Below are 288,358 nucleotides of genomic sequence, written 5' to 3'. Positions count from 1 at the left end.
TCTAGCACTTACAGCCTGTCGTGCAGTTCAGCACTTAGCTCCGCAGCGCCCCTCGTCTGCAGAGTGCTGAGTGCTCAGGCTCCCGAGTCCCCACTGATGAATACGCAGGGGTGGCATTTGGACAGGCGTGCTGGCCCGAGGCCCTGCGCCTGGCACGGCCGCTAACTCTTTTTGCGGCTTGTGCCTCGCTAAGCTCTCTCGGTCTCAGTTTTCCTCTTAGTCTGTCGAATGAGGCGACATGGGGAGATGACCCCTAAGGTCCCTTCCGGCACTCTGGATCTGTGATTGGCTCTTCCACTTCTTAACTATGTTCCTGGAGAAAACCTGTCCGGAAAGGTCATTATGTGAGTCGGTGACATGGCAGAGCTGGTGGGCACAATATCAGTAGCACCCCTTTTATGCCCCCTCCCCTCTTCTCCAGTGAGGGGTTCTCATTCCTCTGCCCCATCAGACTCTCAGCCAGCCTTGCTTGAGGACCGTTTCCCGATACGGCCTGAGCGGATGCCACTGACTGGGCCAAGGCCACGGGGCACTTGTCACCAACGCCTTCCGCTGGTGCACAGGGCTTACTGCTCGGTGTTTCTGATCACTTCGTTCCTTTGTCGCACGCTCGCTCTGTCTTCCTGTCTCCCACTCCATGACTTTCCCCGTGGATTCTGAACCGATGGCTTAATGCAACCGTTGATGCTTGCCCGACCCGTTGGGCCCAGCCCGGATCCTGCCCTTGTGCCCTGACGTCCGACTCTCAGACGCTCGCTTCTGCCCCAGCCGACACCTGTCTGCACCTGGGTCACCTACTCCTGTGCTGCTCTCTCATCCTAGGTTGTCAGTTTTTTTCTTATGTCTTAGATCGCAAATGCTTGCTCATTGTACATAATATAACACGACAGGAAAAATCGTGTAATCCTGAGGAGTCAAGCTTTAGAAACCATCTGAGATGTTACACATTATTTCAAAAGTACATGAGGTACATCTCTTTGCTGGTTTGCTCACTTCTAGTCATTTTTCCCTTAGACTCAAGGTCAAGTGTTAACAAGGTCGGAAGGGCGTGAGGTGATTGAGAGCACTCAGTGCTCTTCTTGCAAACATCACAGCATTGACTTGACCCTGGATCTCCACCTAGACTCTCTTTGCTGCATTTTACCCCCAGGCTTTTGACCAGAAACAATGATAATCTCGTTTTCTTATTTCGTAACAACTGTGATGCTCCAGATTTATATTCTGGAGTAAGAGTTACTAGGCAAGAGGCAGTATGTGAGTTATCTATTGCTGTGTAACAAATGACCTCACGTTTGGCAGTTTACGACCACACATGTGGCTTGTCTCACGCTTTCCGTGGGTCAGGAGTCCAGGCCTGGATTAGCTAGGGCCTCTGCTTCTGGAATTCTCGCAAGGTGTGTGGGCAAGGGCTTCGGACTCGTGTGAAAATTTGGGGAAGGATCCACTTCCGAACTCAGGTGGTGTCAGCAGAATTCAGTCTCTGGCGGGTCGTTGGCCTGAGGGCCTCAGCTCCTTGCTGGCGGGTGGCCAGAGGTGGTTTTCAGCTCCTCACACGACACCGTCAATCTCGGTGGCGGGATCCTGTCGCCTCTGCCATCTTACAGCGGTTAGGGCAAGCCACCGGTCCGGTCCACACTCGCGGGGCGGGCGTTCCACAGGGACGTGAACACGAGGAGGCAAGGGCCACGGGTGCCCGGCGTGGACTCTGTCCACCAGAGACGGGGAGATAACAGACTTGGGTGTCGCCGTTGTCGGGCTTCATGTTTCGGCGCCGTGCTTCTCTGCGCCTCGGTCTCTGCACTCGTGTAGCAAGGATCATGACAGTGCCTCCCCCCCAGGCAGCCGTGAGCACCGAACGCGATGCTGTATTCAAGGCGCGTGGAGCCGCTGGGCCCGCGGCACCGCCGGGTCGCTGCCAGCTGTTGTCACTGTCTCTCTCTCTCTCTCTGCCGATGCCGCTTCTGGAGCGGTGGCAGCCGCACGCAGGCGGCGTCCACCTTCTGTCTGAGAGGGCCTCACCGCCTTACGCCACGGCGCTCCGCGGCCTTTTCCACACGCGTGGCACGTGGACGTCGCGGTTTTAAGGTAATTACAAGTGAGCCGCGTCTTATGTGTTTGACAAATCGCTTTCTATTGATTTATGTCGGGTTCCTCGAGGGTAGGTGAGATGCCACAAATGATAAGCAAAGTGGCTAGAGCCAACCATTCAGATGGAAGAGTCCTCGGGGACAATTTGATACTGTACAAAGTGGTTTCATCTTTGAGAGCAGTTTAGATCGGACCATCAATTATTTATGGGCCTTTAGCCGGAGCTGCTGTCCTTCAGCCAGCTCGTGGAGTCCATTATCAGCATTCTGAATGAAAATGATTGCTCGTGCATCGGAGATGGTCTGTCAAGATGTCTGAGCTTTGTGATTGAAGGAGGAGATGGAACTGGACCTGTGGCACTCTCCAGGTGGACCCTGGAAGAACTTTGCTTGCAAAAGTCATGTGGAGTATCGTGAAGGAAAGGCTATTGAGAATAAACACCGCCCCCTCCCAATCACGTTAAAAAATGGTAAAAATAAAGATTTTAGAATTTAAAGAGCAAACTAACTTGGAGTAGTCATCATGATTCACCATTTTCCGGACTTTTGGCAATATTACTACTGTCACAGCAGTAGTAATATTACAAGCACCTGTCATTAGGATGCATGTCAGAAAGACAGAGTTGAGCTAGCTAGCCTACGCTGACTGCTCAGAGTAAGTGTCTCCATTAGAACTGCATTTAGCTGCACGTAACAAGACACCTGACAGGATGTAAATGAGTAAGGGGCTTATTTGTCTCATTTATTTGTCACATGCAACAAAAGTCTGGGGATAGATGATCCCGGACAAGCAAGGCAATCCCAGATATCATCAAGGACCTGGTTTATTTTCCTCCTCTCTGTCCTTAGCAAGCAACTTTCATTTTCATGGTCTGCGGAGAGCTGCTGCACCCCGAAGCATCACGCCTGTCTCAGGAAATGAAAGAAGCGTGGGGCGCGGCGCTGGGGGACAACGGGATAAGGAGCTGTGCTAGCTGCGCCTGTCCCTGGAAGAACTTTCCTGAACACTGCCCAGATTTTCTTTTAGCCGCTGGATAAAACTGAGCTACCGAGCCACGTTTAGCCACAAGCGCCTAGGGGATAAAACATGTCATCTTCCAGCCCCTGTAGCAGAGGAAGGCGACAGGGAAGGGGTTGTGAGTGGTTTTTGGATTTCGAATCCACAGAGCCGGCCACGGCACCGTCTGGAACTCCGTGCATCCCTTGTCACTCTTGTTCGCGTGACTCTGGCTGGGTTTTCAGATCATCTCCTTTGTTTATGAGCAAGATGCCAGCTGGAAAATGTTTTTATGGGGCTTCAGAAAATTTGGTAATCTGATGCTAATAATTAGCTGAAACGTGTAATAAAGAAAGACTTCATGTCTGTCACACCCATCTCAGGGGCTACAAAGGAACTCCTACGTCTAATCCTAAGTGCAGTCATTTGCACAATGCAGCTGTTAGTAATCTGCACCTGACTGTCTAGTGATCAAAAGGAATGAACGCAAATATTATCCGGCCCACGAGCGCCTGGCCTTGTAGAGTAGAGGCTGCGACTTGGTTTTATTCTAGAAAACACGGCAGCATCTAGCTGGCACATGGCCGTGCTCGATCAATACGTAACTGAGCAAGAGCCCGGCCTTCTCTTCTCTGACTCGCTTCTCCCCTAGCGTCACAAAGCCAAGGCTAATAACGCAGCCCACTGGCACGAGATGTGAAATCCCGCCTGCTGCATGGTTTCCATTGCGAGGTGGGATGTGCTCTTCAGTAACCGGTGCACGCACCTCACTTCGTGTTCTGGGGATGGATGTGCTTGCCCAGTTGTCCGTATCACTGGTTTTACATTTGCTAAGTCACTTTGACCATGGCTGTTCTCATTTTGCCTAATCAAGGTCAATTACAGGGATCTTCGCGGTAATATGGGAGGAGAGAGGGAAAAAAAAAAAAGCAGGGGTCAGATTTTCCTTCGGGAGGGGCACGTGGCAAAGAGTATGGGGCACCCAAGCATCTTGGAGGCCCTTGGAGGTGGTGGGAGGGGAGAGGGGCTGGGTGGGAGGGAGAACTAAGTCTGTGAAGATTAAATAGACGCCCTGGCCTGCTTCCCGCTTAGGAAGATGCCAGTTCCTGGAGGAAAATGCCTCGCTGATCATTAAGCAAGCTCGCAGACTGCAATGAGGCTGAAACGGAGTGTTCACTCAACATTCGGTCAAATCGCTTTGACACTTCATTGACAAGGAAGGCAAAACGTTTAACTGAAACTGGCACGTATAGGGGAGGAGATATTTTTTGAAAATTTTTTTCAAAAATACTATTTTCATTAAATAGGATTACTTTTCTTGTCCCACCAGCCTCTGGGAACTTTAATCCTTTGAAGGGTATTGATTTCCTTTTGTTTGATGTGGCAAGGCACGCTTTCTCACGATTCGATTAAAACAGCTTTCCGGTGGGCAGCCGTCTTGATCACACTCACATTCGCGAGGCGAGCCTGTGTCCCACTTATTCCTTAATAAAAGAGCCAGGATCCAGGGGTATTATTCAGTCGTAGAGTCCCATCACTCTGGGACAACATCACTATCGCAGTTCATTAAAAGCACTAGCCCCGGGACAGGAAGTAGCAATAATAAAAAAATTGTTGCTTTTGGGCAAAAACTAGAAAATGATTTTTTGTGTGTGACTGTCCTCCCTTGGCTGTTTAATCAAGAGTAGAAGCAGACATGCTCCAGGCAGCTGGCGAGGCTGCCGTGGTCCCACGGGAATGGCCATGAAGACTAGACAGAAATCTGACTCCAAGGAGGGAGGCAGCCTGTCACTCCTCTGTACCGACTTCGGGGACTTCCGGTCCACCCCTAGGAAGGGCCGGCCCCAGTGACACGCCAACACGCCCTCTCCTCCTCCTTTTTTGGGATGCAGGAAATGCGAAATGAGCAGTTGGCAAGCGTCGTGCCCAGTTGTCGTCTACATGTTGTTTCCTTAAGTTCTCACTGTAAACTGAAGAGGAAGGTGCTTCAACCTATTTTATAAGTCAATATCATTAAACATCTCGTTCAAGGTCATATTGCTGATAAATGGTGAACACTCGGGTCCGCATCAGATCCTTGTAAGTCGCAGAGTGATGGAGAAACACTGTCTTGGACAGTGTCGTAGTGGCAGGAGCAGAAAAAAAAAAAAAAAAAAAGCGAGGGTGGTCAGAGCGCCCTGCAAAGGCAGGCGGGGCGCAAACGGGGACCCGCGTGGGGGGCGGCACCCTGACTGCCGGTTGGCTGGGAGCTCATGTAGAGGCAGAATGGCGATCGACGTTATGGGGCAAACTTGGGCTTGTACTCCCCTCCCCGAAGGCTTGTGTTTGTCTCTTTGATTTTTACCCTGATGGACATTTTCACTGAGTCTTGCTCTCTGGAGTGGAGTCGAAATGTGAAGGACGAGCCCTACACAAAGGCTTGCTCTGTAGCCGGAGTGTGTGTGCGAGGGAAAACGTAATGATTCATTAGTCCTGTTTTCTTATATCACCTCCTTGGTTATGCCACGAGTGCCCCCTGTATCATGACCCCTTGTCGGTAATGAGTCATCGTCTTAGTAGCTCAGGCTGCTAACAAAATGCCATGGAATGGATGGCCTAACCAACATGAATCGGGAGGCTCGAAAGTGCAAGGTCAAGGTTTTGGCAGAGTTCAGTTTCCGGTGAGCGCTCTCCTCCTGAATGGCAGAATGCCGCCTTCTCACTATGTCCTCATGCGGTGGAGAGAGGGAGCCAACTCTGAGACGTCTCTTCTTATAAGGGACTAATCCCACCGTGAAGTCCCACCCACATGACCTCATCTAACCCCAATGACCTCCCAAAGTCCTCATCTCCAAACACCATCACATTGGAGGTCAGGGCTTCAACCTATGAATTTGGGGGAACCACAAACATTTGGTCCATAAAAGTCACCAATGGTGCCTTTCTCAAGCCTGATGCTTAGGGTACAACGAAATCTCTAATTCCAAGTAAGGAGCCCTGGTGAGCAGAGTGTGCCTATCAGAAGGCCAGCCTGGGCCTCCAGTTTTAGGGAGGAGGAATCCGACATGGGCATTCTCAAGGGCTAAAACTTCATCCAGCTCCTCAAGCCCAGCTTAGTCTGTTCAGGCTGCTGTAACAGAAGTACTGCAGACTGGGTGCCTTACACAGCAAACCTTCATTACTTAGCTCTGGATGCTGGAAAGTCCGAGATCAAGGTGCCAGAGGATTCAGCATCTGGTAAGGACCTGTTTCCTCCTTCATAGATGGTGGTGGTCTCGCTGCGTCCTCACACGGTGGAGAGAGAGAGCGCTCTCCGCGGGGGTCTCTTTGATAAGGGTGTCAATCCCATTCGTGAGGATTTCACCCTGGTGACCTCATCACCTCCCAAAGGCACCACCTCCTAACATCATCACATTGGGGGTTAGGTTTCAACATAGGAATTTTGCAGGGATACAGACATTCGGTTTATAACAGGCTCATCCTGTTGTAGGTCCTTCTCTGGGCGTCTGATTTCTCCGGGTTCTCCCTTCAGCCCCAAGAAGGGTCACGCAGCTATCTTTCTTGCTGAGGAAGCGGCATCCCTCTTTCTCTGTGAGCTGCTTGCAGCCTGAGCTAGACTGAGCCCATCCCTGGCAGACAGCAGACGCACTGAGCAACTGCCCGGGTCCATCCCGGCCGGTCCTTCCCGAGGAGCCCCCTCCTTGCTCTGTCTGCAGCATTCTTCCCCATGGGTCACTTTTCCCTCTTACTAGTCCTTCTCCTTGGTCCCTCTGTCATTTTTTTATTCTTTGTCTTTCTCCCAGTCTCCTAACTGATGCTTCAAACCCTCATAAATGTGCTTATATAAATAAAATTCACATGAAGACACTTTAGGTTGAGTAGACACTCAGGAAGGACATAAAAATTGCAGAGATTTTTTGTTTTTCCTGTGAATGGCTTTTTATTTAGAAGGAGACTTTTTTTTTTTCCTTAACCAAAGAACACTGAGTTACTGCATAATGAATAATTAAAAAGCCTCTTCTCGTGATCAGAGTCAGGAGTTTTTCTTATGTTCAAGCTAATCCAGCTCCTCTGGCGAAGGAAAATCCTTATAAAGGACCACACTAATGTATTATTTCTAGTTAATATGGAATCTCAATTTCTTTTTATTAAGTGGTTCAGAAATGATTATCTTTTCTCTTAACTGGGTAACTGAAAAATGCGGAGAGAGCGATAGTAATGACTTTGGGATCTTCTTGAGGCTAAATGGCTTCACAGTGGCCACCCATATCTGTGGCCATTTTGGGGTAGTCTGATACAGTCCCCCAGACATGAGGATATGAATAAAAAGGACAAAGGGAAACTTAGCCTGGAACATGGTACTTTGGCTTAATGAAAATTACTGCTTTTTTTTTTTTTTTTTTTTTTACTTCTCTGAGAGTTCAAAGACCTAGGGTGATGCCCGTAAATGGTTTTAACTAACCTGATGCTGAAAGGAAGATGAGAATTAATGGTGCCCTCACTGGAAAGTTGAAAGTCCAGTTAGCTCTCAGGCTGGCTGAGTTTTGTTAATTCGTTGATGGGATCCGGGTGAGGCAGGCAGGCCAAGCAGGCCTTGAGAGCTCATTTAGAGTGAAGAGTGAAGGGGAAACCAAGGTGATTCGTTCCACATTTTGACCTACCTGCCACATGAGCTATTACCGATGGTTACCTTGTTCACAGGCTCCACGAGAAATTTGGAATAGTGGCCCACTTATACTTGTGATTAATTTCTGTAACTTCGGATGCTGTAAGTAAATGGATTAAAGAGCCATTTGATCTTCAGAAAGAGGTTTATGGTTGCTTTGATGACTAAGTACCCAGGGGACACAATGGATTATCATGGATAATGGATTAGGAGAAGTGGGATATTAAAAATGAACTAACTCTCTTCCCCGGCCATATATAGATGGTGCTGAGAGGTTAGTTGGGGACTAGGTTAACTCTGTCATGCCCTGGAATGAACAGTAGAGATAAGCCGAGAGAGCAGACGTTCCAAGAGAACCCACTGCTCCCACCTCTGGGAGGGAAATCAGTCTCGTCAGGTGCGCCTTTGAAGAGTAATCTTCATTAAGTCAGGATAAATTCTTGGGAAGGTATTTTCACAAGCACAAGCTCAGAGCTGAAAAAGCACTCTGAGAAAAATGACGTTGGTTTACCAGAGGTTTTTACCTTTGTTCAGTGAGTCTCTGCGACAGACTATCCATGGAGAAGAGGTCCCGTACGGAAGACCGTGTGGGCCGCTTCCCCCATCTCCGCTCTAACCTTTCACCTGTTCTGAGGCCACATGACTCTGCTTTTCCCAGGTGCAAGTAACAGTGGGTGATGTTGAAGTGTTATAGAACAAGGAGATTTACTAAATATATATGTGTGTGTATGTGTGTATATGTATGTATATATATATGTATATATACTTACTATATGTGTATATATATGTATGTGTATATATATTTACTAAATACGTAAGCATATGGATGGATACATTTCCATTCTATAATAAATTTGTGTTGTTTTACGTCACAAATTGTAAATTCATGGTATTTCATTATAGTGCGATAGAAAACTGATACTCAACTCGAATGGATCTCGAGGTCATTATGCTGAGTGAAAAAAGTCCATCTCGAAAGGTCACGTACTGTATGATTCTATGTATATAACATGCTTGAAAAGACGGAAGAGCCACTGCAGAGTTTGAGGAGAAAGTAGAGGTCTCTAGGGGTGAGAGATGGCGGGGAGGAGGGAGGAGGCGCGCCATGAGGGAGGCAGGAGCGAGGTCTTTGCACTGACGGATGGTTCTGTGTCTTGATCGTGGTGGTGGCGAAACGTCACAGAACTGTGTGCACACATTATGCCAACATCGATTTCCTGGTTTTGATACTGTGCTGTAGTTATGTAAGATGTAACCAGGGGAGAAACTGGGGAGACTGGTACGTGGAACCTCTCTGTGCTCTCTTTGTAACCACCAGTGAATCTACAAATATTTCCAAATAAAATTGTTTTTAAAGCAAAAATACCAACAATGAAAAACTATGACTGACTTAAAATGTATAATGAAGGGCCTTTGCTGAAGATATCTTTGATTCTTTGTATCTGTGTGGACATGTGTACCTGCAAGTTTGCCGTTCTGAGTCATTTGGAGTTACTATGTAAATCTAGAAAACTCTAAGGCAGTAATTTAAATTTACGAATACCAAACCTCAGTAAACCTTTACTCGGCAGCATACAAGTAAGTAGTTCTTAACTGCTCAGAAAATATCTGAAAGAAAGAAAGCATTTGCGGTTCAGTTTTGGCGCATCAGAGAATCACTAAGAATCACTGGGATTTAAACAAGTCAAATAATGTTTGAAGGGTATGGTCTCCTGGATTGAATTCTGAAGGACCCCGTGTTAGCTCAGATTGCTGTAACAAAATACCGTAGACGAGGTGACTTAAACAACCTGATTTATTGTCCTACTAGTCCGGAGGCTGGAAGTCCTTGATCAGCGAGCCAGCATGGCCAGGGTCTGGTGAGGACTCTCACTGGCTTGCGGATGGCCCCTTTCTCACTGTGTCCCCACAGAGCACGAGCTCTTCGACGTCTCTTCTTTTAACGTCACTGATCCCATCATGCAGGCCCCCACCCTGATCTCATCTAAATCATCTCCCAAAGGCCTGGTCTTCAAATACCATCACACCGGCATTTAGGGCTTCAACATATAAACTTGTGGGGGATACAGCTTGGCCCATCGTAGACCCTGAAGCGAATATTCCAGTGTGAAGGGATAAGAAGGGAATTAAAGTTTAAACTTCTAAGGAGGTAGATAGGTTGGTGCTCACCACCCTAGGCAGTTTCTTGGACCTTGTTGGAAAAATAATCTACAATGGGAAAATACTTTGCTATGAGTGTAAGCTACTTTTAGTGCACCTATATATTTTTATGAGGATTTTTAATTTGGAAATATTCATATGTCAAGTGTGATATAGATTAAAAAAAAAAAAAACTTTCCTAATAAAAGTTTTTGAAATTGGGCCTGGGCTTAAATATATGTTCTGAGTATCTTGGGAATGTTACTTAACCTAGCTGATTTGCTAAAATGAACTAAACATGCTTGTTGGATTAGTACAAGTGTTTAATGAGATCATATATGAAGTGCCCAGGGCATTGTTGAACACATACTGTGTGTAATAAATGTTAGTTCCGTTCCTCTTCTCTCTATACTGTTACCTAAAAAAGCCAAGAACTGTACTGGAAAATATGTTTCACAAGTGAAGAAATGGATGAAAGATTAAAAAAGATGGGAGAATTGTGGTAGGAAGAAACTAACAGCAGTAAATCGTGAGAAAATCTGCAAGGTCCACATCTTGAGGTAAGAGAGTCCTGAAAATTAGAGGTAACATAGCAGATCCAGTACTTCGACCTGAAGCAACCCCCAAGCTGACAAGGTCAAAGAGTTTTTAAAATTACCTCTCCATGGATGATAAAACAGAATACCACGCCAGTAAATTGACCCACGCAAGTTATATAAGCCACCAGGGCTCGGAACGGAGACACTGTTTCAAGTCTCAACACATTTTTTGTTTCAATTTGAAGCAAAGAAGAAAAGTCATTTTTATTTCTTTCCTTTGTTTCTCCCAATAGAACATTGTTGCTATTTTCACACTTTTTAATGTAATTTTAGCTTCCCCAGGAAAATGAAAAGTGAACGCAGAGCAAGATGCATAGAGAAAGCAGTGGGCGACTTGAGACGGACGTTTGCTAGGTTGGCATTACGTTTTACTTTAAAAAAATTAATCCAGAGTCACCACAAATGCAAAGGTTGAGTCAACTGATGTAGAGCATGTTCATGTCTTTTCCCAACCTTATCACCTTTGCTAAGTGTGGTGGCCTTGGGCACAAATATAAATAGGACATGTCTCCTGAGAATTAGGGGCAAAAACTCCACCATGGAACAAATACAGGAAAATCTGCTTTTCACTCCAAATGTGTAAAACTGCCACCTGATGTTAATCACTTCATTACCTTCGAACGAGTTTTTGAAAATTCATACTAGATGCCAGTTAAGCTTTTGTAGAACACTATATTTTTCCTTCTCCTTTACAGTGGTGAGCATTTTCCATAATGTTCAATAAATGTTTGTACTAGTTACACACACACACACACACACACACACACACACACACACCATTTCCAACTGTCATTATTTACATATAGAATTTTAAAACACAGCTATGAAATAACACCAACATGGCAGAACCTTTATTTTTTCTGGCCACGTGGTTCCGAGGAGAGAGACCTCAGCCCTAATCCTGGTCATGTGGAAGAGTTAACCCGATGGGTGACTTTAGGGAAGACTGAGTGTGCCTGGTCCGGGCTCTCCCGGGGTTTTCTCGTCCAAATCTCCTTCACTTCCAAGAGGTCCGTCAGTGTCTTGATCGGTACAGGACGTTAGCGTGTGAGAGCTGACCATTTCGGGATTTCTCTAGAGGCTGGCAAGAGTTCCTGAACCAATGGTCATTTCTGTCCTGAAACGCCAGCTGTAAATGTGGGTTCGTCTATTTCTCCCAGCAGTCCTATCAGTTTTGCTACATATATCTTGAAACTGTTATCAAGTGCATAAATATTTAGGATTGCTATATCCTTTTGATGAATTTAGCCTTTGATTATTGTAAAAAGATCTTCCTTATCTCTAGTAATATGGTTTGCCCTGAAATCTACTTGTCTGAAAAAATAGCCCAATCCTGCTTTCTTCTGGGCAGCATTACCATGATGTATGTCTTCCCATCCTTTTCTTTTATATTCAAATGTGTTTCTTATAGGCAGCATATATATGAATCTTGTTTTCCTTTTTAAATTCGACTTGATAATTTCCATCTTTTAATTGGGATATTTAGCCCTTTTAGATTTAATGTAATTATTCTTACAATTTGTTTTCTATTTGCGCCTTGTTTTTTGTTCCTTTTTTTCTTTTTCTGCCTACTTTTGGATTAATTGAACCTTTTTTTTTGTAATTTGTAAGCTTATTAGCTATAACTCTTCTTTTTATTATTTCAGTGGTTGCTTTAGGGTTTAGAGTATACATCCTTGATTTATCACAGTCTGTCTTCAAATGGTGTTATACCACTTAGCACTGTAAAAAAAAAAAAACTAACACTACTACAATTTTATTTATCCCATCCTAATCACTGTGCTATTGTTGTCATATACTTTCCTTTGACACAGGTTTACACCCTACACTACGTTGTCATTATTTTAACAATTATCCTTTAAAGAGATTTAAATAATAAGAAAGGTATACATTCACCCACGGAGTTACCACTTCCAGTATTCTTTATTCTTGTGTGTGTAATCCATCATTATTTCGTGTGGTATCATTTTCCTTCTGCTTGAAGAAATTCCTTCAACATTTATTTTGATGTGGGTCTGCTTGTCATGAATTTTTCCAGCATTCGTGTCTTTTAATTTTGTGCTCCATGGTTCTCACAGAGTTGATGCCCTTGTGTAAAATGGAATGAGGGCCTCAGATCGAGCTGGTCTTTAGGCAGCAAGAGAATGAATGTTTTTTCCTTTGCCAGAGGACAGATATTGTACTTCCTGGCCTTGGTGTGGTCCATGCAACCAGTTGGAAACAGGTAATTGTATCACGTGTTGTATCACTTCCAGCCTGGAACAGGTAATTGCTGAGGTGCGATATCCAAAGCTCCCTTTCCTTCTGTCTGCTAAAGTTCAAGGTGGTGGCTCTTCCATCAGCCTGGGTCCTGAGTAAGAAGACATGAGCTCTCAGCTGACTTGTGGTGGACATGCAGTGTAAGCTAAGAGTAAGCCTCCAGCGATTTAAGCCTATCCTTTCTTCACCAACATACAGGCCAGAAGTCATTTTCTCCTTTGTAAAAAGTCTTAATTCATGTATTTCTAATTGATTTCTTAGCAGCGATAGAGTTTTTTTTTTTCTTTAACACTCCAGATTTTGATAATAAGGCATGTGTTTCTTTTACTAAATACTAAACAACATTTATTAAGTGGTGTTTTGATTTTTCTCTTAAGGAAAAAACTGCCTACCTCCTTTGAAATCTTTATTAGATTATGTTTTTCTGTTCAAGGAATAAACCGAATCTACTCCTTGCTCATAGCAGAGGAAGCCATTTATGATGAGACGGATGGGGAGGATCTAGATTCCTAGCGAGAAGCCAACTTTCAAAGGGTCCTGGCGCGCGCCCTTCGAGGGAAAGACAAGGTTACAAGGCTCTCTCAACAGTTTCCGCTTCTTGCAGACAGCCCTCCCTCCACCGATCAGACGGTGCTTTTAATTTAATTTAAGGAAACAAAAGTTAGGTGCTGACAGCGATCAGTTGTGAAGGCCAGAACGGGTTCAGCAAATGTGCTGTCCCTGAGGAGGAGGTCCTAGACTCAAGGAGACGAGAAGAAGGGGGAAGAGAAACTAGTTGGCGGCTTTTTTTTTTTTTTTTTTGATGATGATGATGATGATGGTTTTAAAATGTTTAGAATAATACAGACATGTCGTTTTTTTAAAAAAATGGTACCAAAAACGAATAAGGAATGCATTGGAGCATTGCTATACTCCGGTCACCCCGGGCTTCCCACGCTTAGCCTTTCTCCTGAGACAACCAGTTCCCACTCAAATGAGTAAATGATGCTCTTGATAAATGGTATGCTATAATCTATTTATTGAGATAACTTTACACATTACCTGCATTTCATTAATTAAGGATTTTGTCTCGTGTACATTTCTACTTAGTTTCCCTCTTCCTGCTTTTCAATATCATTTTTATATAAAAAAATTTAGATAAAATCCAGAGGGAGAGTTTACACGATTGTCAAACTACACAGACATTTTTACTACTAGGTGTTACATACTTATGAGTGTATTTCCTTTCTCATATAACTTTTTGTTTTTCTTTCTCTGGAGTTATCTTTTGGTATCTGCTGGGTTTTCTCTGTGCATATTGCTGTGTATTTTTTTTCCAAATGCTCCATCAGACATCACACGCCTGTTGAAAATTTTTTCAAATATTCAAGTGCAGCTTCAAAGACTGTCTCAATCCATTTATACCCACTCTTCCTACGTTCCCTAAGCCTCTTGTGAACCTCTCCATCTCTACTCCGATCCAGGCTAATTGCTCTTGAGGTTCCGCGGGGTTGTTTTCCTGGCACTTCTTTTTGCCGTTCTCCCCCGGGTCCTGTCTTCCTCTTTTTGATTTATTCCGTCATCCCGATGGAGCACATCTTCCAAGTAAGGGCGTATGAATAGTCAGTGTCTTTATTTCACCCGTGCACATGATTGGTAATTAACTGGCAGGGCTAGTTTCGTAGGTGTACGAGGTGAGTGGTCACCACAGGGCCCTCCCACTTAGAAGGGCCCCCCACTTAGAAGGGCACCCCACTTAGAAGGGCCCCACACTTAGTTTAATGTTCTGTTGTTGCCATCTTGTGATTCTTAATTTTTGAACAAGGGACCCTACATTTTTATTTTTCACTGGGCCTCACAAATTATGTAGCTGGTCATGTTGGCTAGATATAAAAACCACCCTGTTCTAGTGTCCAGGGTTACTGCTGAGAAGTCTGAAGCCATTCTGGTCCCCTTTCTACAGCATTTGGCTCAATCTTTTCCTCTGTGGAAGCTCTTGCTAGCCTCTTTATCTTAATGATCTGACATTGAATAATTGGATTGGATTTTTTTTGTTGTTGTTTCCTGGCGGGCTCTTTCAATCTCGAGCTTTCATTCTTTGATAGAATAGGAATATCCTATATTATTAGTTTTTAAAGAATTTTCTTCTTTTGTCCATGGTTTCTCTTTATGAAACTCATTGTTTTGATAGTAGACTTTTTGGATCGATCCTCTAATTTTTATTATCTGTTTTTGTTATTGTCTATGGTTTGTTTTTGTAATACTTTCTGGGATTTTTCTTCGGCTTTATCTTTCCAATGCTTCTATTAAATTTATGATTTCAGCTATCATATTTTAAATAACTGATCATCCCTTTTAGCTTCTGATTATTCCTCTTTTTTGTAGCTTTCTGTTCTTTATTATGGATGTACTATTTTCTGTTCTCTTTCTGATTATTTTAATGACAGGGTTTTTTTGTTTTGTTTTGTTTTTTTCTTTGTTTGTTTAAAAAAAAAAAAAAAGCTTTCCCTGCCCGCTTTATGTTTCTTCTGCATTTCTTTCTTCCTTTTGGTTTTTGCCTTTCCTGTCGTAGACTTTCTTCAGATTTCTGCTGATCCTTGGTTCTTAGCTCATATTGAAGAGTAGAAATAAAAAGCTAATTGGAGAGTATATGTGTGTGTTTTCATTTTTGCCATTGTTGGGTGGGCTATACATAAAATAATTTAACAGAGGCTTGGAATTATTATTATTATTATTATTTTTTGTAAAACCCCAAATGTCAGCATCCATAGGATTTTTCTCACTGGTCCCTTGATTTCTCCAGAAAGCAAATCCTCAAACTATAGGCATCGTGAGAGCAGGCAGAGAAAGAGAGGAATGGTATTTCACTAGTCATTATATAGACATTCAATGAATGTTCCTGTTTTTGAAATCATGCCTCATACTTTCTCTCCATTGTGGTATTCCCCACTTCAGAGATGACACTCTGATTCATTTTCTTCAGGGAATAAATCTGAAATCTCCTGTGTGAGGTAAGGGGATGGGCTGGAGGTACCCAAATGTAGTCTTTTCATTAACCCTTGGGTCTTCAGCGCCAAGCCACTCCTCAGGTTTCCACAATGTCCTATACATCTGCGCCCTGAGCTTCTCCTGAGTTTTGCAGAGCAAACTGTCTTGTTTCTCATCAGTGCCTTCTATCAGGGCAGGTGGATTTGTGCTCTCTGTTTGGCTAAATGAGTTTCACACCTCTATCCATTTTTAATCTCCCCAAACTTTGTGACATCTATTGTTGGCTTTCATCTCTGTTCTTGGTCTTTTTGTCCTTCAGGCTTTATATATTTTTTAATTCCTTTATTTATATATTCAGGAGGAGAGAGAAACACATTTGTTTTTTCAGTCTACCACATTTAAATAGAATTCTTAGCTAACCTTCTAGAGTCTTTCTAATACTCTAATTCTGTGTCAAAATTGATGTTGGCAACAAAGTGGTATGGAAAGTATCCAGAAGTGGGGAAAAAAATAATAAAGAGAGAAACAGAATGCTATTGTTTGACAAGGAATGTTCTTAGGTATATAAATAGATCTTTAATACCAAGGACAGATGGGGGACTTTTTTTCTTCAAAGGTTATTCAGCTTTCTCATTTTTAGAAAATCTAAGTATTCAAGCCTCAGTATGGGGGAACACCTAGCTCATTTGGGCAAGAGAAAAAGGGGAGAAAATGTAACAAGAACACCTATTCAGAATTGGGGGACCTGGGTTGATTTGAATAGAACGTCCTAACTCCAAAATTCTGTTTAAATTTATTTTAAAAATTATTCATAGAGGGAAAAACACTCAAGTGAAAATTGACAAAAACTTGATGGAGAACAACAAAAGAAGAGTTAAAAATGAGAATTATGGACTGATGCCTCTAGTTTACTTTGAAATGTATTTCAAAATAAGATTGTATCGAGGAATAGATAAATGGGTAGATAAATGATCAAGCAACTAGAGTAAAATAATACTAGTATAATCTTGGTGAGTATATGAGTGTTCAGTAAAATTCAGTTTTACCGTGTGTTTGAAAATTTTTATAGTATAATGTTAGGGAAAAAATGAGAATTGCGGAGATGAAGAAAACAGTACTCGTAGACAAAAATTGACCAGCAAAGCAAGCCCAGAGAAGACACTGTCACTCATCTTTTCTTAGAGAAATATCTCCATGTTGACTTAAAAAATTTTACCTCTAAAGACTAAAGTCAGTGCTTCATTCTCATGGACCAGGTACACCTGGTCTTGCCCCTTTCCAGCCACCTGACCTTCACACCTAACATTAGGACAAGGGCTCAATTCAGCTCAAAACTAGAGGTTCTCAAACCATGGCCTGGACTTTCAACGAGGAGGAATTGATATTGATTTTAACTGCTGCAGTAGAAAGTCAAATTCCCAAGGAAAATGTGTTTTAAATCGTCCACTTACCATCGCTTCCTGTCCGACATTGTAGTTTCAGTGGGCACGTCCTGAGGACCAGAGCATGGTGCTAAAGAAACCTGAGAGTGTTGGCCGGACGGCCTTCAGCCTCCAGTAGCGTAATTCTGACTCGATATCAGAATTATGGGTCTAGTTGTCGCACAGATCAGTTGCTTCATATAAAACCCTTACCCAGGGCCCCCCAAACAGCCCTCATCCTACGGTTATTGTTCGCAGCTGTGCCCTTCGTGACAGGGGAACTGAGACCGAGCCTATCTAAAACGTGCTTATCACCGCTTTCGGACACAACAGTTGACTTAAGGCCATAGGAGATGTTTGACAGCATCAACCTTCTAGGTATATACAAGCTCGTCTGCGTGGTAAACAATTTTCCTTTTAAGAGAGTGTTTTAATAAGATGCTTTAAAAGTCGACAGTATTATTGAAATAATTCAGAAACATTACCACGGAAAAGATTCTATACAAATAGAAATACCGAACGGGACATGTTCATGCGTTGTCCGTATCCATCTGTTCTCACGCCGAATGCTGCTGCCGCTGTCGTTGGCGATGTCGTATGTAAGGCGCCTTGGCCATCGGCGTTGCTGCGTGCTGAAATCGAGCAGGGCCGCGAGAGGCGGTGCAGGTGCCCGGCCGATGCTTTCACTGACACGAGGCTCTTCGTGAGCGAATAACCTCCCAAAGACCGCCCGAACACGCCGACATCTGCCGTCCTGCACAGACGACTCTTCGCTTCTTTCTTGACTTTGATTTGTTTTTTTTTCAGAGCCCCAAGAGCTCCAGTGAATTCAAAAGAAAAAAGCGTTGCGCGTTCCCACATGGTATATTTCGAAAGATCTTTGTGGCTGTTTTAACTGTTTATCAGAAGGAAGTGCTTACGTGTTGGAACCTAAAGGGAGCTGGACGACCTCAGAGCAGTGTCTTTAGTTTATGAATGAAGACACACAGCTCCGAGGCTGCGAGCGACTTGTTTAGGATTAAGGCACAAGCGCCGGACGCCAGCCCTCTGGTCGCTGACTGGCGCTCTTTCTCTTCACACTGTCACGAGCGCTGTTCGGGACAGAATTTCTGTCCTGGATTGGAAATTGTCTCTGCCGAGTTGTTTGTTAATCATTTGGCAGAGCTTTCTAAGCCCCAAATTAAAAACAGGTTTGTTCATACTTGTTGGAAAAATAAAAAGCTTTCAAAAAGTAACGGCTGTAATAATAAGACAAACAACCTGATTAAAAGTGGGCCAAAGATTTAAACAGACACTTCACAAGAGAAAAATAAATAAATAGTCAATAAGTTCACGAGAAGATATTCATCATCATTAGTCAGCAGGGAAATGCAAGTAAAAACCACGATGAGATACCACTACACACCCACGGAAAAGGCTTAAATTTAAAAAGACTGACATTACAAACACCAGGTTTTAGCGAGGATATGGAACAAGTAGCATTCTCCCACCTGCTGACGGGAAGGTAAATTAGTACAATTACTTGGGAAACTTCTTGGCAGTTTTATATAAAATTAGAGACACACTTGGGTAGAGCACATTCCCCCAAGAGGAATGAAAGCATATATACACATAAAGGCTTTCACACAAACGATCGTAACTGTTTTATCTGTAATAATCAAAATCTAAGAATCCAAACGTCTATCTGCCGATGAATAGATAATTAGATCGTGGTCTACCCACACAAAGCTACGTCCAAGTCCTAACCTCTGATACCCGTGAACATGACTGTGAGATAATGAGGAGGAAAATACACGCTGGTCTTCTCCGCTGAGTCCTGGCACAGAGCTTCTAAAACCTGTGTCATTTTCTAACTGGTAAGAGCACCAGCAGCATCTTTTGAGCTAATACTTGCTGTTTGATCCTGGTTCCTGCCTCTGAAACCCTAAATCCCTTGGAATTTCCTGGGTTGGTAGGAGTGTCTTCTGGTAGCTGTGATGAGGTGACTCTTGGCGGGCTCCTGGATGGTGGATCAAGCCATGACTAGCAGCTTGGGATTTTCAGCCCTGCCCGCCATTCTCCAGAGAAGGGAGAGGGGCTGGAAATGGGGTTAATGATTGGTCGTGCCTACGTGATGAAGCCTCCATAAAAATCCCCAAAATACGGGGTTCTGAGAGCTTCCGGGCTGGCGACTGTGGGGGCGTGGGAGGAGCGCCGCACCCTGGGAGAGCGTGGGCGCCCTGCCCCTCCCCCGTCCCTCGCCCTGCACGGCTCCTCTGCCTGGATGTTCATCTGCATCCTTCGTCATATCGTTTCATAAGGAACCGGCAAACAACAAGTAAACGGTGTTCCTGAGTCCTGCTCTAGCAAATGAATCGGGTCAGAGGAAGGGGATGTGGGACCCTCTGCTTTATAGCCCATCTGTCAGAAGCACCGATGACAGCCTGGGCATGTGACTGGCTTCTGCAGGTGGGGAGCAGTCTTGTGGGACTGAGCCCTTCACCTGTGGGATGTGGCGCTATCTCCGGGGAGTTAGAATTGAGTTAAATTGTAGGACACCCAGCTAGTATTGCAGAGAATCGCTTGCTGTGCATGTGTGGTGGTGGTGGTGGGGGGGGGGGAGGGGGGGTTGACCCACACATCCGGCGTGAGAAAGCTTGCGAATGTGGTAGTGCTATGAGTAAAGGAGAAACAGGAGGAGGACTCGACTTTTCCCTACCCAGTGACCTAATTTGGAAATAGGGTCTTTGCAGATGTAAGGATAGGAACTCAAGATGATATCTCGGATTTAAGGTGGATCCTACATCAAATGACAGGGGAAAAGGTCCCTGAAGACAGAGAGATCGGAAGGATGCCACAAGCCAAGAAATACCTGGAGCCATCAGAAGCTAAAAGGGGCAAGGAAAGATTCTCCCCTAGAACCTTGAAGGGAGCGAGGTCCTTGATTTCAGGCTTCTGGTCTCCATAACTGTGAGAGAATAAGTTTCTATTACGTTAAGCCATACAGCCTATGGTAGTTTGTTACTGCAGCCTTGGGAGACCAATATACTCTATGATTCCATAGATATAAAGAAAATGCAAACTAATCTCTAGTGACAGAAAACAGATCAGGGATTGCCTGAGCCTAGGGATGGAGGGTGGACTGCAAGGGGACCAAGGAATCTTTCTGGGATGATAGAAGTGTTCTGCGTTTACCTTGTGGTAGTAGTTTCACAGGTGAATGCACTCATCAAATTGTATGTTTTAAATGGGTACATTTTATTATACATAAATTATCAAAGTTCATTTTTAAAAAGCAGTGGTTATTTCCTAAACCCAGATGGTCTTTGGAAGTAGCGAGGATATCTGTGGGTACAGGTTTTCCTCAGTCAGACCCCTCTCTAGAGAAACGTAATGGTGTCGTTGCCAGTTCGAGAATCAGACTGAACTTGCCTCGTGAGCGTGTTGGCTTTGCATCCTCTACGGATGTTAAGGAAGTGGTAGTAAGGAGAGTGGTTTCACTAGACAGTTCAGCTTTACATTTTCCTTTTACTTTGCAAAGTTCAAAGTCAAGGTCGAAAACTTTTTTTAATCGAAGAAAAAGGGCTATGAAGTTGCTCGTATCTGTTCCATCTGGTTCCCCCAGACAGATCGACACTACCCAAGGCAGTTGGCTCCCCCTGAGTCTGTGTGCACACGCGTGTGAGCATTTGCAGCATTTCACTAAGGAAGAGGAGATTCCGGTGGATGCGATGGTCCTTCCTATCATTCGGTACTTAGAAGTTTCTCGGGGACCCTTCTTGCTACTATAAGAACCCTGACCCTGGGCTACTCGTGTGAGCTGTTTGTATGTCCCCCGACCGGCCAAAGGACGTGACTGAGAAGTTTCCTTGTTCCGAGGTAGCAAGTTCATGGGCTCTACCTGGAGAAACAATGCCCTTGGGAGACGTGAGTGAGCACTCCCTCTCTGTTCTTAGGTTTTAGGGATTGCACCGGGAGCTGTGTCCTGCTGCCGTTAATCCCATCTGGAGCCCCACGTGCCCTGTCGGTCTGCTGACTCGTGCCTCTCTTCAGATGGGAAGCGTCTTCCCCAGTGCTTATGGGATTATGAACTCCCCTCCTTCTGTTCCTTCCTATAGTTTCCAGACCTCCTCTCCACATGAAAGGCCTCCTGGACCTGCCTTCAAGTTTCTCCATTTTCTCCTGTGATTTCTCTCTCTTTGTATTTTATCTGTGTGGCGATGTGTTTCTTCTAGGCCTCTGAGTTGGTTCTCATGACCGTTAGCTTTTATACCTCAAATGACTAAAGTTTTTCATTTTAAATGAACATTTTTTGTTTTAAAAAGCAAATTAATTATATATTTGGTTTTGCAAAGTCTTTTTATGCCTCAATTAGATCTCTTTGAGGACTCCTGCTCCTGCTCTGTCGTTCTCAGCTGACTCTTGCATCAAAGCTCCTTCGGTTGGAGCTTCGGTCACAGCTGGTCCCCTTCGTCCTTCTCTTCTGGATGCCAAATACGCTCATCTTCCTTGGCCTGCTCCGGGCTCCTCTGTCCTCAGGGACCAGAAGCTGTTAGGGTCGCACAGGCAGTGTGAACCCTGCCCTCCCCCTTCCTGGAATTCTCTGCTTAGCAGCTCTGATGTGGATCGAGAGCACACTGGGACGATGGTGTTGAGGTGCGGAGCAGCGGGGGAAAGGATGGAAGTTTAAGGCTCTTGCTTCATTTTGGGATGCCACCTTTTGGGAATCGGACTCTTTGAAATATATACATCCCTTATTTTTCTTAATTCTTTATCCCTTCTATATACGTATGACTCAACCCAACATGTTATAGCTCTGTCCCTGACCCCTTCTTTTTCTTAATTCTGTGCGGGGCCTGAGACTTCCTCTACTTACGGGGAACCCTCTGCCCTAAAAACCCTCACGGTCGTGTCCGGGAAAAGGGAGCGTGCAGGATGAATGCTGCTTCGAGCCCTCATCTGATCCAAGCAGGAGGGCCTTCTGGCCCTTTGTGGTCCCAGCCAGCTCATCGGGTCAGGAACCCGTTGAGGATTTATGGCTGAAACCTTGGCCAGTGAGAGCGTGTGGACTGTTTGCATGTCACCTCCGCATAGGTCCTTCCAGGACTCGTGACTGCAGTGGGGCAGGATTCAAAGATCCTGAGTCATCTTCCCTTCGTGCTCGTAGCCAGGCCAAGCACGGACAGCTCATCCTTTTCAAAAGAACTCATCCTCCAAATCGCTTTTAGTCTCTTACTAACCAAGCAGTTCAAAGTACCTCTTTGAGAAGGGGTGCTCTCTAGTACCCAGCCTGTCGTCAGCATTAGAATGGATAAAGAACTGGGGGGAAACTACTTAGGGCTGTGAATTAGCTCCCCATAGGAGGGTGGAGTGAGGCTGATCAGGCCCAGGTAAGCATCGGGTTTTACTCGCGCCGTCTCATTAGACAGCTGAATGCAGTCTCCAAGAAGCTCTTAATGAATGGCTGCAGTTGCTAATTGTTGACCTGGTTTTTGCTTGAGCCACAGTTTTGTTTCCAAAATCTGACCCATCTGATCTCCGCATAAACTTGGAGGCTGAATCAGCAAGTACAGAAGGAAAGCAGCGGATCCTCTTTTGAGATACATGCAAGTTTTCATGTCACAGTGAGATTTTATTTTATTTTTTCTTTTTACACCTATAGCACCTGGTCTTCCTAGGTGGTCTCCCATCCGAGTACTAACCAGGCCCGACCCTGCTTAGCTTCTGAGATCAGACGGGATCGGGCTGGTTCAGGAGGGCACGGCCGTCAACAGTAAGGTTTGATTAAAGCAAATGTGTGCGTGGTCCTCAGTCCATCACCAGCTCGCAGGCAGGACGTCGGCCACAGGGCTTCCCCGAGCGTCGGCAGCCTCAGGAGCTGTCCCCTCCACAGCCACGCTTTCTTGGCTCAGCAGCCGCTCGGTTTACCTGGACCCCTGAGCCGCTGGGATTGGGCAGGTCCTGGAGAGATGAGTAATAGCTGTGCTGATTCCGGGGAGGCAGCTGGAGGCAAAACTCACCAACGAGAGGAAGGAAGGGCAAGAGCGTCTGCAATTAATTAAAATAGATCTTTCTCTTGTTTGCAGGGAACTTTTCAAGATGCTTACATAGAAAGGTTTCCTGTGAGCCTCGCACTAGCCCCGTGAGGTAAGTAGGAAAGTAAGTGTCTCATTTCATACGTGAGAAAGCTGAAGCTTAGGGACTTGCCTGAGCTCACGTAGCTTCTCGGAAGCAGAACTAGGAGTATAATCCAAGGCTCTTGGTTCCCAGTGTCCGCCTGCTGGGGATCCGGCAAGCTGCTTGGGTCCGCTGGTGGGTCCCTTCCGGAGTTTTTCCTCTCTCTCTTGGCTATGGAGGATTATTGATGAGTGGCGCTAGTGTGAGACACTATAAAATTTCCTTCCCTAAAGGCACTGGGAATAAAATCCCTTTTGTCTGTGACCGCAGAGGCATAATGGCTTGTGGCTCGTTCTGCTCTGGGCTTAGTCACCTTACGTTTCTAGGAGCAGAGTGATGACAGCCAAGTACCTGCCATGCTCAGCTTCTCAGAGTCCCAGCCGAGCTTATGTGGAAGGCATACGACCCCCTGAAAAACCTCCGTAGGCCATTACTGCCTGTTGCCGTAGAGATGACTCTTTTTCTGTATATTACCATCCCTGGCATCATTGTCTACAGTTCACCTTCTCTGGGTAGGCGTTGGCTAATTTTTAATTCTCAGAATTTTGTTTTTGGCTCAACTCTCGCAGTGGGTTTTGCGTAAATGAAAAAGTGGATTCAAACTCAGATTTTTCCCTTGACGTTTTATAAGTCAAACGGCGAAGTCTACGAAATGTCGTCGGGGCTTCTGAATCTCTTCGTTTCTTCAGTGGAGCTGTGACCATCAGAGGGGTGGCGGGGGGGAAGCTTTGCTTCTCCAGCTGCTGACATCAGCCAGGCGGTCACTGCAGCTTTGCCGGGCGGCCCGATTCTCCCAGAGGGGCCGGAGAGCTGAGTGAAAACCCCTGGAGGGCCTAGGCTGTGTTTTAATCTACTCTGAATCCCCCTGGCCAGAGCTTGCCCACCTTGCCTGAGCTGCCCACGGGTAAGCGGTGTGGTGAGTGGGCATCACCCAACACAAAGAAGGGACAAGGCTCTTTCCTGGAGGACAAAGAACTCGGAGCCCTGTTGAAGCCGGGGCTGCCAATTAATGGAGCCCATGCTCAAAGCCGGAACAAAACGCATAGGTCACATTTGGGGGTTCTACATGGAGAGGTTTTGTGGGGCCGACCTCAGCTGGCAGTGATGGGTGATTTCAGGTCGTGTGGAGAGCTTTTAGTCACATGTATAGTCACATGTACACTTCAGTCCTGTAAGAAATAAAGGCTTTGCTATAAGCCATATTTGTCAGAAGTTAGGACTCAATTAGTGTAGCAGGCTTGCAGTTACTCAGAGGTGACAGTCTTCCATTTTCCAGCCCAAGCCTTATAAGGGTAATGAGTGACAATTCACGGCTTTAAGACACGAGGTCTCCGCATGGACAGGAGTCTAAGGTCTACACTTATCTCCATCACTATCTTGAGCGCGTCACTTGAATGTCTTGATTTTCCCTTTTCTTTCCTATAAACTAGAAATATCCCCTGGTGCTCTAACAGTCTCCATTTCTGCTCTTCCCCAAAGGACGAAGTGTACACCGTCTTACTCCAAGGCAGGACCTGTAGCTTTCTATTCTGACAGGCAGCCCCTGGAGTGGATTGCATTAAGATAGTCAGCTGTGTAGGGCCACAAACAGCTCTAAAAAAAATTGTCCTATGAACTTTTCCTTGACTTATATTTGAAAAAATGCTAGGGCAGAAATGACACTAAAAAAAAAAATATGATCAGGAAAATTCCCTGAACTTTTCCCCTTTGCCCTGTGCGTATTTTCATGCTTTAGTGTATTTCAATGTACAACCAAGCTGTTAATGTTTTCTGTTTCGTAAACAGAACATCTGTAACCTCTGCTCCTGATGGTCTCAGCTCGGCTGTCAGCTAACAGGGAACTGGTCTGAACTGCAGAAGTCAAGGTCACTTTCACCGTTCTTTCATTGGCACTCTCCGTATAATTCGGCGTCAGCGCTCTCTCTGAAAACACCCTGCTTAAAATATGTCCTCGCTTTTCTCCCTGGGGCTCAGGAAAGTAACACAGCCCGTACCATACAGAGGGACCTGTGCTGGATTGGCACCATGATTCATATTTGGTGAGCTGTGTTCTGGGACTCGAAGAGTGACATTCATTTATACCGTCAGAGATAATCCTCCAAGCCCTGATAGATTAGTCACCAGGCACTGCCGGCTGCTGAGTGGCCTACCTTGGCTTCGTGGCTTGAGAGCTCAAGTCTTCGTGTGGCCTGAGCTTTCTTCTGAGCGTCAGTCGGGCCCGGGCTGCGCGGGGAGAGTGCTGGTTCCTTATTCCACCAGCAGAGGCGAGAGGGGGCCGCTGGGGGCCCCGCCTGTCAGTGGGGCTCCGGCTGCTCCCAGAGAGGACGTTCCAAGGTTACCCCAGTCTGGTCAGTGACGCCGGAAGAACGACGCCCGAGGACTGTGACTGCCGTAGCGGTCGCTGCCCCCTTCCCACCGCCGGCACTTCCGGTCCCCACCTTCACGCGGAAGCCGTCGTCACCTTTTTACTCACTGCATATGTTTCTTCTGAAGTGGTTGCGTTAGGGGATTTACCTTTATATTCTTCTTATACGTTAACCTGTATTCAGTTCTAATTTGTCGGTTAAATACTTCAAGGAATTAGCAATAAGGGTCGAACCCCTTTTCTAATTCTTCCTTCGTGTGATTTCCCAGACTCCTCGGATTTCCACACCGGTCTACCAGGAGCAATTTATACATACCAGTAGTCTCACTTCCTTTCCTTCCATGCAAGCAGACGCATTGTTGATTATTTTCCTTAAGTAGGAAAACATGGCAGAAAAACATTTAAAAGCTCTCTAAGGAAGAAATACGCCGGTGACTTCAACGATCCTGCATATGGATGTGACAGAGGATGTAAGCAAAACGAAGCATGCAGCTCGCCGGCTGCCGTGGGGGAGGGATGTAGGGGAAAGGGAGCAGCAGTGTGGCAAGGGGAGAAGGGAGCAGAGGCGAAGGGTCTTGGACTGAGCCCCGGACCTACATTAACTCTCCCTGACATCGGTTTCTCCCCCCACCCCCACCCCTGCTGCCAGGAAGCTTATGCAAAGTTGCAGTCAGGGGGAGCTTGTGGAGACTTTGATCCTTGATATGCAATCTAAAGATTGAAAGATTATATTTTCTCTCTAATTAAATCTCCTCTAACCTTGTATGGAGTGCCTGCAAGGTGAGCAGGCAAGATTCAACCTGCCGTGTTTAGCTTCCCAGGAAGGCTGGGAGAGACCTGTATGGCTGTGATTTGCAGCAGGAGTTATGGAAACAAGGGCTGCGTGTTCGTGTGTGTGTGTGTGTGTGTGCGTGCGTGCGTGCGTGTCTGATGCTGAGATGCTGATGCTGATGTGAGTACCCCTAAGGATGACCGCAGGCCACCAGCTTCACAGGAGCCTGCATTTACATGGACAGGCTGTGGTCAGAGCCCAGTACTTCAGCGGTACTGCAAGGTCGGCGGTCACTGGCACAAAATCACACTGCCACTGAGGTGCGAGGTAGCGCGTAGGTTCTAAGCACTCGTGTGCGCTATGTGCCCTTGGGCGGGATGGACGCAGGGCTCCCAGGGTTCTTCATGTTCTCCTCGTTGTCTTCCCTTTGGTCTTAAGGCCATCATTTGCCCAGAATCCTCTGATGTAAGTGCCCTTGAAGATGTTTTGTTCAACCAGTGCACGCCTCACAGGGTTAAATTACCCCCTGAAGGTCACACCGCTAATTAGTAGCAGAGAAACAGTCTGCTACGCTTCTGCCAGGCAGCGCTTTGCATGCCGCACGAGTAATCCTCGCTGCTTGCGCCGCTCTCCTCGTATTCCTGCTGCAGTCCATATGCCGCGAAGTGGGGGTGAGGGGGAACCGATCTCTTAGGAGAAGTATTTCTTCCCTGTGTGGAACGAGGGAGTGAGCCAGGACCAGGAGACGGAGCAGTCCCTCCCACCGCAGCGGGGTGACTCGAGAGGCACCAAAAATCACCATTTGTGTTTGTTTCTTAAAGAGCTGCTGTAACAAGTTGCTGCAAACTGGGTGGCTTAAAACAACGGAGACTTATTCTCTCACAGTTCAGGAGGCTGGAAGTCTGAAATCATAATGCCCGAAGGCCCTAGGGAAGAACCCTTCCTTGCCTCTGTCAGCTTCTGGTGGCCGCCTGCCGTCCTTGGCATTCCTTGGTACACAGCTGCTGAATCACCCCTGTCTCTGCTCCATCGTCATGTGACCTTCCCCCTGTGTCTCTCTGTGTATACGTTTCTGTCTCTTATAAGGACACCGTCACTGGAGTTAGAGCCTTGATATCATTTCAAGCTTTACCTTGATTATATATATCTGCAAAGACCCTGTTTCCAGGTGGGGTCACAGTCTGAAGTTTCGGGTGGACGTGAATGTTGGCGGGACGCCGTTCAACCCAGCACACCACTTACTCAGAAAGAACAGCTAACAATTGGGCACTAAATCTAAAGCATTATATAAAAACGAGGAGATAATGTTTTTCTGTTTTTGAAACCCATTATGGTCTATTGCAAACCTAAAATTCGGAAGTTAAAACTCCCTAGCAAAAGGCTAGACGGTAATATTAAGCACTCGATGAAGTTTTAGGAGCATGATATATTCTCAGTGTGTTATTCTGCGCCAGGCACTGCATTCAGTGATTTATGTGGACAATTTCATTGAATCCTGTCCAAATCCCCGTGAGGCTTGTGCCGTCGTTACAGGTGAGGAAACTGAGGCACGACGGGGCCGGCCTGCTGGCCGTCCATCGCCGGGCACTCAGCGTCTGTATCGCCTGCAGGACTCTCCACCTCTGAGTGTCTCCCCGCAACCCACAAAGAAGAGGACTGCGACCCCCAGATGTTGAAAATATCAGTAGTGGAGATCCCAGACCCGGTGGGAATGGCGAGATGAAGACGTCGAAGGTAAGAGCTGACCTGGGGGCAGACTGCCGGCGTTCAAACCCCCAGGCACCCACTTGCCAGCCGCTCGCATTCACTCCTTCCTGCTGCTGTTTCGAATGACCAGAAACGTAGTGGCTTAGAAGAACACAAGCGGCTGCGTTCGCAGTCCTGGAGTTCTGACACGGAGATGTCAGCAGGGCCGCATTTCTTCAGGAGGCTCTAGAGGAGACTCCGTGGCTTGCCTTTCCCGCCGGCGTCCCCCGGCTTGTGGCCCATCCCGCCCCCCCCGCCCCCATCACTCCTGGCCGCTGCTTCCGTTGACGCAATGGTCTTCCCGCCTCCCTTCCGATTCCGTCATACCCGCCCGAGTCATCCACGCCGCTCTCTCCATCTCAGGATCCTCAACTTCATCACATTGGCAAAGTCTCTTTGCCACGAAGGCGACGCAGTCGCAGGGTCTGGGGATTAGAATATGGGCATCTGTGGGGGAGCGTTCTTCTGTCCACCACACTGTGTTACCCGGGGTAAATTTCTTAACCTCCTTAGGGATCACTTTCCTCCTGTAAAAAAAAAATATATATATATATTATATATATATATAATATATATATTATATATATATAAAAGGACAAATAATAATAATAACACTTGATCTATTGAGCCATCATGTGGATCAAATGAGATGATGATGCACACGGGGCCTAGAAGAGAAAGGTAGCTGCCGTTCTCATCACTCTGGGTTAAGACACGAGCCAGGAGCTACTGTCGTGGACTAGGTGGCACAGGGTCCTTGAAGCCTGTAGGGGACGAGTGTGGGGTTGATGGTCTCCACCCAGGACCGAAGTATATGACAGGTGCCCTAGTTTTCAGGTAGGCAAAGCAACGTCAAGTGTGGTCCAACCACCTGGACCTGGAGAATCGGGACTTGAGAAAAGCAGGGCTTTACAGCTCTTCTGAGACCATTTCCTCTTGTGCCTAAAAGCTTTCTGAAGATGTTGTGAAACGTTGGATGAAGCGTCCAAGCCAAGGGACTCCTTCGTGGAGTTCCCCGCAAAGGTTCGGAATATTCGAATGCAGGCCAAAAAAGACAGTGTGGGGCCTGCCAGCCTCCGAGTACCCCCCCCCCCCCCGAGACTGTGGTTTTGCGTTTGAGGACATTGGAAACCTAATAGCCCTGGGTCTGACTTCTCTCAGAAGTTTCTGACTTCTGCGGTTGAAGCAGAAATGAGCGCTGGGCGTGTGGACTCCACCAAGCCAAACGGCCTGCAGTAGAACAGAGGCCCCTGGCTAACTTATTTCGATACAGAAATAGGCTCAGGACCAGGAAGGTCTGTTCCCCCTCGAGTCCCCTCCCACCATTTCCATCATCCCTGTGCCATTTCCTTTACCTGTAGGCGACGTGGGCAGTGTGATTTATGCAGGAGAGACTTTGGTCTCAAATTCTCGCCTGTCTCTCCATTTCCACTCCGTGGGCTTCTTTGGGGTAAAGACTTCAGGTCCCCGTGAGCCTTGCTAAAATGCAGACCCCTTTGAAAGGGCGGCACTGTTGGGCTCCATGGCAAACTTTAGAGATCATGTCTTTCAACAGAATCATTTTAAAGATGAATAAACTGAGGAATTACGGCAAACTGCAAGTTAGAAGGGACAGCCTCCTTACAAGACCACCCTGCATGTCTGACACCAACTGCAAGTTCATAGGGTTCCCAAACTGCCCTCAGTCTCCGGCCTCCAGCCTCTCTGGGTGTGACCTGATGCCCCTCCCCCCCCAAGTCACGTCATTGTTCTTTCTGGTGTGGCCAGCCCCCATTCTAAACAAAATCACTCCTACGGGGATCACCTCCTAGAAGGAACAGCAAACCCCAGACCTCTCTGTGGGCAAGGTTAAGTTCTAGACTACATTGTCTTGGGGAGTTGAATGACTCAACCAAGGTCACATGGCTCAGCCAAAATATTTAAATTATTAAAACGCAGAAATGCTTCATGGTCTTTAGTGATCAGTACAGAATATGAAGCAACATAGCATAATGGTTAAGAGTTTGGATTCTGGAGTCAGACTAAAGGATTAAGTTATACCTCTGCCATTTACTACTCTGTGACCTTGAGGAAGTTCTCACATTCCTTGTGCCTCAGTTTCCATATTTGTAAAATGGAGATAATAAAAAAATCTCACTCAGAGTCAATATTTATAAAACACTTAAAACAGTGTCTAGTACATATTAAGTCCTCAATCATCTTATTCTTTAATATCATTACACAGGAAAAATATGTAAATCAGCAAAATTTATCTATGATTCTCTCCCTTTTCTCCTCCCACCTAATTGATAGCTGATATGTGTCCAAACCTTTATTCATAAACAATCACCAGTAAATGATATTACACGTAGTCTGCAATTTCGTTTTACCTAAGATTTTCATCAGCAATTTATTGTTTGGTATTGGAACCTTTAAAATCGCGTAAACCTTGAATGAATGTGGAAAAGCTAAGCAACAAAATGCCTCCCTTTTTGGGCTGCACGGGCATTAACTATGTGAGCAGCTGAAAGCCACATGGGTTAGAGAGGCCTGAAAAGTCCTTCGGACTCATGTGCGTTTGGCCCAGACGCAATCCCGCCCCAGCTCTGCGATTCTTTCATCACGTAGGAGAATGGCATTTTGTCAGGAAACCCTGTGTTCCTCGTGGCGAGGAAGAAAAATAACCTTGTGGAAATTTCTGCTCACCTCAGTGGCAAATTTCCAGTGTTCCGATTGTGAGGCCGCAGAATATTGTTTTTAGCTGGTACGCCCAGAACTGAGAAAGAGTTGCGTAAAACAAAAACAAAAACAAAAAACAATTATGTTCAATTAAGGGAACATTCGATCAAGTCCCTACTTGTGGACCAGGCCCTGGGCTGATGAGTCTGAGGGAAATGAAGTCAAGGAAGACATCACCCTGGGCCCCTGGGGTCCCCCAGCCTAGCAGGGTGCAGAAATGCACAGGGCATGACAAATGACAGGCCAAACTGACGTTAAGCCCGGGGCCGCAGAGCTGCACCAGAAGCGGCGTGTGATTCTGACCGGGCTGTGTGGGAGCGGGGACACCGGCGCTCTGCCTCCGGTGGTTTCTGGGGGCACACGGTGGGGGAGCCACCTGCTCTGTGTGAAACGAAGGCACGGCGCCACACGGCTACCAGAGACGGGGTGTGGCAAGAGTCGCCGCCGCGTCCGGGCCGGCGGGACGTGTGGTCGCCCGCCGAGGAAGGCGACCCCGTCGCAGGGGCTTTTCTTCTCACTCCAGCGGACTGGGTGCATGTCTGTGGGGCGGGGGCGGGGCGGGGGGTGCAGGTGGAAGTGCCCTGAAACGTTACGCTCTGAGAAAAACCACTCTTTCCTCTCTCCCCACGTTGCGTAGAGAGCTCATTGCTTAAACTAATACCATCTGGCATTTATAAACGCACTCCTTACCCTTCAAGAGAGTTTTAGGGTCATCGGAATGATTTGAACTCAGAGCAACCTTATGGGAGAGGTAGGGAGGGTGACACGAAGCCCAGCGAGGACAGTGGGGACCAGGGCGGCGGTGTGAGCTAATAAGGCCAGGCGGGAGCAGAATCATGCTCTCCCTCATCTCTATCTTAGTACTTCATCTCAGCTTTCCGGGTTTCTTTCTTGATTTTTTTTTTTCTTTTTCTTATTTTAACGGGCAAGAGTCTTTAAGTTGCAAGGCACGCTGGCACCATTTACATTTTAAGAGGCTTAAACTTTTAATTTTCTTTTCCATTTCATTGGAACGGTTTGGAAAGTTGCGCGGCTTTTATTACACCGCGTTCTGAACATACCCTCCGGCTTTGATCCTCACCCCTGTGGCGCCTGGCCAGGGCTGGACTCTGAGGGACTCGGTAAAGATAATGAGCCGCCCGAGTCGAGAAGGTTCGATCAAGCAGAAGCAGGCCAGAGCCCTCACCTTGGGAGACTCCAGATGATGGCTTTGGATTACTGGATTCCAGCGGCCCAAGCGCTCCCCGTTTACCTAACGTGCCCTCTGTGGCTTGAGATACTTCCTCGCTTCTGTCCCCCAAACTTCGTCAGAGGGCAGTGTCGTTCCCGGGCCTCAGACTGCTGAACTGCATTAACCGATGTCACTGCATTGCGTGGCTGACGCCGATGACATCTAGCTGCCGCATTTCCATCCAAGTGTCTCCTTGTTAGGGTTCGGGAGGAACCGTTAGTGGCTCCATTAAAGTTTCCTAACTTATTTTGGTTTCACCCGTACGCAGCTGCGTAATTGGCTCGTTTCCCTTGAGACCAAACATTTTCCAGTGGCGGGAGCAGAGGAAATTCATAGCTTCTGGAAGATAGAACACTTGGGCCTGGGTTTTGGAAGGAAGTCTCCCTTTTCTAAGTTCCTTCTTAGAAGGGAGTCTTTGTCCTCACCTCGTTGGGGACAATGCCTACATCCTAAACGCCGCCTGAACTTACCTCTGCTGACTTCCAAGTCTACCCGTGAAAGGAGTGAAAGGCGAAGCTACAACAAACCGGCCATTGAAAGAAGTGAGATCTAGGGAGGTCAGTTAACGCTCACAAGTTCAGGCAGAAACAGGCTATCGTTCTTGAGAAAGTGCAGAAAAGACACCAATCGAAAGCAAGGAACTCTTCCTCAGGAGCAATTTCTCTGTCCTGATCATCAAATCGTCTCCTATTTTGAGTTTATAAGCATAAGGAAAGTACACAAAAGAGATTTTCACCTGTGAATTATGACGACAGTCTTCATTTAAGTGGTCGTTTATGCTCTCTATTTTAAAGAAAGTCTATGGAATTTCTGTTTAAAAAAAAAAATACTTGGTCTTCAATTTTCTTGCATCTGTTGGCAACTGGTTAAATATTGTCTCCTTTCCTAGGAAAATCATTACCTTGGTGGTGAGTGCTAGGAACTTTTCATTCCCGCCACTTCCTTTCTCCCCTTCAAGTCCACCATGCACATTAATTTATTCGGATGTTCAATGTGTGTTTATTGACACCCTTCATAAATACTCTGCGAGATTCTGGGCACATGGTGGTGACCGCATGGTCCTCCCTCCGTAGAAGTTACAGTCTTGAAGCAGAGACATTAAACATGTTTATGTGGACATGTACTCATATGTATGTTGTATAGGTGCGCATACATGCTTATATCTGCATATATACACACATGTATACACACAAACTACAAATTGTGCTAAATGGTATGAAGGAAAAGAAATGAGAGATGTATTTGAACCTGGGGTGGCTGAGAATGGCTTTCCTAAAGGAGGGACTTTGGGGCTGAGACCCGAGGGTAGGTAGGGTCTAGCTAATAGGAAAGAAGAACTCCGGGGAGCGGGAACAGGCTGCCTGAAGGTCTCCGGGAGGGAGACCAGTTTGAGAAACTGACGGAAGTCCAGAGTGACTGAGAGGAGTGAGCAGGAGCCACGTGACCTTGCAAGGACTCAGGCGATCTGTTCATTTGAAGAGTTGAGCAATGCGGTGCAGGGGAGACGAGTCGAGGTTTAAAAGGTTCATTCTAGCTGTTGGAGAATCGATGTGGGGGAACCAAGGGAGGAGAGGCGTTGGCCAGAAAAACGAAGCAATGCAGGGAGGAGGGTGAGGCATTCAAGTTCTGTCTTGATGGGAGAATCGACAGGACCTGTTGATACACTGGATGTGGGAGCCTCAGAGAGGGCGGTATAAAAAATGACTCCTTCCCCTCTGATTTATGCCCTGACCGCCTAGTGAATTTCACTCCAGGTGACCTTTCTCCTATGACTGTGCAACTTGTCTAGCTCCTAGTCAGAAATAAGCTGAGCTCGCTTTTCCACTACATGCTAGGATCTTACTGGGAGAGGCAAGTCATCTCCACGGGAGGTCTCTCTGGTTGAGGTTTCAGTACCTGGAGGGTTTTTAAGCTCCAGATCTTAATACAAACAATGAAATAATTTGGAAGTGACTAGAGCCACGCTCTTTAATAGTAATTATTTACAGGTTTTATATTATATGTGACGAACGATTAGAAATATAAAATGAGTTGTTATAAATATCAATTCCACTTCATTACGGAATTGGCTTAAACCCTTACTTAGTGTCAACGGTCCTGGACTGGAATTTGTTTCTCTTCCAGGTCTGGGATATTTTTGTCGGTTTGATTGGTCGCACCATATTGGCTTGCCCCAGGATATCTGGGTAGGAACATTTATTTCTTGGTTTTAGGCCTCTTCGGAGTGACTCCTTTCTCTTTTGCTTCTGCAAATATGTCAAGTGCACTCTGAATAATGGGTCTTTGCCAGTTGACTTCCACAGGAGGCTTTGTTTCTTTTCAAAGTTATTTTAAAACTTCTTTGTGTGTTCTATGAGTAAATCATCATAATTAATAACAAAATGATAGTTCCTGCACGTTCAGTGCCAAGAAACTATGCTTAGTGCACGTCAGACGTAGTCTCCTAAGTTGGCATCGTTGTTCTTCATCCAAAGTTATGTGGTCAGGTGAGTGGTGGAGATGGGGCCGGAACCCAGGTGAGCGGTGGAGATGGGGCCGGAACCCAGGTGAGCGGTGGAGATGGGGCCGGAATCCAGGTGAGCGGTGGAGATGGGGTTGGAACCCAGGTGAGCTGGTTTCGAAGCCAGCACTCTTGCCATCACCTTGGACGGCTGAGGGAGGCTCCCGGTAACCTGGTGACCAGTCCTCTGGGCTGAGGTTCTCTGTGGTGGCCGCTGTCTGGTGTGATCTGTGATCGCTGTGTGCTTTGGTAGGGGGAGGGACATCTTAAACCACCCGAGGAGGAAAATACGACTTCCTCCCAGGCGCCCCGATTGCCCTGAAGCACCTCAGATCTAACATCTGGGGTTTGCTACACTTCCCCCTTGATATATATATTTTCAGTTTTCCTCACTTCCATTGAAGCAGGAATCCTGTTCTCCAGCTTCGTCTTTATCGTTCCCTCTCCAAGGACAATTGAGCCATCATGATAAAAGAGTCGGTGATACACTTTTATATATAAAAAAAAGTCTGTTCTAGACTTGGTTCTGCCATATGACAATTGTTTTTGTTTTTAATAATTATGGATATTATCCTAGATGAACCATTGACAGCTCCTTCACGTCCATGCACCCTGGCTGGTACAAAGCAGATATATAATCTGTGAGTCGGTGCTGGATTCCAAACAGGGCGGGGTGAGGCGTCCGCTCACTCACCAAACACGTGCTGAGGGCCCGCGAGGTGCCTGACACCGTGCAGGGGCCGGCGTGCAAGGGCGATGCTGAGAGCAGAGCATCCCGAGTCCGCCAGCTGGGAGTGAAATCTCGCTCTGCGCCACCACGCTACCTGCGAAGCTCGGAAATCTTCTCGCCGCACAGTTAGGGCTGATCGGAGGCCTGTCTCATAGGACCGCTGGGAGGCCGGACGGGGCGTGCATACGAGGCCCTCAGCTCGGGGCCTGGCATGTTGTGAGCGCTCGGGGAGTGTGTCACGGTGTCATGGGAGGGGAGAGCAAGCGCAAGCACGTGTGTGCACGCACACGCACATTTTACGTGGGGGGCAGTGATTTTTAATATTGGGGAGAAGAAGGGTGACTCTTTGGTCTAACATTATTTTTGTAAAACTAACCAATACATCTAAATAACACAAAGTGCGGGAAGTCGAGAAGCTTGGCAGTTTTGGTGGGGACGTGCAGAAGAGAGCCGGGGGCTTCGGAGCGGAAGCAGGGAGGGGAGCCAGCAGGGAGAGACTTTCCGGAGACTAAAATTTCAGTTTGTTCCGAAAGGATGACTGGGAAACAGGTAAGTGAACTTGAGCCAAAGGCTCTGGGTCCCTCGGTGTTTCCCGTCGTACATGAATCTGTGACGAAAGGCAGGCCCGGATTCGATGTAAATTTAGACATCACGGGAAGCAGGCGTTAACCAGATGCTCAGAGTGAAGGCAGATGTGACCCAGTGACGTGTGGACCGAGGAGCAGGCGGGACGGGGCCGGGCCTGGGGCCCACGGCTGGGCGGCGATGCTGCTTGGTCGCAGCCCAGGGGCCGCCGTCAGGCTGAGGTTCGGTGTGGCGTCCAGGGCAGAGCACCCGTAGGACACGAGCGGGGGCCAGCGTCCGGGCGTCACTCAGCAGGGGGCGAGTGGGGGGCCTGCCCCTAGCCGTCAGGTCCTTCCAGCAGGCAGGCAGAGCATGACGGCAGAGGATGCGGAGGAGGAGGTGCTCAAAGTCCAGCCAGATTCGCCGCAGCGCGGATTAGGGTTCCGATCTCTAGGCTTGGGCTCCGAGAAGGGGGCTGGCTAGAGCAAGTCGGGTCTTGTTCACAGACCTCAAACTCTGTTCCCTCCGACACTCAGGTCTGTGTAGTAGGATTCATAACCTGTCACGGACACCTAGCAGAACCCCAGCACCTCAACTTAACAGCTTCCTAGACTGGAGGTGGGACTGGGCTCTTGGTAAGGGTCAGATGTCAGTTGCTCTGAGGAACAGAGAGAAGCAGAGGCTGAGAAACCCAGAGTTGCTTCCAGAATCTGCACAAACAACTGCTGCTCTCTCCTCCTCTTCCTGTTTTCTAGTGTTACATTTAATTACTACTAGTGCACTGTATTGCTTTACTTAATAAAATACACACACAAAAAAATCCAATATATGCTATTAGAACTATATCCTGCATCTCATAACCATATGAACTGAAATGCCCAGGGCAGCCCCAAACTGCAGTTGACTTTATTGTTTTCAATATACAGAAGTCCTGAAATCAAATTAATTTTTAAAAATAACTTTTATTTGTTCATTCCTATAAATGGACAAATTAAAGACAATTTTTAGCACCTCAAATTTTCCACTTTTGGGTTTGGAAAGTAGTCCCCATGTCGGGGGTTGGGGGGGGTGTCTTAGAAAAGAACATTGTTGTTGGGTTGGGAAAGTGATCACACAGGGGTCATTTTTTTCTGATGAAAAAATGCATTCTGACTTTGAAACAGCCACGTAGGAAGCTCCGTCCAGACAAGATCTGTTTGAAGGTACCACAGAGCTGCACACGGGACCTTCTGTGAAACGATGCTCGATAGATGTGAAGTGTGGCTGAGCACAGGGAAGGCTCTTAAAGCAATGCCTCCCCCACATCAAAGCCAAGGTCCTCTGTCCTCGAAATCACAGGACCAACCCAGGCCAAGGCAGGGCAACCGGCCTTGGACGTTTAGCCTTTCTTGCCTGTTCACTTTTAATCCTTTCCTGCCTTTGGACCGCTTGGCATTTTGAGTGAGGGGGAGGAGCAAATGTTACCCTCCAGGTTCTCCTGGCTGGTCTAATGATCAAAGAGACATGAGACAGATTAGCAAGAGACAATAACCAAATGTAATACGTGCTTACATACGGGAAAATACACACCTGAGAGACTCAGAGACTCCGCATGCACGGGAGCTTCAGAGATGGACAAGAGGATCTGGGGTCTATGAGATGTTCTAAGCCGGGGCTGAGGTCAGGTGCCTTGGGGGCTTCAAAGGGTCATTGTAGGATGATGAGAAGAGCCGATGCTTAGCAAATAGAAGTCTGTCCTGACCTATAGATAGGTCAAAAATGGTTATCTCTGATAATTTATTATGGGCAAAGCCCCTAATTCAAGTTCTTCTAGGTAGTTAAGAGAGAAGTTTTTCTTAAGCCTGAAGCTAAAGTTACCCTTAGCTCAAAACAAGCCACATACCAAAGAGGCGCATGTTGGGTGGTTCATTCTAAACCTCCACGAGAGGGAAGTTTCCCCGTAATATCTTCAGATATTTGCCCTGCCATACCTCCGTCAGGGGGACGCGTCACCTACTGAAATGTGTGTGACCGGGTCAGTTCGTCACCATCTCTTCCGGCCCAGTCCCCTGGAACCTCCTCTTTCCCCGTGTTCCCTGCAGAGCGGGTCAGACGTCACAGTGTCATCCTGCTGCTAGGAAGAACCCCTGCGCCCGTGGAAAGTTACACGCTGGCTAGGGGGCAGCACCGCGAGCATCCCGGGCTCACGCGGCCTGTCGTGCAGCGCTGTACGCTGCGCACACCTGAACCAGTGCGAACTAAGTCCTCGCCGCGCACGTGCAGATTCCATCCTGCCTCTTAGAGCTTCGGGTGAACTCCGTCCCCCGCGGTGGGAGAAGCTAATTGGGCCTCCGTATGTGCGTTCATTTCGATATGCCTCATCTATAAACGCGCGCGCACGCGCGTGTGTGTGTGTGTTTGCAGTTTCTCCCTCGAACCAGTTATAACATCTGCCTGGCTCCTCCTTTATGACTAAAATAAAATCTTTAACATGTGTTCATTTTATATCCTTTTGAGTCGTGATTTTACCTTTTTAAAAAACATTTTAACACCAATTTTTTTTTTTTTTTAAACACCTCGCGGCTTCTCGTCCTTCGTTTTGTTCGCGCTGCTCTCTGTAAACGTCTCTCTCGCTGGCTGCTCCCTGCGATCTCCCATTGCTGCTCTCCCAGCTGGGTCACCGTCGTTTTTCACATAGATCCCTGCGCCAGGCCGCTGGTCAGCGCCGCGTCCCCAGCCCCGCACCCCGCCGCTCCCCACGTTCCGTCCTGCAAAGCCCACGCCCCGCTTTCCTGCTTAGAACGCCTCAGAGGCTTCCTCCCACCTTAGGCCGTCGGCCGTGCGAAGAAGTCGGGCCTTTAAGACACATGGGAGCTGCGCCTTCTCACATCTCTCTCATTCTCTTTCCTCTTCGACCTGAAGGTCATCTTCAATTTCTTTTAATACCTTGTAATGCGTCCCTGACTTCAGGCTTCCTCTTGCACTTTCTCTCCTACCTACCTCTCTTCCCCATCTACTCTCACTGGGCTAGCTCCTAGGTACCTACCTATGATGTCTCAGCTTAGATGCGTAGGGGAAGAAACAAATCTTTCCCCTTCTATCCTCCTAGATTCAATGTCTAGGGTCTGCAAACCAAACTGGAGAAATAAAGAGACAGGTTAACAAGAGAAAAACAATTTTAATCGTATACTTGGCGTGGGAGTTTTATAAAGAAAATGGGGCTCAAGAAGGTGGCCAGATGATTGAAGCTTTTATACCATCTTAGGCTAAACAGAGGAAAAGGGGTTTGGGGATTCTGGGCTGGGGGTGGTGCAAGTTAGGGGAGAGAAGGAGAGGACTGTTTGGTACATAAGGATTGTCTCGTCATGCACGCAAGAGTCAGATGATGGATTGTCTGCAGAGTAGCTCTTTCCTAGTACAGAGACATCTTTACAAATGTAAATTGCCTTTATAAAAAGGGCAAATTATAGAACTTTATTTTTAGGCAGGTAGGGGAAGGTAAAGAGCTTTTCCTGCATCTGCTAGTTCTCAGTTACCCTTAGCTCAAAATAACCCATGTGCCAAAGAGGCGTATTTTGTGGTGGACTATTCTAGTACCCTTCGGAGGTCACTTTCTATGGGAAGCCTTGTCTGTTATCTGCCCCGTTCTTTCTCTCTAGTAGGGTATGTGACACTGTGGGGCCACACTATTTATTGCCCAGAAGACTGTAATCTCCTCGGTGACGTGGATTGTCTTAACTCTTGTAGCCACTAAGCCTAGTTTGGTATCCCAATAAGCATTTACTGGATGCGTATGATTTGGGGCCTGGGCTTCGAGTGTGGCCCAGGGATGTGATGGTAACTTTTTCTGCTAGGATTTTACAATAGTTATAAAATTTCAGAGCCGAACGGCGTCTGGAGATCCTCCAATCTCATTTTTTTTTTTTTAACGGAGAGCTTAATCTAAGTCCTTGGAGTACATGCAGGGTGCTGCAGCTCGGCCCTGAAGTTCTAGGGTCTCGCTACTCAAAGTGTGGCCCGTGGGACCAGCAGCAGTGATATCCTCCAGGAATCACTGTTAGAAATGCAGAATCTCAGGCCCCACTGCAGACTTCCTGGGTCAGAATCTGCATTTTAATAAGATGTCCAGGTGATTCAAATGCATGTTAAGGTTTGAGAAGTGGTGTCTAAGTATTGACTAGCTGAGTGATCTTGGACACATTACTCGACTACGCAAATACTTCTATTACTATAAAATGAAGCTCCTGCTCTATACACCTTTATAAGGCTGGTGTGGAGGTTAAAGGAGTTAGTATACACAAAGCTTAGAATAATGGCATTTAATAAGACCATGACAAATATTAGCTCTTAGTAATATGACACTACGCAGAAGAATAAGACAAGTCTTGGGTGTCAGGCACCCATCTGAAGGGCCAGCCTACAAAGAGATGCATTCTTGAGAGTCAAAGCTTGAAAACCCACTTTGGAGATTTGTTTCAAGGAGTTCGTTTTACTGATGTGTGATCTCTTACTTAGGAAAGAGTTGTCTATTTGTGTCATCTTCCAACAAAGATTTCTGACTAGAACAGGAACAGCTGAAAGACAAGGCCTTCTTGTGAATTATTCTATATGTAAATATAAAATCTTGTGCATTCCTTCGGGATGGCTCTCAGCGAACACCTCCTGATTTCACCTGACTTGCTTTGTCTCTTCTCTGTTTTCTCTCTGCTGTTTCTCTGTCCCCAGTATCGTCCCCTCCTTCCCCCCACCATCTCACCAGATAGTCCTTTACGCCACGGGGTCCGTCATCTCTGGGATTTCTCTTTTGAACCGATTGGAGGGCCTTCAGACTGATACAGGCTGGTGGCGCCTGCTGCCGTGGGGAGAAGCCCGACCAGACTTGGTGGGAGTGGCTGTCCCCTTACATGGTTGCTTTCACCAGGCTGTTCTGCGGCTTGGCTCTGAGAGTAGACTCGAGCTGAACGTGAATCATGATAAAGCCACATTAACCTCTACAGCCGAGGGGAAGGGCAGAACCCCATACTCTCTAAGGCTTTTACTGAACCTCCTCATGCTGTCGGTCACTGAGCTAGATCTAGGAACAGAGGGGAATGGCCCAGATCGACGGAAGAGCATGCTCCATTATCTGTGGGGTTATGTGATGATCTGAGAGGCCCAGAACGGCTCAAGTTATGGAAAGTTCTATACCAGAAAATAATATAGAAAACCCGGCAATCCCACTACATAATATCGTGGTATGTATCAGTCCTTTTCGTTAACTTAGACACGATAACTCTGTCAATTATGTGTCTATTTGCTGTTGTTGGGGAGAGAAAATTTTTTCTCGACTCTTCTAGGTTTTTCTGGCTGGTCTAATAATCAAATGAACATAAGACAGATTAACAGGAAAAAAAAAACACTGTGTACGTGTACAGGGACCCCAAAAACAATGAGACCCCAGGAGAAGTCCGGCTGTTGTGGTTTATGTGCTGTTTTGAGTAAGGATGGAATAGGGACTTGGGGCTTCAAAGGGGAGGAGTGTAATTCACAGGATACGTTCTGGGACATGCGTCATTCAGTGATTTTGTCATTATGCGAACATCACAGAGTGTGCATATACAAACCTAGATCATGTAGCCCACTGCACACCTGGGCTATATGGCATAGCCTCTTGTTCTCCGGCTACAAGCCTGTGCAGCATGTTACTAGACTGAATACTGTAGGCAATTGTAACACAATGGTATGTGTTTGTGCATCTAAACATAACTAAACATAGGAAAGGTACAGTAAAAATATGATATGAGAGATAAAAATGATATACCTCTATGGGGCACCTACCACGAATGGAGCTTGCAGGACCGGAAGTTGCTCTGGGGAAGTCAGTGAGTGGATGTGAAGGCCTAGGACTTCCTGTACTAGGACTTCCTGTACATGACTGTAGACTTTATAAATACTGCCCCGCAAGCCCCTCTCCTGTCCTCCTTCTGACAGGGTCAGAAATAGGACATCGAAGCTGTCAGTGCTGCTCCATGGACAAGGGTATGGGCTGGACTGATTGGAAATATCAAGGAGAAACTGGCTGGTGAGGCACAGGCCGCCGTAACAGTGACTGTCGGGAGGCAGTGAGAGGGGGCCTGAGGGGCAGGGGAATAAGAAATCAAGATGGAGAGATGAAGGAGCACAGGGGTCGTCATGGCAATGTGGTTTCGGCTGTTGCATGTTGGAGCAGTGGTCAGATTAGAGAACACTGTGGCATTTACATAAAAAGAGGGTGTTTAACATGGAGAGGGCGTAGAACCGATGACTTGATATCTTGACTTTGGGAGTTTGTTTTCGGTCCCGTTGACGTTGACGCTGTCAGGCACCGAGGGCTCCTCTGGCACTGGACTGATGGAAGAAGTACAGCTCCTCTACGTGTTAGGTCATGACAACCTGAAAGTATTTCTAAAGTGCAGGGACAGGCTGGCTCCGCACTACCACACACAGAGAGCTCTCACTAAAGTGGCGGTGGCACCTGATCCTTGTTAAGGTAGGTCCTGTGGACCCGTGTCCTTGTCCAGGGTCTCAGGTCCTCAACAAGGAATTTGCAGCAATGTGCTCTGAAGACCATCAGGTGAGATCTGGGTGGGCTGCGGCTCCCTCTGAGTGTGCGGGGCTGAGTGGGAGGGGCTGGGGTTCTCCAGTGTGCTCAGACATCAGAGGCTGACTGATGGGACTGTAATCTGTGCACTCAGGATCGAGGCGCTGTGCTTGAGGGGCTATCAATTGCCAAGCCCTACAGATACTGCTCCCATTAGAGGAAAAAAAAGTTCCTCTGAAGCCTCTATAGCCTTTCCTTTCTTACAAGAAATTCAGCTCTATTATAATCTCCCACACAGACAGGTCATTTGGGTAAAAAATTATTTCTCTCTCTGGGCCAGGCCTTCTGTCTAAATTCTTTGGGTAAAAGTTTTTCTTGAAACTGCTGGGTCTTAATTGCCTTCAGGTCAAAATAATCTGCATATCAAAGTGGCACATTTTGGGAAGGCTTGTTCTGAACCACTTCACCTACCCGTCTTAATACATCTGTCTACACAAATGGGATCGTTACGCATATGTATCACATTCTGCAGTTTGAGTCTCTCATTTAACAATATCACAGTATGTGGGGTGACACTCATTCTTCCTCAGGAGTACCTGGTGGTGGTTGAATGGGTGTAGCTTAGTTAATTTGATCACCCTCCTTGTATGGGTGTGAGTGTGTACACGGGCAAGCATTATTCTAGAGTACGTTTCTAGATGTGGACTTGCAAGGTTACTGGGTTCATGTTACAGTTTAAAAGCCATTGCAAAAATGCCTTCCAAAAAACTTCTGTACCATTTTATTTGCCTACTAATAGCACATAAAAGGCCCAGGTTTTTTCACACTCTTAAACTTTTTAAAATCAATACGAGGAAAAAAAATGTTATATTTTTATTTTTTTAGTAGGTTGACTGTGTTTCCGCATATTATTTTGCCATTTAAATTTCTCTATGAATTCTCTGTACCTACTCCCTACCTTTTTTTCTTTTTTTTCTTAGATTTGTGCAGGTCTTGAATAGCAGGCCACTGAACATGATACTGTATCTTGTACATGATGCGAGATCTTTTCCCAATCTCTCGCTTATCTTTTAATTTGATTTTGTTTGCCCCATATTTGTTGTTGCCAGGCAGAAGCTTTAAAAAAAAAATATTATATATTCTGCACATTTTCCTTTACACCTTCTAAATTTCGGATCTTGTTTGTGAAGTCCTTCTTTCCCATCCCAAGATTATCAAACCTGATACAGAACCTTGAATTTCATGTATATATAAAGAGATGGTTCAGTTTGGTTTAGTAATAATACTTTATTTAAAAAATACAACGACCAGTTGCCTTGAATTAATCGGCAATGCATGCTTGTCAAACTGTCGAATGACATCCTTGGAAAGGAGATTTGATTTACTAAAACAAATCTCCAAACTTGCAATAGCTCTTTAAGTATTCTCGTTCATGTCATTTGATCTTTTTTTTTTCCAAGAGGGAGGACTTTTAAAAAATATTTAAAAATCTTAATGTACTAACAGGGTATGGACGGAATCTTCTTGCTTTTCTTGGTGTGAAGTAGCTGTTGAGCTTCTGACACGCAGGATCCTCTGTCACCCCCCTACACCACACCTAGGGCAGATTCCCAGACACGGGGCCTGGAAATTCGAGAGCCATGTGTCTGGGGGTTCATGCAGGCCTCTCATGAGAAAGCGGTGAGAGATGGCACAGTCGAGGGATGTAAAAATGAATGATGGGTGAAACCAGCTCATTTGAGAAACCACATCCCGGACGGAATCGGACTCCTCGGCTTCTGCCTCTGCGGGCCTGGCCCTGCCCTCACGTGCGGACGCGGCCGTCTGCCCGCCGGCAGGCCTTCCCTCAGTGTCCCCTGGCTCCGGCAATGAAAGTGTTATTTCAAAGCAGACTTTTTGAATATGTCACGGCCTACCTCCTTGGATATTCCGAAGGGCTCCAAGAAACCCAATGAGAGGATAGAGTTTCAGAAGACCTAACATGGCCCGAGGCATGATTTCTTCACTGGGTCTGGCATTACTAGACCCCAGGTGCAGGGACAACCTGCAGGCTTCCTTGAAGGTGGGGACACTAGGTGGCCTGAAGCCGAGTAAACCTAATTCCAAAATGGTTGGAGGGTTGACTCGAGGCTTATTCGCTGCTCTTAAGCACAAGTGCACAACAGTCTTCAGAGATAAAGGGCTCAAGGCGATTAGGGAATCAGAGAATTCTCGGTATCTCCAAGCGGATCCTCTTCCGAACCAGGACTGCCTTCCCACTTCTGTTTGGGGGCAGCACAGAACCCCCTCCACCTAAAAATACCCCTGATGCCTCTTTCCCTCTTGCCTCTAGCTGCCTCGGTTGCTCTTCCTTTCTACGTGAAATTCTGCTGTCAAAGCAGCCCCAGGAGAGCAGGTAGAGGTGACGGATTGCAGGAGAAAGGCAAAAATGAAGGTGAATCTGGGGCAGACTAGGAACTTGCACGTTTATAGGATAAAGAAAGAGCCTCACTGAAAAATGGGCAGATGCTACAGACAGGCCATTCACAGTGTGTTAGTTTCCTAGAGATGCCATAACAAAATACCACAAACTGCTGGCTTCGCACAAGGAAGCTCATTGTCTCACAGATGCAGAGGCCAGAGGTCCCAGTTCAGCTGTCAGCAGGGCCAGGCTCTCTCTGACACTGGTCGTGGAAGGATCCTTCCTGGCCCCTCCGGCTTCTGGCGGCCCAGACGTTCCTCGGCCTGTGGCAGCACAGGCCCCATCTTCACACGGCATTCTCCCCGCGTCGGTCTGTCCCGGGAGAACGTCGGTTCCTGTGTGCAGACTTCCGCTTCTCATAAGGACACCAGTCATACTGGATCAGAGTCCACTGTAACGGCCTCATTTTCACTTGATTACCTCTGCAAAGACCCTGTTCTCTAATGAGGTCACATTCCAAGGTGTTGGAGGTTAAGACCTCAACATCTTTTCTCGGAGGAAGTGGGAGACGCACAACTCAACCCATTACACAGAGGAAGAATTTCAAGAAGCTAATAAGCTCATGAAGAGATGATCAAAATCATTAACAATCAGAGAAATGCAAATTAAAACAACGCTTTCTTCCTATTAGACTTGCAAAAAATTAAAAAGCTGGTAATGCCAAGTGTTGCCTGGGACATGAGGACAGAGAAATACTTGTGCTCTGCCCGTGGGAGGGAGAGTGGACATTCTGGAGAGCGACCTTGCCACACTTGGTTAAATTAGAAATGTCCCAGCAATTTGGCTTTTAGGAATTTCTCCGGGAAATCTGCACAGAGTCCCCTCATGAGACAGGCACAGAGGTGTCTCCTGCAGTCTTACTTATTGTGGTGGGAACTGGAGGCGATTTGGATGTAAATGTGGGGGTATTAATGTTAATTTTATATTTAACTTTTTGAGGAACTACCAAATTTCATTATATGTCCCAGCAATACAGGAAGTTTTCAGTTTCTCCACATTTTCACCAACACCTGTTATTTTTTTGTGTTTTATTTTTGTTTGTTTGTTTTTAATAACAGCCATCCTAACGCATGTGCAGTGGTAGCTCATTGTGATTTTGATTTGCATTTCTTTCATGAGGAATCATGTAGAGCATCTTTTCATGTGCTCCTCTGTACTATTTTTTAAATAACTTTTTGTGTCTGTAATTATTTCAAAATAAAAAGCTCATATATATATACACACACAAGTCACTCCATATCCATTTATCCATCCATCCAACCATCCACATACGCATACGTATCACACTATAATAGCATTTTGCTAAAACACATACAAATAAAAAGATACACATTAAATGGATTATTAGAATGGTGGCCTATGAGGGGATGTGAATGGGATTTGGAGATAAAGAGAATAAATAAACAAAGCAACAGAGAGGGCCTTCCAGAGGACAAAGATGATAATGTTCCCTGAACTGAGGAACGTAATTAACTGAATGAAACCTTTACACACAAGTCCAAGATAGTAAAAGTAAAAGGGAAGGCGGAGAAAACAGTTTCTTAAGCCACTAGCCATTTCTGGTCCTGCCGTGTCCTTCCCACTGCCCCCTCTCTTGCCCCCAACAGAGAAATTCAAGCTGGGGAGATGTGGAGGTGGCCAAGTCTGGAGACGAAAAGGAGAGTGGAGAGGAGCAAGCAGGCCCGTTGGTTTCCTCCTCCTCCCTCTCTCTGCCAGCTCCACGGGCTTGGGCGTCAGCTGCTTTCTCAGGAAAGTGTGGGAATTCCCCTTCTCCGTGGTCCCTTCCAGCTCTCACATTCTGTGCTATTGAAATTCAGCCGTAACTTGATCATCTCTCCCTGGGCCAGCAGGACACCCAGGCCCCGAGCGCTGCTGCCACGGGTCGGGTCGGGTCCCAGTGCGAGCTGCTGGGAAGAACCACCGTCATTCGCAGGCAGAAAGAGTGGACAGGTTGTTCTCTAAAAGGTGACCTCAATTGGTGTAAAACCCAGGCAGGAAACCAAGGGAGGTTCAGTTTTCTCAGGAAGCTGCCACTTAGACAGCTTCAGCCTTCTCTTTGGCATTTCAGCATTTCCAGTGCCAGCTGAGACCAGTTGGTACAGAAAGAGGGAATTTATTAAAGGGCGTTGTCAATTTTTTAAAATCCAAACAAAACTCAGAGAAGGTTGAGCCGAAGGTTGCAGGTTAGGAGGAGGCAAGTGAAAGGCCTTTTTTTTTTTTTTTTTTCCCCACTCCATTGAAATATTTGGCTCCTTTTAAATAAATACAACGAATGACACTTGCCAGAAATAAACTTTAGTAGCATATGGGTGCAGGACGCAGCCCGCAGGACTGTGTCGGAAAGGCTGACAGCTCTTCTAAGAGCGATTTCCCTCCAGGATGTGTGAGCGGAGACGGTTCTCCATTATTTACATTACAGCAAGGGCACTTACTGTTCTGTTTCACTGAGGAAATACGGAGCTGGCAGTCTCTTAATTAAACAACTTGGATTGTTTCTCGGGCGACTGACTGACTGCTGCATGGTGGACCCGGCACAGCACAGGCGTGTGACAGGGCAGCCTCTCCCCTGGGCGGGGGCGCCCAGCCGTGTGCCAGCAGGGGTTACCTCCTTGAACTTGCCACTTGGCTCCAGAGTCACCTCAGTGAAAGTCCATTTGCTCTGGAGAGAAGGAATGCAGAGAGGAGAGGCACAGCTCCTCATGGAAATTTACAGGTGACAGACGCCCCGCGGGAGGGCACCCCTTTTACTTTCCTAAATTCTGCACTCGGATACAGAATGACAAGCAAGCAACCTTAGCTTGAGGGGAAAATAAATAAATTAAGAAATTCAAACTCCGTTTCCCAATTTACTTCAGAGAGCCTGTTTTCAGTATATAAATTAGTACTTTTTTTTTTTTTTTTGCCATTTAGAAAGCTGTGGAAACAAAATGTAGGAAAAAAGTGAAAAAAGATGTAGCATTTGGGGGAAAAAAAGGACCTATTATACGTGTGCTGCTTTTAACTAATCTCAATTCAACAGTCTTCAGTGCTACTAGAAAACGTAAAATATTTATATGTAATAGCACATTTAAGCAAGAATATAAGAAAACCACTCTGCGTTTTCAGTGACCCGACGCGAATCCCACACAGGCTAGCTAGCACATGAGGCGACGCCCTCAGAACGGTGCTGGCCGGCGTGTTCGCCGATGGCTCCCCGCAGTTCTTAGGAAGTGTGAGGAGTCGTGCAGACGCAGCGGCCTCTAGCGAGGCTGAGCAGCCCTCTCCAGCCCACAGCGGCAGCCTCCGCCACCGGGGTCGAAGGGCGAGGAACCGAGGAGGGCAGCCAGCCACACGTGCAAAACACGACACGCTCTCTGCTTGGCACGGCTGCGCGGCCAGCGGATCCACCTCAGGGAAATGCCCCCGGCGTCAGAAACGATTTCTCCGGGAGAACAGTGTAGGGGAGAAAAAAATTTTTCTTTTACCCTTCTCCGTTCTTTGGCTGGTCAAATAATTAACATGGGATAGATTAACGGAGAAAGACAAGTTTAATTACACTCCTATGGGGACCCCGCGAAGACGATGAGACCCCAAAGCAAGTCAAGCGGTTGAGGCTTATATGCCATCCTGAGATAAGGAGTTCGGTATAGAGGCCCGCGGCTTCCACGGGATGCTGTTGGGGGTGGGTAATTAACAGGATGATAAGAAGAGCAAGTGTTTAGTAATTAGATGTCTGTCCTGCGGTATAGATAGGTCATTCAGGTAAAAATTATCTTATCGCTGATAATAGCTCTTTTTCTAGACCAGATTCCCTATCTAAATATTTAAGTTAAGATAAAATTTTTCTTGAGTCTACTGGTCTTGACTGCCTTCAGCCCTAAATAATCCACATGCCAAAGTGGCACATTTTGAGGGAGGCCCCGTTCTGATCCCCTTCGAGGTCCCCTTCAATGGTGCACTAAGAGGGGGCTCAAAGCCGCTTAGGTGGGATCTAGCAAAGCTGCTGAGCTCACATGCTCTTCTGAACACAGGTCTGGGGGCTGCTACAGTCACTCCCTGAGGAAAAGGGAGGAGAGTCTATGGTTTCATGGTTTGGGACCAGGTGACCTCTGTGTCCTTCTGGGAAATGCACGGTGCTCATTAGCATATCGCATATCTACCCATTGGAAGTAAGAAACAAAACTGGTTTAACTTCCGAGATGCTTTATGGGACAGTCTTCCAGGAAACAGTAGTTCGTAAAATTCCCTTGTGGGGGTCGGACACCAGAGAGTTTCCTGGGTTCGAGAAAGTAACCACTCTTTAAAAAATGGCCAGATGAACACCCAGATAGACCTTGCCCTACATCTCCTTCCTGCCTGGCTGAGGAAGCTGGCCAGGAGGAAGCAAGCGTGCAGTGTGGAGTCCTAGGAGACAGAATCCCCCCACCCCCGACTCCCCACCCCAGAGAGATGCCCTAGTCCCAGTCTTGAGTGATGTAAATTGTCCCCTTGGGACGAGAAGCGCCTGGAGGAGCTGGAACTCCCACACTTTGTTCAGCCTTGACCACGGGTCTTCCCACAAGTTTAAGTCAGGAGGTTTGTTCGAGCCACTTGCAGGGTGACCAGCTCTCCCCGATCTGTCCAGAAACCCTCCTGGTTTTAGCATAGCCGGGTCTCCTGTCTAAGGACCTTCCTCTGTCCTGGGAAAACCTGGACATTTGGTCTCCTTAACTCTCTTGGGAAAAGCAAAGCATTCGATTCAATCTAGTTTTGAAAAGAAAATAATCAGGCGTTTGCTCGGGGGCTGTAAACGATTGCCTTTATCTCTGTAATTCCCTCTCTGCTTATTTTTGTTACCTCTTATCTGTTTCCCAGTAGTAAATCTCTTATAAAGAAAATGGACTGTGGTTTGCTTGGGGCTGGGCAGGGTGTGGCAGCTGGGACGTGGGCCCACACTCTGCAGCTGGCTTAGAGTAGAAGAAGCCTCTGAGACTGCAGTGGCCGAGGGCGGCTTCAAGCAAGCAAGACGTGTGGGCTTTTCCCCAGGACCCGTGGAAAGGAAGAACAGGGAGCCGAATGAGCTGATGTGAGCGCTCAGCGGCCTGAGGGTGGCGAGCCGTCCCAGCGGGTGCTCCGCCAGCCCGCTAGGGCCGTTCACCCCTCCCTCCCTCCACATCAGACCTTCTACCCCGCTATGCACTTCGGGGATTAATCCCATGCTTTGCCTGAGGATGAGAAGGGGGCAAGGAACTGGGCCAAAACGTTAAAATTTGTCTCGAGCTCCTCTCACACTGCACTTCTATTTCTCCCCCCTCCCTCCTCGCCTCCCTTCCCTCCCTCCTCTCCTGCCTCTCTCCTGTCATCTCTCCCTCCCTTCCCTTTCCCTCCCAAGGTTTTGCTTGGCTTTTCTGTTTAGGTCTCAATTTTGAGCCCAGTCACTTAAAGCAAAAGTGCTACTACTGCCCCCTTGTGTTTCCTTGTTGGAAGGACTCCGGCCCACGCTGCCCGCGCCGCGAGGAGAGCCAGTGACCTTGGGAGGCTGCGGACGGAGCTGGAAGGCTGGCGTGCACACGCCCACGGGGGCGACATTTCGGATGGGGCGGCCTGACCGGCATCTGGAAGCCATGTCCGTCAGGCCGAGGACTCCCCCGAGAGAACACCTCGATCTCGTCCAGATGCCCTGTGCTCGCGCGGTCTCCGTCTCTGTCTCTGCCACACACACAGGGCACAGTTGCGTCTGTCTCGTTCATACCGAGTTTTTAATGCTTGGCATTAGGTGGCCCATATTTTTGGGGCTAGAGTCAGATTCCTACCACAATTACATGCATATCATAATTACACATATGCACATTTAACAACAGTTATTACCTTTTACTATATGCTAGGAACTTTATATGTATCATTTTATGTGTTGACCACAAATACCATATTAATTCCTACCCCTGTTTTACGAATGAGAAAACGAAGGCGCAGGATAGGCAAGTCGCACGAAGTAGGTGGTAGAGGGAGGGTCTGAGTCCGGGCCGGTTCCAGAGCCCTCGTCTGGACCCCGATGTCACGTGTCTCCCCTTTATTTCATCGTAGTGCGAGAGCATCTGCTGTTAGTACAGTAAAATGCACTGTTTAATCTAATCTAGAAAAACGATACATCATGGAATCATTTTTTGAGTACTCGAGGACTCAAAACTATTCCAGGATTCCTTAATATTCTGAACTACTAAATTCCCCCATCAAACCGAGTACCAGGCTTCGTCCTAGAAGGCCCCGAGCAGCCATTCGCCTTGGGGTCGGGTTGGGGGAGTAAACGGGACTGGGAGATCCGGCATGTCACAGTGTGAATGCAGGGAGAGATGAGGCAACATTGGGCCTCTGACTCAAAGGCGAATTAAGAGATTTTTCTCCAGTTCTCAATTCCTACTGCCCTCCATGCTTTGACGTGGTAAGGCCAGGCCTGGGAAACCCAGCTCAGACAGTTCTCCTGTCCATGACGGTGGACAGGACATGAGAGTAGCTTTATTATGAGGTGATCGAAGGGGGAAAGTATGATTCTTCCAGGCTCAGAGAATTGTGAAGAGGCCTATAGAGGGAGGTAGGAGCCCAAAGGTTTGTGTATGGCTAGATTCTTGCCTCATTTGGTTTTGGCTCAAGTGAGAGAAAAGCCAAGGGCAGAGGAAGGATACTGTCAAGCCAAGATGCTCATTAGGACCTTGAACATCCCTCTGGATCAATTCTCAGACCTGCTCAGACCAGGAAAGACTAGACCATAATTTACACTAGTTGCGGAACTCACCCAAGAATCCTGGTAGAGCAAGTAGTCAGAGGGCACCGTCTCCAGGGGAGAAGCTGTCAGAGAGCCGAGCATCTTTATCCAAGACTTATGGACCACGGGCTACATGATCAGATTGGATTTAGTTTTAAACCACTTTGGACATTTAGTTAAACTTTTTTAAATCACAAAAACCATGGGAAGGAGGCCAGATTATTTATAAACAAAATAAAAAGTTGCATTTGCCTTACATGCGGGTTAAATTTTGCAATCTCGATGCAATGCATACACCCAGGCAGATGCATCAAGGACTATGCTTATATCAGTTCTTCTGTTTTCACTCTAAGTTACATCTTCATTGTTGCGATTATTTGCTGGTGCCCACTGCTTCCGGAGGCAGTAGCTGTCTATAATAAAGAGAGACGCTATGGGCAGGGGACATTGGATTAACAGAAGAATAAATTGACTAATGACTGTACCCTTTGGCATAGATTATTTTGCACTAAAGACAAATGAGGACCAGCAGGAAAAGCTCTTTACTGCCCCTTTCTAACTGCCTAAAAATAAAATATAAATTTCTTCTTTCGTAAAGGAAATTTATATTTGTAAAGATGCTTAGAGGCCAGGAAGAGAGCCACCCTGAGACAAGCTTACCATCTGACAAACTCTTATCAGCATAGTGAAGCATTCTTTCCTTGCCATACATTTGCTCCCCACCCCTCCCCTCCTATAACCTGCCTCTCCCTCCCGGAAGCCCAGACTCCTGTTCTTTTGGTTAGCCTAAGATGGCATGCAAGCCTCAGTCATCGAGCTGCCTTTCTGGCTCTCATTTCTTGGTGAAACTCCTATGTACACATACATAATTATTATTATTTTTTCTCTTGTTAGTCCATCTTTTATCAGTATGGTTTGTGGGACTAGCCCATGAAAAAGCCTTTTCCTCCCGATGCCCCCTCCATCTCTCGGCCCCTGGCAATCACTAATCTACTTCCTGTCTGTACAGATTTGCCTATTCTGGTGTTTTCATCAAAACGAAATCACGTGATAAACGGCCTTTCGTGTCTGGCTTCGTTCACTTGGCAGAATGTTTTCAAGTTTCATCTGTGTCGTAGCATAAATCAGTGCTTCATTCCCTTTCCTGCCTGAATAATATTCCATCGTATGGATATACCGCACTTTATCTATCCATCCATCAATCAATGAACATTTGGGCTGTTTTCGCTTCAGGGCTATTGTGAATAATGCTGCTGCGAAGATTTGTGTACAGGCTTTTGTGTGGACGTGTTTTTAATCATTTTGAGTGTACACCTAGAAGTGGAAATTGGAGCTCACCTGGATACTCTGTTTAAGCAACCACCCGACTGTTTTCCGTGTGGCTGCCCCATTTTACATGCCCACGGGTAGTATATGCAGTTTTCTGATTTCTCCGCATCCTTGGCAATACTTGTTATTGTCCTGCTTTTTGATGATAGCCATGCTAGTGGATGTGAGCAGAACCTCGCTGTGTCAAACATCTTTTTGAAAGTTTCCGATGACGTTTTGGATAGTGCGCAGGTGTTTCTGAGAGGCTTTTATGTTCTCAGCCTGGCATCACGATCCTTTTCTTTCCTTAGTTTTGTACTTTACCACTGTTATGCCTTTCATGGCTCTAAAGTAAACACGTCTATGAGACTTTTTAAGCAAGTGACTAATCATACAAATCTATAGATGGAGTAATTTTAATTGTTTAATACGTGGAGCTATTTATCTTTACAAACCCCCAAAATAAAGTTACCACGGGTTCGTAGTAATTCTCTCTGGTAGCATGGGGTAATTTCTGTGTCCTGTCACACTCTGTGTGACAGAGATGTGTCCAAACTTTACTCTGTTAATAACTTTACTTTTTAATTGAACTTTTACCCTTCATGGGCCAAGGGGCGGGTTATATGGCCGATTCTCAGTTAATTACAACTGCCATTAGTTTTTTATTTGCAGTGCCTGAACAAGCAGTAAAACAGCAAGTTAAGTCGCATTTGCAGTGGGACCATGGCTCGATTAATGTTTTTGAGTAATAGGCAGTGGTAATTAAGGTCACGGCAATCGCAGCAGCAGCATCGTGTGGTAGCCCGGCTTCAGCAAAGGCTATTTTGCAACACGTCTCCAGGGAGGGGGTTGCAGGGAGACAGAATAAAACACGTGGAGGTTCTATCTTTCGTGTCTCTTGAAAACTGGGAATGGAAATTCTTGAGAGTATCTTAAGTATTTTTTCAACACCAGTTTATCGGCTTCCATTGCAGAAGGTCAGAATTCAACGCAGTACTTGTAGGTCTTACAAGGTGATATTTTCAGTCCAGTTAACAGTGGCTCTGAAAAGCCAGGCTTCTGAGAATAAAAACCATACAGGAGCATTAACACGTACCTGGGCTACAGGGTATGCAGTAGGGGGGAATTATAGCCCTTTCAAATTGGCTTTGCAAACCAAGCCTATAAAATTCTCCCCAGTTCAGGAGTGGATGTGCCGTTCTTAAGGACAAAAAGATTGAGGCACAGTGTGGTCATGTGACTTGGGTGTGATTCTTCCAAGAGGGCTCCCGGTGAGACATCTGGCTCTCATTTTAGATTTTAGCTCCTCATCTTTCCGGAGCTGCAGCATTTAGACTGTACGGGCCCTTTGTTCTAGCCTGGCATTTTACCGTAGTGATGGAAAAATCTCTTTAGGGAATAAAGAAAAATGTGATCCAAAGGATGAGATGTTACAAATGTTAGGCTCAAGAAGGGCTACAAGAAAGGAGGCCCAGATTAATGCCGAGCGCTTTCCAAATGGACATCAAAGCATCCTCGAAAGTGAGGATCCTGGAGGAGTAGGCTAGCTTCGGAGATGGATTGACTGTGCCTGAGGGTTATCCCCTTCTCCTACACTCCTACCTCCTCACAGTTCCCGCCTCCCAGAAGCTGGGTCCTTGCTTGACCTCCGGGCAGTACCGTGGTTGGTCAAAGCAAATGTCTCTGCGCCGTCTGTGGATTCTTCCTCTCTGGTTGGCAGTGACTCTATCTGCAGTCACGAGACCATTGACAAACCTTTGTGTCTCTTCAAAAATTCATGTGTTGAAATCCAGACCCCTGGGAGATGGAGGCCTTTGGAGGGTGTTTAAGTCATGACGGTGGAGCCTTCACGAATGAGAAGCATGCCCTGTGAAAGAGGATCCGTAGAGACCTCTAGCTCCTTCCGCCACTTGAGGACCCAGGAAGAAGGCACTGGCTATGACCCAGGAGGAAGGCCTTTATCAGAACACGACCATGCTGGCACCTCGACCTTCAACTTCCCAGCCAAGGTGGCATCTGATGCCGTATCCAACTATGTTGCCCCAGTATCTACACTTCAAATCCCACTGCCTTCCTCCTTCCTTTACCTCCGTCTTAATCCCTGGGGCACTGAGTAGTTTTAGTCCATCTGGGCTGCTATAACAAAATACCACAGCAACTGGGTGGCCTAAACAACAGAAATTTGTCTGTCTCACAGTTCCGGAGGCTAGAAGTCTAAGGTCAAGGTGCCCTTGGGGTGGTTTCTGGGGACACGTCTCTTCCTGGCTGGTAGATGGCCACCGTCTCACTGTGTGTTCACACGAGGGTAGACAGAGAGAGAGAAAGAGACACCTGGCATTTCTTCTTCTTACATGGAGTAGGGCCCAACTTTATGGCATCATTTCCCCCTAATTACCTCCCTAAAATTCTCATCTCTAAATACAGTCACATTTGGGGGTTAAGGCTTTGATGTATGGATTTTGGGGGTAACAATTCAGTTCATAACAACACGTAACTCGCTTTTAAGGGTCAAACAGCTCTGATTGTCTCAGAATCAGCCTTCGCCTGTTCTTATTTTTCTGATTGTTTCTAGTTGGTCCTAACCATTATTTTGTAGACCCTACATCATTGAAGAAGGACAGAGGTGGGCCTTACCTTGGGGTCCTGTGTCTTTCATGGGAACACAGAGTGGTGAGCGAATTCTGCCATCCCTGCTTTCACTTCGTTAAAGTTTAACATCATCACTAAAGAAAAACCCTCTGAATCCTTTCGACTGGTCAGCCTTATCATAAATGTTTGGAGCGCATACCCGTGACATACATTTATCCGTTCATTTATAAATTACATACATATACTACAGTCCTGCTATGTTATGTTATAAAATATATTTAAAAATAAATAAAATTTTAAGTTAAAAATAAGACTAACTCAAAGCAAATTTATATACTCGCTTCCTACACTTTAATCTGAAGGCCAATGTCCTAGGGTCAGGATGTAGTAGAGGGGGAAAAAAAAGCAACGAATTTTAAACCACTAATTTTAGACCCTAGTTCTCTACTTATCCATTATATCTGTTGAGCTTCAGCAAAATAAAAGACCCAGGAACCCTGAGGTAGCTCCAACAGGCTGATTTCTTGCAAAGCTCTGGGTATTTTAGTAGCGAATATATTTGATGAATATACAAAGAATATTATGCTTTCCAATGGAGGGAGGCAGGAAGGGGGTAAAAAGTAGAGCTTGGAGTTAATAATAGGAAGAGGACCAGGGTTTGATTTTTATCTTTAAAGAGCCTTAGCATTCAAAGCCAAAGTTTGCCCTTTAGTTATGAAAATTTCACAGTAGCTCCTGGTTGTCACTGACATTAAGGACCCTTAGAAAAGGAAAAGTTAAATTTTATTTACTTGCAAATGAATCCAGTCTCCATGGATTGATGATGTACACCCAGTTTGTGGTCCAGTCACTTAGACGGGAATTAAAACACCCTCCCTGGGGTGATGGGGTTTCACCTCTGAGGACCCCTGGGGGAAGAAATGAAGAAAAAGTCTGGGCCTCCAGAGAGAAGCATCTATTATCATGCTAATGCGCCCTGAGCAGGTGTGAGCGTTTAGTTCTCGGCTACGGCTTCCCTTTGGTCACATTCTGGACGCTTGTGGCTGGATCACAGGTAGGTTCTTACTCTGGACTCCTTAAGAGTAGTCCGAAGAAAAGGTAAAAGCGCAAATCTCATACAGATATGTGAATGAACACGTTAAAGATTTAACTCAAACTGGTAGGCTATGACAGCCAGTTCCATGGAAATGAAAAAAAGAGGGGAAAAAAAGGCGCCAGCCCACGGAGAACAGGAATGTTGAAGTGAATGAAGGGTCCAGGAAGCGCCCCGACTTGGCTTTTATGTTACAAGAGGGAAGTCAATGGACCCTCTAGGGACAGGGCAGAATTTGCATGTCTATAGCTAAATTACCTTGCCTCGCCATCAGTCACACACGATTTACAGGGTTGTAAAACAGCTTCCAAGCAATCGTGTGACTCCCGAAGTCGAGACAGTGCATAGTTTTCCGCGGACATAGAATTTGTCCCCGTCCCTCGGTGTGACTGGGGCCGGGCAGCGCCGGGGCCCTGGGCCCGTTTCGTGCTGCCAGTCCCCCTGTTGTCCTCTTGTCCTGTCCTCGGCGTCGATTGACGCTCCCGCACAGATCTACGCAGAAAGATGTCCCCCAAACTCCTGACGTCGTCAGATGAACTCAGAAAGGTCTGGAAGCTTTGGCTAGGAATAAATGATAAAGAACTATTCATGGGCCTTAGAGTTCGCGTAATGGAAATACAGCTGGGCAACCCCCCGGCCCCCCAGTCCGGGAGTATTCCAAAGAAGAAAGAAAAATGAAGAGTTCTGTGGACAAAAAAAAAAGGGACCACATACTAAACCTGACAAGCTCAGGGGAGGCCCTACAAACTCAGAGATGAAAAATAACCATAGGATGGTCTGAACATAAAGATTTTTAACCCAAAGCAGGTCACGGTGGATAGTCACATCCTGGGCCTGTAGCTTTCTTGACCAAGGTCAGTCTTTACCTTAAGTGAGCTTGCTTACTGTCCTGTGGCATCTGAGGGAACATACCCTAGGAATGTCAGAGTGATTCCTTTTTCCCCACACCTGTCAGGGCACAGCCCGCCTCCCCAGGGCAGGCGGCCACCGAACCCCTCGCCGTCATCTTGTCCTCGCAAACCATCTCTGTGGCTGTTACTGTTCATTATGAACTCTCCTGTGCCCACCCACGTAAAGGAAGCATGTGTCCCTCCGTTTTACTTTTTATCCAATCCCAGAGATTTCCTGCTTTGCTTTCCCCTGCCCCCTAATCCACTACCAGTGAACCTCCTTATGTTTCCTCCTCTGATCCTAATGTATAAAATAAGCTGGAAAACTGCCATTGTCAGGGATGTTTTCTCAAGCCATTGAGATTTTACTTCCCAGCAATTGTCATCAATTTGGCTCAGATAAACTCATTAAGATTCTCTACAGGTTTGTGCACTACTTACGTTGACAGTTCTTATAGTAAAAATGTACATCCTCGAGAATTATCAGTCCTGCATTTTTAGCCCCAGGAGTAGTGAGTGGTCTAGGATATGTACAGTCACATGTCAGGTGGTCTGGAACATGGGTACCAGGAAGTCGGGTCATGTCCAGTGGTCAGGGTAATGGATGTCATGTGGTCTGAGTATGTGAATCCTTCAGGGGTCATCATAGAGTTGTCTGGAGGTCTGATGTATGTGCAGATCTATATCTAGACATTAATGAAGGACCGGAAAGTTTAATAAGCATAAGTTCCCAGGCTGGTTAGAACAAGAATAGAATTGTCTCCTCAGGCCTCAACCTGCTTGACTTTAGTAATTTAACAGCCTAAAACTAAAGCGACTCCTTTTTATATCTTCACACTATTCTTCAACACGTATAATATTTTTACTTCCCTTAGTTCCCACTACCTCTGTGATAGCTGGAGAGAAACCGGAGGAGGAGGATGATGTCTGCTATGCGCCTTCTGTTTCTGGTGATGACCTCTTCCTCTCTCGGAGTTCTGTAAAGAAGCCGAGGCAAGGCAGAGGTAGTGTGGTACAGGGTTTAACTGCGCATCTGGCCGTGGTGTGCCTGCAGAATTCCACGAGGCTTCGATGGGAACCACCTCCAACTCCTGTGCCTTTTTACCCCGTCTGAAGTGGAGAGGCAGGAGAAAGAGGGTGGAGAGAGCGGAAGGAAGGGTCCAGGACTAAAATGAAGGGTTTGGGAGGAAGTGTTCCTCCCCAGAGAATGCCGAGTGTCTTTGAAGTCATGCCAGCCGAGCTACGAGGTAAACTTGGGAAAAAACAATAGGCCGCAAAATCAGTGCTCTCTGGACCCATTCATGCCCTTCTAATTTTATCCAGGTCATCTGATTTTCCCATGCAAGTTAAATTTCAAAACAAAGAGATGAACCTCTACCGTAGTGGAAGAAACATGGGTGGGAGGCGGGTCTGTCACCATCTTGGTCAAATGACCAGGTCTGGAATTGAAACAGAGCTATTGGGTCTTCTGGCCAGGATCCACAAGGGTTGCATACAGTAGACTCCATCTAATATAATTCAAGTTCAGAGCTTGGCTGGAAGAATTAACTTGTACAGTGATCAGCTCGGGAGGTATTTTAGCTTCTCTCAAGCATGAACTGTCTTCCTGTTTGTGTTTCATTCAGTTGCGTCTTCATGAACTCAACTCATACTGTGTCACTGTGGACTCGACGATGTAGTTAGCCAGCGACTGAGATTGGAGTACGGAGGAACTAACCCTCAAATACCAATAACATATGGCTCTTGCATGCGTAAGCAGCTCATCAGTAAATGAGAATTTTTTTTTTTTTTTAAATAATGTGGAGGCTCCCAGGGGTCTCTTGGAGGCCTAGACCCCAGAACTCATAGAGTATCAGCTTTATCACAAGGGCTGCCCTAATCTCTGGGAGGATTAACAATGCCACGTTGCAAAGGGGCTTGCATACTGGGCTGGGAGAAATTGGTGACCACGAAAGAATTTACCACACATACACAGATTAGCATCAGGTATATCGATAGGGCACATGAGCAGAGGGATTTCTGTTGTAATAGGATTGTTTCTCATAGTTGTTAAAATTTCAGTCATCGTCAACGTCATCATAGGTAACTAAAAGGAAACTCCGAACACATAGTTGAAGTTGCCCTTTTGTATGGGAAATTTACATTTATAAAGTAAAGCTCCATTTTGGGCATTGGGGGTGTCTCCCTCTCTGTATCAGTAGAGAAGTGGATTGCTCTAAATCACAAGAGCATCTTATCGATGAAGAAGGCATCGTTTTAAATCTAAATAACAAATCTTACCCTTATTTATGATGCTTTTTCTGATAACTCTTCCATAACCGACCACACCTTTCTGGTTTTGCCTTTAGGTGAAGATGGTAGTTAAGCTAGAGTTCTAGGCCACCTCTTTGAGTTACTCATTTTTTGGGGGGTGGGTGGGGGGATATCTCCTATGTGTACATGAGTTATACATGTTATTAGACTTCTGTTTGTTTTTCTCTTTTGGGGGCCCCAGCTAAGAATAAAGAAAAACAGAAGGGAGATTATTTTCCTCCCCTACACATCCACAACTTTGCCAGGATGTATGTAGCCTCAAAGCTCGGCCAGACTCAGGCTAGAGCATTTTCTCAGATGACAGTGCATTAGGTTGAGCAGTTGTCTGGGCTCGGCAGAACCTCAGGTTGCTGCTTGTCCCGATGCCAGCTCTCCTGATATAGACAGAACATTCTTTATCTCCCACTGCTAACTCGAATTCAAACAGTACATCTCCTTCTTAAGGTTTATTAAAATCGGTTGTCTATGGGCATTACCTATTTGGCATTTAGTCTGTGTTCAAAATTTTAGCTTAAGAAGAACTCCCCAAATTGCACAAGACACGATTCTTTCAACGGACTTATCTCACTGTTTTTGTGTTTTGCTGTGGAGCAGGCAGCTGGTTTCCCTCGTTTTCATACGGTAAAGCACAAGATTTTCCCTACTGGTCTTAAAGCAAATCAGAAGGAAAATTATAATGAGAACAAATATTTGAGAACTCATCTAAGAATTCTTTGGGGGTGGGGGGAGACCTGCTTGGAGAAAAGGGATTTCGATCAACACAAACTGATTTTTTAGGAAAAATTGTTAATATTTTCCTCCTCCTTTATTTTAGCCTTGCCGTTTTCACTGTGGCCTCGGTGCATGCCCCCTGGGGCAGGACATGCTTGATTCTGTCTCATGCAGGGCTTGTTGGGAGCAGAACATAAAATTGGGTACTAAAAGGGTATCAATATCTTGATGGATAAAAAGCGAATAAGTTCTTCTGGTACAGGTGCTATGTCTTGTTTATCCTTACTCCCACTGAAACGACAAGCCTGGTCACTCATACATTGTAGGTGATTGTCAAAGTTTTGCCGAGCTAAATTATTGCAGACAGGTGAGTCTTGGGGTTAGATGTGTGCTCTTCATCTTTTCAGACGACTGCCATGGACGACCATGAGTCTTCTGGGGGAATGTGCGTTCATTCTCATTTTTAACTACATTCCTGAAGGTTTGTACATCGTTATTTATTTAACATGGCATACAATCCAAGGATGTGGCGGTTTTATCTTCTGCTTGACTTAAATTAGGCCTTAGGATGCTTACTCAGCTTGCTCTATTATTAATAAATAACATACATATTCAGAAGAGACTTAGATAGTGAGGTGGGAGACGTCTAGTTCAAACCAGGTTAGTGTGTCCCGAGCAATGCGAACACTTTGCATTAGCAACTTATGGAGTAGGTTTGATAGCCCTATCTCGATGTAATGGAATGGTCAGATCAGTGATCGGTTGTTCCTGTCTCATATCTCGTTTTTTTCCCCCATTAAAGTTACGGCTAGTAAACAACTGTGCTTCCTACAAACCCGAGAACAACACTGACAATGGTCATGCCTGAGCGAAGGATGTAGCGACATAAAGTGGGTGGTCACTTCTCCGCTCGGGATTTATTTTCATTGTTTTCAAGCGAGAAAATAGATGTAAAGATTTCTCAGACAAATATGGTTTCTTGGAAATACAAGTAATTGCTCCCACGGGCGTAATCTGGAAGGGCGGTGAGAGTCGCCGGGATAGATCACGAGCTGACATGACGTTTCCATGCTGGAGCGCTGGCCTGTATTGGAGCCTCCGAGGAGAAGGCGGCTGAGATCGAATAAGGCTGCAAAAGAGCTGACCGCTGAGACTCTCACCTTTGCATATGAATTTTAGGTCCTTTGATAACACGAAATGGTCTGTGTACATTAAAATTCCCTCTACCCTCTTAGATTTAGTGCTGGAGGGCCTGCAAATTAATCTGACAACAGAGATGAGCAGGAGAGAAAAATAGATTTAATTACGTATGTATGCGTGGACGTTTCCAGAGAAAAGTGACTCAGGGAGGCGGTTAGAATTTGGGGCTTATGTACCCTCTTAGTAGGGAATGAGGAAAAGCAGAGCGGCACTTTTGAGAGAAAAGATGAAGGGCACTTACGGAAAAATAAATGACTTTTTGGAAAGATTAATGATCCCTTAGGAGAATATATGGGAGACGTGATGGTTTCGTGGCAGTGTCTTTCGGATCCGTGGTGCCAACTTCTCGCTGAGACTTGAAGATTAGAGTTGCTCTGGGGAGGGCATTTATGACAATTTACTTCATTTGGGAGGCTCTGCTTTTAGGCAGATAAAGGATTTCAGGAACTCAAGTGCTTTCAGCTCAGAATACTTTTTCTGCCCGTTCCGGTGGCTTGTTCTGGATCCCTTCAGGACCTGGAGTTCTGCAGGGTTCGATCCTGCTCAGAGCTCTTCATTTTTCAGTCCTCTGCACGAATCATGTGCCTGTTCCTTGTTCGCCCACATTCATGCTACGTGGAGAGAGCGAGCACACACGGTCGGGCCAGCGTCTCAGTAGGCCTGTCCTTTGAGAGCGAGAGCGACGTGAAGCCAATTAGGTCATGGGGGAGGGGAACCAGGGCAGAGGACAGACTGTCGTGACACTGAGTCTGACATTCACCCTCTAGTGTTGGGGGAAGGTCCTTCGTGGAGAGAGCTCTGTGCCACGCTGTGGGCTTCGGCCCTGGCTTCCTTGCCTGGATTCCACTGCTGTCGAAGTCCTCAGGCCTGAGTGAACCCGCCAGTGTGTCCTGCTTTACTCGTCCCTGGCCTGCGTCCTGGGTCACCCCCCCAAACCTTGGGCTTGTACACCTTGTATACACTACAGGAATTTTGGCTGCTTTGTCTCTACTGTTTAAAAGTGTATACCCTTAGTTACTCAGTTCTCATGTGTAAACCTGATAATGTCATTTAATTATCTCAGAAAAATCTTCCCACTTCCTTTGGGAATACTGGAGCAGTGAGTCACCAGACAGCCTTCCAGGAAAGAGGGGCTGGCTGGGTCCCTGGGCTCGTCATTCACTGGCACATCCATTCTCTCTCCCCTGCAGATGGGCCAGCATGTCCTTCAGACAGAAAAGAGGCTGTAGATGGGTGGCCCCCAAGAGTGCACAGACTTTAAAGCAGGAAAACGACAGGGCAGTGAGGGAGGGATCCAAGTAAGGGGACTCCTGCGGTTAGAGCCACAGGGCATCGGGCGCGGAGACGACTTCCTTCCTGCTGCTTCTGATGACTTCCACTCCAGGTCCGCCCTCTTCTCATTCCCCTGACTTCCTCATCTGCCTGTAGCCCAGTCGCCCTGCTGGTGACCCAGCACTTCCGCCAGCCAATTCTAAACTTCAGGCCGTACTTGCCGCCTCTTTTACTTTACCACTCAGGTTTCGAAAGCTGGCTCTCAGCACCACCAACATCTATTGAAGCGCCCACTCGTCAGCTCTTAACAAGCACCCTCGCTCGGTCCCGCCCTCCTTAAAAGCATTTGATGCCATCCCTTTTTCCTTCTTTGAGATTGCTGACTGTTATGGGTTGAACCGTGTCCCCTGAAAAGATGTGTAAAGTCCTAACCCCCTGAGAACGTGACCTTATTTAGAAATAGGGTCATGGCAGATGTAATCAAATTAAGGCGAGATCATTAGTTTGAGCCCTAATCCAATATGACCGGTGTCCTCATAAGCAAAGAGACAGAGTCACACAGGGAGAAGATGGCCATGTGACAGAGATTGTAGCTGCAAGTCAAGGATTGCTGGCAACCACGTGACAAGGAGGGATTCTCTCCTGTAGGTCTCAGAGGGAGCCAAGCCCTGCCAACACCCTGATTGTGGACCTCTAGCCTCCAGACTTGTAAAGCAATGCATTTCTGTTGTTTTAAGTCATCCAGTTTATGGCATTTCGCTATGGCAGCCCTAGGGAATTAACATGCCAGTCTTAAACATCTTACAATCCCGCAGGGGCCTGGTTCTGCAGCTCTCTCTCTGACGGTTTCTCTCTCTTTTGCTGGCTCCCCTTCCTCCTCCTGGTCCCTAGTGCTAAGGGTGGACCAGGAGTTTGTACATGAGTTTCGATTCTCTATTTACGCATTTGGTCCTCGCACTCATTTGTAAGCTCCAGCCCTCGCTTCGACACAAATGGAATGAATTTTCAAAAATTTACCTTCCCCTGAGCATGTCTAAGAGTTTTATTTTCTGTAGAATATATTCGCCCTGGATGCCCGACCACTGTCTTGAATTAATTATATCTAAAACTAAACTAACGTCTGCTGACTTCCACCCCAGTTCTACCCTCTTCTCATTCATCTGGCTTCCTCATCTGCCTAAAGGTCAGTCACCCTGCCGGTCTAGTTATCTGTATCTGAAATCTCCTATAGCCTTGTTTTGAGTCTTTTCTCAATTTATTCTTAACCAGTTGCCAGGTCCTGTTGCTTTGACTTCTTGCCTCACATCCCTTCTGATTTCTGTCGCCAGCCTGAGCACTCGCCTGGACCACAGCCCCTATTTCCTGCCCGGTCTTATCTCACTCACCGCTCTTTCTCGTACCTCCTTGAACTCGGTTTCAGCAGACGCTAAAACTTTGTCTAAAGGGCACCAGAAGGACAGGGGCGGTTCTGGCCTCTCGGTCAGGGAGCCGCCTGTTTCCAGAGACCAGAGACAGGACAGAGGCTGCAGCCTGCCAAGCGTCCAAGAACACGAGGGCTTAAGGGGAGGCAACGAAAGCGAAGGACGGTGAGGGGTGGGGGTTGGGGGGCGGGGGGGGGGCGGGCACGGCTGGCTCCGGTCACTGACCATTTCCAACTCGGTCCACGCTCTTGGATTTGGGCTCATCCATGGGCTCCGACCCTCATTCCCTCCTTTGCTTCCATCGTATTCCTACCACCCGCCGTCTTGACCTGCACCTCCAGTCCTGAGCATTGGGGGGCTGGGGGGGGGATCCAACCAACAAAAAGACCCCTCTGTACCAACATAGAAGATGCAGCGAGAACACTGTTTATCTTTTTAGTATGCATTATCGGATTACGCGCTGCAGGCAATCTGTGAGAGATGACTCAATCACACGGAATTTCACTTGAATGTGGATAATAAAATAGAACAAAGAACAACTGAACCTTCTCTTATCTCCTCCAGAGGCAGATGGGTAGACCTCGTGTTGGCCTCCTGTCCCCCAGAGAGACTCCTGCACTCATCCTGGAGGAATGTGTTGGCAGTTCCGAGGGGCAGAAGGCCGCGGCAGTGCGTCGTAAAGTCACAAGATCAGGCCTATTACTGGAGCTATTATGTTTTCAAGGAGACTCTCCAAGGAGAGGGCTGGGGAGAGGGCACCCCATCCTTGTCCCAGGGGTGACCTAGATGTCACAGAATTGCCATGGAGCTGGCTGTATGTTAGTCGCTTGGGGAGTTTTTAAAAGGATTCGAGTGCCCCTCCCCTGGATATTCGGATTAGTTCATCTTGCGTGGGCTGAGGACACTTTTTAAAAGCTCCCCAGAGGATCTGAGCACGCAGCCAGACTGAGACCTGGGCTCTGTCAGAAAGGAGTGACGCCAGAGCCTGAGAAATGACTCTTGGTCTCCCTGTTGAAGGAATCTCTCTCTCTTCCTTCCTTCCTTCCTTCCTTCCTTCCTTCCTTCCTTCCTTCCTTCCTTCCTTCCTTCCTTCCTTCCTTCTTTCCTTCCTTCCTTCCTTTTTTCTCTCTCTCTTTCTTTTTTTTCTTTCTTTCTTGCTAAATCAAATACTTCCTCTAGTTCAGTCCATCAGAGGCATCTGTTAAAATTTGGACTTGTGGCTTATTTGAGGTTCACCTCGTAGACCAGGGATCCCCAACCCCCGGGCTGCGAAATCGGGGGAACTGGGCTGCACAGCAGGGGGTGAACGGCGGGGGGGAGGGAGGAGGGAAGGAAGCTTCATCTGTATCGGCTGCCGCTCCCCAGCGCCAGCATCACCGCCTCAGCTCTGCCTCGGACCATCAGGCATTCGATCCTCATAGGAGCACTGGTCCCTGGTGCCAGGAAGGTTGGGGACCACTACCGTAGACTCTAAGCCGGTCATCTTTGGTCAATTCCTAAAGCTTCTTTGTGGCTTTCCCAGGCAGTTACTATCATGAACTGTTTTTGATGCCCTGAATACCTTTGTGGGGGCAGGGGGTGGGGGAGGAATTTCCTCCCTAAAGAGAGTACTAAGTCTAGGGCTGCAGAACCACACAGCTCAGAAATTAATTTTATTTCCTTCGGTTCCATAGGGGCAGGAAGAATTTATTTTTCCTTCTACCTGTTACAATAAATCTGTAGGTCCCAGGTGGAGTTGCTCCTGCCAGGGATGCTCTGTCAGTCAGCAACAGAAACTGAGATAACTTTCGTATCTGGCTAAGTGTTCTGTCAGCTGGTCCCTGGATGCCAAGTCCGTTCCTGCCATCTTTGGAATTCCTATGTCCCCGACTCGGTAGCCTAATCCAAATAAGGAGACCACTAGGCAACCCCTCAGCTGAAAACAACAAACAACTGCTGCGAAGCCTCCAGGGCCGCGTGGTTCTCTCGTCCCTCTGCCTTTCCCTCCTTCTGTCTCGCACACCAGACGGCCGCCAGGGCAGAGCAGCTGCGGTTCTCCAGTGAGGAAGTTGCTCAGCGTGAGAAGGGGCTATGAGGAGGCAGGGAGACCGCGGCCATCGTCAGGCTCCTCGCTCTCTCACCCGGACGTCCTGGGAAATGAGGGAGAAATAATAGGCAGCTCACACTTGCAGCCAAGCGGCCTGGGTGGTGCCCCTTGAAGTGAAGAACTCATCAGCCCCTCCTGGAGCCCGAGCTGGCCTGACGAGCCGGAGGATTGGGGTGGCTTGTGGTGTGACAAGCTGAAGGATTGGGGTGGCTTGTGGTGTGACAAGCTGAAGGATTGGGGTGGCTTGTTTGCTCTTTGGGGGCGACCTTGGGGAGCTGAAGAACTCAAATCAAGGCTTCAAGCCCTTTGCAGAGTTGCTTCTTCATGAAGCTGTTAATATATACTCAGGTGCTGATTTTAAAATCTGGTTATGTGACATTGAAAATGTTGTAAACTATATATTTTTTGACAGCAGCTGCAACTTGGGCTGGCATATCAGCTTGTGACAGAGTGGATAGGAAGGCTCTTGGTCCTTGTTTTTGCAATTAACATGGGTAGAGCTAAATGTACCACCTACTTATTTCTTAGGGTTTTCTAATGGATTCTTTTTTTAATGTAAACTGAATGTGCTGATATTAAGAACCACCCATTTAACTATGTTCTTTGCGAAGGCAAATCAATGCCTTATTGTCATTGCTTTTGTTTTTGTCAGAACGTTTCAGATTCAGATTTCTCACCCCGGAGGGAAGAGCGATGTGCGTATAGGTACATTTGGCAAAACTGGTTTGCAACTCTAGATGGAATGCTTCTGAGCATGGCGGAGGTTCCTGTTTTCTTTTCGTTATGGATTGAGCAGACGATGTTTTCAAGCCTGGGCATCTCCCACACTTGCCAAATGAAAACACAAACAGGCAAATAAATAAACCCGTTTTTGTTTTTTTTTAAGTTAAAAAGAATGGGAGGGCCAGAAACAATGTAATTTCAGTAATATTTCCAATAAATTAATGGCCCGTGTTTGTGGCAGCAGACACTTGGAAAAGATCGAGCTGGCAGATGGGCACAAATAAAGCCACAGGAAAACGGGGAAGGATGATAAATATTATCTGCAGGCCATTTTTATCTTCCTTGTTAATTAACCACCCTGCCCTTCCTACGACAGCGAGGCTTATTTTTCTGTTTACTCTGAAATTCCTTCATGTCGAGTTGTTTTCTTCCACACTTTCCGCGGCATTCCTCCTGTGCTTTCTTCCCATCCCAAATCGGTTTTGATGTCCAATCCCGTGTTCTCTTCCACTTTTTCTACAGTGAGGCTTTTGCAGGGGACAAAGCAAGGACACTTCCTTCACCTCTCGTCAGCTCCCTAACGATGTTTTTACTATTCGTGTCTAACAACTTTCCAGCCCCAGGGCGTACAAATTCCTTTTCTATAAATTGTTGTATCTGTTCTCACTGCCTCGTGCTAAAAATACGACAGGGCATAACTGATCTCCCTCTCCCTCGCTTTTCTGCCTCTTAGAAGAAATTTGCAGATGGATCGTTTCTGCCCGGTATCTTTTAATGGGTTATATGTTCTGATGTCCAGTTTGGCAGCCTGGCAGGGTCATTTAGTGGAAAGAACATGGGGTCTGGAAACTGCCAGTCCTTGGTTCATATTCCGGTTTTACCTTTTACTGACTAGATGCTTGGATCCATTTTTTAATCCCTCCGAGCCGGGGCCTTCGTCCACAGGGTAACTCCCACTACCCTGGTTTGCTGATGGGTCTCAGGGAAACGTGGCGCATAGGGTTCGCTCAGCACCTCCTTTCACCTCTCTCAGGGCAGAATGTCAGAAGGATGCGGCCGGTCAAGGTGGCTTTGGGTCAGTCATGACTTCACCTTCTGCAGAGATGAATGCCTTCTCTTCCTGCCACCGAGAAAGCATAGTTGCTGAATCAAATGACACCTTTTTGATTTTCAGCAAACTTCGACTGGGCCGCATTCTCCAAAAGGGCTCTTATCTAGCCAGAGGAGAATGGGTTTGTGGTCACTTGTTTCTGTGGGTGTCTGGCATATGTCCCCAGGTATTCTTGCTCTCTCCTTTTATTTACAGCCGGGGCGGGGGGCGGGGAGAGGGAAGGAGGGGGCAGCAAGGGGGGAAACAGGATGATGTTGGGATTCCCCTTCCCGTGTAGCAGCCCGGGAGTGCTGGAAGGTCAAAGCGCTGTAATGAAACTCACTGCGGATTTGTCCGATTCGAATAATTCACAGCTCAGACGTTTATCACCTCCTCAGAGAAGCCTTCCCTGACCATACGACCCCAAGTAATTCCCCCAGCCGCTGTGTTATCGTTGAAGGGGTTTGGAACGAGCCTCCCCAAATGTGCCACTTTGGCTTGTGGTCTTTTTTTATTTGAAGGCAATTGAGATCCCCGCAGACTCAAAAACAAACAAACAAACAAACAACAAACTTTTACCCCCCTCTTAATTACCTAAAGAAGTTAGATAGGGCGTCGGGCCCAGAAAGAGGGGTAACTTTTTATCTAAGTGGCCTATCTGTATGGCAAGGCAGGCCTCTAACTACTAAACATCTGCTGTTCCTATTGTCCTGTGAATTACCCTCCTCCCCTGTGAAGCCCCAGGCCCCCGACCCATCCTTAGCTCAGAATAGTGTATAAGCCTCAACTTGTCTTGGGGTCTCATTGTCTTTATGGAACCCCTGTACGTACATAATTAAATTGGCTTTCTCTTGTTAATCTGTCTTATGTTAATTTAATCATTAGACTAGCCAGAAGAACATAGAAGGGTAGAGGAATAATTTTCCCTCCCCAGCATCAGTAATCTGCTATGTCATCACAACGCTATCTGAAATTACTTGCTAATTTATATGATGAGTCACTTATGTTTTGTGTTTATTTCTACCACTGAAATATAGACCCTATGACAGCTAGAAACTTATTTTCTGTTATAGCTTCATTACTTAGAGTAGGATATGGCAAGGCTAGGCCCTCAATAAAAGCTTGTTACATAAATAAGGAGGCCACAGATCTTGCTAATGTTGGAAATTACCCTGGAATCTAGGAATAAATGAATGTAGCAGTTCTGGTTGAGGCTGGGCTCAGCTTATCCTAACTGGCTCATCTGTGGGTCTCCAGGTAAAGTGGGTGTGGCAGGGCAGGTCTCGTTATGAGATTCCGTGTCCTGGTTTAGCACATTCATATACCCAACAGTGACATGACTCGTCAGGAGGAACCAGGCAGCAGTGAAAAATAGTTTTATTTAGTTCACGAAGCAGTAATTGATACTCCCTTTTAAAACACTTTTTAAGCTTGTCTTCTAGAACAGGGGTCCCCAACCCTCCCCCCGCCCCAGTTGTGAACTGTTAGGATCCGGGCCGCACAGCAGGAGGTGAGCAGCAGGTGAGCCAGCGAAGCGTCATCTGTATCTGCAGCTGCTCCCCAGCGCCGGCATCACCGCCTCAGCTCCACCTCAGATCATCAGGCGTTAGATTCTCGTAGGAGCACCAGTCCCTGGCGCCAAAAAGGTTGGGGACCACTGCTTTAAGACATTAATTTTTTAAAAAAATTAGTTTGTGATTTAATTTGCATAGTATAAATCACATATATTTAAAGTGTATAATTCAGTGAGTTTGACTGTGTGTATACTGGTCATCTAAAACACTCGGCAATGTCAGTCTTAGTTTTCACCATTCTAACAAGTAGGTAGGGATATCTCATCGTAGTTTTAACTTCATTCTCCTGATGACTAACGATGTTGAAAATCTTTCCGTGAGGGGGCTTCGACAGTGTGGAGAGGCTAGACGAAGTGATGGTCAATGTCCTGGGCAGAACGGAGCAGGACAGTGTGCTCATGCTGAAAAACGTGCCCCTAAATCAGTAGCTTTCAAAGGGAAGTTGTCTTCAAGAGGAAGGGCAAACAGCCACGATGAAACACAGAACAGTTAGTATGTGAAATATTAAGTCTAATGCCAAGAACAGGAAAAGTGGCTTTGAAGCAAAAATATATTACGACTTGTAAATGTGCCCTGAGAATACATCTGTCTTATTTTATGTTTATTCTCTTGAGATAATCATTCTTGAATTATGCAAGTTCAACTTACACGAGGTCTTGCGAGAGGCATTCTTAGTATGAATAAGACCTCCCCACATTTTTATAACCAGAAATAATCCAACTTAAAAAAAAAATGTCAGGGCTGCCTGGCACTTAACTAAACGAGTTCCAGGTTGTCTTTTTAATAGAAAAACTGCATTTTTGGATTATGTGATCCATCAGTTTGAATTGCTTAGAAAGTGCTTAGCAAAGCCCCATGTGCAAATAGGTGTAAAGAAAATGTTTTTGATGATAAGAGTTGGGTAGTTAATATTTCCAAAGCATTTTGCTCAGACATGTGAAGAGCTAAATTAATTTCCTTGAAACGTTTAGGAGAATGCATAGTTATTAATCTGATTCAGCTTCTTATTAGCACAAAACTCACTGGAATGTTACAGTGTAATGGTCAGCTGTCAAGATGATTTATGCCATTTATTATTTTTAAAAGGAGGGACGTTTTGCATGTTTTCTTTTTAATTTCCATGTGATAACCTCAGCAGAACGAAATCCCATTTCTAGTTTCCACAGTGCAATAAAAACAGGTTTGGCTTTTCAAGTTCAGCCGTGTGATTTGTGTGTGTAGTTTCAATTTGTGACGTGTCAGCCGACGAACGGCTGATTTAATAACAGTTAAGAACCTCTGCTGCACGAGGGTGACTGAAGTGATATGTCTGTGGATCAATAGTGTTATTGCCTGCTTTTACCAAGGATATAAATTATCTTGCCACGTGGTTGCCAAAATGGGAAGAGTTTTGGGGATCAGTGACAGAAACCCGTATTGTCTTTGGAGAGACTGACTGTGCGATCTTAGTCCATCAATCAAGTCAGCTTTAATGAAATATAATTTAGTGGACTCTTGCCAAATACAAGGAACGCTTCAAAGGAAGTCCTAGTTGAAGCACACGGCGCTCTTTTCCCACTGCCGGCTAATCCACTGGAGGAAAGCAGTATCTGAGTGGGGCTGGCCTGCAGATCCTCCCAGCCCTTGAGTGTCTGAGGGCGGCTTGTCTTCTGGTCTTGCTCAGTTCTTCCCCGTTTTAATGCAAAGAGAAGGAAGCTGCAGGCTATCGCTGTTACCAAATTGATCTCCAATTAGATTTCTCAATGCTTAAAATTAGAGACCATCAAGAAACTTTTTCCCTTTCCTTATACCCTTTCACACAACCGTATCTTTTAAAAAAAATGGTGGTGGTAAAGCATATAAATAACATCAACCTTGCCATTTTAGCCATTTTAAAGTATACAATTTAATGGTATTAATTGCATTCGCAGTGTTGAGCGACCATGCACGCTAGCTAGTTTCAAAACCTGCATCCTCCCAAACAGAAACTCCATGCGTATTAAATAGCAACTCCCCTTTCTCTTGTCTCCCAGCCCTGGTAACCTCGGATCCACTTTCTGTCTCCATGAATTTGCCTGTCCGAGATATTTCATGTAAGTGAAACCGCACGATACTTGTCCTCTTGTGTCTAGCTTATTTCACTTAGCATAACCTTTTCAAGGTGCATCCCTGTTGGAGCCCGTGCCGGAACTGCCTTCCTTTTCGGGCGGAATCATATTCCGTCATGTGTGTATGCCACATGTTGTTCATCCATTCATCTCGATGGACGCTTGAGCTCTTTGATACGATCGCATCTCGGCGGATATTTTACCCTTGGTCTGGAATCCACATCCTTCCCCTTCCGCCTGTTCATCGTCAGCTCGAATGTTCCTCCTAGAAAGAAGCAGCCTTGCACTGTTCGGGGCCAAGTGAGATCCTGCTTCGCCTGTGTCTCTGCAGGCCTCTGTAAACCTCCACTTTGGTGTGTTCACACACTGCCTCGTCATTGTGTTTAAAAGTCCATCCCCTCCCCCCGGAGGAAGAGCTCCTCACTCCTTTTGGGGACTCACTGTGACTAACTCCTGGTGTTTTCAGAATTCAGAAGTAGAACTTACAAGGTGAATTCACAATAAGGGAAGGAAGAAGCTGAGAGGACATGGTTTTCACGCCCAGGGGCGGGGGCAGGAGGGTGAATCCTGACCACGCGAAGATCCTGGAAAGGCCGACGGCAGGGCAGGCCGCGTGCACTGGACGGGGCAGGTGGGGGGCGTGTGGAGCGGAAGGCGGGGGTCTAGGACAGGCGAAGCTGCTGGCGGCAGTCTGGTCAGGCGGACGGGGATTGTGGCGGAGGCGGCCAGCCGTCCAGCATTGTTGCTTTCCCCTCCACAGTGTGGTCACTGAGAGGCGAGTGCCCAGCCAGGATCTGCCTGGCCCAGCTCTCCTTGCATCCAGGTGGGACCGCGGGACGAGCTCTCACTGATGGAATGAGCATGGAAGCGATGCCTGTCATGTCCACACGGACACGGATGTCCTCGTACCCACTCCCTTTCCTGTTCTTCTTGCTCGGAAGAACTTCGAGGCCTAGAGGATGACAGGCCCCTGAGGTAGAAAGAGCCCCAGCCTTGGAATCATCCCCTGTGGCAGGAGGTGTGGGCCTGAAGGGGCCAGTCTCCTTTTGGTGTCAGGGGAGGCAGAGGACCGAGGCGTGGGTGCTCAGGGAGAGTGGCCTTAGGGCTGGCGGGCCAGTGCGGGCCGGAAAGCCCTGCCGGGCCTTGCCGAGGGCGCAGGACCTTACCCATAACTGGTGCTGACGACGAGCATCCGCTTCTTCACGTCTACCCAAGGGGAGCAGTGCGCCAGGGCCGCAGAGCACAGCAGCACGGGCCGCGCGGCGTAAGCCACAGAAATCCCTCGCCCTGCACTTCCGAAGCTAGGGTCCGAGGTCGAGGGGGCGGCAGCGGGGGTTCCCCCTGAGGCCCCGCTCCTTGGCTTGCGGGGGACCGTCTTCTCCCTGGGTCTTCGCTCTGTGTGCGTCCGCGTCCTGAGTTCTCCTTCCTGTAAGGACATCAGTCATACTGGGGTAGGGCCCATCCAAATGCCCTTAGTTTTACTTGGTTGTCACTTTAAGGACTAGCTCCAAACACAGTCACCTTCTGAGGTACTGGGGGTTAGTTCTTTAACATACAAATTCCAGGGGAGTACATGATTCAACCCACAACACCAGGATGTAGACTTTTAGATGGTGGCAATCACGAAAATGCAAATCATGTTTTTCTCCAATGAATCTGACATCTATTTCAGAGTAATTTCTCTCCTCAGCTCACGTATGTTATCGACTCACGCCGAAGGCACAACCCGGCTGAGCGGAGCGTCGGCTTCGTAGAGAAATGCCAGGAGACGGGCAAACGGGCAGCGCGATGAGCACGCGGCATGGGAGGAGACCAGTTATGATGCCGCCAGGTCGGCCGTGAACCCAGGTGAGGGGCGGAGCCTCACGTCCCTCCGCTGCTTGCCTTCTCTTTCTGGACATACGTGTAGCCTTGCCCTGTGCTGGCCAGTAGACATGCCCATCAGAGGCCCCCAAACAGTAATAGAATATGTTATTTTAGAAATTGCATACTTGAAAAAAACAAAAACAAAAACACAGATATATCAATTCTGTAAGGTTATCGGTTCAATGGAAACTCAGACAAAAAACCCGAACATTTTACTATGATACTAAAAACAAATTTTATGCAAAAGTGCAGCACACGGTCAGGCCTCAGTGTCTGCGCTCACGGTGTCCCTGGGACATTTGCCCAAAGCAGGTGCACCCGGGAAGGCAGGGCCAGTTTTAAACGATTTGACAGTTACATTCTTGTTTCAAAGGAGTTAAGGACCGGACTAAGAATGTATAATTCGTGTAAAAACCACAATATCTATAAACCATTATAATCATATTGATAGTAACATCATGTTCATGGTCATAAAATAGACAAAAATATACTGTGTTTGATTATAAAATAGGTACTAATGCATTATAGAATATGTTATATGATATCACAAATGCGACTCATTTCTAAGCTGTTGGCTGTACTAAACATATCATTAACATTGAATGTGTTGGACTTACAATTCCGGGGCGCCTTTGATGTGCGCTTTTGACCCTGTTTCTCGAAGGGCAGGCGGAAGCGGTGCTTTCGGGTTTTCCGCAGAGCGCCGAGGCGGTCTTCCGGCTCCGGGCTGCCGGCTGCCTGGGCGTCCTTCCCTGCACGGCCGCCCTCACACGTTCACCGCAGACTCTGCGTGACCTGCGCGGACTCTGAGGTCAGCCGTCGGGAGAGTCCGTTCCTCTCGTTCTCCTCCGTTGCTTCTCTGTCTGACCTGTCGGCTGCCATCCGGTGTCGTTTTTCGGGCTGTCTCAGAGCACACCCCCTTTCTCTTTGCAGACCCCCCCCTCCACATGCTGCATCTTGTGGGTGGGGGTGGTGGACACAGGGGGTGAGAGGCAGGGTCCTCCGTTGCCGCAGAACCCCGGGTGCGGAGAGCCCCCTCCCTGCCCCTTGAGAGCCAGCGGGAGGGGAAGGACTCAGGCTCTGCCAGGCCGACCCTCCGAACCCAGGACTGAGGCTCCAGGGAGCGAGGCAAAGATGCAAGGTCAGCTGGTAAACGATGCCGCCCGGGGCTGAGAACCCATGTCCCCTTGGCCTTGAGTGTCCAGCAGAGGCCATGCCAGCAGCACCGTCCTGGAACCCTTCTTCCTGCCGCCCAGACTTCCTGGGTTCCCGAACCTTGTCCAAGCCCCGTCGTTCAGTCATGCCGTTGAGTCTGAGTGCCACCCGGCCTCCCTGCGGTGACTCTCCTCTTAGCTGAGCCGCCCCCTGTGGCTTGCAGCGATCCGCTGAGCAGGGGGCCTCGGAGGGCGGAGCCTGGTATGGGCAGCGGCACACGATGAATGATGCTGAGATACTGGCGTGATTCTCAGGTATTTCCTTTTCCTGCATGGCTGCCACTCTAGCAGTGGTAACTTCGGGCATTTTTGCGGGAGCATCTTCATGTTCTGCTTTGTCGGGAGACCTGAGGCCCAAGGTTCTCAGTGGTGAGTTCTTTCCGGCCGGTCTCTCCCCACCCCCCTTTCACCCTCTCTTTCTCCCCCTTTCCCACTGCCGCTCACCGATTCATTACCGTGTTCCTTCATCGGCTGGTTAAACACGGACATTGGCACCCGCAGACATTCGAACCTCTAGGCCTGGATGTTGGGTCCACGCCACGCATCGAGAACTCTCTTTTTTGTTTTTTTTCTGAGCTTCTCATCCTGAACGCCCTTTGCCCCGTCTGGCATCTGGCCTCAGCTGGGGAACTCTGAATGCAACACACCGGTTTGAATCTTAACACGAAGGGGTGGAGGTTTCCACCTCTTTCCTCCCAAGAGGCCTCACACTCCTCGTGCAAACCTCCCATCCTCGCCCTAACCAAAGGGGCGGGTACGGGACTTACATGCATGTCACTAAACGGGCACCCCAGGGACTTACTGAGAACAGAGAAGTCAGCTCGAAAGCTCTAGAATCTAAGCTCTACCAGTGAGCACTTGGTTTCTTTGAGACGCCGAAGCGGACGTAACTGAGGATCTCGAGTGTGAGTGCTAACTCGGCCTGGGGGGCTCCGTCGCACCTGCTGCACCGCGGGGCGTGGGCGGCCTTGGGTGGAAAGGCGAAGGTCTCATTTGTCCTTAAAAGTCCTGCACCTGGCGCAGGGCATCTGCTCACCCACAGCTCTGGGAAATGACCAGATCCTTCCGTGGTCTACAACCAGGAATTCCCTTAGTTACCACATCTGGAAGGGCTGAGAGCAGGGAGGCCTCGCCAAGGGCTTCCCGGATTTGGACTCCGGCGGCGCTCCCTGAGGTCTGGGTCTTGGGCTCTGCCTCACTCGCAACATGCATCAGAAATGGAATTAGATAAAGCAGAATCCATTTATTCATTTACAGCACGTCACTCCCTAGTACAGCTGTCCGCAAACGGCATTCGCTTCCTGGGTATTTCCCAGGTAGCTAAATTCAGCCGAGAACACCCCTGGGGGAATATATAATGAGACTTCAAAGGGAGTTATATGTCCCGAAGGCATATTTCCAACAAGCTCTGGAAGCTTAACAGAAATACCTTTCTTCTCTCTAGGGGGAAAGAATATTTCTGTTCGGTGATTGAGAGAAAATAGCACAGCCGTGCAAGCTGGATTTGGGAGCTCCCAGCTTTTCTGTTGTACGGGTTTAACTTCTTCCCAACGCCCTGGCCTCCTCTGAATTCCCAGAGCCTAGAGCGCTCGCACCAGTATCAGATGATGCCGGCTTTACCTCGGTATGAGTTCACATCCACGGATTACCTTCCCAAGGCATTTTAAGCTGTGAAGCGCGCCTCGAAACGCGGACCCCTACAGGAGGAAGCGCAGTGACCAGTGCGTGTCGGGGAGCGTTTCCTGGGCAGGGGGCACGCGCGGCGTCCCACGCGGGCAGACGCCTGCCCCGCCTCTGAGTAGGACCCACTTCTGCTTTAAAGATCCCCGATGGTCTGTGTGAGGTTACATCACCGTCACGGGGTGGGGGGAGGGCGTGTCTTCTGGAAGAAACACCTAAACTCCACGAGGACATTCACTCGTCTTGGCCTCTCGATTCTTCACCTTCCCAAGAATACTCCCATGTAGAGCTCCTTCCTCGGCCTGGAAAACACTTCTCCCCGGTGGCCCGTGTTCCCTGCCGTTCTTCAAATCCCTGCTCAGAGCACCTCCTCAGAGAGACCTTCCCTCGCCACCCACCTCGCACGGCCACGCCCTCCCCCATCACCTTCTGCACAGTGCGGATTACCCGCTGCCAGGACGTGATGCGCGTAGTTACTTAGTGTTTCTCTCTCGTGCATGTTAGCGTCTCGAGGGCGGGGGCGTTTCGTTCATCTCCGATTCTTAGATCAGCACCTGGCACTTTCCGAGCGCTTAATAAACACGTGTTCAAACTGTTAGTGGATGAATTGATGATTGTATCAATCCCAGGTTCAGAGGTGGTTTCCCCTGGATTATTTTTGTCAGCTGGGCCCATTCCTTTGTTTTCCTCTTCTTTCTTTCCTTATTATTATTTTTTCTTTTTCCCTAAAGCAAACTCTTATTGGGGCTTCGACACCCTGGACCGGAAAAGGTTCATTCTGGAATGGTTTTCTGTGGACCCACAGTGTTGTTTGTCCGTGAGTGAGAATATCTTCCTTCCCAGATGGTGATCTGTTTTTGCAGGTGGCTTCTTTGTATTTGAGGACCTGTGGCTCTTAGTTTACTGATTACACCAGTGATCAGTACTCTTCCCACCCAGCCCGAAGGGTGAGAAGGACAACGAGGATGAGGACAATGAAAAGAGTGAGCAGGGGAAGATAGCAGTCGTCTGGAGCTGATCCTCCGCGGCCCCGGGGCACGCCAAAGGCGTTTGGTAAGTATTCGTGGAATGAGTGGATGTGAATGAGGATGGGAGGGTGGGAGGCTGGATCAGAAGACGTCTGGGAAAGCCAGGTCAGGGTTGGAACGCACAGAAAAGCCACGTGCCTACCAAACTCGTTTTTTTGTTTTTTTTTTTAATGTTATGGATAAATTTCATTTCCTCTCCTTAACTCGAGATTCTTTTCCACTGCCCTTTTTAGACAGGAAGGGAAATGAGAACAAATGTACCCAATCATCGTTCTATATCTAATCATTTATTATCATTTATCCAAAACATAAAGGCTGTAATTTAGCATCAGAATTAACTGTCATTATAGCAAATTAGGAAATGTATTTATAATAATAACTTTACTTTCCCCCTACGTTTATTAATTTAAAAATAACTAATATACATTCATATGTTAAAATATTTTTTTTAAAGCTACATCCAGCGAAAAGTTGACCTCTCTCATCCCTGCGTTCCGGTTCCTGCTTCGGTCCCTAATAGAACCACCATTCCAGTCCTTATGTCGTCTCCTGCTTCATCTCCACGGAAACATAACTATTCTTTTTAAAAAATATTAGTAGCCTACAACACGCATTGTTCTTCACCTTGCTTTTTTTCTTTAATGCACAATTTAGAGATTATTTTACTTTATCGAGAGCTGCTTTATTTCTTTAACAGCTGAGAATTATTCCATTGTATATATATATCTGTGTTAATGTAATCTTTTCTCTATTGATACACATTTGTTTCCAATGATCGCAGTTACAAATAACATCATTTTATACATATGTAAGTATAACTGTAGCATGAAGTTCTAGAAGGGGAATGGTTGGGTCGGAGGGTATATGCATTTGTAATTTTGACGGTTAATGCCAAATTGCCTCTCTTGAAGGTTGTACTATTTCTACCCTTACCTGTAATTGCTGGTCTTCAGTAATAGTTCTTGCTATTGGTATGAATGTTGCTATTTTCTTATTCTTCTCCAACAGTGTCTTATTAAATATTTTGATTACTTGCCAGTCTTTTAGGTGAAAAAACAATCTCACTGTCATTTTAATTTTTATTTCTATTTCTGGTAGGGAGATTGAACATTTCTTCATAGTTTTAAGATTTATTTGTATTTCCTTTGCTGGAAACTGTTTGTTTTCACCCTTTTCCTATTTTCCTATTAGGTTCTTTTCCTAATTATTGTTTATTTGTTAGAGCTATTTATATATTAAAAAATTAGTGGAAGTTATTATTGCTGACAATGGTTGACTAGGGTTAAGGCCACTGAAAAAAGACTATCAAATTACACTTTAAGGACTTAAAATTCAGATGTCATTTCACTGTTTCTAAAAATGAAGATGTATTTAGAAATATACCTACCCTAGTAGATTCTCTAAGTGTTGTAGCCGCCAGCCCCCGAAGATACACGGACCACTGGAATTCAGTGAGTTATAGGAAACACACTCTTTATTCAGCCAGCTGGGTCTGCCAGGGGTACAGAGACCCCAAATTAAGCAGCCCCGAAATGTAGAGGTACGGGGTTTTTAAGCCCAAAATCTCATTCCTCATTCTGTCTAAACATAAAGGGCTATCTTTCTTCTATTCACTAACTGTCAACTTACAGGTCAGGTGTGTAAATGGGGTTACAGAAGCAAAAAGCTTGTTTAGAATGTTATGTTCCTATGGGTAACAGCCTATGTTCCCATGGGCATAGCCAAGCAGTAATTTTCCTGCATTAACAAATTTCTAGCAGTCATTTTTCAGCCATTACATAACCAGGACTTGACAAACACAGTGCCAGTGCCTAAACATGCAATTCACACACACTGAAGGCTCGAGAAGATCTTCCGTTCTCTAGTTTTACTTTCCCAGTTTATAGGTAAGAAACTAAGGTCATGAAAACTTGATCCTTTGGCTGCAATGAACAAGAAGCCAGGCTCAAACTGGCTTGAACAATAAAAAACGTATTGGTTCACTTAACAGGAAGCCCAGAGTCAGCGCAGGCTCAGGGCTGGTCGATCTGGCCGGCTCAACAGCCTGACCAGGGACCCAGCAAAGGATGGTTGCCAGCACTAGCCCGCGACGACTGCTTCCTTATTCCCCTCCAGCACACAGAGAGAGCTGCTTCTGTCAAGCCTGTCAGAAGCCTGCTGCTACGAAGGTATTTTGTGATTAAGATTTATCATCAGTTGACTTTGAGAGAAAGGGATTACCTTGATAACGTGGGCGGACCTCATCCAGTCAGCCGAAGGTGTAAAGACCAGACACTAAAGTTTATTGGAGAAGGAATCTTATCTTAAGACAGCAAAGTCAACTCCTTCCTACCTGCGTTTCCAGAATGCAGCTCTGCCCTATGGATTTCCGATCTCTTGGGCCCCACAATAGAGCCTATTTCTTAAAACAATTATCTTTACGTAGTGTGTGTGTGCGTACTCTTGGTTTGTTTCTCTGGAGAACTCCGACACAGATTTCAACGGAATCTATTTTATTTTTTATATTATCTAAATTAAAATAATGAAGAGACCTCAGTCATGCTATTTCACATGATATTGTACATAGCATGGACTCCTGATTGTACCCAGCCCCTTCCCAGCAGTCCACCCCCCTCACGGGAGGCTGACCTGACCCCCAGCTTCCAGGATAGTCCTGAGGGTGGGTTGTCGCCTTATCAGTGATTGGTTCAGGAGGGGTCATGTGACTTTGTCAGGGCCAGTGAGATATGAGAAGGTTTGTCCTGGACGTCCAGTAAGATTTAAATGTTAGTTACACTTAAAAAAGACCTTCACAGCAGCATCTAGACTAGTATTTGTCCAAACAACTGGACATCCTGCCTTAGCCAAGTTGACATGTAAAACTAACCATTTCGTAATCTTTATTCTTTTATTTTCCTTAATGTTTCTGGCTTCAGATCTCCTTGGAGTGAATAGTTGGTGTGACTTCAGAAACATACACCTTACGGCGAGGGCGTGGCCACTGTAGAAAGCACTTGAATCATTGTTTTCCACATTACCCATAGCATCCTTAGTGACGCCTCCAGAAATAGGCTCTCAGCCCAGTATTATACATGGAAACACTGTTCCCTTTATGCTCTGATTCAGATGTAATCCGTAGTATTCTGCTGTGGGGAGGGGTCTGGAGAGAGGTTTTCTTTCTTGTCCGCAGTAATGCTAAGGCAGCCTGTTACCCAGCAAGTGTGCCGAACATTAGGACCCAGACTCAGCAAATAAAGGGGAAAAATTAGGGTTAGAAATCTTTAATGCTGGACTTTACCTGAGCTGATAAACCACTTATCTGATGATGATGATGATGATGATGATGATGAAAATGAAGAAGAACATGGTGATAATCCACTCATTTAACAGTGTATGTGACTATACATGGTACGTTTTGGGTATGTGTCTAGACAAATATATTAAAGCAATACAGTTATGGGATTTTAGCTCAAGCAGCTCTCAGATTATTTAATATCTATATCTGTGTAGTTCTTAGCTAGCTTAAGAACTCTTTTTCATAGTCTGAAAGTCTTCTTTATGAGAATGGGATAACTTTAGCGTTCTGATAATTTTTGCATGCTATGATTGATAGTTCATTTCATTTGAAAGTTTAAGAAAGTTTAAGTTCGGCTGCATCTACGCAAAAAGATAATCCAACCCAGTGGCTAATTCCAAATCAGGCAATTAGTTTACTCTTAGGAGGCCCAAAAGCAAACCGAGTCCTCCGTTAATTCTGACGGGGAGTTTTGAGTGAAAAGGTCCTGAAGGGCTGTGAGTGTTCCATCCTCTTTCTTCTTAAAAGCTCCTACCTAATTCAGTGGGGAAAATAATACAGGGTGCGGGTGGGTGGGCGTGTTTACAGGAGAGCGTGGGGAGAACAGAGGGGCTGGGGAGCCCCCCTCCCCGCCCCCCTCCCCGCTAGTGCAGGTTGGGAATTCTTGTCTGGCGCAGAGCAAGCAGCAAGGGTTTCCTCCCTTCAGATATTTTAACAATTAATTGTTAAAAATAAACGAAAGGCGACCGACCGCTTTCCCTTTCTGGTCCTGTCTCAGATCCGAAAGCCCTTTTTCCCCCTCTTTTATTAGGCCCCCTTAGCACCACTCTGAATGTCCCTGGGCAGGGACAGTGTCCTGCTGTGGTAATTGGTTACCACTCCATTTCTCCATTTTAAACCCGGGTTTGGGGGGAGGAGGGTGGGACCTCGCTGCCGGGGCCAGGGAAACTGTTTCCACCTCCTCATGAATCTGAGTTTCTTTCTCTCTGGTAGACAAGTCTCCCAGTAGCTCCCTGGGAATTTTGTAGACATCGTTGTCCTGATAGTGTACCTTCTTGATGGGAGAATAATTGTTTTTGAACATCCTTCTTGGCACATTTAAAAAAGATGAAGTGTCAAAAGCGGGGCCTGCCTGTAAGCCCTCCTTCCAGGTCCCCCTGCTGTCGCGGCAGGGCTCTCAGGCCGCAGGCGCTGGATGCACAGCCCGCCCGAGCCCCATGTAGCTGGGAGGCTGGACTGCGCGGGCTGCAACGAAAAGCCAGCGGAGGAGGAGGAGAGGCGCCCTCCTGTGGCCGACAGTAAGACTGCCCGCAGAGAGAGGCGCGCCCAGGGTGCGCCGAGGAAACGTTTGCGCTGCAAATATCCTGCCCACAGATGTGAACAAAGCAAACCCAACCTGCAGCCTCCGCTGCTCAATGTCACCTTGACTTTGCCTTTCTCAGAGGGGAGAATGATGGATGCTGGAGAAGGAAAAGAATTGCTAAGGATTTTCCCTGTTTCAGTTTTCCTACGCCGCTCCCCTCCACCCCCCAGCCCGCTGGCTGACCCAGACCTCCCCTGGAGCACCTCCCCGCACCTCCACCCTTTTTGGCCTCCTTGTGTACTATACCTCTGCTTTCATTTTGCCTCCCAGTGAAATCTGTGGTTCATTTGTCTGCATTCTGCGCCAGACTGTTTTCTAGAGGCCTAGAGGACACGGGTCATATCGTAGTTGTGCCTGCATCCTGTGTGGCGTGTTCCCCGTGGTATGTGCGTAGAATGGGCTCCTAGCACGTTGGAGAGCAGAAAGGAACTGCTCGGCCCCCTGGGGAGAGTCCCGCATAATCGCTGGGTGGCAGCTGAGGGTTATCATCCTTGTGCCCCCAGAACAGCCTGCTGATTTTAAATGTCTGTTCTATGACCTCCCTCCATTGACTGAGATTTTACAAAACGGCCTAGCTCCCATGGTTTCATTCGAGACATTCCTCTTGTCTTCGAGACAGCCGAGTGATGTCACCTTCTTTTTTACATCCAGGAAGTGTTCAGAAAGTGCAGGTGACTTTCCCAAGGTGCCCGCACAGGGAGTCAGGGCTCGAACTCCGTCCGTCTTTGCCCCGAGCGAGCTCCGATGTCCTGCCTCCCAGTCCCCTGTCAGCGCTGCAGCGTCTGGGGCAGGAGAGGGCCTCCGTGTACTTGCGCAGGGTCCTCAGGAAGTCGAGGTGGCTGTTATCGCTCATCAGTTTTGGTCCCGTCCCCCACTGGCAGGTGACTCACTGAGCAGATGACATCGGGCAAGTCATTAACCTGTCCCTGCATCTCAGTTGCTTCATCCCGAAAATAAAGATGACAGTAGATGCCAGCTGCCTCGAACGGTGTTGCAAAGATTAATGAGACGGTGCACAGAAGTGCCCTGAGCTCCTGGGATGAAAGATTTAGCAGAAGCACAAAGTCTAATTATAATTTCTTAACAGTTTCAAAGGAGCCTCTGGGAAAGCTTGTTCTTGCTTCTAAATTGGGAGAGGATGCCCGTGTGGGACCGCTGCCTTTCTCTCTGCTGGTGGTCCCGGCCGTCGCCGCTTGTGCTGGTCTTGGTGGCCCTGCTCTGATACGGTCTCACTCTGTCTACCCTGGGATCTCATCAATGATCGATGTGGAGCCCTCCAAAGGCCCTGGCCCCGTCTTGCGCGCTCAGGGGAAGGAGTGGGGGTAACCCGTTTTTGGCAGGCATCAGATGGAGGTCTGTTTATTTTAGGGAATTTGGAGCAGTCCCCGGTCTAAGGGCTGAAACTGGCACAGATTAGCAGGAATGGGAAAGCCTTCTTCTCCCCGGAGGGAGAGAGGTCCAGGCGAGAAGCCGCCCTGGCCCTGCCCTAGGCTTCCTGCCTCTGAACTCAGGGCGAGATCTCCTCCGAGCTACTCTTGTCATCTCGCAACCTGAGAGAATTGCAGAGATGTTGGGCCTGACAGCACTGAGTCACCTAGGCAACAGGGGAGGGAATTCTTGTTTGTGGGAAAAAGAAATTTTTGCTTACGCCACCGTTTTAGTACACTTTTCTGTTACTCAGAGACAGATTCAAGTGATGCACGGCCACGCCCACCACAGCGTGGGCTCCGCCCAGGCCGCGGGCGTGGCTCTCTGACCTGGAATGTTACTGTAGAGCTCTAAAACACTGGATTTTACACACAAAACCTTTGGCTTGGTTCATGTCTCCCCTGCTTTGATTTCCTTCTCACCACCCTCTCTCTCCCCCAGCTACCCGTCAATCTGCCCCGAAGGCCAGAATGAAATCAGTGCCAGCGCCAGCTCCCGACAGTATAAAGGCGAGATTGGTCTTTGCTGCTTCCCGTTGCTCAGCTTCCTCACACAGACGTCCAGAGAACTCGGAGCCCCTCTCTACCCGGTTTCTCACCCCCACCAACGCCTCCTGGACCAGGCACCTCCACCCGCATGTAAAATGCTCTTTTCTTTCCTACTTCAGAGCCGTAATTGGTGGTGGCTTATTGTGTTACCTCCACAGGTGGCACTGGCATTTTCGAATAGTGGTGACAATTCTGGGCACAATTGTGAAGGAGCCAGCTGGGTTCCCGGAAACCTCCCACTGTCCTTTTCTGTTCTCTTCTGCTGTTCAACAGAGTGTCATTCTTCTTTCTAAGGGACTCAGCTGTCTTATTTCTTAAATGAAGGTAACAGTGTTTCGTGTGGTCAGAGGTAGAGGATTCTGTCCTCTACTTCTCTTTGGCTCCTTTCTGGCTCTGTAGTCTGTGCTACCCCGGCACTGCCAGAGCCCTTTCTTCCTGGTTCTACAGAAACTGTCATCACGTTGGTGCCTGATTAGTGCTGCAGTGGATAAAAATGTCTCGATGAAGAGGCTTTATCTCCTGCTTATTTGCATTTTCAGAGAGAATGGGGGGGAGGGGTTGCTGAAAACTGTGACTCTTTCTGGAACCCAATGTGAACACTCAACTACTCCAGCTTTGTGACCAGTGCATTCCTGAAATGAGCACACAGTGTCCCCAGGCGAGCTTTCAACTGATTTTCTGTCTTTTTGGATTTACTGTGATTAGGGCACCCAGAATTAGGCAAGGCTTTCCACATTTAATGATGAGCAGTGGAAAGGAAATAAGAAGATGAGCTGCTCGTCTCAGAAAGCTGCAAATCTTTAAGAGCAAATATAGATTTCCCAGCCACCTCTAGGGAAGGGGACCATCTTCCTGAGATCTGTAGGAAGCCAGTAGATACCGTGAGATACTTAAATGAGGGATACAACAGCTGAGCTAATTAAAACATCCCCCAAATCCCACATATTGGGAAGATTAATGGTGACAGGGATGCTTCGAGGACCATGTGTTTGTCAGTAAGGAATCGATTTCAAACGATGAAGTTGACTGGAGAACCTTGGAGACATCGAGTTGGGAAGAAGATGGCTTTCGCTGTGTGTGAGTTGGTTGCATTTCAATACAGTGACACTTTGTCCTCACAGATTGAAATGTGCTGATTCTCAGGTAATTAGGACTCCTTCTCGGCCAAAATGAGAATCTGGCTTTGCCCCAGGCTTGGAAAGAGTCAAATATACGTGGAAGCCAACAGATACCATACATGTGAGCCAGCTCATTAAGACGAATAACAAATGAACAGACAGACTTTCTATCAAGGGACATGGTACGTGCATACAATCACTGATGATGACGACATGGCTGTATGCACAAGGAGTCTCACGTTTTCGGATGAACTTTTACTTTTGCCTCTTAAGTCTTAGGTTTTTTGTTCTGTCCTCAGCGATTGATGATGTTCTGTGATTTCAAATACTCCAAGTCTGGCTCTGGTGGCTGGCTGTTCCTTTGCTTGCTTCGGTGTAATCATGGGTGGGAATGGCATTAATGGACTATGGAATAGTTGGCACCCATATATGGACGAATTGATTCAGGTTGGATGCCAAAGGGACCGGTGTATTGTTCGGTAATTGGCCATGAAGTGAACCAGCATTAACAGAGTTAGTCATTCAGTTGTCCTAAGTCACTGTTTAGTATGAGATGAAAGGTATAGAAAGGATAAAATTAATATCCAGTGTTTGTTCTGTAATTTTCTTAACAAATATTTTGTAGGCTCTGCTGCGGCCAGGTGCTGTGCTAGGCTCTGACGAGGTTAAGGAGAGATTAAAAGATGAACAACACATTGCTTTTGGTCTTGGGGGGGTGTATTTGGTGAAAGAAGAGATAGGGCCCCATATCCTATTTTATTCAACTCAGGAAGAGGCTTGGAAATAAATCATTAAGGTTTAAAATGCAGGGATTTGCAAGACTATCATATAAAGACTAATCGTAAAAATGCCCAAAAGGCTAAGTGGTAGAAAATGTGGTTAAAAATCACTGTATTTATTGCCTGGTGCTGCTGTAACTAAAGCCCAAAACTGAGTGGCAAAAATCATCATGAATTTATTCTTATAGATCTGGAGGCTGGAAGTCCAAAATCAAGATGTCGGTGGGGTCTCTTCTCTCTTGGGTGTTCAGAGGGTGTATCTGTTCATGCTCCTCTCCTGGTTTCTGGTGGTTGTCAGCTTCCTTAGCTTGTAGCCACGTGGCTCCAATCTGTGTCCACTGTCACACGGCCATGTTCCCTGTGCGTCTGTCCATCTCTGGGTACAGTGCTGTTTTGTGTCTCTAATTTTGGAAACGTGTGCTGTTAATTTTGAGGAGAAATGGAAAAAAGCAAATTGGGCAACGAAATACACTCTTGTCATGGAAAACAACAACTGCGGACGTGTACTTTGACGGGCATCCGTAGTCATCATTCCGCTCATACCAGGCCTACCAGCTGGTCTGTTTCTCTTCTCAAGAGAAGTTAAGAAGCGAAGACTGTCGTTGCTGTATTAGTCAGGACAGGCTAAATCATACTGCGGTAATAAGTAACTCCAAAGTCTCAGTAGCTTAACACTACGAAAGCTGATGTCTCTGTTTTGCGTTAGTTCTCACGTCTTTCTCAGGCTACAAGCCAGCAGGAAATCTGTGCTTAATACAATCACTCAAAGACCTAAGCAGACAGAGACTCCGTCTTGGCACAGACTTTAGAGAGGGCTGCAGCAGGGGGCAGGGGACCTGGCAGATCCTGCATTGGCTGTTAGGGCCCTGGCTCACGTTTCGTTAGCCCCGCTCAGTCACGTGACCAGGTCGCTCTGCGACAAGGCGGAGAAGGGCACCTGGGAGGAAGAGAACTGGCGTGTTGGTGAGTAGCTCTCGCGTCTCCCACATTGAGATGAGGGTTTTCTCAGCTCCAGAGTTACTACACATGGACCTCGCCATTCTTTTTTTTTTTTTTTTTTCATTTGAGAGAGAGAGAATTCTGCCCTGCAGAATGGAACTTCAGCCAAACAACTGAATCCAACGCTGAGAAAACTCTTAGAACGTGGCCATGTGATGTATGGTAATTGCCATTCATAAGCAAAGACTTAGAAGGACAAAGACTATATGGTCATCCTTTGAATAGCCTTATGGTTAGTATTCAATAATTTAGGCTCTCAAGTGTGCTAGTTAATATAGGGAATATAAAAATTATCTATCTACTTAAGCTTGCTGTTTACTTAGTTTATTCATTTAGGCCTTATTGAAAAACTTGGCCAGGGAGGTTAAATAGTACAATTGATGTGACCCTCATTTAGATGGTTACATTTCTCCTGTATTAGCATTTCTGAGTCTAGTTTGTCTTCGGCTAGAAGGAGCCTACAGAGACCTCTATGCTGTGAGTTTCTATTTCTGTAACCTCAAGTGTCTTGTTTTTTTCACTTTGAGATAAAATGGGAACATCTCATCATTTTCCTTCATAGAGAAGTATGTAGTCAAGAGGAAAACAAGCCAAGTAAGGGATGCTAAAGGATGATCCGTAATCAAGTTCTATCTTAGTGGAACCTCAAGATTTACCAGTGTACTCTAAGAGGAGACGTAAGCACTAGCCTTTCATTCCACTAAGCCTAAGAACTCTGTCTTTTTTTCTTCACAGCAAAGGGACTGCACTCGAGCAATTTCTACTTGCGCTTTTATATAATCTGCAACAAAAGGACAACTTTGAATAATGAATCGTCTACCTTCACAGTACGAAGCTGTGCTACGGGGAGGCCCTCAGCGATGGCGTACTTAACAATTAGAAAGATGAGCAGGAATTGACCTTCCAAGTTGGACGTGTTATTATTATTCACTTTACCTGCTCACTGTCGCAGTGGGTGCTGTCACAGAGACTGTGACTAAAAACCCCGATGAAGATTTCTCTGCCAAGTGCCATAAATAATCGGCTTGCCCAGTGTGCCTGCGGCGTACATGGCATATGCTTAGATCCAGGTGGGGGTCTGGATGTGGTAAGTGGCCTTGAGTTTACAGGGAATTTGTACCTGGTTCGTAGGTAAGGGACACACAGTAAACATGACAGCATGCCAGTGTCCTCCAGAAATAGCCTCCCGATCCTCTGAGAAAATAACCCGGGTTATGCGAGGGAAGTCCTATCCAGTGATACCTAGTTTTATAAAATCCTTACACGTATAGTGGAATTATGATTTCTGGAAAGAGCATGAGATGAACTTTAAAAGCGTGGTTACTCACAATTGCTCTGGAAACTCACACCAGCTGTCCTCGCCATGCTTCGCTGCCCACTGGGAAGGCCGGCCTTCGGCCCTCCAGGGCTCATGGTGTAGAAGGGATCCCCACAAGTAGTGGCTCTCAATGAGTGCAGAGCTCATTATCATGCTATAATCCCCAGAGGCGACAACGGCATCAATACCCGAGGCGTGTAGTTCACACCCAGCTCTGTATCCTTTTCTGGTTTTAGATTTGTGTTTTGCTTTTGTTATCATGTGTGCGAAATAATTTGTGCGAAGGTGCCTAGCACGGCATCTACCTATGATAGGTGCTCAGTCGTTGGCTGACTCCCTCTCCCTTCTCTTTCCTAAACTCTGTAGCCCAACAGCAGCGATGCCAGCCCCGGGCATGCTGGCAAGGCCCTGTGCCCCCTCTTGGGTGTAACTGGTATTCACCCTCACTTGAGTGGTAATGCTTCTCATTGGCTAATCTCATCTTGCACCATCTTATAGTCCAACAGTCAAAGGTCCCAAGAAGTCATTGGCAAACATCAACATGTAGGTTGCTGAGGCTAATCCTGGAAGTCAATACCAGGTCAGACAGTTCCTGCCCCTTGGTAGGCCAGTGAAGAACAGCAATTAGAATGTGTGGATTTCACTGCATATGGGCCTGGCAGGGAAACAGAGGATTGTATCAGGTTCCCGGGGCAGCTGGGGAATGTCAGATACAAGAGCCAGAAGGAAACCATGCAGCCCGTTCTCTGAAGGTTAATTCTTTCCCGTTGCAATGCAGCATTTCACCTACAGAAAGGGGAATTCGCTGGCGTGGTACCTGCGCTCCACGTGGCAGCAGGGTGTCGGCACGCCTCAGGATGCGGACCTCCTGCTGTGATGCCTTAGGGCCGGCGTGCACTGGTGCTATTTTCAGCAAACACACACCTTTCTCCGTTCCCTGTACCTCTACTCTGCACCGCCCTCGGCAGAGGGCTCGTATGAATGGAAGTGTCTCTTCTAGGCCATCTGGCGATTCATTCTTCCCTACCCCCTGCCTGGACCTGTGAGAGCTGCTCACAGGCCGCCAAGTGAGCTGGAGAGGATGGTTGCTGCCTGCGACCTGCCAGCGAACAGGGCATCTTCAGAGGCCCGCTCCATGCACTCAAAACATGCAGAATGGCTGAGTCGAAAATTAAGAAAACAAAAAGACGATCCCACAAAATAAGCACGAGCACGCTAACTAATTCATTAATTAACAAGTAAAAGGGTGTGTGTGTTGTAGATCCAGCCAAAGTGACAAGACATAAAGGATTTATACTTAGTTTTTTTTTTTTTTTTTCTTAAAATAGATCTTTGAAATGTACTAAGGTTTGTGTTGGTTTCCTGGGGTTGCCGTAGCTAAGTACCACAACCTGGAGTGATGGAGGGGTTAAGACAACAGGAATTTATTCTCTCACAGTTCTGGAGGCTAGAAGTCTGAAATCGAGGTGTGGGCAGGGTCCCTTCTGGAGGCTTTGGGGGAGACTTTGTCCTATGCCTCCCTCACAGCTCCTGGTGGTTGCTGGCCATCCTTAATGCTCCTTGGCGTATAGATGCAGCACTTTAATCTCTTCCTCATCATCACATGGCATTCTCCTCCTTGTGTCTCTGGTTTTGTGTCCAAATTTCTCCTGATAAAGTCATTGGATTAGGGCCCAACCTAAACCAGCATTACTTCATCGCAACTTGATTATATCTAAAAAGACCCTATTTCTAAACAAAGTCACACTCACAGGTTTTGAGGATTAGGACTTGAATATATCTTTTTGACAGACACAGGTCAACCTACGGCAAGGCTCAAAGGTGATGCAGTAAAAAAAGGACAGCCTTTTCCCATAAATGGTAATAGAACAACATGTCAAAAAGCCTGAATTCATACCTAACGATCTACAAAAATAAACTCAAGATACATTATAGTTCAAAACTTAAAACCATGGAAGTTTTAGAGGAAAACATGGAAGAAAATCTTTGTGACCTTGAGCCAGCAAAGATCCTTAGAAATGACACCAAAAGCCCAGTCTATGAGAGAACAAGTGGATGATTGTATCAAAATCAAAAACTCATGCCCTTCGAAAGACACTGTTAAGAGAATGAAAAGACAAGCCACAGACTGGGAGAACATCTTTGCAAAGCATATACCCGAGAAAGGACTGGTATCTAGAAAATAAAAAGAAAACTCAAAATTCAACAATAAGAAAACAACTCAATTAAAAATGGGCATATACATCTGGATCATCCACCAAAAAAGTTATATGGATAGTAAATAAGCACATGAAAAGAAACAACATGAAAAGATGCTCAACATTATTAGTCATTAGGGTATTATGACCTGAAACCACAGTGAGATACTGTAACACTCCTATTGCGATGACTAAGATGAAAAAGAAAACCCCAAAAACTGACCGTACCAAGGCTCTGCGAGGATGTGGAAGAAATGGAACACTCGTACATTGCTGGTGGGAATGTAAAATGGTAAAAAGACTTTGGAGAACAGTTTGACAGTTAAAAAAACAAAAGCTACATGTTCCTAACATATGATTCTCGTCATTCCACTCATAAGTATTTACCCAAGAGAAAAAAATATATATATATATATATACTCACACGAAGACTCATACATAAGTGTTGATAGCAGCTTAATTTGTAATAGCTAAAAGCTGCAAATGTACTAAGTTACTCAGTACTAAATGTACTGAGTTGCTGTGGATTGAATTGTGTCTCCCCAAACTCCTATGCCGAAGCCCTAGCCCTCAACGTGACTATATTTGGAGTAAGGAAGTAATTCAGGTTAAATGAGGTTGTAAGAGTGGGGCACTTGGCATGATAGGATTACTGTCTTTGTAAGAAGAGCTACCAGAGACCTCACTTGCTCTCTCCACCGTGTGAGGACGCGAGGAGAAGGCAGCCATCCGCAAACCAGAAAGGGAGTCCTCATCAGAACCGGACCATGCTGGCACCCTGATCTGGGACTTCCGGCCTCCAGAACTGTGAGCGAATAACGTTCTGTTGTTCGAACCAGCCAGTCTATGATATTTTGTTATGGAAGCCTGAGCAGACTAATAGATGAATGAATAAAAAAATTACTACTGAGAAGCAAATAGCCATGAACCGTTAATAAACGTAATGGTGTAAATGAATCTCAAAATAATGCCTAGTGAAAGAAGCTAGATTTCTCCCACCCCCACAAAGAAGTGTATGATGTGTGATTCCATTTATATAAAATTCTGGAAAATACAAACTAATCTGTAGAAAGGGCGTCAGTGGTTGATTGGAGTTGGGGGTGGGCAGGCAGAGATGAGAGGGAGGTATTACAAAGGGGTACAGGAAAACTTGGGGATGACAGATATGTTAATTATCTTGTTCATGGTGATAGCTTCATGAGTGTATACATAAGTCAAAACATTAGGTTATACACTTGCAATATGTGTAGTTAATTGTATGTTAATTGTATTTAAATAAAAACATATGCCTGTTTAATGTCAGATATTTTTCTGGGTGTTTTCATAAAATATTCATTTACTTCCGAAAGCACTGTGTGATGAGGATATGACTGAATTTCGGAGAAGAAGAAAATGCCAATAAAACAAGAACATATTCCGTGGAGAAGAGTGAGAGAAAGGAAATGGTGAATGGAACCCAAAGTGATTTCTGGAATAGAGGCTGGAGGCGGGATAGAAAAATGGGACAGGTGACGTGGCTGATTGTACTTTCCCACAACGAGCACATTATTTCTTCTGACGGCGGAGCTCTGACGCTCTTCCCACTGCGGGGTGGAGCCTGCGTCTTCCCGTCTTTAATTTGGGAAGCACTGTGACCCCTGTGGGAGTAATGCTGTGCGGTTTCTGAAGTCATAAAAGGTGATTCAGCTTCTGCCTGGTTTTCTTTTGACGTTTAGCTTTGGACTCCAGCCCCACAATGTTAGGAAGCCCAAGCTCCCTCCGAGGCTTCACACAGAAGCCAGCACCAGCCCCCGGACAGATGAGCGAGCAAGCCTTTACATGAGTCACCACCCCCAGCTTCAAATCGTCCCAGCTGAAATCCTGATTTTGTGGAGCAGAGAAGAGGTGCTATTGATGTAGCCTTCCTGAATTTTCGACATACAATAATGTGAGCACATAAATTGTGAGCACAATAAAATGGTTGTCCTTTCACACCACTAAGTTTGAAGGGGCTTTTATGCAGAAATGGCAATAAAACAGGTGACTGGGGGTAAGGGGAAGAAAGAGAAATAATAAAAGGTAAGCTAGGATCCGCCTCCTGAAAAATGAGAAAGGATTTGTAGTTTTACTGGTTTCTGAGAGTGAATACTTTTGGAGGAGTGGTCTCAGGCTTTCTGGGATGCCAAGCAGCTCTAGTCATTATGCATACCAGGAAGGTGACTACAATAGCTCAGTACTGCAGTGGAAGAAGTTCAGTCCCCATCAGCCATCGACAATCCTTACAAAACGAAGAATGTGAAAACACATGGGCAAGATTGGCCAGCTTCCTGTCCCAGGAAGAAAGATTTAAGAAATATTGTCTTTTGGGCTAATGTTGTAATTATACATGCTACAAATTAGTACTCAGGGTGTTTTGTATAAGATGAATCAAAAGACAGATGTCTTATGAGTAGAACACTTTAAAAAGAGGACTCCTTAATCTTATTTTGTCCACTCCCTATGTCAGAACTTCGACCCCTTAGGATCAAGCGGAAGCCTCCCAAATCCAGGTATTTATGCGTGAAAATGTCTTGAAAGTTCTTTAAGTTTATTATGGAGATGGCAAACAGATTTGAGAATGAGTCCGTCTGCAAAAGAATATACTGTGAATTCTGACATCAAGGTCTAGTTTTGGATCACCAGTGAACTAGTAGCAATCCCTAATCAATGTGCCTGCCCTGATTTTGGCTCGCCTGAATTTCGTTTTCAGGATTTAAAGATTCTTTCTTTGTGTAAACCACTCCAATTTGTTTTTGCTAGCTGCCATGTTGGGACAGTCTGCTTTTTTGATTCAGAAAACTCACTGCTAATTTTTATCTTTGCTGTCTTCTTGTTCAGAAGACAGTTTCGGACTGAGTCTTAATTGATATCTCCAGATGCTCCTGTTTCCCTCCAATGTGTAAAGCATAGGCGAGCTATGCTTTACCTGTTAACAAAGAAATGGCTGAATAATTTTATAGCTCTCTTGCCTTAACCCGATCATACTTTCTGCAGTCTGTCTGGTGGGGATGGTGTCTTCTTTGCAGCGGGGCCAGCTTTTGTGGCAAACTGTGGCAATGGAAAGGAACTTTAAAACTCATTAGGAGGGAAGAGTCTCTTTTGGCTTAGAATGTGAGCTGAAATGGATCTCGTGTTCTGTGTTTCCCTCACACTTCCTGTATCACACCATTAAACATCCTCCCAGGGCGCAGAAGCTCCAGGTGGTTCTGTTTAATCACTTCATGCCCAGTACCAGGGGTACTATACTTGCAGGATGTGGGGCATGATAACCCCCCGTGTTTTGGATAACAGCTGTTCCCAGTTTTTAACACACGCAACACAAAGCGAAATAGTCACAAAATTATCCTCAGGGCTAGTGACAGAAAGAATGTTATAGGGGTTAATTTGCTCACATTCGAATAACTTATTTTTTAGAGCCTAGTTGGGATTCAGGTTCATGCTTTTTGTTTATTAATGTTTACATCACACCTTACCTTTAAAAAAGATGTAGGAGAGATGCTTTTCATGGAAGGAAAGGGTTAGTATGCTAAAAGCTGAAAATGAGAATTTGCCTGGCTGCTAGTATACTACATAAAAAACACAAAGCACATCCTTCTGGCTCCCAGACCCTTATCAGCTTTCTCACATATTTTTGCCAAATTGCACTTTTACTGGAAGAGAGGTTCACAATTCCACTCTATGGATGGGGTGGGCCCTAGTGCAGGTAGGCTGATTATCTAATCTCTTATGTTTAAGAGAGAGAGAAACTATACATCTGAATTCTCACAGTGTGGGCCCTGGACCAGCAGCATCAGCATCCACCAGAAACTAGTTAGAAATGCAAATGGCCCCGGATCAACTGAATTTAGAAACTCTGTGGATAAGGCCCAACAAGCTGGAGTTTTACAAGCGTCCCAGGTGATTCTGAGACATTAAAATGTGAGAAACACTGCTTTAACCAAGACACACAGAAAACTATTTTGTTCACAGTTCGTCCTCAATTGTAAGGACAACGGTGTAAAATATATTTTAGTATAGGATGTCAAAGAGATCTCTTTTATCATGTACCCATTATACACTTATTAAGCACCAACTGTATGCAGAGGACTTTGTTAGCTACTGTGGGGAAAAGATGAATGAATTATGTCCCACACTTATGTGAGCTCACCCAGTGTTGATGAGCTATACATATCTGATACATATTTGGACTATTTGTGCATATTTGATTTGCCAATAGGACAGAGGTGAAAGTAGCCCAGTGGCCTGCCTCCTTGGTGGCTAGGTGTAAAACCCTCTCACAAAATAAAAAAGTGGGTGAAATTCACCATAGCATTGTTGATGTTCTCAAATCATCTTTTGCTCTTTTCAGAGATGGGAGAATAAAGCGTGTTCATGAAAAGCTTAACAGTTCGAACCTTTGTGTTCATTTGTTCCGAGACTGAAATAGAATGCACAGCCTCATACTTCTTTGCTTATGGCTTTGCTTTATGAATCAGCTCCAGTCCCAAGAACCTGAGGCTAGGTCGGGCTCTCTCAGCCATCTTTCACCTGCTCAGCAATTAAAACAAATTGGCAATAGACTTTCCCTTCTATTTAACTTTTATTAAAAGAAGTGCTAAGGTACTGAGATGCAGTGCATCATATTTATTACCAAAATTATTAACAAATATACAAAACTTATACATGTAATTTTCTTACATCCATTCTCTATAATACTGATTTTTGTTCAAGTAGGTTATCTACAGTATGTAAACATCCCTTGGATTGACCTCACACAGATTAGGAAAGCCCTCTAACCCATGCTTTTATCAGATACTTCTTTTTATTTGGCTTTCATTTGTAGCATCTAATCTTCACATTTGGCACATGGAAGAGATATCTACAGTGCAAAAGAGGCAGGTTTTCTGGTTTCGTTCTGAACGGTTTTGCAGGGGCACAGTGAAAGAGCTGAGAGAACAAGAGCACTCGAACTTGGTGGAGCTGGCTTTGTTGTAACGCCAACGACTCTTGGTTCAGCCGTTAAACTTGAGAGCAAAGTCAAAGCCTCTTCCTCCTCCCACCCCCACCCAGCCCCCATGCAAGGCCGAGTCCCCTAAACTTTGTCGCAAAAGGGTTAAAAGAAATTCCATCCCTCCCAGGACAAGTAGGTTGATTCCACCGAGTGACATTTTTGCGGTGTTCTTTTGCGTGGATTGGTTTGTGTGGTTGGACGAGCCAGCCAAACTCGGAATTGGAGAATAACATAAAATAAAGAGGATGTGAGAGTAGAACTTTCTGTCTGCTTCCAACGGCCACCTCTAGATTTAATATCAAGAGCCTCTTTGTGGTGGAAAAGTGACGAAGGCCTTGGTGAAAGGCAAAGAACAGCCAAGCTTGCCACATCTAAGCCTTTGAATAGTGTCAAAAAAAAAAAATAATAAAAAATAAAAATCAAAAAGTAAAAAAGATAATCGGAGATTCTGCCCCCTTCTCCTCGCATTTCCTCTTGTTGACTTCATCTAACCAAGTAGTAAAGCTGATCCCGAGAGAGCCCCGTCCTCCCGCGCTCGCTGCCTTCTCGAACTCTCCAGCGCAGTATTGCTCGCGCGGTCGGGCCGCGCATGCGCCTCGCGCCTCGCGCCTCGCGCCTCGCGCCCGGCGTCACCACCGCGGCGCCGGCCCCTCCGCGCCGTACAGCTCCGCCAGCGTGCGGAAGCGCGGCCCCCAGTCCGTGAGGAAGTCGAAGCTCTGCTCCGAGTCCGACGCGGCCGACTGCAGGGAGCTCAGCGACCCGGCCACCGAGCCGTCGCCCTCGAACATGTACGTCTGGAGGGAGTCGAAGGGCGGGGCCCACACGTCCATGTCGGCCTCGTAGAGCTTGGCCAGCACGTAGCTGTGCACCGTGCTGCTCACGGCGCACGTCTGGGGCACGTAGCGGGAGAGGCTCTCGATCTCCGGCAGCATGTCCTGCCGCGCCTTCGGGGCGCCGGCCGCCTGCGCCTCGCGGGGGTTCCACAGGGCCGCGATGTCGAAGGCCTCGGTGTCCTCCTCGCCGCCGCCCTCGTCGTCGTAGCGGACGATGTTCTCGTGGATGTTCTCCTCGTCGTCGATGACGTACGGCCGCTTCCGGTGCCGCCTCAGCGACAGGATGAGCAGCACCAGCACTGCCGGAGAGAAGAGGACGGGACATTTACCGGAGGGGCCTGGCGGGCACTGCGCCGTGACGCGACGGGCGCCCGGATCACCCCAGGTATGGCGGGAGTTTCTGGGCGCTGCGCTCGGACACGGCGTGTGTGTATTTTTAAACTGCACGGTCCACCCCGTTCTCGCTCATTCTGCCAGGCCACCTTGAGAGTTTGTAGGAAGACGAAGCCTTATATTTTAAACAAGCGGCCGAATTAAAGGTTGCGCGTAACGTCCCTTTGCATCAACGTGCTGCTTCCAAATTGCACGTGGTGCCCGCACCCCGCCGCCCCGTGTAAAATCCCGCTAACAAAGCGCAGCAGCCCGCGCGGAGCGTGTGACGAGGATCACACCTCGTCTTCCGACTATATTAGGATGAACGTGCGTTTCTCTTATTGTAATACAGAAATCTCATGCAACTAGATCCTGCTTCCTAACAGCCGCAGCTCGGTAGGCTTAGGCGCTGCACCTGGCGTGTGTTATTGCGCATGCGTAGAGACTCATCTGCTAAACCCGCCAAAGGCTTAGGCTTTTCACACCTCCTCCAGGAAATACGACAGCGTAAGTGACCGCTGTTGTCCAGTAAACTCAACTCCTCGGAAAAGCCTTTCCTTATAGAGGTTGTGACTCAGTTGTGACTTTCTGGATCCAGTGATGTTCGTGGAAGGGAGGGAAGGAGCAGTGACATTTTATAGAATTCCTCGTGTTATCAAGGAAGCACCACATCGTTAGATGTGCCTTTGCAGGCTTGGAGAAAATTTTATCCCAACAAATGTATTCTTTTTCCCCCCTAGGATGTGTTCACTGAGGTTTAAAGGAGAGATGGAGATAATCCTATTGAACTGTTTATCTCTGTGACTAAAAATGTTTTCCAGGAAGTGTGTTGGGGTTTTAGCTGTAGAACTGCTATTGATTATTTTTCTGGTGTGCGTCGTTACAGCTCGTGAACACTGACAGCTTGACAGCACTGCAAAATAAGACCCCAGTCTATCCATTGGGGGAAAAATACGAGTATAGTCATATGCACAGTAAGATAACGGATGGACTTCAGAAGCTCGTGATAATGATTTTTAAAATTTGAATATAAAAAATACTTTTTTGTAAATTGCAATTAATGATGTTAATACCTGATATTTTCCCAAATAGCTTGGATGACAAAACGCAGGAAACAACTATATACTCATATATTTTCTCTTTGTGCAAAAACATGATTCATAGACGACAGGACCGTCGGATTTCAGAGCAGTGGACTAATGGGTATCTAAAGAAGTGGAGCCTGGAACTAACTGGGCATTAGAGGCTGGGGTGTGATTTTGGATGGATGCAGGCTGGGAAAATGAGATTCTAAGTAAACATGCTGTGTTTGTAGGATTCAGTAAACAGTTACTAAACTCAAGTATTTTTTAGGCACTGTGTTAATCCATGGAGAAACAACATTGAATAGGATTTCTTTTCTTAGAAGTTTACAATCCAAGGAAATTATAGACGCCGATGACTAGTACAACTCAGGTCTATAAGGTCTTTTATAGGGTTATAAGTGTAGCCAAGAGAATGCAGGCAGGGCTAGGAACCCAGGAAAATCTTCATGTAGGCGATACCGGAGTAGTATTTTAGAAGATGCTAAGAAGCAAAATTAGAAAAGTCTTTGAGTCTCTGCTGGAAAGAATTCTGATGGTGATGAAGAATTAAGCAGTTCATGGAACGGGTCCATCTCTTGAAAAATAAAGATCACTACGTATCTTATTTTTTAGGTAATCTGATTTAAATAACAAGAATTGAAAAATTAGATTTGGGGTCCTGTTTAGATGAAATAGTCCTATTTAGTTGAAAAGCCTCCCCGACGTAAGAGAATCAATTCTAGGGATTTTTAATTTTTAGATCTATAAGCACAGCGTGTAGTGCCTAAGAGATTTTCTAGGAACTAGATACATACTTGAGATATAAGAAGAAATCCCGCAAAATAAAATTAATATGTTTATTCACAAAGTATAGTATTAGTATTTTGTTGGTGGATCAACTACAGTTCACTCTTACTCAGTTTTATGAATTGTGTTTAATGTAGGATGTGCATTTTTAGAAATAAGAGTGCCTAAAACTATGAGGGTTTTGCAACAGCTCTGCTCTGTTCAGCTCCTGAAAACTGTGTTTATTTCATACAGTTCAGAAGACAAGACATAATGGATTTGGGAAGCACAAAAGAAACTGTCCCTTGCACAACGCTTCTAGCTTGAGAGCCTCTCTGTGCCAGTCTCTTTAAATCAATATTTCTTTAATGATGGCATCTCTACTGTTTGTGGGCCAGGGTGAACTTGTAATATACACATTTGCCAAAGATAGAACTAAGGACAGACTGGAAATTTCCCTTAAGAACAAGTTTCATCAAAGGCCTCTTGCAGGTCATCCTGTCTTGCACTCAAGGACTCCCAATGCCACCTTATGGACATTTAGGGAATTGCAGGAAGCTTTTTTTTTTTTTTGGTCAATGCTGAGAAGCACCAGAAAGAGAACAATCCTCTGTCATCCAGGGATCCAAGGATTTAGAAATGTTACTTATTTATATTACTCATCCCTTCATGTAGCACTGAACTAAAACAACAAAATTAAACCACATGTTGTATCTTAAAATGATTTGTCCAGAAGCATGTTCCACAGACCTATCTAAAATCCAGTCAAGTGCTAACATTTCACGGTCATTACCTTCTTTCTTTGGTCTGACTGAGTCTCTTGTAGCGGCAAACCAAGGATCAAGGGGGTGTGTGGGTATCTGCATGTCTCTTCTCACTGAAATCTCCCATGCTTTGCTCTTTTCTTTCATGGAATGCTAGGTTTCTTTCATATTGAATAATAGTACTATCTACTAAGTCTGCTTTTCTCTAAGCAAAATATGTATGCTGTGAATTAATTCAATCATAAGAGTTATCTGTACAGAAAATTCTCGGTTTCAAGAGTGGTTTAGGTGTTTATTGCTTGTTTTCGAGTGTGGAGTTCAAAAACAATGACACAAATGGCCTTATGAACGAGGGAGCTGGGCGGCTGCCTTGCAGTATGACTTGACACAAGGAAGACAGAGTCCCATACCCACTGGCCTGTCAACACATCTTTCATTTCGCCAGCAGAGGCAGGCTGGCCCTGTTTAGTTGCTGTTCTTTGTTGGGTGGCCACAGTGCCTAGGATGGGAGGCTAATGCCCCAAACAACTATTTTCCTAGATACCCATGTGGTTTCACTTTGTCACTTTTTTCCGGATCTCTGCTCAAAGATCTTCTGATCAGTGAGGCCTTTCCTGATCACCCTGTTTTAAATGGCTTATACCCCTGTCCCCTCAGGACACGCTGTCCCTCTTCCCTTCTGTATATTACCACCTCCAGAATTTGGGGTGAACTTTTAGGAGAAGGGCTGTGCCACTCAGATACAGGGAAGCACACTGTAGGGCCTGCCTGCATTTCAGTCCTGGCTCTGTCTGTGACATTTCACCTTGGGACTGTCACCGTCTCTTTGTGATATAGCTAGTACTTATCTGAAATGAAGGGTTTAGAAGAGGTGAACATCATATCCTGTTCCAAACCGTCATTTTGGTTCTGTGATTTCCAGACAAACTGCTTTGTTCTGAAGTGAGCTCTGTGAAGGCTGGGCCATGTCTGTTTTATTAATCTTTGCACCTAGCATGGTGCCCTTGCCCATAGGAGATGCTTGATAGAGAAATACATGTGCTTTGATTTGGCCAGAGAGGCTGGGAGTTTCTTGAAGGAAGGGACTACCTTCAATTTCTTTACTTTTTTTTCCCAGCCTTACTCTACCACGTTTTCAATAAACTTAGAGCAGAAAAGCAGTTCTGAACAGCTGTTGGGATAATCCCTAAATGATGTCTCCGTAAAGCACTCGCAGGACCACAGAATGGAAGGGAGCCACGTACTCACCTAAGAGGACGAAGATGCAGGCCAGGATGGCGATGAGGGCACCCCGGCTCAAACTCACTGGGAGCATGTAGGCCTCCGGGCTGCAGGACAGGACGTGGCCGTTGTCATCACAGCTGCACACCTGGATGGTCAGCGTGCCCGTGCTGCTCAGCACTGGCTGCCCGTTGTCTGATATTAGGATGGGCAGGTAAAAGACACTCTGCTCCTGCTGCCGGAAGCTGGACCTCCGTGTTAGGATCCGGGCAGTGTTATCTGAAGAAGACAGGGATTCCGGGATTGAAAAGGTGAAGAGGAAGAACGAGGGGGAGGAAGACAGTGGAAGAGCCAACAGGTGAATTCGTCTCTTGGATTGAGGAAAGCAAGGGGCCAGAAACGGGCGTGAAGGAGGGAGAGGATGGGCAGACAGACGCTCCCTTAGGCCTTCAGCTACAGCCAGGTCAGCTTTGTCTGGTCAGCATTTGGATGCAGAAAGCAAGATTTTTGCCTGTTTAAACCAAATTTTTTGCCTGCTTCTAGGCAGAACCCTGAGGCTTAGGAGTGAAACCCTTTTTGAGATTATGTCTTACCCTTTGTGACATAAAGCGCCCAGGGCGAGCTGTCCGACTTCAGATCTAACTGAAACGTTATATATATAGTATATATAATATAATATATTATATATACTATATAATATATAATACTATATATTATATAGTATATATAATATTATATTATATACTATATATAATATATATCATATATAGTATATATAATATATATTTCACTTTTTCAATATATATCTGATTATATATATATATATATATCTGATTTTATATATATATTCCCAAAGCTCAGATCATTTTCTGTAGATGAAAAGTTTGAGAGATGGTGCGGGACAAACAAGCAGTGACTCTCAAAGCTAGTAAAACTGCGGAAGGTCCTCTGGATGTATTTCACACTTCACAGGGGAGAATCTAGAACTTCGTAAAAAATTCTGAGAGCCTGACCAACGTAAACGTTATTAATATCAGTATCAGTATTTCCAGTTCTCCTCTTCTTGGACATAACAAAAGATTGTACTTTTCTACCCTTTTGAATTTGGGCATGTCTCTGTAATTTGCATTAGATGATGAAAAATGAGCGAAAGTCATTCACGTAACTTCCAGGCAGAAACATGTAGAAGCTGGTATGTGATTCTCTGCTTTTGCATTGGTGCGGCTATCATGAAAGATGTTTGAGATGGAGATCCATGCAGCCTGGGACGCTGAGCCGTACACATGGACAGCTGTCCTTGGCCACTCAGACCCTCCTCGGCTTTGTGTGAGCATGAAATTAACTTTAGTCACTGAGCTTTTGGCAATGTTTGTTTCTGCGGCATTACCTAGCCTATTCGGACTAATACATTAACTCTTAAATAACTTTTCTACCTTCTTCCCCTGCTTTTTCATGGTAGCAGCTGTTGTTCATTGAGTACGTATGTGCCCGGCACTTAGACTTTACAAGCATTATCTCATTTAATCTTTGATATTTGGAGAGACAGTGATAATCTCACCCTTACAGTGAGAGAGTTAATGCCTGGAGAGATGACATAATTTGTTCAAAGTCACTGAGTTAGTAGCAGAGCTGGTCTTTGACCTCCGGTTTCTCTGACTCCAGATGTACACGCCTTCCGTTGTGCTGGATAACTGCTTATTTAGTTTAATGACATTAAGTGTAGCAAATTATTCAGCTAATTGAAGTCTCTTCCTGCTTTTGTGTAGGTCTTTCCTCTTATTTTCTTCTCAGTGGAGAAAGATAACACTTGGTTGCCAACTTGAGGATTGTATTCATATTTCTGTCTACCGTACTACTCACCCATTTTTCTGTTTTCCAGATTTAGTAGTTAAGTACTACTAATTCTGCTTCACAGTTTTGATTTTGTTTCTTTTCAGAAACCAAGTTTTCCTAAACAGAAATCTTTTTTATTTTCCAGTTTAATTGATGCTCGGTTATAAGAATTTTAGAAAACCTGTCTAGAACCGAATTTCATAAACATGTTACGTCATGCCTACTGTACATCATGTGTTTCTTGGTCTCAAAATTATTTAAGAGAAAGAAAAATGATCAGAGCATCATATTTCTGAGTCTAGTCTTGGAAGGCATATAGTAGCCACTTGTAGAATTTTTGTCGAATTTGATAACTAGGGTTTTAGTAACTTCCTTAAAACCTTACAGTACTATTATAAACATCAAATAAAAAGCAAAGTATGGGAAAATGCATTTGAAACTGTAATGTGGTATATATACACAATACTTTTCATAATGCTTTGGGGGTAAAAAAGTAAGAAAGGCTGTATTCGAGACAGCGCTCTGTTGTGTCCATAAAAGGGTGTCGTGTTTTGGGCACGGGAGTTGGAGGCTTGACAGTAAGTATATCTACTATATCAGATGCTCGTCAGTTTTTTAACGAGCTCCAGTGAAGCCTACCAGTGGGGTAAATTGTCATGAGAATATTAAGAGTTTATTCTTTCTGTTGAAGATGTGCCGACTTCCATTTTGGAAAACCTTCCAAGAGATGAGTCCTTTCTCTTTATAGTCATCATGTTCTAGTGGTCCGTCTTTTCAAGGCATTGGCTCCGTGAATTGGTGTCCAAAGTCGTCTTTAAAAGATTGCAGTATTTTGGTGCATATTATTTTTCTATTGATCCTGACAAATAACCAGAGTAAAGGAATGCAGCGACACAGCTGCCGGTGTGGAGGAACAATGTGCTGTTTCCACTGTAAAACCAATCCTCAGGGGGCTAAAACCACTTTTGGCAGGAAGGGTTTTCCTGTAAAGCAGGGAAATGAACAGTTCAACATTTGACCCAATGAAAATATCAGGATATTTAATTGTAGTAGTTCTGTTGTGATGATTGACATTATCCTTCCTCCCAGGATTGTTGTGGCCATTTTATGATAACACGTGGAAGGTTAAAGGGATGACTTGGAAGGGCGCTTTCCACTTAGGAAAACACAGGTTGGATACGCTCAACTTTCAGTAGCAGAGCATCACGTGGGGCGGGATTAACGCGGTAAGTCTCAGATAACTGATGCTTGGGACTAAGACCGGGCATGCCCAGTCATGACTTTTCGTTTCCCTCCGTTTACATTGTTATGAAACACCGCTTAATGTTTTAGAATTGGCATGAGAGTGAGGCTGCTGCAGCCCAGAGAAGTGACGCCCCCCCTCCTCGAGGCCAGGCAGCTCGTCGGTGTCAGAGTTAACAGCAGGAGGGGTTCACGCGACACACCGAAATTATGCTTTCACCTGCTCTGACCTTTCTTGAAAATTGGGTAGAGAGCAGAGGTCTTGCCTTTTCCCATCTGTGCCCGTGGAGAGTGTGCGAGGTCCGTAAACCCCTTTGCTGATCTGATGCTTACTGGAGAAATGTGTCTGGAATCCCATAGCTGCACAGCTGTGGTGGGGGGCACCTTCTGGAATGGGGAGCCCCAGCTGTGTCTCCCTGAATCATGCTAAGGTAATAAAGTTATTTCAGTGCAAACACTATTCTTTATGAGCCCATGTTTGCCCTCTGCTACCTCTGTTACTTAGCCTGTGGCTGCCTTTTGTTTTGGGAGCTTTTCATGGTTTTGCTCCTTTGATCCTTGCTTAGAAATGTTCCCTCAGGTTTTTCTCTTAGCCTAGTTCAGTGTCAGTCATCTTTCTCAGATTCTTCCCTGAGTTCCAGAACACAGAAACATGGCCGCCGTCTGTGGGGATGGGGAAGGCTTTGGTGTGTCCCGCCCCGCATCTGGCCGACTGACTGAATGAGAGTCTCAGAATCAGCAGAGGACGTTCTTTGTCTCTGAGGTTCTAAAACAAAAATTAGCGCTAACATCTTCCCTGCTATTAAAGAGCAGGTGGCTTTTGATGCTGTTTGTGTGACATAACCCCGCGTATCCAGCCCACTCCCCACTGATTACCTTCGTTGTCCCTCACGGTGAAGTTGGGGTTGTTAGCCGCCTCTGGGGCCAAGCTGTAGTGGAAGTGCTGGCCGTCACGTGGGTCGTCTTGGTCCACTGCACTCACTGTCTGGATCATCTGTGGGGGGATGAGAGATCAGGTGAGTTGGAGCCAAAGGAAGGAGCGTCAGGGCCCAAACCCTGAAATCCAGTAGCACATTATTTTACCCGATGATAAGGGTATCCTGAAACTTACCTGGACAGTCTCCATGTTGTCACACAACTCAGGATTTAGTCTTGATTTGTTGCTGGCCCTGAGTACGTTAACAGGCTCAGGGCGAATGTTGCCTAAATACCTCATGCGTTAGACACCGACATAACGGTCTCACACCAAGGCTGGTGAGAACTAGGCAGTCTAAATAGAAGACGTTGAGTAAATGAACCCTAGGATGCTTCATGGTCCTGCTTGTCTCCCTGTTTTCCATCCTTCCACCCCACCTACTTAACCCCACTTCGGGGTTAATGCTTCAGGGTCAAATTGTTATCTTTGAGAGGTCCCTATTTAAAAGTGATCAATACCTAGAAGAGAAGTCAATAGAGGAACATTGGCTATATCAGGTTAATGGAAAACGTGATGGAATGGGCCACAGGGCCGTCCCCGTTAGCAGGAAAGGGAGCTAGACGAGGTGTAGAGCACAAAACCCCCAGGGTGGGGTGTACAGTGCAGACTAGAGGGAAAAGCAGAGCTTGGGGCCGAAGGAAGAGGTGGGGCAGCGTCCTCTGGAGCTCTTTGGCCCAAACTTTGCCCTTTCCACAATGCTTTTTAAAGTAGTGAGTTGCCTCATGGTTGTGAAGATCATGATGAAAAGCTGCTGAGAAGGCGGCGTGAAATCCACATTGGCAGGCTGACTGGATGGAACAGGAAAGGTGTTGAATGGGTGGTCTTCCTGTTTGCTTCTGTGTCAACCAGCAGCACAGACTTCCCCTACCCCTCCTGGCCCTGGCCCTGGCCCTGTAGCCATGACACTTCTGCTGTTAAAAATGAGCTGTTTTTCTGGCAGGGCAGGAACGGGAACAGCAAAGGTCAGCTGGGGGCCCAGGTGGGCTTGCTTAGTCTTTCCGTCCTCATCTGTGGGCTGGGGGAGGTGATGCTGCCCCCCAGCGTGCTTAAGATTAAATCACAGAGCAGGGAGCTCCGGCAAGGGGCCTTCTGGTGGATCGTGTGCTGCCCGATCGCCCTTCAGTGAAGGACTTGATGCCCCGGCCTTCACCTGTCTGTCTCTTCGGGCATTGTCTCAGTTGCTGAGAGCCACCTGCCCGCAGTCACCTCAGCCTTCCGTGGCAGCCCACATCCAGGGACCGGAGCTGCACTGTAAAGACCCAGCCATCGCCTCTCAGGTCGGACAAACTCCAGCTCCGGAGTGCGTGAAGTCGTGCGAGGCTGTCAGCGGGTCTGCATCGCAGCTGGACTTCTCCCTTGGCCCCGTCCCACAGCAGTCCTTCCCTTCCGCGATGTTGGCCCCAGGGGCAGTCCTCAGTTAGCTCCTTATACGAGAACTTTGTGTCAGGGTATGCCTCCTGGTGACCCCAACTGGCAGCCGGCCTCTGTGCAGTTTGAGAGTTGGGGGAATGGCGCCACGATAAACGAGATGTCCGTGCTGTGTACACACGAGGGTCACCCTACCGTCTCAGCCCTCCAGACAAATCCTGTGCATTCCATCTTGCCTGTAGTGCCATACATGTAAAGACATATTTCTTGATGCATGTTATAAATAGGTGATCATGTATAACTTGGCAAACAGTTGGAAAGTCATTTCAGAACATCACAGCTGTGAAATTGTTTCTGTATCGGAGAGGTTGGCTATGGGGCTTTAAAGAGTGAGTGAGCAGAGACGCCGCCTCGCCGAGCCCGAGTCGGGAGCGCATGGCCTGCTCTGCCCTCCGCGCTCCCACCAGGTCGGGTTTCCTCTTCGGCCCCTTGCCGTGCGGTGTTCTGCGTCACAGTTTTCAGTCCGCCCTCAGCTCTCACCGAGCATGTCGTCTGATTCCTTTCTGGGCTGCTCCCTAAGAGGAGAGTACATACCCCAACTCGGCAGACGCAGAGCTGACGAGTGTCCGGCAAGTCTGACCCACAGAGGCCTGATTCTTTATCAGCCAGACGTACCTACTGACCTGCGTGCTTTTGCAAATCTTCAAAACGTGTCCCGGTGCCAAAATCAAAGGGTAGGATTTTCAGTATCTTGGGCTAATGATGACAAATATGACAGACCTGTAGCTCATGACCTGAATTTTAAGTCGCAGATAAACTGTGCTTCAAAAGACTGTATAATAGCCCATTGAAAGATGTGTCTAGAGATGTGGCGGTGGGAGATGTTTGCTCCAAAAACAGGCGAGGCGGTTACAGTGCATTAACCTGTCAGAATGCAGCTCCTACTCTTAAGCCCTTTAAGAAAGGAAATGTTTCATTTTTGGGTTGAGAGGGGGTTTAATTTACTGTGTTACTTATCACTGTCTCTATATTATAAATAAATAGCCTCCTATCATATTGTCATGTGAAATATTATATATTTGTCATAATATAATCCTATCATGTAAAACAAAATTTTACATATTATACTTCATATAATAAGTTGTAGTAATATAAAACAAAAATCATTAAAGGTCTGAACCCCCCTCATTCAGAATTCAACTGCTTTTGCATAGTAACTCTTGCTGTTTCTTCTGCATTCTGTCTTCTAGTCTTTGTTCACACACAGACCTAATTTTACGTAACTGCAATTTTATATAACCTGTAGTTTTTATACCTCTTTTCTTTATTTACAATAACACACATCATTTCTTATGCCAAATAGTCTTCCTTGTAACTTTTATTAGCTGTGTAATATTTCAGGTCTTTCTAGACTAGAAATTTGATATGGAAGTAGAATTATCCTAGGCTTGTTGAAAAAAAATTTTAAGGAGTGCTATAGACCTTTGCACCAAGTTTCAAGAAATAATAGATGAGATAATTTGGATCATAATCACTGCAGGACACATTTTTTCCCCTGGAGGATGGGAATCACTTTTTGCTCTGACTTAGAATGGTAAAGATGCATTGACTCAATCCATTAAAACTCTCCTGATCACTTCGCGCTGCCCCCCTCCCCAACCAGAATCCACAGGACTGCAGAATATACTCTGGGGGAAATAAAGTAGGACTGTCAAGGAATCTGCTGGGTCATAGGCAGAGGAGGAAAGCTTCTTACAAAAGCGGGAGCCCGTGGGGGGAGAGCCTGTGATCTGAGGTGTGGAACGGTGGGTACGGGGCGGGCGACGGCCCGACATGTGCATCCATACGTGGTCACACAGAGTTCCGGATGTTTCTCAGTGACACCGCTTGGAGTTTGATCAAATACTCATTTAAGTTTAAAAGCAGACTTTAAAAAATATACAAATATCTTTCTGAAGATAATGAACTAAAGTTACTGCAAATAAGTGGAAATTTTTTCCTTCGAAGTCCTTTCCTCAAAACTTACCTGATGTGAGCAGCACTGAAAGATGGGTGTTTTCGTTGAGGGAGGAGAGCAAGAAGGAAATTCCAGGTAACAGAGTGTTCTGAGACTCGGGTGGGCAGTCTCTGCCACCAGAGTTAAGAAAGGGGAGTGGGAATATATTTTAAAAAGCTTCCCCTACTGGAAATATTTTCAGGGATTAGTGCTAAACTGAGGAAAAGAGAAGACTCTTCTTTCTTCTGATCTTCGTGGTCTCTCCAGGACCCAGAGCGCATGCTATTACAATCAGTTCTGTGAAGTTCAGTTACAAGGAGGGTATGTGCCTTATCACAGGCCAGCCCATGAATCAAACCATCATCGGAGCATTCCTAAGATCATAAAATGTGATGGAGGCTCCACATACTTGTCTTAACCAATAAGCCGGTGCAACGTGATATACAGAAATTGGGGACTCTGGAGTCTAAATTCCTTCAATGGCAGGTTTGGTTATCTGTAACAGTCATTTCCACATGTTTGGGGTTAAGCAAGGAACATGCCTCACAGGCCGCCTTACCTGCCCTGACTTGGCATTCTCACAGACAAAAGCTTCATAAAATCTTGGGAACTCTGGAGCATTGTCATTCACATCTAAGACTTTGATTGTGACAGAAACACTTCCAACCTGGGAAGGATTGTCTAAAGAGAGCACAAAGAAAACCAAAGGGTTCAGAAGTGCAAGAAAGCCGCTCTTTGCTGATTAGGTATTTACCTCGTCGGTCTGGTTTTTAAAGGCATCGATAAAGTATGTGGAAATGGCAGCCCAGGCCCAGGATGCGTGTGGTGCCCAGTGGCCGTGTGGACGGGAAGAGGTGTGTGTCAGAGTATGTGTGGTACCAGGAGGATGAGGGAAGGGCCAGACTCTGGGGCAGCAGGCATCACAACCTGAATCTTAAAAATAGCTTCTTAAGCTCTCACTTGGCTCATACTTCACGTTCTCAAATCAAAAGAGGTCAGTTCTGTATTCTGGGCTTGAAAACAGCCCATTTCTAATCTTACGGTGTGGCATTGCTTGGCATGTTCCTGTGAAATAATCGTTTTTTGAATTATATTTCAGAAGGTTTCAAGTTTTTCACAGGAATACAGATTAACACTGCACATTTATTTTTGCGTAGGGACTAAGGGGATATTACAGGATCAGACATACACCAAATCCAGTATTTTTGGCTGGAGTAGAAGTTTCTCATAGTCACCCATTGGGAAATGTCTTTGGTTTGTCTTTTGCTTGGCACTGCCACACAGGGACAATTTCACAGCCCTGGTAGCTCCCCTCATGTCTTTTTCTGTTTAGATCACCATCCCAAGAAGACAAAACAGAAAGCATAAGGCAGAAATGAAATCTCAGAATGCATAAGGCAGAAATGAAATCTCAGAATTCTGAACTTTAATATTTTAGGACAAGATTATCTTGTGTCATTGAACTATGCTTTGAGAGCATGGGAATTAATATCTACATGATATTTTCATTTTACCGTATGATTATAATTTTAGTTTATTTAGTCAGACTCCTATTATTAGACATGTAGGTAACTTGCATTTCCCCCTTATTTAAAAATAACACTGCAGTAGGCATTTTGATATAAGTCTTTGTTTACATCTATGATTAGTTCCTTAACAAAATTATTAAAAGTAGAAGAATTCTTAAGAAAAAGAGCATGAATGTTTTGGAGAATCTTAATATAAAAGACTGATTGCCAGATTGCCCTTTGAACAGCTGGACGCACATCTGTCAGTGTGTGAGAGTCTGCCACTTCTTGCGCCTTCACTATCACTAGGAGTTATGGAAAAAAGTTGAATGTAGTAGTAAATAATATAATTTTTAAGTTTATGCTAATTTGCGTTTCATTTTAAGATATCTCATCCTTGTATGCATGCATGTGTTATAAAGGTCATATGTTATAAATGCTTCCTTCATCTGATAATATTTTATACTATTTGTGCATTCTCAATCCTGTTAAAGATTGAAAGCCTCTTAAGAACTATCCTTTTTCCTTCATATGGTAGTCTAGCTTCTTAGTTTAAGGATGCTATTTTTTTTTTCACTGCTTTTTTACATGTTTTGTTTTTATGTCTAGCATAGGACTAGGTGTATACAGGAAATGCTCAGTAAGTATTTGAATTAGAAGCCTTCTCTCACTTGCATGAACTATGATTTCCATTCCTTCCTGTAAGTAATACAATTCTTGTTTCAACAAGTTCTGGAAACTTCCAGTTTCTACAATGCTTGTATTTTGTCACTATATAGAGACCAATTTATTGTTTTCTTACTCATTTCCATAGCGAGGACAGTGATATTATGCCAAGAAAACTCTTCTCTGTCAAGGGGTCTTGCAGTCATTAGGGCACCTGTTGTAATGTCAACATAGAAGAATCTCCCAGGGTCACTGCTTCTGTCAATGGAATATCTGCAAAAAACACAGATCACATACTTCATTTATTTGGATAAACGTACCACAGCATATTACATGAGAGAACTGAGGGCATCCCATGTGAAACATGACTCTGAGTTATGGATACGTGGAAGACTGAATTTGCTCTTTTATCAAAAAAAAAACAAAAACAAAAAAGCCTATAAAAACCAACAACAAACTATTACCGCTTTAATTTCTCGATTTGTTAAATGAAATAAAACAGGTGCTAAAGCTTTACGGCAGTTTTAAACTATTTAAAGATCAAATTCGGCTGTTTAAAACTGCCCAAGGCTTTTGGGGCACTCTATCAACCCCTACGTCTCTTTGTTCAAAATAGATTTTATAAGTCTGAAATGCTAAACTGGAACTGAAAACAGCATAGTTCAGTGAATCTAGTCCTGTGACTAGCTAGTATCACCTATTGAGAAGAGAAGATTTGTATCAGGCCCTTCAGAAACGTGCTAATGACTGACCTATTAGCAAACATCATAATCTATCTATCGGGTGCTTACTAGCTGGAGAGTCCTTATCTACGGAATGTTTTTAGCAATATCAACAAGGTTCGTCTAGGTTGTTTATTGTAAATAAGCCTGGAATTTATGAATTTATGGAGCACAGCTTGCTGGATAATGTCATGTGAGCTGTGTAATTAATGGAGTATGAAAACACAGATGTTTCACAACCAGAATGGCTCCTCCTGTTCACGTGGCGCGCTGCAAGAAACGTGCATTGCGCACACCTTTCATGGTCGCTGTGAACCAACACGCATCCTTACGCAGGAATGAGGACGTTTACAAGCACTGTGGCTCATGGCTTCAGGCCTCTTGAAGGAAAGAGTCCTCGGCTTGTTTTGCTGCTGTTCGTACCCTTTGGGTCATTATTTACCATGGTACTGGGTAAGATCTGAAATTCCTGTTGAATCTGATTCAGCAACCTGGCCCTTTTTATTACTTCACGTGCATTACCTCACCTGGCCCCCATCTTGGGAGATTGACATCCGGTAAGTGTGAAGGGAGGCTCAGGCATCTGCATGTTTCCAGCCCTCCATAAGGGACTTTGATATGTAGTCATGACCAAGAGCCATCTTTGAGGACCTCGTGGTCCTTGGTAATGGCCGGTTATTGTACTAGCTGCCATTTATTGAATACCAGACATTTCCTAGCTGCTTTTTTAAGTCCTACAGTCTCTCTGGGAGTTAGGTATTATCTCAGTTATCAGAAGAGGGAATTACGACTCAGAGGAGTCAGGTCGGTTCCATACAGCTGTGCAGCTAGTCATTCGCGGAGGTAAGATTTGAAAAAATGTACACACACATTTTAACATATTGAGTTCAGAATTCTATTTAAAGTGGTTAGCAGTTACAGTCTGTATCTTAAAGTTGTTGAAACTGGGAAACTGCCATTTTGATGAGAGCAAGCAGTTTTTTTAGTGCGTTGTTTTTCAAACTGCGGGTTAGTGAAACCACTGTGGTGGGTTATGACTAGGGTTGAAATAAAATGAAATGGGATAGAATATATGCATCCAAGACTGTCATAAGTAGTGAGAGTAAGTATTGATGCTAAAACTTCTGTTCCACGTAAATACAAATACATATATGTAGGATATATATGTATATGTAGGTATATGTATTTTTTGGTAAAATGTTTTGTTTCAAATAGGTATTTTTTCTTGGAAAGATTCAGGATGGCTGTTCCAAGTTGGGAATTAAAGGGAAGGGTGATGACTAAAGGCTAGAAAAGTTAGACTCATTTCAGTTATAACTCTCCAAGAGTTGGGAAATTTAAAGAAGCAAAATTAACGCTTCTGCCTGTGACCCTGTTTAGCAAACACCGTCTGTCATCGGGCACTGCTGTATCTACCTTACTCATGTCGCCTCATTTAATCCTCACAGCAACCTCATGGGGTAGGTACTGTTAATCATCCGCATTTTACAAGGGAGGAAGCGGGGGCAGGGGGAGGTTAAATCACTGGCCGAGTCTCAGGCTGGGGACCAAGTGTAGACAGTTGGGTTTCAGGATCCTGCTGGTGAGCCCCGGGCTGTGCTGCCTTCCTGCACGTGGAATATGTGAGACAGTTGAAGGAAACTACCTTTTTCTCTTCATGAGGGTAGGCCGAGCCGTGATGGCAAATGGCTGACTCTTTCATGAAGAACAGACACATGCCTACACTGTTCATTAAAAATTAATTGGGGCACTTTTTTCCTAGGTATAATTAGTGAGTGAGTTTTAAAGTTTACCGGCTATTTTATGAGTAGAATTTGTCTTAGGAAAAAAACACCGGTTGGCTCACGACCGTCTTCTCTTCAGCTCCCCACACACGAGTAAAGCCAGCCATTCGGCCCGCAGAGCCATCATCCTGGTGGCAGCTCTCCAAGCCGTAGGCATAATGCCAAGGGAGAGACAGCCTCCGATGAACCAGCTTTCTGCACTCAGACGTACAGCGCCATAGCAAGTGTCGCAGATGGTATGGGAGATGGAGTGATCGAAGGAACTAGCCAAAAGAACCCCTGACAGCCCTGCCCGGCGACGCTCCGAGAGGACACCCTGAGAGCCTCCCTCATCCAAGTGGAATCTCTTTTCGGTTGCCCAAATAGGGCCCGAATTGAGGCAATGTAGCATTTATAACTCTGAATGGGACATTGGGCCAATTTTCAGGAGGCAGGAGAACACATGAAAGGTGTAGATACAGATGGGGAATGAGGCGATTGGGACCACTTGTGAATTATGTAGGTGGTTTTGTTTTCCCTAACCGTAACATTCTCACCTGCTATGGGCAGTATAGGCATAACATACACATAGAAAACCCCCTTCAGCAAACAGTGCTCTTCGGGCTCCCTGCTTGTTTGCTTGGCTCATGGATTTGGGAGTGATTTGGAGCTAGAGTATCATGGGCAGGCTCGCTAAATCCACACGCACACTCTGGGACGGCATGGGAGGCAGGCTGTTCCACACAGCAGAAACCTATTTCAGTTGCCAGATGGTTGGTTCCATTTCCTCCTTGCCAGAAATCCCTTAAACGGTTATTAAAAATTCAGGCAATCCAAACATTGTATTTTTCATGTATATATAACTAAATCTGGAGACTTAATTTTGAGACTTACTAGTAAATGATGACCAATTTATATGCTCAAACATACCATGAACTTTCTAGAAAGGAGATTACAAAAGTCATAATTTTTTAAAAATGTTAAATGGCTGTTTGTTTATAGTATTTTGACTTTAGGTGATATGCTGATTTTCGGGTGATTTAATATGTATTTTCTTTTTAGGAACATAAATCTCATTTATTTTTAATAAACATGCAGATAATGAATTAGATAGCCAAGCAGCATATGACATACGCAAATTACTTTAAAGGAAAATAACGTTATCTTCTCCAGATTGCTCGTTGCGTCCCGATTTTTCCTTATTTTAAAGATAAGGATGCAACAAGCAATCTGGAGAAGATAACATAGGGAAGTAATTCCCTGATGAGTTTGTTAAATGATAGCCAGAGATTTAACTTTTAGATGCGTTTCCTTCTGAGAGTCCAGGGCCCACAGTTTTCCACTTGTGTCTAAGGACCATTCTTTGTTCCCGGGGGACAGCACAAAGAGTCAGGGACCATATACCTAGCAATGTGAACTCTGTTCCTTTTTTGCAACCAAAATGCAGAGGGAGAATTATCCCCAGTTCCGATAAGTGGAAGTCCGCTTTGCCACTGTGCCTGAACCCGTGTCTGTTCCTCTGGGATTGTGGCTTTCGCCTTGTTCTTGGCAGTTTCAGCCTTGGGACCTAGAGTCCTGCCCCAGAGTAAGCCCAGTGGTCCCTGCTCTGTGCCTCCGGCCCGTTCGCTCATGGGTTCCCCCTGAGTGGGTCTGCGTGTGTGTGCACGTGTGCGTGTTTCCTGATTGCATTCAGTCCCTTTCGCTTGTCATACGGTAGTGTGACTCCTAGCAAAATTGTATTTCCAGGGCTTACTTTGGAGGAGTACAGTCCGAATCTGGAAAGAAGGCGGAGTATTCTGAGTATTCTAACCGACTCTTTAGAAATGAGATCTCATTTTTTCCCAGCTTGTACTTGTGTCATTTCAAACATTTTCCTCCATAAAGTTTTATTCTCTAAAGTTTTCCCTATAGTATTTTCCCTGATATGACTAGATTAATCGATAACATACACACACACTCACACATTCTTGACTTCTGAAAATATAAATTTATAATGGAACAGGTTTCATTTATGTTGTGGTGATTTGGGGGACGATATGGTTTAATTAACTTTCCCCTCATCCTATTACACATTTAAAAAGCTTAAGGTTGAAATATCACTCCTATAGAGTTGTTAAAACTCATAAAGATTAGTCGACTTCTAAAAATCAAATATCAGAATTCAAACAAAATCATTTTAGCTATTTTAACACCTGAAAGTTAAAATGTTTACTAATTGGTTAGAGGAATCAGAATAGTTATTCTCAGGAGAGAACCATCTTTGTTAGACTTCAAAAGCACATTTTCATTACACACAAAATAGCACCAGGTGATGGAAGTAGCTGACAGAAAAAGCATTCGATAAGTTGGGGTGTGTTTAAAATGTGTTATCTGCACTGAAGCCCCAGACCATTTGTGTGGCTTTCAACAATTAACGTGACAGATGGCCTCAAACAGGCTTGGAATCCGGATCTTTTGTGTCAAGCTTCAGAGGCTTGGCAGTTGCTCTGGGAGGTTGTGGTGTCAACCTGTCTACCAGCTGTTTGCGTTTTGGTCCCAGAGTTGATAGGAGATGGCCGGCGTGTGGGCAGCTCCCTCTGCTCTCGAGGGGGAGGCATCTTGGCCAGAATCTTTAAGCCCAAGACACGCTTCAGAGAGACTGATATGTGAGCATCGAAGCCATCGACAACAGTAGTTTTTAAGTCCGTTCTTTCTATAGTATATGGAAATAGGGATCGATATATGGATTTTTTCCCCTATTTTTGTAAAGCAAAAAAGTCAAAGGTTCTTAAAAATGGAAAGAATGTACAATGATCACTTTTAATATTCACCACTAATATTCAATGATTTGAATGTAATGTTTTGACATCTGTGTATTTGTTTATGCTTTATCCGAATTGGTGCTTCTCGACTAGAGGTAGTTTCATACCCCACCCCCTGGGGGACATTGGTAGTGTCTGGCGACATTTTAGGCTGTTAAACTCAGGGGGTGCTACTGGCATTTAGTGGTTAGGGGCCAGGATGCAATGCACAGGAGGACCCCCACAACAAAGAATTATCCATCTGAAAATGGCAGTAGGGGCAGGATTGAGAAGTAAGGCGTGTGTGTGTTGCCGAACCCATTGATGGTGAGTTGTAGGCACAATGATATTTCATTTCTAAATACCATGAAAAGTCCATGGTATTTAAACAGAAAGAATTTAAGGAAATAGGAGAGTCTCCAGAAATGAAGGAAGCGAGGGGAAAAAATGCTAGAAAATTAGATACAAGAGAAGGGAAGATTCCAGGATATAAAAAAAAAGGTGAAATCTGTGGAAAAACCTGATCGAATTGTTGGTCACATCTGGGTCCTTGGCAGAAATGATCTGTATGGTTGTTCCGATTGCCACATCTTCAGGTACCTCCACAAAGTAAAAGCCAGGTTCAAATACAGGGGGCTCGTCCACGTCTTCCACGCTGATGTGCACAGTTGTCGTGTCCTGAAATGGGCCCAGGTTCAGGAAACGCATCTCCAGGTGAGGATTGGCTCCCTCCACTTTTAACGTGTAGCTTTTCTTGCTTTCAAAACTCAGGGGCTGAAAAGTAATAGCAAGAGAATCGATTAGCCAGGAGCATATGTCAAGGATGGCCAGCATTGATGGCTGGTGGGTAGATTCCCCAGTTCATTAGATGGTGGGGAAGAGGCAAGGGGAAAAATAAGGGGAACTTTTCTTTTGTTCCATAGTTCTTGGTCTTAATGTCATTTTCAACAACTCAGGTAAAGAAGGTAAGGAAGATGCTAGGCACTTCAGAGATAGTGACAGAAGCCCGTTGGCTGATTGAGGGAGTCATTGTACTCCGGGCAAGACTAACTCTAACGTGTCTGCTCTTTAATCGGCCTGGTCACCTTCAGAGATGTTTATTCATTTGAAAAGATGCCATGTTAATTAAGAGCGAGCTCGAGTTCTGTTTTAGACTCCATCCAACTGAGGCCTAGGCATTTTCATTTACTTCCTTGAAAAAATTTCTTCTTGCGTACAAAGACCATCATGATCTTTTCCAAGAAACTGCCATAGGACTTTACACAGGCTCTCAGAGCACTGTGCCAGATTGATATTTGGGTGTTTAGTTTATCATAGGTTACCTCTTTTAAAAGTTTTTAAATAAAGTAATCCAGTGCCTCATTTTACAGTTGAAGAAACTGAGACCCAGAGGGCCCAAAGACTAGTCAGAGTAGAAATGCTGGTTTGCTTTTTAAATTCCTCATTCAGGGCTCATCTATAAAATAAAATTCTATGTCATAAAATCTAATTTATTTGGTGGTTCCCTCCCCCGTTTTTTTTCCCCCCTCAGAATGTTTTATGTCAAAATAAAAACAGCACTTCGGGGTAGAAAGTGAACTTGAATGCTGTTTTTAAAGAGTAATCCATTTTCTTAAATAATAAAAATGTTTAACTTTTAAACAATAATTACCTCAAAATAGCAACAATAAAAAAGTCTTGGAAGGTCAGTCCTATAAAATAATTACACATACTAGCAAAGCAGTTACTAAAGCTTAAAAATCACATGTGAACTTGGCGATGATAAATTTGCTTATTATTCACTCGTGCTTTTTTTCATAAAATATGCTGAATTAAGCACATTTCACGTTAGTAAGAGGAACGTGTCCATTCAAGCAACTTCTTTGCGTTTGAGAAACAAGCAGTGGTAGTCACTTTAACTAAATTTATTTTAACATTTAAACAAAGTTTTGTTTTTCGTTGCCGCCGTCGCTGTGCGCTCTGTGTTAGCACCATACATTGTGTTCTGAGTTTCATGGAGTCCCCCAGTCTCATTTGAACCAAGCGGCCGTACGCCTTGCCTGCCTGCCGCCCTCCTTCTTAGCCAAAGGGCAAGTTTTCCTAACAGGTAAATCTGCCTCTGAAATTATGACGTATTTGAAGGAGTAGTTTTATCCATTTATTTCGTTTATACTTGCTCTCTAAATCTACATGTTTATCTTTTCTGGCAAACTACATTATATTCTTTTAAAAATCTTTTCTTAAATATGGGTAATCCAAAGTGGGCAATATTGCTTATGTTTGATTTGAGCTAGGTAAAGTTTGTTTTTCTCTTAATTTTAAGTCATTTTTCTAAGTTGGTGTGAATTTTGTACTTTTTTTAAAAAAATTAAGATGTAATTAACATACATTAAAATTCATCTTTTTTAATGTAAATTTTTGTAGGTTTTGGTAAATGTAAACAGTCATGTTTCCACCATGATAATCCAGAGACAGAACAGTTCAGTCAACCCCGCTGTCTGCTGCCTTGTGCTCCTCGGTGGTTAACCCCTCCCTGCTGGCAACCAGTAACCTCTGCTCTGTTCCTAGTGGAAGAATGTCATGTAAATGGAGTCATTCAGTGTATACTCTTTTGGGTCTGGTTTCTTTCACAAGAACATGTATCATCCATGTTCCTGTGTGAATGAATTGTTGTTCCTTTTTATTGCCAAGTAGTATTCCATTGTATGGATATACAAGAGTTTATCCATTCTCCACTAGAGGTGCATTTGGGTTGTTTCCACTTTCTGATGGTTTTGAGTAAAGCCACTGTGAACTTTTGCATACAGGGTTTTGTGTGAACATAGGCTTTCATTTCACCTGGGTAAATACCTAGGAGTGGGATTGCAGGATTGTATGGTTGAGTATATTTTTAACTTTACAAGAAACTTCTAAACCAGTTTTCAAGGTAGCTGTACCATTTTGCATTGCTGCCAGGAATATCTGAGCATTTTTGTTGCCTCACCTCATTGTTATTATTTGGTTTTGTCAGTGTTTTTGATTGTAGCATCTTAATGCATGTGAGGTGACATTTTTGTAGTTTTGATTTCCATTTCCTTGATGCCTAATGATGAGCATTTCTGTAGATCTTTTCAAGAGTTCTTTGTATACTATATTCGGGTCTGTTATTAGACATGTGATTTGCAAATATTTTCTTGCAGTTCGTGATTTGTCTTCGTTTTACTAACAGTGTCTTTTGAAGAGAAGAAAATTTTAGTGAACTCTTATTTATCACCTTTTCTTTTTTAGATTGGGATTTTGGTGTTATATCTGAAAAATCTTTGCCTAATCAGGATCACAAAGATTTTCTCCTATGTCTCCTTCTAAAAATTCTGTTGTTTTAATTTTTTACATTTAGGTATATAATTCATTTGAGTTTATTTTTGTGAGGTATGAATTCAAGCTCCTTTTTTAAAAAAAAATATGGATATACAATTGTTTCAGTACCATGTGTTGAGATTAAGGTGAGTTTTTAATTACTGTTAAAATTTCTTTTAAAATAGGTTACCTAGTGATCATTACATCATGTAAGATTGTCTCCCTCACTTAAATATTTTCATTATTTAAAATTGAAAGAAAACATTGTCCTACATACCCTAAGCTTTAAATTGCCCACACAAAAAATATGAGTTTGACTTTTCTTTTCGGAAACGTTTTTGTACATTTTTTTTTTTAACATCAAAGAACTGTTATTTTCATATTCATAATAGTAAATCAAAGAATAGTAATATCTGAACACTCAAGTTCCAAATTCAAGAAATCTCCTAGAGTTGGAGCACATAAAAATGAAATACCATTATATTCTTGAAAATTGAGTCATGAAGATTATGGCACAAAATAATAATGCAGCTCCCCTAAGCAGAATGAATGATTCCCTTTTCTATTCCCATAGTGCTTTGTCATAATTTCATATGGCTCTTCTTATTTTGTATTACAAATATTTATTTCTGTGTTGGTCCCTCAAGGGCAAAGGCTATCAGTTGGATTTTTTATTCCCTAGTGCCTAGTAAGGGCCTAAAACTCAAAAGGCAGTAAAAAAAATGTCATTACATTGTGTTTCAATTTGAGTATTAATGAATACTGGTTGAATGGCAATATGTATATGTACACACACACATGTATTTATAGATTTTACGGCATACATTTTTTTACATTGTGACATTTGGTGATAGGGTTGCTTCTCCAACTGATGGCACCTTTAAGCCTAGCAGGCTATAGGATGCAGTTGTCTCTGTGGGTGTAAGTCAAACCTGGTCAAAGCTGTCCACACTATACTTCAGTTGAGTTCTGTCCATCGTTAGTACAACATGTCTTAAAAAGATTTTATTATGATTCAATATGAAGCGAAAGCCATGTAGGCAGAATGGCATGGGAATGACAGCAGGGTGTAATTATCTTGTTCGTGAAAGGAATATGTCTGTGTCTACAAGAGCTTTTTCAAAAACTGCGCGCTCTGGAGTAAGAATTGGTGAGAGTTTGTTTTTTTTTTTTAAGTGGTGTATAAAACAGTGATAGGTTTTACATTTCATGGGCATCTTAGATTTGATGAGATACAGAAGTTTTGCTCTGTGGCCTGCCTACGAGGAGAATGGACCCAGAACAACTGCTGAGTGCATGCTGGAAGATGGAGGACGAGCCGAGGGCGGGAGGATGGCGTAGCAGCGTGCTCGTAGGACAGTGGCCGTTCCGGAAAACACACAGTCCAAGTTATTACCTTTCAAGCATTTAAGGGACCGAAGATCAATTGACTGATTACTTGAAAGCCAGAAAGACCCAAGGTACTGGGTAGTAATTAGTGCGAAGACCCAATTCTATCAATTTAACTTAATTTCTCTTTTTGAAAAAGCATATGATTTTTAGATGAATACTGAGCCTTAGGGAAATAAATCCAAAGCAGAACTTTTGTTTCCATTTCATATGGCATTAGCAATGACTGTGTGGGAAACGGGTGTGGGCCATCTTTAGTACATGTTGTTTCCGAGGCTTGGATTCAACAGTCAGTAGCCTCTAAAGTGTTTATTGCATTTGACTTGTCCATCCACCCAACTTATTGACCTCTTTCTTAGTTGCATTTTCTGCCACCTCATAAGTTCAGAAGAGAAATCCAGATGACTTTGGCAAAATTGATATCTGGTTTGATTAAACATGGATATAGTTTTAGTAATGACAATGAAAGACTGTTCATTTTAAACTTTTTTCCCAGGTAAGAGAGCTGGAGAAATGACATTTTGAGGTTCCGTTTGCATACAAAATTTAATAGTTACTATTTTTTTTAAATGAATGGCTTATAATAAGGTCTAAAGTATGTTTTAATAATTTGACACAACTTAATATTATATTACTTAGAATTATATTCTATATAAAGATATAAAATAAAATTTAAAATATATTGAGAACCCCCAAAACCCTTTTTTTGATTATTTACTTTTTTAAAGAGAATTTTTGCATTGAAATTCAAACTTTGAGCATTTACCTCGTTTACAGTTAACAGTCATGATAAGCGATATATTAACTGTTGACTTGAGAGACATACCATGTAATAGGGGTGGTTTGGTTCTTAGTCCTATGTCGTACACCAAATTGGTAATTATTATTTCTAGCTCCCTTATATAATTGTAGCATGTGTTATTAATTTTCAAAGAATGAGACTAAAATAAGAAATTGCAATATTTAAATTACATCTAGATTTATTTGATGATTCCGAAGTTAACCTCAGCATTTTACACTGTTTTGAGGTCATTGTGTGCTGGTTATAAAGATTTCTGGTTGGAAGAATGCTGGATATATCTATTTTTTTGCTGTATTTGATTGCACCTTAAATAAATACAGGACAAATGTGAACTCTTCCCTTCTAAAGCAGCTTTAATTCAACTGTATGGGACAGCATAGAATAAAGTTATTATTAAACACATTAACTTGTGCCACATTCTAAATTATGACTTTGTTGCTTTCGGCAAGGTCTTCTATGTTTCCAAAGTCTGGGGTACTTTTCAGTGTTCTTACATGACCTTCAGCAGCATTTCTCCCAGGCGGCCATTCCCCTCCTCACGCCTTCCAGGACACCACGCTGCTTCGATTTCCCCCGTCCCCCCTGGTCTCTCCTTCTCAGTGTCCTTGCGTTTCCTTGCTCTTCTCCCTGGCCTCGTCAGCCGGGTACCGCAGTGCTCATTTTACTGTTTTTTTACCCCCCATCTGTGCTCAGTCCCTCGAAATACTCTGATTAATTTGCTTTAAGTACCATCTATATGCTTATGACGCTCAAATTTATATTTCCAGCCTAGAACTTGTCTCCAGACTCCTCTAACCGAGAGCTACTACACATCCCACTTGGGCGTCTGTTAGACATTGCAAATGTAACATGCCCAGACCTTAATCCTAATATTTGCTGCCCCCTGCCACCTTCTCTACTTGTGGACTCGCCTCAGTTAATGACAGCTTTGTTCTTATTGCTCATTGACTCCGCTCTCTCATTCATGTCCTCACGCAGTCTGTTGAATAATCCTGTTCGCTCTACCTTCAAAATATATCCAGATTCTGACTGCTTCTCACCACCTCCATTCCTACTACGCTAGGCCGAGCCGCCATGTTCTCCTACCTGTGTTTTTGCAGGAGCCTTTCAGCTGGTCTCGCTGTTCCCATCCTGCCCCCTTATGGTCTTTTCTTAACCAAAACTACAGTAACTATTTTATAACGATAGTCCAGTCATGTCATGTCATATATTTCTTCCCCGTTTCACTTAGAGTAAAACCTGAAGTCTTTACACCAGCCTATAAAGTCTTACAGAATCTGGCCCACTTGTTACTTTTCTGAATTTTTTCATCTCCTACTAGTCTTCCCTCCACTCAGTCCCCTTGGCCCTGAAACAAACCAGAGTCCCGCAGTCCCGCCTCAGGGCCTTTGCACAGGTTATTCCTGTGCCTGAGACCCTTTTCTCAATCTCTCCATGTGCATTCCCTCGTCTCCAGGGCAGCCGCGTATAATTTTCACCAAAAGTCACCTATAGGGCACCTGCCCAGCTCAGTGCTTGGTCCCCTGTGTGTGTAAGTCAGTGTTTGAATGTCACTTTATTGGGGTGCCAATGACACCCACCCAATTTAACTTTGAAGTCATGTCGTCTCTTCCGATGTCACCTTTGTTCTGTTTTATCCCTCCCCCACAGCACTTTATCCGTTTACTTGCTGTTTTGATTGTCCTCTTCCCCGTACTGGAATGTAAGCTCCATGAGGGCAGAGATTTTTGGCTATTTTATTTACTCTCTACCTTAAATGTCTAGAATAACTGGCAATCGGTAGACACACAACAAATATCTGTTGAATAAATAATTTAAGATCTTGGGGTTTTAAATGTATTTAAAATAGAAGAGAAGGACGATTCAATCAATGAGTTTTTGAATTAATGCACTTCCTTACGTATATTTACTAGGATGTTAAGACTTCTGTTTTTAAGAGTCTTATTTTTACCTGCATATGTCCATCCGTATGTGCTTTATGCCACAAAAAGAATCAATAGCTACATTCTTAAAACTTGGTGACTTACTATGAAGCAAAGGAGTTTCAAGTGATGACCTCACTCAGCAGTTATATTTGATAAGCTTTCCAAGTCTAATTAGCGTCTGTGGCTCTTCGAGTAGCAATTAAAAAATCCCTGCATGTTATTTATTGATTCCTAAATAACATTATAGCTGGCTTTATTGTTATTTATGGTAAACTATGGTAGAAAATGCGCGATATTCAAGTGCAAATAGTGAATAAATCATTAATATGGCTAGGGAATTAAGCTATAACAGTTTTTTAAATGGCTAAGTAGTGATCTGGGAGAAATGACATATTTCTAATATATTTTGTCATGACCTGGTACCCTCTCTGTAAAATGACATAGCCAGTATTTACATGTAAGCAAAAGGAGTGAGGTTTTTTTTTTAATAGTAGGGAAGAGCATTTATCAGCAGATTCGAAGCAATGCATATCGGCAGTGCAACAGCCCTTACTGACATCTCATAGATACGTGTTCAGAGCCTCCGTGAAGGAGGTTTGGGTTACCTTCTTCACAGTTATGATGCCGACTTGGAAGTTGGGGTCCGTGTTAACGTCGAAGGCGTCGGCGCCGTCTCCATCCACAATCGTGTACTTCATCTCCGCGTTGATCCCTTCGTCCAGGTCCTTGGCAAACACTCTCCCCACAGTGGAGCTCACGGGAGCCGACTCCAGCACACTCATCTGATAATGTTCTGTGGAGAAAGGTCAGAAAATGCAGTCTTGTGATCTGTCGTTATAAAAAAAATGCCTCGTCACTATCACATTATATCGGGCATGCTGTGCGAAACAGCTCTCTCCTGGTTCAATAATTTAACCTTGAATTTTACAGACGAAAACTGAGATTTGAAGAGCCTGAGCCAATGGTGTTAGGTCATAGCCTGTACTGACGTTTGGTAATAAGGGGCCAAAACGGCTTGATTGTCATCCTAAGAGTAGGACAGGACAAAATCAAAAATATTTCTTATCTCAGTGGATCTACCTTCTTGGTGGCAGCAGATACCTCGCTTTCCCATCTTTGAACTATTTCCCCACGTGTTAATTCCTTCTGAGAGAGAGAAGAAAGCAGTGTGGTCACAAAGTACAGATTTATTCTGTGCACACTGCAAATGCCTGCATTCTCCTTCACAGCCTCGCCAGTGTCCTGAGTGTCCATCTCTGCGACCACCTGCCCAAATTTAGTGGTGGCCAGTGATCTACGAAGGCGGAACAGCCGCGGAGAGCGAGCTCCGTCAGCGCTCCGTATTGTCCGTCAGTGTGTCCTTGCGCCTGGGACTGCCCACTGACGGCCCCGTCCGGACAGACCGCCGATGCTTCTTGTTCTCCTGTTCCAGAATAGAATACTCCAGAGTCCTGTCTTCACTAACTTGCTTTCTCTGGGCCTCAACTTTTTGACATTCTTTATTATTTTGTCATCCATAATGTGAATAACTAAATGATAAAGAAAATCACACAGTCACATTTTCAACATGAACAAACTACAGGGAGGCCTGGGGTGTGTGGGCTCGATTTCACGAAGACTCGGGGAGGCTGGTAGCACCCAGCCAGCTCCCAGTTCCCTCCCTTGCACAAGAGAAGAAGTGATGCCTGTTCTTTGCCAGTATGAGCCGGGAAATGGCTAATGACTGTACCGAGCTGGCAGGCATTTGGATTTCACATTTCGCAATCTCTTTCCATTCATTTCCAAAGCTGTTTAAGGATTAGGCTTTGCTATTGCAGGACTTTTAGGAAAAGCAAACCAGTGTCTGCTTGCAAGCTTCTCCACAGCAGGCAAAGTATGTTCTATGTTTAAACAAATATACATACAATTTTTACATGTAATGCATTATATTAGAAATAAATAACGTGAGGTCTTAATATTCTGTTACGTTTGATTCAGTTAAAGGTGACTGAGCTTGTTCAACATAAAAATAGTAGACGTGTCATTTCGTCAGCATCCCATAATGAGTTATGGTAATATTTGTGAAGAAAGAGGAAAGTGGAATTCGAAGAATGCAGAATGAGAAAATGAATAATGCAGAATTTATCTAAGGTAGGTTTATGGAATAACACGATCGTTTAAACTTAGTTTTGGCAAATAGGCAGAGAAATATTTGATGATGAGGTAAAGGCAAATTTTCAAAAGTCCAAAACTAACGATTACTTTATAAGAAGCAGAGACATGTGTGAAGACTGCGGGAACACAGCCCACCTTTACACATTTCCGTTTTGTCTTGCGTGCAACATGTTCCGTAATTCCACTCTTTCCTGGATTCTCCATTATTTTGAATAAGCGACAATTCAAAATGTGTGTTTTAGAATAGTGTTAAGATGTTGGCTCGTGGAGCAGCACTCAGACCCCAGCGATTGTGAAGCTGCCACGTTTGGGGTGACACGACTTTGCTACAGCACGTGCAAAAAATACGCTTACGAGCTTTGCAATGACTTTGTTCTTCTGCTCTTTCTGCCTTCGTCAGAAATAGCTAGTGTCAAAAGCCAAATAGGTTTTCAAGGATGTTTAAGAATCTACAGCCTACAGTGTGCGCAATGTGAGCCGTTCATGAAATAATAAAGATGGAACCCACAGAGTCAGCAAAGCAATTAGGAAACCAACCCATGTGGCATTTTACACACTGTTCCCTGACTCACTGCTGCTCTGTTCTGTAGAACCAATCGGCTTATTAACCCACTGGCTCGTGCCGCTCGTCAGATACAGATCTGCTACCCTGCCTTTTTGTTTCATGACATGTCATGGGGATTTGTGTATACCGGTTATATGTAAATATTTGAGCTCTCTCGCTGTATTCACATAGGTGAAATAGATGGGTCACTTGGTCTGGCTGCCTGAAAACATAGCTATTAAGCTGATAGTCAGGCTCGATTCTCTGTTTTAAGTTTAGTTTTTTTTAAATTATTTTATTTTCTTTTAACTTGCTTTCCTGGGCTCAGCCTTTCACCTGGAATTGTGTCTGTGGCCCTCACTCCTCCAACGGCTCCCCTTAGGCCTCCGCTTCTCGGTGCATTCCTCCGTTCCTGGGTGGCTTTCCACAGTCACGGTTCTGTATTCCACCTCTTGAAAGGACATTTAATCTGCTTGTCCTGCTGTCACTCCGCATTCGGTCCTGCGTTCGTCGTCCTCGTCCCCTGACACTAGCTCCGCTGTGCATTCTCTGTTCCTGTCAGCAGGGCAGTCCTTCCTCCTGCCGCCCAGACGCCAAACGCCAGTGGCATCTTCGACTCCACCCTCGGCCTTGGTTCCCTTAGCCAGGACATCAAGAGGCAGGATCCACGTTTTCTTATTTGCCTCACTCTGCTCTTCCTGCCCCTTCCTGGACCGCTCCCAGAGCCTCCGGAGGGACTCTCCTGCTGCCGGTCTGCAGGGCTGCCCACCCGTTCTAGGCACGGCTGTCTAACTGGGCTTCCTCTCTGTCCCTTGCTCAAAAACTTTTCAATGACTTCTGCTACACACATGACATTTGAAACGCTAAAGAGCAGCTCTTCATTTTAGGGGTCTTTAAACATAAAATTACATTTGCAACTTTATTTCCAGGTCTTTATATGCATTTTTCCCCTTACATTCAGGTTTCTACTCAGATGAACTCTAGTAGAGCAGAGATTTCTTTTGTTCTGTGCACCGCTCCATATCCCATACTTAGAACGGGGCCTGAAACAAATAATTTTTGGATGAAGGAGTGGCTCCCCCCTTCTGGAATTTTCTACTTTCTGCTTATTTAAATTCTTTATATCCTTTAGCCCGCGAAGTCTCATCCTTTTGTGAAGCCTTCGTTTAGTTTATGCTGAAGGCTTCGTTCTGCGCTAACCGAGTGGGTGCCTGGTCAGCTTTTAGTGAGTATGGAATAAGTCCGCCCCGACTGGATTTTAAGTATCTCGCACCCCTCACGCCCAGGGCCCTTACAGCGCAGGGGCTCTGTACCTGCTTATGAGTTGACTGGTTAAGGTGGCTTAAATGGGTCAGTGGTTTGGCTTCCTTTCCCTGCATGCCTTCTCAGCGGGGGGAGTATCGCCCCCTGGGCTGGGGGAGAGGTGAAAAGGATCTTAGGTATACAATGGTTTGTGGTTCTCTAAAGTTCCACATTACTTAACAGAATCGTATTATTTAACTGTGAAAGGGGGCGGGACATGACAATGAAAAAAAGTCTGAGAGAGCTCCGTGGGAGGGGATGTTGGAGAAAGCGAGACACACTGCTTGCTAGATGCTGCGGGGAGTGGGCACGGAGAAGGGAAATGGTGCTGTGAATAACGACGCGAAGAGAGCTCGGGTCTCTCTCCCCCAGCTCTGTCACAGGGGCCCCCGTCCGGCCTGGGACCTGCACCCTCGCTGGTCAGATACTCACTCTGGGGAAAGCGGGGCGGGTTGTCATTGACATCCGAGAGGGTGACGTTGACCGTCGTGGTCCCAGCTAATCCGCCCAGCTGTCCCCCCATGTCCTTGGCTTGGATGATCACTTCATAGTATTCTTTGGCTTCCCGGTCCATGTTCATGAGTGCTGTCCTGATGACGCCTGCGGGATAGAAATGACTGTTTATAAAACTAAAACCTTAAGTCTAGTTTTTAAGATTAGGTTATAGGTTTCTTTCTTGTGCACTGTCAATACCTAGAGTCGAGCTGGAAGTCATCTGTATTTTATTCAACTTGAGGTCAGAATCCCAGCTACAAAAAAGTGTGCTTAAACGAACGAGTTCCAGCGGGAAGAGCCGAGGGCCCATGTTGTCTGGCGGCATTACTGAGAGAGAACAGCAGGTGGCAGCAGTGGCTCTCCAAACTTAGCTGCTAGTGGTCCATGGCCGTGTCAGGCTGCTCTGTCTCACCAAAGAAAATTGGGACTTAGGGCCCAGAAAACAAAGCCTCGTAAGTCTGCAAATCTGTGATTGTAGACAGGTCTCCTTCGGCTTTTTCTTCAGCCCCTAGAGCCCCTGTAGTGCGAACGGCTCTGCTCTAGGCAGCTCACTCCTGGTCTGCTTGCTCTTGCCTCCCGCGTACCCGCAGGCAGGGCTGGAATTCTGATTTGCTTTCCCTTTTGTTATATATTCATTCTATTTTGTTAGGTTTTGCTTACCTCTGTGCTTCACTGAATACCCTGAGCTAGGACATGAAGACTGCTCTGTGCGTTGTTTATTTTGAACACACATGAGGGATGAACTTCCCCAGACAGTAAGTGGCAGCATCTCAGTGTGATGATACGGTTTCGTTAAGAGGAGTCGACATCAGAATCCAGTGAAATGTGTTTTGATCCTGCCAGTGATGTATGGTCATGTTTTGTCTCTTTCAACCCTTCCACTTAGAAAAGTTGGCTTCTATACACTCTAGTCAAAGGTTAAAGACTTGTTTACCGCAAGTTTACAACATGACCCTTGGCTAAACAGACATTTTGCATGCCCCAGGGAGGGAGAGAACCACAGACCGGTCCCCAGTTTACTCCCATAGTGTACACACTGCATTACAGCAACAGCATTCTCATGTGAAATATGCAGCATCTTTTTTTTTTTTTTTAAATGCCCCGTGGACACAGCAGTGACTATCTTTTCATGTATTTTTGACCTTAGCACTAAAGATGCCCCCTGGGAGCTGTCAAAATAATGTAAGGTTCCTCTGAGGATGCAGAGGACACGTCGCCCTCTTCCTGTCTGCGATCTTCCTCCTCGTGGGCACCCCTGACCCTCCTCCATTGTTAAAGTTCCTGTTTTCTACGAGTCTCTGCAGTCTTTTTTCTTTCCTCCTACTAATCTATGCTCCCTCACTTTTTACTTTTATTGCATAATTTTCTGAATGCCTGGTTCCCCTTAGGACTTCTGGGAAAAAAATTCTATCAGGTTGCTAATAGAAATGCATTTTTTTCTCTTTCAAATAAAAAGGTGACTTTGAGCATTCATCGTTGACTTTACTTCTGTGGCTGTAAGGTTTTATTTACTCAAGCTCCTTGTTAATTACTCATTGGTCCTCATTTCTCCTGTACGTATAATGGGAATAACAATACTTACATATATTCCACAAGTCCACAAGAATATGGGAGGCTCAAATATGGTACCGTATATGAAAGTGTTTTTAAAAGGGAGACAGCCTGACACAAGCGTATGATGATGATGATGTAATCATCATCCTGCCCAACTCAAAAATATTAGAAGGAATTTTTCACACATGAAACGTAACTTCTGCAGGTAAAGCTCTTAAATAAAACTGAAAACAAAACAAAATGTTAAAACCAAGCTTGTGTTGATTTGTCCTTTTCTGCCACATCGCTCCTTACCCATCCAGTTCTCTATGCCGTCCTCCTTGTTAGAGCTTCCCACTCAGCACCTGCCTTTTTTTCGGGGGGCGGGGGGAAGGGGGTTATATCTTATGAGCTGTGCTCTTTCCTCCTCATTCAAACCCGTCTGTCCAGCATCCATTCATTTGGGCCTTTTTCTCTGGTGCAGTGGAGAGAACATCAGACCACCTGGCAGGGGACATATCTACAAGTAGCAGCTTTGTTAGGTCCTGAGTCCCAGTTTCCTTATCTGTTAAGTGAACAGTGATGGCCGGATGGGTCCCCTAGTTTCGAAATCAATGATTCTGGTTCTGTAGGGAGCCCAGATTAATACATCAACCCTCTCAGGTTTTCTCAGAGTTACAAAAGACCTTAATCCCTGTGAATAAATATAACCGTAGGAATTTTGCAGGCGAATGAGAAGATTGGTTGTGTGGGCAGGCCTTCTGGCCGCTCCAGCCAGACCGTGGGCACGGTCTGCACACAGCACTGCCGTTACCCCCAGAGCAGCGCTTGTTTGCTCTCTTAATCCCCATATTTATAACAATCCTTTTTGGTTAACACAATCTCTGGAGAGCCCTTGAAAAGGAGAGTTGGGTCAATCACAGAAGCAGTTACAAATTATCAGGGAACAAAGCAAACACTCCTGACTGGACCGTTGCGTCAAATACCTGTTTTGGAGTCCACAGAAAAATAGGGCTGGCCCTGGAGAATGCTGTACACTACCCGGGCGCTGTTGCCGTAGGTTGGGTCATCAGCATCTGTGGCCGTCACCTGGATAACGGAGGTTCCTGAGGAAGAGAGATGGGGCAGACCTGTTCAAATGGAATTGCTGAAGGCTAGAGGCAGTCCTGAACGGGCAGGCCAAAAGCATTAAAAAGTGTTGGACTCCTTGCTAGGTGAGACATCTGTCACTCCTCCCATACCTCTTTAGTGGGGACGGGAGCTATTTGTTTCAGGTACTTAATAACTGGTAAGGACAACACAGCCTTTTGGCTCTTTCGTTTATATCAAAATGCATTTATCTACCTCTATCTTTTGTTTTTTTTTTTTTAAGAACTAGTACTGAATAACAATACTAAGCTTATTAATATTTTTTGCTCTGGCTGATTTCAGTGTTTATGTAGTTTTCTGCCTAAGGACGTGGTCGTCACTTTTGGTTCAGTTCTGTAATCTGTGAGTTGATCTGCACCTTCTCTCCTTTCCCGCGTTTAGACAGAAGGACCTTCCATAGAGGAATCGCTCCCCGTGAGAATCGGGGAACTCCACCTTACCCACTGGTGACATTTCTGGCACAGTGGCAATATAAGGTCCATCCAGGAACTTGGGCTCATTGTCATTGATGTCTTGGATCTTGATGATGAACTCCGACTCCGGCTCCATCGGCCTGCCTGTCCGCCTGTCCAGGGCTTGAGCCCTCAAGGTGTACTGGGCCCTTTCCTCTCGGTCGAGCCTCTGAATGGCGTGGATATCCCCAGTGGTGTCGTCGATGGTAAACACGACGCCTGCGCCTTCTCCCGAGAGGATGTATTTGATGGATCCATCCCCCCTGTCCATGTCCGAGTGGAGCTAGGAGAAAGGAAAGACCAGCATCTCAGTGTGGATATGAACAGGTGGCAGAAATGAGTTGATTTTCTGTTCGGTCCTAACATCTGACCTTTTAAACAAGGAGAGGTTTTGTTTTTTTTTTTGTTTTTTTTTTTTTTTAAGTCAAATGTTTAAAATGCCTATATTAGCTCTTTGATTGTCTCAAAGAGCTAATATAGGCTGATAAATAAAGTTTTTCCACATCGCATTCAGTATCCTGAACTTACTGCTCTAAAAAAAAAAAAAATTCCCTGAGGAGTACAGGAAACAGGAATTCTGGAAAGTATAGGTCCCCAGCGTGAGAATAGGGGCCAGTCTCATAAGAAGGAACCCGGCCTTTTCTTTTAATTAAAAAAAAAATAAAAAAGCCTAAATGTTTTAAAGAGAGTGTTGATATGAATTATGTCTTGGAGTTTCAAAACCTTTATGACAACTTTAAGTTGGCCGAAACGCTGAAGAAATGATTAATAAACATGCTTCGGCTGCTGCACAGGAAATACTAAATGACTTCCGGACTCCTGCTCTGCTTCGACCCTGTGGCCCCGGGTCTGTAAGTGTCATTCACTAGGACTACGCTGGCTTGTGTTTCAGGTGTCAGAATGGAATTTAACTGCTGGTCATTCTTCTTTGCTTCGGTCTGTCTCTCCTTTCGGTGGGACCGGTTCCTGGACTCATAACTGGATCAGTCAAGTCTATGTGTGGACGGTTCATTAGGGACATGCTTTTATCTGCTCATCCAACTGTATTTCCTCCTAAATTACTTTGTAATGATTCTTAAAAAGAGTTTAGGGGCACGATTTTTATATTAAGCCTAGAAATAAATTTCTGCATCTCTAATGTATGTAGGTGGCAAGAACCCTGGAATTTTGGGCTGTGAGTAAGTAACAGTCTGTCTCTGAAGGGAGCAACACAAAGTTAGGTACATCTCGTCAGCTACCACTAACTGTTGTTGCTGGGTTGTTAGCACTTTGCACGTGAAGCTCAGTAATGAAGCTCATGAGATGTAGTTTACCAACAGACAACCAGTGTTAGGTTTGGGCCAGAGAAGCAGACATATCAGGCCCAAACAATAGGTCATTTATAAATCGAGTGTCCTTGACAAATTAATGTTTATAATTCTCAAATTTCTCATATATAAGTGTAGAGAACAACATTAATATTTACTTTGAAGGGTGTTGGGATCATTAGAAATTAATGTATGTAAAGCACAGAGTTTCTCATAATGGGAACGTTATAAATGGCACCGATTATGATGATGATGTTACGTGCACAGAGAAAAGCGCATTAACATGCCTGGCCCTCCTCTGCTCCCATCGAACCTTCAGGAGTGTAGCAGAGATGGAAAAAATCAACCTGTTGGCTTTTTTTTTTTGCTAGGCACAGTCCAATGGCAAAAGCCGCATAAGGCTGCCTGAAGCATTGGTGGGACAGTGTTATTCTGAGGATTAAATGGCACGGACACCAAGAAGACACCTGAAAATGTATTCACAACATCCTCAGACAAGGATGGGATTGGAGGCTGTGGCCGGCTTTGAGCTGATCGCAAATTGACTGGCGGCCAAATCACACAGGCAGCGATTTTGCTGCCTAGAGGAATTCAGCTGCGTCTTATCTAGGGAAGGGAAATAAGAACAAAATTGACCAAAAAAATAGCTGTGAATTTTTTTTTTTCTCTACTTAAAGAATTCGATTTAGAATATGAAGTGCTCACATTTCCTCATTCCATATACAGCATTATTTTTTTTCCCCCGCAATCTAAATCTTCTATTTGTAAAGTTTAAAAAGCAGAGGTGCCCAGCTCTTATTGTGTAAAATAAAAAGCCATTTTATTCAGACCTGGCTGCAAAGAAATGAAAATCCATTCCATGTGGAACTGTGTTTCCAGGTGGAGGAATGGAATTGGGAGAGGGAGGGCAAAAATCTCAGGAGTTTTTAAAATTAAAGAAAAATGGATATATGTGTGCATGTGTTTATATATATATATGTATTAAAATATATGTGTAAATATAAATATAGATCCAGGTAATTTTAGGCATGCAGCGTGGGACTTTCACTTAGAGTGGAATGGTAAGTCGAGGACATGGCAGGTTATGTAGGGAGAGAAGAAAGAACAGAAGTTGACAAAGAACGAACCCAGGGCTATTTGAGATGTCCTATTTGTCGTCTAAAACGTTTCGTCCTAGGAGCCTTAACAAAGCTGAGCATACGTAGGCCAGGTTGAAGTGCGCTCCTCGCGGAGAGAGCTTAATAACTGACCGCGGGCTAAACCGTTGGCCGCTGTGGAGGCGGCTCTGGCTCCTCGGGAGCCGTCTGGCTGCCTGATGTCAACGGTCTGGGCTCGACCTCGGGTCTGTGATCTCTGTGTCTCGTCTAAGACGAACTGGAAGAATTTGAAGAACTCTCTAGACGATGAGTTCCTTGAAGTCAGAAACCATGTTGCTTTCACATGAAGTAAATGCTCAAAACATTTTCGTCAAAAGAATAGTGTAGGGTGTACAATTAGAGTTAAGGCTTTTTGTGAAATTATTTTACCTTTGTTTGAAAAGAGCTAGCATATATCTTTCTAGTAGCTTCTGAGTGTGTGTTTACAAATACATCTGTGCAAGAGAGAGGGAAGGTAAGGAGAGAATCGTGAGGGAGGGGAGGGAGGTGATACCCACAGAGAGGCTGGAGGGGCCTCTCGTGAACGGGAGGAGTACCAGCTGTGACAGGGGCCAGGGTCCACTTCTGAGAACTGCTTCCTGAGGAGTGTAATCGTCTCAGTTCAGCATCCAATCAGAGAACAAAACCATGTTATTTTGGCAGGGAGAATTTCATATGAAAAGGAAAAAAGGGAACCCCGAGGTACAGGAGGGGTAGTAGGGACACAGCTCCCTCTGGATAGAGCTGGACTCTTGGAATCTAGATGTCTGGAGGAGGCTGGGCCTGAGACCTCTGAGGAGGGAGCGCTGCCCTCTGGGGAGTCCGGGCTTAGAGCAGGTGTCCCCAGCACCTCCCCCCGCCCCCACGGAGCTGAGACTTCTCAGGAGGGGGCGCCACCCAGTGTGCTGATCTTTCTGAGGGGGTGCGATGAGGCTGGTGTTGGGAGTGTGGGAAAGGACTGTCGGCCGGGTGAAAGGAGCGGGTCTCTTCTGTCTCCTGCGTCTGGTGGTACATCCCTCTGGTACATCTACCGTCAGGACCCACTGGCAGTTGGTCGGAAAAAGAGAAATTGTGGTTTGCTGGGCCCCAGCCTGAGGGTCACGAGGCGCAGTAGGGCAAGGTGGCTCTGAGGACACTAGCTCAATAACCAGCACAATAATGCATATTTAACATTAGGAGTTACCAGCCACAGCATACACATTCGGTTGTGAGACCTGCAAAGAAGAGACAGTGACAGCTTTTCTCTAAGTCACTCGGCAAGTTGGTAGTGTAATATAAATGCTTTATATTTATCCATATTTAATTCAGCTAACACTGACCAAAGGGACGGTGAGGACCATCTAGAGTTGAGTTGGCAGCACGTAGTCGTGTGCATCATGGCGAAAATATTTTTCCGCCAAATCTAGACAGAGTAAGACAGGTAGACATCCTACGTATCATAATCCTTTAGTCTGTAATTCTTCAGCCAGAGGAATCGTGAATGATAGGAAGCACACATAGATTATGAAAAAGCTTAGTTGATTTAGGACTTCAAAAACAAGCGTGAGTTCCAGCCCTTTTGCCGTCTTTCGCGGCGCCTCGTGTAGTTCCAGGAATGCAGGGAGCGCTTGCGGGTGGTGCTCAGACGGCTTCCATGTCGCTGACCTCAGCATGACTTGGAACCGTGGATTCGTGCACAGGCACAAGCTCTCTGCATCCCTCCGTTTGCATGTGCCAATGCGGTCCCACTTGAAGTCGACACCGCCTGTCCCTGGAAAGCCCCAGTGGACTTTCTAAGGCCATACGAATTACAGCTGGTAGTTGTTGCCATACTCCTTTCTGAAATAAGCAAGCATTCAGGCAGGTTCCCTAAACAGACACCTTTCAGGCTCAAGGTGACAAGCCGACTGCCCTTGGGGTAAAGGGAATGAAAGGTGGGTGAATTCTCTTTAAAAAGAAAGTGAAGGGGTAAAGTGCCTGGGTAAGTGAATGTGTAATTATCTTTGTCACGTGGCGATCAAACACTTTCACCGGCCGTTGGTGCGCGGGCTGGATGGGATCGCTGTGGGATGGCGTGGGGTGCCCTGTGCGCGGGGTCGGGGTGATCAGGAGAGGGTGAGCACTGCTCATGAGGACTGGACGGGGTGCACAGCGAAGTGCTCCCACGGCAGGAGGCAGCCGGGCTTGGCCAGGTTCCTGGTCCCGCCCCAGCACGTGGCCTCTTCTGCGTCTCTCTCAGCGGCAAGGCCAAGGTCACGGCCGCTCGCGTGCAGGCTGCAGGCTACGTGCAGGAAAGCCGCTTCCTTCAGTGTCAGACCGCGGTGTGGATCTCCATCCGGGCTTTTCCTGTTCCTCTTGTGTAACTTCGGGCAATGAACATAACCTCGCTGAGCCAAGTTCTCTGGGCTCATTATCTAAGAGTGGTGAATTATATTTATCTCACAGCATTGTGATGGTGATTCAGTGATCTGCTCTGTGCGCATGCAGCTGCCTGTGGTGCTGTGGCAGCCCAGGAAAGTGTTAGGTGGCCTCGTCTCTCTGCGTTTGTGTCCAGTGCTGTGTTGGGAACTCGGTGCTGGGAGGTGCAGGGAAGGCTGGGAGCGGCGTCTCAGTTTTCCCCTTGGGAAGAGGGAAGAGGGCTCTAAACTGTACATGCATACAAAGCAATTACTGCATACAAACTTGTGTTCTTAAACTGATCTCAGTGGTAGCTATGTACGTCTAGGTGGAAGAAACATTTTACAAATATCGAGTAGCTAGAAGTCTTTGGAATTCTGAATAGCTGGAAGGATATGTTCCTGATGGGAGTGGCTTTTCAGCTAGGGCCCTGAGGAATTGGAAAGCGATTGAACAGAGAGGAGGCGACGGCATGTCTTGGGCAGGGCAGTAGCACGGACAGACGTCTAGGGTGGAGACAAGAGCGGTATGTGCGTCAAGGCCGGCAAGGAGAGCCAGCGCAGCTGGGATCAGGACTACATTTGAGGAATGGTAGGGGAGGGCCGGGGAAGGGAGGGGTCGTCTTCTGAAAGTCCTTGAACTGCGTGCTGGAGCTCCCATGAGCACTGGAGAGCCACCGGCTTTCTTAGGCAGAGGAGCAGCACGATGGAAGGGTGCTTCAAGAAGACGAATGTCCTGAGCCCTGGGGGCGGGACGGGATGAGCCTCTCTCCAGGGAGGCAGGCAGCGCCTGCTTAGTTAATCTAATCGTGAAGGGCAGAGGGATCACAGTGATCACGGAGCCTGGAGACGGCGAGGGGAGTCTGGGAAGCTGGCAGAGACGTTGACAGGATGTGGTGACTGACCGTGCATGAAGAAAGGACAAAAGGGAAGGGAGAAGGCAAGCGAAATGACCGATCACTGCTGCTCCTGCTACTACTAGTGTGACCCTCCCCTCTCCCCCTCCCGCTACTGCTACGGGGTGACGGGTATTAATATCTGCCTCTGGACCGGGTACGGTGCTAAGTGCTTTACGTGTGTTAGCTTATTTAGTGTCCATGCATTCATTTTTTTTTTTTTTTTTTTGAGCATCTTCTGTGTCACAGGTCCTGCGTCAGGCCTCGGGGATCAAATGGAAGCAGCGTCCTTGCCCTCATTGAGCTCGGAGTCTAGTTTGGAGCTTCAGACAATACGCATGTCAAGAAACAAGTAACTTACATGTCGTACGTTGTGTTTGGAGCTGTGAAAAAAACAATGGTGGTGAGGTTGTCTAACAGACGGGCCCGCCTCAGAGAACGGTCAGGAAAGACCCAGATCCAGAAGAGGAGGAGGAACCGTGAGAGAGGCTGGGGACGGGCATCGCAGTATGGGAACCGATGGGCAAGGCTGGGCGAGCGGTCGGAACTGGCGCGAGCCACGTCCCTGGACTAGAAGAGGGAGGGAAGGAGCGAGGGGCACGTGCCGCGGGAGCCCAGGGGGCCGGCGGGTCAGGGAGTGGCCTTGTGAGCCGTCCGGTGGACGCGGGGGTAGGAACGATTCAAGGTGTAACGGGAAGACACTGAAGGGTGCGAGCAGCGTGATGTGGTGTGACTCACATTTTAAAGATGTGCGTGGAGAACAGTTTGGAAGGACGTGTGGGTGGAAGTGAGGAAAGCGGTTTGGAGGCCGAGTGTTTGCACAGGCCAGAGGTGGCGGTGGAAGCGGAGATGAGAGGAGTGAAGGATTTGGGATGGGCTGTCACACAGGACTGACGGGCCGTGCGGGTGGAGAGAATGAGGGGCCAGAGAGAGTGAAGGACGACCACTGGTCTCTGGCTTTCGGAACTGGGTGATGGCGGTACTGACACAGAGAAGGCCGGGGGCGGCGTTGGTTTGGAAGGGAAACCCAGAATCTTTACTAAAGATACACTTCGTTTGGGAGGCCTTCGAGTCGTAAGCGTGGGTCTGTCACAGATGCAGTAGGTTTATGAGTCTGAAGCTCAAAAGAGGGGTCTGAGCTAGAAATGGAGGTTTTGGATTCCTTGGTTTAGATGTGGAGTGTAAAACCACGGGGCGGTGAATCTACCCGGAGGGCGGGCGTGGGTAGAGAAGAGGCCCAGGCGGAGCATGTGAGGCCGCCAGGGGTCTGGGCCGGTGGAGGGAGAGGGCCAGCCGGGGGCGTGGGAGGGAGGAGGGGAGACAGGGCCCCGAAGCCCGCGAAGCCGGGAGAGGGCTGTGAGTGGGGAAGGAGGGACTGGCCGGCAGTGTCCGGGCCACTGTGCGGCAGTTCTGTGCAACCTGCTTCGGTAGCGGACGCGTCCTTAGGAGCATCGCAAACTACGCTGGTGCAGCGGCGGGGGCCGAAGTCAGACGAGTGAGTGAAGGTGCGGGCGGAGCTGAAGGCGTTTACGCGGGCGGGCGGCTGCTGAGAGGTCGCAGTTCTCCCGTTGCCCCCATTGACATTCGCGGGGACAGGGGCTCCTGGGGCTCGGTGGCCTGTCCAGAGTCACTCTGGAAGCGATTGGCAGAGGGTTTTGAACTCACATGTGTTTGACTTTGAAACCTACACTCTCAAGCCTCTGTGCTAAACAAGCGTTTAAATTATCATTTGAATGAATTATTTATTTTCTAATTAGTTCCTTGTTTTCCATTTTCTCTCACTTGGTTGCTTTCATAAAATGCTCTCTGATTAACAACCAAATAATGTAAACATAGGAGAAAGCTTGGATTAAAAATGAAATGATAGATAAATCAAGGGAATTTGAGTATAAAGTTTATAAATATATTCATTGATTGTCTCCACCTATCCTAAAGCATGTGCTAGGATCTTCTGAAATGAAGAATATTTTATTCTTTTTTATTTCTGTATTAAATTTGAGCCTCAGGCAATACCTTTAGAAATACTTCGGAAAAAAAAAAAAAAGCAAAAAGCAAAAAGCCCTCCGCTTCCCCCTTTGCACACCCCAGTCTCTTTCTTCTCCATCCTGTCATTTCCAAGGGCCGCCTCTGCTTTTGGGACTTGAATGGCTATCGCAATGGCCCCAGCTTTCCCTCCCAAATCCAATTTCTCATTCCCCGCCCTGCCACCCCTCTCAGAGTGAGGAGAGAGATCTCTCCTTCTGATTGGTTATTAGACAAAGCGAAAATGAGCTTCAACTAGCTGTCAGGTAACATACCGCTAGTTAAAATTGTTCTCAAGCGTTAGGCACATGTTAGAAGAGCTTTCGTATTTAATTCATGTTCATTTCAGTGTCAATATTGAATATCGTGATAATTTATCTCGCTCTTTGGCAGTTCTTACCTTGCCGACATACAAAGGGTCAGTCCCAGTGTACTCTTCCAGAACAAAAAACTGGTTCCAAACCCAGCTCCTCTTCGTCCGCGAGTGTGACTGTGGCTTGTCTGACAGCAGTGCTTCTAATTCGCCCGGCGGTGTTGGGGTGCCCGAGAGAACGGTGGTCGCAAGGTCCATCAGTCCGCAGAAGTACAAGGACATGCCGAGGCCAAGCCAGCTCTTTGCATTGCTCATTCTACCAGAAGTCCACGTGGGATTGCCAGGTTTTCAGAAAGTGAAGTATGGGATGAAAAGCCACGGGAGCGTGAGTTTTTTCCAAGTAATAATAATAAAAAAAAATAACGCCGTTTATCGGATACTTATGCTTCCCAAATGAGATCCCGATTCAAGTCCGTCCACTGGAAGTTGACTTCCTGTCAAGTTAAAGAAAACACAGGATGAAGACGTCAAATTCTTTCCTGTGGGCTTGCAGCAAGTTTTCAAGAAATGTCAGTAAATATTCAGTTTTCTCCTCAACAAATAAAAGAATCATAACATATTATTGCTTTAGAAATGTTTGAGTAATAAAAGGTATTTTGATAAAAAGACATTTTTGTTGCAATAATCAATCCGAAACCTTTGGATATGGATTTCAGTGGGAATAAAACTAATGAATAAATTTCTTCTCACCGGTAGTGTAGCTGGAGGGTCATGCTGTATTATTGATTGGCTTGAATTAATAGTGTACTCTTTGAAATATTTAAGATCGGACAGCCTCCTAAACTCTTAAAAATGGTATTTATTTCCAAAATTTACAGCTGATAACTAATATTTTCATTAACTCAACTGCTTTTCTTGGCCCATTAAAAAGCCAAAAGCGAAATCTAACTCTTTTTCGCCACCTGCCATCATCTTGCGCCCGCCCCACGTTGTGGATCATGTTAGGGATCTCGGGCTTCATTCGGAAGTGGCCACGGATCACTCCTGACTTTAATCATTCTCCGAGCTCATGGTGGAATTTGAGTTTCACACTCTACTGCTTCGCCTCTGAAGCACTGACAGGGGCTGCTCGCGTGACCTTTCCAGGATCGGAACGGTCAGTTACTCATTACATCATTCACAAGAGGCTCTGCAGTGCTATCGGTCACCTGCTGCTGTGGGCATGCTCAGGGTGTCTGACCAACAGAACTCTTGCCCTCTGATCTGAAAGACTCCTTTGGGCACAGGGATGTTGACTTCTGCCTTTTCATCAGTCAAACTTTTTTGTTCTACGAAGTCACATTAGCTGGTGACCTCACTCCTGTGCTATGACCTCATCAACCTTTTCTTCATCTGAGTTTAATGAGGTGGCATTGCATTCAAGCCACTTTGTCCAAAAACAACCAAAATGCCTTCTGTGGGCTTAATATTTGCATTGTTAATGTGGAGAATTGCTGTCATATTCGCAGAAAACAAAAATGTATGTATTTGGGGATTTCAGCTCCATGCAACTAAATGTTTTACTTCTGCAAGTGGTTGAAATGAATGCATTGATGCTCGCTCAGTTACCACCTTCTGTGTTTTAGCTTTTTCTCAAGTACTATTAACATGAACAAAAGAATTAAAAACATGTCTTACAATCACTTCGTCAATATGCCATTTCATTTCCGTGTAAGAGGGAGATGATAGAATTCCTGTACGAGAACGGGAGGCTGTGCCCCTCACAAGTTCTAACGACAGATTGATCGTTCAGTGAAAGCAAGCCAGGTGTGCCTTATTCAGGGTGACGTGTTTGTTCATTCGAACGATGGTATGCCAGAAGACAGGTTTCTAACTATTAGTGGTCTTTTCTCTCTCGGACCGGTAGAAATATAGCTCCTGATTCCCTGATCCCCATCTAAGGGGGAAGGTGTTCTGGGAAAAAGAAACTTAACCAAGAGATGAATTAATGAAAACATTTGGTGAGAAATAGTTGTGTTTGGGATAATGTAGGTGAAAGTTCTCTGTAAATGGCTAAGGTGCGGACTGACATTTGAACAGCCACATAAGGAGAAATGACCTGGGTCATGTGTAAAAATTATGAAGCTGAGCCTGGGCACTTTTTGGACCAAAATTCTGAAAGGGCTTAATATATATATATATTATTTCACAGATCTCTACATCTGTTGTAAGTGCTGTTGGGCAGTAGATTCTGGCCCAGCCTAATTCTGCAATAACCAGACGTTGTTTTTCCACATGAGGCCGCCTAACGAAGGACTAGCTATTAAAAAACTCCATAGAATAAAGAAATTTTTTTTTTTTTTGGATTGCATTTACTGAGGATAGAACTCCATATATGCACTCTAACATAGTCCCTTTAATGTCTGTGTTTCATACGTACGCATTTTGCCTAATAATTACTTTCGATTACTTGGATTATTTTCTCTAGCTAGTTTTAGCATCTTGCTTTGGATTCGAAGTGTGCAGATGCCCTCTTTCTTGCTTCCATTGGCTAAATGTTATGGCCAGAATGAGATTCAAGGACATTTTGAGGGATTTTAAGTACTCTCCCTTATAGTCTCCCATCACTTACAAACTGGACACATACTCTTGCCAACTAAAATCTCCATCTTTACCTATAGGTGTGATCTGAGGAGCTCAAGAAAAAAAAGGCGTTCTTTGGAATCTTCGTGATGAGTGTTTTAGAGGCAGACGGGCCGCCTCAGCTTTCCTCTCTCTCCTGCCTGCTTCGGCCTCCTCTACACGAGGGCGAAGCCCTCATGTTCTTCCCTGGCCCTGAACACGTACAAAAGTGGCTTCTGGGTGGTTAGCGCTGGTGGCCCGCGTGGCCCTCTTGCGGCCCCGGTTACCAACCTGAAGAGTCAAAGCCCATAGGGCCTGTGAACTCCTTGTTAAATAACTCGATAGCTGTAGTTACCGGAAGGCACTTTATTCCTGCTTCCTCGTGGCGGAGTGCAGGAAAAATCCTCCCCGTCTAACTTTTTACTGAGTGAAGTCTGGGTTATACGTTAGTTACATTATTCTTTTCGCAATTGAAGCTGTTTTTATACATGTGAAGGGAAAAATCAGTTCTACCAGAAACACTAACCAGCTTGTAATTATTATAAATAACATGGTTCTCGTATTCATGGTTTTCCCTGTGGGATGGGAATAGGGATGAGGTGTTTGGAGGTGGGCCCATGTCTGTTGTTCTTATAAAGAAAGAGGTGAGTACGCATAAATTCGTATATATGGGCCTGCTTTGCGCGGCCACGTGTGCCACACAAAGACTACATTAGTGGAAATGACTTCTGTATTAAACGAGACTTTTAAAAGTTTCCCCCCTATCCTGCCTGAAGAAAGCAAATAGCTCAGTAATGAACACAGTAGGTAGAAATTAAAGTTGTACATAAAGTGTGCTCTCAGCTAATTGTTTATTTTGTTACTTGAATTCGTTGTGACATTTAAGATGTAGGGGGAAGGGATGGTAACTGCTTTCTTCTTGAAATGAACTGGGCGCTAATGGTCTCCCTCTGATTTCCTCCTTCATTATTCCAGTTTTCCTGAGCTTTTCACGCTCAGTGGAAGTGCTGCTCAGTAAGCCCAAATGACATCTCTGTGGAAGCAGGGAGTCCTTGCCTGTGACTCCCTACGAAGGGGTGTGGGCGTTAATTTTCTTATGTGGCCTCGTGACTGTATGGAGCTAAATATAGACCGTGGTGTCGTGGTTTTAGGCGACTAGACTTCTGAAGCTATTACTTTCACTTATAGAAAGAGCCTCAAAGATGTACCTAAAAAGCAAAAAGAAACTGCGGAGATGCTGGATATTACAGTGAGCTGTGAGAGTGGACCGTGAGGTGTGTGGCAGCTTCGAGTCAGAACACACCTCAGTGTCACTGCGTTCTCCTGCCCCAACCCAGGGTCGCTCTTGAGAAATACAAACAGACGCATTGACTCAGGGGCCCAAATTCTTTAGAGGGTAGAGCACATAGAGAACAAAACAGGTAGTGTGAGTATAAGTCAGAGTGAAAATTCGGATGATGATGATATCTTCAAATATGTATAGTTCATAGACGACAAGATTCCCGTTGTGGAATTCTTTAAAGAAAATATTTTCAGGGCTCTGTACAACTTTGAACATTCCCGAACCTGGATGTGCACATCTGCGCTATGGACCAAAGTCTACCACTGGGGTCTGCTTTGGAACGGGTGTATAGGAAGGTTTTGTATGCCGAAAGATGGGAAAGATGAGACGGTTCTATGACTTGAAGTCTTTTTCATTTTCTACAGACTTTCCATATTATGAGTAGAAGCTCCATGCCCTTTGTGGCCAACAACTCACCAGCCAACTCAAAGCCACCCATCTACAGAGGCGACTCTCAGCAGAGCCCGAAGAGGTTGTCCAGGTACTAGATTTCCTGCCTTTGGCTTGTGCGCTCTCTTCCACGCCCTCTTCGCCCCCATCACCTGACTCGTGACACTGCCCTCCATGCCCTGAGCTCACCTTTCTGAAATAGGGTCTATCCGGGAACCAGTATGAGCGTTTAATGTGGTTGTGGTCCCTTCCCCCACCCCTCAAAGACACTATGAATTAATTGATGGTGCGACTGGAATTGAGGTATTATAGTATCACCTTCTCAAATAGAAGAAAAACTAAAAATAGTTAATTTTCGTGGAGATTTCTTTGACAAGGTAGTCATCGCTCCTGCTTATTCTGGTTTTATTTATATTTCTGTGGATTCCAAGTTGCTCAAAACTGGTTTTATATAAGAGTAGAGGGGTGCGTGTGTGTGTGTGTCCATGTGTGAGTGAGAGGAGTAGAAGAAAAAAAATGGAAGAAAGCTTGAGTTATGTAATTAAGAGCTGGCTTTGAAAAACCTGATCAGCCCCATAGTAAAACCTGCTTTGTGTGTCCTGGTTATACACTGCCCCTCTAGCTGTAAATTCCCTAGCTCGGGTCACAAAAAAGGGAATTTCCACTTTAGGAATCCTTTCTCTAGAGTTCATGCCCAATTCCTCTTTGCTTCTCATTCTTATTGTAATCAATTTTTCCAGTTGAGGGTTCCCAGTCTTTCTTTTCCTATCCTGCAAGAATGGGAAATAGATTCTCACTGATCCTTTCACACACACTTAGTTTCTATTAAATGTTCTAATCCTAAAGGAGTCAGGCAGTTTTTGACCTAATTATCCTTCCTCCTGTTTTCACTTTTAATCAAGCTAATGAAACTGCAGCTCAGTCCATGGGCAATTTCTAAGACTACAGTTAGACAAGAATGATCAATTTTGATTTTCCAGAGTTATCGCACAGTCACTAATTTAAGAACTTACCTAATAATTATATGACACTTATAATTGCATTAAATTTGTGCTCATTCATTTATAAAAACAAGTGTTCTGTTCTATTTATTTATGTATCTATTTATGCATTTATTTATTTATTTATTTATTTAATGCCTACAGCACCTGGTCTTCCTAGGTGGTCTTCTATCCAAATACTAACCAGGCCTGACCCTGCTTAACATCGAGATCAGACGTGATCGGTGTTGTTCAGGGTGCAGTGGCCATAGACAAAAAACAAGTGTTTTAAATGTAATTTTTTGGCTATAGTTTTTCTTTAATAAGAACTTGCAAATAACCTCTACTCAGTGTTTTCTCTTGCAACTTTGCCTCGGTACAGAACTTTAAGAAGGCCGGGTAATTCCGTAGTGTTCTCTGGACCATAAAGATTAATCCACAGGAAGAAGAGTTTTGGCAAATGTTGCTGCCACCTAAAGTTAAGACTTAATATATTAATTTGATAAATATTTGAGTATCAGCTGTGTTTAATCAAAAATGGTTTGTGAAGCCAAACAAAACTGAGTTTCAGCTTTAGCCTCACGCCTTGTGCAAGCCTTGGCCCTTGTGTCGTCTTGAGCAAGAGACTTAAATTGTTTCAGTCTCAGTTTGTCATCTACAAACTGGAGATAATTATAGACTCTCACAGGGTGATTGTCAGAATTAAGTGAGAAAATATATATGAAACTTTTAGCACGGTGTTTGGCAGATGGTGAAAGCCTTGTGTTTGAAAAATAGTAGATGCTTAATAAATGTTAGTTCCCGTTCCCTCCTTCAAGGAGTTTACAGTTTGGTGGTGGAGATACTACCACTAGTACTAGTGGTAAAAATCGTAGTAGGAGTAGGTGTAGGCTTAGTGCCATTACTAGCTGTGTTGGAGCGGCGGCAGGGGTAACAGAAGCCATCACAGCAGAAGCAGCAGCATGGAGCGGCTGCTCAATGCCAGGCTGTGTTCAGTAATTTACATTTACTTTGTCATTTAATCTTTACAAGAGTTCCATGAAAAGGTATTTGTTTCCCATTTTACAAAAAAACGAACTAATGGTAGTAGCAGGCCGGGGGCTGGCCCCGGGCAGCTCTCGCGGGAGCCGGTTCGCACGTCTCTGCCGAACTCCTAGTTGTCGGCAGTGGCGTGAGTGTTCACACCACAGCTGTAGGACGTGTGACATAACGAGCAAGTGGATGAACTGGGATTCTTCCCGGAGTGACTGTAGCATGTGCTTTGTACGCGACCGGCTGTAACGTGCTCTCTTTGTGATAAGGGCCACAAGACCCCTCCCAACAAAAGCCAGGCCAGGTCAGGAGAGGAAGAAGTGATTTCCATCAAAGAGGAAAAGGTTTAAGGCAGCACGTGAACTAGGCTGTGAAGGATAACGAGGAGGGCATTTCGCGTGAAAGAAAATCTGCAAGTGTTTGCAGATGCCGGATGCAGAGGGCCTGTCTGGGAGAATGACATGTGTTCAGGAGAGTAACGAGAGATGATGCAGAAAACACAGGCCAAAGCCGTGAGGAGCTTTGATTATTGCTGGACTGAAGTGTTTTGAATATATTCAGTTGTTCATAGCAAGCAATCAAAGGTTTTTGAGCAAACAAACATCACCGAGCAAATCTTTGTTTAGTAGTGCTGCTGGGGAGAAGGAGAGAGGGGTAGGGGAATCAGGGAAACCCGGTGAGGAGAACTTCGCCCACGGATCCCAGGGGTGGAAAAGGGTGGTGAGATGTCTGAATTCTGGAGGAGGTAAAGTCTCCAACATTTGCAGACTGGATAAATATGAAGGAAGGCGGCTGTGGCAAAAAGCGCATCAGTGACAATGACAAGGAGACCTCTGTGCTTAGGCAACAGCGGGAAGTCGGGAGGAGGCGTTAGCTAGAGGAAAGGTAACCCATCTGGTTTGAGACTGAGGGGTAAACCATTCACCCTTCTATGCCTGGTTATTGAAAGAAGCGAACAGGAACTTTCCTTCTCGTTTTAGTCCAGAACTTCAGAGAGCTTTGGGCACCGTGAGCGCGCACACTGAATCCAGGCTCGCGGGCGCTGGCGGACCCGCGGTGACTTGGTGAAATGATCTGGAACCACACTCATCCGGGGGCAGTTTGACCTCAGATGTTGTTCCTTTTACCAAGTCCCCAGTCTCACATTGGAGTCGTGGGTATTTTATCTTTCATTCTTCTAATATGTAAGGAACATACGGAAAAACGACGCTAGATAATCTATTAAAGGAAAAAAGAAAACTCCCGATAAAATGAAACAAAATGAAAATCTCATTGCTATTTGTTATTCATTCTGTTAAAGGAAAATAAAAACTTGTCTTCTAACACATACTTTCCAAAAAAGTCTCTTTTCTGGAGAATGGCACCTAGTTTGGAATCAGCATGTCTTGGTTTAAGACTGTTTCTGCTCTGCCACTCGATGTGTGACACCGGGCATTCGCGTAACCTTTTCTGAGCCTCAGCTTTGAGGATAATAATATTTAAAGGATTATCATAGGTTATCATGACCTAATGCTACAGATTAAGTTCTGCTTAATTTTCACTTCCTATGCGTTTCCCTGTTCCTCTGTTTTCTCAAAGCACCTGTGCGTTTCCTGCCATGGCTCCTCGTTACTCAGCGCTGTGTTTACTTTTCTCTCTCTTCCCCATATTGTAAGCTCCTTGAAGACACAAATAGTGCCTTTTATCCACGTATCCCTCACACCTAGTGCAGTTATCTGTCACATGCTTGGTACTTAGGAAATAGTGAATGTACGCCAATCGATATTATTACAGTTTCTGCCTTCAAGATTTTAATTTGATTTAATTAATTTTTAAATGCTGATTTCCATATCTTTTCTTACCAGGAGCATATTAAGAGACAAGGATAATCAGACAGTGTAAAGCCAACAAAAGCCAGGAAAGCAGTGAGCCTTTCCAAATGACATCTGTGTTCTTGGGTAGTGAGCACAAGAAACCCTTACAGTCCGGAAGGGCCCTTCCCTAGACCTTGGCATCACTTCCTGTCATGTAAAGTTAAAGAATCTTCTACAGAGACGCTTGGAAACCTTGTGAGGGAATTGGGATAGGAAAAATTGCAGTGTCCTAAAATTATGTGATTTTTTAGTCATTTAATTAAAAGGATATGACTAGGAGGTCATCTCTGGTGTTTTAGCTTTTACCTCCTTAATTTGGGAGAAGGAGGCTGACATGAGATCTCTTTTCTCTCGTACTTTTCAAGGACAATCTCTACTTGTTTCTTTGACAATCCCCTCTTTCTTGAGCCTAGATTTTTTTTTTTTATTAGATCAGTCCTCACCACGTGGCTACGTTTACATTTCCTTTTAAAACGTTGTTATTCTATCTTTATATTTCAGTGATACTTTAGCTAGATATAGAAGTCCATAAGGAAAATTGCTCCACTGTCTTCTAGAACCCAGTCTTGCTATTGAGAAAGTCAGTCCACTGTAGCTAAATGATAGAGCCAATTAAGAAAAAGAAATGGGATTCCAGAGCAAGGGGATGTAACATAGGGACTGGCACCAAAAAACCCTGGGGATAAAGTTGTACACCAGGCCTGACCGCAGAAGCCTGGCTAGGGGAGGGAGGCCCCCTCCCCCGAATGAAACTGATAGTAGAACATTTGAGACATTCTTGCAGTATTTGGAAAAATTCTTGAGAGGCACAAGACAGATATGTTTAGCATTTGAAAAAAAAATTAGAGACACATGCATAGAGAAGAGGAGAAAGGAAAATATTAGAAAATTGTTAATGTAGAAAAGCAAAAATGTTCCTAGATAAAAGGAATTAAAATCTTATACACTACTTTGGTTGATAGTAACAACATGCATAATAAGGTAAATATTGACTATTCTTTTAATTAAAATTGAAATATAACTGTCGAGAGGAAGAGGGAGGGAGAGTGGGTGCTATATGTTTAAAGAGACCTAGATCCTCCGCCGTCCTGCTAGGAAGTCACCTGCTAGTACTGAGAATGGCTATTTTAAGAAATATGTGTATAAGCATATTACTTAGAAAGATATTGGCGAATACTTGCAGAAACAGCTTCTGGGATGCCTTTGGGGACTGGATTTTGGGACTGGGGCAAAGGACTGTCTTTTTCTCTCCTTCCACTGTCACCTTGTTTTGTTTTCGACCAATGCAAATATTTTACTTTTCATAAAATGAAAACTGATTAAAAATTCAAAAGAGTATTTTAAAATGAAATTATTGCAGAAGTGAATAGAAAAGAAAGCCTTCAAACAGACTTAATGAATATATATTACGTTTTTTATGACTTTTTAAAAACTTTTAAATGTTTCTGAGATCAGAATGGATTTTATAACAATCAATATTATTATTAAGTACCTATGTTATTAGCACTTATGTATTAGTGCTCCTTCCCCCACCCCACCAAAACCTGCGATCATTATATCTCTGCTGTCCTTTAATTATAGTTCCATAGGATCAAGGATCTGGAAATATTTTAGTATAGTGTTTTTCAAAACTGCTTTTCAGGCGCTGGTAGTTCTGAAGCTCTTTCCAGGTGAAATTGCTAGGCTCTGTTCCCTTCTTACTTCCCCTGTTCTTTATTACTATTTCCCCCTTTTAAGGGTGCACCTTCATCTGTACTATATATTTGGCCAGGCAGACTCCTCCAGTAAGTGTGGGTGGAAAAGGCTCTATCCCTGTCTTTCACCGTCCATCTCTGTTTTTCATTCATTGAAGAGTCAGGTGGGAAAAGTTAAACCATGCAAGGTGGTAGAACATGGAGAAAAACAAAATAAGAAAAACTAAGAGAAGATGTAGGCGAATCTTAATTTTATAATACTGCATTGCAGAAGCCTTCCTAAAGTGTTATCAAAGGTAGTGAAGGAAAATGTTGATAGAGTGAACGAAACGATTTTTAAAAATTGTTATATTTTGTGTATAAAAATTAGGTAACATGCATGAGAAATCAAAGACTCATCCTCAACATACAAAGGAATTTTTATGTTCAATGTTAGAAACTATGATCATTCCAATAGGAAATGATCAAATGACAATAAGAAATTCATAAAAGAGGAAATAAAATGACCTATAATATATACATTTTACTTTCACAATTAGCTGAACAATACAAGCCATTTCCAACCTATTAAATTGGAAAGCATTAAAAAGTCAGCTAACCAGTGTCATTGAGAATGTGGGGAACTGGACATTCTCACAGGTTTCAGATAGGAGCGTTGCTTGACAAAAGCTTTTTTGAAAGCAATTTTGCAATATGTGTCATGTCTTTAAAATGCATGTAATTCATCGTAAGGAAATAATTATGATATATACTTTATTTGAATTTAAATATATTTATACTTGTTATAAATATATTTGTTATAATATTCTTACAGCAAGAAAACTAGACTAATCAGATTTCTGACAATATATGATTTAAAAAATTATACTATACCCATGAAATCTGTCTTCGAAGGAAGGTTGAGAATTGATTTTAAAGCTATTCTCAAAACACTTTATTATCAGCTTCTTAACTCATTGTTGCCATGCACTCTTCAGTGCATGGAGAAAGAGAATGTAGCCACTCTATGGTTTTCAGAAAGCAAGAAATCTACTCTAGAATTATTTCAAATTGAACTAAAATAGTGAGCTATGTTGTGTTAGAATTAGTTGGTTCCTAGGCTGATATAGTACATTATCTATGGATTCCAATTACCTTTATAGAGGTAATTGTAGAAGACATTGTTTATAAGCCTGAGACTCAGTCTTTTCTTCCCCTTGATACCACTATCTCTTGGATCTCCCCAACCAAGCATGTGCAGCCATAGCATATGGCAAGAGCGGATTTTTAATCTATAGACCGACCGTAGCAGCAGCCTGCCTCCAATCATATCATAGCAATACAATCAAGGGGCAGAGCTTGGTTAAATGTCCTCATTTTTTCTGGACTGGTTTTATTTCCTGATGGTTCCCTAGTAGTGTTTTCTAGCTTAGTAACTGGAATCACCTTTCAGACAAGTGTATGAGATAGCCTTAATTTGGGCCCCAAATAGAGTTATCCCGCCCCCTCGAAAGTATAGTCCAATTGGCCTCTGATAGAATCATTGACTATATACTTGAGTGTGTTTTCTTCTTTGGGAAGTTCTACCATGTTAACACGGGATTTATGAAAAAAGATTCCCAAACAACTCAAGACAAATTGGTCCTAAACTAGGCCTTTCCAAGCAATGTGGAGCTATCACGGGTCCCAAAGTGGTCAGCATTCAGCGAGGGGTGAGAACTGTTCTGAATCCAGGATCGTTTCAGCCATTTCAGGCTCATCTGAGTCCAATCTAGTTTGGCATCAAGATCACCAACTAGACCGAGGTCTGGATTAAGGGGCAAAATGTTGTCTCAGGCATTGAGAAGTGGAAGATCCCATCTACCATCCTCCATCATTTGACCTTGTACTGGATCATTTTGGCACTAATTCCTGTTTTTGACTAGCTATTTCTACGAAACAAATCACCTTAAATGTAGTAGCATAAGACACCAATTGTCCATTCCCGTGGGTTGGGGATTTGGACGTGTCTAGGCTGGGTGGCTCCGGAGGGGGGTTTCCTGGGCGTTTGCAGCTAGTTGGGGGCTTGACTGGGACGGTAGGGGTCTGGTGCAGGTGGAGGCTGCCTGGGGCAGCTCTGCCTCGTCACGTGGTCTCATGTTGTACCTTGCCGTGTGATTCCCACGTGGACTAATTAATGTGGGCCTGTCAGCATGGTGGCTTTCATGAGGGCAGTTGGACTATGTACATGGTCAGGGCTCCTGTTCTCAGAATGGAAGCTTCTCTGATCTAGCCCTGGAATCCCATCACCTACACTTCTGGGCCACTCACAAGTCCACTCACACGAGCGGAAAGGAGTTAGACTCCACCACTGACTGGGGAGTGGCCAGGCACCGGAAGAGCCTGTGAGACGGGAGATACCGAAGCCATCTTTAAGAAATACACTCTGCCATACCCGGAATATCAATCAAGTCATCCAGGGCCAAGTGAGTTCAATGTGGAAGAATTTTTGTGATGTCAGAACAACAAAGGGTCAATTTCTGTCAAGGACGAAAAGGCACATTTTTGTATTTAGAAGGGGATGGGGGAAATAGTTATTCTTTGGGTTAAAAAGACATATATAGAGCTAGTTCTGTCCAAATGGCCTAATTTCCATTTATGTTGTGAAAGATGATGTATCTAAAGGAGGGAGTCCTATATGAGCTATATGTACAAAACTTTCGATTGTGCTTAGGCTTAACAAATGAGAAAATATGCTTCTGTGTGTTCAGTACTGAGTGGAGAGTTGTTGACAGCGAATCCCTTTCAACTTTAGTGCAATGATAAGTAATATTTTATAGGAGTAAGTTCTGTATCAACTGTTTAATATTCACCCATAATTTTAAGGATATCTAAAGTCATGATCACTAAGCATTAGGATTTTACCAAAGTGGAGCAAATTACAATGATGGTGAAAAAGGATGTAGCTTGGCTTTAGACACATGGCTCTTTGGAGAAGTATTAGAGTATAACAGAGCAATAATGAATAAAATCTAGTGACATCTGGGAGTGAGAACTCATTGAACAAGTATAATTTGGTGGGTCATTGTGGCTGTCACTTCTTCCCAGTTTGGCTCCTCATTATATCTTTGTTAGGTCTCTTGCTCTGCTTACTCTAGTCGGGGGAGTGAATGGCCTGTCTAGCCATACAAGCAGAATTCCAGAAGTCAGTGTGAGACTCCTTCCGTCCCACACCCCCATATCTGGTTACTTAACTTGTCAAATTCTATCAATTCTGCCTTCTAGGTCTTTCTCAAATCTATCTTTCCTCTCCATTCCTCCTGCCCTTGAGAGTTCTGGTGTTTTAAATTTCACACCTTCACCACCGCAGAGGCCTCCTAACTGATGTCCCTGTTCCAGGGTGTTCTCTTATCAGCCAGAGGGATCTTATCTTATCAGGTCACTTACATGCTAAAAGGTCTTTAATGGCTCCTCATTTCCGTAACTGATAAAAATCTAAACTACTTGAGGAGACACTTAAGGTCCTACTTGATCTGGCTCCTGCAAACCTTTCTAGCCTCATCTCTTGTCTCTGTTTCCCTCACATTCTTTTCCGTCCATCAAAATAAGCCCCAGACCCTGTGCTTTAACCCCATGCTTTTACTCAAACACGGCGCTTTTCCCAGATTCTGTGCTTAGCAATTTCTTTTCTAGGAAGCACTTTAGTCACCAAGCCTGTCCTCTGTGTTCCCAAGCCACTCTGTCCATTAGGCCAGCATAGGTCACACGGTCTGCTTTCCCCACTAGCCTGTGAATTCTCTGAGGGCAGTGAATGTCACCTCTGTATCTTCAGAATTAGCACAGTGTTGGCACCAAACAGGAATTTAGTAACACTTGGAATAAAGCTAAATAAAAAGTGAACAATGATTCAGCAATACAATAGTTTCGTTTCAAGAGAGCCGTGGCAGTTGTGTGATGGTACCGCCAGGTGGGGCTGGGATCCTCGCCAGGGTTTTGTCTGCTTCTGGCAGCTACAACCCAAAAAGGGGTCGGGGCAATGGGAGCAGGCACAGAGCAGTCCACAGGGCCCTGGAGATGCAACCCGCAGTGGCCGAGGAGCGGCATCTCTAAGGCCCGAGGTGCAGCTTCAGACTGACATCCAGATTTTAGAAATCCACCTTCACTGGAGATGGCATGTCCTAGGACAGGGGCAGGGGACGTGGCCTTAATCAGCAGCAAAAGAGATTTAAACAAAAACGGATGTTCTGACAGGGAAGTTTATAAACTGGGACAGGTTGCTTATGGAGATTAAGAAATCTCCCGCCGTGTTTTGGGCAGGGGCAGAACACAGTGGGAGACTGACCGTGGGCAGGAAGTTTCCCACTGACTTCAGTGCTGGTCTGCTAAGGGGGGTGGAGCCAGAGGGGCTTCGGGCCTTTTCAAAATCCTGTCAATCAATGATATTCTCAAATGCTGACTTTACATCATAGTGAGCATTTACAACATTTTACCCATTTTTGCCTAGGAAAAAATGTTGAATTTACAAACATACAGTGAAACAACTTAGTGGTCTCTCTCTAAAGTGCCTTCGATTGATGGAATTGATGGTGATGCTTGCTTCTCACTATTTCTACTTTTACTTGCTGTAAAGTTCAGTAAAAAAAAAAAGAGAGAGAGAGAGAGAGAAAATTTAAAATGACCTGGTAACACTTGTGGCAAGATGGGATTGTAAGCTCTGCTGTCTGGAAAAATCATATGCCTCCCTTGCTTTTATGCTGACACTTTCCCCCCGTTCTGGCATTTAAATATCATATAGCAGTGCCTCAGAGATGTTCAGATGTCACTGGTGGAAACTGCCATTAGCAGTGAAGATTCCTATGTATTTCTTTTCTACGTAGATATGAACATAGAAAATGCTCTTCTGTGTCTTTTTCAGAATGTAGTATATTATTTCTTTCTCTTATAATTCCTTTCATCTTTCCTATACAGTAAAGACTCATTAGGAGAAACCCACATAAACTCTACAAGTTTTTGTTCTTATACTGTACGGCTAAGAATAGTTTAACAGGAACTAGTCCACATGCTGTAATCCATACTAAGGAAAAAATTCTGTAAATGTTTCTCTTCAAAGTACTCAAAGTAAATTAAGGTTGAAGAAGGAGGCTAAAAAAAAAGCCTTATTAATAGGAAATCCGTTCTGATAAATCAAACTGATTCCTATCTTAATAGCCAATTTAAATTATGGAATTGGCTAATAGCATCAAATTAGGACTAAAGAATGGGATAAAAATCTATTTCCACAAGTTGTTTCAAAACAAGACATTTACTGGCTGATGCCATGTTATATCAGTCTGATTATACTGTACATAATAAAGCATGCCTTTTGATAAAATCCTGCTGGGAGCTGTGTTTAATAAGATGCCTTTGAAATTATTTGAGCAAAAGCTACTTTGGATTCAAGAGAATCAAAGAGGAAAACCTTTAGCTCCTGCAGTCAGTCTTAACCACTGTGGATGCTAGTGCTCTATACACACCCATCCGAATCTGCTCCCACATGTTAAGCACTAGCTAACCGGCTTGGATTTCAGATTTGTCTTTTCAGAAGCCGTGAACAGTTTGTTTTGTTTAGTAACCATGTTACTAAACACAGACCGTTCCTTTCTAAGCTTATCACAAATCAAATCAAGATAAAGATTTTCTGTTGCAGGAATTTCAGTGGACGCTAGTGACTACAATTAACAGCCACCTAATAATTAAAATTACTGTCGTAGCTTTGTTTGGCGCCCACAGGGACTAAATTGACACAGTCATTTCCCAAGACAGTCTTTCTATGTCACCGACTAGTTTTAAACCTAATTTTGTGAAGATATGTCATAGAAATAATAGACGACATGAAAAGTTTTGCAACTTACTCTTTTCTCCTTCTTCCACGGAGTGCGCTATTTCTGCATTTTCCTGAGCTTGCCACTTAGTTGTGGAGCTCTTTGCTTCCTGCTGCCAGCTCCCTCCGTATATCAGAACAACTTAAAGTGGTCCTTCCTTTGCCAATTTGAAATTGGTCTTTAAATTATAATCAGCTCTAAAGGAGGCCGTTGAACGCAGGGAATTTAGTCCAATAACTCTGAGGCGAGGAGTCTGCACCCAGCTAAGGCTTTTCTTCCCATTCTGCCAGTGCCACGGGGTCAGAATGCATCTCTGGGGGGAGATAAGACCCAGCTAGCCACCAAGTTGCTGATGCAATCCAAAGCTACTTGGGAAGGGAGTGAGAACAAAAGGCATCACTTATGTTAGGTGATTAGCAGCAAATGATGTATGGGGGTGGGAGGCAGCCTGGCCTATACAAGGAAGGGGGGCCGCGGTTGCCCTTGTCTAGAGGGGGGAAGGACAAAGAATGCTGTCCCTGAACGTTTGAGGCCCTGGGGGATTTCTTAACAGGATCAAACGGCAAAGGACTGTTTGCAGCTTTGTACAGTAAGAGCTAAAGTTCTTTGGACATGTTGGCCTTACAGACAGCTGGAAATGTCTAGTGGCAAATACCTATCAGTTCCTTCTGTGTTTCAGAAACAAAAGATAATGGCAATGCTTACAAATTGCATGTCTTTCACTTACCGTTGCTTAGTGTTTCCAGTAAGTAAATGCAGTATCTCAGCTGAGCTGCTCTTTCAAATTATTGTTAATTAAATAATACTCCCTAAGAAATCTGTCATTACCGGCAGCCAGGAATGGGTTTGTCGAGTTTGCCTGAGGCTGTTAATGCTCCAACAAACGGGCCCTTAATTGCCATAAGAGGTAATTTTGTTGGGAATTGTAGTTCACTTTTCCCAACAATTTTACACTGTATTTTATATCTTAAACTTCCTTTTTGTTTCTGTGTCTGGAGTTCCATAAGGCTAGAGGGATCATTTTCTAATGATTCACCCATTGAATTAGCCATTCTCTGTAATGGAAAAAAATGCATGTTGTTATTGAATCTGTAATTTCTCCCCCTATTTCCATTATGACTAAAGAGAAGCAACTAATAACAAACAGATTTTAAAATTAACTTAATTTCCCCAGTTCACTTCATTACCTATCCTTTGAAATAAGTGACTTTCTCTGTGAGAAATGATTTCTGGTGTTTTGGACATTCCCTGTCAGCTGTTTTCCTAGTAGACAGGACTGTTGATGGGTAGAACCGTTATCATTAGATATAGTTGAAGGTGGGGGTTTGGGGGAAGGGTGCTCGGCTCCAGAGAGGACATGTGCCATGGCCTAGAATTTAAAGTGACCTTATCTTCAAACATTTTCCTTCTGATCATGAGCAGAGAATTAGGACAAATATTAAGTAAAAGTCACTTTTTTTTTTCCCAGTGCTATAAAAGCCTCCATATGCCATTTCAAAAAGAAGTGTTATTTCAGCCTTTTCTTAAATGACTTCTTTTTCATCATAATGTAATATATTTTTTTCACCTTTTGACTGGTACTTTTTTAATAAAAAAGTAAAGTTACATACTTGTTTCAGAGGAATTATACTTGAGAATGCATTTCGGTGGTATTTTATCCTAAGAGTTTCATTTGGTTGAATTAATGTGCAACTGTACCTTAGTGAGTGGGAGGGGCGAGAAAGAGAGAGAGAGAGAGAAAGAGAGAGAGAGAGAGAGAGAGAGAGAGAGAGAGAGAGAGAGAGAGAGAAATTGAGAAAGGGAAAGGGAAAGAAGATAGAAGAGAGAGGCTCATATAATCCAATTTCCTAGCATAACTTTCTTTAGTTTCATATTTCAGTGTCATTATAGAAACCTTTATCTGTAATAAAAGCATAATTTTGCTGGATAGTACTAAAACATATATATCCACATTAGATCAGTGATTTACTGTCCTGTGGTCAAAATAGTTTCCTTTCTTCTTCTTCACCAAGTTCACGCTTTGTTGTCTGGTGTTACTCGATAATCTTTCATTCTCTTCCCCCGCCCCCAGGTTCTTGTCTCTCTCTTTTTCCCATTAAGATGTGAATGCGCAGGCATCTTGGCCAATATGTCTACACATGGCTGAATACACTTGGAGAAAAGCAGGGTCTCCTTTTGTCTGGACCCTGGATGGCGGCGTGTCATTCCACACGGATGGGCAGGGCCTCCCTCACAGTAGGAACTTTGCAATAATTGCCAGAACAAATTGAGCTCGGGCTTATCAGTTCCTTTCTTTTTTCAGTTGGAAAATGGAGGGAATGGGAGAACAAGGCCATTTTTGCCCAGTGATAATACAGCGTAGAAATAGATCGGATGCAGCCAGTGCCTACTTGTGTTGCAGATGACGGGCATGGGGAATGTTGTGTACAGGTATGGTTAGACATGACCCCAGAATCACCGAGCTAACTGCGCCTTGATTTCCTGACACCTGCTGGGCCTTGCAGTGTTAACGATCGCCCGTAGAACAGTCAGTGGGACTCACGCACAGCCAGCCAGCGGAGGTGCGCACACGTGGGCGAGACTGACTGGTGCTTGTGTTTTTATGTTTGGTGAAGAGCAGCAGAGGCAACACTCAAATCATTTGTCCCAGGGAGCAATGAGAAAAATGGTCTTTGAAAGTTGAATGCTAGGGCAAGAAACTCATTTAAAAATCGATTACATTTTTTTTTCCTACACAATTTTTAAATCAGAACCTCTACAAATCATTGACATATTTCATATGTGATATCTGCAGTATATCTAGAACCCTTTCTGTGTTTGTTGCGTGTGTGCATGTGTGAGACTACATGTTTTTATTAATTCCACACACATGTAGGTAGTTGGAAACTATAATGTATGTGTGTACATGAATGCAAACAGGTGACATAGCAAAGGTGGTTTTCTCTAATATATATATTTGTATATTTAAAATCAACCTATTGAGTGTAATATATATTATATATTATATATGTAATATATATTATATATTACATATATGTAATATATTTACATATTTATATTACATATATATTACACTCAATAGGTTGATTTTAAATATACAAATATCACGGGCTTGCTTCTGGAAGTTCTTCCACCTTAATGAGAGACATGTTGGGCTTGAGGGCTATGTGTCCAGCCAAGGCTGTGTACGGTCTTGTCCCTACAGGGCGGTTGGGGGTGGGGGCCAGGGCCGTAGACAAGATGGGCCACCAGCCTGGTGTGTCCAAACTGCCAAAGCAGCCAGACCAGCTGTCCGTGTGACAGCTCAGCCTGTGTATTCTTAATACTGTTATTTAAGTAAACGCGCGCGTGCGTGCGTGTGTGTGTGTGTGTGTGAGAGAGAATTCCCATTCGACGGGGGTTCAGTTTTGCTCAGCTTCTTCCAAAGCAACTGGGTGGGGGTGGCCAGACGACGCACTACAGCCAGCGAGCGGCTTTCCATCTGCCTTTAGCTTCGCCCGGAAAAAACCAGCCGGACCAACGGTTTTCACTTCGATCGGCGTTTTTTCCGGGTCTGAAGCAGAGGCCCACGTGGAGCGAGCGAGCTTGGCATTTCCGTTTGCTGAGCGGGCTCTGCGGGCGCGCACGCGCGCTCCCTGTTCCCGGGGCGCCGGAAACGGTGTGCGCACACGAGGGCTTTGAGATTTTTTTGGCGGGGGGGGGGGGGATGTTTGGTTTTGGGTGGTCACGAGGGGATATGGTATAGTGGGACAAATGGAAATGGTTTCCTTTGAACAGAAAGGGGCAAATTAATGATAAGGAACACATTTGTCAGCCGTTTGTTAACAGTTTTAAAGGGGACAAAACGCAGCAAAGTGTCAAGTCCGGCAAATGCAGCTTCTGGAAGAATTTCGTTAGCATCTCCCACAAGCTATAGTTTACAATCAATGGCCCCTGGGGCCCGCACAGGTGGTAGCCGTGGCCAGCTCGCTGCAGCCGAAGTGCCCCTTGCTGTAAGGCGAGTCCGGCCGACACAGTTCACTGTCTGAGCCCGCCGCACTGTAGCGGTTTGAAATGAAGACTTTAAAGGGAGCAAGCAGGGGAAAAAGATTCTAGATACAACAGAATGTTGTTACCCAGCCATAAGAAAGATGAAACACTGTAGTTGTGACAACATGAATGGATCCTGAGATAATCATGCTAAGCGAAAAAGTCAGACAGAAAATGTGGGTTTTTCCAATCCACAGAGTTGTAGGGTTGCTCTAAGGATTAAGTCATCTCATGTATGCAACATGCAAAGCATAGTATGTGGAACATACTAGCTGCTCCCTAAGAGTTTTAACTCCTTCCAGAAGCGGAAGAGACAGCACTCCCACGGTGTAGACTGTAATGGTAGCCTCCTCTCCAGGCTCTTGCTCGGCTCTTTCCCTTAATTTGGTGTGGGGGCGGGGGTGGGGGGTGAGGGGGTGGATAATTCTTTTCAACCTGGGATTCCACATCAGTTATTGGCCAGCAGTGGTGATCTTCCTAAAGCTACTGAAGTTGCAAACCTATATTTGGTGGATAATGGAAAGTGGAAGCTTTTTAGTGATAGGAACTAATTTTTACCTGGCTTGTCAAAAGGACACTATTCTTGACATATTTTTAGGCAAAAAGAGATCGAAACATGCTTCTTCATTTTGACTTTGTGGAAATTGTCAGATTCTCAAGAGGAGGGAAGGAAAATTATGCCACACAGGTCTCTTCAAATATAGAAAGAATGTGGAATGTATTTTCTAATAAAATGATTCACACATGATTCTGATGATAGAATCCAACTGGGGATATCTTAGCAGTATATCTCCCTGATGGCAGAATCACCATTTTATGTGTATCTCTTACTAGAAACTGTCCCAGGTACCTTTGAGGATGCCTGCGCAGTATATTTCTGCCTTGTCTAAGAACTGCCTCCTCCCACCCCGCAAAGGGCGGGCCCCTCCAGCCTTGTTTGTAACAAAAGACTTGGCTCCTTCCCCAGCCCAGCTGCGTGGGACAGGGATGGGCTCTCCAGTCGAGCTGGGCTCAGCTGGTTTTGTTTCCTGGGACCGTGGGCTTGGGATGTGCAAGGATGGGTGGGGTGCCGTCTCGCAGGGGCAGCACGGAAGGAAGTCTGGCAGAGAAGTCAGAGAGACACATGGCGTGGTGGGGGTGGGGTTGTGGGCAGGGGACGACAGAGGACTCTTCCTCCCAGTTGTCGTTCCTCAGGAAGCCGAGCTGGACCTCCTGCCCTCAGATTCTGCGAGACGCCTCTGTAACTTTACACTGATTTCTCTATTTCCGTTAAAGCCAGTTTGAGGGAATTTTCATTCCCTTAAATCAAAACTTTAATGGCAAGAATTATATGCATCTCATGGAAAACTGGCCTCAAGCTGTAGATCCTTGGAAAATGGTTTCAAGATTTTCATAGACTTATCCTCTCTCCAGACTTGTAGATTGTTTCGAACACCTTCATTATTAACAAGGTGAATTGAGGAAGGTAGGGTCATAACATGAAAAGCTTTGAAAGAAATGGCAGTGATGCCGTGAGCTGCATATTCTGTAACTTCGCATGATAGAACATCATGTCATGGAAAGATCTGTGAATACTAATTTTTAAGGAAATGCACTGTGATATATACAGCATTTAAGTGAAGTAGTAAGTTTCTATTGTAAGTGTTAGAAAATAAGTTTGAACACTGAGTGGGTAGGGAATCACTCTCAGAATTATTTATCTTATATTTGTATTTCAAAAATAATGGGTTGCTCTTCAAATAGTAAGAAGTTGTTTGCTTTTCTTAAGGAATATGCCTTCCTTCAGCTCTATATTGTTTAGGTCAGGGTCCCCAACCTCCCCAGGCTGTGGACCCGTAGTGGTCTGTAGTCCGTTAGGACCGGGCGGCACAGCAGGAGGTGAGTGAAGGTGAGCCAGAGAAACTTCGTCTGTATTTGCAGCATCTCCCCAGCGCCGGCATCGCCGCCTCAGCTCCACTTTGGATCATCAGGCATTAGATTCTCATAGGAGCACCGGTCCTTGGTGCCAAAAAGGTTGGAGACCGCTGGTTTAGATGACAGGGACACTTCCTGTCTAGGGCAGGTCCCCTATCTGGGTGGGTTATTGAAATTCTCTGTAGGATTGGAATGAGGATTTCTTTTTTGACTCTGTGCTCACAAATATCCCTCTTTTCATCTATTTTCTGGATGCTTTGATCCACTATTCTGTTCAACCTTCATATTTCATTTCAATGTTAATTTTTAAAATGCGCTGTTAAAACTCACCTGATGTGATAGCAAAATGCCAGATCATTACTCTTGTCTGAGAGTTAAGAATCTTTTTATTTCCAAAATATGAAAGTTTAAAAATATTTTGGACATCAAATATCGATTCATTCTTGCAAACCTGGTGACGCTAACCAACTCCGGGATTCTTAGTACCACATCTGCTTTATTTTCTTCACTGCAGTGGGAAACGTGTGCGTTACCAGCAGAAGGTCCACAAGGCGAGAGGATGGGCGTGGCGCCATCCTTCGTAAGAAAGGGCAGCCCTGACAGTCAGGTTGCGAGAGGCCCGGGGGTTGGAGAATGCGGAGCTAATAGGTTTGGTGCTTTGCTCTCAACGCCTTGCTCTCCAGTGTGGTAGGAGAGTAACGAGTGCCGGCGTCTGTTGACGGGGACCCTATTTTCAATTTCGGCGAAAAGAAAATGTCAGGGGAGTTCTTGGGCAACCAAGCCAAGAAGTATATTTCTGGTGAGCTCTGCGAGGAGCATGCCTAAAGGCCTCTGTGGGATGGACTTGGGAGGCGAAGCTGTTCGCTGTTACAAGGCGTTTTGAAATCATCCATTTCATTTGCGGATGTTGGCATTTCCTGTATTTAGTTATGAATCGAGATTACTGTTAACCGTGATAGATACTGTTGAGGATTTTCTAAATACTTTCAATGGCTTCACCGATTGTTTATGGTAAGAGTCATTCACATTTAGACCATGACGGAGGGTCCCAGCCAGTTTCACCACAACCTCAGCTTCAACTTGATCCCTGCGCTGCGTCCATGAATGTCTGCTTTCCAGTTGGAGAGGTCTGGCTGGCTGTTTTTCACTCTGATGCTACAGTTCCCTCCTAGCCTCAGATATGGATAAATGGGCGGGGCTGCTTTCAGCTTCCTGTGGCATGAAGTCACAGCCCAGGCGGACTCCCAGCCAGTGCTTCGGGCGGGGATTCTGTCGTGAGGATCGCTCAGACTGGCGACCGTCAGCTCGGCGGCAGCTCCGGGTGCCTGGCGCCCCCACAGTGCAGTGGCCGAGCGACGCCTTAATCGGAGCGTCCAGGGGCAGATGCGAGCCGGTGTTCCTGGGCATTACCTGGCCTCTTCCAGCGCGTGCGGAGGGCAGGTGGGTGGGGAGCAGAGGTGTTGAGGGGTGCGACTGGGTTCTGGGTCCCAACAGGCGCGACAATGAGGAAAGCGAGATTTCCCACTGCAGGAAGATGGTGAACTTTTTTGGTTTGTTTGTTTGTTTTTTACCTTGTCAAACCACTCAACTGTTCTTCCCTCAGACGTTCTCTTGCATTTTTTTTTTTTTTTGGAAAGTTAGGAACAGATGAGCATGCTGCGTAAGCAGAAAAACTCTGAGCTTACATAAAGCGTATAATGATGTTATCAATAAAATTTTAAAAACAAAATTACCATAGCGGTACATACTTAATTACGCGCACGCTTCTCACTGTGCTCGATGGCAGTAACGGCAAGCGAATCGCATAAACGGCGTAGCTGGCGTTACTGTTAATGGGGAAGGGAGCTAATATTTACTGACTCCCTGAGGCTTGCTGGGCTGCGTGCTGGGCGCCCTCCGCTCGCTGGCTCGTTCCCTGGCTCTGAATGCGGCGCGTCCAGGGCCAGCGGGTGGGGGACGCAGCAGGGAGCGTGCAGGCCCTTCGGAAGGCCGGGGACGCCCTTCTTGTCCCGCAGGGGCACGCGCTGTCCCGATGGCCCCGGGACCTCTGCCCTCTCCCCGGTTTGGGAGTGTGGACCTCCTGGGCCCTGAAATTGTACCACAGCTGGACAAGGTGACACAGCTTTCCCCCTCCGCATCTGGTCTTAGTTTCAGGTTCCCTGGAGACTAGGGGTCAACCTCGCAGCCACAGGCCAGCCTCTGGGCGGGAGTTGCGTTTGTCTGGGAGGAAGCTCTTCCTCTCAGCTGGGGGAGTGTGAGTAGGACACCCCGGAGTCCCCTGCTCTGCTGTCCCCCCCTCCTCGTGAGCAGCCTCGCAGTGGGAAGGGGAGAAAGCCAGGTGGTGTGCTTTAAGGGGATCCCCCGCCCCGACCCCTCTCATGGCCTTCCAACGTGGTATTAACAGTGCCTGACATTTTCCTATTTAGAGTATGACTTTTTTATCTTTTGGGATTAGAGAATTCTTTGAAAGTCTCATAATAATCTTGACTCTGCTCCCCAGAAAAATGTACCAATATTTACACTTCAAGGGAAGACTATTTGATTTAGAGATTCAGACAACCCGCCAAAGAAAACCTCTGGAAGGAAGGGCAGAGTAGGTAAGGAGGGCGTGTCAGCCATTTATTCTTTAGTAGGATTATTTATTCATTTGCTGCCTGAGATGTGCTGAAGGCAACAGGAGCGATGAGAGGGCGTGGGGAGCAGCGGTAAGAGATCATTTTGAAGTATAAGGCCTTGTGGGGCGGGAGAGACCCAACGGGAGAGGATAGTGGGACTCGGGGTGAAGGCCTTGGGGGCCAGTCGGCCAGGGCGTACAGCCTCGCCACGCAGAGTGTGGTCCACAGGCATCACCCCAGGGGCTCGTTAAAGACGCAGGATGGCAGACCGTGCCCTAGACGTGCAGAATCAGAATCTGCATTTTAACAAGACCTCACATTCGCGTTTGAGAAGCACGGGTGTCTACTGAGCTCACTAGGATAGGAGCGGGGGGGGGGGGAGGCTAGGGCCGGGGGCAGAAGCAGCCAGCAACCAGGAGTGCTGCGGAGAGGTGCCTGTGAAGTGCCCACCAGGGACCACGAGGAAGGGAAAGGAGCCCAGACGGGAGGAGGGGAAGGGATGTGGAAAGGGCCCTTGAGGTGGGACCCAGGGAGAAGTTGGGAAAATTGTAAGTCCGGGAAGAAAGTGACGTATTTAACTATAGGCCCAGAATTGTAACAACAAAGAGAAGTTGTTCACTGCCACATGTTAAATCATGAATGGTACATAACTTAGTATGAATTATGTTTTCTAAGTATTCAAGTGGTATCAAAGAATTGTCATGCGGAATTATTTATGATATTTATGGAGCAAAATACTTTAGACAGATTTCTGTTTCTTCCCCTTGGTGAATCTTTTGAACTTACCATAACTTTGTTTTCTTAAACACTGTGCCACCCAGGCAGGTGAGTTACTTGACAGTCCCAAGGATCCTATTATTGGTGCAGCCATCACCGATCATGCCCTAGGTGCCCTTTTCTCTTTTCTAAGAGAACCTTTATCAGATGCTCACTGGACACGTTACATTAGCAACTTGCCTTGATTTCTAATGGTTTCTTTGTTTTGTGAAGGCAAATGAAAATAAATGATGATTTTTGAATCAGAGAGCGAGAGAACAATACTCTTATTCCGGTGGCGTTACAGGCCATGTTGCACGTGCTGTGGGTCGAGTGGGTCTCCCCTCCAAAAGCCATGTTGCAGTCCTTGCCCTTGGGACATGCGGATTGGCCTTGTTTGGAAACAGCGTCTTTGCAGATGTAATCGAGTTAGGATCAGGCCCTTAGGGTGGGCCCTTAATCCAATATGACTGATGTCCTCATGAGAAGAGAAGACAGAGACACAGAGGGAAGGATAGAGGTTGGCGTGGGTGATGCCGCTGCGAAGCCCGGGCCCTCCCGGGTCTGCCCGAGCTGGCAGCGGCAGGGCAGGGTCCCCGCCCGGCGTCCTGGAGGGAGCGCGGCCCCGCCAGCTCCTTGATTTTGGCCTTCTAGCTTCCAATAAGTTTTTGTTGTTTTAAGCCACCCAGTTTATGGTACTTTGCTACGGCAGTCCAGGAAACTAATCTACCATGCTGAGCTATTTTTTTCTGTAGTTAGTAATCATTTTGATCTAGTTTTGAATGAATTCCTTAGTTTCATGTCCCCCCGTTTGAGATGGGATATTATAGTCATTAAAGAAACTCAGACCTTTCCCAAAGCTAAATTGAGACCCCCTGCTTGTATAGGCCACTTGTGTAATTTTTATATAATCTATGTATGCTGTGGTTCAATTTTACCTTTTCACAAAAAGCCAAAGTTTCTATTTTTCTTTTAAAATTAATTAAACTCCTTTGTGTTATCTTAGTGGAAAAAATATAAATAACAATCTCACTTAACACTTAATACCTGAGATAATCAAGAATATTGAAAGATGAATTTACTCCTAAATCAATACATTATTTGAAAATAAACAGAAAAAAAGTATTTAAATATCATCCAACATTAGCAGCTATTGGTGTCTAGGCTACCTATGTATTGAAAAAAAAAAGACAAAACCTTGAGGAAAACACAAAAATAAACCGCAAAATAGTTTACGTAGTCAACACGCCATATGGTCAAGGGATTTATTTTGAGATGAGAGTCTGAGTGCAGATCGCCGTCGGGGAGGATGGCGGAGCTGCCCGCACCGCGCCCATGGCCGCCTGTCCTGAGTGCCAGGTCCAGAACCGCGTGCAGCTGCCGAGGGGCGCAGTTCTGAGCGGGGCGCTGCGGCCTTGCAGTGGGGCTCCCCTTTGGGTTGTGACCGCCCTGTCCTGCACGAGCTTTCTGTGGCTGGCTCACCTACTTCAATTAGATGTGTTTTCAATCCTGTTATGCTTCTCACCTTTTGTCATTTGCCCGAGTGAAGTTTAGCACAAAGTATGTCGCTTTGAATGCAATGCCAGGGAGACTAGGTACGAAAGAACCCAGAGGAGCTTCTTCCAAGATGGCTCTGAGATGTGAATATCCCTGCAGAATTATATCAAGGTCACTCATAGCTGTTTTTTCCTAAACAGTTTCTTGACTTTAAAATGCCCTTGGACTTCCCGGCTCAAAATTCTAATCCCTTTCAGTGAGCTCAGTCTCTATGCAAAACTTACTTCCCGTCTGCCAAATTGAAAGCATCTGGATGGAATACTGAATTTAGGTCAATTTTTTCAGTGTATCGTTCTCAAGAAGAAGAAGAAAAAAATCCAATCCAATAACATTGGAGGAAGGTAAAATAGTTGCAACGAGAGCTTTTTGTCTCAACACTGGGTGGGCGCGGAGTGTGTGACGCCTTCCCTCTTCCCTGTTGCTACCTCCCGGGCCACCAGATCTCAATGGTTGATTTGAATTTTTAAAGAATTGCAGCTTTTTCCCTTTCATTACGTCTGTAGCGCCATTCTTGGTGAAGGGGAATGACTGGTATTCCTCGTCAGTTCCTGCGGGGAGCAAGGTGGACCTTCTGTCTGCCAGCGGAGGCCCTGGGACAGCGCAGACGGGCGCCTCAGACGGGCAGGTGCATTCGAATCCTCCTCCCAGCATCTTGTGCACGTGCAGATTTTACCCGGTTGGCCTGAGGTGGGGCCTTTGTGTTTAAAAAGACCTCCTGGGTGTTGTAAACAGCTGCCCTTGGTGGGTTGGACCACATCTAGAGTGGTAAGGGTTGGCCCACCTTGGGTGTGTCTAGCTTCGGGCCCATTGTCTTGGCCCTGGCTCTCTCCTAACATGTGGCCATTTCTGGCCGTGGCACGTGGAGTGCTTTTAGGATTTAGCTTCAGCAATGTCTCCCACACGTGACTGTAATTCTGCGGTTAATTCTTTCCCCTTCATTCCAGTCCTCTCCCCACTAAGTGCACTAACCGAAAGTTCAAAAATCGGAACACACAGAAACTTGAAAACATCTTTAACTGAACAGAGTGAGGAAAACAAGGAAAGGTGTAGGTCTACATTGAACCTATATTCTATCATCAAAGAATTTTACCAGAGTTGATAGAGTTTCATTAGTGTTTACTTAACACTAAGGTAAGTAATAGAATGGTAGCAGATTGACACATATTTAATTTTCAGCTTTCCAAGTGCTCTATGTAAAAGAAAGTATAATAATATGACCGAAGCTATTATATCTCTCTCAGCACTTACGACTGATAGATATAATGTTCTACTTAGGAGCGATCACGGTGCAGTTAACTAGATGGTATTAAAAAGAAGTTTCTTAAAACACTTAAAGTTGTAAAGCTATTCAGAAATAGATTGGTACTTCTCAAGTAAATACAAACAAGGACTGGAGTCGTTTTACTGGGTAATAAAAGAAATCAACAAACCCGATTCTAGCTCCCTGTGGCTGAGACTCAAAGCAACAAATCTATGCTACTTTATGCAGTTAACATAAAATATACTTAAATTTGGAAGAATTGCTCTGCCATCACCTTCCCACACAACAAAGAGAAATCCTGGGCTAATTTGCTTTCATTATTTTGCAAACCACTGTGGGGCTGACTTCCGCTCTCTGGTGCGTGTGCACAATCTCCCTTCAAGTTAACTTATTGCACATGGGCCTTTTAGCTGCTGTTCAGATCCTGAAGGAACCATAGGTTACACACTCGAGGAGCCTTTCAGCTCGATTCTCCAGCCCAGAAGGACGCTCCGTGGATGTTATGTAGAACCAGAGAGGATCGTGGAGAACGATTTGCTGCCCATTGTCTGGCAGAGCTCAGACCTGGCTGCTTTGCTCTGAAAGGGGGTGGGCTCTGGTGGGCCTCACGTGGGAAGAGAAGGCTTCCAGGGTGTCTCTTTAGCAAGCTACTTTCCCGACCCCCTCTTCCCTAAATATTACAGAAGTGGGACTATAAATCATTAACAACTTCAGGCATTTTGGAGTTCTTTTTGGAAGTAGGTATTTAGAACATTCCACTATTCCCCTTTACTAGGCAAAAGCCTGTTCTGAGTGAGAGTAAATAATAGGTTATCTATTGGTTCAATATTTTAATCGGGAAACTAAAAGAGGAGTGAGGAGCAAAGGGAAGAAGTTACGGAGAAGGAGAAGGCAGATGGAGGGTGGAGGTTCGGGCTTGACTGGATGGAAGGGGGGTTGGGGAAAGAGGCTGGAGAATTCGCAGCTTCCTCTGTTTGTAGTGTTGGTTTGACTCTAGAAAACGCTCAGTTCCCACCCCAGTAGCTAAGATTTGCTGCATATGTTACATATTCTATATTCTACATGTTTTATAACAGCTCCAAAGAAGAAGAAAAAAAACCCAAACACATTCCCCTCTCAACATATTTAATCTCTCCAACAAGTCTCTGAAGTACATGGGGGCAGACATTAATACTGATGTCATCTAGTCAAATGGCAGATGAGGAAATTCAGATGGGATTGACTTGCTTGGGGAAAATTATCCAGCTGGGAAGCGTAAGCAGTAATTAATATTCATAGTGGCTAAACATGGAGTGGCTGTGCCACTATGATATTCTGAGCAAGTAATTTCACCTTTCTGGGCCTCTATTTCTTCAACTGTAAAATGGGGAGGATTATGAGTACCTGACTTTCAAGGTTGTTGTCGGCATTAGATGAGATAGTACAACGAGCACTTAGAACAGTGCCTAGCAAAACTCTTACGTGCTAAGTAAATGCAAGCTATCATCATTGTAATTGTTAATGGAGACTGAGCCATTCGGGGACCTGGTGTTCTGGAGTCACAGCCACCACTCCTATCAATAAGCCGTGGTTAGGGGTCCCCTGTGGCATCAGTGGTTAAACAGAGGTCATAGTCTCTTCAGATTCTGGGAATGCTCCAAAGATGACCGACTCCACAGTGCAAGAAAGAACAGAGTTTTGGGTATACAAGCGTCCATTAAGGAGAATTTCTGATTGGAAGAAGATCTACTGGAAATGGCTTCATTAATCAAGGGATTTTTTTTTTTTTTAAAGTTAATCTATTTCCAGAGGAGGACAGAAGCAGCCAGAATAGACTTCATAAAAAGAAAAAAAAAAAAAGGACTAAATGGAATGAGCATTCTCTGGAGCTCAGAGGGGTCTCCATTATTCAGGGTGATTCTTTCCTTTCTGTGTTCATCCTTCATGTTGACCCCAAACCAACCCGCTGATGGAGCTGGGCGTTCTGGAAGAGGGACGGGACCTGGCTTGCTAATGGGTGATGCTCTGGAGAATGGTGTAACCAGATATGCTCCTACTGAGTTTCTCCTCTCATCTATATTGACTGGCTGAGAGGTTGTGGCAATTCTTTTCCTTCTTGACAGTAAAGAGAAGAGTAATTAGCCACTGGAAGAAAAACTGAGATTTTCGGAAAGATTATCAAGGAACTCAGGGTTAGAAAGATCAAAAGAAGAATGTTTATCATTTGTTTTCTTTCCCAATCTCACTCCGAAACCTGTACGACACCCCTCCACCCACCCAAACAATCAAATACACTTCTAAATGGTGGGGGGAAAGAAATTTCCATTGCAGAATGTCTCCCATGCAAACCTCTGTTCTTGTGGCTAAAATTGTCTTGCTCTCAAGATCCTCTCCTTCCACATTTAAAAAAAAATTGTTATGTAATTATATAGTTCTGTCTAACCATGAATAGCTTTTATTTTTTTTAAACATAAAAGCAGCTCTATTAAAATAGATTCAAAGTCTTTAAAGCATTGGAAGAAGTTTGACTTGCAAGTTTTAACTACCAAATATGAGAATTGCATCATCTAGAGGTATTACTCATGAACAACCAATAAAGACAGTTGTAGGTCTGGAAAAACTTCGGTATCCAACCAATCAGAACACAGAATGCTAGGTCATGTTTTGTATTTGATAACCTGAAAGGAGGAAAGAAAAAAAACAACTGGGCCTATTACCATCAAATGTATTAAAGTTTATAATCTGGTAGCCACTTGGATTCTATACCCACCTAGGAGCAAATAAGAGGAATAGGGCCACCCCAAACTAAAGGGTAGAGGATTGACTGTTGCAACTTACTGTGGAATGGTGCACTGCAAGTTGTAAGCTTATTAAATGATAGAGTTATAGGAGTCCATTTTTAGAACTCTGTAGGGTAAATTCTATGGTGAAGAGATATGCAGAATTCAATTTATATGCTTCCCTTAAAATATTTTTCAGTAATTTATTAAAAACTTTCCGAAAGAGGTGCTCGTGGAGATGATGTTAATAGTGCGATTTATGTAACAAATGTTAATATGAGATAAAATTAAAGGGTCATCTTTTTGATGCAGTTTAGCACAGAATTATATGGTTGTTGTTTATGGTAAATTATGGTTTTTTGCTTGCTTGTCTAACTCAAGTTCTCATAATATATTTATATTCCCACATTTAGCAAGTAATTATGTACTTGTAGAATCTCTTAGAAGATGATAATGTGGCCAAAAAAATATTATTAAGAGAATAATACGACCTTACAGTGGTTTTATAATTAACCATATTGGAGAAACCCCCAAAATGGAATAAATTACTCAAAAGCTGTGTCATTTTAAGATTATGTAAGTATGCATATTCACATTTAAAAGATGAGTTGACCTCTTTCCCAAAAAATAATATCATTAGTGGCTCCAGAACCTTTATCTTGCAGGCTGTCTTATTAAAATTTTTACCCACCAACATTTTAATTAAGTAAACAACAGACTTTATTTAGATTTCCTCAATTTTTCCACTAATGGATGTTTTCTATTCCAGGATTCTATTCAGGATGCTGCATTGCATTTAACCATTGTGTCTCTTTTGTCTCCTTTAATCTGTGACAATTTCCTGAGCTTTCCTTGTTTTTAATGATAGTGACACTTTTGAAATACTGGTTAGGTGTTTTGTAGAAGATCCATTGTTTGTGAATAAGCACATAAAAAATGTTCAAATCATTAGTCATTAGAAAAATGTAAATTAAAACTACAATGCAGTAGTACTATACATCAATCAGAATATTAAAATAAAAATTGTAGCAACACAAAATACTGACAAGGATGTGGAGAAACTGGATTACTCATGAATTGCTGGTGGAAATGTGAAATGGTACAACTACTTTGGTAAAGTTTGGTAGTTAAGAAAACTAAACATGCAACTACCATACTGTCCAGCATTGCACTGCTGGGCATTTCTCTCAGAGAAATGAAGACTTACATTCACATAAAAACCCGTACATGAATTTTTATAGTAGCTTTATTTCTAATAGCCTCACACTGGAAACAACTAAGAAGTCCTTCCGTGGTTGAATGGTTAAACAAAATGTGGTACATCCACACCACGGAATACTACTACTCAGCAATAAAGAGAACCACTGACAAATACAGAAACCCGGTGACTCTCCAGAGAATTACGTCGAGTGGAGAAAGCCAATTCAAACAGGTTACATACTGTTTGAGTCATTAATATGGCATTCTTTTAATCCCTGAATTCTAAGTAGTGGTAAAATATCTGTGACAAATAAATAATAATTAAAAAATATGAAAAATATAAAATGTGTAAAAATGTACAATACTCTTTATTTTAAATAAATGTAATTCCACATATTCAGTTAATTTTCTCAGAATGCTTTTCTTTCTTTTCTAACTTGGAATCTGTAATTAATATTCAGCCATCACTTGACAAGTGGAGTTTATCTGAGTCTACTAACTCTTATCTCAGTAAATTGCCATGAAGTTTAGTATGTGGCTTATTGTTAAACTTTTTCTCATCACATAAATTATTAATTAAACTAAAAAATCTTCTAACTTCACCACTAAATCAAGCCCTGATTTATAGCACTTGCTGATTTCTGTGGTGTAAATACCCCACCGACGAATAAATTGCCCATTTCAGGCTACCAACATAAAGCAACTGATTGTGGAATTGGGAAGAAATGTGGTAGCTTGTCACTATTTGGATATGTAATTGATTTCAAGAGCATAAATGATAGTAAAGTTTAGTCAAATAATTGGAAAGTAGTGTGAGCATTTATTACCTTTATTTTAAATGTAATTTAATTGTAAGTTGACATAATTTTTAAATAATGGCTAATTTTTCAACTAGTTCTCAGAATTTCTGAAAATTCAGCAGTTGGCTTTTATAAGCCATTGGGCTCTTCTCTAAATCAGTGTCCCTAAGACAGACTTTGAACCAGTTGCTTAAATTTTCTGTTGTTCAGTTTCCCCATCTTGGGGAATGATGTACTGATAGCAATGATGGTGATTGTGGTACCTGCCTGATAGAGTTGTTGTATTAAATGAGTTAAAGTACATGACATGTATTTAAGAAGTTTTTATGGTTATTACTATTATCTGCAAAATGGGATGATGGTGATGACAATAAGCCTTGAAGATTTGTCCTGGGGATTAAATACTTGACACCTAGTAAGTATTCATCAAATGACGGTTATGTCTACATCAGACATAATACAACAGAAACACAGACTGAGGAGCTTTGCTGCAAGAGACTAACCAACATTATTTGTCTTAGGTCAATGTTAAACACAGATAACAGAAGACTGAACACAAGACTCTTGATTTTGATCATCGAAGAAAACACTTCTTCTCTATTCAATCGTTCAATATATTTTCCTATTTTAAAATCAGAACTGTCAAATAACAAATATTTCTATATCTTTTTTCCAGCTCTCTATTGGATCACTATAATTCTTTATTATTCCATTACCTCAAAACAATTTTTACTCCCTTACTTGATATTCTCTGTAAATGGAGGTGATACAATTATGCTATTTTAAATAATTTAAAGTGCCATGTTCCCTACCACCTCTCCATTTGTATAGTATATTATTCTGTGTGCATGGCTATCAGATGCCAACACACTGCCTGGTCTTTTAATACAGAGCCATTAACCATGTGAGGATCAGAAATGATGTATATATTAATGATATATTTTAATTTAACACATAACAGCAAGGGGAGGCTGAGTGACAGATTGTATTTAGTTACAAATAAGGAAAGAACTCATTGCTTAGGAGTGTTCAAGTCACAGGTGAATAGCAAAAGGTTTTTTCCTTCCCTGACAGAATAAATTTATCTCCTTAAAAGTCACCTTTATGCTTTCTACTTATCATCAGGAAGGCTGCATTCTGTATTTCAATTTTATGTGGACAAGACATTAATTTTAAGTGAAAGACATTGTTCTGTGCTGGAATTAAATGAGGTCGTTATTGGTTTGAGTGGTAAAGGTTGGCGGTGGGGGGGCTCAGGCTCATGTTTGGCTTTAATGAGAAAGTTCTATGTGAATATGGTCCTCTTGACATTTTTTTTTGGGGGGGAGGCACTGAAAGCAACACATAAATGAGGCAGTATAGTTGAAAGCCATCAGTAGCTTCTCTAAGTACCTGGAATCGGTTTACAGCTGATATCGTCAGAAAGGGAATGTAGTATGAGAATATATCAGTCCTTTCTCAGTGAAGAGATTGATATGACCACTTAGAATTGATTTTAGTTAGAGGAGCCCAAAGAGCATTAACTTCTACTTTTGAGAAAGAGTCCTCAGAGGTCACCTAGTTTAAACCCAAGTTTCATCCTTTCAGTAAAATGTCTATCCATTTCTTAAATACTCCAGAAAGAGAGATTTAGCCACTCCTTCTGATACGTAAATGTCATCACATTGGCAGGGAAGAGAGAAAGCTGGTCATTAGAACAGGATAAATATTTAAAACAACCTTAACTCGTTCTGTAGCTGAGAGAAAATAAATGAAGTTTTGCTCACATAAGACCAAGAAGACCAATTCAGTTCCATTCGGGGAAAGTTCGGGTGATTGTAGAGGAGCACAAGCTAATTAGAATTAAATAGTGCCTAGTTCTCATCCTGCGACAGCCACGGTCCGTGTTCACCCTGCGGCCTAGTGATATCTGGCCTTGCCTTCTCTAATCAGTTGAAATGGCTTTTGAAACTCACCCAAGGTGTTCTTGCCCCGTCCACAGATACTTTTAAGACTTATATTATATGATCTCTGTTGTATTTGAGAGAGGAGGAAGGTTCTTGTGAGTATGCTGAAATACGTGGTCTCCTGTTAATCCCTTACACGGTGTGATCGGGTAAGGGTTGGGCTTCCTGTAGCTTCCCTTGAATTGTCCTAAACACATCTCTAGTCTTTTCCTTTTTATTGTTTTGATATTTAATGAACATCAGACCAAACATGGCATTCTGTGCTTTATATATATTATCTGATTTAATGCCCCACAGTATCAATAAGAGGGAGGCAGCTTCACCTCATTTATAGATGATAAAACTGAAGTTCCTACTGGTTGGTACTTGCCCAGGGTTGTGTAGCTAGCAAGTAGTGGAGCCTGGATTTAAATCAGCCCTGAGCCCTGGTCAGGTAGAGAGTAATAGAGCACTGCTGAGAGGAGTGCTCGGCAGGGCAGGATTGGCTGCTCGGGGACGTATGTGACAGCGGCAGGAATGCAGTCTAAGTCGGGTGGCAGAGTGGAATTGGGACGGATAGGTTGGGAGTGAAAGAGTAGGCTTAAGTCTGTGTGAGCGCTTGTTAAATGGCTCCAGACGGGCTGTGTAGGGCACAGTAACTAAAGTTATGGTGTGAACAGAGAATCTGACTTCTCAATGAGAATCGTTGGTTTAGCTCATCCCATTTATAATGGCGATTCCCATTTATAATGGCGATTACATGTCTGCTCACCCCGTAAATCATGGACTTTGCTCGCCTTTTTCATTGAGGTATCGTCGACCCATAATACAAAGGCGATGAATAAATATTGAATGTTGCAAACCCATTTCCTCTCAGAAGTCTCAGACATCAGTGAAACCACGTTCTCCACATTTTCCTCCCAAATCACTGGCTGCTCCTCACCAGTCACTTCGTATATTCTGCTTTCCCTCTGACCTCCCGGTGTTTCCCAAGAATCTACCCTTAATATAAATGTCTGTCTACTGTAGTTGTGTTTTAGGGTTATAAACTCCACCCAAAGTCATTAGCTGTCCTGTATCTATTGCCTTCAAGATCTCAGTTCAGTTTGAATTTCTCTCATGAGCATCATCACTCTGTGTCCAATCATTTCCTAGTAAACACCACTTTAGAGTCCAGAGGCACCTCGAACCCAATAAATCTAAGGGAGAACGTGCCAAGCTCCCACATGCAAACATTTGTGTCTCCCTGTCCGTGTACATATTTATTCCAAAGGGAGGGTCTAGAGCTTTCCATAGGTACTTGAAAGTTCCATGGTCCAAGAAAAATTTAGAACTACTGTGCACATATCCTAAGGTAAAACTCTTTTTGTGGATCATGATCCTAGTGGTTGGTTTGGGGCAGATACTTTGTGCAGAGTTACAAACATGTTGGCAATTGCAGGATTTCTTTTCTCAACCTCTTGGTCCTTGTGGGGGTAACACAATCACTGGGTTTACGCACATGGCAACTTGCTTTGCTGTGCTATCGTTTATCATATTTTTGTACTTAGTTCTGCTTTTAGGATAGGCCTTCCTGTCAGTTTTGTTTTGAGTTCTTCTGTTAAACTGAAATGAATTGAGGCACGGGCAAATATATCTCAAGATACAAAAAAAGAAAAAGTTTAGAGACAGAGTAGGCAGCCATCTCAAAGGATACAGAAACAATAAGGAAAATAAGAAAAGGCAAAAGGCAATTAATTAGGGGGATTAGGAGGTAATTGGAGACTTCTTCGTAAATAGTTTGAGAGGAATTGTGGGAGAGGAAGACGGACTACAAGGTGATTAAAAGGGAGTAGATAATCAACAGTGGAATTATAAGGTGCTGGAAGGGGCATGTTGGGAGTGAAAGATGAGGCTTAAGTATGTGTGACTTTGTAAAATAGCTTCAGACGGGCTGTGTAGGGGACAGTAACTACAGTCATGATGTGAACTTAGAATTAAATTTCTCTTCCCAAAGAGAATCGTTGGCTTAGCTCATTACATTTATAATGAGCAGTGAAATTCTTGACCATGGAGCCCAAACTGAGAGATGAAGGACTGAAAGAATATGGAGGAAGGGATTAGAGTTTTTGATGGAGAAGGTCAAGTTCAGGAGCAGGAAGTAAGAGAGGTGAGAGCAGGAAACAGTTAAAGAAGGCGAGCCCCAGAGTCGAAGTCTTGTGTTTGGTCCCTTTTTTCAGCGATGTCGAGGTGGTTGAAGTGTGTTGTTTTCATGGGTAGTTTGTCAGGATGGAGGTGAAATGAGTGAGAGACTGGGGGGCAGCATGTGTGGTGATTTTAAAACACGTCTGCAAATTCTGGGATGTTTTTCCCATTAGAGGTATAGTGTAATACGCTTCCCCTTAAAAAAAAGACTGGCCTTACTGGTTGGCTTCTAATAAATAAATTGCAGTGGGAGAGATGCCGCATGGCTTCTGAGGCAAGGTCATAAAAGGAGATGCAGCTTCTGTCTGGCCGTCTTGTGGGATGCTTGCCTTTGGAACCCAGCTACTCTGTTTTGAGGAAGAGCAGGCCACGTGGACAGATCTGTGTGGCAAGGCCCTTCGGCCTGTGACCCTTACCCTCGGCTGAGCACCCAGTCAGAATTCCACACCAGTTTGCAGTGTGGCGGATCCTCACGCCTTCGGCTGGACCACCCAGCTGGTGCCGCGTGGAGCACGGCGGAGCCTTCCCTGCCAAGCCCCGCCCACAGTGCAGATTTGTGAGGAAAATGTACAGTTACTGTTGTTTCAAGCCATTAAATCCGGGAGGTTTGTATGCAGCAACGGAAATCTGGAATAGGATTTTAGCAAAGTAATTAACAGAGATGTTTCTGTAAGTCTGGTCTGTTCAAAGGACAAAAATGTTGGATTTTGAGTGATCTGAATTCAAATCTTTGACCACCTGTATGACTTAGAATAGATTACTTAACATTCCTGAGCTTCATTTTCCCTATCTTTAAAGTGAAACTGATAACGGATGTTGGGGATTATTTGTGATTTAGAAATAATTGGTATAAGGCCAACGGCTGTCCTGTGGTAATCATTCAAAAAACGGAATCTATCCTTTTTTTTTGTTCTTATTAGGGAAGCTTGTAAGTAGCTTGGGTTTTGGCATCGGGTTCCATTCCTAACTAACTGTAGCTTTGAACAAATTATGTAACTTTTCTGAATCATATGTTCTTGTGTGAATGAAGGATGAAATCTACCTTGCAGCGTTGTTACAGATTAAAAATAGTGTCCGTAAAACAAATTAGAAGCAGCAGAGTGACTGGCATGTGGTAGGCACTCAATAAACAGTAGATATAAATACAATGACTAGTATGGTAGCACTTGGAAGGAGTAGGGCAGACTAGAAAATTCTGAGGTAAGCTCCGAAACCTTTGAGGTGATTGGAGGAAGGTGGTGATGGAGTCCTGGGAAGGATGGTATTAATAGTCAATGTGTTTCAAAAGAAGAAACTTTCGAATGATGAAAGTAATATAAAGACTCGGAAAAAGCATTCTGAGCAATTCCTTTCTACTAATACTGAGAATAGGAAGAAATAGGCTAAGGAGATCAGAAATATAATGAGTTTCTAAATATTAGAAAAGGCCACAAAACTCCAACATGATGGATCTGAAATTATGAGAGAATAAAGAAGGTCAAGAGACTGAAAGGAAAGTAAGATGATTGATAACTAGGATTGTTTAAGGAATTTTAGTAAAGAAGAGGGAGATTTAGATCTCTCCGTCATTCAACAGACAACTCAGGGTCATAGCCCTGTTCTCCACTCCCATATGACCACACACGTAGGCTTGCATAGGACTTGAGGTCATCCACTCATCTTCTACCTTTGGGCTAAATCTCTCCTGAGCATCCTGTCTGAGGAATATTCTTAAAAGACTCAATAGGTAATTTACTAGCTCAATGGCTGGGAACCCTCATCCCAAATTCTTCCCGGGTTCCATCTACCAAATTCAGTCTTTTTCACAAGCATCTTTGCCTTCAGGCATTTCCCATACCATATTTAATAGTTACTGAACATCCCTTTTGGCCTGGACATAAAAACAAGGTATACTTAGCAGTTCCCTAGAAAGGTATATGTCAACCTCTGAAAACATTAAAAAAAAAAAAAAGGTTTTATCTATCTAATTAGCATGATGTATACACCTGTGTTATATACCTTTGCCATAATATCATTTGTTCACCTGATATTTACTGAGTCTCTGCCATGTACTAGACAGTGGTCTAGGCCTCTTATCCTCCTGGAGCTCGTAATCCATGGTGAGGGCTGGGGGAGGCGGGTAGCAGTGGTGAGGACGTGAAGAGGAAGGCAAACAAATCCTACTAGAAAGAACATCCACGTCATGCAGTCTCTCTTGACCGGCTACAAGCCTCAAACTCTTAGGTGCCTGAGCGAGTGCAGGTGTCGGGTCTGTTGAGAAAGGAGGAAGAATACCTGGCCCGGACGGCCGAGCGCCTGCCCGCCTGCCCGCCTGCCCGCCCACGTCGTGCGCTCAGACCCACCGCAGTGCTGGCGGGTCCTGCTTCCCCGCCTTAGTCTTGGGCTATCCACGAGGAATTTCCCAGACCCTGCTGGAGTTCTCCCCTCTCCTTTCCATCCGTCACAAGGTATTGGGATTCAGGGAGCCAACGTAGCAGTCTGTTCAAGCCTTTGAGGCAGCTCCATGGAGAGGGTTTCTGGAAGTTTCTCTCCAGAGTAGTGCTACCCCAAATGCCATCCGCAGTGAATGAGGAGCTCATGCCCTGCATCCTCTCTGTAGAAAATCTCCTATGGAGAAGATGTGTGCTGAGCTAAACACTGTTCTTGATGACACACTTGGTTTATATTCTCGTGTTGGCTCCCTGTCTTGTCACAGAGTGGGAATACCTAGTTTGTGCACGGGTGCCAGTCTGTGAGCCACACTTGGAGTAGCACTGCTCTGAGGGGTAGATTGCAACTGGGAACCTGTGTTGCTGCCTACAGAAGTGTTCTTTGGCCCGCTGAATGGGCAGACTTCACATAAGATTCCACATTTCCAACACCTCTTAATCACGTCTTTGTTTTGTGTTCCTTCAACATCTGATGTCCTGCAGTTCCACATTCCTACATGGCCACAGTCACATGAAACAGATGTGATTCTCCTTTCTATATAGGACATGCACCTTCAAGGAACCCAAGGGCCCCATTTGGCCCACCTCGTTTATTTATGTCGCCTTCGAGAGGCATTTGATTTCATAACCTCTAAGATCATGGGGTCACTGAAAAATAAGCATGATTGTGTGTCAGCCCCGGTAAGGGAGAAGGACTCGGTTGGGATGTGATTAAGAATGCCCCTTCCTTCCATCCATTTGCAGAGTCTTCTCTCGTACCCTCTCCATCATAAGAGCACTCAGAACTCACTGGGCTGCACCTGTTCGGTGATGAGATTGGGAGGGGAGGGTGGAGGAAAGGTGAATATGCATATGCTCTTCCATGCACAGCGAAGTCACAGTTCCATCTGTCAAGCACCGTTTCCCCCGGAACCGGGGAGCCATTAGATCCATAGACCTGAGAGCAAATCGGTGAGAGGGAAGAGGGTGTCTCAGAGGGCCAGCCCTGTGTACCATTGCTAACTGCTTAGAGATGAATTACTATTAACCTTCCCAAGAGAGGAGGTTATATCAAAGTACTGCTTTAGAAAGTGCCTTTTGGTTTTCTAATGGTTCAACGATCTCCTTGTTAGAAAGAGTCTCATTTCACTGCTCCCTCTAATCCTTACAAATTTTACAAAGTGGTGTTTGATCTGACTTCTCTGAAAGCACACAATAGTCTCTAGTTCTAGTCTTATTTCTTGATGATGTTTTTTCTTCCGTTTAAAGCCTTGACTACATTTTCTTGAGCCATATGAAGTATACTAATTGAAAGTGAAAATTATAAGTATTTGTGACGCATAAGACTTGATTTTGGGAAACCCTCATTTAGCTAGACTTTAAAAAAGTTCTGGAAAACCGCTGTGATGTTTTAAGACAGCTGCCCTGCCTCGCAAATCCCCACGACTGGCACTTGACTTGGAATTTTCTGAATTTTGTTTCTTTTGTTTCTTTTTGGTCTCATTTATTTACTTGCTGTAAAATATTATAAGATTTTATGGCTCCTGAACTGAGAAGAATGGGAGTTGAACTGCGTGCTGGGATCATCTTTTCCTCAATCTCAAGCAAACTAAACCTAGAATTTTAAGCGAGGCATGGTCAGGGGAAGAAAGCAAAAGCAACGCAGTTTGTAAGCTCCGCGTCAGGGGGAGCACTAACCGGCGGTGGCAGAGAATGTGGAACCGTATGCATGAAAGACTTGAAAAATCACATTATAACAAATCTAGATAACATCCTTTGGAGAATATAAGCGTATAAATGAACACTAAAGCATTTTCACTCAATGTAAAACATTCTACAGGGTAAACAGAAGGAAGGAATGTTGAAGGCACGCAGAATAGAGGAGTAATCGAAGTTGGGCACTGTTGAACACTGGAAGGAAGGAGGCTTTGTACAAGGTACGCGGTCCCACTGCTCTCAGCGCAGCTGGATTTTATGGGCACAAAAAGCCATTCCGTGTTTCCTTGTCTCATCATCTTCAGTGTAATTTATTGAACACCTTCTGTGTGCAGAGTATGTATTTATTGCTTATTTGATTCACCTGCTAAAAAGAACAGATAGTACCTAGGTGCGCTCCAGCCCTTAATTCGTTTCTCTCTGAAGGCCCACTTCTTCCTACATCCGCACCCTCTGCAGTGCGCCCGAAGCCCCGCCCATCAAGAGGGGGAGTTGGCTGGCTTTGCTCTGAATCGAGGTTGGACTCGCAGGCGGATTTGGTTAGTAGAATGCAGCAGAAGTGACAGCGGCCTCACGCAGAAGTTCAAAGTCTGGGCCTCAGGATGCCTCTCCCTCCCTCCCACCCGCGCCACCTCCCCAACCCCCAGCTCAGCCACATGGAGAGAGCACGCCTCGCGGCTGGAGGTCGGGAGACCTGGAGGGGCACTGCTGAGTAAGGAAGCCCCTCATTCCCAGCCAAGCTCCCAGATAAGGTGAAGAGTCTAGCCAAGCTCAGAAAATGTTCCTAGCTGGCTTGAAGCTGTCGACAGATGCACAAGTTTCACTGAACCTAGCTACGGCCGGAACTGGCCAGCTGATCTGAGTTGTTGTTTTTAAGCCATAAGTTTGTGTTGCTTCGTTACACACCATGATTGTGGTGATAGATCACTGATACAGGGGGAGTGCATTAGTCAGCTTTGGCTGGATAAAGCTGTGTAACAACTCTCCACTCTTAGTGGTTTACAATATTTATTTTTCTTTTTTATTTCCCTCATAGATTTGAGGTGGGCTGCTTCAGGCTGAGGGCATGGGGTTTGGGACTGTTCCATGTGTCTTTCGTTCTGGGATCAGGGGCTATTGACATGGTTTTCTCATGACAGAAGGCAGAAACATAAGAGTGAAGCTAAATTATATGAGCAGATTTAGTCTTTGTTTGGATCGTGCTTACTAACACGCTGTCGGGAGGTCACATGACCGAGCCAAAAGTCGATGTGGCGATGTGTAGTTTACCGACACAACTGGAGGCCCTGCAAAGTCACATGACAAAGAAAACAATGTTCCTCTATTATAGAAAAGAAACGAAGAACTGGGAACAGTAATCGACCACAACGCAAATGACCCAGAAGAAAAAACTGGGGAAACTGTTTTCTGAAATACTTGATGAAACACACCATGCAATAAGAGTTTGCTCCAGAAAACGCCAAAAGAGACTATGAAAGACCCAGAGCAATTAAAGTGCTGTTGCGAATGTGGAATGCCCCCCCCCCCCCCGAAACATGTGTTATTTAGAATAGGAATATGCTAGAAATGTTTTCACTCATTTTGATCTACTCCTCTATTAGTTTCTCTACATGTTTACTACATTTGGGTGTTCTGTGATATTTCTTTCTCTTGGTTTTATAACTTTATCTACCCCTCTTTTAGTGAGGTTTCCTTGGGTTTACAGTATCCTTAAAACAGGATATTTTCTTCTACTTAAGAAATGGTGGAGTCAACAAAAAGTCATGGGAATGTGTAAGCTAATATACCCTTTAATTATGAAATGTTTTTAATTCGAACTATAAAATGAGTTGAAACGGTTAAACAAGAGAATAAATTTATTTTCTAGAAATCAGGACTGTAACTTTCACACAACGAGCTCCACAGAAAAATTCTCTCAATACCTTATTATATATGGTATGTCACGCTCTTCTCTATCTCAGAGTCTTAGAATCTAGACATTGCTTTTTGTGGTCGACTGTTAAAATTGCTTCTTTCATTGATTGGTCTTCCTTTCACTGCCACTTTATTATTTAAAAAGTATGACAGTCACAAAATCATTCTTTGTTAAAATGAATATAAACCAGTATCTCAATATCTACAACTTTATCAGAAAAACTGATTTGAAATAACATTGAAAAAAAAAAAAGAAGTACTATACTTCTTTTGGTCGTTTTGCTCTATGGATTCGTCCTTGAAAGGTGACCTCTGTCTGCCTGTCCTCCTGTGTTGCATGTGTTGGGGCATTTCTGGCAGAGGCACCTGTGCTTGGGAGGAAGGCAGGGCCCCCTCCAGGATTATTCTCCACCTCCCGTATCTTCTTTGGATCAGCTCCTCTCTTTTTCTGTCACCAGCCACAAACAGGAGCCAGGGAAGAAGTCTGTATGCCCCTTGGGAGCAATCAACGTCAGAGTTGTTGAGGGAAAAGAAAGCAAGAGACGCAGGCAGAAACGCAGGGAAGGGCAGAGCCTCTGCAGAGACCGGTGCACAAGGAATGGGGGGAAAGGAGACAGGCAGGTTTGAGTGGAGGCGAGGTGGAGACCCGCCGGCCGAGCCGAAAGGCACCTGTTGAGACACCACTCATCCCGCTTTCTTGCTTCAAGATATTTATTCTTGGTCACCCACACACTTCACTCTACTGGCCGTGTGCTCTGTGCCCGGTGGCACATCTGTGCCCAGTAAAAGCAGTTCAGGCGATTCTACCTTGAGATTCTCTGTGTTTAACGTTCCATCTAATCCAGCCTGAAAAGAGTGTGAATAACATGAGAATTCACTGAGGCGGGGAAAAAAGTAGTAGAAATAAATTCTACGTTGAATATTTTTGTGGAATCGAAGAATGCCAGAGCTGGAAAGGAAGCTAGATGCTCTACGGTCTGACCTCTGACTTTATAGATGAAACTGCTACTCGGAGAAGGAAGGTAACACTCGCTTAAGGTAATGTGAATGCAGGAGCCAGTATTTGAACCCGGGCTCCTGACCCCCGGATTGCTCCTCTCAGTTCAGACCTTCCTTTCTTCATGCCCCTTCGAACCATTTAACAATGATTTCTGTGCAAGGAGAAATCAGGGAAATGTCACAGGCACTTTCTGTGGCGTCAGCGGGGTTAACGAATCCTTTCAACATGCAGTCATTTTACTGCCGATTCAGCCCTTCGTTTAACAATGTTTAATAATGTCTGTTGTAAGCTCCGTACCTTATACAATAAGCACACAGGGCCAATAATATTTTATGCATTCTCATCAAGAGTGAAATTGTAAGGGCCATAAATGGCCTGATGGAAGAGGACGATGACCATGGCGGCTCACAAATCACGGTTATTTGGCTGAAAGAGCTGAGTGACTGTGGACATGAATTATTCCTGTCTGACAGGCCCATAGGGAGCCACCTGCCAAGTGGGCTGAACATAGAGACGTCGACCATTTATGTTTTGTTCTGGTCAAAGGATGATGGTAGCAATGGAATGTTCGCCCTTGCTGCACATTAATCTTTACTGCTCCCACGAATCGAGTATTAATAGTTGCTGTTGAACACTTACTAAGCGCAGGGCACTGTACTCAGTACTTTTTATCCATACGTTCACTCATTCATTTCTGTTCATTCATTCATTCATTCTTTCATTCAGTCATTCAACCATTATTTACTGAGTGCCTACTCTTTGCCAGACCCTGTTCTATTTCTTTTTTATTCTTTACAATACTTTAGGATGTAGGGACATGTTTTTTTCTTCACTTAACAGCATAGGAAGCAGACTTAGAGAGGTTAAGTAAAATGTCCTTAAGTCATGAAGCTATGTAGGGTATAAGTCTGGATTTAAATCTACAGGCTAAGGACGTCGTTTCATAGTGTAGCAGTTAGCACATCTGCTTTACACGCAGATGGTCCTGGGTTTGTACCCCAGTGGAGTCACGGTCTATGGTCTATGGCCATGCTACCCTGAACAAGCCCGATGTCTGATCTTGGAAACTAAGCAGGGTTGGGCCTGGTTAGTACTTGAATGGAAGATCAGGTGCTGAGGCATAAGTAATTATTAAAAAGAAAATAAATCTATGCCCTGAGCTTTTAACTCCTAGGTATACAGCTTCCCCTGCCATCAGAAAGACTCTAGACGTACCACAAAACAGGAAGAGCCTGGTTATGTTTTGCTTAGCTAAGCCTAGTCTTGGGTGCAGCTAGAGTAAGTAGTTATCCATGTGATGTAATTTGAAATTCTTGGGAGAAGCTCATGTCCCAAATGGTTCCCACTTAATGCCATAGTGCCTAAATCCCACAGAGAGAAATGCTTTCTTTTAGATTATGACACCGATGGCTTCCTACTGTAAATACAGCATCTATCTGCAGTTCAGACTTACTACTAAACTTAAACACACATTTCCAGAAGTTTTCTACATGTTTCATAGGCACCTCAAATTCAAAGTGTCTAGAACTGGACTGAATTAGTCATGAGGAAATGCAGACAAAGACCACGATGAGACAGATAGCACTTCCCATCCACCGGATGGCTACAGTAAATAAGGTAGACAGTAACAAGTGTTGTTGAGGATCTGGAGAAATCGGACCCCTCACATCTGGCTGGCGGGAATGGAAAACGGTACGGCCACTTTGGAAAAGAGCACGCCATTCCCTCAAAAGTTTAAACATACAGTTGTCATTAAAGCAAGAAAGTCCACTGCTAGGCATATCTCGAGAGTTTAAAACACGTCCACGCAAAAACTTGTATGTGAATGTTTACAGCAGTATTATTATTGACAGCCAAAAGGTGGAAACCCCCCGAATGTTGGTCAGCTGATGACTGCAAAAGGGAACTGGTATACCCGTACAGTGGCATATTATTCAGCAAGAAGAAGGAATGAAGTACTAATATGTGCTAGAAAACGGATGAACCTTGAAAACGTTATGGTAACCGAAAGAAGCCAGTTACAAAGGACCACATGTCATGTGAATTGATTTACAGAAAATGTCCAGGATGGCACATCCACAGGTACGGGAGGTAGATTAGTGGCCGCTTGGGCTGGTGTAGGCGTGTGGAGATGGGGAGTGTAGGCTAATGTGTACAGGGTTGCTTTTGGGGGTGTTTAAAATGTGCTAAAATTGACCGGCGATGGTTGCGCAACTCGGCGAATGTACTAAAAAACATTGACCTGTACATTTACGTGGGACGCAAATTCTTTCTCAGCAAGGCTGTTGTACATATTTTAAAACCCTGAGCTCGTTCCACTGTTTCCCTGTTCTAGGATAACGGTGTCCCCTCTGCGTCCCTGGCTGTGCTGTGTGTTCTTTGCAAGGGCTTCCTGTTCATATTTGGCCATCTGCATTCAGCATCGTGCCTGGCCCGTGTTAGGTCCTCCCGACAATGCGCATTGTCCCGGGGAGGACAGTAGCATTTCCCCCCACACCGCGGAGAACCTGGACGGGACGAGACCTGTGGGGACCGGGGAGAGATCGGCACGTTGAAGTGGAGGGAAAAGAGGGGCCGGGGGATACCAGGAGGCGCTGAGGGCGTCCTGCCCACGGCACAGTCCTGCTTGTGGTCGGCCTGCGCGTGGTGTCCGGCGGTGGCTCCGGGAGAGGCAGTATAACACCGCGGGCAGAGTGCGAGCTTTGCCCAGGGGCACAGAGATGGTAACTGAGGAGGCCAGGCTGTGAACCTAGCTGGGCGATTTGAATAATTAGCTCTCCTCTGCCAGTTGCTTAACTTCCTGACCCGTAGAGAAAGGATAGTGATACCGACTTCTGTCAATTGTGAAGATGTGATGAGGATGTATAGAAAGTTGTCTGTAATATGGTGAAATGTTTTGTTATTGTTGTTTTTTGGTTAATAGTTTAGCTTTTAGTCCTGTCTCTAGACACTGTCACAGTAAAGGGGTAAGCATGGGAACTCTACTGTTTTCTCTCTCAGTCCTTACCTTGGACACCTAGGAGACAGTATTAGGCAATTGTATAAAGATCGGAATAAATTCAATTCGTGATTACGGGTCAAAATGTCCCCATGTATCGTGATTCTAATATGCGTTATATTAAGACTTTGCATCAGTCTTAGCTCAATCCTTAGTGAGCCACGGGAGGGAAACTGCGCGACAGATGAAGACATGGAAAGGGGGGTCTGATTCCGGGTCCCCGGGCTGGACCCTGGCGACTCTGCTCGCAGGTGGCTCTGGGACAGGTCACAGTGGGGGACAGTGGTTAAGGGCGGGCCTTCCATGTCAGTCTCCCGCTGCCAGCTGTTAGCTGGGTAGCCTCCTGGTAGGTGGCGCAGCCGCCCCAGCCCCGTCTCCCTGTCTGTAAGAGTCAGGTCACCCTAAGAGCGCCCGCATGGATGTCTGAGGTCAGCATGTAAAACCCTTATCACTCTGTCTGGTGCTCGGGAAGCTCTTAGCAAACGTGCTCTCTGCTGAAGGACACTTTGAAGACACTTTCTCTATGTAACCTGTAAACCAAATCCAGAGCTCCGTGCCACATGTCACAGCAATGCACCGTCCCTTCAGATCAGTTGAACAGATGTCCGTCACTGCCTATCATGCGAGGACTCTTACTGAGCCCGGCTTGTGTTGGGGACTCCTCTGTATACATGAAATGGACCGCCAGGGCTCCTTTCATTGATTCATACAGATCATGTTTCTTTTTTTTCCTTCTTTTTTAAATGCAGAATGCTAGTGGAAGTATATTCAGAAACATGCAGACCACTTACGAAATACATCAGGTCTCATGGCGGGAAGGGCTATTACTGCTATTATGCCAGAGCTCTCGAAGAGGACATATGCATAAGTGTGTCCCCAAATAATTAGCCCTCCTAGGCTTTTCTCCAGGGAAAATCCAGTCAAACACCGAGGAACTCAATACCTTCCCTTTGTGTTGTATTGATTTACCCCAGAATTTGTTTCGAAGGTTCTGTTCTCCAAGAGTAAACAGAAATTACACTTTCTATACTGTTCTCTGGGTTCTTATTTCTCAATTATGAAAGCCAATGCAAGCTGAGTCCTGCTGTCAAACACCACAGACAACACCAGCAATGACAACAAACAAGAGTCCCTTAAGTAGAACAACAAACTCCAGAAAAGGCCATCGCTCAAGTGAAACTGCGAAACCACCGCCTTAAATTCGTACTTTGGTGGCCAGTACTGGTTTAGCAGGGGTCGGTCCCTGGAGCTCATTAGGCCTCGTGCCGAGCCCGATGGTGCTCCTGGTAGGAGGAGCTGCTGCCCGTGAGGACAGGGGGCTGCCACACACATCACTGTCTCAGCCCTTTTGCTCCGAAGTGGCCCTGCTTTCATGTGGGGGACCGGAATGAAAGAGCAGCGATGACTCACGGGGACATACATGGTAATTCCCAGAGAGTTTCTAAAGTAGTGGTGATAGATGACGTTCATGAATTATTTTTTAATATTTTTTTCTCATATTTCCAAATAAAAATGCAGTACAAAATAATAAATACCAAAAATGATAATGCAGATTTATACCTAATCACAAAGAGTTCTGTATTTTGTTGAGCAAAACACCAGGTACCAAACGCCATGATCTCGTGCTTGGCAGAACACGTATTGTTAATAACGTCTCATTTATTGAGCACCTGTTCAGTTTTGGGCACTACGGTAATTGAGTTAGATATATTCCCTGTTTAATCGTGACAAATAATAGCATGGTATATTATTAAAACAAGGATACATGATATATGAACTGAGACTTATAGAGCTTAAGTAACTTGTTCAAGGTCACACAGCCAGTATGTGTGAGACTCTCGACTCCAACTCTCACACTGGTACACTGCCCCGAACAGATATAGAGAACCATACATAAAAATGTTAATAATTGTTATCTGTGGGTGGTGGAATTTTTTTTCTTTTAGTCTGTATTTTCTATTTTTCTTCAGTGAAATTATTTGCATAATTAGTAAAGGAGGAAATAAATTGAACCATTAAACAACTTCCTCTTACCAAAGCAGAAAAGGGAAGTAGAGGGACAAATGAAAGAAGAAAGGAAAAATGAAAGGAAGGCAGAAAAAGGGAATGGAAGGGGAGGGAAGGGAAAGACGGTAAGGAGAAGACAGGAGGGAGAGAGGGAGGCCGTCTTCCTGTGGTGGCTGTAAGACGGTGTGTGTGTACAGCTCTGAACCATCATGTCTCCTCTCGTTGGTGGCGTTGACTGCAGTCCGGCACAGACGGCAGGAGCAGAAGAATGTGGCCTTCAAAACCCAGGGGTTAGGGAAAGACCCTCTCCACATGTAGAACACTGTGTTTTTCTCCAGCCGTTGCAGTTCCCAACTGAGTCGTAATTTATGTTGAAGACCATATCTTCTGCAAAGTGTGGTCATTTAGCACAATGCTTTGAGTCTTTTGGCGTAAGACAGTTAGGTATGAAAACACTTACCCTGCTTAATTGCCAGGGAAGGTATGTTCTGGGCACCGGCAGTGCAGGGGGGCAGAATAGGGGTCAGTAGCTCGAGTGCTGGTGCCCCTACGTGGGAACACGTAACAGCGTGAGGGCAGCAGTGGGACACGGCAGCATGACCGTATAGTTTATCTTTCTAAATTAAAGGGGTGCACATTAATCATCAGCCGAGGCAGCAGGCATACATTAGGACTGCCCCTGACCAACTGAGGAGTTTGGTCACCCTAGGGAAGCCAGATACGTCAGAAGAATAAAGAAGCTGTAAAAACCAGATACAGGATGTGAATATAAAATACAAATATGAACTCAAAGAAAAGTTCAACCTCGTTAGTAGTTAAAGACATTTCAATTAAAACAATAAAAATATTCCCTTTCACTTTTCAAAATGGCAAAAATCATTTAAAAAAATTATCGATAGAGTTTCTAATTATTGAACTCCTCCTGTATGTGTTGGGGACTTTCTAAGACTAGAAAAACAGTTAATGAAGTTTTTATTTTAGAACAGTTTTAGATTTACAGAAAAGTTGCAAGAATATTATAGAACATTCCCATACACCCTGCACTTAGTTTCCTCTTAATGTGACTGTGGTATATTCCACAATAATGAACCAATATTGCTTCATTATTTTTAGTTAAAGCTCATGCTTTATTTGGGTTTTTATCTATGTCCCTTTTCTGTCCTAAGATTCTACGCAAGCTATCACATTGTGTTTAGTTATCGTGTCTCCTTAGTTCCTTAGTTGCTGTTGTTTTTGTGAAGACCTTGACAGTTTTGAGGAGTACTGGTCAGATATTTTGTAGAATGGCCTTCAGTTCGGATTTGTCTGATGTCTTTCTTGGCATTAGACAGTGGTTACGGGTCTTCTTTTGGGAAGAAGACCACAGCGGTAGAGTACCATTCTCATCACGTTACATCCGGGATACATGCCATCAACATGGTTTATCCCTGTTGATGTCAACCATGGTCACCTGGTAGTATTGTCAGGTTTCTCTGCTGTAAATGACTCTTTTTCTCCCCTTTTCATACTCTATGTTTTGGCCAGTAGTTATTATGCAGCCCACACTTAAAGAACGGGGAGTTATGCTCCACCTCTTTGAGGGTGAAGCATCGACATAAATTATTTGGCATTCTTCTGTATAGAGTTGTCTCTTCTCCATCACTTAATTGTTTATTTGATCATCGTTCATATTAATATGGACTTATGGATATTTATCTTATACTTTGGGTTGTAATCTAATATATATATTACCATATATATGTGTATATCGATATATTGTTGTTGAAATTGTTTAGCTTTGGCTATTGGGAGCTCCTTCACGTTGGCTCCTGTGACCCTCTGACGTGCCTTTATCATTTAATTTTTGAGTAGTTTCTTACTTTCTGGCACTATAAGATGCTCTAGGCTTATCTTGTGTATTTGATACCTTAGCGCCAGAATTGGCGAGTTTTTCAAGGAGTCCTGGTCCTTTTATTGGAGAATGGTGTTAGAAACCATGATCTGGGCCCTGTGTATTCTTGTGGCTGCTGGATTGTTGTTACTTCTAGGCCCTCTCGGAGGACAGAGCTAGGAAATATATGTGTGTATGGTAACTCGTGTGCACCTATGTGTCTAATTATATCTATAGCCATCTTATCCGGTTGCTCTAAACATGAGTTCATATTTATTTCTGTGGTTCTCATCCGGTACCACATGGTTCATTCTGGCTTCTCACCTTGCTTATCCGTAACCTCGCGTTCCAACAGTGAGAAACTTCTACCAGCTGCCATCTATTTCCTTGTACTCAGTTTTGATGGGAGTGCTGGAAAATTGGCACTCTAGCACTGTCGGTGGGACTGTCGGTACAACCTTTGTGGAAGATGATTAAGGAAAACGTGTAAAGAGCCTTGAGAGTATCAGCTGGACTGGTCAAACGGCCCGGTCTCCCATCTGGGGGGCCAAAGGCATGGAAAGTGGGAGTGGAGTCGCCAGGTGGGAGGCAGCGCGTAGACTCAAACTTGGCCCCTTTCATTTCCTGTCATACTCGGGTGACAGCCAGCATTCTGATCAGACATGTTTTCTTGACTTTTTCCAAGAGATTTGTTCATGGTCCACCTCTGAAACCAACTGACGGGCAGTTGTCGAGAACCCGTTTTCTACCAAGCACTGTTTAAAAGAGAAAAAGATGTGCTCCTGTTCTGAGAGTTTACGGTCCAGACACTGTGAGATTTATTTATGCCTGAAAGCATGACCAATATGCAAAACGACCCAGGCATTTCCCAAAAGGAAGGAAGGAAGGAGAAAGGGAGGGAGGAGGGAAAGAAGGAAGAAAAATGATACTTAGGAGCAAGGGGCAACGAGGAGGAGCTGAACACTCATTCCGCTGTCGTCCCTGAGCTCATTCCAGGGCCCCGTGCTGTCCGGACGCCCGTGTGGGTCGCATCCGAAGCTGCAGCTTCCCCGCAGTTCCCCGTGTGCTAAGCGGCACAAAACACAGGATCCGAAATGTAAGGATTCTGCAGCCTTTTGTTTAAAGTGTCAACCACAAAGGAACTTGAGTTCCGAGAGAAGGGTGACTATGATTCCAAACAAGAAACAATAATTGTAAAACATCACTCTTTATCAGAGAAGGGATTAGTACAGAGCTGCTTCTCAAAATGAACTCCCCAACGTTTCCCTCTGCTCCCGTTTTCATAGACATGTTGCCAACACATTGAAAGAATTGCTGGGCCGATTTGACTCTTTTGTGCTAGAGCGAACCGGGAGGAGGGGCCATCCAGGTGTGCTGGGGAGAAGAGGAAAGAGGGGTCTGCACTTGTTCAGGGGGGTTTAGGGAGATATTAGTGAAATTTGTAAAAAGCTAAAAATTTTAGATAAAGTTGTGGCTGCATTTCCCTTCAGAACAGAAGTCACAGGAGATGTTGAGTTGGCTTGCTGTTTATTCAAACAACAAACATAATTGTGATTATTTGGAAGTTATAGACAATTGAAAGAACAGAAGATACAAAAAACCCCGTATCTTATGCACAAGCCAAGTTTTCGGTAAGTTAGAACAATTGAGAGGAAATACAGCTCTAAGATGTAGGCGTATCCTGCAGATTGCCAGATGTAGTCACAGAATCAACACCCAGCGCGATGCTCTGTGTTTGGAAGGAGGACAATGGAGAAACAAAAATCAAAAGACATGTGAACGAGCGTTTAATCCATATCTCATTTAGAAAAAAAAGTGTAGCTCCCTGCCAGTGTTAATTTAATTTTCCATAAACGTGCTCTTTGAGGCTGAAGCAAATCTGACTGGTTTTCAGTGTGAAAATAAAATATGAAAACTGTTCTTGGAGTTATTTCTAATCCTAATGTAACAGAAATGTACACATAGATCAGATTCATCAAATGAATCTTCGGCTAACAACCGTTCGAGAACAATGTTAACATCACGCGTAGGAATGCTACGCTTTCTAGGATTTGTAAATGGAAATACCACTACGAAAACTCGAATGCTATGAATAGAATGACGTCATTTGTTTCCAAAGACTATTGATATACTAGAGCGATACGAAAATAATAACAACGGCGAGATATTTCGTGGCAAACTTTGGGGGTGAGGGTAGGTTAGGACTGCGATCCGCGAGTTATCTCGGGGTAAATGCTGCAGCCGCAAGCACCGCCGGTGAGTGTTCTTGGAGCAAATGGGAAATGGGTTAAAAAATCCAACACATGATTTTCAAAAGCATTTTTCTTCTCTGCCTGTGTGTAGCAAACAAATCACAGACCTGTGATTCTCTACATGCCCGCAGGTCTCCCAGAGATTCAGATAAAACCCTCATCATCACGTCAGAATTCCCTAGCATTTCGCCACCGCCTGCACTAAGACACGTTACTGATGTGGCATTGTGGAGGCTTCTGGAAGCTGGGAATCACCGTGGTGTAAATAAGGGGCAATGGTTCAAAATGAAGAGAGGGGTGGGGCATTCAATGAGCCTCAGGCATATCCCTGAGCAGGTGTTCCCGATTGAGCCTGGGCCAGGCATTTCTGGAAGACTGGCGAGTGGGCCCATTATGGGTCTCTTACTGGAAAAGACTGAGAGAAGGGGGGTGATGTCCTCTCAGAGGGAGAGGTGGGACGCACTGCTCAGAGAGCCACAGCTGGTGCCTGGGAGGAGTGGCAGTTCTACAGAGTCCATCAGCGTCCCCCCAACCCCAGCCCCGTGAACGGAGGCTCGAGCTCCGTGACGGAAGCGAGGAGAGTGGAGGCACCACCACGGTGAACCAGGTAGACGCAGGGAGAAATGGCCCATGATGTCGCTGGGCCTCGAGGGGATTAGTCACGGAGCACACGTGAGACAGCTTCGGGGTCCATCCAGACCTCGTCGGTGGTAGCGCTGAGGCGAGAGAGGCCAGACAGCTGTAGCGTGGGGGAGGGGTGAGGACAGGGCACACGTCAGGGGTGAGGGTAGGTGAGGACTGCGACCAGACATTCCATGTACTCAGCTGCTGGAAAGGATGGCGCAGGAAGCAGCTCTCCTTCCTTGAGTGCCTTGCAAGAGGCGGAAGGGAGACAGGAAAGAACATTTATTTGCTCTCAGCGCTTTAAGTGTCGTCAGCGTTCGGCAATCCTGTGGCATCTGGTGTGTGTTCTCATCCTTCCCTCTAGAGTCCGAGTCTGTGCAGGGCGCTGTATCTTTCTCCTTCTCTCCTTGACACCAGATACAACTCCAGAACTAAGGCAGGTGCTCGGCCAGTGCTTGTGGGGCAGTGGACGGTGCCTAATCTACAGCGCGCACTGTGCTAGGTGCTTTAATAGGTTCAGTTTTAACCTTTGTTGGAATCGAGTTTTTTTTAGGCAAGGGGGAGACCAGGACCTTTTTTCAAAATTTGCTCTTCATATCCACAGAGCTGGTGTGTGGGCTCGTTAGTTCGGTCCTGCACTCAGCGCAGCCTGTGGACCAGAGCGGGCCCATGCGCTGTTCTTCATCGGTCTGCTTTAGAAACTTTCGCGGTGAGTTAACATTGCAGAAACATCTAGTATTCGGCTTCTTTTCTAGTGCTTCATATGTGTCGTCTGTAACAAACGTTTGAGACGCACGTGAAGCTCAGTCCTCCGCCTTTCGGGGAGGCAGCGCGGCGTCATGGCGAGCACACGGGTCCTGGCTCCTCTGCTTTCTGGGTGGCTGACCGCGGGTAAATTACTTAATCTTCCCTCCTCACGATGAAGACACAGGTTTTAGTAGCTACCTCATCGGGCTGTTGTGAGGACAGACGGAGCCGATACGTGTAAAGCAGTTAGGACTGGGCCTGCCGCACGGTGAACGTTATGCCGTTATTGGCCGCCACCATTTTTGCAAATGACAGACTCGTAGAAGTGACGATTGTTGCTCGAGGTTACACGGCTACTCAGAGGGGCTCTAGGTCCCCACACATCTCAACAGATTCTTCTGTTTCTTCTGTCTATCCCCAGTCGCCCTCTCCCCACCAGCGATAATGACAACCTCTCAATTCTGGCACGCTCCCTTCTCACTGGGCTCTGACCTCTAATTTGCTCTGTGCCCCTTTCACGCTGTTTGTTCTTAAAACCCGTTTCACTCACTGTGGTCTCCGTCAGGTCCCTGCCTACCTGCCCCCAGGCCGACCGTTGCTCCCCGTATTCAGGGCTTTAATTTCCCTGCCTGAGTCATCGCGGAGATCACCAGGGCTAGCCGGGGGCCTGACAGAGCACCTGGACTCTGCTGCTTAACGAAGCAATTGGGACATGTCGCAGGAACACTGCAGCAAAGGTGAGCAGCGGCTGCACATGTTTATGAAAATGACGACTGGCTTGTCTGCAAAGAAAACGAATCACACGACATGCTGCGGATGTGGGCCGTTAAGTCAACCCCTGTGGGACGCGCAGCGGTGACCTGCCGTGGAAAGAACAGCGGGGGACAATGGATAAGATGTTTTTGCTAAACACTTGTTTATTTTTCAATTACAGTCGACATGCCTTAGTGTCAGGTGTACAACATAGTGATGAGACCTTTATATACCTCACAGAGTGACCGCCCTGGCAAATCTAGTGCCCATCCGACACGTCCACAGTTGTTACAGTATTACTGACTGTATTCCTTATGCTGCGCTCTACACCCCATGACTATTCCAGAACTATCAATTTGTACTTAATCTCGTCCCCTCTTTCACCCACCCTTCCAGCCCCCCTCCCATCCGGCAGCCCTCAAAATGTTCTCTGTATCTGCGAGGTTGTTTCTGTTTTGTTTGTTTATTTTGTTCCTTAGGTTCCACATGTAAGTGAAATCAGATGGCATTTGTCTTCCTCTGCCTGACTGACACCACACAGCAGAATACCTTCGAGGTCCAAACATGTCATTGCAGATGGCAAGGCTTTATTCTTTTTGTTTGTTTGTTTGTTTGTTTGTTTATTTATTTATTTATTTATTTATTTTATGGCTGAGGAATATTCCACTGTATATATGTACCACCTCTTCTATATCCATTCATCTATTGCTGGACACCCAGGTGGCCTCTATATTTGGGCTGTTGTAAATAACGCTGCACATTTCCCTTCAAAGTCGTATTTTGGGATTCTTCAGATAAATACCTAGAAATGGGAAACTGGGTCCTTGTCTCTTGTTACAACCTTTGTTTTAAAGTCTATTTTGTCTGGTGTAAGTATTGCTACCCAAGATGTTCATTTTTAATTTTCATTTTCATGAAATACTTTTTCCCATCCCTTTACTTTCAGCCGGTGTGTGTCTTTTGATCTGAAGTGAATCTCTTGTAGGCAGCATACGTAAGGGTCTTGTTTTCTTATTCATTCAACCAATCTATCTTTTGGCTGGAGCATTTCATCCTTTTTCATTTGAAGTAATTGTCGATAGTTATGTAGTTACTGTCATTTTATTATTCATTTTATATATATATATTTTCTTCTTAAAGTAGTCCCTCTAACACTTCCTGTAATACTGGCTTGAGGGTAATGAACTTCTTTAGTTTTTTCTTATCTGGGAAGCACTTTGATAGCTTCACTGGATAGAGTAATCTTGGTTGTAGGTCCTTACTTTTCAACTCTTTGGACATATCCTGCCAATCTCTCCTGGCCCGCAAAGTTTCTTTTGAGGAATCGGCTGACAGTTTTATGGGAGCTCCCTGGTAGTTAACTGCTTTTCTCTTGCTGCTTTTAAGATTCTCTTTGTATTTAACCTTTGGCATTTAAATCATGATGTATCTTAGTTTGGGCCTCTTTAGGTTCAACCTGTTTGGGACTCTCTGAGCTTCCTAGGATTGTATATCTATTTCCTTCACCTGGTTAGGGAAGTTTTCCATCCTCATTTCTTCAAATAGGTTTTCAATTTCTTGCTCTCTCCCTTCTCTTTCTGGTACCCTATGATGTGAATTTTGGTGTGCTTGATGCTGTCCCAGAGGCCCCTTAAACTATCCTCATATTTTTAGATTCTTTTTTCTTGTTGCTGTTCTGATTGGGTGTTTTCTGCTATGCTGATTCAATCCTCTGCTAGTCTGCTGTTGATTCCTCTTAAGGTATTCTTCATTTCAATTACTGTATTCCTCATTTCTGTCTAGTTCTTTTTTATGTTTTCTATCTGTTTATTAAAGTTCCCACTGAGTTTATCTATGCTTCCTCAAAGTTCATAGAATAGCTTTATAACCAGTGTTTTAGACTTTGCATCTGGTAGATTACTTGTCTCCATTTGGTTTAATTCTTTTTCTGGAGCTTTGTCTTATTCTTTCATTTGGGACATGTTTCTTTATCTCCCCATTTGGCTGGCTCCCTGTGTTTTTTCTATGTACTAGGTAGGGCTCCTAAGTCTCTTGGTCTTAGTAGAGTGGCCTTATGTAGTAAGTATCCTGTGGAGCTCAGAGGCACAGTGTTCCCTGGTCACCTGAGCCAGGTATGTCAGGTGTGTCCCTTGTGTGGGTTGTGTGTGCGCTCCTGTTATAGTTGAGCCTTGACTGCTGTTTGTACATCGGTGGGAAGGCCTGACCTGTGGGCCGATTGGTTTTGAGGACTGGCCAGTGATGGGCTGACCCTGCAGAGCAGGATTCACTTTAGCAGGGCTCCGGTGCCTGCCCAGTCTGCTCTTTGGGTGTGTCCTTCTGCAGCCCTGGGTGGTGCTCCTGCTCTGGTCAAAGTTGGCCCCTGGGTATGCTGACCACCTGGTATGCTGGCCCAAGGGCCTCCAGGGAGGGGCTCAGCAATAGGCCAAGTTCAGCTGTAGCCTATTCACTTCCCAGGGCCACCTGGCAAGAATCACTAAGCAATCTGCAGATGGCTACCACCTGTGCTGGGTTTAGAGCTCTCTTGAAAGACTGAGCCAGGAGCTGAGGCTGCTGCTAGTGCTGGGCTTGGGGCTGCTCAGCAAGAGATACAGGGCATGCTGAGGCCAGATGCTACATGTTTAGGTTTTGTGAACCTTCGAGAGATCTTAGGAAAGTCTACAGCATAAGCAAAGACATGCCATTTGTATGGAAAGTCACTGGAGCAGCTTGGGTGGACCTGCATGTTGAGAGGGGCAGGGTCTCAGGAAATCACCTGGGAAGAGTGACCTGTGTTATCCAGGTTTGAGAGACTCAGCTATGTGTCTGCTGGTGGGCTCAACAAAGGAACAATGGACTCTACCAGCACTTTTGTCTGGGAGAAAGCCACCTCTCCAGTCCTTGCCCTGAAGCCAGGCAATCCAGTTCCTCTCCATGTGTCCCTGGAGCTCTTCAAGCAGCCGCCCTAGAGCTGGAGCTCAGAGTGAGTGAGTCTGTTCCCAAGTAAGTTTGCGCGTGGGCCCCTTAAGAGGATTGTCTATGACTCCTGCGACCCCCTGTCTCTGCTGGTTTCTCACAGCCTGAGGCAGTAGGAACTTCTCTTACTGGCACTGGGACCCTGGGCTGGGGAGCTCTGTTGGGGGCTGGGACCCCTCACTGCTCCGGGGGTACCTCTGAAGCCGAGATAATCCTCCCAGTTCTCAACTGCCATGCGTGGTTGTGGGACCAGCCTGTTTTTCATCTTTGTACCTCCTACCCATCTCGAGGTTGACTTTTATGTATGTCCCCACTTGTAGGACTTTTGCTTAGCCAGACCTCAGGTGTCTCCCAGTGATGGTTGTTCTGTGGTTTAGTTGTAATTTTGATGAGGTCATGGGAAGAGGCAAACACAGCATCTACGTACTACGCCATCTTGACCAGAAGTCTGGGCAAGATGTTTTAATTCTACTCAGATTCTGCCCATGAGAAGGAACCAAGTTACCTGTAAGACTGGAGACAGTCTTAATTCTGTTTTGTCAAAAAACAAAATGAGCAAATTAAAAAAAAAAACCTGTTCCTTTGCTCATTTGCTAGGCCTATTAAAAAATTCTATATTTTGAGAAGAACACTGTTTCCTCATACAGTTCTTCTCCTACCCCAAAACTTTGAAAAATAATTTTTAAACTTTTTCTAAATTTTATGTTCTAGGACATCTTGTACGTCATATTGTATATCTTAATAAATGATTTAATTAGGGCGTGTCGTATGCTGGGCCCTTTTCTAAGAGCTTTATGTATGTCAACTCATTTAATCCTTAATACTCACCCTGGGAACTTATCCCCATTTTAAGCTGGGGCACAGAAAGTGGCAGTGAGAGGCAGGGCAAACATACTTCAAGCGGCACCTTCTGGGATCACCTGCTCAGCGCCACTGGGGGGCAATCAGTCTTTGGCCCTCAGCTGTCCGTCACACCCCTCTTCCTTGTTCTCTGTCTCCTTTTGAGCTTCCTGCCTGAGAGTACAGGACTACACTTTGTATTCTGTGGGCCAAGGATAGGGTTGGTGCTGGAAGTCCCCAGCAGTTCCTGCCCATCTTCCTGTGCTTGAGAACGAATCTGAATAATGAAGCTGGGTGAGTTGTAAATACAGACCTGCATTTACAGACTGTAAATACAGTCTGACTTAAGCATCTTTAGAACGTTGGCTTTCCTTTCAGAAATGTAATCCTCACTCTGTCTGTCTTGCGTTTTCAGTAAAATGTTTTTAAGAGGGAAAGAGAGAGGGAGGGAGAGAAAGAGAAAGAGAAAAGGACTGTTGAGTACTGGGATATATTTTAGAAGTTCTGGAATATAATTATTAATGCTACCATTTTTTACCTTTTTCACTGCTTTTTAAATAATTGGGGTGAGAGTATTGAGGAATTCCCCCAAATGGTTTATAGTCAAGGGCCAGATTCTTATATTACTTCTTTTACTGTTGGAAAGCAAAAATACAAAAAGAAGAAGAAACACAGGCCTACCTCATTTCACTGCACTTTGCTTTTTATACTTCACAGATGTTGCATTTTCTTTTACAAATTGAAAGCACGATCCTCCTCCAGCAAAAAGGTTATGGCTCGCTTTATTGTAGTGGTCTGGATTGCAACCTGCAATATCTCCAGGGTTTGCCTGTATGTGATTTAAAATTATGTCAGCAGAGGGTAGGTTCTTTTATCAGGCTGGATTCCCTCTTAGTGATACTAAGAAGGCTACCTCAAAGCAGATGTCAAAAAATAAGCATTCTGGGAAATGTTTTTTCACAGACCACATTAACCAATCTTAAATCAATGTTATTTGACATGAAATAAAATTAATATATACAAATCTAGGTGGATGAGATCTCAGTAATCACTGTATATTTTATAAGCTTCCATAGTGTGACAGATACTGTATTGATCAGGAAGTGGATCTTCTCTAACCTAGAGCAAATTAAGTCTAATTTAGATACAAATGATAATCTGTGCTAAACTGCCATGTTGCTCGATGGCCAGAGAGATAAGATTTTAAAAATTTTAGTTGGCTTCCCATTTCGTAAATGCTGTACAAGACTGCGGGCGAGCCCTCAGTGTGTTTAGCACACTGCTTGTAGACATAACTGCAGAGACCCTGGGTTTTACTCGAGTTTGCATTGAATGCAGTACTGGAGGTTGCCTTGCCCACTGTTTTTTTGGTATAAGAGTTTAGGAAGACTAGGCTAAAAGGGGTATACCTGCCAAAGAATAGGACAAAGATTAAATTGGAAAAATCACAACTTTTAAATGAATAAAATCTTTGAAAATGAGATCATTACCTCTGTACCTATGTTTCATTTTTAAATTAATTTTGGTACTTTAGGAAACAATAAAGCACTGCCAGGTTGAAAGAATTTAATCTAGCATTTGGAAGTAAAAAATAGGCAACCCATTTTCTGGCATTTGGAAGTGAAATGTAGACAACGTATATGTAGAAAAAGAATTTGTAGAACTTCAGATTTACAGATTTAGATCACAAAGCCTTTCATTTAGGAATTTTTATGGAGAGATGGAAAGGGAGGAGCAGGAACCAGGGAGTCTGAAACACACCATGATTAAGCAGCACCTCTCACTGGCTAGAAGTTATAACTCGGCATAGATCTATTAAGTTAAAAAGAAGTTTTTTGGAGAGAATCTGCATGGACTTAGGAGATCCTCAAATTTGTTACATCATGTTCAGGGGAGCCCGGGTAGAGGGAGGGCAGGCCTAGGTCCTGGTGGATGAAGCAGAGATCATTCACATACACATCAGTGGGATTTTACTACAACAGGGAATGAGTCCTCAGTCACACGTAGAGATGCTCAAGATGAAAGAAGATCCAGGCTGTGTTAGCATAAGTGCCCCGATGGAGACGCCTTGGCAGGGCTGACAAGAGGGACCTCGAGGGGCAGGGGCCCTTCCTCCCAGTGAACAAAGCCACACATCCTCCATGCCTGACGATTTTAACAGCTGCCTGGCTGACTGAGCTTTGGCTTACTCACATATTTTCCAAAATAAAGACATGATTGTCAGTTTTATAATTTTACTTAAGATAGACCTTGTGGGTAGACCTTGTCTGTAGTAGCTAATGCTGATTGTTGGACAAAAGGTAAGAACAGGAAGCGAAACCAGTCACCTATCCACCAGAGCATCCTAAGTTACAAAATTAATCATTGTATATTTTTCTCCCTTTCCCCCTGTTACTTCGGGGAAAGTTAAGTTGCCTCAGAGAAGGGAAAGAAGAATTACAAATGTTTTAAATTTACAGAAAATATTTCCTCCATGGCTGATTGGTAATGTTTAAAGACTCAGGACAATAAATAAGCAAAAGTAATAGAAAAACACATTGCTCTCCATTCAAAAGAGAATTCCCATCTAAACAAAGTCAAAAGCAAAATATTATAATTGTTGGAACATATTTTCCCCACTGTTTCATAGAGTAAACTTAAGTAGATGGGTCATGGGCAGTTTTACTTATTAATTATAGGCCCTTCCACACCCACTAGTTCTATTTAGAAAAGATGGCCATTTATATAAATGCATATTTAGAATATATTCATATATTTGATATATAAATATATAGGTATGTGTTTATGTATTTATCATTTATATAAATAGGACATTTAACAAATATATATTTTTGTTATTTGTAATTTATGCTATGAACAATTTCTGTTAAATCTCATGTAATCAAAAGCTCACAGTATGATGATCTTTTTCAGAATCCTATCTCCCATGCTGAGTAATAATATTTCTCTGAAATGTAAAAATAGTTTGAGTTTTTTAGAATGTAATTTGCAGTTATAACTATATAGTAGTCTTCTAAACAGCTTCCCTCAAAAACACAGAGCAAGAGTCAACAGGAATGCCTAGCTATGAGAGAAATTCTCATGAGTTTGGCTACTTTTTTTTTTTTACTTGTAGAAACATTATTTTTTCAAGCAAAACACTAATTTTTAATTCAACAAATAATATCAAAACAGAGGAGGACAAGGTGGAATGACAAAAAGAGAATTAGAAAAGTCATGAAGCAGCATATGCAGAAGGAGTTTTCTGTCTGACTGGAAGCCACCATTGCTCTCCCACAGCTGTAGCTAAAGTGCTCACAAGAATGCTCTTGAAAGAGACATGAAATATACATTTAGTTATGTCTTTAAGCTTATGTAGAAGTCACTTTTCTGTCCCATGAAGCTAAAGATCTACTCATGTTAATTTAACACTGCACTTCATTAATTTTCTTTATGTGACCATCCTGGTTAAGGCCAGGAATGCGTGGACCTAAAACCATATCAATCCCAAGTCAGCATGCTTCTCGTGTTATTTTGGATGTTAAGCACACTAAGCATGGTAGTGTGGATTTCTGAACAATGACTTGGAGAATGAGCTCATTTTGTGATGTAGACTCTGCTGAAAATGGAATTTGTGACTATCCAGGTGAAAACTACTATTTTTAAAAGCCCTTTGACATGAAACCAAACTCTTCTTTTTCCCCCAGCGGAATTGTTAAATCTGTTGTTACCATGTGCCCCTTTGAAGAAGCAACACTTATGACGGTTTATATTTGTGAGAGATCCACAAATCCAGGAATAGAGCCGGGCGTTTTCCTAGGTACAGATGACGTGACGACACCGTGAAGCATTTAAGCTTGATTGCCGTAGACTCAGAGATTTAGGTGCTGGACTTCCATTTCAGGATGTTCAAACACGAAGTAAGAATCTGGTGATAATAGTGAATTGGCAAAGATGATGGGATACGATATTATGAATTTCATTGAGCGGCATGTGTCCTCATGGTCAGTGGATTAGATCGCACTGCTTTTTAGCATTTCGAGTTCGCTGCAGTGGCCTTGCTGTCCTGTTTCCCTGCTCTGCTTCATTTATTTACAAAGAGATCCTTGAATATTTCCTTAGACACCGTTTTGATAATCTCACTACCTTACCGTCGATCAGATAATGCCAAATTTAATCACTAGTTAGCTATTTAAGTGTGGAAAGATCAACGAATGCCCCTGACTTCTTGTTTTTTTATATAGCGGGTAAAATTTAGAACGGGTTATTCAACAGAAGGTTTTGAACACTTAGCAAGGGATGCGGGGTTGCCGTGGAGCCCGCGTGAGCCTTGCAGCCCCTCAGCGGACTGCACGCTCCGTAGGGAGGCGTCATTCTGTCCCGTGCGCCGCGGCGGGTTCAGCACCAGGACAGCGCCTGTCGGTCTTTCCGCAGAACAAACAAACAAATCGGGGTGACGCAAACTAATACCAGTTCCTAATTTCATGTTTAGGTTACGCATTTGGTAGACTACAGGATACAGTGCATAAAGTATACCTGGATTTCAGTAAGATATTGATCAATTGGTACATGATATCTTTTGGAGGAAGACAAGTGCGTGTTAGGTCATGGCTTAGTGACTTTAGGGTCTGGCCCACAGTGATCACTCAAAGTATTTGTTGGAAAAAAAAAAAGCCTTTGGAAAGAAGCTCTATGGCACGTTGTTATGCTCTTAAACTCTTTTCCATTCGAAGACATTCATAAATTAGGTGACAACAAACTTACAGTTCACAAAGAGCTCAGTGGGCTGATGGAAAGTAACAAGATGACGTATTAAAAGAATAATGCTAAACACCAGGGTTTAAAAAGCATCAAAAATATAGGCTGACCATGATGTGGTTTTCTAGTAGTTAATGACATAATGTATATCAGACTGGAGATGTAGCTGATCGCAGACTCGATGTGAACCGACAGTAATGCGACATGGCTGCTACGTTACAACGGTGATTTTGGGCTGCCGCATTAACAAATGGTTAACCTCGGGCCTGTGGTTCATGGACCTCTGGCATTGTATTCATGTCGTATATGTGTATACTTTTTTTAGATTCTTAATGAGAAGAGTGACTCACAGATATTAAGATCTACCAGTTCAGGAGAAGATAGGTAACATTTCTGTTTTATATACAGGTCAGGTCAAGGTATGGTTGTACCATGATAATTGGTTCTTTGAAATACATTTTAAGAGTAATGATGATAAATTGAAGCAGCTCCAGGAGGCAAGCTGAGCTAGTGACAGGTCTGAAAACCATGACCTATAAAGGTGGGCTTGAAGGAACTGGAGGGCTATGCTTGGAAAAAAAAAAGATTTTAGAAATATTGCATATGATTTCAAAAAAAATAAATGATTGTTTGAGATTGGGAAAAAGTGCGCTAGTGCTGGTGAGAATGTGAGGAAATGGAAGTTCTCATAGTCTGTTCGTGGGTGCGGAATGGCAGTTTGGAATCATCAATGTTTAAAAACACGCATTTGTAAGTAGTTTAATTTTGTGCATAAGTGCATGTGCACAAAGGTACACATACAAAGAAGTTCACAAGGGCATTTCGTAGTTTTATTAATTGCCCCAAAGGGAAATACCCGAAAGTTTTATCATGGGTAGATTGCATCTCTGATATAATTATGGAATACCATGCAGCAGTTAAAATCAAAGAGGCAGATCTGTAGGTTCTGACGTGCAAAATGTCATCAAGATTTATTACGTAAAAAAATCAAGTTGAATATAATATGTATTATAATTTATGGAAAACCCCCCCAAATGATACAGATCATCCCCTATGTGCATAGAGAAATGATCAGGAATAATTCATAACCAGGTGACAATAATGGTCTCCTCTGTGGGAGTTAGGGAGGCTTAAGGGGCTCTTTATTTGTATAAATTGTAATTTTTACATAAAGATGATTTTTGAAATAATGAATAAGTAGAAGTTATAAATAAATAAAAGTGAAAAAATAAAAATTTAGAAGATTTACACGTGGAAATATTGTTAAACTCCTTTTTCTCTATGATTCTAGGGAGAGAACAGGATAAGAGTGTTAGCTCTATGTAAGGGAGCATTCCCTGGGACTAGAAATGTTTTAAAATGGAATTGGTTGCCAGTTATTGGCTCCACTTTCATTGGAAGAGTTGAAACAGAGTTTAGCTAACTAGCTTCCAAAGATATTTTTAAAGAATCATCTTATTCAATGGCAAAGATACTTCTGAAATAATTTTCAGTTTTGTGAGCTTATGACTCTACGGAGCTAATGTTTTATATAACGTGAGGGCCGTAGCAGCTGCTACATATATGGCTGAGTTGAATTAATTTTGTCGAGTTGCTGCCTTTGTGCTTCTCCAGTTTCTGAGTCAAGCTGCATGTAACAAGATTCTAAGCTCTTCTTGTGCTTGAATATTTACTATCCAAGACCCACTGGAGTCCAAACTTTTCATCTGTTCCTTACTCGTCTGCTTTCCCACTGGCTTACTTTCATCCCACGCTGTCCATATTACCATCCATGCCTACATTTAATAATATTTTGGTTTCTGGAATTTGATGGAGGGGCTATGAAGTCCAGAAGAAGACTCATTTATAAGAATTCAGATAAAGGTAATTTTGATTAAGACCAGGAGGCATGACAACACAGAACAGAATGAGAGATCAAACCACGTCCACATCAAAATTAACTTTCTCTTGATCTGCTGAGCTTTATTATAAGAAACTTTCCTGATAAACTAATTTTCTTAAGCATACTGCATTATACTAAGATGTATGGAGTTCACATAAAGAACTGCGACAGGAAAAGTGTTTTATATGTTCCCTTTGAAATTTCTTTTTATTCTATGGTCAGTGTTGCTGTGACATTTCTAAGTAGACTCTCAGTTTTTCCTAGGAAATTGGAATGCTTTTGTGCTCTATTTATTGCACGAATTTTCCTGAAATTAAAAAAAAAAAAAAAACAAACCATTTCCACCAATGGCGTTCTTGCAGAACACCTACAGAGGTTATAAAAAATTTATTGTAGTGCACTGTATTGATGTCAACAGAACTGTGCATTTTCCCCATGGTGTGATGTCAGAACAATGCAGGGCATCTTTCGCTGAGCCAACTCACTGGAATAAAAGGCCCATTCAGAGAGAAACCCTTGGATGGTCACAGTTTTTAAGAGCTTTTATGCATGGCCACACAAGCTTATAAGTTTAAATTTTTCTTCCAATACTTTATATTCTCTTCCCATTTCAGTTGGGCTTTCATATTGAAAAGTGACTATTTTTTATATATAGCAACTGAAACATGTATTCATTCTTAAAAAAAAAACCAACCAACCAAACAAACAAAAAAACAAAATGTGTTTCATAGAATGATTGTATCCCAAGGCCAGGGTGAGCACATTTCATCCATTCTACTTCCTAAAACCCCCGGTGTTAAGATTGACAGCAGAATGTGGACTTCATAGTCCCTGCCATAAAATTCCCAAATCCCCAAATAAGGGATTAACAGAAGTGAGTGTCAATGGTGTTACGTATGCTTTGGAGATGAAATTAAAACGTTTTGTATTTGGATTTATAAAATAAACAAAGCATTTCATTTTAGGCAGTTGAGGCTTGGGGCAAAAGGAAATAAAGCACTCTGCCTTAATTCAGGAATTATTCTTCCCTTCCTGACTCTTCGTTTTGTTCTTGTTGTGGTTATTGAACTTGGAAGATTCAAATAAAAAGAATGAGTTAAGCTACCTTGGAACATCCTTCCTTACCCCACCCAGAGATGGTCACTGTTAATACATTGCCGTGTATCCTTTCTTTGAAGTATATGTGTTACAAAAATAGGTCATACCGCACATATGTTATAAAGTCATTCTAATCCACATACCATGAACCTTTCCTTATATAGGAAATTTTTAATGACTGCAATCTATTTCATAGTAGATGAACCATAGTTTTAAACAGCTTGATTATTTTTATTTGTTTATTTCTATTTTAATTTTTTATTCTCTACCCCTTTCAGTCAAATCACTGTTTCTCTGTCCCACTCATCTTCCCCAAATGATGGGTTGTTAGGCTTTTCCTATTTGTTTTCCTATTATAAACAAAACTGCCGTAATCACCCTTGAACATATTTCTTTGTGCACATGTCGAGTATTTATTTACACAGTGCAGCTTCTGGAAGGAGAGGAATTTGAGTAATTGGTTATGTGACTTTTTAAAGTTTAATAGATATTGCCAAATTGTTGTTCAAAAATCTGTACAAATTTATGCCCCCAAAAACAGTGTGAATTCCCATTTTCTACGCCCTCTTGAACATTATAAATAACAAAATTTTAACTCTTACAGCTAAAAGTTCAAATATAACTTTCATTGCCTTAATAATTTAAAAAGTTAAGCATCATTTCGGTGTTTATTGTCTATTATATGCATTTCAATTTCAGGGAGTCATTTTCTCTTTGAATCATTTGTATATTTTCTAGTAAATTATATCTTTTTTATTGATTTGTAGAAACTTTTAACCCTTAGTTTTTATATAGCTGGCAGATGTGTTTTTTTCAATCTATCATTTATCTTTTTGTTTACCTGTTTTTTTTTCTTTTTACCATACAATTATTTTTAATCATAATCCAAATTTTAGTCATTTTCTTTATGAATTCTAGGTTTTTATGTCTTTGCTAAGAAAGACATTTTCCTTCCAATAGCTAGTAAATGGGCGGACCAGGCCATAAATCCAGACAGTGTGACTTCTGAGTCCAAATATTATAAAATAATTTTCTATCTTTTCTTCTTGGGCTTTTCTGTTTAGATGTTTAATCTAGTTGAAATTAGTTTTGCTTAATGGTATAAAGAGAGGCTCTACCTTTATTCTTTACACAAAAAATATCCAATCATCTCCAACCATTTCTTTTCAATACCGTTTTTGCCACTCATTTCAAATATCAAATTAATACACTACTGGTTATATTTAATTCATTCTCTTTCTCTCTTTCTCTATTCTGTTCCTTGTTCAAATAATAATAATATTGTTTTAGTTACTATAGCCATACAATGTCTTGCTCCTGGAAGGCAGAAAAAGAAATTACTTACTTCCTCAGGCGATATTATTGGGTCAAATTCTTGCACGGTTTGAAGTTGCCAGGGAGGTTGTACCAGTTTACACTCTCACTGGTAGTTTATGCAAATGTTCACTTCACTGCACCTTACTAATAACTGTATGTATGTATTTCATGTATTTAACATGTAGTTTTAAGTTGCCAATTTCATAGGGGAAAAATAGTGTTTGATAACCTTTATTGTATCTATTTTTGATTACTGGTAAGGCCGAATTCTTTTTTCTTTCATAGTTGTTCACTTTTGCAATGCTTTTTAGATTTTTTTTCAGTTTAATGTGCACATATTAGGTGATTTGTATATTTCAGGAACAGCTCAGGCCTTAACTAAGGAGAACATAATGGTGGGTCCAGAAGCAAGACAGTTCTGAAGCCCAAAGCTAAGGCACTTCCTACCACTGGGGGACCAGGATAGCGGTAGCCAAGCTTGATCCAGCACTGTTCTAAAAACTTTGTATTCCTTGGCTTATTAAATCCCCTCAGCATCGCTATGAGGGAGCCGGTATGTCAGCCCCCACTTCCCAATGAAAAACTGGGGCTCCAGCAGATACGCAGCTTGCCCAAGGCCACCTAGCTAGTAAGTGGCCGGAGCAGGCTGTGGACCCAGGCAGCGTGACTTCCGAGTCCAGACGCTTCCACACAGGGTCTCCTGAGTCTGCCGTCCTTTCCTCAGGATGGCCGCGGGCACATGCTGCAGGTGTCGGGCCAGCAAGGACGGAAGCAACCGCTTGTTCCTTTTATAGTCAGGCTCTTCTCGTCTTCGGGAAAGCGGAGGTGGGAATGTCGCCTCAGAAGCCCTGCGGGGGCCTCACTCCTGCCCCGTGAGAACCGGGAGGAAGACCCGCATTGCTTTTGGTGACGAAATCGAGCATCGATGAAAACCCATCTAAGCGACTGTTTCAAAATGCTCACACTGCTGCGGAGGCATAGCATAAGTTTCCTGTGAAAAGTAGTAGCATTTTCAGTGTCCGTAAAAAGGCGTCCTTGCCCGGAAAGGGGCAAGTCGTTATTTTTTGTTTGTTTAACGCGAAGCAGTGTGTTATGGCTTTATCTATTTTAATTGTGCTTTTAAGTTGTTATGTGGCAAAGGAAGAGCCAATACTGGAAGTATAAATGTCAGTTCTGTCGTTTTTCTTGTTAGTATTATCCTCTGTCTGCACTTGTCAGTTTTGTGAAGTTAAACTAGGGAAGTCCGCCTGGTTCAATGACTCTTCACTGAAAAATAAGGGGTGGCTTTCTTTCGGCTTCTACAATTGGCTGAGTTAAGAGGACCCAAAGGTGCAGCTAGGATTCTAGGTGTTCTTTAATTTCTTACCGGTTTGCTACCTGAGGTTTAGTAGTAATTTAGGGTGCGGGTGGAGAGAAAGTAAGTGAATCCAAAACTAAATACTGAGAAGAAGTCACGTGTGCGGGCTGCGCTTCCCACACCGTCTACGCTGGGATTTGAAGGTCTGTGGCCGCCTCTATGACGGTTAATGTTAGAGTCGCATGTTGGTCATTATAGCATTGACCTACACCCTCTGCTCATTCACGGGAAGCTGGGTTTATGAGGTGACATTTTAGAAGAGAGGTTGGATCTACAGATCGTCTCGCCTAAAACCCTGTGTCTCCCTTATTCTGTCTGAACGACTGGCACGCCCCAACAGCTACGTCAGAGTCCCAGAAATGATCCTTCTCCTTCGCTTCTCACGCTCTGCACATCTCCAGATACTATTAGTTCCATCTCAGAAATGCATCCTGACTCCCAGTTTTCTCCATCTTTGCTGCCATTATCTTCAGAAGTCTCTCGCCTGGACTTTTTTTTTCATTCGCCTCCTAACTGGCCTCGCCACTGTAGTCCTTCTTCACACACTGTGAATTTATTCACTCAGTAGTTAGATGATGTTTTTAAAAATGTTAAAATAAAAAAATTTTAATTTTGAAGTAATTTCAGACCTATGGACAAGATGCAGTAATAGTGCGGAGTTCCCGTGTATTCCCCCGGCTTCCTCTGCCCTTAGCATCTCACAGAACCAGTGACGGGAACCGGGAAGCCGGCATCGATGTGACTCTGCGAGCCCAGGCGCCGGAGCCTGTCCAGGTGTCACCGGTTTCCCCACCAGTGTTTCTGGTCCAGGATCCCGTCCAGAATCCAACGTTAACACCGAGTTGTCAAATCTGGTTTTCTGCAACTCGCGATGGGTCGGTCCTCAGTCTTTCTTTGGCTTTTATGACCCCGACAATTTTGAAAAGCCCTGGTCAGTTCTTTCATAGAATGCCCTTCAATTTAGGTTTATCTTTTGTTTTCTACAATTCAATCAAGGTTATGCGTTTTGGGGGGGGGGGCAAGAATTATTACAAAATGATGTCATGCCCTTCTCGGTACGTCATTATCAGGGGGTCCTATTAAAGGTATACATTAGATCATGTCAGGCACCTTCGGTGAGTCTCCATATCTCTGGGAGCAAAATACAAACTCTTTTAAGATCTGGCAGAATCTAGTCTCCTGTGTACTTGAATGCGTGCTTCTTGTAAGGGCGAATATGAATGAAAAATAAGAGGCTTAATTCTCCCTATTGAAAATAAGAAAGAGACATCCTCCTATTCCCTATTCTTAGCACATTTACTTTAGAAAACTTGTAAATTCTCTCATCTCTTTGAAATGTATGTAAATCTTTCTGAAGCTCAAAAGACTCTTGCCAGCTTTAGGACCCAGGAATGTCTTTCTCAAGGACCTGGGAACCAGCTTATGTCGTCATGGAGGAAGACAGAGCCCCTACATATGGCCCAGTCCCTGTGGGAGCGTGGGAGCTTAATAGCAGCGGGCACCTCACTCCAGGTTACAAAACTACCTCTTGTCCTAGAGAGAAAGTTTGTTTTTCTTTTGGATAAAGCCAATTAGCTAACACAGATGGTCACCCCAACTACTAAGTAAATTTAGGAAGAACTATTTGTGACAAATGGTGCTGTCAAGTCGTTTTAGTTGACTAGTTCTTGTTTATCTTGAGAACAGGGCTGTATCTGCTCGGCTGAGTAAAGGGTGAGATGCCTTTCGGTCTTTGTAATGTCTTAGCAGATTGCTTGTAATGAGTATCACATCTGGCTTAATGCTTACTCAATAATAAAATTGTGTTGTTCCTCTCTTATGTTTGTGGAGAGGTTTTCTGGATTGGGGGGAGATTTTGTTTTTAATTCTATTTCCCCAATGCTCTACTTCATTGACTCACTGTGGCCGCCTTTCACGTCTTGAAAAACATCAGATTGCTACTTGCTATAACTACCCTCCCCCTGAAATCCCCCAGTTTCCTCCACCTCTTGATATGAGTGGTTCCTTCCATTCTTTAGGACTGAATTTAGGGATAATCTCCCTGCAGAGGCCCTTCTCCACCGCCCTGGCTAGGGAAGGCACTCGTCCCAGGATCCAACACGTCATCCTAACACTGTCTTTCTGCGTACTTAGCACGCTCTCTAGTGACGGTGTTTATGATGTGTTAACTTTTTCTTTCTTGCGTTCCCCTCCATGAGAGTGCAAACTCCAGGAGGGAGAGACTTCTCCAACTCCCCACTCATCTCTCCTGTTCACGACTGGACCCCCAAACCTGGAACAGGGCCAGGAACCTAACAGGTGCTCAGTAAACATTGCAACATTTGTGGCCCGCGTGGATGGATGGATGAATAAGATAGGCATGACCAGCCAGTTAGAGCAGCTATGTAATGAAGATATATATATATATATATATATATACATTTGCTTTTATCACTTTTCAGCTTGTCAAAGTCTTCACTAGTTTTAGCAGTGTTTGTATTTAATGACCATGTAAAATAATTATATGGAGGAAGCAGTACATGAATGTAATACATGAATACACCTTCGTACTTGAATAAAAATAAGTCCAGATGCTTGTTTTTCAAATAGAAAAATCTGCAGTGTTGGAAAAAAAAACACTCAAATTTTCAGAAAAGCTTTCATGTTAATTCTGGACACAGCTGGGGCCATTTGAATCATAGCATTGACTGACCAGTGTGGACATGAATTAGTCCCAAATAAAGAGCAGGAGGTGAATGCCAAAGGCAGGAAGTGGGGATTCAGATCACTTAGCAAATCCGCTAGGAAGCTTCACATCCTCACAGAGGAAACCTTAGGAGTCATGCTCACGTTCGAAGGCAAGCTCAAACTCGAGCATGTATTGGAGGGCTCGTTGAACACTGGTTGCTGGACCCCACCTTCTGACTTTCCTTCTGATTTGCTAGTCCAGGGTGGGGCCCAAGAGTTTGCATTTCTAACAGTGTGCCAGGTGCTGCTGCTGCTACTGGCCCAGGCAGGCACCGTACTTTGAGAACCCCTGCAGTACTTTAAAGTATTGCAGGACTAGAAGAAGTGAGGGAATTTGTTTATAATTACATTTTGGGAGTTGACAGTGCCTTCTTTTTAAAATTAAATAACTGTTACTTTTTTTTTTTAATTGCCAAGAAAAAGGATCTCTTTTTGCATTCTCTCTTCAGGCCCCCATCTCTGTATTTCAGCTCTTACTTTTTGAACATGTAGTAATTGGACACATCATTTAAGTTTTTTGATCATGTGCAAAAGTAAATATTATTATCTCCATTTTACCCAAGAAGAATTTAAGCGAGAAGCTGGTTTGATTAGTGCTCAGTGTTTTGCACCTGGTCAGCGGTAAAGTTGGAGTTTCAGCGGGGCTGACTCCAGGATTAGGCTGCTTTTCACTATGCCGCTTCTCAGCCTGAGAACATCAAACTAATTTTAATTTAAGGCTATTAACACCTTGGGGTGTTGCTGTAAGACTAAAGTGGAAATTATTAGCTTGAGGTGAGCCTGGTCTGAACAGAAGGCTGGTTAACATAAAAAAATCCTAATGTGAAGTAAAGCATCTAAGTAGACTTGCTTACCAAGAGGGTGGGAATATGTTAAAGTTAACCCTAGCAAAACACTCATTTTTGATATCGTTTTCTATATGAATCTGAGTAAGTTTTCTAAGTTGCAAAATCGAATTGACTCTGTTTTGACCTCATTGTTTATGGGATTCAATGAATTCTCTGTCAAGAGAAACCGAGACCAAAGACGTTCCCCTTAATATCCTAGGAATGCATGGGTCACCTCGAAGATCTCTGAAAAACTAACAAACAAATGACTGAGTTCATAATCGTTTCCCTTTCTCTAAGCCAAAATTGATGGCCAGTAGGAAGGCATTGAAATCTAGTATACACTGACACGATTTATAAGGTCTCGATATTTTAGACTTGTTTTGCACCATTCATCCCAGGATCATAAAAGTAGTTGTTAAAATTTATACCATATTAGTCTGATTAACACTGAGATGGATAAAAATAAAGGAGTGAGGAGAAATATTTATTTCACGAGGGTCAGGACTTTAATATACAGAAGGCTGCATAAATCTGCAGATGTTCTAATTAGATTCAGCTGAACTGCTTCAGAATGCAAGATAACATGGATTTACTCTGCCAACAACTAAGAATAACTTTTTCGATGCAAAAAATGTTCCTGTTTCAATATTGAAACATAAAATACCCGAGCCCAGGGGATGGATTCTTTTCACATCAGTTTCTTCATTGCCTCAGAGTCCTCTATCACATGAATTACTTCTTTATGAGAAGACAGCAGAATCCGCTAAGTGGTACCCTAATGGTGCCCTTCCCAGGCCATAGTACCTGGAATCCTATTTTCTGTTAATAGTTAAATATTATCCTTAGATCACTAGAAAACTGTCATATGGTGCTTAATTTACAATTAGGGGACAGTTTAGGCCATGAGAAAATCTGGCTCATAAAGAGGATGACATTAAGAAATCAAGCGATATAGTTCATGGGACCTTTTTGTTAGTTGATTTCCACTTTTTTTTTTCTTGAATATAAGTCATTTTTTAATCTCAGGAAGTTGGCTTTTCCTGTGTGCTGGCAGGGTAAATCTAGGTCATCCTGCATTCAGAAGTTCTTCAGCAGCTCTTGTCAGAGCATTGGTTGAGGCCCCAGTTACAGCCAGGGGGAGGCGTGACCTCTCCCCCGGTGTGGGGGTCCTACTCAATGCCCAGAGGCCTGGGGAGCCCTTCGGTGTTCGCTTTCACCAAGTCCCTCCAGCACCGGAAGTTTATACTTCCATGGACCCTGTGGGATCCAGCCAGGCGTTTTGGCTGAAGTGATTCAGCTCTTGGAGGGGAGGAGGAGGGACAGTGTTCCTTTTCGAACGGCATCGAGGGCCATGTGAGAGAGACCAGGTCTAGAACCTGATGTCCCGTCGGCCCCCACTCAGACAAACCAACCTTCGGTCAATATTCTCTCAATTACATTTGATAAGCCAACTTATTCTCCTTAATTAAAATGTTGGCAGGCAGTTTTCATGTGAATTTATGCCAAGGATTTGTTATAATCTTCTTGTTTCATGATTTCACATTTTGAATAGTGAAAGCATAATTTCGTAAGCCCTTCTGAAGGCGAGTCTCTGTCAACGACAATTTTATCTCCTTCATAATCTTTTTGGATCTCTGCAAATTTGTGTGGAACAAAAAATGCACTGCCCAAATATGCTGTTTTAATTTATTAATTAAAAATATAGTTGTGTAAGGCATTTGCAAGAAATTGATTTGAAATAGATGTTATTGTGGCATAAGCATTAGTTTGTGACATTAGGAAAAATGAACATAGAAAATCAACATTATTTATAGACTTACCAGCTACCTATTACTGTAGAATCTGAGTCAGGGATACTTTAAAACATATAGACCCGTGTCCTCGCATTTACATTTAACCCCTGGTTGTCCAGTATCGCAGTGACATTACCTTGTTTCCCTGTTATCCTAAACATAAACTGGTATTAAAAAATCTGATCACCGATGTAAAAACAAAACAAAACGAAAGCAAAATTGGTCACTGATAGAAAAAGCTAAACGATGCCTATACCATAAAAGGAACTCAATAGATGCGAGGTCCCTCAGCCCACCCTCCATCCCCCTTCTCATTTTGGGGGCATTTTCTTCCCTCTCTTCCCTCAAAGGGTAGGTTGGGAATAAAAGGAGATGGAATCGGAGTAAGCTTATTAGAGTGCTTCGCAGCACGTCGTGTAAGGAGATGGTGGATGGGTCTCAACATGGGTGAAACAAGAACAAGAAGGATCAGTGCCTCTTCTCATTCCGAGACAGCTTCCCCTGTTCGCACGGGCACTGGGGGCGCAGCTGCGCGGGTGGCAGGGCCTGATATGCTGAGCTAGGAGAGCCGGTTCCTCAGCGCTGATCGATGTTCTCGGCTGAAGACGGCCAGTCTCTCACTCAGCTCCCAGGACTCGTCCCAATGGCAGCCACTTCCTCTTTCCATGACTAAGGCCCTGGTCATCTGGGTTGCCAAATTGTTCAGTCTTTGTTTACTCAATTCCTACTGAATGCCATTAGGACATCAAAGACTGACCCCAAGACATCCTTTGATTCTCAATTCTGAGGTTTATTCACCAAGCTAGGTTTCTGTTGGGACACCGTCCTTGCTGAAAACACACAGTTTTACATTAATTATATGCTACAAGGTGAATAACTTTGTTCTTTACTCACTATTATTTGAAACCTCTAGTTAAATACTTCTGGTCACTGTGAACTGAATCTTAGAAATAAAATTGTGTTGGTGTTAGAGTGATGTGTGTACTTGAATCTGACAGAAGCACTTTAGAAATAGCCTTATGGCGGGGAAAAGAGATTGTTTTCCCTTTGCTTCGTTTGAATTAAAGGAGTTCCACTGTAGTAGCAGGATTTCCTTAAAATCTAGGTTTCTACACTTATTCTGTATCCCTTTGTTCATTTTCACTTGTATATAGTCTGAGTTATGTGGCGCATATCAGAGAAGAGAGTTTGGCTTTTGCTTTTAAATCTTTCACAAGTTAACTGAAGAAAAGGAATTTTTGGATTATTATCTCACTGCCCATATCGACTGCCATGTTAAACAGTGTCTGCTTCACTTTGTGTTGTCTAGACTTGACAGTCCAATAAGAGTTAACGCTCGTTAGCAGGGCGGAGAGGTCGCTAGATCTTCTTTGCTGGGTAGTGCAATGTCACGCTTCCTCTCTCCCGATAGAATTTGGAGAGAGGCTGAGACCACAGGTTGGGGAGAGGGACATGCAGCAGGAAGCAGTCCTATTGTCCCCTCCTTGGCGACAGTCTCGAAGTACAGCAACACATTCAGCGCCCAGGATAAAAGCAGGTGTTTTGCTTTAATTAAGACCAACAAAGACTTTTCCGTTCTCAATAGGTTTATATTTTTAGACACTAAGGTAAGGAGGAAGAGAACATTATCCCATTCTGTGGCATAAAAATAAAGATTCAGCATGAGCTGCATAATTAAGAACTGAAAGGGGGAAAATGCAATTCAATTAAAACTGACAGAATAATACACGGAATCAATGGCTTTATTTGGTGTTTAATGATGATACTGTTTTCATTTCATTATACATGAGTCATAACCAGCTTCACCTTAGTTTAATTGTATTCCTTACAAAGTAAACCGAAGTATGTAATTTGCAGTAGACTCATCAATTTTAAATGAGGCTTATTTAAGATTATCATAAATTGATCTTTGAGAATGAAATTAATTTTTTTCCATTCCAATACATCAGTTTATTGGAATGAACAATTTTAGGCAGGGATAGAGAGAGGTACTGAAGGGAGAGAGGAGAAGCAGTGTGCAAAGGATAAAGTCTGATTTCCATAAAAAAATATAGTGATAGTGAGTATGTTTTCCAGTGGAGAAAATGATGTGGCAATATATTTTTGATCCAGTGAGCTGAACAAAACACGATGAAATTTTAGGCTGGAAAGGAAATGCTAGATTGAGCTACCTATATAAAATGAATCATGGTATTGGCACAAAATCGAGTGTAACAGGGAGATAGCATTTCTATATATTGCCTTATAGCCTTAGAGGTTTTGAAATTGGGACATGAGACCCAAGGAAGGCAGAAAAGAGGGTACCTGTTAGAAGTTAGGCTGCTTTGAGTGCGTCATGGAATTAGTGATGCAATATAGAACATTTTGCTCCTAGGCACACTAATCCCCGGAGACTTCTCCAGTTCTACTCAGTAGGGTGCATATCATTGCCACTGCTCTGTGAGTCCATCTGGGGCCCTCATGTGAATTAGCAGTGAATTCTGAATGATTACAGGGTCGGGATCTGACAGACTGGTCAGATGTGTCCATCTTATGTTTTTATCCCATTAGTTGTGTGGATAAGAGTTTCATATTCCCCAGGCTTGACTAAATTTCAAATGTACTGTATAAGCAAATAGATTAATGGACTCTCACCTACCCATGACAGCCCTTCTCTCCTCAAGAGCTGATAATGGACTGAGACTGGGGAGAAAGTACATCTTCCCCTTGTCAGAGGGTCAAGGGGACCATCCTGTCCTTCTCGGACGATGGGTGCTGGCTACGCAGGACATACTGATGGAGGCTCGATCTTCCCATAGTAAGCACAGCCTTCTAGCTCATTTCTGTTTTCTAATATCGGAATAATTTTCTTTCTGACTGAGTAGTGGTAGACCAGCTCCCTATGCCAGAGATTCCTTTATAGTAACCTGGAGTGGAGGGAGGAAAAGCGAAGCCAAGAGAAAGGTACATATGTAGGAGCCTTAAAGCTCACAAAGCCAGCAACACAAGAGCGCTGCGCTTCGTAAATATGGTAGGTAATCTTAAATTTGTACTTATGACACATCTTTAAGCATCATTTTTGTGTCTTATGTACTTTTGCTTTTTCTTTCCTTATTTTTTTATTTGTTTTTGGACATTGAAAAAAATGTCAACCCAAAGATCAGCAGAAAGGTTTGCAGATACTTTCATGGACTATCCCTTGAGTCAAATACTTGACACAAATTTTAATCTACATAACCTGGTATAAGGGTAAATTATATCTGTAGATACATTAACTTTATACATATGTAAATAATTTTAAGGAGATTAGAATTAAATTGCTCTTGCCCTTTTCATGTTCTAGGATTACCGGCAAAATTACATGGTTTTCATAGGATGATTGAAAACAGGAGCTATCATTTGTAAAGCACAGGCGAAACTAAGAAACTACAGTAAAGATACGTCTCGTGTATTATTTGTGTACTGTGACAAACATTGACCCATTTAGACTTTCTCATTTCTAACAGCTAAAAACAGCACTATTCAATCGCAAGGCAGCCACAGAGGCTTAGAGATACAGTTAGTCGCTGTGGAACAATAAACCATGCTGCCCTTTTTCGGATTCAAGCAAATGACCTTAACCTTATACTGTGTGTGGTTCAGCTGGTGCAGCAAGTGAGTCACAGATACAAGACTAGACATATGTTTGGACTTGCAGCAGTACGTACATATGTACGCATGCATGTATGCACGTTTGTATGTACGCACACATGCACATGCATGCGGACTCGTGCATGTATGCATGCACACATGTGCACATGTATGCACGTACACATGTACATATGTGTATGTATATATGTACATGTGTATGTATTCTTGCATTCATTTTATTATTTTTCACATTCAATAAATGTGTTTTGGGCATATCATATGATTTAGACATTATAACTAGTGTCAGGTACTTTGTCTAACAAACACGTGCTAGCACTTAATATGTGCCAAGCATTGACTCATTTGATGGTCTTAACAACTCTACGAGGTATGTTTTCCTTACTTTCCGGAGAAGGAACCTGAATCACAGAGAGGTTGATTCACTTGCCCGAGATCACAAGCTGAGATTAGAATGCAGGCAGGCTAGCTGCAATGGCCATGCTCCTAACCCCAAGACAGGTGTATTTCTGCTCTGCTGGAATTTACCCTCCAGAGGGGATACAACAGGTGAACGGAGGAGAAACAAGAAATGACGAGCTGCGATGGGGCTATGAAAGAGACAAATAGAAGTGGAAGGGAATGCGTGGCTGTCTGGAGCGATCAGGGAAGGCTTTATTGAGGAGGTGACATTTAAAACGAGGCAGGAAGAGAAGGAGCCAGCCAGATGGAGGGCTGAGAGAGTATCTAGGCCAAGGGAAGGAACTCAGCAGGGGCCGGGGCCGGGCGCTAGGGCAGACAGTGGCGTTCTTGTCGCCTCAGGAGGGAGCGAGCCAGAGCGGGACTCCAGACACTAACTGGAAGAAATGTCACGAGACAGAGAGAACAGTACACCCAGATGAGGAAAATCGCTCTTGGAATATGTAAAGTTTGGGTGGGCCTGGGAAAGTACATGGAGGGGGAGGAGGGCGGAGGTGTAGGTGGGTCTGGGAGGCAATCCGAGGGGTGTGACCTACCCCCAAGCAACTCCAAAATGCCGAGATCAGGGGCGACGTAGCCCGTGTCCCAGGCAGATGACACAGAAGCAACAACACCCTGTCTTACTGGAGGAACTCGCGGCGTGTTAGAGCACCCCGCTGCCCCGGCGTGACGCCAGGGGGGACCTCACGGTGTGTTAGAGCACCCCGCTGCCCCGGCGTGACGCCAGGGGGGACCTCACGGTGTGTTAGAGCACCCTGCTGCCCCGGCGTGACGTCGGGAACCCAAGCAGCGGGGAGTACATCTGGGCTGGAAGGGCTCGTGCAGACAGCCATGGGGCTGTCAAGGGGAAGCTTTGTGTGGACAAGCGGAGGATGCTCTCGGCAATGTCTTGCTACTGTGAAATCTTTCCCCTCTCCCCATGTGTGCGCTCGTGCGTGTGCGCGCGCACACACACACACACACACACACACCTGGGCAGGGGGTACAAGGCCTGGGGAGAGCATGCAAAACCAGACTGCATTGCAAGGCCGATGCCCAGCCACAGGGAGGGGGCGGTTTCTACGACTACTGGAAGGGTACGTGCATGCTTTTTTTTTCTTTTAATTGTTTTGCTTTTATAAAAAGAAATGAACAATTTGTCATAGAATATCTCCATAAATAACTCTCACATCTTGCAATGAAGACATAAAGGGTGTTCTGGGGTCTCAGGAATGAACCCGAGTGGAGGTTCAGCTTGGAGGGTGTCCATTTGCCTCTTGGAACAGACATCAACGATCAGGTTTAACGACTCTGAAGAGGGGCTGGATTCAGGTCCCGCAGCCAGCGATGGCTGCTCACACACCCAGTAATGTGGGAGTCAGCAGAGTCGAGCTTATTCCCATATTTGAAAGGAAGGACCTCGCTGTTATATGGGTAACTAACAGAAGAGGGAAGTATTTAAGGAGATTAAGTCCACTGTACCAGTTTCAATGGTTTTATGCTTTCCTTTAGTATTGTTCTGGATACTAAAGGAAGAGGAAGATTTTCTTCCGGGAGAGGAAGAAAGCCAGAGGCAGATGAAGACAGGAGGGGGCAATGAATACTGAGAATGGCAGCAGTGGGCCAGAGGTCACGGGAGGTCGCGGGAGGTCGCGGGGTTCTCACGGCGCGAGCACTCTCAGCACAGGCTGGAGGTCGTATGAGAGGATGGGGTCTTTTCGATTTCGTGAGTTGGAGGTGGTTTGGGTTTTAGAGTCGATGAGGTGATAATGTGATGGGCAGGGGACATCGGTGGCCTAGATGCTGTCGAGGAGGAGGGCATCAGAGATAAGCAAACCAGGGGACGAAACGTCCAGAGGTGTGACGGCTCGTGCACCACGCAAGAGGACGCCATGAGGCAGAGCGGAGGGCGACGGCTCAGACCTGGACACCGACAAACAGCTCATGTCTGCTCAGCACTCACGAGGGCCTGGCGCCATTCTAAGAGTTTTGTATGTTAGCGTCACTCCTGTTTTACAGACGAGGAAACTGAGGCTCACAAAGATTGATGGCCTTGCACAGTGACATTGCCAGTGAGCGTCCGCTGGTTCTCAGGCCCAGGCAGTCTGGCCTCCCCTCGCTCTGCTGCCTCAGTGAGCGGACCTGTCACAGCAGGGGCCTGGAGGCCAGCGGGCCGAGTGTGACCCTCAAAGAAGCAGGAGAGTTTGCAGGAGAAAGAGGAAGAGGTGGTCTGGGAAACTCAAACTCTCAACCATGAGGCAGGAGGGGTGTGAGTGACGAAGTAGCCTCCACGGAGAGGGGCGCAGCTTCTGACTGCCGTTTCCTCCCGGGCGAGCACAGGGTCCCACGAAGGCCAGGGCCTGCAAGGAGCGTCTAAGAAACGGTAGAGCACAGCGGAGCCTCCAGGACCTGGGGGAGGCGGGGCCAGTAAGCAGGGCGGGGTGGGTGGTCGGATGCACGGACACGGACCGTATAGAGATGAGGATGTTGGCGACAGTGGCAGTCGTTGTGGTAAACGCCTGTGGAGGCCCCGAGGGGTCTGTTCCACTAACCGCCAGTGAGCGGACTGGTTTGCGAGGGCTGCTGTAACAAAGAACCTTAAAACGGATGGCTTAACCACTGGAAGTTTATCATCTCATAGTTCTGGAGGCTAGAAATTCGGGCTCGAGGTGCTCGCGGAGGTGGTTCCTTCCGAGGCTGAGAGGGATCTGTTCCGGGCCTCCCCGCTGGCTCCTGGCGGTTTGCTGCAGTCTTGGTGATTCTTGGTGTGTAGAAGTATCACTCTGGTGTCTGTCTTCATTTTTACATGGTGTTCTCTGTGTGTGTCTGGGTACGAATTTCCCCTTTTAATAAGGATGCCAGTCACATTGGATTAGAGCCCACTCTATTTCAATATGACCTCATCTTAATTAATTACATCTGCAACAACCCCCCTTCCAAGTAAGCTCCTGTTGGAGGTCCTGGGAGTCAGAACTGCAGCATCAGAATTTGGGGGGCACACGGTTCAACCCATCGCAGTGGGTGTCAGGAGCGCCGCTTACTCCTGGCCACTCCGTCCAATCTACTGCCAGTCCTGAGCACCTGAGCATTCGGGGCACTTTACCAGGGACAGCAGGGACTATACCGACGAAAACGGAACAAAACCCCTGGCTTCAGGGACCCGGAGTTAGAGGAGGCGCAGGAGCAGACAGAGCATGAAAAACTCGGAAACGTAAAACGGAAGTGGGGCTGATCAAAGCCATGAGTGAGACACGACCAGCGGGGGTGTAAATGCGAAGACCGTCTGAGAAGGGGGGTGGGGCCTCGGAGCTAGTTTGGCTTCTCGTTTTTTTTTTTTTTGTTATTTTTTTTTTAATGTAGGGAAGGAATCTCATTTCCAGAAAGGTCGAACGATCTGCCGAAGGTCAACCAACTGTAAGTCCACTCGTTCAGTTATGCTGTATAAACACACATGCGGACCCGTTTTCTACTACGTCGAATGCCTTTGAAACATATTATTTTAAAAATTACTTTTATAGAACTGGTTGGGAAAAAGCCTGTAGACACAGCGGAAAATGATGTTTAAAAGAAGTCATAGACGTTTCTATCTAGAACGAAGTGACTGAGCTGTTGACTAAATATTGACTATAAATCTTCAACCACCCACTACCCACAGGTGCCAATCTGCCTACAGTTGTACAAAATTTAAATAGTATGTATTCGATGCCAACATGTACAGCATTTCTCGACTCCTTTAAGAGTAGCACGCGAGCCGCCCGGGACCCCCAGGCGTCTTCTCCATTAATATTGTTCGCCTTCCTGGGTGAGACCAGAGTAGCCTGACTGAGGAAATGGGCTGGGTTCTGCACGCAGGCCCAGATTCTTCACTTCAGTGACAGATTTCCGCTGGTTGCTGTTAACGCGGTTCTGAATCTCAAAAGTACAATGTAGAGCCGGGATCCGCGGAACGAAACTGGATAACCGTGGGGGACGAAATGTCTGTCCCGAGTGTCACAGGTGGGCATCGTGGCGTAGGGTATGGAACGCCTAGGAAAAGAGGTGAGAAGAGAAGAGGAAATCCTTCTTCTCCTTTTGGGTTCATAGTGAAATTTCTCCAAGAAAGTGGAACTGTCTTAGGGCCATGGAAAGAGGGTGTGAGACGTAGAAATTGTGAATTATCAATTTGACACAGAATTTCCGGTTTACTGTGTGCAAATGGAAAATAGAGCTGGCTTCGTTGTTGACAGCATTTAGGAAATCGGGGTTCTGGGTTAGAGGTAGGTCTGATTTCGTGGCATCGGAATTCCTGAGGTCCTGTGAACTTGACCCAGACAGGGATCCTGCCGCTGGAAATGAATCTGCCATCTTGTTTGTGGCAGTGAGGAATAATACCTAGACGATGCCCAATTGATCCTCTGATTTGGAAAGGATAAATAGTAGAGAAAAGTACTTTACTACTTTCTTTAAAGAGACCATTTTTTTTTTTTTTAGAGCAGTTTTAGGTTCACAGCAAACTTGAGCAGAAAGTCCCGACATTTCAAATATGCCCCTTGCCCCTGCACATGGATAGCCTCCCCCACTCTGTCTCACCGGAGTGGCATGTTTGTTACAACTGATGGGCCTACACTGACACGTTATCGTTTACTTTAAGGTTCACTCGTGCCGGTATACATTACATGCGGTTCGCTCTTGCTTTTGTACCTTCTATGGACGGAGGTATGATAACATCCATCACTACCGTGTGATACAGAGAAGTTTTGCTGCTCTGAGAACCCTCCGCACTCTACCTGTTCATCACTTCTGCCCCCTAACTCTTGGTAACCACTGATCTTTTTATGGTATCCATAGTTTTGCCTTTTCCAGAATGTCGTATAGCTGGAACATGCATTGACTATGAATTTAAGTTTCTTTAATGCCTTTTTGTGGCTTGACAGCTTATTTCTTTTTAGCGCTGAATAATATTCCGTTGTCTGGATGTACAGCTTATCCATTCACCTACTGAAGGACATCATGGTTGCTCTCAAGTTTTGACGATTATGAATAAAGCTGCTGTAAACATCTATGTGCAGGTTTCCGTGTGAGCTAGAGTTTTCCGTCTTTTGGTAAATACCAAGGAAGGCAATTGATGGATCATATGAGAGGAGTATATTTAGTTTTGTAAGAAAACACCAAACTGCCCTCCAAAGTGGCTGTACCCGTTTGCATTCTCACCGGTAATGAATGAGAGTTCCTGTGGCTCCACACCCTCGTCAGCATTTGGTGTTGTCAGTGTTACGGATCTTGGCCATTCTAATAGATATGTAGTGGTAACTCGTTCTTTTAATTTGTATTTCCCTAATGACATAGGATATAAAACATCTTTTTATATGGGTATTTGCCTTCTCTATATCATCTTCCATGAGATGCCCTGTACTACTTTTATGGTTCAAAATCTGTGATGTGTGTACACATTTTATGATAATAATCAAGAAGTTATTTTAGCTCTTGATCTTTTAATTGATTTTTTGAGGAATGCTACTGAATCTTTATTCTCTCCTTTCTTTTGGCTCTCCCTTCCTTCTTTCACTCATGAGATATTTCAGGGCCCGACACACATGTCTCTAAATTGTGTTTAATGTACATCAGTGGTATGTAGTGATGAAGAAAGTGGACATGGTCCTTGCCCACAGCTGGTGGAGGGAGATGGATCGTAATGATATAATCCAAAAATATATAACTGCAAACTGTGACAAGGTGATCGAGGAAAAAGAGAGGCATGAGTGGGGGGTCCCGACCTGGGGATGGTGTCTGTGCTGAGTTCTGAGAGGCACAGAGGCATCGAAAGGCACAGAGTGGAGATGGAGGGGCAGGATGGGCAAGAAGGTTCCAGACAGAACACAGGTGTGAGGGACCAGGGTTGGAGTGGTCAGGGGAACCGCGAACGGAAAGGAGGCCTCTGTGGTTGGGGTACCTAGAGCAAGCAGGAGCGAGCCGGAGGGGTAAGCAAGGACCACATCCGGCAACGGGCAGTAAACGTTTTGAGTGAAGAGTCAGCTAATCAGATGTTAGCTTTCTGACATTACCACCATGGCTGCAGGTGGAAAGTCCACAGGAGGAAGGGCCAAGAAGAAGCCAGGGGCCAAAAAAGAGAGACCGTTCGCTTTTGCCCTAGTAGTAATGGAGATGAAAGATGGAACTGATTCAAGAAAGATTTAGGAGGTAGAATAGTTTGTAATCTCATTCCTTCACTTGACATATAGTGGATATTTTTCTATATTTCAAAAATGTAGGTCTACATAATTAGGTTTCCATGGTTGTTCCTTGTTCAGATCGATTATGACATATTCAATAATCTCCTATTGATGGACTTTTCTTTCAATTATAAATGACTCGCAGAGAATACCCTTTATGTATTAATCGTCTGGTTATTCCCTTAATGGATATGTTACATTTCATGCCAAACTCACTCCTAGGAACGTTGTATCAGTTATTCTCTCATAATAGTGCATAAGAATTCTGTCCTCATCTTCTTGTCAACCCAATGCATTGCCAATACTTTTAGGTTTAATTGCCTAAGATAATAGGTAAGGGAAATTTAATATTTCAAGGTTCATTCTTTTGATTACTGATGAGACTGGCTATCTTTTTCCATGCTTACTGACGATTTACATTTATCCTTTTGTGAATTATCTATTTCCTTTATGCATTCATCTATTGGGATGTTCTTTTGCCTGTTGCTTTAACATCACTCTTTTTGCAACTCTTTATCAAATGGATGGTGCAGAAATGTTTTGCTTGCCTTTTAATTTCACCGACAGGGTTTTTTAGTTTATTTTGGTTTGTTTTTATCATGTGTATTTTTTTCAATCTTAAGTAGTCGAGTCTGTCATAGGTCAGTGTTTTTATTGTTCTAGCTTTGTTCATTTACTTAAAAGAACTTTCTCACTCCGAGGCTATATATTTTTTTTTCTACTATGTTATTATTTTTTATTATGAATTTATTTGGAATTTGGTATGAGGAGTAAGGAAGGGTTATTTATTTAGCAAGTACCTCGGCAGTTGTCCCAACACCTTTTATTGAATAACCACTATTGCCCGCCTTGACTTGAAATGCTATCTTTATTTACAAAATCCTCAAATATATTTGAGCTCAATTCTGAGCTCAGTATTTTGTGTCTGATCTCTCATCCTACACCAGATTCAAACTGTTTTAATCACTGTTATTTTGCAACATAATTTATATCGGGCTGTACAATTTTGGCTACATTATACTTCTCTGTCAAATTTTCCTAGTTATTTAAAAGTATTCTTTAAAATAGATTTTAGAATTATTTTGTCAAATTATGTAAAAATATTCTGTTGCAATTTTGGTTGGGATTAAATTACATTTATAGATTAACTTTAGTGTCTTGGGTCATTATAATTTTTTTCCAAATAGTGGTTGAAATAACTTAATTTGAGATCAGATAGAATTTAGCATATATTGTGAACCATCCTTCAGAAATATATGAGAAATTGGCAAGCTGTGTTACTCACTAAATCATTACATGATTCTAGATGACTTATTCATAAATAAATATGTACTGAGTTAGTCATGTGGTAAGTGCTGTTCCAAGTGCTGGGGATACAGCAGTGGATGGACAGGACCCCCTTTCTCACATTCTAGCAAGGAGAGACATGGAGTTTGCCTTCTACCATAGATGCAGGTGGGGGTAAGGTTGGGAAGACCACAGTAGCTGTAGACAACTCTTTCCAAAAATATTTGCTTTGAAACGAAGTTGGGTGGCAGTTGGTCATGGGGGCAAAGAAGGTTTTTGCTTTGTTTTCAGTATGGGCAACATTAGAACATATTTATATGCTGCAGAAAGACCATCAGAAAGGGAATAAAATATACAGAATAAATATACAGAAGAGGAAGGAAGTGCCTGCAGGTTCTAATTCCTTGGCGATGAGAGTAGATGTAATGTACTTCATGAGTATTAGCTTTTGATGGAAAGAGCGAGAGAGAATTCAGTGAGGGTGGGCCCAGATACAAGTAGATTAATGTCTATTTCACTACTGAAATTAAAGAGGTGTTTTCGGATGAGCAGTAATTAAATTTATAATACTTGGTCTATTCGTCAATTTCATCAAGAATTGGAATGTTTTATTCCATTCTTATGCTTGAATATTATAACTTCTTTGTCTGACACTGAATCTTGTGCAATGTTGAAACCGGAGATTAGAACAAGGTCTGGGCACATATCTGACACCTAATATTTACTGAATAAATACACAAATTAGTAAACGAACTACAATTTTATATTGCTGAACAGAATTTTCGTACTGTACAATCGATGTCATGTCTCCTATGTAAACTTGCACCGATTCTCAGTACCTCCATGTCAGTACATAGCATTTATTTAATTCTCATTGGTATAGCAGAAAAGGCATTGGCCTTCGAAACAGAAGATTTGGATTGAACTATCTCTCCAGCCACTTTAGGGTTACATAAAGTTGAGGAAGTTAACTTCTCTTGGTTTTGCTTGTTTTTTTTTTTTTTTTAATTGTAAAATGAGGCAGTTGGAATAAATCAGTGGTTTTCGGTCCTGTTGGGATATTGGGCATTTTCTTCAAATGGCGGCTTTTCTGGAGCCCAGTGTGTACAGCAGATGATCTAAGACTCCTCGGGTGAAAATGGCACGTGAGTGAGGGCACCCGACCCGTTCGGCAGCTGCGCCCCTCATCCCATTTCACCCCACCCGCCATCTGGTCGTCTGGGGTCCCCGAATGAGGCTTCTCGGAGCTGAGTTTAGAAACCTAATAAGTCATTTCCGAAGCCTTTAGCGACTGTGTAACGGATGACATGCACATCTCGATGTGATTTTAATAATCCTGTGAAGCGAGGAACATAGAGTATTGTCCTGTCTCACGGATGAGGAGACCGAGGTTCGCAGCTCATCATTTGCTGTCACCTCATGGCCAGTAAGTGGAGACACTAGATGTAGAGCTCAGGCTTCAGGTCCTCGTCTGGGCAGGCCTTTGGTCATTATCACATGGCTTCTTCTCCCTGGCTTTCTGAGGTCGTTTCGGTGGAGTCTCTGGTCAAACTATTGAAATGGTTTCTGCTAGAAACCGTTACTATATACTCACAGTGCACATCCTCACATATGTCATAAAACCACTGAAATATATTTTCCTGAATAGTGTTCTACACCTGAATTAGCTAAGCTACAGAACCTGTAATCAAATTGCTAAGAAATAATGAGCTGTGAGGAACCATTATAATTTCTCAAAAGAGATCACTGTAATGCAAGTCAAATGAATTGACTGAACATTTAAATCTGTTTAATTTTGAAATCAGTTTCATTTTTTAAATAATTTTCACATTGAGACAGATAAAGCATTTAGCCTTTTTTAAATGTGGAACATATTAAAATAAGACATCAATTTTAACCCAAATGCATATTAAGGCATTAAAACTTAATCAAGATTAAACATTGGGTCGGAAGAGGGCGAGCATTGGCGTGGCCACGTCAAATAAGGGCTGTCACTTCGGATTAACTGCCCTTCTCCTGGCACGTTGTCGCCTTTCATGTCTGAGTGTTCTCATGCCGACCTATCTCTTGGAATGCTCCTCTTGATAAGATAAAACCATTGCTCACCCTTCAAGGCCTCTTTCATTAGCTGCTTCCCTGTGAGGCTCACTCAACCTCATGGCTTCTCTTCCTTCTTAGAGAGAATTAATCTGCTCCCTCCCCTGGGGGGTCCCCAGGAACTTCCCCTGTGAGTGCAGCACTCTTTATACAGTCCTGTCGCTAATTATAAAACTCTGTCCCCCTTGCCAGGTTTTAATTCATGCAAAGGCAGAGACTATTATACATTTTAAAGGTTTAGCCCCTCCACCCCCATTATAAAAGTAACATATACTCAACAAGAGGATAATGCATAAAAGTTAAAGTGTAAAAGAATCATTTCATGGATCCATCGCCCTAATATAGTCAATGTTTAGAATCTGAAATAATTCATCCTAACGTTTTCCCCACTGTGCACAAATAAATGCTGAGCTTAGTTGGGAAGACAGTGTTGACACCAGACGTTATGCGACAGTTTCGTCATCACGCTGAAGAATGCGGTCGTTGTTTACACTTTGGGCGTGAAGCTTGGAAATTGTCTACTTCGGTCCCCCTCTTCGTTCCCTGCCTCTTTTGGCAGGACTGACAGTCTGTGCCGCACGCAGTCAGGAAGCCAGACACCGGAACAGCAGGAGAGGCGTCCTTGCTGCAGGGACCGCGCCGATGGTGGCTGGCACTCGTTTGCTCTAATGAACATCAACCGTGTGAGGGAAGCAGTTTCCTCTGCGAGAGCCGAATAGAAGTAGGGATGAAAATACATCACTAATACCGAGCCGCTCGCTGACAGAAATTAAGATCGTTTCGAATTTTCCACCTACAGGACACCATTACTTAAGACCCTCTTGTTTTCCTAGCATTTTTTAAGAGTACAAAAGTTGTGCACGTTCCCTTTAGAGACTTTGGAAAATGCAGAAGTGAAGATGTAAATCAATATCAACCAACACCTGCCACACATAAATGACCACTGTCAGCAATGGGATGTATTTCATTTCAGTCTTTTTTGCTTACTGTGTAGGTACATAATTAGGATCATATAGTATGTAGTGTATCTGGTTTTTTTTTTTTTTTTTTTTTTACTTAGCTTGAGGTATCTGTATCTTGATATAGATTATTTTTAAGTTAACTGAATATTCAAACAACAGTTTAGAAGTTAGCTTCATATTCTGTCATACTACAATTAATGTAACCATTTCTCTATAGCTCATTAGTTAGGCTGGTCCCCATTTTTTTTTTTCAAAATTAGATGTAACATTTCAAAGGATATCTTTCTATACAAATTGTCCAGATTTCTGTTCTCTTAGGAAAAACATGAAAATTATTTGCACAAAGGTATGAAATATCTAAGAGTCTTTGTTTCTTGATAACTTTCTGTCCAGAAAAGTTAGAGACATTGCCTTTCCCCCAGTAATTGTTCCAGTACATTAGAAAAAATATTGAGTATTATATTTGAAATGTTTGCTATTTTGATAAATATAAAGAGTACCACAGTCTTCTGATTACTAGTGAACTTGATACTTGTTTCACATACTTGTCTACTTGTATTTTATCTATAAGTTGTTAAAACCTTCTATGTGGGTCTTAGTGTTCTTAAGTATTGATTTCTTGTTTGCCATTAATACGATATTGCCTGTTGGCTTAAGGTAAGTATAGTTTATCAGATTAAGACCATTGCCTTGTATTATTGTTATTTTTTTTAATGAAGAGTATAAGTGGTTTATGATGAATTAAGGGCTAGCTTTGAAAATAAGGTCTTTGGCCAAATCTTCAGCATCTTGAAGCCTTACTTTCTAAATGGAGTTGAGTGGTGCCATCTTCGGGATGGGGTGGATGAGATGGTTAAAGGAGGTAATGTATCTAAACCATGACATAGGGCCTGGCACGTAGGAGGTGTAAAATTCATTTTAGCTGTTTTCGTTATTATTCTTAGGAAAAGGTGGGAATTTTATGAAATTCCTTTTTACTATCTATTGAGCAAATCATATCGAATTTGTCATTTGTCTACTAGTAGATTCTTGTGCCGATGGGATAAAGTACTTGGTTACAGGGGAATGTTTTTGTTCTCTCAAATTGTTTGCTTCTCATTATTTTAAGGGTAAATATCAATGTGGCTCTTTTAATAATCTTTCAGCTAGAAATCACTAACTTAAACAATTAATTATTTTGAATTAAGCCCTAAATGGTGAGAGAACCTGGAAGATTCTGGAAGAAAACAGAATTAGTATATCATTGATGTATCGGGTATTTACTTAGTGCTCACGATTGCAGTTAAAGGACGTTGTCAGGCGATCTTCTTGGCCACGAATGCCTGGCCACCCTTTCGTTTTAGATTTTTGAAGATTTATGGGGAGTGATTTAGTGAGAAAAGGTGGCACGTGAGAGGGCACGAGGACGGTGGCTTCAGGTTTCTGGGCGAAGAGCTGGTGCTTCTTTCTCCCGTTAGAAGATTTATTCCAAAGATGGAGATATTGAAGACTGTATTAACTTATTGTCAATAATAGACGGAATTAGGGCCATTAATCAACACAACTCTTAGTTTCTTTCTCCTGACGATATAACAATGGGAAGTTTATGAATGATGACGATAAATGATTTTAATGTGCTTTTGGACTGAAAATTGAGTACAACATTTTCTCAGCGATTTACTATTTAAAAAAGAATCTCTAAAGCGAAGATACCTACTAGCCTGAGAGAACATGCTGACGAAAATTTAGTAAGCATTTTTTACCCATTCTTTGTAAATACGCAAGAACCACTGCCCTGCCTCTCTTGATTAAGAGGAATAATTTGTCTTGTGGTTTCTTTTCAGGAAAGGGAAGTGATGTCTCTGTGACAGGTTTGTGTGTAAGATGGGGTAGCCTGGTTTTGAGACCTGGCGGCCTCACAAAACGCCAGGCTGGGATCTTTCTGTCACTTAGACACATCCGAATTGTGTCCGGGACCTCCCACCCAGAATTTCCCTTTCCACCGAGCCCTCCCGTGGTCCTGCTCAGGAGCTCCTTTCAAAAGAGCTTGTCTTTTTCCCCATCTCCCTCTTCAATTCTGAAGCCCTGCTTTGGGGTGCAGTGGGGGGCAGAGGAGGGAAGAGTTCTTTTAATGTACTGAAAATAACATCCAGTTAAAAATTCTGAATCTAGATGCTGTATCTCATTTTCCTGGTCCTCTCAGTGGGATTCCGGATATGCAAATATTTCAGATACCTAAAATTTTCCACTACAAGCACCAGATCTTTTTTAAGAATGTAAAGGTTTCGATTGAACTCATTTTCAAAGGTATTGCGACTTCTCTTTAAAAACCGAGGCCCTAGGGGGCAATACCGGAGGATTCGGTGTCCCCAGCCAGCACCCCGATGCTGCTGGTTTGTAGGGGTGAGAGCAGGTCGGGCAGGCCCTGAGTGCCATACAGCGTGAAGTGATCGCCTTCTGCACACACTTATATGCGGCTCTGTGGCATAGCTACACGTGGTTGTCTTCATTTTACAGAGGGGAAACTGAGACAGAGAGGTCGAGAACCGTGTCCGAGACCGTGAGCTAGCTGGCAGAAGAGCTGGAGCTCAGACCCATGCGGCCAAGTTCAGAATCTGTGCCCATAAGCACCACGTGATGCTCTTTCTCGGTACCTTCCCTGGTGGGTCCCTCTGGGCTCTTGTGCATTTTGAGTTCTTACATCTGTATGTCAAGGTGTCTGTTTATACTTCCCTGCTGTCATCTACTATTTCTCTCCATTTTCACTCTCCCTGCCTTTTAATTTGCTGCCGTTCACTGGATTTGGGCTTGAGAAATCAGAATAAGGAAGCTTGTTAGAATTGTGTATTGTCACCAAGTACAAACCTAGGATGCTCTCTTACCAGGAAGGTGTCTGAGCATTAGTACACGAATCTGTGGATTTTTAAATAAAATCTCTGCAATCGTCTTGGTTCCGGATAAGGAAGAATATCTAGGGTTTTATTATAAGGCTATCTAGTTTTGTTCTAAGAACCTCGTTATCAGAACAGCAATAATAGCAGTTATTTGTTGAGATTCAACTGGCATTCTACACTAGATACGTAATTTATGCTACCTCATCAAAAACCCTCAATGCATCCCAAAGTGGGGACTGTACTCCCCATGTTAATAGAGTAAGGGTGCAAGGCTCTGAGAGGTTAGGAGATTTGACCAGTTTCACTCAGCTGGTAAGCCGAAACTCAGGTCCAGGAATTCCTGACTCCAAAACCCCGGCTTTTCTCGTTCCATTCTTCTAACCTGGGTATTACTTTAGCAGATATTATTTCTGCTTAAATCATCTTACTTAGCCTTAGCTTAATTACTATGGTGTATTTAGAAGTGTTTTTAAGTATAGACTTAGGGAGCAAAATGATGTAAGACTTTATATTAGGAACTGTTTAAGAAATTTTTGAAGGGTTGTTTTAAACATTATTCAGTGATACTGTAATTTTAATAGCAACGAGATGAGGGATTGGAGTTACATGTGTCTGAAGTCCAGAATGGGAATGGGGAGCAGGGGGCCGAATTGGGAGACATCCTGGATATGGATTCAACGGAACTTGACCTTCCTGGGAGAGGGTGAGGAAGGAAGGGCCAAGAATGCATTTGAAGTTTCTAGTGTGTTTGAATTGGTAAAATATCTCCTGCTCTGAGATGTGGGATATGAAAGATGGAATGACTTTTTTTGGGTGTGGGAGGGATTAGTTTTATTTCAAACATTTTTGTGTGGTAAACTTGTGGGCCATCCAGGAAGAAATGCTCAGCAGACATCCGCAAATGAGGGTCTATTATCCTATTATCTTTAACAGAGATCCCATAGGTTCCTGATGAAAACTTTGAATGGTGTTTTCGATGGAGGTAGATTGTCATGTGTCTCAAACACTTTTTTTGAATCGCCTCCCCAGCATCCATTCTTCCCTTTGCCATTTTTAAAATCACTCAGATTTTCCTCTAGAGCAGGGCTCCCCAACTCCTGGGCCATGGACTGGTACCGGTCTGTGGCCTGTTAGGAACCCAGCTGCACAGCAAGAGATGAGTAGCAGTTGGGCAAGCGAGCAAAGCTTCATCTGTACCTGCAGCCGCTCCCCAGCGCCAGCATCACCGCCTCGGCTCCACCTCGGATCATCAGGCGTTAGATTCTCATAGGAGCACCGGTCCCTGGTGCCAGAAAGGCTGGGGACCGCTGACTTAGAGAACTCCTTTTTCTAGTCTCAGCTGAGCTCTTTAAATGGGACTAATCTACCCTCTGCTTAATAGGTAAGCCTTGAGGGCTTAAACTCATCATCACATCCATTTTTTGACTCCTCAGGATTGATTTTTATCAGTTAGGATGTTTTGGGCTGCAGGTAATAGGACATCTGACTCCAAGTGTCATAAGAAACAGGAGGTTATTCCTCTTTCCCCCCAACAAGATTTCTAGAAGAAGGCGGCTCCAAGGTTTTTTCCATAACTCAACAGATTCAGTGTCTGGATGAGCCTTTCTAAGGTTCTCATGTTCACAAGATGGCCGTCACATTTCCAGATATCACTTCCTCATATAACCACATTCAAGGATGGGGAGAGAGTGTAGAGATAGCTATCTGAATTTCTCTGTATAATTAAAGAGGAAAATCTTTTCCATAGATCCCTAGTGGACTACCCAAAAGGTTCTATTGACCAGAATCACCCATGTCCTAAGCCAGTCACTGGAAAAAGTTGTAGTATCACCAAGATTGACTTAGTTCAGTCATAGTTTATTATTAAGACGGAGGAAGTGACCCACTTTCCTGAGCCCATTGCTGTTTCATACTTAAAATCAAAAAGAAAGAGGGTAAGAGGTATTGGATAGGCCACATCTAGACTATGTTGCACTACTGGACATGTGACTCTGAAAACATGAGCAGATCTTTCCAGAGGCACTCTGCCTGTTGCCCACCTGCTTGCTCTTTCAAGAGACCTGCAAACACTCTCTTTCTACAGACCATGTGATGTATGGGTCTGACTTCTAAGACTGATGCAGTGAGTACCGGTGCTCTGAGGGTCCATGCCTGAGGACTGGGAACACACACACACAGCAGGGCGTTGATGTGAGAATCACAGTGAAACCTAGCAGGGGCCTTGATTACACGGTCGACTTCTGGATCAAACTATACCTGAAGCCGCCTATACCTCAGATGGTCTAGTTATAAAAGGAGAGCCATTCTCTATTTTTGCTTAAGCCACATTAGAGCAGATTTTCTGTTGCAAGCAATGTGAAGAATTTTTATAGTGAGAGGGGTGGAAATTTGGGCAACAAATCCTCCTACTCCTTTCTGTCTTAAAGAGAAGTCCTAACCTTATTTTCAGTTAAATAGCATTGAACATGATTGCTGAATTTCTAATATGCTTTTTATCTTTGTAGCAAGGTAATTTTATTTACTCAGACAACTAGAGCAACACCTCTCTATTTGAAGAAGGCAATGAGGACAAGGTAGCAATATTGGTTCATGACATGTAACTTTGAAGTTCTGTAAGAAATATAAATAAATAGACCCCTTCCACGGTCTTCTATATTTATGAATAGAGCACTGCTATTTTTCATTTTCTTCTCTGCCCAAACGACAGTACTCAAAATAAGACGCTCTATCAGAGATTAAATGAGGCATTCATAGCACATACTTTTAAATCCATGATCTGTTCTTGTTAGACTAAAATATAATGCTTTTCTTATGAACACAAATGTCAGTGTGTCTCTTAACCTCTTATTTCAGCTCCAAGTCCTTTTTGAATGACCGGTAACTTGGTGATCTTTTATTTTCTTCTTTCTTTAAAGAGTAATTTAGTTTAAAATAAACAAATAGGTAAGCAAAGAGTGCTTTAAGCCTGCTTCTTCGAAATGAGCAATGCCCCTGTCCTCAGGGGCTGTCAGATTTATGTCCTTAGATGAACAATAATTACATTAATAACTTTAAGGGCTAATTAGCATTTTATAGTAAACACATTGTTCATCACACGAAGGGGAGGGGTGGCTGTATCCTTACTGCAGAATAATTGCTTTTCAAAATCGGAACCCATTTATCTTACTTCAGCAATACGTGCCACCCACTGACCACGAAATACTTCCATACAGACGCTTCCTGAGCCCGTCTTGTTAATTCTCAAAACAAAAATTGCAGAAATTCAAGCCGGGAAATGTGAATTAGCTTTAGTTTCTCCTTGTGCGAACCGAAAAAAGCAAGCAATACGTTGTCATCTGTTGCTCACACACTTCACATTTTCCCAATGCTTTCCCCCCTTAATTTTGCTGACGTATTCATCATATACATTCGGTCTGAGAGTACACTGCCCCCTTTTCTTTCCTCAGTCCCGCGGCAATGTAGAAAATTGCCATGGTTACTTCTTTATTGCATCAAGTTCTGGAAACACACTTCGATTTCACTTTAGATTTTGCAAGTTCAAAGCTAGCTGTGGATAAATCCAAGAAGACTTTTCATCAGGATATTGACCCTCCTCCCCAGAATCCCCCTTTAGGGGGTTTTCTCCGCCTGCAGCCACTTCCAGTACTTCTCTTAACCCACAGTTGCAGCAACTCTTAATCGACAGTCTTGTCAGAATGGATGATCTAAAATAAACATCCACTTGTCTGCCTGCATCACTAATCTTGACAAGGACGCTTTGCCTGTATGAACGATGAGCCGACAGTCCTCAGAAGCACTTTGCTCAGTGCCTCAGTCCAGCAGCAGAGGGGAGCAGGTATAAAGCCTGGAGTCTGATTGCGAGTAGTTCATGACATTATAGTCCAAACGCAATCATCAGAGGCACATCTACCTGTTTCCTCCCTCGTGGCTGCCTTCTCAGTGGTAATAGTTATCTGAGCAAAAACCTTGGTCAGTCAGCAGACCACATTAGAATACTCCCAACAATCACCATTTTATATACAAAGATGCTAGAAGAGGGAGACAAATATAAATGTCAAGTCCACGGTTTTGTAGGCTAGTTTTCTCTTCCGATATTTTCTTAGCTATTTAATGCACACTAAAACTTTTATATTCTTGGGATTCATACTGGAACTATCTTACAGTATTGAGAACTATCAGTCAATAATAGACATTCTGTCTTTTTGGTCCTAAAGAATATTTGTAGTTCTTTTATTATTCTTATTAAGCTTTGTGCTGCAAATAGAAAGAAAAGTTGCTAACTTTGTGTATTCTGTATCTTAAAACCAGATACACTAATGCAATACTGTGAAGAGATTTTTCTGTAATGTTTTAAGGCTTGGTGTCCTTGACGAAATCATTAAAATTTCTACATTATATTTTCCCAAAGAGCCTTAACAAAAATTTTAAGGGATTATAATGATGCTTCAAGTCTGCTAAAATTATATATGCCTAGAACAAATTAAGTAGAAATTGCTTGATTAATAGGCTTATATGATCAATTAAAATAGCCAATTGGAATAAAAGAAATTCACTCTTTTGCCATAATTATCTGAACGGATTGTCTGTGTTACACTGTCTGAGTCATTATCATTTTTATACATCATTTCAAGAGATACAGACAGCCTAAAAGCTGGCAAATTATTTTATAAGGGAAAAAAGCCTGATCGTAGATGTGAGTCTTAAATATTTATTTTACATCATTTTTATGTAGCTATCTCAGAAGGTCTTTTAAACTGTGGGAAAACTACTGAGAAGGAGAAAAAAAGGCTACCATCCAAATTTATCACAAGATCTTCTTAAACTGTTACATGTTCTCTCTCAAGCTGACTATTTGGAGTATATATTCTATTCCTGGTAAGTAGCCCTGAGTGTTTCGTATTAATTCTGCTCGGAGTGTGGTTGTTTCCTTAAAATATATCTCAAGTCACACCTAAGCTGAAGTGCCAAATGCCAGTCCTTCGGAATTTTTTTTTTTTTTTTTAAAGCAGAACTGTTTTCCTCATTATCTACCTGATATTTTTTGTCACATTTGGTCTAATTCTGAACTGTTACTAAAGAGAATAAGGACAGTCATCAGCCGTGAAGGTCGATTTTATGTGTTAACTTGAGTGGGCTACGAGGTGCCCAGGTACTTGGTTAAACAGTATTTTGGGTGTGTCCATGAGGGTATAACTGGGTGAGACTGACGTTTGAGTCAGTAAACCGAGTAAGGCGGATCGCCCTTCCCATTGTAGGCTGGCATCCAGGACTCCGAGGATCTAAATAGAACAAAAGGACTGCGTAAAGGGGAATTCACAGTCTCCGCCAGGCTGTCTTTGAGCTGGGCCATTGGTCCACTCCTGCCTTCAAACTTGAACTCAGACTGGAACTTACACCATTGGTTCTTCTTAGTCTCTAGTTTGCCAACTATAGATCTTGGAACTGCTCAGCCTCCACAGTCACAGTAGTCAATTTCTTATTTTATTTATCTCCCATTGGTTCTGTTCCTCTGGAGAACCCTTGATTAACACATCAGATAACTAAAGTCAACAAACTTTTGAAAATGAAGCTATTTCATAATTCTATTGTATTAAGATTTAATTTCGAATGCTCATACAGTATTTAATCAGATACTGGTAGGTTAAACCAATAGCGAGCAATCTACTGGTTAGCATCTTAGTCTTTTCTGATGTAAACAGAATTCTGGTAGCCCTTGGGGATCTGCAAGGAAGGCAGAGGCTTCAAAAGAACAGATGCCTAGATTCCTGCGTAGACATCCTCAGGTTCCAAAAGGTACAAATTTCTCCCACTTGGACAGACCTTTCAGTAAAGTAATGACCCTTACTTTAATGAAGAGGAATTTCCAAAATGTGAAGAAATCCATTATTTGTTGGGACTTTTACTCGGTCTAATTAAAAGATAGTAAGTGGCCTAATATGTGCAGATCTCTGGGGTGAAGAGTAGCATGGATCCATTACACGATTTCTTCTCTCAAGATTTAGACATAGTGTAAGAACAGATAAATGGAAATACTGGGGACCCTTAATAAAGTGCTCAGATAAGCACTTGGCTGGTTCTCTCCCACTGTTCTCTTGTTCCACCGTAAGAGAGTTTGTCTAGGTACCCGATTGCCCTGTTAGAAACCACATTTCCCATGCTCCTTTGCAGCCAGATGTAGTAATGAGACTCAGTTCTCTCCAGTGAAATGTAAATAGGCGTACCAAGTACTACTTCTACAAATTATCGTCTAGAAGGAAATTTCTTCCTCCAGACGTCCTTTCCCCCCCTTTCCTGTGAGAACCATTGACTGGAAAAGGGATGTAGGGTTGAGCTCCACTTGGACTATGTAAATTCTAAGAGTTCCAAGTTGGAAGGAACTCATGTCTCCGAATGACTTCATGGAGTAGAACTCTCACTCTATAACTGTTATGAAACAGAAATAAACTTTGATTCTATGTTTTCTGTTGTTCTGGCACAGTCTTTAGCAAGCCTAGCTAATAGTTAGCAATCCTTCGTAATGAAGCCACAGCAGAATTTCCAGGTTTACGCCATTCTCCCCTCTCACGCCTCCTTCCATACGTGACAGACTGTGCCTGCATACACACCTATTCCTAACCATTCTCGCCCCAGTTGCTGATCTGTGGGGGGCTGTTACACCCCAAAATAGCTCACATGTTATACACAGGACCTTGTGAATAAGTTAGAGCAACACCTCCAAGGAGACATTTGAGATACTTATAGAGAAACTGTTGACTAACTGTTCTGGCCAGGAAAGTTCCAGGCTTAAGGTTTTTAGCATGTTTATTGTCTCTTCTTATTCTCATTTTCTCTCTCTTTCTTTGACTATCTCTCTCAAATACACATACAATGCATTTTAATAATGATGAGCTAGAATAGCTAATCACAAATCCAATAAGGGGCACTTTTTTTTTTTCTTGAAGGAAAGATCAGATTGGAAAATTGTCTTTAAGGGAAGCAACACCTAAGAAGCAATCCATTTGCGCATCATATTTAATGTTAGAGATCTATCTTCTGGACAATGCCAACAATGCTACTGGTAGTTTGAGGAAAAGTGGCTCTCTGATGGGAAAATAATATATAGATGAGGATAGTTTATACATCCAAAGGTAAATCCAAACCCAGAAAAATATGTATGCAAAAATTCAACAAAGCTAGATAGCCACCATTCTTTTTCCTTAGAATGGAATTGGTTGCTTTATAAAAATGCTGCCTTAAGAGAGACGAGTTGCGCTGCCTTGTATCTGTTACACATTTGATTGGGAAGTCAGGAGAAGGAACAAACCGCTATGCATAGATCTGTGCATTCCTTTGACGCGTGAACAGGATCTGCTGGAATAGTCTTGGAGGTGAGCTGAGTTCACACCTCATGATGGGCCCTCAGGGAATCTTGGTGGCCCTCCTCTATTTTAGGGATGCAGGGCACATGTCATTGTGCTATTATGAAGCTTCTTTTAAAAATACTTGCAAGCTAGAGCTGCATTCCAGAACTTCATTATATTAAAAAAAAAAACATTCTATTAATGTATGATGTTTGGTATTCAGGTCAAAACACTAAAATATGTTTGTGTATATTTTATGGCTTCCTATATGATCAAAAGAATCATACTTTCACTAGATACTTTTCTTAAATCAATAGGTAATTCTTTTCTACTTCCTATGGGTCTTATTTAAGGCCAAATTGTTTTTCCTTAAAAAAAAAAAAAAAGGTTACAGAGTAAAGTAAGCATTTATTGGTTTATGACCAATTTATATATTACTTGATTTACATAAATATTTAAAAATAGATCATACATTGTTTATCCTATACTGTGGGTTTATTCATTCTCATCTAATGTTTTTGTGTCTTTACAAAGGCTCACATTTAAATAACCTCTCTATTGCTAAAGACACCTACAGTGAGTGGGGGAAAACTGATAAATAATATAATAAGATATACCCGGAGTCCACAGACCAGGAAAGTACCACCATCTACAAAATGCACAAGACCCATATCTTTCATTTGCGCTTGCTCTGTGTAGACAGGTCCCTAGTGACCTCAATCTGAAGCACTGAGGACATAATTAAACCTTTAACAGATAACTAGAAACCAAAGTATTCAAGTCCACAAGAATCTAAAAACTCTGAAAGTGTTTAGAAATGTTTTAAACAAAAGTTTTCAAGGGTTTAAAGAAGGGTGGGTAGATAATGTTTTGTAAAATGCTACTTGATCTCTTCTTAGTGTTTTCTAAAACAAATACAAGCAGAATATAAAACTATCCCTCTCAAACAAAGAGTTCAATTTTTTGAATTCTAATATACACTAACGTGATTCTATATAACTTTTTATAAAAAGTAATAATTTTAGTTACAATTTTTGTTCGAAGGATTAGACTTAGAGTTTTATGGTTTTGTATCTTGTTTTTTAGATTGAAAATTACCTTTTAAAGGATTACAGGACTATCCCCCCCCCCCCATTTGGGACAGACCATCTTTTATTCCTGGAGGATCCACTATGGTGGATATTGATAGTTATGTAGATATAAAACAAATATCTACCCTTTGCTCTCAGGATGTTTTGACAGCAAGGCAATTTGGTAAAGATGCTTCACACTGAGGTGTTAAGAGTTGTGTTAAATAATGCACATTGGCTGTATGACTTATGAAAAATTTACCCCTCTATATATACACACTCTAAATTTAAATACCGATGCTATATGCTTGAAAATTATGATTTGGTCTAGATAGGATCATAAGTTAAAACAGGACTCAGAAGAGCACACAGATTTTCTTGTCACTTTATCTTAGAGAAAAGATTGTAGCAGAGGGAGAAAGACAATTCAGACGCTGGGAAAATCGTACTGACAGACTTGGACTTCTGTTGTCTGGGCCATGGTGCCACATTAGTCCCTGGTCTTTGGGGACATGGTTTCCTTTGAGGAGAATGGATGTCTGGGAAGAAGGTTAATCTCTCCGGACGTGGAGTAAGATGTGAAGTGGGCCTTGGACTGGGAAGGGCAGGTTCCTTCACATCTGATGAGGGCTCAGCTGGTCTCAGAGACCAGGGCAAGGAGGTGGGTGATGAGTTCTGAGAAACTGGCCGTTCTGGTCCCAGCAGATTTGGGGCCGTGGTCTTTAAAAGTAGCCCTTCTAATGTCTTGTGTTGTACTTTTCCCATCACCGTTAAGCATTTATTAAAGGCTCAGTTTCATGTGTACTCTGGGGAATCAGAGTCTGTCCCATGCTTTGGAAAGAGCATCCAGGAGAAGAGTAATCAGCAACTTAAAGCCATGGGCAGTGGTCACCATGGAAGGCATATCTGGTCAGCAGAGTGGCACTGCTTGTGGCAGGACAGAAGTCCCCATGGAACTTGCTAGGGAATTCTTGAGGGCAGTAGCCTGAGAAATGGTAGGAGAATTTGATGGGAACTAATTTCTGGCAGTTTGGGGAATGACTCTCACGAAATGGTAATTAGATAGAAAACAAACATAATCTTATCAGGTCAGGAATACGTTGGTTTTATACGCAATACAATCCATTTCTATTGGAGAAAATTCAAACACAAAAGAAAACATAACAAAAACAAAAATACTAGAACCCGAAGCAGAGTTAACTTGAGTTGGAGCAAGATATAAAAAGAAAAGACGAAGTAAAATCTCTGATCACACTGTATCAGAGAAGAGGGACGGACGACATAGACGTGGCCATGGGATTATGCCAGGGCTGAGAGTGCGCGACTCGAGGATTCAGACATCAAGGCTGTATCGGGGGTCAGCCAACTTGCTTCCGTCACGTATCAGACAGTACGAACTTTAGGCTTCGCGGGCCATTTCATCTGCAGTTGTAGTACAAAGCAGACTGAGACAAGCTATACACGAGTGAGCGTAGCCAAGTTCTGATATGACTACTTATAGACACCGAAATTTGAATTTCACATAATGTTAATGTCACAAAATATTCTTCTTTTGTTCCCCCCCCCCTTCGACCATTTAAAAATGGAAAAGTCATTCTTAAGCTTTTGGACACTACAAAAATAATCAGTGAGCCAGCCACAGTCTGCAGACCTCCAGTCTACATTGGAGGTTCTTGTTGGGGGCACATGTTGTCCCTAGGGAGCATCTGGGAAATTTTAGGAGATATGTTTTGTCTTCTAGTGAAGTCTTTCCTGAGCGTTTTATTACATGCTATTTTATTATAAAATATTTTCCTTTTACTAATAAGGCGTTACCAAATTAGAAATGAGTTGAACATCTGAATGGATCAACAGACACAGAAAATGTTTTAGCGTGGGAAATCTGTGCAGCAACGCAAAACAATCTAGGACATCGGAAAAAGGTACTGAGACATTTCTAGGTAGCTAGGAAAGACAAGTGGAAATTAATATTATGTAAATTATTTCAAACTTCAAAATGAGTGAAACATCTTTGTGAATTATCTTTCTTTAGTGTGCGTTACTTCACACACACAACACACAAATACTTGGCGAGTGAAAAGTGTAAGCGTGTTTATAGATTCTTTCTTGACTGTGACCTCCAGCCTCATTTTTCTTTTTTTTTTACAGTGGTAGTTTCTCAACCTGTAATTTTACTCCCACAGGGATTTTTAAGATCATGACCTTCAAGTATGAGGAGGGAATGACTGCGATTGAAATATTGTTCTTGAAGTCACTACATTTCTGAGTAACCACGCTACTTACAGGTAGCGTCCCTCTACTGGAACTCTCTGGAAGACATGCTGACTCGCAGTGTGTGTATTCCTGTTCCGTAAAGAAAGAAGAGAAACTGTTCTGACAATGTAAGGCCCATAATCATATTTGTCACACATTTAGCTGTAGGATATAAAAAGTCATTGCTTTCTAGCTCCTAATGAAGTATTTTCTTCTGGCCATTTATTAGACTTTCCTGAGACTAAGCCTTCCGGGCAGCTGTCAATCATTATTGTGTGATGACACATAGGGCAAGGGTATTTTGGGAAAGAAAATACCTCATTTTTCTCTTTAGTTCTATTAAAAAGGTTTTTTTCCCCCTCATTTTATACAAGGGATGGCATATTTTATATCCATACATATAAATGGATTACAAAATATGTGACCTCATTTCCCTGAGTCTAGCCTTCTCGGCTCAGTGAATGCCATATTCCAATAGTACAGATAGCAACCCCAAAGCAGGTTAGAGTGATTACTATACAACACCTGTAACAAGACAGACACCCTTTCATTATCGCCAGCTAATTTTTTTTTTTCAGTAGGAAACGAAAACCAAAAACAAGCCAAGCAACACTAATGAAGAAATATTGCCTTGAAACTCCATCTCATTGGTTAAAATGGAAAGCACTTTGATTAATGAGAAGTACACAAATATAGCAGGTTAATTGCAGGTTACTCATTCCCATTTTTTTCAAACCTAGAAAATACAAATGCAAGAAAAGATGATCTTTCTTTTTAATGAATAGTTCTTCTTAAAATTCTTAATCCAGATGGTCTCTATCAATAAAGAGTTGTATTAAAAGTTGTTCAATAGATTTTATTAGCCATCAGTAATTATTACTGAAGCTACCTGCTTTGTCTAATTTTTTTTTTTCCTAGCTGGAGAAAATTCCACTTTTGTTTAGAAAGAATTGTCCTGATTATGGTTTTCAAGCTAAAAATTGATCTGTCATTGAATGATCATATTTTGCAAAAAGGATACTTTTGATGTTGATTTACCATCGGAGTGGCCAATATTGCAAATAAAAAGTTAATACTGGAAAAGTAGCATGGTGATCACACAACATCAGTTATGAAAATTATCCTATATTCAGTAGGAATTAAATTGATCTTGACCTAAAGCATAGATGTTCCCACTTTTAAACAATGTGAATCAATAACTAAATCAATAACACCCCTGATCCACTCGAAAATGGACACTCCAGGCAGCAAGCACCCTGCCAACCTCAGAGTATCCTTGTAAACAAGGTACACTATGCTCAAGATGAGAGACTTTGTGTTGTTTCCGTAGCACAAAGGACTTACTAAGAAAATCAAGTGGACAAAACAACAGATAAAGCACCCCATAAAGTTTTAACTGTCCTGATGAGAGCGAAAATCCTTAGCCTTAAAAATTCTAAAGTGAGAGACAGCTCTTGGAAATGCAACTTCCAACATAGGCTATCTATCCCTTTTAAAATTTATTACCTAAAACTACTGGGCTCAGCTTATAATCATTAATATATAAGCTGGATTTTTTTGAAGAGAATACTTAAATTGACTGTATATTATGTACAGACTTATAAACTCTCATTACAAGTATATCCTATAACTGAAGAGATTGGAAATCCTTACAGACATTTTCTTCTGAGTCAGGGAAGCGACGTGGAGTAGAACATGAACTTTGCGGTCAGATACACTCGAATTCAGATTCTGGACTTGCCCCTGCAAGTTGTTTGCGCTTGGAAAAATCACACAACTCGACAGAGACTCAGTTTCCATATTTTGAAATACTACCTTCCTACCTTGTAGCATTGTCACTTGAAATAACATACTATGTTATTAGATAGATAGTATCTATCTTGTGCATTGTAGACCTGCAAAGTAAGTGGTGCTACTTTGCTTTTTCCTCTTGCTCTTTTATTTGAGTCCAAACTCCAAATTACAGTTTCTGTAGCACATTCCCAGGTCCTAGAACTATCTTTACTTTATGACTTATTTTCAGTAAAATCATTTCTTAGAAATTAGGTTTTGCTTCAATTTCATACTGGAAACATAAATAAAGGAAGACAGTTTAAGATTTAAAAAAAAGAAATTAGGTTTTTAAATTATTAAATGAGAGGGACAACTTTTCAATGGGACTTGTAGAATGGGAAAATATGATTTACAGAACTCCCAACTAATTTGGAACTTATTTTTTTCTGAAAAAGAACTTGTTCCTATTTTATTTTTTACCAGGGTGGCTTTCTGTGAAATCCATCCACATCTGGGTTATAAATTTTACTTCCTTTTTGTCATTCGAGAAAATGTCTGCCTTCTTCCCCACAAGAATGTTTTTGGAAGTAATAGTGCACTTACACTTCAAATGCAGTTGGTTTCTAATTTGTTATTAAGAGGTGTGATATGTAATATTAATGCAATCATTTATTAATATTACCTGATGTTCAGATATAATTAGTATCCACATGAAAATAAAGTAGTCTTCTAGGACTTTTGGCTATGTCTACACATCTTCAAATTTTTAAAAATATTATATATTTATATGTATATCTTTATAATTTCTAGAATTATCTATTTAACCCTAGCATGTATTTTGCCCATTTATATTTACCAGTTGCTTCACCCCTCACTGATACAGCAGATCTAATAGTTACCATTAATCAATTGTTTGAAATATCTGAGTCATCAACATATAGTAAATATATCAAATTTCCTGACAAACACTTGACATGAAATAAAAAAGAGAATGTGAGTATGATCAGTAGGATAGTGATCCCTCCGAAGACTCCACGTTCGCAGTCCCAGAACCTGCGAACACGTGATATTTACTGCAGAAGGCGGGTAAAGGAAGCCCAGGAAGTTAAGGATGTTAGTCAACTGCTGACCGGAAGGGCGTCATCCTGGATTTTTCAGATAGGTCCAGTGCAATCACAGGGGTCCTGTTAGGGGTGAATCGTGTCCCTCCACCCCTACTCTGCTCCCCAAATTCATGTGGTGAAGCCCTAACCCCTGTTACCTCAACATCCGGCCTTATTTGGGAATAGGGCCTTTGCAGAAGTCATCAAGCTAACTTAAGGCCGTTCAAGCAGGCCCGAAGCAAACTTGCCTGCTGTCTATACAGACAGGTATAAGGGGGACGACGGTCTGAAGACACGGGGAAGGCCGTCAGCTACGGGCCGACCCGGGAGAGAGGCCTGGGGCAGGCCTTTCCCTCGCAGCCCTCAGAAGGAACAGGCTCTGCCCACACCTCGATCTGGGCTTTTAGCCTTCAGACTGCGGCAGTTTCTGTGGCTCAGGCCGCCGGTCTGTGGCACTTTGTTACGACAGCTCCTGTAGATGTGGAGGAGGGAGGCGGAAGAGTCATAGAGTGACTCAGTGTGAGAAAGACTAGACCTGCTACTGCTGACTGAGGGTGCCAGCGGCCATGAGCCAAGAATGCAGGCAGCTTCTAGAAGCTGGAAAAGGCAAGGAGAGGGATTCTTCCATAGAACTTACAGGAAGGAATGAATGCATCAGCTTTGCTAGTTTCTTGATTTTGGGCCAGGGAGACCCATTTCGGACTTCTGAACTATAAACCTGTAAGCTAATGAATGTGTGCTGTTTTAAGCCACTAAGCAGTAGTTGGTTACGGCAGCCAGAGAAACCATATACTGTGAGTGAATTTAATTTCTCTTAGGTATGAAATCCGATTTCCATAGGATCCTGCTTGGCTTCCTTTTGTTGTGGTTTCTTATCTCTTGTGGGTTCAAAGCTTTTGGGCTCATTTTTCTTTTTCTGCTATTTTAGAGAACATGTAAAACATTTTTAAAGGAACTTCTCATGCTTCTTCTCACTTTCTTAAGAATTGCAAACCCTTTCAGGATGTTCCCTTGCTCTACATAACAGGAAATGTTTTAAAAACGTGTACCTTTTCTAAAAAGGCTGGAGAAGCCTTTTATACTAAGGCACACAATAGACCCATTTCTCCCCTCTCTTTTTCTCTGAAATCACTTTATAATCCTGGATGTACCCCTTAAGTCACACCACAGATAGCCACTTGTATAAGTATTAGGAATTGAGTTTGTCTGCTTAAGTCCCAATATGTTCAGGTCTGTAGTCCCACAAGACTCCTCTGTAATTCCAGTTTTTTCACCATAAATTTAGCATTGTACAAAGTAACACTTAATAGGTGATTTTTAGGGAAAATACAACCACGCGAGCAGATATTTTGTTACCCTCTCTCCTTTGTTTCGCTATTGGAAATGAAATCAGCAAAAGGAATTATGAAAAGTTGTGTGTATTGTGTATATGCAGCAATTATAAATCTCCAAGTAGCATTTAAGTGTTTTTAGAATAAGCTGTATAGAAAATGTTTTTAAATTATGATTAAAGCATGTCTACATCAGAGATGCTGGCTACTTATTATAAACTAATTTTACATTAAAGATATAGAAATACAAGTCCTATTATTTTGTAACATATACCAGCTGCTGTTCTTTAAAATATCAAATACCTATTATTAAAAAAACAACAACAACAAGAATTTATGGGCATGTCCAGTTTTTTTAATGTGTATCTTAGAGAAATAATGCCATATTCATATTACGAATATTAAATTTTCTTGATGACATAACTGATGTACTTTAATTAAGTCTAATTTTAAATTTACAATAGTTGAAAGAAGGCCATCAGAAAGCAGAAGTCCTTTCTTTCTAACTTTAAAAAAAAAAATCATTCTCAGTATTTGCAGTGCTTATCACAAATACTGACTACACTAATAATGTTGGTTCAGAGTCTTTGCTTCATACCAAATGGCAGAATGTGAGTTTGTTTTTTTCTGGCCCCTGACATTTACACAAGAAATGAATAATATCCAGGCTAAGAGAATTCAGGAGTCCAGCTTTAGAAGCAAGTGAAATTCAAGAATTTAGTATTATAGATTAATTTATAAAGATCTCATAATAGCCTATATTTATGAATGATCACCATGAGGATCAAATTAGATAATGCATGTGAATACTGTTAGAGGCTTAAAATGCCAATGTTACAAGTAGTGTTTTTTTTTTTTTGAAAAGTTATAAATATAACAATAAAACTCCAATATTTCTGCTCCAAACTTTTTACCTAAGGGGTTTTAAATACTTCAGAATTTTAGACACATAAATCCTCGAAGGTCAATTCCATTTTGTAAGCAGACTGAAGACTCGCAAGATGCAGTGTGTGGCCAAACATTGTGTCACACTGAAAGATGACTTTCACTGTTTGAGTAGTTTACAAGTTTATGGAATTCACAAGTTCCAAGAGAACACTGCTAAGGGACTCGATTTTCAGGAATCTGCAAACTTACTATAACTACAGAGTTCCAGGTTTGGAAAAATACAATATCTCACCTATACAATCAGTACCCTCGTCTCTCTGATATATATCTGAGAACCAAAAAATAAGTTTAAGAAAGGAAGGGTGTCATTCTGAGCTGCCAGGAGAGAGTTCACCCAAGTCCTTTCATTAGAGCTCCTACTTTCACTCACTGGCCCCTTTTTTCTCCTGGGACTATCACCGGAAATCCATTACTATGCCAAGGCATCTGAGAAAAAGTATGGCGATCTGGTTCCACAGAAGATGAGAAATAGCTTAATCTCCAAAACTCGGACTAGGAATTGGAAAACCCACGGCATCTGGGACCAGTCAATACAGAGGCAAACAGTCCTGCAACCCCTGACCAGGGTCCAGAGCAATCTGTGCCACCGTCCAGCTCCGTGCTGGACGTTCAGAGTGACAGCTGACTCTCCACTGACAGTCTCTCCGAAGCCGCTGCGGTAGGCGTGGCACGGGCACGGCTGGTTCATTCCACGGAGGGTATCGACTGTCCCTCTGTGCCAAGCAAAGGTGAATGAACCTGCTGCAGGAAGGAAGTACAGTCTCCTGGGGCGGCAGACAGACGTGAAAAGGAGCGATTTCTAGATAGGAGGCTATGGGCCCTCAAAGTGGAGACAAAACACTCTGGAAGCACAGGCTTTTTCCAGTTAAGAAAATGGGATTTCTATCCAAATTAAAATAATAAAAACAGTATAGATGCCTAGAGATTAAAGATATAAAACCTCAACTCTAGCTGTTTAGAATGACTCATTCCCCAAACATTCCTGTAGCCATAGCTGTATCATGTTTTTGTTTCTGTTTTGCCTAATTGTTAACATGTTACAATTACAATTTAAGAAGTTTTAATTAATTTAAATTTATTATAGAGACGGTCATTGTTAGTTGGACTTAAGATTCGGTTCTAAGCCGCTCTAACCATCCTCTCTTTGGCACACGTGATCTGGATAACACTGTACTGCATGAAGTTGAACTTTACCAGTATTTTGTTTTCCCTCTTTCGATTGAAAAGGAAAATGATATAAAGAGTCACTCAGGGGAAGCCCGCCCCACCTCATTTCACTGAGGTCATGAAGCTTTACCCCATCGAAGGCTGCTGCTTCCTCTATCAGTTATCATCAACTCTGATGTAATGGAAGGCCGTTACTATCATCCGGTGGGATAGATCCCTGACTCTTGTTGTAAGATGAAATAAAGTGCTACAGACCTTCTTCATAAACCCGCAATAAGTCATTATTCTCTCTGTGACACATCTCACAGAGCCCAGAAAATAAGCATCATTTTAAAGCCACACGAGTATTCAAGATTTACTTTTTTTTTTCAGCCAAAAGAACAAAAATAGTTTAAATGTACTAAAGCATGCTTTTTCATTTGTTGATTAAAACAATACCAAATACGTTGAAGGACCGCTATATTTTTATTTTTCCAATGCCTCATATTCATCTTTTCTTAGTCGTAGTTCTTGAGACATTCTCCCCGCTGCTTGTAAATGAGCTACAGCGGAAAGGATGATACCGTGTATAGCATGCTTGTTACATTATCACTTGATGGAGGGTACAGTTCTCACTAGGGGAATTTTGGGGTTCCATCAAAAGTACATCGCCCAATAAAGAGATTCACACTCTAGGCTTCTGGAAGAAGCCTCTCGACGTGCCCCGAGGCCCTGCTCCATCTTAAGCCACTACTGTTTACTTGCATCCCGGGTGGCTCTCGGGATGTTTCAAGTGTGTTTATTTTTATCACCCCAGCTAAATGGTAAACTCCCCAAAGACAGGGCCAAATATCTTCTACATCTTTTCTCTACAAGAGCAAAGATCTGGGCACGTTAGGGGAGCAGGATAAACGCTCGTCAATTAATCATAAAAGGTGCATGTGCTCTCTTCCGCGTCTGCCCCTGGACCACGAAGATGGCAAGCAGGAGACACAGAATTCCTCCAGGGCGTTTAAGCCTTCAAAGTCTCTTGTCTCGAAGGCTTTGCCTTCTGTGGAGGTGAACTATGATTTTGCTCCTAAAACACTTCCATCATTGGCCAAAAGCGATAACATTTTTGAGAAACTCTGAATAAATTATATATGCACGTATCTATAATATAAATATGCATATTTGAGCAAAATATACATATGTGATGTATACCATGATCGCTTAAAATAGCTGCTTCCCTCACTCGCGTGCTGCCTCTTCCTTCTCTTCGTGTCTGAGTAGTGCATGTTTGATGTACATATTTTTTATGTTTATTATTGTCTGTCCACAGTAGAATATAAACTGCAACTTTTGTTTGCTTGTATCGTTAACAACTTTGTGCCCGGTAGGCGCTCGAATATGCATTGAATAAATTAATGAACGAGGCGGTGTTTACGAGGGGAAAGGACTAGGGCTGGGGACGCAGCGCCTCTCCAGCCTCGGCCGAGTTGGGAAGTAGTGCTGATAGTTTCGGGGTTCCCTTTCCCCTTCCGTGTAGCAGGAGAGGGGTGTGGGTTATGGGTCGTTGACGTCTCTGGCGACATTCATGTCATCCACAAACAGAAAGGACTCTTTAAATACTACATTGAACCATATCTTTTTAATGTTGGTAGATTTTCTTAAATTTTCTGAAACTACATTTTTTAAGTGATGGTTTCAAATTATGGTAGGAGAGAGGAAACCTTTCTTGGAGTAAAGGCTATAGGTCCTGGTCCCGGGTCTGCCTCAGACCTCCTGTGTGACCTCTGGATAGTTCACTAACCTCTTTGGAGATGCATTTTTTTTTTTCTGTAAAATGGAGATGAATAATTAGCAAGGTTGCTATTAAGAGAATGCTACCGAGGGAATGCATAGAAAATATAAAGCTCTGTGCAACTGTTAATTAATATTGTAAGAATTATTATAGTTCTGAGGATCGCCTCAGTGTAGGACATTGAACCATCTGTGCTGTGATTGGCTGGTTTTTATTTTCTAATGCATTATGTTCTGATGCTTTTATTATATACAATAAAAGCAACTTGACAAAAAATGAAATGAAAAAACTACAAGCCCAAATTAAAAAATTATTTTTAGAGTTAATAGACAAAATATTTCTCTGTCAGATTGCTGTAAATGTTTGTGAACACTCACTCGCAGTCACTGGTTACGGAATGGTGCTAGCTGGCACTTCGATGACCTCTGATGAGTCTCCTGGTTTGATTACTACAACCAGTGACTGATCAGAGGGGTATATATTTTTTATTATTAGTCTCTGTTCTTAACTCAACAATTGTTAGATTTTCCCTATGGCTAATTGTCTTAGATTTTTGTTTATCATAAAATTCATAAACAAAAATCAAGTGAACTCATAGAAAAAATAGATAGGATAAAAGCACTGAGAGAGAAAAAAACAGCACTGTGAAATCTTCGAGAGAGACAGCTCGCCCCTTCATTTTAAAATTTCATGCAAGTGCACAGCACAGACAGCAGGGAGCCTGCTCGAGGTGGCGCACGGATGTCCTCGAGTGCACGCATTTACCCGCTCTCCCTAGGGGCTTCTCCAAGCTTCTCTTACTGCCCCAAGCACGCTGCTAGCTGAGGGGGAAGGTAACTTTGAAGCAACGGGAAAAGGTGAGCGGAATTTGCTTTTACAGACTACTTGAACTACTTGTAGTCACCATACGGGGCTCGTTAGTGACCTTCCGAGAACTAGTCTGTATGAGTGATAATCAAACGAATCGTCCCCTCGAGTGATACAGCGCCAAGGACTCAGGCTGAGATCCATCACACGCACTTGCTTGAAAATTCTGAGGCAGAAATTGTGGTAGCGTCTACATTGCGAACACGAGTGTGGCAAATATGGTATGGTTTCTGCAGATTGCAGCTGACACACGAAAGAAAGTTTTGAATATAGAAAAACAGTCATGGTTTCGATTGGGACTTAAGGAAATGGTCCCCCACCATCCCTCTCCCTGTGGCCAGGCCCGGGGCAAGCAGAATTGGGAGAGTGTTGGATCCTTTTGCCTGGCCGTGCTTAGCACGCTGCTCTTTCGCCGTGCGGTGTTCCCACCTTAGTCACCAGGTGAATTCTTATTCATCCTTCCAATGTCGCCTCCCTTCCGAGGCCATAATGCATTAGAAAATAAAAACCATTTTGGAGAATGGCATAATTGTCAAGGCATGGGCCATTCTCCTTTCTTTTGTCAATTTAAATATTTTTGGGACACCTTTTCTCAAAGTGTAGCCTACAGATCATCTACATCAAAATCACCTGAGTGACTTGCTAAATGCAGCTTCCCAGGTCCTGCATGTCACCTATCAACTATCCAGTCTTAGTTTAGCACTATTTTTACTTCCGTTTCACCCAGACAATCTATCCTGCCACCCTTATTCTGTGAAAGTAGAGTGAAAAGAAAAAATGATTGCATTTTCAACAAGCTCTCCAGTGGCTCCTGCGCACCCTACAGTTTGACAGCCACTCTTTCTCTGGAATGTTGCTAACGATGACTCTGCAGTAGACCGGAAGGGTTTATCTTGCTCAAGGGACAGCTACCAGTGTGCGTTGTCTCCCTGTGTACAGGGCTGGAGCCAGGGCTGGGTGCCAAACCCAGGGCATTGACAGGACAGGCCAGCACCCACCCTGCAGTCGGGGCTGCCAGAGAAATAGCCCTAATGATGGATGATCATGATCATCAGTAAGTAGAACTCAAGGCCAGAGAGATCAATTTTGGTTCACCTATAAGAAGCAGCCTTTATTTTTACACACATTTAACTCTCCTTCACAGTATATCCAAATCTTCCTGCCTCTTTAGAAAGAAAACTCCAGTGATGGGATAATTTGGTGATTTTTTTTTTTAACGTACCCTGCCTCAGGCTTCTCAAGAAGGACATATCCTGGTTAAATGCTATTTTTACTTCTACTTTATCCAGATAATGCATGCTCTCCACCCTTATTCAGTGAAGTTAGAGTGAAAAGAAAAATGAATTCTTAGAAGATTGGTCATGAAAAGGTACTCATTTATGCCCATGAGGGAAAGGGAAAAAGATTTCTAAGCTTGGTGTATTTTTTTCTTCTTTCTTCTTATTTTTTTCCCCCTCTGGTCTCCTAGTTTTTTTTGTCCCTGCAGCAGGACAAATGAATATAAAGGAAAAATTTATACCAAAAAAAAAAAAATCTGTAGAAGCTTTGAGCATAATAAATGTTAAATCTTTGGGATAAGGAAAATTAAGTCCCTCTATGGCACTTTGCAGAATATGTCATGGGGGGATGCACAAAAGAGGCGGGGGTGGGTGGGTGGGGGGGGGGGTGCGGATAGGAAAGTCACGTTAAGGTCATTTACTATATCTATGAAGTTTGAATCAGGAATAAAAACCGGAAAGTCAAAAATATTTGTATTCAGAGACTTAGAGGTTTGCCTAACAGTCAGATGTGAACACTGAATACCTTGTTTACTTCATAAGGGATCTAGAGATGTTTGTGAGTGTTATTTAATGTATGTTCTTGGACTTTAAGAAACAAAATGGTGCAAGCCAATTTTGAATAATAGTCCCTAGAATATAGAGTCACTCAGAAAATGTGAAAAAAATTGTTCATGCTGCAAATGTTTATAATAATTAAAAGCAGAGGCTTATAAATGATGCAAGAGTAAAACGTCCAATGCATATACCAAACAACTGGAAATCATTTTCTCAAATACATATGATGACCAAGAAAATCTTACCTAAAAAAGCCAATTAAACAATATTTAAGCAAATTTAAGAAAACAGGAAATGTAGTGAAAAATTTAAATAGACTCAAGCAGTATTATGCTATTACTCATTTTATAGTCAAAGACGAATGAAGAAGAATGCAGTGAAGAGAAGGGTTAAAAATTCAGGATAGGTTGGGAAAACTAATCCATTCATGATCACAATCAAACTTACCTCAGCGCCAATACCCTGTGTTAGGCACTGTTCAAGGTACTGGAGGTAGCAGAGAAAAGACAGGGAAACCTCGTTATTATCAAGCTGTATCCTAATGCAGGTAGGCAATAAGCCCATCAACAGAAACAGTAAAATATTTCAGATATCAGGAAATACTCCGAAGAAAATAAAGTAACAAAAATAATAACAACAATGAAACAAAGTAAAAGCTAGAGAAAGACCCGAGATGTGATGGAGACTGTGTCTTTTACAGGGATCAGATAAAGCTTTCTGTAGGAGCTGACATTTGTGCAGAGGTCTGAATGATATGAGGGCAGACTCCACACAGCCATTTGGGGAAAAGTGCAGGCAAACGGGATCAACCACAAGTGCTAAAACCAAGAGATAGGAATGAAGAAGGGTGTTGGAAGGACAGAGAAGCAAGGATGGTCGGAGCACAGAAAATGAAGAGATTTGGAAACGGAGTAACAAAAACTACAACAGCTGATTTCCTGTGACGTTGTCCTGAACAACGATGACTACTGGGTGGAGATTCTGGGAAAACGATTCTTTTCCTCATGAAAAGTCAGACTCGGCTGGCATACAGTACTATCATCTTTTGCTGTTTCTCTTCCTTCCTGCTTGGGATATAGACACAGTGCCTGGGGATAGAGCAGCCATTTTGCATCTATGAGGACAAAAGCCACACACTCAGGATGGTGAAGCAGGAGGCTCGAGAGAATTTGGTTCCTTAATGACTGCTGAGCAGCTGTATCAGCCCTCAACCTCTAGACTTACATGGGGGGAAAAGTAAACCTGTTACTTGGTTTAAAAGTAAAGTGTTTACATCTCTTGCTTGTTTGAGTGTTACATTGTTTAAGCTGGGTTTCTAATTCATGAAGCTGAAAGAGTAAGTGGTTGTGTAGGGTTTATTTGCCACAGTACAGAATTTTGCATTTTATTCTAATTGCAACAGAAGCCTTTAGAGGGCTTTCAGCAAAAGAGCGATAGGATCTGGTTTATTCTTGCAGAGGATTCTGTCTGCTCTATGCAAATGAGACAGCAGAGAAGCAACATGGAAGCAGAGAGAATGGTTCAAAGGCTCTTGTCAGACGTGATGTCATTCCTTCCATTTGTTGTATGACAAATATTTTGGTGTAGTTACGCCTTCAAAAATTAGATGTCATAATACTATTATCAGCTAGGCTGTTCGACAAGTTCCTGCGTATCTGGGAATACAGGATTAGGGGCCGCTCTTTATAACAAATACTTCACAGACTTGTCAGCAGTGCAGGAGTACTTGGTAGCTCCTTTTGGCTTCCAGATGTTTAAATGACGAGAGGTAATTAGCGGTTGTGTACTCTGTCTCCCCGCCTGATCTAGCTTATCCTTGGCATTGTAAATTTCCCTCCACCATATTTTAAAAATCTTTTTTGTTTGCCTTGTTAGGGGTCATCAGAACATTAGCTCGAGCTGTCCGCTAAACTAATTGAAGGCCACCTGCCTCAAGGATTATCCTAATGAAAAACAGGGACTTGGAAAATTGATCAAATTGGGTTTCTCGACTGCTTGTGAATTGCTATTAACTTGTGAATTAAAATAAGGACCAAAATAAAATGATAATGCATATTCAGCTCACGAATTATGGATTAGAAAGTTGTTTTTCTCTATTTAGGCTGCAGAGGAAAATAGCATTTTATTAAGAGATAATATAATCTTCATTTTAGTAGTAGTATTAGAGGGCAGTAGAAGTAACATTTTGTTGAAATAATATTTCACTGATAAATACCTAATTACAGATATTTGATTTCAAGTTTAAGGTTAAAATAATATATGAGAAAAACAAACAAAATAAGTAAAAGATGTAAATGGAATAATATTATATAGCACCCTAAAAATGTCTTAAAGCACAAAAGATGGATAGTATATACTTGGTACACATCATGGCAATCCAAAAACTAAATGACAAGTCCCAAAAGAGTTTATTTCCATTATAAACGAGAACTATATTTTCACTGGATGCAAGAAGCCCTAAGTAGCTCCTCCTAAACTTACCGGTGGCATTGCAGAATTTTAAAGCTGGAGAACTCTCGGGTTCAGGTCTGTGCATGTAGTCTTTGTGGGGGAGGGGGTGTTACTGCTCCTTCCCGGCCACTGTGCAGCCAAGAATGGTTTCCGGGGTGAGCGAGGAAACAAGGGCAGAGACGAAGGACGGGACCGAGGTTCCAGGGAGTTGGACGTGGAGCCTGGACGTGGTCCCTTGTCCCCGCGTTCAGGCTTACTATGATTCTTTCACCTCGTGTATGACCTTTATCTGACTTTTAGCGACATTAATTGATGGGACATTTTGTCCATTTTTTTTTTTGCTGAAATTTCTTCATATTTATCTGTATAAAATCCATGAAAACAGACCTCTGCATGAATCTTTATTTTATTTTACATCTATGTGGGGTTGGCAGTGCTACTTCATCCTTTTCAGATTTAAAGTGTTCACACGTGTTTTTGTCTTTATTTATTTTTTTAACACAAGGCACATGTCCTGTGGATTAGGATTTTGCCAGCATTTTGTTGACGCAGTCGGCATAGATGAAAGATAGGTAATTGTTAATGACCACTGTAAGCTGTAGATGTCCTCTAAACTGACACTTTCACAAATAAAGTAATACACGGCGGAGAACTTCCCGAGCAAAATCATTTTACTTACATTCTTTCCGTTTTTTCGAATCTTAAAAGTAGAGACTCAAGTCATTGTTAGCCTGTCACACACAAGACATGCACATGGCAGTTCTCGGTGAACCTCTGGAGTCCTTATATGACAATAAGGAAAATACTATATCCAAATCTTGTAGATTTATTTATTCTGCTCATATTTATCTAATGTGCATATAAATTTTATTTCTATTTGTTTTTCTGAAAAATATTGTTGGTTTAATAACTGAATGCTGAAAATAGATGATTTGAACTTAAGTAAGATGTTTTATTTCTCGCAAAAGTGTCATGAACTAAATGGATTAATATGGCCCCAAATTAGATAATATTTAGTCAACATATTAACAAACGTGAATGTTAGCTCAGTCTTAATCTGGAGGATATTCCTTACTGTTGAGACAGTGGTTCCAGATATAATTTTTCATGGAAAAAGTTCCATCTAACCTGGTTAGCCTCAGAGAGTCCCAGTTAGTGCCTGTGACTCAGCATAATTTCACTCTGAGAACTGTCCCGGATTGGATGACAAATTATATAGTCATCCTATTTATAGACAACATTTTATCAACAACTAATGTGAAGTCAGAAGAAGCACTTAGAAATGTGTAGATGACTTACATGTAGGATAGGATAGCTCAAATGTGCCAGAATTAAAAATTAGAGACCTCGATCAGCTGGACAGATGGGATAAAATAGAAAATATAAACTAGATTAGGGTTTAATGGGTGGGGGTGGGGGTTAATCTTTAGATCCACCAAAGTAATCATCTAAGTGCAGTACGAGGGAAGCCTAGCTTGAAAGCTGTTTCCTCAAACAGGACTTGGGGACTGTAATGAGCCCAAGGCTCCCGTGCTGTTTGTCAGCGGCGCGGTGTGGCTCGTCGCCCAGCACGGAGGGCGGGGCTTCCGTTGTGGGACCGGCGTGGAGACCTGCGCGCTGCAGCCGTGCGAACGGTCCGTCTCCGTGCTGTCAGCGTGGGCCGTCGGTCCGGTAGTTACCAGCCACATGTGGCTGATGAGCCCTGGCAGTGTGGCTACTGAGACTGAGGACCTGGAGGTCTGATTTTATTTCACTTTCATTAGCGTCAGTTTAAAATTGAACGGCCGCGTGTGGCTAGCGGTTACTGTACTGGACAGCGTGGGTGGAGAAATTTCAGTGGGGTTTGGGGTGGCAAACTGGGGAATCGTGGTTAAAGGGCATTCGATGGGTTGCGCGCATTTAATTCAACTACAGAGAATTTTAATGAGAAGTAAACTACGTGCAAAGCACTGTGGTAGACGCCATAGGGTATGTGCAATCGCAGATATTATCATATCCTGTTGAAAACAATGGGAACGCAAGAAAGTAAATCATTAGTGCTAGTATTACAATATAGAGTCCATTTTATGAGGGTCTAGGGGATGGAGACGGGAATAGCAACTTTCAGATTCATGAAAGTTTGGTAGAAGAGGCGGGCTTTGGAGAGTAGTCACACTTAGAGAGATAGAAATCAGAGTTTAGACGAGAAAAGGCCCAGGGTCAGAAAAGTGGAAGGCTGGAGGGCAGGATGCGTAGTGGTGTGTGTCGTAGGGCAGGGACATTGGGGGGCAGAAGGCTTGCTTGGAAACAGATGGCGGACAAGCTTGTGCCCCTCCAAAAATGTTGGGCTTTGCTCTCAAGATAGTTAAATGAATGTTTCTGAGTTGGAAATGGATGTATCAGACCCTTCTTTTGGGGCACATGTCATAGAGGTGACCGGAAATGGGGGAGCAGCTGTCAGCAGAGCAGCCACCGAGTAGGAACCACGGCACATTGCTAGGGTGAGGCTGAGGCGGGCCGGGAGGCCGGGCCCGAAGCCTCATCATGACAAAAGGAATGAGAACTATTGTACCCAGCACTGGGGCACCAAAATAGGGTGGCAAATATATGAAGGCCGGTTCCGAATCAATAAAAGGAGCACATTTTAATAATGACAGCTTCCCGTGGCCACCTACGGATTTTGAGCTGGATGGTTAGAGGGCAGAGTCCATCAGAGAAGGGGAGCACTTATAGTTGCTAACTTTCAATTTTGCCAAGTAAGAATATTAAATACCTCCCACCTAATCATCTAGCATTATCAGTATTTAAGATTAAAACAAAAAGAAAAAAGGTCGAGATACTCCCTGACCTCAAAATAGGAAGAATACAATTTTAAAATAAAGAACGGCCCATTCTCAAGAAAAAGATAAGTCACCCTGATCTCACCCTCTCACTGTGTGTCTCTGTGAACTTTGGCCTTCCTCTTCTCTTCTGTAGCTTGGCCAATGCTAACAAGCAATAATTAGTGTCTGTTTACCTCTGAGAGGCAGCCAGTGTGGTCCTGCAGCTCAGGTAATTATTATTTCTCAAATTTAGATTGGGAAAATCATGATCATTGTTGAAACAGTATTATGATAAGCCTCCAGGAAGTTGACAGAACAATTACAGAAGTAAGATGGTGGTCTAGGTGCAGAATGGTGTAATAATTAGCACAAGTGTCATTTACAAAGCCTCCAGAAATAGTCGAAAGGGGAGCCATGCCAGCCACAAACAGTTATCGTAGAGGGCCAAATTTTCCATTTCTTTATCACCATAAATCGTGCCGCTTCATCGATGCGTATTTCATCGCCCAGCCCTCCTGCCATATGATTCGAAGTTTCTGAGCATATCCCCAGGGACCACAGTTACTGATACAGATGATCAAGAATTCTTTGTATGCGCCTCTCAGCGCTGCCGCAGCTCAGATTGAAATTAGCATCTTTTACAATGAAATACCAGTTACTGTCACAGACAGACATGACAGCTGGAGAGAGAGGCCTGTTTATCCCCTTATCCTTCACGTCCTCGGTTCATTACGGTTTATTAAGATGTGTACTGTACGTTCCTGAATGAAGAGGGGTTTCGTGTTTGCACGGTGCGTACCATTTGAGTAGAGGCAGCGAGAAGCTGTTCTCAGATAGGGGTGGGGAGCGACGAAGGTCAAAGATCAGAAAATCAGCGTAATAAGCATCTGCTTGAAACTATAATCGTTTATTCACTTAAAATATGTCTAAGATGGCTTTTCCTCACTTGCATAGCTTGAAGCATTGCTTTCCAGTGTAGAGTCATTTGGACAGGAACTGCTACCTGATATGCATCGAGTACCTGCCACGTTACAGGAACTGTGCTAGATGCGTCCACATGTACTCTCATGACATAGGTGGTCATGACATCAATCCTATGACATAGGAAATAGCAATATATTTTAAAGAAACACACCAGGTTTCTTGGCCAGAGTCACACAGTTTGTACATAGATTTAGGTATTCTGAACTTGTTTTCTAAACAACCTCATGCCACCTAAAAATTGTTTTTTTAAATTCGATTTTTCAGTTATTATTATTATTTACTACTACTACTACTACTACTACTACTACTACTACTACTATTTGGATAGAGGTAGTATAGAGGCAAGCTACATATATCCCTATATTCTTCTGATAATATTTGCAGTTAGCATTTATCGTGTGTTTCCTATGTGTTAGGGAAGGTACGAAATACTTTATATAACTAACCAAACGTAATTCCCTTGAGATTGGCATTATTACCTCCACTTTTCAAATGAGTGAACTTATTCAGAGAGAAGTAAGTTGTCCAGTAATTTACGTAACTTGCTCGAGGAGAGTCAGGAACTAATTTAAAGCCAAGCAGACTCCAGCATCCGATGGCTGACCCGCCAAGCAGCGCCACAGCAGACAGTCATCAGACGAGGAGAGGGCGACCGCATGCGCAGGAGGAGGATGGCTCATGGCAGTGGTTCTCGGTGTATGATCCTGGGGCCAGTGGCATCAGCTCTGCCCAGACCGATTCCTGAGACAGCGCTCTTAAGCATGATCCGGGACTGCTGTGTTAAATCTCCTGAGATTTGTTAAGGAGTTCGGCAAGTGGAATTGCTGAGAATTATCTGATGCTCTCCCCAGATACTTCTTGCTAGTGAAGAAAAGATTGTGAGCTGTGTCAGAGACTGACTGGATGCTAATGAGCCCCATTTCCTCCTTCTGGGCACACAGGAAGGGTCCGTTTCCCAGCTTCCCTTGCCTTAGGTTGGGGTCATATGGAAGGCTTCTGGTTCTGGTTAACAAAAGGCAGTTGGACGTGATATACACCATTTTCATTACTATTAAACATTCCGAAAAGATCCTGCACACTTTCCATCTTTGCTCCTCTGCAGATTTCAATCATAGATTTCTTCTCCTAGGGGAGAGAGAGCCACAAGATGTCTCAGCCTGACTTTCTGAGACACTGCTTGAAAGCAAAACAGTCAGAAGGACCATCCAACAGGAAGCCAGACTCTAGCAGGGAGAAAGAGGGGAGGGTGGGGGAGCACCGAACTGTGCCGGGAAGGGCCATGGCATGGGGGTCCTGAGTCCAGTGTCAGGTTTGTCAACCCCGGTGTGACCACTGGGAAGGTCACTTAAACTCAGTGGATTTGAACAACATTTAGCAATTCGTTAGCTCCCGAGTCAATCTAAGTGTGACAAACACACAAATTAATAACCTTTATTGGTTGAAATGTCACTGTTACAGACTGAATGTTATGTGTGCCCCTCCCCCTTAAGTTCATATGTTAAAGTCCTAACCCTCATTGTGGCTGTATTTGGAAAAAGGAAGTGGTTAAGGTTAAATGAGGTCATAAGGGTGGGGCCCCGATTCAATAGGATTAGTGTCTTTAAAAGAAGAGACACCAGCTCTCTCTTTCTCCCTCTTCCTTCCTTTCCTTTCCCCTCCCTTCCTCTCCCCTCTCTCCCCCACTTCTCCAACACACAAAAGGTATCAACCCAAGGGGAGGGGAGCCTCGCTAGACACTAAGGCTGTTGGCACCTTGATCTTAAACTTCCAGTCTCTAGAACTGAGAGAAAATAAATTTCTGTTGATTTAGCCCCCCGCCCCGTCTGTGCTATCTGTTACGGCAGCCTGGGCAGACTAATACACCACCTTTGCCCCTGATTCTCTCTAGTCATCTGTTTAAATTTTCAGCTCATGTTCGCTCGCGGAGATGTAAACTAAATTACATTGTGGCAAACTACTGCTGTGAGATTGATCAAAACATCCAACTTTGATATTATTTATTCTTCTTTTTATCTCATGCATGTGGCAATTTAGGAATTTATAGAGCACTTTGGCGTAATTTGAGATGTTGCTGCATTTGGCTTTTAGATTTGGTTTGGAGAGATATGGCTTGAATGACTATGTTCTAATTTTCAATGCAGAACCGCTAGGTGCTGAATCTGTAGATATATATGGAAAAATAATTGTCACTGTACTTCGTAGGAGTGTATCCATAAAAAGTGCATGCTAACGACAGTGAAAAGAGCATACTTCTTTACGTGGCAAAAACAGAGTGGAGTCGTTATGGAATCTGGAGGAAACATTCATCAAGGACTCAAACTCCTTCTCAATTAGCCTATTTCCTGGGTGTCCCATACTATTACATCTCACCCCGGGGAGACATTCAGAGAACGACTGTGCTTTAGGTTCAACTTGTAAATGAGTATTTCAAATTGTTAATAGTTAATGAATTTCTCTAGTTTTCCCCAGGGAAGTGCTAGTCTCTAGGACCTAAATCCACCTGTTGACTTTGGATTTGGGTTTGATGTGTTAAGAGGAGGCAGATGATGAAAGTCAAACAAGATGTTTTTAGCTGACGGGGCGCAGAGAACACATTTGCCGAAACGGCACCTGGTGCCTAGAATTCAGGGAGACCGTGGTCAGCTGTTCTGGAAGCGTCCATGTTTCTCGCAGCTTCTCCCAAAGAGTATACATTTCAGCCCTTGCAGTCTTCAACCTTTAAAGCGCAGCCCTCGTGCTGTTTAAAAATAAATTTATGCTCCGACACATTGCAAAGCTACGCCTAGTTTCCAAGGAGTAAACCTCAAATGCAGTTACTCGTATTTTTAAAAAGCTGAACACTTTTCCCCTTTTCCACACAATTCTGCCTTACTGCCCCCCCCCCAGCCCCTCCTGCTCTCCTTTCTCAGCTCCACTTGTGCCCTCTGGTGCCTCACCTGCCACCCTCGCGGCCCTTCCCTTCCAGAAGTGGCGGTGACCACCTGGCGTTCTAATCTGCCTGTGGCTGTGTGGGTCAGACAACGAGCCCATGGGGGCGTGGACTCGGGACGTTCCCAGCATCGGGCTGGCACAGGGTGATGTTTCAGGGCTGTCACAGAGCACCAGGCCGCTGGTGTCCATGAACCCCTGCCGTTCAGAGTGAGGAGGGGGTCTATGCCGTAGACGTTGTGCCTCGGCTGGAGGGAGAGAAAAGACCCGTCACCGTCACTGGTGAAAACTCCATCAGACGTGCCGTGCAATGGAGTTTAGTGTAGGGAAGAACCGAGCCTTGGGGGTGGAGCAGAGAAGTCTATGGTGGAGCGTTCGAGGTCTCATTCAGGAAGAGAAGTTTTGAGCCATCTTTTGGGGTACAAAGGTTCAAGGATGGTTTGAAAGAAATGTGCTTTCCTTAAAAGTGTGGGTGTCATGAGCAAGGCTGTGCAGAAACAGTTCCCGAGAGTGAGAGTAAGGGAAGTGACTTTTTTTTTTTTTTTGGCACAGAGAGTCCATACGTTTGTTTAAAAACATTTGTCGAGGCCTAAAATGTTGCAGTGGACCAAAGAAATAATGTGAAATCAGTTGTCGCCAGAAAGTTTGCTGGCAGATGGTACTGCGAACATGAAACGGCACATGTAGAACTGATTCGCGAGGCCAGCTCGGTGCACCGGGGGCCCCTTTACTGCTGTGGTTATCGACTAATGAAACTATATTGGTTCTTCAGATGCACAGACCACTGGAGGGAGGACAGCTGATCATCACTGGCCAAAACACAGCGTGAATTTTAAGACAACATTAGCAACATGTCCATTTGTAAAGGAAGAGGGGTGCCGTGAATTTCTGTCTATGAAGAGCTTACGTAGGGAGTTTGGCTCTTCAACTCTGCTGAGAAAACTCTGGATTAACCTGGAGGGTAGGTCATGTGAGGAGAGGGTGAAAAAGATAAGACACAATGTGGCAGCTCCGAGGAAAATCATTATTTCAGGTTTATTGACAGCATCTCATCTCCTTAATTATAGCTTTGTTGACAGCAATTCACTTTGCATACACAGAATCCTTTCGAAACAACTCATGTTCCAGTTGCCTTGGGACCAGAGAAATGTGGAAGAGAGATGGTGTTTTTTGTGTGTTTTTGATAGTGGTAAACAGTCTGGGGGCCGTTAGACCTGGAGCATGTTTTCCATGGCAGAAACTTCCTGGGTTAACCTCAGCACCTCTTCCCATTCCTCACTCCCTGCTCCCACCAGCCCCCCACCCCCGACCCCAGACATTTTTAAATTACAGGAGCTCTACAGGAACAGAGAGCAAGCATACAACTGATGAGCCATCAAGTTATCTTGCGATCTGGGGTACTCAGCAGAAAGTAAGCCCGGCTCTGGTCTGGTGAGTACGGCCCACCAGCACCCCAGGGTCTGGAGCTAAGCTAAGAGAGGAAGGGGCATGAGGGAAGTATTCAAGCCCAGGAATCTGGACTTCACTAAGGAGACTTCCTGATCTTTTTAAAAACAGAATTGCAGATCCCTGGGCTTAACAGTATTCAAGTGAAAGGGCCAAACCACTTCCCTAGGCAACTATCAGTGATTTGGGATCATTTACAGTTTCACATAATCCTGACCTCTTTTATTTTCTTCAATTAGTACAGATAATGATCATTGAATTAAACTGTGCAATTAACCCCATATCTGTATACTTAGTTTTTTTTTTGCCAAGCTTCAAAGAGAAACCTATGTGTCAAACTTGCATTTTATTTTAGTATTTTTGTGTTCCTTGAAAAATTCTACTTATAAATAAAGAATACTTGTCAGAAGCTATGCTTTTCAATTTTTTAAAAAACATTTTTTTCTGAGTTCTTCCCATAAATTGTTTATTGTTCAATATGGCTGTGACTTTTCAATGTAGTTACTTATTTTTGATGTCTTCGATTTGGCTTAAATATTTCTTTTACCTGGCACCAAATGTACAAAAGGTTTCCTTTTATCTCACAGAGGCAAGAGACATCTTTGGTGTCTTTCCTAGGACATAAACAATGGTTGGGTTGGGATGGAGAAGGGAAGGTTAACAGATCTCTTTGCTTAAAGGCTGCATATCATAATGAGATGAACTTTTAATAATGACGTATTTCTTCCCTATCTTTACAATAAATAAGGCCATGCCTTCCTTAGTGTCCATTCTTCTTTACTTCTGTGCATTACTTATTCCTGGCCCAGTTGTTTAGTTCCCGTAGACAGTGACTTCTAAAGATGCCATGACCCGAGGCCAGCCCTTTTTAGAACTGCGGGTAAGGGTAGAGATTGCTGCCTATGGCTTTTGACACACAGTGGTCCAGAGAGTTCGGAAGTCCAGAGCCAAGGTCTGGCAGCAGCACTTGCCTCGTACATTCCTCGATACTCACAGGATGGTTCTTTCTCAGGCCGATTTCCGATTCGTTCTGTCTGACCCCCCCATTCCGGGGAGCTCACGTGCGACTGATGGCGTGCTTTCGGGGTTCACACTCTATGCTTCTTGGAAGTGTAGGGATATTTCCCATGATGTGTTCTTTTAGGAGAGGTCTTGGTTCTTGACTTAGAATATGTTCCACCATGATGTATATGGAGAACACTCTTTTTATAAAGGTTCCCCCTGTGGAATGATGTAAAGACTCAGGAGAAAACCTGCGAATAAAACATCAGTGTGCTAATCTCCATTCCACGTTACAAGGTCATATAAATGTTCTTCAGGCCACAATTTGGCACGGCAGAGTGCTACCTGATGAGTGACTGTTATGGTCGGAGGCTCAGCAAGGAAGTTACTCTAGCCATGTGCCTGGGAGGGCTGTGAACATACAGCACAAGACGATTTCATTAGTAGTGTGTGGATGGCCCTGATCAATGACAGATAAAGAACGGGCTTTTTAACAGAGCCTCCTGCCTTTTGGCATTCAGCTGGCCCACAGGGAGCTGCATAAGATGCCATTTTAAGTCACGTGACGAGTGCTTGGGCCTCCCCCTACAACTGCCTCGATGCTTTGCAGGAAAGATAAACATAGAATTATGGACTTCATAAGCATCAAAGTGCTTCTAAGCACCAGAGCAGCATTAAGTTTAGAAAACTAATGCTGAACCGTGTTTTTAGTCTTTTGATTATTGTCTGGAATGGTGGGCGTGAGCTGCGCTGTTTAAGAACAGGAGTCACCAGATTAAATCCGCGAAGCTGCAGTTATCTGCCACTAAATCAGAGTCGCAAATAGGCTGAATCCAGGGCTTTTCCGTGAAGTGGTTTAGAGCTTTTTAGCAGCTTTTTGGCACTGAAGTAATAAAGGCAGAGAAAGTAGTTTTAAATAATGGTTTGGTTTTATGAAATGTTCACCAAGGTAATTGTAAAACAGAAGATAATCCAACACGATAATCCTGATCAGAAGAGAACACAATCTCTAATGATATAATTATCTCAAAAACTAGACCATTAGAATTTCCTGAATTTGTAAAAATGAAAATTATCAGTCTTGCTTGCATCCTGGCCCTTTCGGCCTGGAGGCTGGGATTCTAGTTCTCTCGCTTACAGACTAGTATTTGAAACGTCATTACCAATTTTTCTTCTATAGATTAAAAATAAATCCCCGAAAACCTTATTTTGTTCATTTACTTAAAGTCAAGTCATAAGTTGTACTATTTGAAGGGAGCAATACCATGGATAATAGAAAACTATAATTTAAAAAATGATGTATTTTAGTCTTTGAAAGATGTCATAGGTGTTTACATTTAAATAGCTGTGTGTCTCAAACTCTAGAAATTGCCAGCATTCCAAACAGAATAGTATATCTTTGCTGAAAGGATGAGGTGGTGTACTATAGTAGTTATGAAATAGATTTTATAACTTCGGACTGATTCGAGTTTAAGTAGTAAAGCTGGAATTACTAGCTGTGTGCTCTTGGACAAGTTACTTAACTTATCTGTGACCATTTCCTCAGTTACAAAATGGCGATGATACCAGTTCCTGTGTCATGGGGTTCTTACCAAGAACAGATGGGAAAATGCTGGTGAGGTGCTTTATGCAGTGCTTGGCACATAGGAAGTGATTCTTATTCTGTATGGCACTCAGTAAGACTCTCCTGCTTTTCCTATTTTCTTTACCTTTATGATTCCAAATATGTGGATTAGAGAAAACATAGATTGTGCTTTTATTAACAGAATCACAGAGTAGTTTATGAGGTCAATAAGCCTGTAAGAAAGGGTTCACATACACAAGGGCTCAAAGGGACCCTGGAGAAGCTCTGGTACTCTCCCCCGTCTGTCCAGGCACTGATTCCCATAGGCCAGTCATCTGCACGTTCCTCTGTGATGACTAAGAGCTCGCTACTCCCCAGGGAGCCTGGGCCAGGGTGGAATAATTCATCATTAGGCAGCTCATTATTATGCTGGGATAAAATTTACTTCTCTGTAGCTTCCATTCAGGGGTCCTGGTTCAGTTCTCCACGGCAATGCAGAGGACAGAGGACGTTTAATTTTTATTTTACATACAGCTATTCCAGGTACTTGAAAATGACTATTACGGCCCCTGTAAGTCCTTTCCATGTCAGGTCTGCCATTTTGAACACCTTCAGCCATTTTCCTCCTCTGGCATGTTTCTGAGCCCATTCGTAGACGGTGGCCATTACCTACAGACACAACTCTGGTTGCACATGGTGAGTGGACAGAGCAGGACCTCTCTGTCCTGGTCAGAGCAGGTGCACCTGCTCTGACCAGGACAAAGCAAAGTTAGGTGGACAGAGCAGGACCTCTCAGGTGCGCCTGACCAGGACAAAGCAAAGCTAGGGCTGACTCATGCCTGGGAAGAGCGGGCATCAAGCGGTCTGGGTCTGAGTCCCAGCTCTGCCTTTTTCCTTGGCCGAGGGCGGCCTGGGGCATGTCCTCCACCTCCACATGGTTTGCTGCCCCTACTGGCATTTGTTCATATTAAATTTTACTTTGTTAGATCTGGCCCATCCTATCGGCTTTTTTTTTTCCCCTTCTAGTTTGTCATATAATGTATTATCAGTCCTTTCTGGTTTCATTATGTTTATCGATATGATCGGCATTCCATCACGCGCACATCCACGCTAGTAATTAAAGCAAAATGTAATTCACGTCAAGTCTAAATGGAGGCCTACAATGGCATTCAAAACCTGTATTAGGTTAATCATAATTTCATTTACTTATGAAGAAATATTTATTGAGCACTGACTACATGCTAGGCACATGCTGGGTTCAGAGGATATGAAAGTGAACAAGAGAGTTCCCATCCCTCTCCTGAAATCGAGAGTCTATTAATTGGCATTTTGTGGCACTATAGTTTAAAAATTTTTTTCAACCATTGTATCAGTCTTTGTTAGTACAAAGATATAATCACAGCAATCTCTAATTACCCTGTTTTAGCCCCAGAGAAAATGAGTTTAGTAGGAAAATATCTGATATTAATGAAGGCATGTTGACGTAATAATTTTTCTCCGAAATTTTTCTTTTCTTTCTTTTTTTTTTTTTAAATAAATATTCTGTAGTGTGGCTCACAGAACTAGGAGAATTATCTGAATTATTATTTGAAAAATTAATCATCTGTCTTTGAATTGAAAATGTGTGCTTTAATAAGCTATACAGGGAGGGTACATTTTATGGCAGTGGTTCTCAATCAGGGTAACTTTTCTCCCAAGGAGACGTGTGACAATGACTGGAGACACTTTGGGTGATCACAGCTGAGAGGATGCCAATGGCATCTCGTGGGTAGAGACCAGGGATGCTGCTAAACAGCCTACGATGCACAGGACAGTTTCCTTCTCCCTCCTCCAACACAGATTTACCAGTTATCTGGCCCAAATCAACATATGAAAAGATGCTCAAGGTCACTAATCATCAGAGAAATGCAAATCAAAACCACAATGCCATATCACCTTAGACCTGTCAGAATGGCTGTCATCAATCAATCAAAAACGAGGAGTGTTGGCGAGGATGTGGAGAAAAGGGAACCCTCTTGCACTGTCGGCGGGACCGCACATTGGTCCAGCCACTGTGGAAAACAGTGGTGGTTTCTCAAAAAATTAAAAATGGATCTACCTTTTGATCCAGCGATCGTACTTCTGGCTATTTATCCAAAGAAGACCAAAACGATAATTCATAAAGATCTGTACACCCCTATGTTCGTGGCAACACTATTTACAATAGCCAAGATATGGAAACAACCTAAATCCCATCAACAGATGATTAGATAAAGAAGTTATGGTTCACGTATATATTCAATATTACCCAGCCATAAAAAATGAAATCTTTCCATTTGCAATGACATGGATGGATCTAGAGGTTATTATACTGAGCAAAATAAGTCAAAGAAAGATAAATACCACATGATTTCACTTATATGCGGAATCTAAGGAACAAAAAGAACAAACTAATCAAAAACAGACTCATGAATATAGAGGACAATCTGGTGACCGACAAAGGGGAAGGGGTTGGGGGCTGGGAGAGAGAGGTGGAGAGTTAAAAAAGTGCAAATTAGTAGTTGATAGACGGTCGTGGGGATGGGGGTCCCGGCATAGAGAACGCAGCCGGCAGTAGGTAATGGCCAGGTGCAGAGCCAGGGGGGTGATAGAGTAATCAGGGGATTGCTTCACAGACTATATAAATGTCCAACTAACATTCTGCATACTTAAACTAATAATAAAATAAAAAGCTTAAAAAAAAAAAAAAAAGGATTATCTGGCCCAAACATCGGTGTGACTGCATGGTCAGCACCAGGACCGTGGAGCCGCCAAGGCCCCGGTTGGAAGCCTGCCCGTGGCGACCGCTTAACCCTGGGCCTGAGTCTCTGCATCTGCGAGATGAAAATGATAGCGATGGTGACTTCCCAGAGAGGGTCGATGGTGACTTCCCAGAGAGGGTCCGAGGTCGTGCGTGCGAAGCGCTCGGCACGGCGTTTGGCACCGGAGCAGGACTGAGCGGTGGTTACTTTTATTGCTCTCTCTGCTTTCTCTCTGAACGCTACACATTTTAATTGACGCACTCAAGCTATGGGGCTGCATCCAAGAAATGGACAGCACTTCTATATCATGAAGAAATCTATCGTTTTCCTGTATTTAAAAAACACCCCTCAGCAATTCGATCTCCGAAGGTTTACCGGCCCCGTGAATCCGATGACAGTCTCCGTGCTTAGCTGTGGGAAGTATCACACTGAGATGCCGAACTGCCAAATGGATTAATTTTTTTAATGATTACTCGAGGATTTTATTTCCAAATACAAGTATGCCTCCCATTTTTAGACTGAAGTAAATGTTCTCAGTATTATGGAGATGAGAACATAAGGCTGAGGGTAAAGCTGGATACCACTTCAAAACTATAATGTTAATGATGATGTATTTTGATTGCTGGGTGCTATTTGCTTTAAATACAATTTGTAGTGATAATAATGAACCCACATGAAATATTACGTTTATTTATAAGATGAGCAGCTTGGGAATTCTTGCCAGTTTGTGCAAAGTAAGGGCACGGATTTAGATTCTGATTTAATATCCAAAAAAAGCTTACAAGATACACGCTCTCAAGTGTAGCTGCTTCTTTCAATGATGTGAGGATGGTACCCGTGCAAATTCATGCTCCAGATGACGCGTCGGATGCAGGAAATCAAGGGATTTGAAGAAGAGAGAGATTGGAATTCGTGTTGTTTCTTGCATTAAGACATGAAGATAAGAGAACTGTGGGCGCAGAGATGGCCGTAATGGCCAGTCCGTTTTTCCCCTCAACCTTACTGCCCACTCTGCACGTCTAGTCAAAAACGTTTGCGTGGAAAAAAATCTAAGATGCAAAGTTTGAGTGTTCACTTCTCTTTTGATACTCTTAGTAGAGTACTAATAATGTTTCAAGTAAAAAAAACATATTTAGTTGCCTTTAGAAATTACTTCTAAATGAAATTTCTTTAGCCAATTTCTAATTAAATTGCTAAATGAAATAACTTCTGTTGGTTTAAAAACAAATGATGGTTATGTTCACTGATTATTTGTATCTACAAATTAACCCAAATTAGGACTTGATAAGGGTTCAAAGATACTGCCATTATAAAATGAAATAAAGATCAAATGAATTATTCCTTCAGGAAAATATTATGTATACAATAGCTTTAGCCACAGAATTTAAAAATACTTATGCTTAGGTGTGCACTTAATGTCTGTCCATCAGTTTGCATAAGCTATACTTTAATAAAGGTGTGTTTTAACTTATTGCTGGAAAGTGGATACCAAAGTTTGGTTCCATCCAAAGATATCGGCTGGAGAATGAGAACGCTGCCCCGCCCATCCTCTCATGCTATTTTGACCACAACCTTAACTCTGACCCTAGTAAACAGCTCTCTGGGAACAAGGGGTAAATGAATCTTCATGGTAATGCTATTCTGGTTTTCTCTGGACTGCTAGCTCCCAATTATGCCAATATATTACACTCCGTACTGTTCTCTAGGAAAACACTAAGACCACCTTGCTCGTTCGACTAAGGTCAGACCTGAAAGAATGAAAAAAAAGCAGGCTGATAAGGTATCTGTGGACATTTTCCTTCCTTCTGAGCCCCTGTTTTTCTTTTTGGTGGAAGGTTCTTGTCGTTCATTGTAGTTATAAATCAGGTGTAGGAGCAGATAAGTGGAAGTGTTCTGGCTGCAGGGAATTTCAATGTGAGGTATTAAGAGTTAGGTTTCTGTCCTCCTGCCAGACGTTGAATACAGCGTTGACCAGTTGGCCATGCATGTGTCAGACAAACTTCTGCAACAACCAGTTGCAGCCATTGCCATGGAATGAAATTATTATTTTATTAATTGCCCTTTAATTAGTTGATACAGTAGAGAACATGCAGCCATTTAGTCATAATTGGTCTAATACTCAGTACTTCAAAGGTAGAATCGACCTGAGTGATGACTTATAAATAATAACCATTTGGTGAAGTGCCATCTTTAATATAAAGAGGTACCATGCATTTTTAACCACTTACATGTGCATAAACACACTCAATATTTAGTTCATCCCCCCAAAATAAAGCCTTTAGAGTTTGCCCACTTTTTACCTCCCCCATGCCCACACTGATTATTGCCAATAATTATTACTTTCTGTCACAGGCATATCTTGTCAGTTTGGAGAAAGAACTTAAAGTAACAAAGACCATTCACAGATTTGACTTAAAATATAAATTCGCCTAACTTGGAAATTCCATTAATTCAGTTTTATTTTCTTTATAAAAAAATCAAATCAATACCTATTTATTGAGAATTTCCCATGTGTAAGATTCCAGGTAGCAACTATAGAACTATAAAGAAACACCTCTTCCACATCAGATACCTCTTTACTCCAAACATAGTCGTGGCATTAGTCAGAATAAATTCTAAACTTTGGATTAAATTGTGACACATTCTTATAAGTAGCAAAAATACCTCCGTTTCAGGCACTGCTGGGCATGTCTTCGACATCTGTACTTTTCCTGGCATTTTATGTGACCGGCTCTTATTGCTTTGGAAGGAAAAATGAGTGGAACCATTATAACTTTACTTGGCATATTTTAGAAAGATCCACAGTTTACAGCTTTCCTTACTCCTTTATTGTAGTTATTCACTGATGTATTTCCATACCAAATGTTCTCTCTTTTATGATTCCTTAAAGTTAAAAAAGTATTACAGATACCTTGAGGGGAATTGGATCATTTCTATTTTTCATCGCACTTGAGTAATACTTTGAGTTGAATATTCTGAGGGCTCTAAAATTAAGTTAATCCATATGTAATTAGGAACGTTCTTAACTAGACAGTCCTGGGTAGCAGGAGATTGGCAGATTATTCTAAAAAACTATCTAGCAAACCATGAATAGCAATTAAATGAGAAAAGGCTAAACTTTCCTTGAAAATGGGTTGTTACCATAATTTAATGTGGCAATGTGATTTTCTATTTTTAATTGCTGTAGAAAATTTTGTAAAGTAGAATTTTGTCTTCTGAAAGCCAGAGAGTTCCATAATTTTGGACCACTCATGCTTTTTAACACTGCAGTGAGTATTCTGCCCCTACCATCCCTTTTGATTCATGATGAATAAAAAACGAAAGGTTGGTCGAGATAGTTTTATATCTCTGAAACGCATTAGACAAAATGAATATCTTGGAAAAACTAAGTATTCCTCTTTATGAGACTTTATGACCTTATGCTATATATATATATATATATATATATATATATATATATATATATATATATATATATATATATAACATAGTGCTTTTATTCCCAGAACAATTATACTTAACACTGACACTTAAAGATATTCCTTTTTTAATTCAAATAATGGGAACTTTGCTCCATATTCCATGTCCATATCGGGATTCAGGGACGGTTTGGACATAATGAATACAGAATTCTTCCTTTCCCCCTCCCCAGACATCATGCACTTAATGCTCTATATTTCCCTGCTCATTTCTTCATTTGCACAAGTCATTTCAGAAGGAATTTATGACAGTGCCATCTTTCAGTAAATGACAGTAAGTCACAGTCTACTGCCTACAATAACTGTAGATGCTCAGCTACTTAAAATCACCTTTATCACTTAAAATACATTTTTCTTTTGTCTCTAAATTAAAATGAAAATACAGAGAAGGCGATTCCTTCAATTAAATGTGAAAGATTAATCACTGGGCAATTTGTTTCACGATAGAAAAGAATTAAATTCAAAAATGGAATATTTACTTCTTAAACCTCATATGCCCACAAAAAAAAAAAACTGTTGGAGAAATGCAAAAATCTGGTGTGATTTGCATACATTTTGATTGAGCTGACTCTAAGGTTTGCACCTCAAATCTATTACTTAGTAACAAAATTAAGTCAATCATTCATTTACACTCTAGTTTCCCATGCTGTCTTTAGAAGATGAGAAGTCCTGTCCATACCCAGAGTTGAACCCCGAGGGGCTGAAGAGCTGTACTGGAGCTCAGCTCGCCAGCGTTCCCGGAATACAGACATGATTTTGTTTTGAAAACTACCAGGCTCTCCCAAAGTCCCACCAAAGTGAAGCGAGTGAAGATGAGAGGTGTTACTTTTCTGCTTTCCCCTTGCTCTTATTTTCGCTGCTCTGCACCACTGATCGCAACGCCACCAGATCAGAATGAACAATTAACTGTCTAATTATTCCAGTCACACCAGCCCACAATGAAATCTTTATTCCGTGTTTACAGCAGTCTTTGGCAGAGGCTGTCTTGCTGTTTCTAAACTGAGAAGAACTGCCCTTTCGCTCTTCTCGGCATCAGCTGCCTTGGTTTCGGCCTTGGATGCCAATAATCAGACTTCTTTTTCTTCCAAAGTGGACATTTTTTTTTTTTTTTTTTTAGGGTGAAAAGACCTATTCTCATCACCCCCACATATATTCTGGCTGATTTATGTTCTAGCCTCTGCAGCTCTTCCTTCCGTATCTCTTTACGTTTTTTTCTCTCTCTCCGTGGAACACCACCAGGCAAACCCCCATTCCGAGTCCAAAATTGTAAAAAATGCTTAACCAAACAGTGCTCACCACTATGAGGGAAAGAAAAAACAGAACTACTGGTTTATGGGTAGAGGGAAGTCAAGGAAATCCCTCCCGCTTTTCTAAACTGCTAATTTTCTAGCTCAAAAGGCATTCAATAACTTCTCCACCAGGGGAAAACATATTCTCTTTTCAGTGGCTCTCTTGATTACTTCCAACTACTTACTTAAATTTGCCAACAGCTGCACGTCTTTGAGAAGCGTCAGAACTTGGGGAATATTTACAAATATATCAGGGGCCGAGAGAGGACATCTGGACCTCTTTGGAATGGCAAGGAAAGACTATTGTACTGTGCAGACAGGGCTAGAGGTCAGCACCAATCCAAACGTGAGACCGAGGCAATGCCTTTACCAAAGGGCAGAGGGAAAAGCCCCTCGGTTAGCCCTCCTGAACCCTCCAATCAGTCCCCTTCCTGGATCTGAGGGCAGATGACAGCCATGCCAGGTTCTATCGCCCTACACTGTCCAGCTGTTTTTTTTTCCCCCCAGAAGAACAGTCTCCTGCCTTGCGAGGATGATGGCATCTTTCTTCCCATTCCAGTCTCCAAATCCTCTGTGATAGTTCCCCTAACACCCCTGTGATCCCGCCTCTCAGCCTCCAGCACTCACTACCTTGGCATTGCCTTTCCTGTGAGAACTGGGTCATAAAATTTAGCAGGGGAGAAAGGTAGAAGGGGGCGTTTCACTCTAAACACTGATTAAATTCCCGGGCAACTCTCCTCAAATGAAAGATAATTTTTCTACAAGTATGCACAAGCATGTCAAGAATGCTAAGTCATTTTTATGTTTATACTTTCCTTTTCCATTTTAATTTTACATTGCCACATGGCACACATGCTAAAAATGTATCTCCTTAACCTGCAGTGTAGCAAACTTTTCACAAAACATCGAAAATGCATATTTTATAGACTGCCCTTTCCCAGGATGCTCAAAACATTTTTGGGGGATGCAAAATTAGATCATCTCAGACAACCGTCCTATTAGAAAGGCATGGCTACTCGTGTATTGGCAGATGTGGAAAATCAGCATCAGGAAGGAAAGATCACAGCAAAGTCAGTGGCAAAAGCGTAAGTAGACAGAGAGAGCTTGGTTCGAATTTATATTTCTTCCTTCTTGCTATTCATTTGTCTCTTTTTTCTCTGGCAGGAAGGGATGTGGCCAGCAAGGAGGCTTGACCTCATCTCCAATCCTGGCTTGACTCTGACAGGCTGTTTTCCCACACTCTTGCCCTATTTTCTGTATCATCTGCTGGCCAAGTCTGTGCCCTGGAGGAGCCCTGACCAAGGGCCAAGCCCCGAGGAGGCGATGCAGGTGCCCTTGTGGCTGCCTCGAGTCTTGGGAACCGAAGCCTACCCCTGCCAGGTTGTAACAAGCCCAGCGGGGCTGCAAGGGTCGCACTAAGAGACAGATTAATTTCCAGATTGTATAAGACACGAAAGGAAAAAGCTAGGTCAGACAGGGGGTTCAAGATTGGCAATGCCTCCATGGTTCCTGAGCGGGATGAGGCTGAGGAAGGTAATCCGATAGAAACAGAATACTCATCGGTGCCATTGGTGCAAGCACATGAACAGTTGTGACTTTTCGTTGTTTGACTGTTCTTAGGTAGGTCCAATTCCCTAGCTGGGTCCCTGACATCTCCACAGCTCTGAGGGGTAATTTCCTTTGGTGGAGCGCTACCTCAGAGATTAGAGGGGGTCAGGGGACATTTTATTTGGGGTGGGGCAGATTCAGTTTGCTGACGACGACTTATAACAATCAGAAGACAAAATCCTCCCTGGCATCCGTGCCAGTAACAACATCAACAGCAATAATAATAGTAAAAATAATGGCAATGATAATGAAACAGTAAACCCTGAATCCACCAGGCGACTAACCGCCCCAGTGCTCTGCTGCCAGCGCTCTTACTCCCAGCCTGGCCTCAGCGGAAAAGAGGGCTCGGGCGCTGCCTCCGGGCTGGCCTCCGGGCTGGCCCCCGGGTTCCAGCGCCCACCCTGCCCCCCAGGTGGACAGCCAGGCAGAGGCCCCTGCTTCGGCCTAAGTCCAGCCCACAGTCTCCTGTTGCTGAGGGCAGGTCGGGACTCCGCAGTAGCGTTTCCTTCACAAATCTGCAACTGCGGCCCAATCTGACCCCTTGCCGCCCCCTGACCCCCGGTTCTTCCCCCACGGCAACTACAACGCGCAAAGCCCAAGCAACCGAACAACCCCGGGCGCGATCCAGCAGTTCAGAGCTGTCCCTGGGAGGGTCAGGGCCCGGAGACAGGAAATCCGGGGAGTTAGCGATGTCCGGCAGGTGGCGGGACCGCGAGTCGCCCCCACATTCTTCTCCCACGGCGGAGCTCGGTGGCGGCGCGGCGTCAGGCGCGGGCTGACACCGGCCCCGCGGGCACCCGGGCCTCCCCGGAGCCCGCCTCCTGTCCCCTGTCCCGCATCCGCGCGCGAGGGACGCAGCCGGCGCCTTCCACCGGCCGCCGGAGGGAGGCGCCGCCGCCCAGGCGCCCCGCGAGCCGGCTCGGGGTGCGGGTCTGCCTCCCCGGCGCGCGCTCCCACCGCCCGGCTGCGCGTCCGCCGCCCAGGGAGCCGCTGTCCAGCCCGGTCCCTCCGCGGCCGCTTCGCCCCAAAGTCCGGGGAAGTCCAACTCCGAGCAGCCCGCGGGGCCGCCGCAGCGGGCAGCGGGCAGCGGGCAGCGGCGGGGCGAGCGCGTGGCGGAGCCGCGCGCAGCGCAGCGCCGGGGGTCACTTTGCCGAGAGAGCGGGCCCCAGGCGCCCCGCGCCCCCGGACGCCCGAAGCCCGGGGACAGACGCGCGGCGCCCCCGCCCCCGCAGCGCCCGCCTTACCTGGCAGGACCGGCGACTCTCCGGGATGCTCGGTCCACGCTCCTCCGGGCCGGGCGGCCAGCTCACATCGCTGCCTTCCGCGCCGCGCGGACGGGGTCCTGCTGGGTCGCTCCGCTGCGCTCACGGCGCCGCCCCCGCCCCCCACCCCCCGACCCCCTCCGTCAAAAGTGTCACAGCTTTTCTGCCTCCGGATCTTTTGCAAAGTCTCCGCACGGTCGCCAGGAGTTGGGCGCTGATGCCAGGCGCGCTTGCCCTGCCCCGCCCTCCCACGACCCTCTGCGCCGGGCCGGCCGGGGAGAAGAGGCGGCTCGGCGTGGTCACCTTCCCTTGAGCGCCCCTCGCGCCTTCCCTAGCCCGAGTGGCTGCCGCCTGCCTGTGCCGCTGGTCCTCATCCCCCGCTCATGAATATTCTGACAGAGGCTAATGCCGGTGAAGTAAATTGAATTAGCCAATTGGTGCCAGGAATGTGCGCTCCTTCCTTCCGAGGAGCTGTCTGGAACCCCACCAGCTGAAAGCAGTTAACGTCCGGTTGGCACCCTGTGGTTTAGACCAGCGAGGGGCAAAATGGGTTAATTCTTTAAATGCAGTTTACATACTGCATTAAAATGTTTAAACTCCTCGATTGGTTGAGCGAGTAGGGACATGTTAAGAGGAAGAAAGGAAAAAGGGTAGGTAGACCCAGGGGGCCCCCCCAAACTCCCCTGAAGCTGAAGTGACTTATTCCCCATAGATTCTGGATTCTGGAAGAGGCAATTGAAGAGAACAGCAAAAAAGATAGGCAAACAGGATCAGAAAGGAGGTAGATATCAACATAGGTCTAACCTTGACCTTGAGGATGCAGGGGACTGATAATTTTCAAGAGGACGGGTGAGGAGAGATTGCAGAGGGAGAAGAAAACTTCAGTCATCGATCTACTTTTTCGAATTTCTCCAAATGCTCAGGATTCCTTCCTTTGTCATCAGAGCAAAACCATAGAGTTTTAGAACTGTGGGTGAAGCAGGGATGCGGCAGAGGTACCTTAAAGGTCAGGAGTTTCAGAGGAGGAAGCTGAGACAGTCTCAGCGAAGGGCTTCCTGGTTTACACAGTAGGACAGGGCCATTCTAGAAGGCAAATCCACCCATAGTCCAAGGCGCTCTGTTCTGGGGTCAAACAGACAAACAGACAAGGTGGACAGGAAGGTCAGCCTCTCTTAGGTCCTGCCTCCTGCCCTGGAATGCCAAGTTCTTCAGCTACTGATGACGGCTAGGCTTTAGCCAGTGGGTAGAAAGAGACTCTGCTGAGCTCTGCACCCATATTTCCCTTTATAATCTTGTGTGGTGCTTTTAGGGCTTCCTCCCCCATCACTGATTTTCTAAATACAGAAAGTAATTTTGATTGAATTTCTTGGTTACTAAATGATCGACTTGTGCTCGTGGCCAAATGGTCTATGTGTATAAACAACTGATAAAACTATGTGTTTAAGTAACAGATAAAATTCTCAAACATGTGCCAATAGAAATAAATATCCTTGCTTTTAACGCAGTTGTGCCATATTTTAATAGGTTTCAGCAAGGCCTAGAATTGGAGCTCACAGTTATAACAGTAATTATTAGAGCAGCTAATGTTTATTGAGAACTTGTCATATGACAGACATGCATTACATGAGTCATCTCACTTAATTTTTCCAACTACTACTATATTCAAATATATTATTGTTTCTCCATTTTAATGATGAGGAAGGTAAGTCTCAGAGAGGAAAGTAGTGTGTCGAAGTCACCTAGCTTATAAGTGGTGGAGATGAACTTTGACCTCAGTATGCCAGAGCCTTCAGGTCACCAGCAGCCTATACTGCCTACTTACCTAAAAAAAAAAAAAAAAAAAAAAAAAACAAACCCAGTCTCTTGGTATTTAGTCGCAGTGATTTGCCCTTGATTAATTTCTTATTGAAATTTAGAGGAAAAAAAGATTTTTTGGTGGGGGGGATGGTGTGATTAATTTCATGTGTCAACTTGATTGGGCCACAGGATGCCTGAATATTTTGGTCAGATAGTCTAGATGTTTTCGTGAGGGTGTTTTTGAATGAGATTAACATTTTGATGAGTAGACTAAGTAAAGCAGATTGCTCTTCTCAATGTGGATAGGCCTTATCCAATCAGTTAAGGGCCTGAATAGAACAAAAAGGCCAACCCTCTCCTGAGTAAGAAGAGAGAATTCTCCTGCTCGAACACCTTGAATTGGGACATCAGCTCTATAGATTTGGGACTTGTCAGCCTCAATAATTGCATGAGCCAATTCCTTATTATCTATCTCCTGTTTCTCTGGAGAATCCCGACTAATATAGATGGATATACTCAAACACAACTATTTCTGAATATCCCATGAAGATTTGAATATTTTCATCTCCCAACATCATCTGGTACATAGTATATAATATACTTTTTTTTTTTACTTAAGATTTTCCAGACTTCTTATTAATAGGGGAAGAACAATTATACATATATGAATGACATCAATCAAATTTAAATGAAATTTTTCTTTAAAGAACTATAAAGTGGCCTATAATAGTTTGGCTTAAAGATTTATAGATATTATACGAGAGGAAAATTTTCAGTATTACAATTTTAGGGGTAAAAATGGTCAGGAATACTTACTAAATGGAGAGTACATTTCTATGCAAATATTTTCTGTTGAAGTTCACAGTTAAATCATTTAAAACCATTGAGGATCTGCCATATTTTATCTGAAACTTGGGTAGTTTAAAACCCCTTTTTAAAAACGTGTGTACTGTTTTATCCCTATATTAAATGTTTAAGATGTTCCCCATCATGATCCCTTCCTTATGATGCTCTGTTGGGTCCTTCTTTTACAGAGAGTATCCTTTTAGGATTTAGAGGCAATGTTTCACAGAAAAGTCTTCGGATGTTGGGATGTTTATATATTGATGACTATGTCAATGTGATTTTAGGGCCCATTAAATGTTGTTAGGACAAGTGCTTTCCATATGTGCTCCAGAGTTTCAGTGGTAGTGGGGAGGGGGGGTCCGAGGTGAGACACTGGCGCGGGGTACGGTTTTGGGGCGATCTTGGGCCAGCCAGTCACTATTGGAGCAAACCAAGTTAGCTTTGCCTGTGCAAAGTGCAAATAGTAATAATACCATATTTATTGGGGACTCTGCTACTTACAGAATCCTCTCCTTATGCCCCCATCCCGTCTTCCTGGTAACCCTATGAATTCAGCGTTGTTATCCATATTTAATTGATGAGGCATGCCAAGTTCACAGAGATTCAGTAGCACTCAGAGCTTCTCCTAGGTACAGATAAAGCGGGGACTTTAATTCAGTGACAAAGCCGCTTTTTCTGTGAAGCCGTCTTTGACATCTCCCTCTATCCACAGCACCCCATACGTTTCTTTTTCAAGTAGAAATATAGTCCCCTCTTTTGTGCTCCCCCAGGATTTCTATGACGCGTGAAGAAATAGTGAGAACACAGTGTGTCGTCTCTACCGCCAACCAAAAACAACCCAAAGTCGGGAGCCTTGTCGCTGTCGTTTCTGTGTCCCCGCATTTAGCGCAGTGCGGGGCACTGAGCAAGCCCACGAACAGCAGTTCCGCACGGCGTCCAGTGTGTCCCATTGACTTCACCGCGCTATTAGGATTAGATGCAGTAGTTGGTAGGTGCTCTGGGAATTTAAAAACACCACGTAATAATATTATTATAGTTCCAAAGTTGATTTAGAAATAAATGTAATGATTTTAGCCTTGACCTCTGGTTGATAAATTCTATGGGTGAGAAAGCGATTTGATAATTTTTATGTTCGCTGTTACTGAGGACATGGATGAATAACACTTGCTCAAATAATAATCATGTGGTTAATAGTAATACGAAACTGGCCCATTAAGCAAGAAGGTATTGGTCCAAAAAAGGTGAATGAAAGTATGAAAGTGTGTGTGTGTGTGTGTGTGTGTCTGTCTGTCTGTCTGCTTGTCTGCACACGCGTGCACTCTTTCTGCAGTTTAAGATTGTTTCCTGTGATTGAGCAGCCTTCGTGGCTAGGATAGCTGTGTTTGTCTAAGGAAGGGATCTGCTTTTCTCCTATGAGATGATCCTTATTGAGAGCTCCCAAGGTCACAGAGTTAACCCTTGTTCACACCGACCCTGATTGGCAGCCACTCCCATAGGTGTGGTTTATGGTGTTACAATTGAGGTGAGTGATAAGCAGCTCCGTACCTCATGGTAATTAGTCTCCTGAGTCAGCTAATACTCTTGTAATGCAATTTCATGATCTAGATTATTCAGTATTATCCATTCAAGATATTTTTGGATTTATAATGATGATTATTTAGTAGAACTGATGACAATGACACACTAAAAACACTTTTGGTCTCATAGCTTGTCTTCACCATAAATATTCATAATGGAACAGTTGTTTCAGTTAAAAATATATGCACACACGTTCACAGACTTGAAACTTCCTGTTGATCTATAAGTTCTTTATTTTCTGTGGCATTGATGTACAAGTCAGATTTTACTAAGGCCATTTTCAGTTCTGTTACCTTACTTTTGTTTTGGTGTAATGTACATATGAATTTGCGGGTTAATAAGTGACTTTCAGTCATTCTCAGAAAAAATTGGTCCCTTCATTGTGATGTCTGTTGATTCCTGTTCGGTTTACTCTGTGAGTAAGTAGAGAAAAATGTGCCCGCGCCCCGCCCCGCCACCACCACCTCCAAGGAGAACTAGCCTTAGAAACGTTCAGTGTTTGTGACAACATTCTGGAAGTTGACGCTGCTCATCCAGTCAGTTGAATCTGACAAACTTGAGTACAGTGTCCTTGCTATAGGCAAGGTGCTATGCTAGTTATTGTAGATGTTTCAAAGAGAAATAAAACCAGCGACTGCTCCAAGGAGTGTATAATCTGGGAGAGGGGCCTTGCTATTTAGTAAAGTAAAGGATCTAAGGCAGAAATGGATAGTTGCTATTAAAAGATATCAAAGTGCCGTGGGAGCCCCGAGTAGGGAGAGGTTATTTTCAGCAGAGAAGGGACAGGAGCATGTCGCGTGGAAGGAGTGATGGTTGGTATGGATTCTGAAGAATAGATATTATTTAGCTATGGGGGAAAGGGTAGAGTGACCATCAGTAGCCAGAGGTAGAGACCTGGGAAAACACAGCATGATTTTAAGGGACCGATGTGATTGCAATCAGCCCAAGTACACGTGACATTAAACGGAGGTAGAGTTAGAAGGGGCGGTGGAGCCCAGAGGGCCTTGGGTACCATGTGGAGACATGCACGTGTTACTCCAGAGGCAGCGAAGAAGGTGTTGCTTTTGAGCCAGAGAGTGACACAGCTACAGCTGTGTTTATATTTGAGTGTGGAGCGTTTCAGAGGTGGGAGACTGAAGGGATGGGGACCAGCTGGGAGACGCGCAGTAGCTGAAGCAAGATGTGATAATGGCCGGAAGCAGGAACGTGGCAGCAGGACCTGAAGGGAGAGGAGAGAGAGAAAAGTATCAGTGTGTGCGTCAGCGTTACGACGAAGTAATGTCCTGGACGCTCCTGTTTCAAAAACTCTCTGTCTGTTTCTGTCTCTCTGTCTGTCTATCTATATACACACACATATTTGAGCATATATATATGTGATATTTATCTAGCACATACACATGCTCACATGCACATACAAAGGTACACACAGAGACATGCATGACATGCACACAAATATGCACGCATGCATTTAATGCATACAGACTCGCATATACGACACATATGCATGCACGTGTGCACAGGCAGTAGACACACAGTGAGCTCCTCAAGAGCATGGTTTGCATTTTTCTGTATGTGTTTCGGCACATAGCACAGCACGAGGCATTTTGTTGGCACTGGATAATTGTTTGCTGAATGGAATAAAGAATAATTGATGGGGAGCATCAGAGAAAAGGAATTGCAAAATATCGATCCTGCCTAGTGTTGGATTTTGCTAGGCGAACTACAGAAGTTCTCCCATGTCTCTTATTAATTGGCATTGGAAAAAAAAAGAGCATGTCTGGAGTTGAAGATGACTTTAGATTGTAGAAATGTCTGAGAAGAAGAAAGTTGGTAATGCCGATGGTGAGCACAGCTGGAAAACCTCATGGCTGGGCCATATCTCCTCTGACGTCTGAAAAAACTTCTCATGTGAGCACCAGGACTTTTTATCAAGGTTTCCTTTTAGACACATAGAAGGTGTGGTGGCTTGAATAATGGTCGCTCAAAGATGTCCACGTCTTAATCCCTAGAACCTGTGACTCTGTCAGGTGACAAGGCAAAGGGGAGTTCAGGGTGCTAATCAGCTGACATTTTAATCAGGGGATTCCCTCGCATTATTATCGGGGTGGACTCAATGTAGTCACAAGTGTCCTTAAAAGTGGAAAAGGGAGGCAAGAGGCAGAGTCGGAGTGAGGCGATGTGGCGACTCTGCTGGCCGTTGATGGCTTCGAAGATGGGGAAAGGGGCCATGAGCCAAGGCAGGAGAGTGGTCTCTGGAACCTGGAAAGGGGAAGGGCACGTTCTTCCCCAGAGCCTCCAGAGGGGAGCACAGCTCTGCTGACACCTCCACTTTGTCCCGGTGAGATACAGGTAAACTTTCTGACCTCTGGAACTGTGAGATAATAAGTTGGTGCTGTTTTAAGCCACTGAGTTTGCGGTAATCTGTTACAGCAGCAATAGAAAACTAATACAGAAGGATAACCAGCATGCTGACTATTTTGGATTTTATTGTTACATATTAGGGTACATAATGCCCCAAACTACGTGAGCGATGGTTGCGCGATGTCCTAGATTCAACTATAGAAATGTGTTTCGTTATAAAATTCCGAATCTTGGCCTGAATATAATACACACGACAGCTTTAGTGGTGTGAAGGCAGAGTGTATGTTCTTGGATTATTTCGTACTGTGTGCAATGAGGAGGCCGATGGTTTTGAATTAAGCTCCCTATGCAGTCCTATAGACAATACTCCTGGATGGGACACGAGCATCTCAAGACTTGTGAAACACAGCACGAAGGCACAGCGCTCACAACGTGTGTTTATAACCTTACCGAGTCACCCAATTTGTGCTTTATTGAAACAAAACAATTTCAGAATTTTCATTTTGTTGTTCACTTTCAAGTGGCATGCATGTCTTTTGGAAGAATGTGTTTAAATCATTCATTTTTTTTTTTTTTTACTTTCATTGTTATTTGTATTGCAGGTCTCATGTGAGATGATTTAATAATTCAAAAATGATAGTAATAATAATTATAAATGTTGCATCTTCACATGAAAAATGTAAGCTGTCAGTAACTGAGCAGGAATTTCTGTGTTTTAGCAACATACAGGTTTGGCCTATTATTCAGTTTTGATGCTTTATCAAAGAATAGAGTAAATGGCAGAAAAATGTTCAGAATACATTCACTGTTAAACTCCCAAGTACACTCAGCATGACACGTATTTGCAACGATCACTCCTTATTCATAACAAAGCCTTCAAAAACTGGACAAGATGCTTGTTATTTAAAAATATACCAATTCCTCAAATTAGCATGGACTATAAATTAATCTTTGAATAGGAGCCTCTGGTAAGTTAGTCCTCACATACCGATACAATTGCTGCAATTTTTGATGTTCATCTCCACCAAATGTTAAAAGAACATAAAGCAGCCTAAAAATAAAGTATAAAAGAGGATGACTAATTTTATGTGGAGAGGTTTTGCAGATGAAGGAAAGAAACTCAATTTGCAAGTCCCTTTATAAGTAAAAACTATCTGTTATTCTTGATATTATCCTGAAATACTTATGGTGACAAGTAATTGCAAGAAACAGCCGTAGATATGCTTATTGGTAAACTAGTAAAGGCAAACTTTGCAGGTGATTTAAATTAGAAGATTAGTGCTGTGTAACAGTGGAAAATTAATAAACACATACAGAAACACATATTGTTCTCTCATTGGAAAGCATTAGAAAGTGAAAGCAGAGTCCGGGGGCTGAGGAGGCCGACCCTGGAATCTCACTGTCTGGGTCTGAGTCCCGGTTCAGCTACTTGCCAGTGGCCTTGAGCAAGTTATTTAATCTTGTCGTGTCCTCATTTCCTCATCTGTAAAGTGGGTATAAATAGTACAATCTGCCTCACAGGATTTTTACGAGGATTAAATTAGGTAGACCATGACAATTGTTTGCACTGTCTGGCATATAGTAAGCATACATTAAAGATTAGCCACTATTATTAACAAAAGAGTTATATTATAAATACCTGAGTGTTTGAATGTTTCTTAATATCTTTGTCAAGAAAGGAGATTGAAGTATTTTCTTCAATATCATTTGTAGTATTGTTAAAATAATAAAATTCAGAATTTTTGAATATAAGGGATGTTAGAGATGGTCAAATCTAGCCCTCTTATTTTATTATTGAGAAAACCGAAGTACAAAGGGTCAAAGGAACTTGCCCCAAGCCACACCATTTTCCCTCTCCATGTGCATATAGGATGTTTCCCTTATTCATGCAGATTTCTAAACCAATTCAAATTTACAGAACCGATTAGTCTGATTCTTGCTCTTGGAAGGGGCAGGGGCGAAAGAATGGAAATTGCAATGTGTTTTTCCACGAGGGTGGCGCGCACTAGCCGTCCCACTGAGGATACTTGGAGGGAGCCAGTTTTTCTCTTACAGAAAGAGTGGTGCGGTTGTGAATGTATCGGTGTTTCTACTCACCTTAGGCAAGCTTTTCTTTCCTTTTGTTTGCATTTTCTCGACATTTGATCAGACTACCTCCCAGGGTGGTCGGGAGCTCCAAACAGAGTTAGCGGTGAGAGAGGACTAGGACGAGGCTGCAGATGTTGCTTCGATCACAGACGTGGCTTAAGACGTAGACAGTGGTGGCAGTTAGAGCTGGAGGCGGGTCTGGTTTTTGTAACCTCTTGGGGTCAGTACTCTGCACGAGCGCCCTGTCGTGGACAGAGGATTTTGGATATGACTTTTTGGATGTGACTGGTTGGAGTCCATCGCAGTGGGAACTTAGAGAAGGAGAAGGGACAGCAAAATGTGGAGTTGCTGAGTGAGGGACTGAGGATAAAGAGAACGAGGAGGAGAAAGGAAGGGGGCGACTGCGATCTGAATGTCTGTTTCGTCTACTTCGACTTTCGTATAGTTTATAGATAGGAAGGAGTAGGATAAAGAGAGAAGTAAAGACAATCTGGAAAGTTCGTGAAGGAGGATAGGAACACCATAAACATGCCATCAAAAGCACATTTGTTGTTGCTGTTGTGAGGATTCTTTTGACAAGGGATGGGAACAGGTGTCCAACAAGAGATTACATGCAGCTGGGCACCCCAACTGTCACTTCAGTGAGGGTGTACCAGACGGAAATATTTTTCAGCAAACCAGATTCTTCCCAGTAAGAAGTTTGGTGTGAGCTTTCGATCAATAGGGAAAATGGATTCATTTTGGCGATCTCATAGGAGAAAAAGAGACAGGACTCTTGGAAGAAACTTGTTGAGATTTTATTTAGCATGTTTAAGACTAAAAGTCCTCACCATTCTTTCCGGAAATAAAACAGTGAGATTGAGCAATTGGGGCTCCTTTTGGGGGGGGGCGATATTTTTGGAAAAGAAAGGCATTTGGGGATTCTACAGAAGTATACCCCAGGAAAGATGGAGTTAGACCACATTCCAGTAAGTTTTCACCTAAAGAATGAGAGACCGCAGTTTGTATAGGACACAGCTGACTATGTTGATGAGGACACCAATAATGACATTTATTGCTTGCTTACTGTGGGCCAGGGACTGTGCCTAGCGTTTGCACACATTATATCACTGGAATTACTTCACCTCAGTTTAAGGTGGCCACTGTTACTGTCCCTGCAGATGAGAACAGCGAGGCTTAGAGTCCAAAGACACACGGATTATAGGTGCAGTTTAAAAGTTATTCCCGTAAACACGCTGTCCGCGGAAGTATTTCAGGTGGGGAGAACAAGGGCACAGCGACGATGTCTGAATGAAGACCGTGCAGAGTCTGGGTAAGGAAGACGGGGTATCAGGCGGCCGGCTGGGGGACAGTGCAGAATGAATCCGGAAAGGACGGAGCTGTTGCCCTCCGCCCTTACCGGTGCAAGGGCGCCACCTGGAGGTGGAAGGTGAGATGGTAGGAGGGGCCAGAGAAGATGCGAGGGTTAAAAAAAAATCCAGGGGTGACGGGTGACGGGAGAGAAGAGAGTAGCCACAGAGGAGAGCCAGCGGGGCCGTCAGCAGCAGTGCGTGAGCAGCTCTGTGAACAAGGGAGGTGAGAGTCGATTGGGTCAGAAAGGCCACGGCCACAAGTGGGAGAAAGTGGGGGGACCTTCAGCCGTCTCGATCTGGAGAGACCGAAAACAGTGAAGATGGTTAATCCGGAAAGGCAGGACCCTAATCCCAGAGGTAAGAATAAAGAAGAGCCATGAGATGTGCCCTGGAGGAAACAGGAGAAGGAGGAGGGAGGCCTGGGGCATGCGGCACCTGCGCTTTACCCGGTCTCGAAGGCGAGTAACTCTGGAGGGTGGGCGGCTGGTGACCCAGGCTCCTGGAGCTACCACGGGGCGCAGGTGCGGGGTGAGGGTGAGGTACAGGACCGGGCATTCCTGTGTAGCGAGAAAGTCGATGCATGCTTTTATAACGCTTGTCAGTGGGGTTACCGATTAGGGATGGGCCGGGAGGTGTGGGCTTAGGATTGTCCTGAAAGTGTATTGGTGAAATCCGGGATGGAGGTTGCACGATCGTGAACTTCAACCAAGGAAGATAAAGGTCTGGTTTGTAAACATATTGAATAAGGAATTGTATCTCAGGGGGAAAAACAGTGATGGACTAGAAAATACAGAGTGACCGACGGAGGCGAAGACTTCGTCAGCGTGGGAACGTGGACCCGCGGTTCGTCTCTCTCCCTCTTCCTCTTCCTCTCTGCACATTCACGGCCCCCGCCCGCCCTGCCGGGGATCCTGTCAGTATCGTTTGTAAGAATAAGGGCGCCGAGGCTGCTCGGGGGTAAGAAGCAAGCGGGAATCTGAGCCTGAGTCTTCTGATTCCAGCCTGCGCCCTGTACCCACGACACTGCCCTGCTTCTCGGCGCACAGCTAGGCTCCTGTTTTACAGGTCGGAATATATGATGAGTGACCCCTCAAAACTGACAGGCGTGTGTGTAGCAAAATAGAAATTATGACTGCACAGTGAGCAGGGGCTCTTCTGTTCTTATCTATCTTATTCTTGGCTGCATTTGCAGGGTGATTGTATTAGTTATCAACAGCTGCACAACAAATCGTCCCAAGCTTGGTGGCTTAACACTGCAAATATTATTTCAGTTTCTGTGTATTAGGGAGCCAGAAATGGCACAGCTGGGGGGTTTGGGTTCAGACTACTGAGGGGAGAGTTAAGCTGTTGGGGGGAGGGGGGCGCTGCAGCCACCTCAAGGCCCCACTCGGGGGCGCTGTTTCCAGGCGCACTCCATGGCTGCCCGCAGGCCTCGCTAGGTCACCAGACGGGCATCTCCACAGGCTCCCTGGCCTGGCAGCTGGCTTCTCCTCCCCCAAGACTGCCTCACGTCGTGGTAGCTGGCTTCCACAGGAGCGAGTGATTCAAGGGAGAGATCAAGAGAAAGAGAGAGAGTGCCCCAGATGGAAGCGGCAGTCTCTTTTATAACCTAACCTCCCTCAGGTTTGCCATATTCTTTTAGTTAGGGGCGAGCTGCCAAACTGAGCCCGCACTCACGGGAGGGAGTTACCCAAGGGCTGGAATATCGGGAGGCGGCATTGGGGAGCATCGTGGCCACCCCCATGAGCATGCCCTCCTTCTTAGCAATCACTTTCTCTGTCTCCGGGTCCACTTTCCTCTTTTGCTCTTCCTACGTTAATGGTGGCTTTTTAGGCTCCTTTAATAGCTTCCCCCTTTGTTCTGTCCTTGTATGTCTTTTTTTTTTTTCTCCCACACTTCATCTGCTCCCTAGTCAATATCCTATACTGACTCCTACATTTATCTGTAGCTCTGACCTCAGTCTTGAGCCCTCACCGGACCCACTGCCTGCTGAACGCCTTAGCTGGTCCCGTAGCCCATCTGGCTAAAGAAACAAGGTCGCCACCCACATTTTCTCTCCCCCCTTCTTTTTTCTGTCTCTGAGTATGACACAGCTGCTCACCAAGTCGTACAAGCCAGGAGTCCAAGGGATGCTCCTGAAACACTTTCTCTCAGTTGTCCCCCATGCCTGGCCGGGCACTGTGGTCTATCCATTCACATTCCCCATTGTTTATTGAAGTCGTACCCTCTTTTCTATCCTTACAATTTCCTATCCCAATTAAGGTCCTCATTATCTCTTTCCTACATCATTAAAACATTAAAATAGTATTCTTAAAGGACTTCCCACCTACAATTCATCTTCCTCAAACCGTGCTCTCCAAAAGGAAAATTTGAACAGATTTCTCTTCTCTGCCGGCTTTGCAGCACTTACAGAAATCTGGAAGGGATGCTGGTGTAGTGGAAGAAATATGGGCTATGCAATCAGAATCGGCTT

At 44.0% G+C, this 288,358-nt stretch overlaps 1 protein-coding gene, 3 long non-coding RNA genes and 1 pseudogene across 6 annotated transcripts; 3 read left to right on the top strand and 2 right to left on the bottom strand.

Annotated features, from left to right (window-relative positions):
• The first annotated feature begins 22,093 nt into the window (after positions 1-22,093).
• LOC107516195 lies at positions 22,094-74,247 on the top strand. 2 transcript variants are annotated; one of them, XR_001598210.2, is made up of 4 exons: positions 22,094-22,483; positions 23,180-23,240; positions 25,056-28,141; positions 73,661-74,247. It is a non-coding gene; the product is annotated as an uncharacterized LOC107516195 (long non-coding RNA). The 2 variants fall into 2 exon arrangements; XR_004953760.1 differs by lacking the exon at positions 73,661-74,247 and having other exon boundaries at positions 25,056-27,940; positions 28,018-28,685.
• Positions 22,747-22,865, bottom strand: LOC118610460 (annotated as a pseudogene).
• A 2,172-nt stretch (positions 74,248-76,419) lies between the features above and the next one.
• LOC107516197 lies at positions 76,420-79,269 on the top strand. Its single transcript, XR_001598213.2, has 3 exons — positions 76,420-76,674; positions 77,594-77,783; positions 78,213-79,269. It is a non-coding gene; the product is annotated as an uncharacterized LOC107516197 (long non-coding RNA).
• A 5,012-nt stretch (positions 79,270-84,281) lies between these two features.
• Positions 84,282-94,400, top strand: LOC107516196. 2 transcript variants are annotated; one of them, XR_004953761.1, is made up of 4 exons: positions 84,282-87,231; positions 87,337-87,499; positions 88,003-88,354; positions 92,133-94,400. It is a non-coding gene; the product is annotated as an uncharacterized LOC107516196 (long non-coding RNA). The 2 variants fall into 2 exon arrangements; XR_004953762.1 differs by lacking the exon at positions 92,133-94,400 and adding an exon at positions 89,364-91,991.
• Positions 94,401-95,239: 839 nt separating this feature from the next.
• On the bottom strand, positions 95,240-275,928 carry CDH20 (cadherin 20). The gene is made up of 12 exons (XM_016155720.2): positions 275,846-275,928; positions 138,882-139,288; positions 130,734-131,028; positions 130,131-130,250; positions 127,549-127,716; positions 123,722-123,909; positions 116,206-116,459; positions 110,557-110,693; positions 108,806-108,927; positions 104,783-104,900; positions 100,859-101,110; positions 95,240-96,923 (listed from the first exon to the last, which is right to left on the bottom strand). Exons 2-12 carry the CDS (start codon positions 139,107-139,109, stop codon positions 96,421-96,423), a joined length of 2,385 nt encoding a protein of 794 aa, XP_016011206.2. The 5' UTR covers positions 139,110-139,288; positions 275,846-275,928; the 3' UTR covers positions 95,240-96,420.
• Positions 275,929-288,358: the final 12,430 nt, after the last annotated feature.

Source organism: Rousettus aegyptiacus, unplaced genomic scaffold (assembly GCF_014176215.1).
Source record: "Rousettus aegyptiacus isolate mRouAeg1 unplaced genomic scaffold, mRouAeg1.p scaffold_m13_p_12, whole genome shotgun sequence".
NCBI classification, from domain to species: Eukaryota; Metazoa; Chordata; class Mammalia; order Chiroptera; family Pteropodidae; genus Rousettus; species Rousettus aegyptiacus.
Note: the sequence above shows the minus strand (reverse complement) of the source record. Positions and strands in the feature narration are given on the sequence as shown.

Bases quoted from the DNA above. Each gene is read 5' to 3' on its own strand.
- CDH20 (XM_016155720.2), bottom strand. From the start codon at position 139,109: ATGAGCAATGCAAAGAGCTGGCTTGGCCTCGGCATGTCCTTGTACTTC. The intron at 130,251-130,733 runs GTAAGGTGGAGT...TCTCTTCCTCAG, and splicing joins GCCAGAAATGTCACCAGTGG to GAACCTCCGTTATCCAGGTG. The intron at 96,924-100,858 runs GTGAGTACGTGG...TCTCTCCGGCAG, and splicing joins CTGCATCTTCGTCCTCTTAG to TGCTGGTGCTGCTCATCCTG.